The 259,075-nt window shown below is 43.5% G+C and overlaps 9 protein-coding genes across 15 annotated transcripts; 2 read left to right on the plus strand and 7 right to left on the minus strand.

The window, feature by feature from the left end:
* Positions 1-36,008: 36,008 nt before the first annotated feature.
* On the minus strand, positions 36,009-45,721 carry cbln4 (cerebellin 4 precursor). Of its 3 annotated transcripts, none has more exons than XM_049016267.1 (5): positions 45,667-45,721; positions 45,419-45,479; positions 44,594-45,328; positions 40,643-40,759; positions 36,009-39,625 (listed from the first exon to the last, which is right to left on the minus strand). In XM_049016267.1, exons 3-5 carry the CDS (start codon positions 44,879-44,881, stop codon positions 39,428-39,430), a joined length of 603 nt encoding a protein of 200 aa, XP_048872224.1. In that variant the 5' UTR covers positions 44,882-45,328; positions 45,419-45,479; positions 45,667-45,721; the 3' UTR covers positions 36,009-39,427. The 3 variants fall into 3 exon arrangements, with proteins under 3 accessions (XP_048872224.1, XP_048872225.1, XP_048872223.1); XM_049016268.1 differs by lacking the exon at positions 45,667-45,721 and having other exon boundaries at positions 44,594-44,971; positions 45,115-45,328; positions 45,419-45,542; XM_049016266.1 differs by lacking the exon at positions 45,667-45,721 and having other exon boundaries at positions 45,419-45,542.
* A 9,613-nt stretch (positions 45,722-55,334) lies between these two features.
* On the minus strand, positions 55,335-79,930 carry LOC125744435 (formin-F). Its single transcript, XM_049016245.1, has 17 exons — positions 79,483-79,930; positions 78,395-78,487; positions 77,903-77,968; positions 77,167-77,340; positions 76,548-76,699; positions 75,927-76,115; positions 74,593-75,010; positions 74,202-74,364; positions 69,164-69,275; positions 66,998-67,088; positions 66,435-66,521; positions 61,489-61,641; positions 59,210-59,339; positions 59,088-59,120; positions 58,578-58,675; positions 58,266-58,349; positions 55,335-56,549 (listed from the first exon to the last, which is right to left on the minus strand). The coding sequence occupies exons 1-17, from the start codon at positions 79,516-79,518 to the stop codon at positions 56,445-56,447; spliced, it is 2,184 nt and encodes a 727-aa protein (XP_048872202.1). The 5' UTR covers positions 79,519-79,930; the 3' UTR covers positions 55,335-56,444.
* An 8,829-nt stretch (positions 79,931-88,759) lies between these two features.
* On the plus strand, positions 88,760-95,908 carry cd40 (CD40 molecule, TNF receptor superfamily member 5). The gene is made up of 9 exons (XM_049016262.1): positions 88,760-88,919; positions 89,621-89,708; positions 90,088-90,207; positions 90,314-90,460; positions 91,127-91,220; positions 91,915-91,973; positions 93,099-93,188; positions 93,348-93,379; positions 94,422-95,908. The coding sequence occupies exons 1-9, from the start codon at positions 88,884-88,886 to the stop codon at positions 94,581-94,583; spliced, it is 828 nt and encodes a 275-aa protein (XP_048872219.1). The 5' UTR covers positions 88,760-88,883; the 3' UTR covers positions 94,584-95,908.
* Positions 95,909-98,152: 2,244 nt separating this feature from the next.
* Positions 98,153-99,670, minus strand: irx7 (iroquois homeobox 7). Its single transcript, XM_049016260.1, has 2 exons — positions 99,439-99,670; positions 98,153-99,175 (listed from the first exon to the last, which is right to left on the minus strand). Exons 1-2 carry the CDS (start codon positions 99,631-99,633, stop codon positions 98,396-98,398), a joined length of 975 nt encoding a protein of 324 aa, XP_048872217.1. The 5' UTR covers positions 99,634-99,670; the 3' UTR covers positions 98,153-98,395.
* An 8,199-nt stretch (positions 99,671-107,869) lies between these two features.
* Positions 107,870-127,751, minus strand: LOC125744890 (ankyrin repeat domain-containing protein SOWAHB). Its single transcript, XM_049017175.1, has 13 exons — positions 127,280-127,751; positions 123,675-123,736; positions 122,931-123,209; positions 121,744-121,866; positions 117,933-117,995; positions 117,494-117,595; positions 116,684-116,695; positions 114,608-114,610; positions 112,420-112,506; positions 111,840-111,956; positions 111,195-111,267; positions 110,445-110,534; positions 107,870-109,029 (listed from the first exon to the last, which is right to left on the minus strand). Exons 1-13 carry the CDS (start codon positions 127,401-127,403, stop codon positions 108,860-108,862), a joined length of 1,305 nt encoding a protein of 434 aa, XP_048873132.1. The 5' UTR covers positions 127,404-127,751; the 3' UTR covers positions 107,870-108,859.
* A 13,347-nt stretch (positions 127,752-141,098) lies between these two features.
* On the minus strand, positions 141,099-192,620 carry plekhg5b (pleckstrin homology domain containing, family G (with RhoGef domain) member 5b). Its single transcript, XM_049016230.1, is given in 21 exon segments — positions 141,099-142,032; positions 142,337-142,485; positions 142,664-142,779; positions 143,133-143,262; positions 143,620-143,739; positions 143,830-143,967; positions 144,435-144,584; positions 144,998-145,108; positions 145,882-146,082; positions 146,677-146,772; positions 147,393-147,563; positions 148,229-148,312; positions 148,314-148,415; positions 158,004-158,170; positions 158,819-158,955; positions 159,124-159,293; positions 159,563-159,614; positions 159,766-159,866; positions 160,428-160,569; positions 176,640-176,716; positions 192,495-192,620. Coding segments are annotated over 19 exon segments (3,186 nt in total). The 5' UTR covers positions 160,485-160,569; positions 176,640-176,716; positions 192,495-192,620.
* A 9,459-nt stretch (positions 192,621-202,079) lies between these two features.
* Positions 202,080-211,415, minus strand: nol9 (nucleolar protein 9). 2 transcript variants are annotated; one of them, XM_049016247.1, is made up of 13 exons: positions 210,932-211,415; positions 209,405-209,966; positions 208,333-208,552; positions 207,868-207,998; positions 207,619-207,760; positions 206,912-207,008; positions 206,715-206,812; positions 206,272-206,433; positions 205,938-206,190; positions 205,323-205,437; positions 204,669-204,843; positions 204,029-204,162; positions 202,080-203,493 (listed from the first exon to the last, which is right to left on the minus strand). In XM_049016247.1, the coding sequence occupies exons 2-13, from the start codon at positions 209,927-209,929 to the stop codon at positions 203,368-203,370; spliced, it is 2,178 nt and encodes a 725-aa protein (XP_048872204.1). In that variant the 5' UTR covers positions 209,930-209,966; positions 210,932-211,415; the 3' UTR covers positions 202,080-203,367. The 2 variants fall into 2 exon arrangements, with proteins under 2 accessions (XP_048872204.1, XP_048872203.1); XM_049016246.1 differs by having other exon boundaries at positions 209,405-209,970; positions 210,932-211,413.
* Positions 211,416-211,689: 274 nt separating this feature from the next.
* zbtb48 (zinc finger and BTB domain containing 48) lies at positions 211,690-218,523 on the plus strand. 2 transcript variants are annotated; one of them, XM_049016248.1, is made up of 11 exons: positions 211,690-211,923; positions 212,497-213,227; positions 213,605-213,876; positions 214,349-214,460; positions 214,888-214,980; positions 215,136-215,222; positions 215,648-215,802; positions 215,920-216,056; positions 217,212-217,376; positions 217,832-217,920; positions 218,025-218,523. In XM_049016248.1, the coding sequence occupies exons 2-11, from the start codon at positions 212,511-212,513 to the stop codon at positions 218,367-218,369; spliced, it is 2,172 nt and encodes a 723-aa protein (XP_048872205.1). In that variant the 5' UTR covers positions 211,690-211,923; positions 212,497-212,510; the 3' UTR covers positions 218,370-218,523. The 2 variants fall into 2 exon arrangements, with proteins under 2 accessions (XP_048872205.1, XP_048872206.1); XM_049016249.1 differs by having other exon boundaries at positions 214,349-214,457.
* A 33-nt stretch (positions 218,524-218,556) lies between these two features.
* Positions 218,557-230,235, minus strand: klhl21 (kelch-like family member 21). Of its 3 annotated transcripts, XM_049016250.1 has the most exons (6): positions 230,049-230,235; positions 229,414-229,485; positions 223,130-224,194; positions 220,538-220,943; positions 220,339-220,411; positions 218,557-220,224 (listed from the first exon to the last, which is right to left on the minus strand). In XM_049016250.1, exons 2-6 carry the CDS (start codon positions 229,424-229,426, stop codon positions 219,907-219,909), a joined length of 1,875 nt encoding a protein of 624 aa, XP_048872207.1. In that variant the 5' UTR covers positions 229,427-229,485; positions 230,049-230,235; the 3' UTR covers positions 218,557-219,906. The 3 variants fall into 3 exon arrangements, with proteins under 3 accessions (XP_048872207.1, XP_048872209.1, XP_048872208.1); XM_049016252.1 differs by lacking the exon at positions 229,414-229,485; XM_049016251.1 differs by lacking the exons at positions 229,414-229,485; positions 230,049-230,235 and adding an exon at positions 224,534-227,100.
* Between the last annotated feature and the right edge of the window lie 28,840 nt (positions 230,236-259,075).

Consider the following 259,075-nt stretch of genomic DNA (forward strand, 5'->3'; position numbering starts at 1 on the left):
ATGAGACCAATTAAAGATATAATACCTAATAAAATAATAATAAAACAATACCCAAACACCTTAACAACTTAAACACCTGAAGGTCTTGATTTATATGCAGGCATCTTCCAACTGGACACCCAGATCATTAATGCCTGGAGTGTATCCCTGGCAGAATAGGAAACTCGGCAGCTGGAGCACACTGGATAGGATGCCAGTCGCACATAGAGCCAACGTACAGGGGAGTCAGGGGCACCTGTTAGCCCAACTGCATGGATTTGGACTAGAAGCAGAAACAGAGAGAGCCTGTAAACTCCACAAGCTCAGAACAGAGGCTCCATATAAACCCAGCAGCCCTGGGGGTGGGAGGCAATAGTGAAACCATACTTATTTTATATATGATTGAGCTTAAATTCTTTAAATATCAAAGACTGTTTGGCGTTTGTAAATGCTATGGTATAATACGAAAGCTATTATACAATTCAATGTGATCGTTTTATTACTGACCTTCTGGAAAAGAAATTACTTGATTGACGATTTAATCACGGGTTATAAATCACTGATAACAGTGAGGAGACATACAAGCAGAAATCTCACTCTTTAGTACAATATTGTGCCAACTGAGGCCGGAGTAATATCTAAATAATTTTGCAGTCTTACAGTTAGATTTGATTTTAAGTGAATGTAAATATCTTGTAGGGTTTCAAATGTGAAACTAAATGTATCTGAGCCAATCCAAAACCTAGAGAAATTATTATGAACTTTATTTATACCATTTACATTAAAAAAAATTGCGTAAATCTAATCTGGTTTTGGAAAAAAAAAATTAAGGAAAAAGTGGTATTAGACATGACATTTTTACATTATGGGGGTGATGTGTCTGACACAATCCACAAACTATAGAAGCCACATGCTTGCATGGTTAATTTTCATATTAAATGAATTGTAATTAAGAAAAAACACCCATAACAATGAAATGAGGCATATTGACATAAGTGAACATTTTGAAAACATTTCTGTTCTTGTGCTCACAACTTTATTTGTCCGAAGTAAGGTTGACCTTTGCATGGAATTGTCCGACTTGTCTAACAGCATAAGGATCTGCACCACTGCCTCAGTAACCAAACCGCTCTGCACTGGCTGGCTACTGTTTAAATACCATTTCTTAAAAACACAGCATCAACAAAAACACGGTTTGTTACTTAAATTTAATCGAATAACAAAGGATTGTTTCACTATCTACGTTTGGTATTCATTCTAAATCGGTTCAGTACAAGGCAATAAGAAAACCGAAATACAGAATAAGTTAAACAGACTTTGATTTTTTTTTTATTATTTTGATATTTATATATGTTTCCCCTTTACATTTTCTATAAACAACTTGCTTAGGAAAAAAATACAAATGATTGAATTTGCGGGCGGCATAGTGGTGCAGTGGTTAGCACTGTTGCCTCACACCTCTGGGACCCGGGTTCGAGTCTCCGCCTGGGTCACATGTGTGTGGAGTTTGCATGTTCTTCCCATGTCGTCGTGGGGTTTCCTCCCGGTACTCCGGCTTCCCCCCACAGTCCAAAAACATGCTGAGGCTATTTGGAGACGCTATATTGCCCGTAGGTGTGTATGTGTGAGTGACTGGTGTGTGAGTGTGCCCTGCGATGGGCTGGCCCCCCATCCTGGGTTGTTCCCTGCCTCATGCCCATTGCTTCCGGGATAGGCTCCAGACCCCCCGCGACCCAGTAGGATAAGTGGTTTGGAAAATGGATGGATGGACTGATAGATGATTGAATTTGTTAGTGTACTTGAAATTATGTTTCATTTGTATAAGGACACTGGAATGCGTCTTTTCACAAGTCCCATCTTTCTTCAGAGAGCCATTGGAGGTTAAGACTGATGCAGGGGCCCCTCTGTCAGGGGCCCAGTGAGAGGGTCCATGTGACATCTCCGGGATTTAAATCAGCAACCTTATGATAATCCACACAGTTCTAACCAGCTGAGAACACTTGGAACATTTTTTTTTTATTGACAGATTAAATGTCATGTTCTGGGGTTTTGTGAGCCCTTGGTATTCACTCCATGAAGTAAATATATACTTCATAACTAGTGGTGCCATATAAAATTTGCCATAAGGTCAAAAGAAGCATTATTCCTATAACAATGCCTTGTTATGACTTACTTGTAAAAATGAGACATTGGTTTTATGGGGGGGGCACGGTGGCCTCATTCCTCCACATCTGGGGGTTTGAATCTCGCCTCTACACAGTGTGTGGAATTTGCATGTTGTCCCTGTTTCTTGCAGATTTCATCCACCAGTTCAATAACATACATCTCCAAATTAGCCATAGCATATGCAGGCATAGTATTATACACGAGGAAAAACTCCAAGCTGAAGCAGGAAGAAGTATTAGAGCAGAATGAGACGTCCAGGCAAACAGGGTGGTGTTCGGCTTAATAACTTGTTCAACCCCTGCTCAGAAAGTTTCTAGTTCAAGTCCCGGAGTGATTTCACTGTTGGGCGCCTAAGTAACTTCCGGAAACCCCACTAGCTCTGAGGACTGTCTAGCCTTGCTTTCTCAATTATACATTGCATTGGATAAAGGTGTTTGCTAAATAAAGTGTTATAGATGCTTTTAAACAATCACAACCCACTGAGAAAATGACCAGATGCTATCGCATACACTCCAAAGATGACAACAGCAGTAATTTAGGCTGTCACTTTGAGGTAGCATGCGAAAAAAACATTTTGAAGCATTTATCAAACAGATAAGTAAAAATAAAAACGAAATACATACCGTTAAGACGCTCATTACTGTAGTGTAGTGCTTTGTTGAAAAGCAACTTATAAGCCATGAGTGAACATTCAATGAACAGAGTAACACTAAGCAGAGAAAATCCCAAATGCTTCTGTCGTTGTCAGCTAACAGTATTATGTCTCTGAATTTCTAATCAATTTTGTCGCATTTGCTACTTTTTTGCGATGCGCACAAAGGTCAACACTATCAGAGTAATCGGCAGCTACTCACTTCAGAAAAAGAGGCAGTTTGTTTAGAGTTCACAGGGTGCTCTTCTGCTCTCCCTCGCTTTGCTCTTGATTACTATGAAGTCATTTTTATTCCTGCAACAGCTGTTGCCCATATCGTTCACCTGTCTGCAGTTCACATTTCTGCTGATATTGATAACGAGGATTAAGTTTGTTGTAAATGGGTGATTAATGAGCCTCCAGGTACCGACGTTAAACATAATCAATCAAATTAGAAATATCTGCTGTTGGAATTCTGCACATTATGCCCAGTTTTAACTGGAGTAAAGGATTAAAATGTACGGGATTTCCCACCTGACACTCCATGGAGGATAATTATTTCATATGGCCAGCTTTATTGGAAGTTAAATTACACAGATGATAATTTGAATTATTTATGCAATACTTCAAGTTGTTTTGTAATGCATAATAAGATTCATTTCACACTTCATCCTAAATACAACATTTTCTTGTACCTCACAAAATGTACAACTAAACAAAAAGCTACTTCTGTTGGGGATGAGTTTTTGGCAGGTTATTTCTCTTAATCAAATGTCGTACCTCGCAAAACTTAAAACTGCTACTTGCTGCAAACTGCACATATAATTTTGGTTCATCCAAGTCGTTCGTCTCTATATCTGCTTTTCACAGTATATTTATTACTCAAGCTGTAAGAACCCAAATAAGGATTTAAAGAAAAATGGCATGCGACACCACTGGATATCGTTATGGACCGAACATCATTATCGACCGGATATCGTTATCCACCGGATATCGTTATCTTCATTATCTACCCAAAAACAAACTCATTAACATTCTCCTCACAGAGGCCTAGAACTGGATCTCTTACAATTCTGGATTTCTGTTGCAGAGGTTCTGCTAAAATGTTCAAGCAGAACTCTAGAACTCTTTTTGGTTCCTCTCCGTTGTCTTCTGGTATTCTTCTTCTCCATTCTCCATGTTTTGTGCATCATTTTTGATGTAGTAAAGTATTGCCACACACTCTTTTCAAGTGCCTGGGCTGACTGTTGTGAAACACAGTATATTTTTTGTATCAAAAATAAGAACAAATGATTGTATGGTGGATGGACAGATGTATGTAAGGTTTGATGGATGAATGTATGGCTGGATGAAATCACCACTTGGTGGAATGGAAATTCCAGTAGGGTTCTGAGCTGTGTTCCTAATTGTGGTTCATGCGATGATTAAAGCCAGGTAGTTTGTGTGTGTGTGTGTGTGTGTGTGTGTGTGCGTGTGTGTGTGTGTGAGTGTGTGTGTGTATATCTCTATATTATATATATTGTGGCGCCGGCTGGGATATTATATCCTAGCCTACCTCACCAGTTGTGTATACAGCCCCTTGTTAGTTGCGATATGTATTTGATATTGTGCAATACATGTTCTCCCACTAATTGCATTTGCCTTTACCTGTGTTGTATGTGTAATCCTGATGTGCTCTGGTGTTGTGTAATGGTATAGTGTGTAACCTACCCATGTTTGCTTGGCATGTTTGTCAGAGTGTTGTTGTTGCGTGTGTTTGGTCCCTTTAAGAACCACAGTAAATAGTAACTTTGTGTAAAATTGTCTTTGCCACTGCAGATTAGATAGATAGATAGATAGATAGATAGATAGATAGATAGATAGATAGATAGATAGATAGATAGATAGATAGATAGATAGATAGATAGATAGATAGATAGATATTTTTATTACATATAAGCAATATAGAATAAAATGGTATACCGTGTTTTAGAGCACTTATAGAGATACAATCCTGTACAGGAAATGCAGGCACCATCTTCTCCAGAAAGCAAGAAAACAGGTGAACAGAGAGCCAAGCTGGAACAAGCTGGAGTCACAGTCTACTAGCACTAAGGACAAATATTGCATGTAACAATGTGTTCACAACAGACTACAAAAAATAAAAAGTCAGTCAGGACCAACCCACCGTCTCTCCCCGATGACCTGAATGCAGTGTCTTTGATCTTGGAAACAAAGACCCTCTCATGCAAGCTTCCGCACCTTCTGACAAACATAGATCATGGAATCCAGAGGGAGGGGGGGGGGCAAACGTGGAGTGTCATTAAAGATGAAGTGGGAATCATGAAGAAAATACCTCCAAATAATTTAATGAAAGCCGATAAAACTATATTCATGAAAGCATGAATTATATCCGCATTTTTTTACAGCATCTTGTTCAGATGCCATGCTGACAGTACCAGCTTCGACGTCTCCAAGGAAGATGTAAGAAGAACTTTTCGCTCACAGAGTTTAATGCTCACAAGGCAGCTGGTCCTGACAGGATTTTAGCCTGCGCCGACCACCAGATCGCTATGGACGTTTTCAATCTTCCGCAGAGGGGACTGACCAGTTCAACAAACACTGCAATCATTTCAAGGCCAGTGAAAAACAAAGCGGACAATCTAAATGACTGTTGCCCCTGTGGCACTCACCCCCATTACCATGAAGTGCTTTGAAACACCAGCAACAGAACACAGAAAAAGCAATGTACCAAGCTTCTGCTTGCAGGCTATAGTTCAGCATTTAGCAGTGCGATTCCCTTAAGGCTCATAACCAAGCTAGCAGTGTGATGAGCTCCTTGCTGCATTACCTGCTCACGCTGGACTGATTGCCTAGATATGGTTCCTATTCCCTCATCAATTTGGTGATGATAGTACCATCATGACCAGGACCACTGCAAGGATCTTAAGACATCCAGGGCTTTAGTCCAAAGACCTAATTTGTCCGAAGGCTCTCAAACTGAGAGTGTGGTTATTAAAATTCCTCAGCCAATAAAATCATTCGGAGCTCATTTGGAATCTTTTGGATGTTTGGACACGTCTGCTGTTGATGATGAGGTTAGCCTTTTGGCAGAGCAGTGTTAGGGCAACTGCCTTCACCTTAACGTCAACAGGACCGAGAAGCTGGCCGTCGATTCAGGAAGCAGGAGGCAAACCATTCTCCCATTTTTACTGGAAGGAAAACTGCAGAGATAGTCAACAACTTAAAGCTCCTGGGAGTCACAGACCATCACAGACAACCTCACAGGGATGCAACAAACGTCAGCATCAATCAGGAAGGTACACAAAGTCTTTACATCCTTAGACACCCCTGGAAGTTCAACAGCAAGCCTCACCAACCTCTACAGATGCATGAAGGAATCCATCCTCGCCGAATGCATTTCGTTGTGGCATGGAAACTGCTTAGCTGGGAAACTGCAGAGCTCAGCAGAGTTTAATGAAAATTGCTCCAGCCGTCACTGAGAACCAGCTTCCTTCACTTCCTCTTTACCACACTCTGCCTTAGGAAAGACAGGTAACATTGTCAAGAACTCCAGTCACCTTGCACGGCCACTTTTCTCCCTCCTCCCTGCTGAGAGATGGCACAAAAACATCAGATCACAAGGTTCAGAGACAGTGTCAACTGACAAGATATGACTCCTCAACAGCAGCTAATACTTAGAAATAACACATTAAACTGCTGGCCAATGATATCTGACCTTTGTCATCACATCTCTCGTTTGCCAATGTGTTTGTGATGATTTACTTTATGTTAACTGCTGCAAATTATATATTGTGTTACTTATACTTTTCCTTTTGTCGTCATTTTTTGATGCTGCTATATATTGTCGTTCCTTGTTAATGACACTCTTCAGAACTAGTTTTGTAAAGTATTCAAGAGTCAAAGTTTAAATTTGTCTTTCCATTTCTCTCAGCATCCCATCAAATTGCAACAACCTCAACCATCAATGGGTAAGACAGAGCCCATCTCCTGACTAAGTAAAGATAATTAAACTAAGTATGGATAAATGTGTTCAGACTAGATAGATAGATAGATAGATAGATAGATAGATAGATAGATAGATAGATAGATAGATAGATAGATAGATATGCATGTGATGTACTGTACTGTATATAGACATATAGCCACACTACCGTTTTCTAGCTTCTGAAATACAGCTGAAAAAATATATCCAGGAACCTATATAGGTGTAGATGTATGTAAAAATGACCTCGAGGAGCAGCTCGACCTGTGAAATACAAAGTTAATGAAAGAGTGAAGTTCAAAAGCTCCCATGTCACGAAACATCACAGCACAAAAGCAACGGCAATCGGAAACTAATGCCGTAGTCAGACGAAGGCCGAAGGCAGATGAATCCACGGTCAGAAGTTATAAAAAGGTGACCAGAGAGCAGAGGGAACTCCAGATAAAAGATGCAGACGTGGCTTTTCAGCTTTTGATGGAAAGAGGCGAGGCAGCGGCCCATTCACTGGATGGCGAGGAACGTGTCGGTGCAGGATGTGTGTGCAGAAGTGTGAGAGTGGCGTGGAGGAGAGAGGATAACCTGTTTCAAAAAGATGAGATACAGTTTTTGTGAAGAACTTGGTTCTTGTGGACAGCTAGCAGACCCACAGAACGCGGAGGTGGGAGGGTGGATTTTATTACCTTTCTCGAAATGAGACGGGCAGGCAACCCGAGTCACATTCAAAATGACCACTTCGCTCGCTCACTAACACACACGCGATGCCAACCCACGAGAGCTGGCACGTCGCTTTGGGCTATGTTTGAAACTTGCTTTATTATTTAGTATTAAAATATTTATTTAGCAATGGAAAAATGTTATAACTTATTACATGAATTAACTTAGCAGACACTTTTTTTTCCAAAACAATGTAAAATTGAACTGGGGGGGGGGGGGGGGGGGGGGGGTGATCAGTTAGCCCCCAGAGAATTTGGGGGTTAAGAGCCTTGCTTGAGCGCCCAATGGTGAAATCAGTCTCTTGATCCTGGGATTTGAATCGACAACATTCCGATCACATAACCTGCTGAGCCACGCACTGCCCTTCTTACTGGTATCCTCTTTTATTACACCCTATCCTCATGTAGCGACCACGTTCTATTACCACGACCAGGTCAATAAAGAAGATGCTCACTAAGTGAAAATCTTGGTAGTTAGATAGACCTAAGCGTGAAAGTGACTGTTTCGCACTAGGAAGATCACTGGCTGCTTTCGTCTCATTCAGATAAATTTAATGTACAGTTATGCCAGCGTACCTCTCACACTGGCATGCATTGTTGTCAGGCATACAGAATTTGGTCAAAAATTATTATCTTTAATTACCGCTGTATTTCCGAATGTTCCTTAAACAAGGCAGTCACTAAACAAAGAGAGACTGTAATTATTTTACATTTTACTAATTAACCTCAGTGTATCCGTCCCTCAGGAGAGGACATACCCGGCAAGAAAGATTTTTAATAAATTTTTCACCATGTTAAATAAAAATTTCTAATTGTGGTCGTAACTGTTTACCTCAGCAGTAAATATCTCGCGGAAGGTGAAATCAAGTAATCGAGTTTCTTCTGTGGAGCAGTACGAGAAACATCCTCGCCGGTCTCTTGCAAGATAAGCTTTAAAAAAATCACGCAGCATCTGATGATACATGGGGTGTATTTGTCATCTGCGCCATCTGGACTACCTGAAGGTGTCCTGTAATTGGACGAACTGGTGATGTTGCTTACTCAGTTTAGAACAAAACTCTAAGCCGCTGGAACAAAGCCATAAAAGTCTGTATTAAACCAAGCATACAGAATAACAGATCAGGTGACATTAACGCAGACGGTGATTGTTTCTATACACTTCTTTTCACACTTCCTTTCTTGAACGGAAGTTAATTCATAATAAAATCTTAAAATAGACTGGGAATATAAAGCATAATAGTTATCACAGCGATATAATGCTATATACTTTAAATATATAAGAATGAATACTCTTCAATAGTGAGTTAGTGCAAATCTCTATCACAATATTACAATCACTAATAATTTATACTACCTTTATTCTACTTTAGGTGATGGAACTAAAATGACAGCTGTTGCCAAGCAACTAAACCAGGAACTGAAAAGGAATTCATTGCGTTCTTTCCTGTAACAAAGATTTTTTTTTTTCATTCTGGGCACAGCTTTATAACAAGTACTAGAAAATAGGCGGTATAATCGTTTTCATAGTAGCAAAATTAGTGACGGCAAACTTACAAGCCGTTCAGGCCTAGGTAGACCAAGCAGAGGACTTTCATCACAGTGAGAGTTCAGTGAATTCATGTATATTGATATTACAGGGATTTTTTGCATGTATTTATTGTATGTATTACTGAATTTGTCAGACTGAAATATTTTTGCACCTTAGGTAGAACGGTGTTTAGTTCTTTTTTCATTGCCTTTCTTGTGAACTAATGAAACAAATCAGATATCAGCAGAAATACTCTAACTGAAGTGTAAATGGTGCAAATATGGTACATTTAAAAAGAGGGTAAAAATATGTACAATTTACATTGAATATCTAATGCTGTGAAATATAAATATAAATATAAAGTTAGTGATTAGTAAAAGGATGTGTGTAGGAATGAAAGGGTAAAAATATTACATATTAAATATTAAACAAAAAATATGAAATATTACATAAACATAAAGAGGAGCTGGAAGGCAGGACTGTGTAGTTTGAGGGTAAATGGTTGAACTTGACAAAGTAACACACAGATTGTTAGAGTAACAGTCTGATGCTAGTTAGCGTAACAGTCTGATGCTAGTAATGTAGGGAAGTTCTCATCTGAGTAAATAAAGATGCTACCGTTGCATAGTAAGACACTTGGTTTCTCTGTATGCAGATTCTCATAAGAGTTCATAACATTCTTCCTTTCTGCAATGTATAACTTTATGCTGATAGACCACAAGGCCTTTTCATGTTAATCAAATGTACACAGTTGCTGTTAAAGGAATAGCATTCATCCACTGGGACCAAAAGTATGTTTGCCCTGAAAGCAACAAGATAGGATTTCTTGGCACACACACACACACACACATATATATATATATATATATGTGTGTGTGTGTGTGTGTGTGTGTGTGTGGGTGTGTGTGTGTGTGTTTGTGTGTATATAATTCTCTAGAGACAGATGCAGGGGGAATGAAAAACTAGAAATATATTGCTCTGTTCTTTGGTGTACTGACCTTTTAGAAATGCTTCTTAGAAGCACATTATCATGAATGCTAGGCTAACCTGGTCTTAGCACACTTTCAGCAAATATTACACAGCAATTTCTCTATTTTTAACGAGCCGTGCATACACTTAACGACCATAGTTCTAGTCGTCTGCAATCTCCGTTAAATTCAAGGGATTTCACTGAGAATGAGTTGAGAATTTTCTAAGTAACAGAAGTATGTAGCATCAGATTTTATTAAATCAAAATATTCCTGACTGCATGTTCTACAACAAAGATCTAAAATGCTTAAATGTACAATCCATGACATCAGTCATCCGCACTATTCATGGTGTAACTTTACCTGTCAAATGTCAACATTTTGGTTAAAGTATAACAACAATTAACTTTATTATGGTCAGAAACTGGTGTATCTATACATCATTTAACCAATTATTCTGATAAGGTATTGGGCAGGGGTGGGGGGGGGGGGGGGTTGAAGTCTACTCTATAGGGCTCAAAGCTGGGATACAACCTGGACAGAACCCCCAACCCTGCTGGTGCAAAACACAGTGCATCCCACCCAGCCACCCCCGTTACTCCTTTGGCAGGCATAATCACACAGAAGTGTATATCAGTAAGACCAACAACGGCCATCATTGTAGCAGATAGCAGTAATGGGATGCTTGTAAACACATTAAAGGTTCTACATCAAAGAAAGCCCTCCACCCCTCCTAAACAATAAATGTGTTTTCAGGCTCTTGCTTTTTGGTCTTTGTTGTAATTACTGCAATCAACCAGTAACGCTCAGAAACTCAACGGTGTGCCATGTGCCGAGTGCTCCGGCAGTCTACTTGACAACGTCTGGACTAATCATGTCAGCGCCTTCCCACTGAGAGGCATCTTACAAAAAGCAATTTCAGCACTTATCTCAGTTATAGAAGTGCTAAGTGTGCTTTCCGTATTTAAGCTGTTAATATTGTGGTTTGTTAAAGGCCTTTTGGACTATCCCTCAGTGCACAGTAATTTGCTTTAAGAGTACTTCCAAGTAACTCTGAGAAACGCCTGAATTTCAGCACCCTTTTTTAGTGTTACGTGAGCTAGTATGGAGAAAAGAGACTAAGGGTTGTACTTCAAGGTCACTCGCAACACTTTTAAAACTGAAAATTATAGTAATTCGTTCACTGATGCATTCGCTTCGGCTTTACTTGAATTGAGCCAAATGCAAAAAAAAACAGAAGAGACATTTTCTGAGAATTCTGTTGAGGTTCAGAACATTTGGAGTCACCAGCAGCAGTACAGAGAATGACAGATTTAAATTGCTCTCTATGTTTCTGTTACACCCAAGATTCACATAGGATCATAGTTTTAAGAAGCTAAACACACTGAGTGACATAAGACAAATAAAACTATGTGCAGAGGGTGTTAGCGCTGAGTAGCATTGGGAAAATTAGGGTGAATCACCCCATAGAAAGGCAGAGAAAAGCTAAAACAACCTTCCGCGTGGCTGTGGTCGAAATGTGAAATTTCCAGAAAACGTTGCTCACTTTTCCGGTGTGTGGTGCGCGCTCAATTCCCTATGGATATAAACTAAATTGCAGATGAACAAAATTAACAATATTGTAGTGCCGACGATATGGCTCTGCGTAGCGGAGCCCAGTAAGAGTGCTGAGCATGCTGGGAATGTTGTAAATGGCCCCTGTGTGTGTTATTGTAAATGCTTGTGTTGTATTTCCTGTTGTCATGTGTGTCTTTGCTGTGTTAAATGTGAACCCTGTCTGATCCTTGCATGTCTTTAGCCATTGTATATATTACCGACCATCTGTGCCTTATTTTCTGGCATCCAACCTCCTTCCTTTTCCACATTACCTGTGATTCGGTGATTGTTTAATGCCTTTGTTATTAATGCCTTAGTTGCCTTAGTCGTTTTTAGGGGCATTCTTTTCCCATTCAAGTGAGCCTTCTCCACTTTTGCCGCTGCCAAGGTGCCACAGCTTCTTGGATATTATGCTGGTGTCAGAAGTGGAATGTCCGAAATGGCCACACTAGCCGCATTGGAGAGGGTTTTGATCAGCCTCCCTTCGGTATTCCGGTCTGGCAGACCTGCAGGCAACTATGAATCGGCGGCATGGGCGAAGCACCAAGGATGGCTCGGTACGAGAAGCTCGCCTGCTGGTGCTGGAGGAAGAAAAGGCACGGAGCATGCTGCTGCCTTGAGGTCTGCATGAGAGCCGTGAGCAGGGGATGTTGGAGTGAGGGAGGAGCCACTCCGGCTTTCCAGAAAGCACCAGACCCATGCAGCACAGTCTGAAGCCAGCCTGCCGGACCCCCATTCGCCATGAAGCTGCTCCTGCCTTCCTTCCAGCTGCCCATCCAAGACGGCCTTCAGTCACCAGGGAAGGCAGGAGCTCCTAGAGGTTCTGCCTGTTCATTGGCTAGTGAAGACTGTCTGAAGCAGAGTGCCTATAGGCTGGGTAGGAATATTCAAACCACTGGCTTCTCCATTGTCACAGACGTAAAGGGATGAACAGCCTTTTTAACACTGTCAGCTCGGAAGCCATGAGGAGTCATGCCGCGCACTGAAGGCTAAGCTGGCTCAGGAGTGGTGAGAGCTCAAAGAGCAGCGGTGGCAGGGCCAGCAGGACCGGGAGCAGCTGCACGAAGAACTGGCCAGCTGCAAGTACGACCGCCAGAAGCCGCAGCCCGAGGCAGCAGGACGTGGTATTACTCAGCCGCGAGGGGGTGCTGCTTGGCTGCTAAAAGGCATAATCTGGAGGCCCAGCTGGCCCAGGAGTGCAGTGAGCTGGCAGGGCATAGGCAGCAGGATGAGTGGGACCAGCAGCCTGGAGAAGCTCTGGGAGCAGCTATGCGAGGTCTCCGGAGCTGCGGTTCAGCAGAGGAACAGCCTGGTGGTCAGCGTCAGGTCTCCACCAAGTTGGCTCTCCAATGGATTTGACTCTTCCAGGGATGTGGCTCCTGAGGGCTACCCCAACCCCTTCATGATGCATGCAGCCTTCCTGTGGGCAGCTGCAGCAGGGCTACTCCTGCAGAGAGGTGTCTGGCTTTGGTCGATGGAGAGCCAATCCCGCCACCAGGCCCCAAATTTTTCCCTACAAGTTGGAGAACCTCTTGCAGGGTCAGACATCATATCCAGGGGGCAGTAGAAATATGCCACTGTTGGGCCCTTGAGCACAGTCCCTAATCTCCATGTATTCCAGGGTTACTCTTACCTGTACATGGAGAACAAAAGGAATACAGAAAAAAGACAATTTCTCCATGAGGTTGAATAAAGCATCACTATTGTATATTTATTTACCAAGATTCCATAATTTATATTCACATTCCATAATAGTCCACATTACAAAATGTTTTGAAGGATAGATTATCTCGGCTGGCAGGCATTATCTGGGTAATTGTTTAATTTATCAATCACCATTAGCAGTAATTAGCTATGCACAACACAGAACGTATTCTATTACTCAAGTGAGATTAGCCACCTTGTCATTAACCACCAAATCTCTGTAGTGTTCAGTAATGGTAATTATAATTTTATCGCAGTATTCGCTGACTAATAAAGTGAATCTGAGGATTATAATTCCAGAACATAGTAATTTTATCGAAATTACAAATGATATTACAAAGGGCTGCTCAATGCTGACAGCGATAGAATGATAAAATCACACGCACTCCAATACAATAACTGAACAAGCGGCATGCCCAGATAAACATGCCAAGATGACTTTTCAAGCAATAACAGCTCGTGTATCTATTCAGTAACACACATTCCATAAATGCATTGTGCGTCTCCTCAAGTTTAGAGTCAATATCTGGGTCCAGAAGGTTGCTGGTTCCGTGGCCAATAGAGTAATTTTGTCACCACTGGTGCCTTGAATAAGGGTCTTAACCCCAGATAAATGGCTGAACTTGTGTTATCGCCTGTATATAAATATTTGTGTCTCGTAAGAGAGCAAGCTGGGATATGTGAAGGCTGAAAAAGACAGCGTACTCGCTAACTGCAAAGTGGCATTCTGCATGAATTTTTAAAAAGAAATTTAAACCACTCAGCTGATGCCTCATAGCAATTATATTTTTGTCTTGAATGTTGTTCCTGCAGCTAAAATAACCGGTGATGCATTTTTGCTCCACACGACCGCCACAAGCCAAACAGCAGTAAATAACCAGGTAACACTAAATCAACACCAAATCCGGCAAAAAGCTTTAACGGCAAATCTGTCTTACGCCCCAGTCTTTTCTTCCCGATTTCCCACCTTTGACACTGCATCCATGTTCTTATTCTCAGCATCATGATAAACATTATTCCGCAGCTACACTTTTGCTTCTTCCAATATTCCTTCGCAAATAACTTGCACGCCTCCTGCTTCAACTTAAAAAAAATAAAATCTCTTTTAGTTTATAACGATGCCTATTCCAAAGGTGTCTTACCTCACTGTGCTGGCAGAAGGAAAATAAACAGCAATGCAAGCTAATAATACATCTAAAAATAATTATTAAGCGGAAAGAGTTTCAGAATAATTGCCTTTCACAGTTCCGTCATCAGAACAGCAATTTCAAGCAGTTTGCAGACTTGAATGAACCCACTGTTTCAATACATATTCCAAACGGTGCAGTAGGTGATATGATTTTGTACTTCGACAGGCCACATTAATGTCCAGTAATATTGCAGCTTCAATATCCTGTAATTTCACAATCCTAAGCTGGTACTTAGGCACCATAATGATTTCATAACATCATTTTAGGCGGCACTTGCTTTTTTGCATGTTAAACAAGCAGAGTTCTCCTGTTTCATTCTTACTATATCACTACTTTTCCTACACTGCTTTCCTACTGCTCATGTCTTCAAATGAGTCTGTGGCTCATTAATTCAGCAGCCAGTGAAGAACACACAAGTCAGATGGATCCTACTACGCACCCAGCCAAGAACACTTGTATGAAGTTTAATGCATTCAAGTGCAGCAGCTCCGTTCATGCCAGGAAACTATATAGTCACTTGACATGACCTTGTATATAATTAGCATAGTCATAATGCTTAATTACACCTGTCAGGGACATTTAAAAACATATACATCATCAAACTATATTAACGAAAGAGCCTGACCATGAAGACATCATATGCGTGAAATAAAATTACATTCGATTTTATTTCAGTCATGCAAAAAAAAAAAAACTACAATATTAACACTGTTTAAAGCAAATTATAAACTGTTTTCCTTAAACAGTTATTGGAATTTTTGTTTCTCATATATTCTTTATGGCAGGATTTTATTTTTCCTGCTGTTAATGCTTTGTAAGCTTTGCAATTACACAGACCATTGGAATTTGGGGTACGTTACATATGTATTTACATAGATATGTAGATACATTATTGGTGGAGGATTGTAATAGTAAGTTGCTCTCAGTCTCTTGGCGTAAACAATGGCTGCAGAATCTGCTGAGGAAGGAGACTACAAAGGAAGGGAACTTCCTGAAGAAAATGTGTGATTGCTGCGCGCACAAAAGCTCAAAAGTATTCAGCCAATTTTTATATATTTAGCCATCCTTCATCCCTTCTTTTTAATCCCTCTATTTTTGATTTTTTTATCCGGAAGGATTTGAGAGAAAGAGGGATAGAAAAGAGGCCTGTGGGTGCAATATCAGGCACACATCTCCTTAATGTGTGGCCCATTTAAGAGGTGGAACACAGTTTCTAGGTGAAAAACTGGAGGAGGAGATAGCTGCCAAAGTTTTGGGAAGAAGAAAAGAAGTCAAAGAATAATAATAAAAATGTGAGAGAGCACAGTGATTGCTGTGCAGGCACACAGCCATCACAATTATGATGAGAATTCCTGTACAGTAGCGTAAAATTGTTGAGCAAATGTAAAATTCTGTGATCAGAATTTCTTTTACGGATAGTTAGTTCGTAGATAGTACCGTGATAGTTAGTGGGTTTCCCAGATACCCATCCAAAAAATGCTATTTTGTTTGATCCTGTCATCTTTTTTATATTGTATAGTATAATTAAACTCCATCACCCTCATTAAAGCACATTGCATTCGAATGACCTGCTACTACAAAACCTACTGTGTTGAAAAGGCTTGACCAAAGGCACTAAGGGACTCTTCTCCACTGCAGAGCATAAGTTATAGAATGACCCATCCATTTCCTTCTTCTTACACAAGACTGATGACTCACAAATGCTTTTTCAGAATAGTTCCTGGGTCACACTTATAAGGGCTGTATACTTTTGTATAAGGTGCTTTTTACATGCTAGCTAAATACGTGAACGATATTTTCTTTACCAGCATTAACGTTTGCAAATGTTAGTACATACATTAGATAAGAATGTAATTCATGGCTATGGTGGGTGCCTGGAAGAGAAAGAATTGAAGATGAACATGTTTGCATGTTTTGCTAAGAATTGCTTCCTTTAATTTTGATTTGATGGAGGTGAACAGCAGCTACAAGCAGAGCTCTCTGTATACTCACAAAGATAGACCGGGCTATTGATATTCAAACACCTATTGTGAAAAATGTACTATGCAGTTTGGAAGCTTGTCATCCATAGAGACGCCAACAATAGAAAATGATTGTACACCATGAGGTGTAAATGGTTACACATCAAATGTATCAATGTTGCATCAACTCTCAGCTAATTGAATGAGTACACAAAGAACCAAAGAAAATCAGTGGTACATGATCCAACCATCCATTTTCCAACCATTTATCCTGAACTTAGGTGAGGTAGGGCCTGGAGCCTAATTTAGGCAGCGGAATTCTGAGGTATATCTTGGATAGGATGCCTACAACATTATTGGGCAGGCGCTTAGGAATAGGTGCTCAAAGGGGTAAGACCTTTGGGTGATATGGGTGAACATCCACAGATTGAAGACATGGTGAAGGAATGACTAGCCCAGTGCCGAGAGGGCTACTTTCCGTGCACCATCAAGTTTGGAAAGAAGCATTGCATGAGGCGATATGAGTGTTTATAGCAATGATGTTCCCACCTTGTGTTTTTCGCTAATGCAACATACTCACGAATCACAGATTGAGGCGTATACAGTGGTGTAGCTATAGGAACACTGGCCCCAAATGAAAGCTGATCGGCCGCCGAGAGTCTCCCATCACTGGTCAATCACCAATTCAAAACATATCAATAACATCAACCCTTTATTTGTCATTTGCACAAGTAGAGGTAGTTCGGAATTCTTCTCTTTGCCTACCACATATTGCACCCCCTAGCTTGGGGGTCAAAGCACAGGGTCAGTCATCATGTTGCACTCCAGCAGTTGGGGTTTAAGGGTCTTGCTCAAGGGCCCACATATATGCGACTATTCTGCCAAGCCTGGGGGTGGAACCAGCAGTCCTCTAACCCCAGACACAGAGACCTGGGCTATTGAGCCACTCACCAAACCTTAATAGTCTTTGGCGCTCCTGAATCCCGGAGAAAAGGTTGCGCCCCCCCGAACCCAAATTATAGCCCCTCTTACGCCCCCTCAGACTTAAAAGCCCTTAAAAGAAATTCTGATCACAGATATTTTTCATTTGCTCAACACTGGAGTCTTGCAGCGTCCTTCTGGCATTTACTACCTGAATCCATTCCTCAGCAGATTCTGGAGCCGTCGTTGCCCAAGAAGATTGAGAACCACTTACAATTAAAATTGTCCACCTTCTCGGCATTCAGGCTGCCGCCTCCTGAATGCGCATTGTGCACATAGCAGGTTCTTCTGTTATTTCTTATTTTATTCTTCCAATTCACCACAAGTGCATTTAAACATCATAATACTTAGCACTTACCTCAAGAGCATTTTCAGTGACATATTTCATAACTTCAGTCTTGACTAAAGGAGAAATACTTAATGGGCTGTGGACTTATAGGTTGTACTTGAAGTTACCGAATCAGTAGACAGAATTTTCTGTGTCCATTGTTCCTTTAAATTCTTCTTGTTCTTATTGGATGAAATCATATCATTCTGCATAGAATTATGGGTGTTGCACCAGACCTGCTAAGTAGTTTGTGTCCACCAATGAAGAGCCCTGTAATAAAGAGTTACTGCTGGAAACACATGATAACATTTAGCAGATTCACATTACATTGTCTTTCATTGGTAGAAGCTACTTGGCATAACATTAGTAGTATATAAGACACTTAGCCAGCTATAAATATAGTACGAACCACTTTTTTTTCATAATCCCGCTATTAACCATACCCGACTGTGGAAAAAATGTTTCAGCAGGTGGTTATACCTTAACTATTATACCTTAAACCTTAAAAACCTGAAAAACTAATTTTAAATTAAAGCAAATTTAGTACATTTCCAAGGCTGCTGGATCCAAAGGGATTAGACCTAGCATGAAATGTTTACTAGACGAAAGCCCTGCATTAAATTACTGGGACTGAATGCTGTTAACTTACAGCTCCTGTTCGTAATGTCTACTTCACCCACAATACCCACAATAGGTAGGGTAGTGAGCAATGAAGTGTACTTGAGAACTGATTGATAGGAAACATGTTCAAGGGACAGGTTAGGTTTTTATGCTGTAGTGAAACCAGCTGGCAGTCCCACTTCCCAGACTGCTGCATGTCTAGCAGGTATTTCTGCATAGATTTCAGACCATCGTGTGCAATGTCAGCTATTGAAGACTGAGAAATTCAGTCTGCAGAAACCTTCAAGATTCAAGAGGTTTATTCAGCACATACACAGTTGTACACATGCAACATGCAGTGAAATGTAACACTGGTCACTCCGAGCAGCTGTGCATGATAAGAGAATAATAAAATACAGAAAAATAATAATATAAAATAAAAAATATATCGGTGGTGCAGTGGTTAGCACTGTTGCCTCACCCCTCTGGTACCCAGGTTCGAGTGGGTTACATGTGTGTGGAGTTTGCATGTTCTCCCCATGTCGTCGTGGGGTTTCCTCCGGTTACTCCGGTTTCCCCCACAGTCCAAAAACATGCTGAGGCTAATTGGACTTGCTAAATTGCCTGTAGGTGTGCTTGTGTGAGTGACTGGTGTGTGAGTGTGCCCTGCGATGGGCTGGCCCCCCATCCTGGGTTGTTCCCTGCCGCGTGCCCATTGCTTCCGGGATAGGCTCCGGACCCCCCTCAACCCAGTAGGATAAGCGGTTTGGAAAATGGATGAATGGATGGAAAAATATATAGGATGTTCAGCTGTACATAATCTATACATACATGATCGCTAAAAGTGATTGTGCTGTGCAATGTAAGTGCAATGTGCAAGAGACCTGAGGTATGTACCAACAATCTGGACAGTATGAAAGCAGTACTCATAGGGTTATGGGCACTCGTACACAGTGGGCACAGAGTCACGTCAGTGATAGAGTTCGGTGGAAGACCTAGGGGCACTGAGACTTGTCCTGGTTATGATCTGGGGAACAAAGCTCCTCCTTGACCTTTCAGTTCTGGTCATAAGGCTGCAGAAGCGTTTGCCTGAGTTCAGCAGGCAGAAGAGAGAGTTATTGGGGTGGGAGGGATCCTTGAAGATGTTTGTTGCTCTGGTCCTGCAGCGGCTGTTGTAAATGTCTTGTAGGGAGGACAAGGCAGATCTGGTGCAGCACTCAGCTGCTCTAACCGCCCTCTGCAGGGCTTTCCGCTCCAGGACAGAGCAGTTCCCGAACCACAATGTGATGCTCATGGTCAATATGCTCTCTACAGCAGCTGAGTAGAAGGCCTTTAGGTCAGCAGGAGAGACCTTAAACCTCTTCAGCTGCCTCAGATGGCAGTGCCACTGCCTCACCACTGTATGGACCAGGCTGGATCTGCTCTACATCGCAGGAACTGACTTGTTCGGTTCCTAGCAGGAAAAGTCTGATTCAAATTCTCCATATTCTGCACCTCCATAATATCCATCCACTCCAATTCTAGCCCTGCTGATTCATTCATATCATAAAGTAAAAGACTCGGGGACCAGTGGTCATATTTCACCTGGTCTATTGAAGCTCCTTCGTAACTTGACTGCCAGATTACCACACACACTCTCCAGCTAATACACAGTGCTGAGATGTGTGTTACTTGGAGCTGGAATGCATGGGTAGACAACCACTTTATCCACAAGATCTCTTAAATCCTAAACACGTTCAAGTTTGCTATGATCCTCTACATCAGGGTGCCCGACAAGTCCAGGTCTGAAAGGTTGAAAATTAAATTCTCATCCTTGGCCCCTGTGTGGGGGCAGAACTTTCCCCCAGGATTCAGGAGCGCCAAATTCCTTTCGCTATTCATGAAGGAGCTCAGAACTTATTTCTGTAGAGACACTTCAACCCTGAACTCCTGGCTGCATTTTAATTTCAAGATGGTGCTCCTTTTAACCAATCTTGACTGTACAAAAATGTGTGACTTTCATCTTTTTGATAGCACACTGTGTTTTATTCTCTATGATTATTTTAGTTTTTTTTCCATTTCAGCTCTGAATTTCACAATGTAAGTAGCAATGCTGCACTGGACTAGCCACACCTTCCAATTACTGTTTACTTAGTGTTGATCTCTGCCACAATATACAGTACCAGTCAGAAGTGTGGACACGCCAAGCCACCTACAAAGAAGAGTGATAGAGAGTCACACCACATGACCTGGCCTTCTGATCTAAAAACAGCAGAAAAGGTTTGACCAGAGTGAAGGGAAAAGCAGCCAATGAGTGCTCAGTGTATGTGGGACCTCCTTTAGGACAGCTGGAAAAGTATCCCAGCAGGCCACATCATGGACCTGGCATAGAGGAGACAGTAGGGTCAGGCAGTCGCAGGAGAAATTGTGACTAAGATCCTTGCTCAAGGGCCAAATGAGGGGTCACTCTGCTGACCCTGGGATTTGAATCAGCAGCTTTGTGAGTCTCATCCCACAGACCCCCCCAAAAAAATTAAGGTGTTTTTTTTATACTTATTTGGTCAGTGCATAATGCCATATGTCATTTTATAGTTTTGATGCCTTTATTCTAAAATCTAGAGAAGAGGTACAAATAAACCTTTTCTATGGGTTGGTCTCCAAACATTTCAGTGGTACTCTATCTATGTCTTGGTGGCTTAGCAGTGCCTCACACCTCCAGGTTGGAAGTTTAACTCTCACCTCTGCCCTGGGTGTGTGTCTGCATGCTCTGCCAGTGTAGTACAGGTTTTCTGCAGGTACTCCTGATTCCTCCTGCAGTTGGGGTGACCACTCATCCGGATGTCATCCTGACAGTTCGGTTTTCCAGCCCTCTGTCCAGAATGCTGTTGGGTATCCTCATTTTAGCCCCCACATCCTCCTTTCTCATTCCCCCCCCCCCCCCCCCCCCCCCACCTGCTGCCCCGTTAACAACTAGTGCCGCTCTCGCCAACCCTCAAGCATACAAAAAACATGAAAATCCTGCACACATATACTACACAAGCCGAGAACCGCCATCCTTGCAATAATTTTTTCATACGGTAGTCTTGCGATAACAAGACAATCGTCTCGATCGATACACTGTTCTCGGCTTTCGTAGTATGGACCTCCTTTTAAAGTTATGCCAGTGGTCACCCAACCCACAGTCCAAACATGCAGCTGGATTAAGTGACACCTGGCCTGTGTCCTCAGCCTCGTGCCCTTATGCAGCCTGAGATGGATAGATGGTTATGTATATGCAAGCAATCAATACCATTCTATATATAAATTATTGTACCATTCTATATATACATTAAATTATATGATTCTTCTATGAAATACAAATTAGCAGGAATAAAAATGCTACAGCATAAACCCAGTGTTGTATTTTATCTAAACAGCTAGAGAAAATATTAGAGTGAATTATGGTACACTGTGCAGAATTCCCCTTGAGAGAAAATGGGGATCAAGGCTGCATCAGTAATAAAACCATAATGGATTTTCTGCATAGTTTTCTGGTACCTAAAAAGAGAATACTGAAAAGGATGCTAATTATGCTAATTGCGCCAACTTTTCTAACGGGCACCCACACAAGCAATCTTAGACGCATGATGTCACAGTGAGTTCACTGTGAGCTGGGCTTAAATTTCCTAATGAACGAGACATCTTAACACGTACAAGCAGGCATGCATTCCATTCGCCCGTTTACCTGACAGGTATTGTGGGTAAGGCGTGCACAATGTTTAAGCGTATGGGATGTGCTGGTACTATTCTGTAGTTAGTATTTCAAGGCTAGGTCAGTAAACACGTCAATGTTTCTTGACAGTACGGCAGAAAGTAATTCTAGGCCGTTCTCTGTATGTGTTGTTTTCAAAATCAATATTATGACATTGGCACCAATAAAATTACTCTGTCATCGGGATGTGAACCACCTCTGCTCAGCATCTGTCCTACTGCATGAGGAAGGTGTGCAGGATCTTCACTGTGCCAAAAGCGAGCTAAAGGATCACCAGAAAGCACACGGGGATACAACGGGCAAACAAAAAGAGCAAAGTAAGGAGCGAAAAATTGACACCGTCTTCCAAGTACTTTTGTCTGGAAATGCAGTCGTTTAGAAGCAGTACATTACTGTTTTTCCAAAGCCTGTGTTTCTGAAGTCTTATCCATTTCCAGGGATGTACATAGGGGTGGGGCCACTGGGCCACTGGGCACAGCTGAAATCTGATTGGCCCGTGGAATGCCCCTCCCCTGCACTCACCAATTCAAAGCATATCATTGGCTGATGATAAGGTTGACTCCTCTGTATTAATTAGGGACCCTCTTTTACTCCCCCATGTAAAAAAAAAAATAAAAATCTTAGAATCACCCCTGGTTTCCATTAGATAGCTTGGAAACTCACAGTTTGTAGTTATTAGACTTAGCAGGTCCCAAGGCTGGAGGCAGCAGAGGAAGTGCAGTTAGTGTGGAGATGGCAGTTAGTAGAGGGTTGCGGGTGGGGGGCATGGAAAATCTAGGGGTGCGGGTGATATAGCCAACATAAGGCATGCTGGGATTTGTGCAGAGGTGAGATGAGATGGAGGAGAGAGGCCGAGACGACACAAGCAGAGACCCTGCATTTCTCACAGAGAAGCAGATAATTGGCTGATAATTTAACCCAGGACATCATAAGAGCAGAGTGCTTTTTTCAACCATCCGGCAATCCCTGAGGTATAGAAAAGGATAAATTGATTGTCTGATTTTCTTTCTAAATTATGCGTAATAAGATGCATATCAGCATAGTATTCACATTACTCTTAATGTAAAATACATTTCTTTAAGTTTCAGGACAGCGGTTCTAAGAGCGATGGTCCACTTAACGTTTTGTTTTACCAGAGAAGAGACAAAAGAGTAATACACTGGTATTTATCAATATATCCCCTTTAATCGAATGAATTTGCATCTTCTTGTAACTTTTCTGGGCTGTTTCCATTTTCCTTATCTTCCATGAAAAACTTCTATCCAGCTGATTTAAACGTCCATCCTGCAGGAGACGAACGCTCATTAAGACCCACCACTGAGCAACATCGATATTTTACTGATATTTCTTTAAAAGGGGAACTTGACTTAAAATAAGGCTACAAATTACCATCCAACAGAAAATGTGCCAGGAATTCTTTCGAAATAAGTGGAATTTTGCATAATGCTTTGCATCACTCAGAAATGCCAAACCATCATTAGCCTACAAAGATTAGACCACATGCAAGGAACACACAAACACATCTGCTGAACGCAGCGAGGATCATTAGACTCTGCTGAACAAGGCGTTACGTCAGGGAACTCGTTTAGGTTAAATCAAAGATTGCAGATGATTTTTGGAGGACTGATCGCCAACAGAGTCATTTCCATCCAAACTCCAAGACGAAGCTCACATACTGCTCGCCCAAGGCCCAGCTGACAGATGCCTAGGACGCTTCCTGTGCTCGTCTCTTTGGCCAAACTGAGACAAATTGCTTCTTGGCACAACATCTCGCATTTCATTTTTAAGTGGAGCAGGTGTTTACAGACCTGAAGATCCAGACCTCATTTCTTATCTGCAGGGAAGAAAAGCTTGTGTAAGCTAAGCATTTCAAATTTAGATTAATGAATACAAGGTAAAAAAAAATATGCCAGCATTATTTCATAAAAATTATAGTTTTTTTCTGTCATTATTTTTTTTTTTTTATAGATTTTGAGCCGGATATTGTTGCTTAGGAAATGGAGTTTTCCTTTGCTCAAAGTTCAGGCAAACCGGTGACGTTAAAGTCGGAGAACGATTGTGCGTATGGCGCCTCATCTAGAAATTACTCTGCATTGCGATTCATGCTACTTAACATACCCACAACCTCAATTAAAAAAGTTAAACTGAGAAACTGTTGTTGAAAATAGATTAAATACATGCCATGATGTGAATGGTAAATTATGCCTGTAGATTAAACAATCTTCACTATCAAAAAATTACAAAAATATATTACGAATCTTTATTTTCAGTTTTAAGTGAAAAGTAAAGCCATAACACATTTCTTAATTATTTAATATTCAAATGAATAATATGAAATATAATGTGTTCTAACCAAGTTTAATGAGGAGGACTTAGTACTGCTATGTTTTCTTTAGTTAAAGTGTTTGTGTCACTCACAATATGTGTCAATCATTCTAAGCACAAATTCGTTATTATTATTATATTTATTATTATATTATTGTTGTAGTTATTATTATTATTATTATTATTATATGGCGAAGCCCATTTCCCCATCTACTGCGGAGATGGAAAGGAGGTCAGCTCCAGAAAGAGGGAGGAAAGAGGGGATCAGGTAGGGTTAGAGGAGGCACACAGAAATAACTGCACGAGCCTCCACACACCTGGACGAGTCAGATTATTCAGATCAGTTCATTTCTATTTAGCACCTTTCACAACAACTCTGTTCCCATACAATAATGGCAACCATTATTACATTATTTTTACAGAAGTCAAGCGACATCGTCTGGGTTCTCTTGTTTGACTTCTCCAGTGCATCGTCATCCATCCAGCCTTCCCCCTGAAGGAGAAGCTCTAGGTAATGCAGTATGAGGACACCACAGTTCCCTGGATCACAGATTACCTCATCATCCAGCCACCTTCAATTCGATTCGATCATCAGGGGAATATAAAGGGGCCAGGCCACAGGGACACTGGCTACAAATGTAAGTTGATTGGCTCCCAGAATACTCCATCTCCTGTCAATCTCCAATTCAAAGCATATCATTGGCTAATGATAAGGTTGGCCATTCTGTATGTAGTATGGCCCCTCTCATGCCACACGCCTTAAAAAAAAAAATCCTCGATTCACCACTGCAAGTCAGTACATGCATAAGTACTTACGCTTCACCATAGACTGGATACGACTCTGACTCACACAATCTTCTCTGATTATGGGATGTATCAGTGAAGGAAGAGGAGGGGAGAACAGAAGCACAGAGGGAGGCAGCGCATCCTGCTTAGAGGTTTGAGAAAAACCACCTGCAGCTCAATGTCAGAAAGATTTTAGGCATAGCAGGGTGTCGCTGTCACTGTTCAAGGAGAGAGTGTCGAGAGGGCGCAGTTCCATTAGTGCCTTGGCATTTAAATCGATGACAGGCTGGACTGGCATGACAACACCGAGGAAGTCTAAAAAGGACAGCGCAGACTGTTTTTCTTGAGGACACTGAAGACTTTCAGTGCATGCAGCAAACAGCAATCCATGTTTTACTAGTCCGTTGAAGCCAATGTCATGTTCTTAGCTGCTGGGGGGGAGGGTAACATCAAGGAGACTGAACATTCTGGATTCCTAGCAAGCTGTGAAGGAGAGAAGAACGTCCAAACTGTACTCTTACCTACAAACTGTAAGCCTGCCTTGACGATTTTCTTTTTTTTTTTTTGAGAAAGTCAGGTCTGGGAGGCCCAGGAGCAACTGGGGGTTAGGGTTACATCACTACGCTGACCCTGCAGTTTGAAGAAGGGACCATCCAATCAAATTCCTAACCTGAGCCACACCCCTCTACGCCTCATCACTGTGAAATTCCATCAGTTCACACTTTATTTCTATTGTTTGGGCAACAAAAAATTGCATCATCAAATAATGTGTAATATCCTCCAAGTCATAAACCATAGACACTTGGACGAAGACCTGCATCCAAAAATCTTATTTGGTCAAGTGAAGCAGGGACCTCAAAGCTGGGAGAATTAGCTAATTTCCGAAATCTAACTACACATTTTCAAAGCAAGCTTCTGTTTTTTTTTACCAACCCCTGACTTGAATCCTGATCGCATCCGGGATGAAATCTGATGAAATCTGGCCTGCCGATCGATCCTCTCAGATACCCCCCCCCCCACCCAAGCTGACAAGTTATACCGGTCCGTGAAATTCTTGCACATCATATGTCAGTCAGCTATCATGAAAAGGCTGCCCCCCCCACCAGACTGTCAAGTCAGATTTGTCAGAAAGACTCACTTTTTGCATAGAACGGAACACAAAAAAAGGTTTAAATAGTATATTATAAATGTCAATTATAAACCGTGTATTTACGAACGAGACTGTAGCCAGATACCAGAGCAGAAAACTTTTCAAGTTCTTCTGCAGTAAAAACCAACTTATCTATTAAGATTATTAAGGGGAGGGGGGTGAGATTGCCAAGTGGATGAAGTGGTAGATTGCTAATCCACTGCACTCCGCACAAGTTTATGTTTTCGAATGTTAATTCATTTTGAATGTGACCTTTCATACATAAATAAACTGCAATCAAGTGTTGTCAACCTGACTTCATAGTTTGTCCAACCAACTTTAGTCCTGAAGGTCCTACAGTTATACCACTTTATAGTCCATCATCACGCATTCCCGGAAGTCTAAGTCTAACCCTAACCCTAAATCTAACCCTAATCCTAACCCGAACCCTAACCGATGCCTCAGCACAGTAGTGTCACCTAAAAGTACTTTGCTGACCCCCCATTCAGAGAAACCCCACCCCTCACATCCACTCCACTCTGCCCCCTTCCAGCTAGATGTACAGCACGATAACCAGGTCACTTGCATTAGCTGTGAAGGCAGACTCGAACTGGGCCGCAAAATCCAGGCACAATTTGCGAGATAACAGGCCAGTTAGAGATATATACGCTACCAATTACACGGGAGGCCTGAAGAATGTATCTTTAATGTAGCATAACACGCAGGCTCACCGCACATAATTCCCAAGCCTCGGATATTAAATAGCTTCAACCAGCCCCCGTGACATGCACCTCTCGCACCCCCCGATATGACATACCAACTGACAGAGATCGAAATTACTCTAGGGCAATCCCCTAACAAATCATGAGGGGACCCCCCCCCCCTCAAATCCTCCTTATCTCAAGCTAGGCAAAATGTGCAAAACAGCGTCTTCTTACAGCTGGACACAAGAATACATTTCATGAAAAAAAACTGAAGAAATAATTGGGGACACTTTTGCCAGGAGTATTTCCAACTGTCTCTCCAGAAAATAATAATCCATAAATCCATAAATTCTTTGTATCTGTGTATGTTCATTATATTTTAATTCACTTAACTCACAACAGTTGCTCGTTCTGCATCCTTAACAGTTTAATGTCCTATAATATGACAGTCTGTTAATGAGCATATTAAGTCACTTCCACTTTAAGCCTCTTTAAATACGGTACGATAAAAGATTAACACCAGAGCCACTGGAATACAAACGGTAGTCTGGAAACTATATGACGTAAATCACCTGGACTCTAACGTTAACAGCTGTTAAAAATCTGTAAAATATCAGACAGGAATGTTTTATAGTAAATAGGGAACTGCACTACATACAGAATAGTTTCTGGTGATACTATAATACTGTATAATTGTCTTATCCGCCTATTTTTCTGTAAGAATCATGGACCATGGAAACCAAATTTCCGAATAAACCACATTTTAGTAAAGTTTGCCTTTGTTTGCCATTCGTTAAATAAACCCGAAAAAGTAAAGACAATTTACTATAAATATGCCGATAGTAAGTGTTCCTTAGCTATATAAATTCCATTATTGCAAGAAAAATGCAGACGCCATTAGCTGAATGACGTAGCAGCTCGCTGGAGACGTTTCATTTGCCAAAAGGACACACGAAGTTGGCTTTAAACCTTTGACTTGAGGTTGTGTTAAATCACATTTTAAATTATCTGAAACTGCATTTGGCATAAAAACCCAGGCTTGTAGTAGATGCAAAAGCAGTCGGCACATCGCTGAAAACTCCAGTTATTAAAATTTAATAATAACAAAAACGGAACGCGGAGAATGGTCTTTATTTTAAGTGTCCCGAATCATTTTTATAATGTGAAAAGAGAGGGAGGAACGTACATAGCGATACACATGGAAAACAAAGGCGAGCAGCCGAATGAGCCGATGAGACGATGAGCCGAAGCTGGAAATGAGGGACATTTTATACATATGAATGTTTAGATAAACAATGCTCTGCACTAACTTGCTATGCTTCTTACTGTTTTTAAGCTCAGAGATCTCAAAGCCTTGACAAAATATGAAAAATAAAACCAAATCTCTCAGCATCAATTCACTCTATCAATCACCTCTTATCCAAACCCACTTAATAAACTAACTGGCAAAAAGGTGAACAATGATGTCACATGACGCATATGCTCAGTTGGGTAATTAATGGGCTCTCCACACATCCTATTTTAAAATGTACACAAGGAGTCCGCTCAAAATGCCACCTAGAATGATGCTAAGAAATTAACCTACGTTCCTTCAGGAGAAAGAGCAGACAACAGATAATTATAGTATTTTGCATTCTCAGTGCAATAGTTTACAGAATATTTCACAACTCTTAAATTCTATTTAGCCTCTTAACAATTATTTATATTAATAGCTGCACAGTTTTAACTAAAACATCTCTGGGGTCTTGAAAACACTGACTGAGATGCTTTTATCCAGATAAATTGCCACATTATCCATTTACACAGCAGGGTATTTTTTTACTGGAGTAATTCAGTTTAAGTACATTGGTCAAGGGTACTACAACATACTGTCATACTGGGATTAAGATGGGGAAGTATGTTTTTGCCTTGTCTGACTAATCTCAGAGTCAGTGTCCTGGATGGGCATGTCTTCAGCCTGTGAAGTGCCATGGGAGGGTATTGTTAAAGACGTACCTGTGTAAATTCCAGGTGACATGGTGGCCCTATTACAGGCAGATCAGCAATGGGTGAAATTAGAGCTCACTGAGGTGGAGAATCCCACAGTCACTCAGGCACGTTATCGCTTTACCTCGTTTCTCTTATTAATGCTGTGGCTCCGAGTGGCAGGTAGCTCACATCTTGCCGCTTTCGGTACAGCCAGGCCGCTATTGAAAACCAGTGGCTCCTCTTTCTCTAATTAGAGCCCTTCTCTGTCCAATGTCTGAATTGCCAAAAAAAAATCATATTAGAATAGGTCTTATATTATCTGTACAAGACAGATATCCGTCGCACCCTGTCCAGACCGTGTCAGCGCCAGGGGGGGTGGAGTGGGATGCCCCCCCCCCCCGTGCAAACCTTATACCGCCACCACGGGTGAAAATTTTGGGGCCAGCCATCAAACTTGATCTGGTAGCGAAACTGTGTCCAGGTTAAATGCCCTGAACCCCCTCGAGCCTGTATTTCATGGAAGATTACAAAATATATACAAAATATGTGGCACCTTCTTTTGTCAAAGCAGTGCTTTGGGTACTTGGGGCACTTAAGCACAAAACAAACAACTTTTGAATTTCAGACAAATTTCCCTGTTTCCTAAGAAGTATTAAATTCCTGGAAAGGCAGTGATTCACATGGAATTTTCATGCTGCTGCTGTGGGGAGCTGGTAGCGGTTGGATCCGAGGCGATCCCCGTACGTGTTACCTTCCTTCTTTATGTCTTTGTTTGCTCTGTGTGGGCATCGTTACTCAGTTTATGGATTACATAGTCCCACGGGAGGCAATCAAAATCTGCACAAATACTGGCCAGGCCCCGCCCCCCTTCCCGGGCATAACGATGAAAACTGAGTCACAGTCTCATGTACTCAAATGAAAGGCGGGAAAACACTGCATAACCCCAGACAGCTGAAAGGCTGGGCTTCTACGCCGTCTTGAGATTAAAGATACAGCAGTCGTGGGTATTTAAGGCGAAAAAAGGATTCCTGAATCGCTGCTCTTTCATCAAATGAGCAGTGAGTCACATGCAAATGATTCAGTGTCCAACGTGAAACAGGAAAGTCCTGTTTCAGCCTTAAATCCTGGTCTCTCTCACCTCCCAGTTCGCTCACAAATTTGCAGAACGGACAGTTTTAACCGCCGATACATGTGCATGCAACCGCACACTAATGAATGACCAAGAAGCTTTCAAATAAAGGGAGACTGAAGTCCCAATACACTGATTAGTATCACAGCTTCCCCATAAAACTTTGTCTATAAGATCTGCACCAAAACATTTCTTACCTTAATTCATTTTCATGCTGCTCATCTCAAAGCAGAATATTTTCTAAGTGAACTGCGAATATTCTCAGTACAACCCCGGTTCCAAAAAGTTGGGATGTTGTGAGAAATGCGAATAAAACCGAATGCAATGATTGGCAAATCACATAAACCCATAATTAATTGAAAATAGAACAAGAAAGGTTATTGTTTTATGGCAAATATATGCTGAGCGTGAATTTGATATTATCAACAATAATGTATTTTATATGTAATTTATATGTATTTATATGTTATTATGTAATTTATGGATGAAATTACAAAATCCGTTGTAATATTACATCTATGGAACATTATTTTTAAAGTATTGCACTATTTGTCTTTCACAGAGTGGTGATCCTCTCCCCATCTTCACCGCAAAGAGACTCCGCCTCTCTGGGAGGCTCTTTTTATACCCAATCATCCTACTGACCTGCTGCCAATTAAGCTAATTAGTTGTGCGATATTGAACCAGGTGTTTTCTTGTACCATTACACAGTATTTTCAGTCTTTTCTTATCCCTGTCCCAACTTTTTTGAAACATGTTGTTGGCATCAAATTCAATAAAACAATTACATTTCTCATTTTCAACATTTGATATGTGTTCTATTCTCAATTAAATATGGGTTTATATGATTTTGCAAATCATTGCATTCCGTTTTATTCGCATTTTACACAACATCCCAACTATTTTGGAAATGGGATTGTATTTATTATAAATTATCAAAACTGCCTCATTAATATTGTGCAATGAATGAAGACCATAGACGAAACCATCACATTTATCAGTTACTGCCCTTAAAAAATCCTTAAGCCTGAATGTGAAATATTTCTCTGGATAAATCACATACTATACAAGTCAGTATATCCCAGGCATTTTCTGCCCTACAGCAAAAACAGCTACATACATGTTTATGTTTTCTTTAATATTAATATTATGCAATGATCTTCTCAAGAAAACATGATCTAAAATCACAACTCAACAATTCAGGTTTACAAAACATAAAACAGATATATAGAAACATACTTATATTGTTTTCATTATTTAGATAATGTCTAAATAGTGGCACATTCTGAAATGTATCATTTTCCATCCATCCATCCATCCATCCATCCATCCATCTTCGGTACACACTTGTCCTATGCAGGGTCTCAGGGGTCTGGAGCCTATCCCGGAAGATACGGGCACAAGGCTGGGAATAATGGTGGCTGGGGCGCCAACCAATCCCAGTATTACATAATAATTATTAAAAATGCATGATGTCATTTACCTCAAAATTAAAAAAAAGAAAGAAAGAAATTCCTCCATGGCCAAGGGCAGCCTTCTGCAAATAATATCCTACACTGAGAGGAGCAGCTAGATGTGTGATGTAACACTTTATACAAAGTGCATTGTCATGCAGAAACAGTTCATACTATTTTGAACTAAATCAGAATCAAAGCAGGAACAAAACATTTTGCAAACACTGGAACTTGTTCCTTACAGCGAAGATGAGTCGACTCTTCATATCTGCTCCAATTTGACACAGTGTTGTACCGAATGTCTGAATTCAAATAAAAGTCTTTAAAAAAAAATCAAGCTTGTCGCCAGGCTCACCTGAGGTTCTGACTTGGAAAAAAAATTGCTTTGATCCCTTCTTTGAGCCAGTACTAAGCTAATGCATGAAATAGTTTTATTTTCTCTGAAGAAGAAGAACATGGATCTAAAATGATTTAAACTCTGACAGCTATGCAGCCTGAATGGGAGGGAAGGTACCTTCCAGAATTGCAGTAATAAGGATTTCTCTCCAGTTCCATATGCCCGGTGCGTAGAAGGGCAGTGGATCAACGCTGCATTCAGGGTGCCCAAGCTATTCATGCTGATGATGGAAGCCGCATTTACAGGCAGAGTGACCATACAGAACTCACAGTACTGGTGTAAGGTCATTTTCATGTGCACAAAATACTATTATATGGTTTTAATTAATCAGAACCTCCATGACTTTAATGCATAAATTTTGCACTGCCTTGTATCTATGTAGAACATTTCCAGGCATTTTTGTATCTTCTATTGCAAGATTTCTGTCTTTTCCCTCTCCAGTTACCAGCACGCTTCCTTCTCACACACCAATGCCTTTTAAGTACAGCTGTGTAGTATTTCTCCATTACAATTGCTCAGTGTGATTTCAGTGCTTAACTACTATAATCAGGATTGTATTATTCAGAAGTTTCATTGCATATCAGTGGCAGTTATTCAGTGTCTTGTTTATTCCTATTTAACTGGTGATATGGGTGCATGTATATTTAACAAAGCATTGCAAACAATAGCAAAAGACTTTCCTGGACTTCACCTAAAAGGCAACGTCTCCAACTCTCAAGTGAGCTCCTACTTGTACTATATTCCCCCACATATTAATCGTAATAGTCCTTTGTAATGCTACATGTGTTTTTTTTGAAGAACCCAACATAAATATTCATGGTCAAGCCATGCTAATAGGGCATTAGTATTCCAGCTTTTGCAAAGAACACATGTAATTATCTCGGTTACACAGTCCTAATGAAGCTAATAGTCTTGTTTCAGAATGTGCCCTTCTTACACCTCTTTCCAGTGCAATGTAGGTGAGCTGTCAATGACCTCATTATGAAGAATCATTAGTATTCTATTTTCCATCAGTGACCAGCAATTTAAACTGTGCTCCAGTTTGGCCATGATTTCTTTGGTGCCGCCCCAAACACTTTGGCCTGACTTGGCGCCCTTATGTTATTTCTAAGTGAAACCTACTGTCCACATGCCGCGGATTTTGGAGCCCAATGCACTTCTAAGTTTGAGCACGCCTGCACCTGCATAATGAATTTAGCTGTTAAAAATTAGTTTGACTGTGTACAGTAGGCTAAATGAATTTGATTATTTTAAATTAGTTTTTAGATTGATTTGTAATAAGTGTGGACAAAAACGGAATAGCACTAAAATTAAAAACATATATATTTATGGCCCTGTGCGACATGCAGGGGTGGAGTTGTGGGGGAAAGGGGGGGGGGGGGAGAGGGGGCTGGATAGGTCAATTTCACGCCCAAAAAAATGTAACATAATTGGATTAGTCTGGGTTGGGGGCCCAAAATGATATTCTTTCATGGACCCAAAATCTCTAACATTGCCCCTGGTCACATGGCTATGTGTAATTATTCTAATTAATAAAATCACTGTAGTTGCACCCCCCCCCCCCCGCCCCCCCATGGTCACTTATAATAAAATAGTCCCATTGTATCATTTAATGTGCAGCTTTGCATCTCTGCAGGAACAAGTACTCGCTTCACTGTGTCCTGGAGAACAGCGAAGGTTTTAAAGAGCTTGACTGTTAAACTCAGGCCCTGCACACCTGAAGCCAGCGAGCTTTGGACTTGTAGATGTCACCCAAAGAAACGCAGCTGAAAGGTATGTTTGACGTTTGAGGCCTGTAGACTCCAGCCTCCAGACTTTCTGGTGCACGATCCTCTACGCCGTTCGCGTTTCACGTTTTCCAGCTTTGGCTCACCCATCTGTGCTAATGCACTTCAACTTAAAAAGAGGCTATTTTCTATGCTGCTCTAATTAACAATGAGCAAGTTTATTCAGTTGATGTTCACACCTACTGGCACTGAAAATTAACCATGCCTTTGAAATCCAAAATAAAAGAATACGAAAACAAAGGAAAATCAGTCACACAGCTTTAATCCATAAGTGATTTGCTTACAAGAGGCATTTATCCCTGTTAAAGATAACAGCAGTTTAATATTTTGAAAACACCTTCTGGTGTCCCTGGGCATAATGGTTCATACTCGCTCATATCTGATGCTGTAGCCTCCCGGTATGAATTTCACAGTTTACATACCTCATTCCTGCCGGCTTTGAGTCAAAGCCAGACACTTCCCTTTCAAAATTTAACAGCTGTAATAAATACATATATATATTATTATTATATATATTATATATATAATAAACTAATAAACTGTCACTTAAAAGTGTAACATCCTGTATGCATTCTGTTTTATATGAATTGCAACTGTGGACACTGCAGGTTCCTTGTTTATTGCAGTGTGTGTCTTTCACGTGAAAATTATTCACAGCTGTAATTTCACAGGGAAAAACAAGCACTAGCCAGGAAAAAGCACGGCTTTAACGAAATAGATGAATAAACGATGGAAGTAAGACACGGCCATTGTTACAGGTCCAATCTGCCTTTAAAATGTCAGATTATTACGATATTGGTGAACGATAGACCCCATTTAAAATGAGTAGTTTTGAATATGACATGAAACAAACTTTTTTTGGCCTCTGATTTTGCTTAGTCATTAACAGCATTCAGCAAGTGGAACCCAGCACTGGTCCTTAAAGTATGCAATCATTACGGCAGGAAATTACATTTACCTCAGCACAGAAGACTAAGTAAACATCAAGTTGCCTAGTGAGGTGCAGAGACCTGCAGGTGTAAGAAAGTCAATTTAAAGTAGTGTTTGATTCACATTTAAAATATCGCATGTGGCAACCCACCGTTCAAAGAATATTTCTAATTCACAATGTAAAGGAAAACAGCCCGGGAAGGAACTTATCTGCTTATCAAACCCTGGTGGGTTGTTTACATACAGTTTTTTTTGCTGCAATCTTCATCATAAATTACTTAATTAGTTCATTTGCTCATGTATGAATTTCCCACTAAATTCGTATGCCAAATGCAGCAAAATAGTTACACCCTTAAAAGGTAATCCAGGGGGAAACAAACAAATAAAAAATTTCAACTTTTACAGTTTTTCTCGACTGCTTTGGTATATTTCTGAAATGGCAATTAACATTTGCATTTCCAAGCTGTGAAGTCGGTTGTGCCGAGCAGACCATAATTTCTCTTTGTTTCACACAAATCGCAAATGTTTCAGGTCATGTAGGCAACAATTATCCTTATTTGGCCTAATTATCAGTTGCTTAAGTTTTGCCGGTCCAAGCGTTCACTAGTTTCCCAGTGAAGTAATTTTACACTGATAACGATATAGGTACATGTTCATTGTGTAGGCCAACACATGCAAAACAGAAAACTTTCTGAATGATTCAGTTGGCTGCGATATAGCTGTGTTATGTAGTGCTGTGTGACTTTTTTGTTTGCTAATGTACTGTGTTGTTAGACCGTTTCAATAAAGATATAAAGAAGTTACAAGTGCACGCGAGTGCTTTTTATTGCCATTGAAGTCTGCATACTGTAATTTAGAAACATGTAATGTTGAAACCGGTGTCTTTGACATGAATAGCAATCAGTTTGCTGAAGAAAAATTATTAGTGTCAGTGAGAAAGTGGGGAATGACTGTCACTCGGAATTTTGGGGCTCAGGAGCACTTACAGTGACATTTTGACAATATATTTAAGAATTTTGGCACTCATGGTTGAAATGGTAATGAAGGTGATATTCATTTTACAGCCATGGACTAATTCATTGATAGAATCATTTGCTTTTGAGAAATGTTAATTGCTTTCAGTGAATTTGCAGCTTAATCATACTGTTGTGCTTTATGCATATTGAGAAATGCTCTTATAGTTGTGAGAATGTTAAGTATGGTTCATGAAATATGTAAAAGCAATTGAGAAAAACTGTAATCAAGCTTGTCAGTGAAGCTGTAAAGTTGGACAAGATCCATGAAATCAACTCCTTGGACCGTTCTACAAAAAAAGTGCAACTGTAAATAAAATGCCATGAAACTTTAAATATGTCTTTATTTCCATCATATATTTAAATAGAATTAAAAGGGAAAATATGTCGTACAGTCAAATAGTTTCTTTTTCATTTACAGCCCTAATAAAAAAATGTCAGCATTCAGGACCATTTTAATTTCTTGGGATTTACTTTTACTATATGGCAGCAAACAGACTCCACCATAATGGCACCATCTGGTGTCAGCGATGGATGGGATCCAGCCGGATCAATAACAAACATCTAAGTTACTATATCTACATCATTGTGCTCAAGACTTAGTTTCAGGTTTTATTTCTTCAGATGCTTAATGCCTTGCATCTTTATTGAATATACAGTGAGATCTCTCATCATACAGTTGGACATGAAAGCCACTTTCACTTATCTAATGATCACACTGTTCACTGGATGAGTTGCACTGTACGTGAAGATACAACTACAGGAAACGTGACTGCAAAACCGAAATAAGATGAAATGACCAATGAAGGTAAATTTTGTCATCCTTTCAGTGGGTGATTTTCTGAGCAGCAAAGGATAATGTGGGACCAAAACAAAACCATTTCTTAATTACTTAAAAGTTTTTAATTATACTCCACTCAGACTGTTGGGCTTATGCTAAATTTAAAACTGAAGGTATACCTTTCGTCTTGATTAAAAAATATTTCAAGAAGCTTCACTAACTCAATTCATGTAACTGAGTAAGTTTTGAGACTCCAAAACCATGGAGAAAAGTCACAAATATTCTGGGAGATGAAGAACCTTTCCCTCAGTATTATAGTGTGAAATAAGTGAGCAAAGCTTTCACCAACAGATGTCTACAGACTATGGCCAAAATGAGGGATTACATATTGTTTTAAAGAATCATTATTCACGTTTTGTGTGCAGTTCATTGACAGACATTTGACCGATTTATTAAATGACACAAGCATTTGACATATGATTAAAAAGGGACAAGAAATTAAAATTACAAGCCACAGGAGACTGGCACCACAACACGTGGTTAAAAAAACCATATTCTTGGTATCATACCATGTGTAAAACTTGTGACCTGACATCACTTGCTGTGAAGACACCCGCTCTCGTCAAGAAATATGAGAAATAGTGATTTTTAACAGCTGTAGAAATGCAAAGTGTAATCTCTCAGGTACCCCATTACCGACATTCCCTCAATTATCAGTTAAAGGGTCTTAAATATTCATTTGCCTATTACATTAAAATAGAACTGATATCTTTTATAATTGTGCCTGTATTCCAATCTCATGTCAACATCCATCCATTTCCCAAACCGCTTATCCTACTGGGTCGCAGGGGGGTCCGGAGCCTATCCCGGAAGCAATGGGCATGAGGCAGGGAACAACCCAGGATGGGGGGGGCCAGCCCATCACAGGGCACACTCACACACCATTCACTCACACATGCACACCTACGGGCAATTTAGCAAGTCCAATTAGCCTCAGCATGTTTTTGGACTGTGGGGGGGAAACCAGAGTACCCGGAGGAAACCAAGTACATGGGGAGAACATGCAAACTCCACATACATGTGACCCAGGCGGAGACTCGAACCCAGGTCCCAGAGGTGTGAGGCAACAGTGCTAACCACTGCACCACCATGCCGCCCCTCCTCATGTCAACAATGCTTAGCCATTCTAATATGCAGATTATTAATAATTCAAAATAATCTTCCACTTATCCAGTCATATTATCCAGTGAGGATATCACTGCATGACACCTGCTGTGTGACACTTTTGATCTGGACAACTTGCCGCACAGTAGGGCAACTTACACGCAATTGAATAAAGTGTTCGAGCCACTGAGAGATTTGTTCCTTTGTGCGCCACACTGAAATCTGAATGGGAGGCTTTTAAGGGCTTTCAGAAACAAATAAAACGCTCATAATTTACTTTCACTATTTCGCTTTTCATCCATGAAGGCAGTACTTGCCAGCAGAGACACACAAAAAAAAACAATTTAAAACAGATGTAGGGATCAACAAATGCACTAGAGCTGGCACTGAGATTAAAAAAACGCAAGCAGGAGATGTATAGTGCACCCAATTCCCCCAGCAATTATGTCAATGCTTGCCAGGGTCGTTTTTCAAAACAAAGAAGTACATACAATGATACACCTCCAAGACATTTTTTTTTAAAGAGCAAACACCCAGTGGATCGCGCGAACGAGTAGGCTTTTCAAATACCAAATGTCATCTGGATTCATTCCTTCGCGTCGACATGTTTAATCTATATAAAAATCTAAAATCCAACAATAAAAGCAATGCCCCAAGACCAATGATAATTATATTCAAGCACTCAAGAACGTGATTGTTGCAATCCAGCAATTATCATGGACAAATCTGCTGTTTAAATGACTCCACAGATTATTCGCTTGCCAGTGAAGGCTACTGCATTCATTCCTGCATGCACACACACTCATACACACACACACGCACACACATACACACACAGATGAGGCAAGGAAATTAAGGAATGGATTCAAAGCATGTTTAAAGCTAGAGGGCACTCATGAGAATTGAAAGCAAACGTTCAATAAAATCAGCCTATTATGATAAAACTCAGATATGCATACTTAAAATACAAAACACACACACACACCCGTATTTGGGAGTTTATGTAATAATAAGCATTCTTGCATTCCATCACACATTAAACAATACATCTACATTGGCATCTACGAATGGGTAAAACAGGGCAGAGATCAGAGGGAAAACTACACCGACAGACATTACTGAGGCAGTCCTTGAATTTTAATTCACATTTCATCAAGGACACCTCCAATTCCATGGACTCACGTATTCCATCTCCCAGCCCTGCGATTCTTTTCAGTCAGCCTCTGCCCTGTAAGTCTCGCCCACCATGTATGCGTGTGACGGAATGCCATCGTTTCACAATGACAGTTCCCGCACAATGGCACACTCAAAATAAATAGCACATAAAGATGGAGAGAACGACGGATAATGAATCTCGGAACAGTTTACCATGATGTGCCACACATACCAATTAAGTAAATGCACATAGGCGCAAAAAAAAAATAATTGTAATGACAAAAATAAAAACTTTAGCAGATTGGGTATGATGGACACATTGCAGGAGAACATCTTTCTTCTCTACATTGAGTAACAAGTTAGGGAAGATAATACTGTCCTTTCAGGCTTCGGGATGTTTTCACGTACATTTTGCAAACCATGTCTTTCCGCATTCTGCATATCTGAAGTGACTGCAAGCTTGGAAAAATAAACACTGAAACCATCCATTTGGACGACTCCGGCTGAAGCGGTAATGAATTTCGGTTATGAGACGACGCCAACATAACTGTTGTTGAGTCAGTTTTGTTTCTGAGTGGCTCCCCCGTTTAGCTCACACTCGTTATGGATTTTATTTATTCATATGTATTTATTGTTTTCCTTTTCTTACAGAGGGAATACCAGGAATCCGGAGAAGGTGGAATATTGCCAGCCACCCACCAGGTTCCCTTTCTCGAGCTTTAGATACACCTTGTCCTCTTTATCCAGGTACAGAAGGACGCCATTGGTGGCAGCTTCACGCGTCACGTCTTTATCGCCCGCAAAGGCAGAGATGACCGGCTTCCCGTTCAGCATGAGGTTCACCTGGAAAATGGAGACAAGCCGATGAACAAGGGTTAAAATGGAGTAGGAGGGACCGGAGCCAACTGCTGAAGCAAAACTGCTATCTGTTTACTCATTAATTGGTGTATTTTAAGTGTGACATGTTTCGTAAGTGCAAGAATTGTTGCTAGAAAGCCTTAAGCTAGCAAACATGGAGTGTCATGCAGCTGAGTTTAGTTAATGAGGTGTAATAAAAGTCTATCAACAACTAACCCCATTCAACTGTGGGCCAGGTCCCCCTAATCACATGGGTAAGAAGTAATAACTACATAGTTTCCTAAAAAGGCTTCATACAATAATGACTGAAGTGAATTGTGGTAAATATATCCTCGGTTTTTCTGTCACATGTGTGTGGAGTTTGCATGTTCTCCCCATGTCGTCGTGGGGTTTCCTCCAGGTACTCCGGTTTCCCCCCACAGTCCAAAAACATGCCGAGGCTAAGTGGAGTTGCTGAATTGCCCGTAGGTGTGCATGTGTGAGTGAATGGTGTGAGAGTGTGTCCTGCGATGGGCTGGCCCCCCATCCTGGGTCGTTCCCTGCCTCATGCCCATTGCTTCCGGGATGGGCTCCAGACCCCCCGCGACCCAGTAGGATAAGCGGTTTGGAAAATGGATGAATGGATGGATGTTTAACTCGACTCTATAATGAATTAATCTAGTATTACTTCACTAATATGGTATTATCTGTAGTTATAAATACTTACAGTGAGAACACTGCAATGTGACATTGCTTTGATTGTACCAGCTCAAATATCAAATACATACCAACTTAAATACACAAAATGAAACGTTTGTATAATTTTGATGTGTAATACACATTTCGTTAGATATCTTGGCAAATATTTTACAATTACTTTCCTGACAATGCAAAATGATACTTTTTCATTTGATTGAACAAAAAACTCTTATCTGCCATACATATTGTTAAAGTACCAACTATATTTTAAAGCTCTGACTATCTGACTGCTGTATTTGTGTTCTGGATGCCCCAACAACATACCTGTATGGTCTGACTCTGATACACTTTGATGACATGAAAGTTAAAACTGTAGATCCCTTTGCGGGGTGACAAGAACACTGAATCCAAGGTGAAATAGTTGCCAATGTTGACAAGAACCTGAAAGCAGAACATTTGACAGGTTAAAAAACGGCAGATCAGAGTCAACCGACCAGAGAACGCAAGTCAGGGCAAATTCTTCAGACCAAGACTTAACATATCCTGTACTTTAAACAGGAGTATGATTTGGAATCAAGGAATCAGCTATGGCTAAAATGGAACCGTCTGCGAGGAACTGGAATCACTCCAATCTGAATCTGATTACGAAGCCCTGAAGCTCCGTGATGAGTTATACTTTCAGAAAGTATTCATCCCATAATGAACGCCAAGACGGCTCGCGTTGCCACTTCCCTAGCCTGACGTCAGTGGCTCTTTAGCTGCAAATGATCTGATGTGTGATGAAGACAATTAACAGACTAGCTGTTCTCCATCATTTCACCTTTTTGTGAAGAACATCTTGATGTCTAATGTACTGAGTATGTCAGACTAAATTAAATACAGAGCGATAACATTTTTTTAGACTCTCTAGGGTTCTGAAATTAACAATAACGTTCCTGTGACACTTTACATTATTGTTTATCTTTCATCTATGGCGCAACTCTATTTAGTATAATTAATTTCCCCAAAAAGATTCATCAAAACAATCTCTCAGGTGTTAAGCTTTTAATTATACGCAACCTAAGATTACCCTGAGACACCTCTTTAAGAGGAGCCTACAATGGAGCCATATGTAGCCCAAACTCAAAGAGGACTTGAGTTAATCCTACAACATTCCTGTAAACTATGATTCTTGCTATAAAGGAAGATTCACTTGGAACATTTTCACTTCCTGTTTTACACAGTTTGTATTATGTCCAAGATCCGCACACCATTGCACATTGAATAACAGCAGGAATGCAAAGCTAACTAGCTTTGTTTGCTTTGTAATAAAGAAGTGAACTGCTATGTAAGAAGCAGCATACTGTAAGTGATCCAAGGGGAGCGCAGAGCAATGCAATATGTTACTGCGATTTCCTGGCTCACACCTCCGTCTGATCCATAACCAGTCTTGTACTTCTTTGACCTGATTACTTAAGGCCTTCTAGTCGGTAAGTAGAAATCATGGTTTCCTTTCAGACCCCAAGAGAAAGAATCAAATGGTGAAGATTCTTTAAAGAAAAGATCATTTTAGCGTTTTATAGAATTTATTTTTTGTCTATACTGCTAGCTTTTTTCGGCAAATATATTTTTTCCCCAAGTGTATTTTTTGAGATGATCAAAATAAAATAACCAATTAATGATTTTGTAGGGCTCTACTAATCTAGAGTTCTTTCCATTAAGCACAGGACATAAGGCCCCTAAACCCACATCATTTGCATGCTACATTACAGGAAATTATTGCATTATTCTAAAAATATGTATCATTTAGCACCGGTTTTCCTCAGTATAATGATTATTAAGACTCAATATTATTTTTCTGTCATGACTGATATGTAGGATTAAAATAAAGCAGAGACAAAACCAAGATTTAACTTATTTAAATTAAGTGCTTTGTTTAAGTTTTATAACCTTCATTCATCAGTGGCAGTTCCTTTTTATTCCTGAACTATGTGTGAACCCCCACGGGGCAGCAAGAAAACAATGAGGATTGTGATAGATTCCCACCTTTGTTGTAATCAAATCACAGTCAAAAACAAAACGTGCATTTTTATTCAGGGAAAATGTAACCCTTTCAGAACCATAACACACCAACTTCGCAAAGCCATGCAGGCAAATATCACAGCGATTTTAAAGATCTATACTGTTGTTTTGTTAAGAAAGGAATAAGTTCATTGACAGTTCAGCAGTGAATAATCCAACATTCTTCGGTTAACAAATTCAAAACATACCGAGTGAAAATATGGCACCTAACAACATACTGAACTGAAATTCATGTGATTAGTAATTACTAAGAGGCATTAACCTTTTCAGCATTAGGTGGATAAAACGGTATAAATCAACACAGTTATGATCTTTTATAGAGCAACAAAATCATGCCAACTCCTACAAATACACATTTTCTGGAAGGTATCATTTTAAAAGCCAGTTTTATCTCTGTATTTCTGTAATACTGAAACAGTGATTTAATGTAGAGCAGTTTAAGTGCATTTACTCATTATGACATTTTAATATAAGAAGTATATTCAAAACCTTAAAACATATCCATATTAAATAATATTAGGAAAATCACTATGAACCCACCAGATTGTGGATGATGCACTGTGTTGATTTATATGTCTTGGGATGTTAGCGGTGCTGCTGTTAATTAATTAATTAATTAACATACAGTTGCAAAATGAAATATGGATATTATTATCATCCCAAGCTATTTTTTTCAAATGTTTTTTCGTCTTAACTTTAGATATACTGAATTTTAACCGAATTCTGTGTTTGTAAGTACGGTAAGACTGCACTTTTCCTTAATCTAATTCTAACAAGAGACATTATGGATAAATTGTGTACATATTTTTATGTTAAAAATGCCGGATAAGAGGTGATTCCGGACGGTCCGCTAATGTCGATTGACATTCTGGAAGTAGCAGGGCAAATCCGGGAATTGGGCTAACTTGCATTTTAGCCGATAGGTAACTCATAAATAATTTTACTATTATTTTCTAAACCTTATTGCACATTGTGAAATTGCGTTTTCTCCGCTGGTTAAAAAAAATCTTTCACATGTAACTGGAGAGATGAACCATTTATTTTGTCATTCCTATAAAAGTGAATTTATATCATCCACAAAAATATTACCTGCACTGTTCCCATCTAACCGTGGTTTAAAATTAAATTAAGGATGTTAAGTTGCCCCGTGGCTTTCAGTTCGCGATTACGTGCAGGCGGCCCTTCTGTCCAATAACGCTTATTTCGGTTAGATTCCATTACAGTTTCGCAAAAAGTCCTCTAAATCCATAATTGTGGATGGCAAATGCTGACAGTGAACCATACATAAAATGCAGAAAGCCCCCAGGCTTGGAAAAGCATAATCTATTTCACAAGTTTTCGTTCAAAGTACCAGCTTAATCAAAATATTTTATGTTTATGCGTTTATATACAATGCGTCCGAGTCTTGCATACATATTAAGCAAAATATCGCATTTTCTACGCTTTTCAGGTGTTATTTTCACCCTGTTTAAACGTCACTTTTTATTGCTCTTTTAAATATATCTCTTTATGGACGATCACTATATATGAGATAGTTTGGCGTGGCTGCGAGAGTAGCGCACATAAATAAACCGAAATCTTCAGAAGATCCAGCCAAAGACTTTGCAAGTTTATTCCGATTTATTAGTTTTGGCGCTTTGACTGCATCTGCCTGCATCAATTATGCAAAAGCACACAACACTGATGGATCCTTTTGAGTAAATAATAAATGCACGAGTCAGTTCATTTGTTTGTCTTTTCGCTGCGTTTCCAGACAAATGCTTCCTGGCCGCATTCGCTTACTGTCATGTGCAAGATCACGTTAAAATCACAACCGATCACGGATTTCTCTATAAAGATCTAAGTCGTCCCATTCCACGGATGAATTACATTTTTAATGAATCATTGGTCCTTTATGGTTAGTCTTCTCTTGACTGGGGGCCACACATGAAGCAATATGCTAGTGTTTAAAAGCTGACTGATTTCAATAGGCACCGTTAATATTCTATTAGGTGCGCGGGTTCAATAGTTCGGGTCTTCAAAGCTAAACGTAAAATTCCGTTTCTTCGTGTTTTTCAATCATGCGTCATTATACCAAATGAATGATCAATTTTAGATTAATAACTTTTGCGGGGGTTGTTCGACAGTTCCTAAAATTGTGACAATTATAGTGTGTAGCGTGTTATACTAGATGTTAAAACAGTTTTGCTTTAAGTGGGCCATCTTTAACCTTACCTGGTCGAAGTAAATAATTCTTGTTTTATTGCTCATTTCCGACGGTTCGTGATTGTTGCTCCTGACCGCGGAGAAAGCCACCTTGGAGTTGGCTGCGCGCACCGAAATCCCGAGCGGAGAGGACGAGCCCTTGGAGTCCATAGCCGGATTAGAGTCACACACCACCAGGCATTTACCCTCCAGGACAATGGGCTCCGTATCATTCTGAGCCCCGGCGAGCTTCACGAGGGTGTCGAGCGCCATCAGAAGTATAAAACACGTGAATATGGTTTTCTTGAGAACCATCATTGCGGAGTTTTGTAAAAACGATTCCCTCTGTACCAAGTTCCAAGTCTTTTTCACCGGTTCCCCCTTTTCCAAGCTTCTGGTGCGCTTCTCCTATAGGATTCACCAGTACATGAGTGACGGTAGAAATATGCGGTCTAGTCTCGACATCTAAAATCTTATATGTTAATTATTGATGAAAGAGCACGAGAGGTGACAGAAAACATCCGATAATGCCATTTTCGTTAATTTCCTACCAGTTTTTCCAAGCTCGGCAGATTTATTCAGCCTGCGTCAGTCGCGCTGTTATCTGAACGCAATTAGATAGGAAGTGGAGGAAAGGGTTACACCACCAAGCAGGTCTGAAGCTCCACGCTTTTCTAGTCCGGCTCACTGCAGCTTGGGCTTGTATAGGCGCTGCTCCTTCAGTACGATCGGAAACTAATCCGTGTCCCACAACTGTCTCGTCAACTGCAATAAAGGGAAAAAATCTGAATGCATAAAAATGAAATTTAAAAAATCAGTATTTAAGATCCTGTAGTCGAATTTGAGGATGCATACGCAAGTTGAAGATAAGTGACACGCAGCACCAGTCCTAATCCAGCGTCTGTAGCCGGGGGATCTGGCGTCGTAAAAGAGCAAATAAACCAATGGGGTAACAGTGAGTTAGTTTTATAAGCGTGGAACTATCGGAAGAGTTGACGCTGCAGATTCATATAAATCGGGCTAATGCATCAAATTATGCACAATTATGTCACCGAAGTTCAAAACACACCGAGTTAGTTAATATAGTTGGCGGGTGTTACCACCTGCGTGGAAGTTACAGCTCTCCCATTCAGGTTAGAAATATGAATTGGATTCTCCCCCGTTTTTAGGACTTTTCACAGTTCATTGTGATAGAAAATTGACCCAAAACACATCACTCAGCAATGCCAAAGAGGTAAAATAACGCAGCAAGCCAGCGTTATTCGGCTGCCAAGCAGAATGTGAATACGCTATTGGGCTCGGAACTTATTTATATAATTACTGAATGCGTCTTTAGAATGACAAAAGACTGCAAAGTTACGAGGCCATACATTGTGGAGGTGATCATTTTAAATGGATCATTCATTATCTTAATGTATCTTATACCTTAATGGTTTAATGACCAAGATCGGCCAGAAAGCTATATGAAAGACATTAAGAAAATTAAAATTGAAGTACGTTAATAATTTTCTTCATATGGGTCTGCTTGAGGGAACAGACAACAGGCTGCCGCTTTAGTTCCAGAACCTACCATTAGTGCCCGACTGTCATCTCCACAAACATATCATTCCTCCTCATGCTACTCAAGTCAATGGTGATGCTCCACTTGGGTGATGCTTCTGAAGCATTTGACCAATTTTTGATTAATCTATCCATCCATACACATATTTTCCAGTCTCATATCCAGTACAGGGTCACGGGGGGGCAGGGCTTATCTGAGACATCAGTAGGGTGCAAGGCAGGGTTGCAGCCTGAATGGGATGGTGATTGTGGAGAACACACAGACACATAATATCACCATCTGCAATTTATAAACACCAGTTATCTTCATTTTGTGCCTTTGGATCGCAGGAGGAAACCAGAGTACATGGGGATGGATAATCCATGAAGGGGAAGACCAACCCAGCGGGCATGTGGGCACTGTGGTACCCACTGAGCCACCCTGTTAAGACATTAACTCAGTCTAGGTTCTAGACCATTTCAACTTGGGAGGGGCAGGCTGGGGCCAGTTGTTCTGTTAGGGGGGTCAGATGCATTTGACCTTAATGTCCTCCAAGTGTTTCATGCACTAGATTACCAGTATTAAGGAGCAAATGACAGTTTTAAATACCAATAAGATACTTACGCAATGCTTTGCAGTCACATTTTACAGCTTTTACAAATATGTAACTCCCTCTGATATCTCCTTCATACCGTCTTGCTTCCATGAGAGTGATTATTTTTTCTGCCACACTTCGCTTTTCTCCGGCTGAAGGGACTCGACCACCCGCCGCACCCACGTTAAAAGACGGTCAAGAAAATGTGCTTACGTTTGTTTCGCCTGCTCCCAGCGCACAAAATGTAAGCCCACATAGATAAATGTAAATAATAATAGTAGTAATAATAGTAATATGTTTATTTTAGACTCAAGTAGTATACGTATTTGGGGGGGGGGGGGGGGGGGGCATGCATGTTATGGGGGCCACAATCCGTGTGTATGTCTGACGCCCATGCGTTCTGTTATCTCATCCATTTGGTTATAACCTCAGTTAGCAATACTGCAAGTCTGCTGGTGATATTAGACAGGATCAATTGTTTTGTATAACTGAATTGAGTATTATTAGAATACATTATGTATTGTGAAAAATGAGTATAATCAACCACCGATTTTCTAACTGCTTATGGTCAAGGTTACAGTGCATGCCTGGAGTATAGGAGGCCAATAATGACATGACAGCTATAATAGATTATATAGATTATATGTAGAACATGTTTATAAAATGGAAATCGAGGTATTACAGTACATATTATAAATGATATCAGAGAGATGCATGTTTTGCAATGCAAGTACTTGCATATGATGGTTATTGTATATAGACGATTATATTAAGAAACTAAAGCGCATTATGGATTATGGGCAGGAGAGAGACATTGAGTGCGTAAGCGTGACGTCTGCATGATCTGTTAAATAAAGCCACAGACGTTCACCCTGTGTCCCTTTGTCACCGCTGACAGTGCGGAGGACGGCCTCCATCCGGCCTCTGCTATGCCACTGCTTCTCAGAAGAGGTCACGTCCTGACACTGTGCTGGGCTCTTTGGGTACCCGATAATTTAAATTAAAGGATGGCAGATGCGTGGTTATGCAGGCAATGAGAAAAAGGACTTTCCATTTCTCTTGCTTCACCATTAATTCAATGACTCCCCAATTAAATTTTAATCGAGTTTAAGGAGAAAAATGTTTAGACCCCTCAAACCTTTCCTGTACGTGAAAAACTCCATTCACATCCCTGAATCAGTCTTGAATCAGCATCTCTGTCCCATTCGATCTCCACCTCTATTTCCCGGCATTATGATATCCCAGTGGGATACCAACAGCCTGAGGTGTGATTCCCTTCAACAGACTCCAGTCCAAACCATATACAAGCTGTTTGCACAAGTTATCGCGCACTGCAGCAATGAGAATCTCTGTCTGCAAAAGCTGCTGTAACAGAAATAAATGTCATAACGGCATCGCACAACGCTCAATGCTATGAAAACAAAATGTCACCCAGTACATAAAACAGTCACTAACAGACATGCTATGTTAAATATGTTTTGCTTGCGAGTTATATGACTGCTCAGAGAACGACGTGTCCTTCCCGACAATGCCCTGAGGTAAATCTGGGCCAAAAAGTCTATTCCTGGGTGAGGACAAGGCTAGAGGAGTATCCCTCCACACAATGATTCAACTTTCCATGACCTATATGCTATTCTGTTCATCATCCAAGAGGCCAGATCTAACCTGACCACTTGAAGATTATTCATTGCCAGAGAGGTCTCACCTGGAAATCACCTAGTGATTTACAGGCTGCTTTAAACGCAAATGCAAATACAGTCGGCCCTCGTTTATCGCGGTTAATCAGTTCCAGACTCTACCGCGATACGTGAAGTTACGCAAAGTAGTATTCTTTATTTATAAATTTAATGGAATATTTTCGTAGTTAGAGCATCGAAAACCCGTTGACGACCTTCTAAATATATTTTTAACATTATTAGAGCCCTCTAGGCACGAAACAAGACCCTTTAGTCACCATTACCGTTATGATTGCTGGACACGGAAGCAGGAACGGGGAGACGAGGAATCAGGATCGAAGGGTTTATTTGGAATCACTCCAAATGCCGGACACAGGACCATGTAACATCAAAACGTCTTTGACAGACCTGGGGTTACAGACACTGACGTAGACTTAAATATACTGGATGAATCAAACTGACAGAAAACAGCTGGTCACAATCGGGGTTGCACATGTGGTTAATAAGGGGGCGTGGTTAATAAGGGGGCGTCGCTCACAAGAGGATCCTACAGGCAGGTCATGACAACTGCACTCCTATTACCCAATATATTAGACAAAATAAGACATATTAGACGTTACAAATATCATATTATTATTAATGTGCATTTAATTACGAAGAGGGGTGGCATGGTGGTGCAGTGGTTAGCACTGTTGCCTCACACCTCTGAGACCCAGGTTCAAGTCTCCGCCTGGGTCACATGTGTGTGGAGTTTGCATGTTCTCCCCATGTCGTCGTGGGGTTTCCTCTGGGTACGCCGGTTTCCCCCCACAGTCCAAAAACATGCTGAGGCTAATTGGACTTGCTAAATTGCCCATAGGAGTGCATGTGTGAGTGTGCCCTGCGATGGGCTGGCCCCCCATCCTGGGTTGTTCCCTGCCTCGTGCCCATTGCTTCCGGGATGGGCTCCGGACCCCCCGCAAGCCAGTAGGATGAGCGGTTTGGAAAATGGATGGATGGATAATTACGACGTGCAAAGATGCTTCCAATGCATAGCAATGTATAATTTTCACTGTCTCAATCAACTTTTTAATGAATATATAATAAACCGCGATACAGTGAAGTTGCAAAAGTCGAAGCGCGAAGTGGCGAGGGATGACTGTATACTGATTTTAGATGAATTAAAATTATTTCTCAGAGAAAGTTAGGGTGTTTCTCAAAATGCATATTGACTGTACTTGTGTTCTCATGTACCCGTTTTGTCACTCTGTTCATGGGAGTTTCACTTACACAAAACTGTTCTGAAGGCAGGATGAAAAATGATTGTTCAGAGAGATAACCAATCTTATCCTGGTCGGATGTCAGACCAACCAATCAGATGTCTTGATCCCGCCTCCTCTAGTTACTTGGACCTGCCTCCTCTGTAATATAATTGGGTATCTCTCTGAACCAATCATTTTTTGTTCTGCCCTGATCCAAATATCTGACATACATCGATTGCATCCTCGCCAAATGAGACCAATCCCACCATTGGACCCCAAGTTTGTTTTTGGGAGGCAAGTAGGTAAGACTGGTCATGCCAAGAACACAAGAACGATCTTTGCATTCTTGGTATTGAGAAACACCATTAATCTTTGTTCTTCTTAATTTTATGAGTAAATACACCAATTTCATTTTTTTTAAAACTGTTGCGCATCAATAATATATTACAGCGGAGAAATGAAACTCCAACCATATTCCAGCCAAAGATCATGAATATTACCAACTCACATTCTGTCCTCTTCAGTTCTGATTTGTATTTTTAACGGAGCCTGAAGGGATCAGGTTAAGGACCCAATAAGTATATCACTGAGTAGCACTGTGCAATTTTTTCTCGATTACAAGACTAAGTACTAGCATTGATTCGGGAACAGTAGTTACACAAAAATATTGCAATTTAGTTGACAAGGATCTCTATTGGATAATAACTTGTTACCTGGTGACACTAAAGCCCTTGTCCTTGGAAGAATTTGATGGGTCATCATGGAGGTGAGCATCATTACGAAAATGATGGATCGAGGGGACGTTTACAGGAAGTATTTTGAACCTGGAACCCGCTGACTGCCTCTCAAACTAGCTAATTTTCAGCTGATGCTGAAACTGGAAATTAATCTAAAAGGTGATGGTAGGAATTAGTCACGATCACAAAGAAGTATTCGCTGTGACAGATGCCCGACAGGTAGCGAGTGAGCCTGCGCTCATGAAGCCGTGGGAGGCAGTAACCGCCCGGTGAGAGCATTTAATCTCAGAGCAGTGCAACGAGGACAGCAGAGACTTACAGGAAGCCTCGGCTGGCATCCACATCTAAACATCACTAGCTGGTAGGCAGAGGAACCGATCCTTTCTGCAGTTCTTGGTCCTCTGCAGACATGACAGGGAAAGTGGTCAATCGTAAACCATTGAAAAATAGAACACGTCTTCAGTTTTGTTATGGAAAGCATAGAAAATGCATCTAGAAATGACCCTGTCCTCCAACAAAATATGGCCCAGACGCATTGTACTTTCATTCGAGGTTACAGCTTGTTTTGTCTGTGGCTCACTGTGCTTGCAGATTAATTTTGTTAATAATAGGTTGTGCATTTAGTCGCTTAGATGACACTTTTGTTCAAAGACGTCCTTCTATAAAGCTGGATATTTTACTTAAATACCATGGTCAAAGGGACTATAGCAGAACTCTTTCCAAGACTTGAACCGGCAGCATTCAGCGTACAGATTCTTGACCTTAAATATTCTATTTTTTCACCCAATTAAAACTAGAGTAGCTACCATGAATAAAACCTCTCGGAAATTCATTAAGGGCTAGGGCAGTGGGAGATGGGAAGTGTGCCCCTGGTGGAAACAGTGGCATATGCTGCTCAAAATTGCTGATAGTACATTTGCACCATATGGACAAACATTACAAATCCCTTATTACCTCACTTATACCCTGTTTCTAGGTAAGAGATCTTTCTTTAAAGTGGAACCTGCCGGCTCTTTGATGAGTTCATCGGTGGTTCCTCATGTTTGCTGTATTTCAGCTCCACTCCTTTTTCAAAATAATGAGCATCCCCATGACGATTCTTCTGACAGCACCCAGGTCTGCAAAATCCCAAAATTCCCAGTCAATACTTTCTCTGCATTTCCTTTCTTTTTTTTTAACAGGAAAACTGAGGATTACCGACTGTGGAAAGAACAAGAAGACCCTGTTTTTAAACATGGAGATGTAGATTTAACAGGCTTAACACTTGGACAGCAGATAACTTTTCTGAGATTTGACAGGTGTTGATACTGACATCTGACAAACAGGAACTTGCGGGTGGAACATAAGAATTCTGCAGTTTTTTTATGTCCCGTACAAATCAAAGCCCAAATAGGGCATGACAACACAGGCGGGTAATGTCACCCTTATCTAAAAAGACTCTCATTTCATGTGGTTTCTAGATAATTGCCTATTGATTACATATATTTGACACTATATACATAGAATATGTGTGTGTTTGTGTATTGTAGGTGAAATTCCCATCCATCCATCCATCCATCCATCCATCCATCCCAGTGTTATGATAGTTTTGATTGTGTTTATTTAATTTCTCCCTGCCACCCTGAATACAGGAACAGCAGGTATAGAAATTGAATGGATGGAGATTTTAATCTTATGCTGTTTTCAATTTTCTTTTTAAATCCAGTTTAATTTTAATTGGTTTTCAGTTTGGGTTTTTGTTAGTTTTCTTTTTCATAACAAGTCATTATTTGGCCCTTGTCACAGTCACTCAGATCTATATCTGTCGCAATTACCTCTACATTCAACATGTCGGATAAAAGTAGCCAAAAAAAAAAAAAACTTACAGTAGGTCCTTAATAAAGATACTTCCCATTGTGATATTAAAGTCTGCAGGCTGTAGTAAACACAACTTTATTAGACAGCATGAGTTAGACGGATGAAACAGCCTCTCTGAGAACCACACTCTCCCAGTAACACACCTCAGATACAAGGGAACAGGTGAGAACAGGCATGGGCCCAATGAAAGGGGGTCTGTACTTCAGCACTCCACAGGGGGGCTTGCTTTCCCTTTTAATTCTGCAACCGTCAAAGAGGATGGCTGGCTTGTTCTCAGACATTGCGGACTGATTAAAACAAATGCTGCCGAAATGGTCCTACACAGACGTGGCTTGGGAGCAGGTTTTGGTAAACGAGACGACTCGTGGCCTGAAATCTCTAACAGCTTGGTCAACATTTGTGACTCATGTTGTCATGCATCCATCATAAACTAGCTGCTTTCTTAACAATAAAAACAAACGTCCTGGTAGAAACAGTGCATTTTTAAACAGTGCAAATTTTATATATTGTTTATATGAACCAGTGGTTTCAAATATTTGGTTTGCACTTCACATTATCGGCACCTTCATAATGCCTTTATAATACATTCACAGAACATTCATAAGCAGCATGTATACCTTGTATACCTTGACATCCTAACATGCCTTAGAAAATTTTATATACATTAAAACAAACATTATCCAATTATGATTATAATGTTTCTTTTTAGTCATATAATGCTAGTTATTAATGTATATTACGCTATTAAGGTTTGTTAGGATGTTAAGGCATACTTACATGCTGCTTATGAATGTTCTATGAATGCATTATAAAGGCATTATGAAGGTGCGACGAATGAAAAATGTAACCAAACCTTTCATCCCAGATAGCAAGCACCAAATTAAGTGACCACTCTGACCTGAAGAATCATGTATTTCCGATTCTGTGCACAACCAGGACGTCCTCATCGCTACAAAAATCATTTCACATGCCACCGTTAAGAGCTTCCGTACTGGACAATGGACCACATGCCAGATTTTCTGATCTGGACTGACTTAACAGTAAGGTGCAAAAAAATAAACAGCTACATGCTCCAGGCAATGAACCCCAGCCTTTTAAGGAAAGAACACCGAAAAAATGTGAGCCAGTTTGTTCAGATAACAATCATCACAATTTAATTACGATTTGTTTCATACCGTACATGGCATAATAATATAAATACATGTACCTAATAATCTACAGAGCTAATGCTAAATAGCCTGGGAAATGCTTGATTAAAAAATAATTTTAAACTGGTTACACAGACTCATTTTAATTCTGCACCACAGATTATTTTTTATAAGTAGAAAGATTTAATCAAAACTGTGTCTTGTTTGTGAAAATGTATAAGCAGGTCTCAGTGTAAAGGAAAAAAAAAATCTAAGCATGTTTTCTGGGATCATTATGCCACCCCTTCAAACTAAAGCAAGGTTTTTTTCCCAGACCTTTAATTAAAATGTCAGACACAGAGGGGCTCTCTCTTCAATCTCACAAAATCAATCAATCTCAAACTCTGAGACTCTTTTCAAGCAGTGCGTTGAGTACTTATTATATTCCAAAAGCTGTTTTGGGGGTGGGGATGGTGTGGGTTTATAGATGGAAAACTACAATGAATGTTTTTTGTTTATACTGAATTAGAACGGTTCTCGGTAGACTTAGGCCAAAGTTCTTGAGAACCTATTGGTAGCTTGAGACTCATGTTAATGTACTGTGGAACATGGCCTTCACTGAAGCTAGACTAGATTTCTTTGTCATATTCTCAGTGACTATCTTCAGCTGACCCACATACCTAGGGGTCTTGACCTGTCTAGAAGGTGTCCAGAAACTGTTTCCAGCAGTAAGACTTACCATGAAACACTAGGTATGTTGCTTTGTCTTCAGGCCTATTAATTTCCAAGTGAGTAAATCCTGGCCTCCTATGTATGGGCCTCTCGTGCGTCACCCCCGGCTGCGGGGTGAGAGTCTGACGTTAAATCAATTTTTGTTACATCCATTTAGTCTAAGGGAAAAATGTCACAGTGCACTGCAAAAAGCCAATTGAAATGTGTCACGAGGCATGTCCCGATATCTACAGTTTTCATCTGCTACTTGAGTCTCCCTGGTTGGTGTTTACATCGGCTTTGCTAAGGGGCAGAAAGCGGTACTATTTCAAAGCCACTGAGGCTCCCACAGCACCAGAAACCCACTGGCGAACTTCACTGGCCAATTTAACTTCGTTTCCAAATGGCGGATGTATAATTCTACATCGAGTCTACGCAGATACGCAAAACCTGCACCATGGCCTCTGCAAGTGGCCTATTTATACCAGTGCGTGGTCTACGTCACCGCGATGTGTTGTTGGTGTATAATATCAGGCTATTGCGTAGCGTATGCCGTAGGCTACACAGCTATGCCTTGGTTACACCGTAATGACAGTGTAGATCCTACACTAGTGGTGTGGAACCTGATCCATGGAAGGCCCATGATTCAGGTTCCCCTTCCCAGCTCAGCATATAAACCAGCCTTTATGGGGCTGACTGACTGACTGACTAACTGACTCTGCCAGCAACTTCAGTATTATGGCTTTCACTCCGCTTCTGCTACAAATTATTTTATTGCAGCAATTATCTGAATCATAAGTGATGTCCCTTGCCGTTTAGGTGTAAACCAGGTGGTAATTATCCCGAAAACTGCGTTTCCTGAGCACTGTAGCTGTCGAAAGTCAGAGTAGGAAAGCTGCTACAATATTCGAGAAGGTGAAAGGGCACCTCTTACCCTGCCAGATTTCCCGGGAAGTCTGCTGGGAGTTGGAATGACAGACTATCAACGGGACACCAGGGAAGGCGTAATATGGAGGCAAAGCCTCGTCAGTCACAGAAGACCAAGGAGCACCACAGACACAGATCATCTGGGGCCGAAATCCTTGCCAAGCAAGTGACTTTAGTTTAGTGTTAAAAACTACATTGACACATACTGTAAAAACATTTAACTAAAGACAGCATAGCTCCGCAAAATCCAGCTCATTAAGCTGTTTGTCATAAGAATAAACCATTGTTTATATTAAAATCAATCTTTTGAAAACTATTGGAAATTAAGAAGGCGAGTAGCTTATTCATAATAGACAATGCTTAGTATGATAAATATTTAATTAACTTTTAATAACTACTTCTCAGTTAAATTTTTTTAATTAAGGTTGTGGAAATGTTATGAGACAGCAAGTGCAACGCAGAGCAGTTTCTAGTCCTTTACACAGACATGCAAATATTCATAAAACTCTGCATTACCAAGTTGCATTCTCATATGTACATAGCATGAGCATATCTACCGAAAAAATTTTTGTTAGGATTGTGTTATAATCGAATAAACATGAAGAAAAAAAAAAAATCTAAAATTTTGTAACATTAAATAAAATAAAAATTCAAAAGTATTAAAATGAAAAGAATTTTTCATCTCAAATGACGTGTCAGTCTGTCGTTCACAATTTATGTAAAACACATAAAAATATATAGTTTAGTGCATACAAATACAGCTCTGGAAAAAACTCCGCAGCAAATTCCCGGGTGTGCATCTGTGAATAATATATATTTATATATATATACACACACACACACACACATATATTTTGCAAACTGCAGCCTAGCTCTTCTCTGCTTCATATTGACTAAGGGCTCCTTCCTTGCTTTGTGGATCTACAGTCTGACTTCTAGAAGCCTGATATGAACTGTCCTAGCAGTGCACTTCACGCCTTCGCTTAATGGTTCCCATTCCATTTAAAGGTCACATGATGTCATCCTCCGATTCATGAGAAACTGTCGGATAAGTTAACGGTCGTCTCTGGCATTACAAAGTTGCTTCTGAACTCTACCAAGTTGGTGTTTTGTCACTGCTAGTGTCTGCTACTTCACATTTGCAAACTTTGAGCCTGGAAGCAGCCCGTCTCGCAGTGTAGTCTTCTGCCAGCAGGACCAGGATTAAATCAGCATTTAAAAATACAGATTTTTAAAAAATACAGAGTAGTTTCTTATTTTTTTTCTGTATGTTCCACATTGTGTTTAGCAGTAGCTTATTTTGCCAAACTCCCATTGCTGCAGATTACAAATTCACAAATTAATATTTCCTTTGAGAGCCACACTGCGGCTCCCTTTCTGAACATTCACCCTCTTTGTACTTTCAGTTTCGGTTCATCTTGCCAGTGCTGGTTCCCAGTACTGCACGTGAAGCCGGATGCGACAACAGTGTCACTGCACGGCCTCCGTGTAAATCTTCCGGAACTCTGCGATGAAGGAGCCCACCCAGCGGAAAAGTTCCTGGGAATCCTGCTCCAGCGGCTCCCCGAACTTCACCTGGGACGAGGGAGAAGCGGCTTAGCGTAACGCTGGGGAGGTGAGGAGATCACACCGTCTTTAACGCCTGCTGTGGCATGGAGCACTCGGCGCGCGGTTTGCCGCAAGCCTCCCCTGTAATATGGCTATTTATTTCAGCAAAGTCCAGCATCACATGGGATCCCGGCGCCTAATCAGAGAGGAAAATGCGATCTGTTAATGTCTAATGGCAATACTTGGTTTAAGATTCCTTTTTAATTAATAATAACATTAAAAGAACGCTTCACTCACACAAGTAAGGACTTTTGGAAAGTCATTAAAAGTTGGGGGGGGGGGGGGGGGGGGTACTTGCACTCTTTGTCTCCACCAAGGGGAGTGACGCGTCCCGGTTTAAAGTGCTGATCCGAGTTCAACCGAGCCGGGAAGAATCCGCAGTGCAGTGGGAGAGACGCGACAGAGGGCGACCTCGTGGAAACCCCCCCCCCCCCCCCCCCCCGCCCCCTGCTGCATCCTACCTTGCCGATGCCAACGTATCGATTCCATGGGGACGAAAGGGACATCCGTCGGCCACCCTGAAAGCGGCTCTTTTGGGGGTGGGGGGGGGGGGTACAGGAATCGCGAGGGATGTGTCAGCAGCCACACTGTGTTTTGCCTGGACAGTAGTGGTACACGAGAAGCCAGCGGGGGGCAGCTTTAAGTGAGGGGCAGGGGTGTTGCCAGGATGGGCATTTGGGTATGTTCACAGGGCACCAATGCTCAAATTTTCTTAGCGGTTTGGGGACCCCCTGGTGAGTGATCTGTTGGGTTGGCCGACAATCTGTGCAGGTGGCACGGGGGCCCGTTAGAATAAACTCCCCACTGGATTGAGGTGCATCCACGCTCCCTGTCAGGTCCAGCCGCTCGCCCATGCCACGCCCGCACAGACATTCCTTGGGATGATTGACTGCTCTCACCAAAATCGGGACATCTAGGAAATGCAGGTGTCCTATGGGGAAAGTGACCTTTGCTCCCCGAAACACTAAAGCTATAACGCACAACGCATGCGACACACGCAATAAGCCCCTGCCGACCCAGATGGTAAAACGTGAATAAATCACATTCCCAACATGTAGGGATGGGGGTTTTTTTAGCGAGCAGTGGGTGGGCAGTTTTGAAGGAGTCTGACGCATCCTTTTCTGTCGCTACGCCCGCCGACAATGCCACCTTCCAGCTATTTCAAAAATGACGAAAAACATACATCTCACAAGGATCGACCGTCCCATACTTGATAAATTCCATCGTAAGTGCAATCCATCAAAGCAATTAGTATTTTTCTGCTCAGCAAGTTTGCTCCTGCACGCGCACTTACCTTGATATCCCACCACCATTCCGACTTACTAACTCCGATACGACGGAGCCGCCAGACGGTCCCTCTGAGGACGACGCCCAACAGCTGCATCCTTCCCCGTGACATTAACGGCGGCGCCGTGCAGGTGGCACGTTTTCCAATAACGGAAAAGACGGAGAGGGTCTGCTTCCATTTTGGCCCCGAACAGAAAGCAGGCCCCGTGGGATCAGAAAAGCAGAAGCCCTCGAGTGTATATCAGCCTGTAATACATGTTCTCCTGCTCCATTTTCACCAGATTAAACTATGAAATAACAGGATAGAGCAGGGCCAAGCATTAAGGCCTGGAAACTATCTACCTTTGCCTGCCAGGTGGTACGACACAGATGCTGAGATGATAAGTCGGGAATTACCAATATATCAGCGTAGAGTTTCTTCATCTCTTCACACTTCTTCGTCATCTGAGAGAGGTCAGAACTGATCCTTTCGATCGCCGTCTAGAGAGCAAGGCACAAGGGATTATTGGCTGGCTCAGTCATTCATTACTGCCCTGGAGTATATAACTGTAGGGCCATTTCGGAGGTAAATGGTGCTCTTGTTTACCATTACGCAACACACAGTGGTCCTATAGATGGATATTTGTTATTTTAGTTATATAAATAACATGCAATGGTCCGTTCCTTAATCCTTAAATCAAGAAAAATGCAAAGCAGTAACAGATTTACCTTCAGATCTTTCATGAACTTTTGATGTTGAGTTCCCTGGTTTTTTCGCTTGTACGTTTTTTTGTATTGAATGACCTTCTGCAGCTCATTCTTCAGAACTAGAAGGTGAGAATCACTGGCACCATCAATCTTCTCTGGCTATTGAAGCAAATCTCCTCCTTAAATCTTTTTTTTTCCCTTTCATGGCTTTATCCACCCAAAAGAGGAGCATTAGTGCATGTGTCAACTGTCTTTAGGAATAAATCCAGTCATCTGTGTACATAACTGGATCTAAAATTACCATTTTCACAGAATTTAATATAAGACAAAAAAAAAAACCTGAACTCAGTCACTTTAAGTCACAGCCTCATCTTACAGTCAAGATTCATCATTTATCGCGTTACCAGAATATACTGCCAACCTTTTAAAGGGTACATATGTGTCTTTAAATGTACATTAATGTTGCATGTCCCAGAGAACTAATTATATAAAACTCATGTATTGAATGTCCTGTAATAATAATAGACTTACCATCAACCTCTGCAGTAAGTCCTTTAATTGATGCTGTGGAAGACCACAAAAAGTTCATTCCCAAGGGGGTCACAAGAGAATGGCAGCAACTTTCAGTTTTGATCAAATTTTGATTAGCTTACCCCCTGGAACAGTTTCAAATTCCGCCAGCTCCTGGAAAAACACTGCCACCTGGGGACCGTGTAACCTGATCTGCTCTACGAGGGCATGCATCAAGGTGAACTTCCTGTCTTTCCCACGGAGTTGCGAGAGCTGCAGAAGAAACACACCGGGCTTGAGTGTGATCCTGACCCCCACAGCTCAGAGCAGAGCCATACGACCCCAAGCACGAGCAGCCATCGGCGGACAGTGCCTTTGGACAGCCACCGACGGCCCACCGGCAGAGAATCGAAGGGCCAGATCCTGTTTTGCGACAGGAGAGACTCCTGTGTAACCGAAGAATGTGGAAGACGGCCATTGATAAATCTTCAATGACTTTGACATCACAACTTACCATAATGACCTTTTGTTAGTTTTAAAAGGAATTACATGTCTTTCTGTCCCGATCGTTTATTTCACATTTAGCAGATCCTACCTTGACTGTTTTGGTTAAAGGAAGTACAAGAAAACAATCCTGTCTATGATAAATATTGATTTATAGCATCAAATTTCAGCATCTTTGCAGAGAGTAAAATAAAAGATAATGCAATTCACTCTTACAGACTATGTCTGCAGCTTTTCAGTACAATGATAATATGAAAAAAAGAACTAATAAACTGAATGCAACACCAACGTTCAGGAAACCTATCAAGTTTTTTTCTGAGTACCATTTTTCAGTTTAGATGATAAAAAATGCAAATGCAGATAAAATACTTTTTTTTATTTATGCAGCAGAAACATTTATACTCAAAGCAAAATTCAGCTCAGAAAGCAGGGTCAGAGTGTCCCTGGAGCAACTGCGATAGGGTCTAAACAGCCAAAATAATCAACCATGGGAATTGAACCAATGACCATCCAAAACACAGGCACAGTCCTAACCCATAGAGCGACACTCCACGCATCAAAAGGTAGCATACATCTAACTGTAATGGGTTTCGTAAGTTCGCTCATATACTGTATGTGTTCATACTTGGCCACTTTTATACCAATAAAGAAAATATTAGAAAACCTTATTTGTCAATCATGTTACCGTGCTTGAGAGGTGGATAGGTGGTCAGATAGCTCCTGGGTTCAGAACCTGCCTCTGATATGTGTGTGATGGGCCATTAGAGGATAGACAGCCATGGTTCTGGTCCAATTAGTTTTTGCCCAAAGAACCTTCTGTTTACATTGTAAAGGAATTTCGAATGATAAGATCCTCATTTTTTAATCTGAATTATTTAGACAGAAAACCATTCTGATCAAAGGAGGGTTCTGCCTGATCAAGGCACATTTAAGATAATCGGTCTTTTGATGTTTTAGTCTTTTCTTGAAAGGGCTCATGGAGCTGGAGACCTTAATAAAACGTCTAGGTAGTAATAACGATATGGCTACCGTCTATGGAAATCAAGGGCGTACTTGTCGACATTGCTTAATTAAAATGCTGGGAGGGCCCCATCTAATGCGGCAATGGGATTTACTGACTTTTCCGCTTCTCAGCCTCGTGATGTTGATATCTGGGTAGCCTCTGGAGGAAACAGCTAAAACACCTGCACACAGCATGAAATGCAGGCATGGATACAAGCTCATGTCTCCGTCTCTTTGAAATAAACAAATGCAGGCAGGCCAGACAAACCTTTATGCAGATGAGAGATGCCAGACTGGTCTATGTCATAGTCGTTTCACTTCCATAATCTAGCCCAGGGCTGTTCAAATCACAGTCCTCGAGGTCAGAGTACTGCTGATTTCCCAGCCTTCCTTTACCTGTGAGCTGGGTGTGAAGCCTCTGGCCAATCAGAATCAGTAATTATTAAAATAGCTGCCTGGGAGAACTGAAAACAAGGCCTGGATTTGGGATCAAGGTCCAGACTTGAAGAGCCCTGGTCTAGCATTTTGTTCAGTGTTCAAAACACTGTATGTACCCCCACCCCTCAAATAATGTGACAGTTTTTCATCATGAGAATAATTCAAGGCTAAACTCTTACCTACGATTATTTAACACAAGAATACTAAAGTTTCAAAGTGTGTGACTCACATCTACAGTGAGAGATGCATGATGGGAATTTCCTGAGGCTCCGTTCCTGTTCACCTTATAACTTGTCTGTCACATATGCACTTTTTAATTTCCATGAAGTGCCCTGCTAACTGCTGACTGAACAGTCTCCGAGGACTCAAAAGAGGAAAACAGAAAGTCGAGGGAACGAAGCTGCACACACACCGACACACGCTCTGGCCCGTGGCTGTACCCCGTCAATCAGGAGGTGAAGCAGGAGGGGGAGCGTACCTTGGTCAGCGTGGAAAGGCGGAATCCTTTGGCCTTCTCTTTTCCAGCATTCTCGTTAAGGTAATTGCCAATGGCAAGAAGGTACTCCAGAACAGTCACAAATGACCTGCAGTTGTACAGCTGTGAACACATCCTTATCTTCTGGCTGACCAGCTGAAATGCATGGACATGAACATTAGCTCTTCCTGAAGACCCTTGAGTCGAACATTATGAGCCATTCGGAGTACAAAGTCAACCATGGACACTATATCGTAATATATTTTAGTAGGCGAAACCCACACCTCACAAATGATCTGCTATTGTACCCCAGATTTCTATCACCATTGAACATTGTTTTTTTTCCTGAGACTTCCATCCTTGGTTACCATTGGCAGAGAGTCTAAAAACCTTAGGGTTTCTCCAGCAATAACAACAAGGGTTTCCCCAGGTACACACAGCACTGCAGATACAATTAGTTAACTTAGTCTACTCAGACTTCCAGAAAACCTTCAGAACCAATACAATCATTCTTTAAACCAGCATACAACTGGAAAAATATATTTCTTTTATGCAGTACATGCCATGTGTTAATTATACAAATTATATTTAAAGTCACACTTGCTAATTTCAAATGTAGCTCCAGAACACCGTAAAAAACTGCCTCTCGGACATTAGGATAAATTCATGAAAAATATAATAAATTAAGCAATTCCTGAAATGATTATTAATGACCGAAATTAATTTCAGCTAACGTTTACTTAATCATTCAGTGGCAAAGCTATGCAAAATGATAACGCTATTGGCATAAATTGACATGTGTATTTGGTAACAGGTGTAAACAAATTAAAATGTAAACAAGCACACACACGTTGGCGGCTACCCACGCCAGACAGCGTGAGCATGATCCGGGCTTTTACCAAGCAAACGTCGAAACTGCATGAATCAAAAATTAAATAAAACAAGTTAAAACCCCAGCTCATCTTCTGACAGTGATGTATTATGGTCTTTGCCGGGTCTCATTGGGTAGGACAGGAATCCCAAGAGTGCAGGAGAAAGTTTAAGGGCTGTGAGAGGTGTTGTAGGATGTACAGGGGTAGGCAAAGGCTTTGGGCCCAATGAATGGTGTGACAGCACTTGGCATTAATGGTAGGGAGGTGCTGGAGAAGGTGGTGGTCTGTCGATCATTAATTCGTTTCCAATGCAGGACCTCAGAGCCCACTGGAGCTCTGCACATGCCTTTGCGATGCATTGACTCTGTACCTGTTAGCATATTAGGTTCCCAGACACACAATCCAGCCCGGCTCCCCCGGTCTGCGAGGCTGGCGAGATTCGGTAAAGTCAGAAACCTTCCCACCTTCACCCTCATACAAACAAAGCCCACAGATCCATCAAGGATGGTGGCTCACAGATAATCAGCACTGTCACAGACACCTCATCTTAGATTCCTGCCTAGCTTGTCCACCACCATACTTGCTAGACAGTGAGAAAAAAAAAAACCTCTTTAATGTACCCTGGCTCATGACGTCAGGAAGGACCAAGCTTTCAAGCATTAATGGGAAAAGTCCTAAGTGTCCCTCACATACTTGTGGTGAATACCAGACATTATGTTTTAGCTGTCTAACATTATGCTTGAGGATATTTCTCAAGCTCTATAAAATAACAAGAATCTGGGGCACAATTTTTTTTCTTAACGTTCTCTCAATCTGAAAGATTGAGGCATTGAATTAACGGAGGACAATTTACCTGCAACTGCACAACTGAAACTAATCTGTTTAAATTTTGTATAATGAATTTGAGCATCATTTCATCCTCCTCATTTTTAGATACATTTTCTACTTTATATCATTCACACATTGTTTTATTCCATTTTCAAAATGTCCATAATTAGTTTTAAATGTCACAGTGCCGGATAGACAATACAGACAGAGGTCAGTTAGAATCACTGTGGACTAGGTATAAGGGATTTCTGCTGTGCTTGATCAAAATGGTCTGCAATGACTTGTTGCTCTAAAGACTATAATAAACTTCAAATTAAAGTAGACACGAAAAAGAGTGATTTTGCATATATTACTCAGTAACTGTCTGCTATAACAATGAACAACTGAAATAATCCAATTTAAATGAAAAGGAACATACCTGGGCTGGAGATGAAAACCACAAAAAAATAGCATTATGTGAAGGTGTCATACAGAAGACATTCATCATGTTTTATGCGACTAGTTAATAGTCCCTGGGTAATCAAGCACTAAATATCACGCGTGGAGGTACGATTACTTCCGAGATGCTGAATCGATTCACAAAATGGCTCGAGAGAGATGCTGAGCCATTGAACGCATCACACGTAAACCGAAGATAAAGGGCATTGATTAATGAAAGGTTAACACTCCATGTCTGTTGACAGTTTCCAAAAGCTTCATGAGACTCTTTTGTATGTATGTGTGATAAAAAGCTAACCAGCTTCTTCGCCTTTCTTATTTCAACTCATAGTCTTTATTTGCTTCTATTCAATTCATCAGACCTGCCTGGGCTTTGTTTCGTCTCCTGTACGTGCAATTATCATTTCATCCCTGAAGGTTACTATGGGAAACTGGTTGAGGATTTCTCTTCTACCAGAGGTAACCCAATTTCCTGCCAATCAAAATACAGTCCTACATATCTGCAGGTTACGCATCCACGGACTCAACCAACTGCGGATGGAAAATATACGAAAAGAAAAAAAAAAAAAATCCAGAAAGTTACAAAAAGCAAAACTTAAGCTACCACTATGTGGATGATGTGATGTATAGTTATTCTCTGCTGCAGTCTCCTGCCACTTGAGGGAGAATGAATGAATTTATATGTTCTCTATGTATAATAATATTTTCCATATGTACCTGTATTTTAAATATTCTATGTTTTATTGTACTCTTTGTTCTATTCTCAGCTCATTAAAACAAAAGCATGATTTAAAGTATACGGCAGGATGTGCGGTGGTTATATGCAAATACTGTGGACTTGACTGTCGACAGATTTTGGCAACTGCGGTAGGTCCTGAAACCAAAGGCCCCCGGATATTGGGGGCTGATTGTAGATCCTATTGCAGTCAGTAACGTTTAACAGTGAACAGTGAACAGTGCCCCGGCTTGTTTTTCCTGACACTCTGATCACATCTTTTGCACAGATCAGCGCACTTGGACCAGCGAAATCCCCTGTGATTTTGGCCATATGATTACATCAACTGCTTTGTCAAGCTTCTCGTTTTTTCCTGAGGCACACTTGCACACAAATACCCCCCCTCCCTCGGCAGCCTGTCTCATGACTCCCTAGAGAATCTGATGGTTGTTTTTAGGTCCAAAGGCATTAGTGCAAACATACCAAGTGGGTGGATGTGGCTCTGCAGGTGAAGCCACTGTGCCTGTTATTGGCATGGTGGTGGTTCATGCCTCTCGCTCAGGAGAACCGTCACATGACTGTGGTTCATAAACAAGGCCCTTAGCCTCCAGCTCCAGGGGCACTGCATGAGGGCTGACCCTGCATTGTGACCCCCACAACACCAGGGGGCGCTGCATGCGGGCTGACCCTGCATTGTGACCCCCGCAGCACCAGGGGGCGCTGCATGAGGGCTGACCCTGCATTGTGACCCCCACAGCACCAGGGGGCGCTGCATGAGGGCTGACCCTGCATTGCCACCACCGCAGCATCAGGGGGCGCTGCATGAGGGCTGACCCTGCATTGTGACCCCCACAGCACCAGGGGGCGCTGCATGAGGGCTGACCCTGCATTGTGACCCCCACAGCACCAGGGGGCGCTGCATGAGGGCTGACCCTGCATTGTCACCACCGCAGCATCAGGGGGGACTGCATGCTGGCTGACCCTGCACTGTGACCCCCAAACTTCACTCACCCGTATATGAGTCTGTGTTTAGTCATGGAGAGCAAGATGGGGTTGGCAAAATGAGAATTTCCCCCCATGGATGAATGAAGTGTCACTATTCTATTCCATAAGATCCCAGCACATGGTAAGTAGCCCGGACACTAGGGGGCACCCATGAGAAAATCTGCAGTTGGCTACTTTCAGAATGTGTATTATCCACCTGAGAACTGACATTATTATGCATACAGAGATCTGTAACTGTACATGGGTGTGTGAGCATGGATAATAGTAGCTTTGGTTTGGGGGAGGCAGCCATATAATTGTGCGGTCATGGGTACCGGCCTTTGTTATAGCATCCAAAGAGACAAAATAACAATTGGACAGGAAGCTGGTTCCAGCTCACAAACAGCAGAGATGCAGATCTGTAGCCACGTCTGAACCAACCCAAGACATGCTGCTGACACCAACTGCAACTGAAACCTCAAACATGCCCAGGATAGTTCCATATCTCAACATCCCCCAATTATCACAAAAAGTTGCATTTCATGCGACTTTAATGACCCCCAGCATCAAGCAAAATATGTGTTTGCATGACCCTTCCCCTCCAGATGATTTGTTTCCTGATGAGAATCCTTCACTATGCAATATTCTCGTTCCGCATGGCTGAGCAGCTTAGTACCTCAGCTTTCCCGTGGCCTTGGATGCATCATCTCCCTTAGCTAAAATCTACTGACGACATTTCTTTTTGTTTGTCTCAGGGTTTGAGTGTACCAAGCTTGTACAAAAGGCTGAGCAAAATTCAGAAACTTCATGAAGCGCTTATGCATCCTCCCTGCCCAAGGATCACAGAAGGAGCCCAACATCAGCGACGGCGCTGATGTTCACAACCCCGCAGCCACACCTTCTCTATTTCGGGTGCATCTTATCCGATGCCCTACTTTTGCATTTCCCAATTTGGCATGCATCATCCTGCTCTAATGGGGCAATCAGGCCATGTAGGGAATGTGGTGAGAATGCACACATGGGGGTGTGAAGAGATCAGCGGGCGGGAGGAAAGTGTGTGTGTGTGTGTGTGTGTGTGTGAAAGCTCACATTGGCCACCAGGGGGCACTCACCGGCTGCAGGTCCTCCATGCTTACAGGAAGCTCCCGTAGCAGTAGCAGAAGGTCTAGGATACCACTGAGGTATGGAATGTTGCACATCTTGGGTGGAAAGATGGTGGAACTGTTAGTGTGACTGGTGTGACAACGTGGACAAAAAACAGTGGTGTACATTGGACTCTAGCAGGGGACGGGGGACGGGGAGACCCCATGTCATACCACAGCTGCTTATGAGACAACGGCACTGCAAGTGCTACCTGCCGGACTGGGAGCTGGGGGCCATAAATGTGAACCCCACCCTCCCAATTCACGGCAAAAAAAAATTTAAAAATTCACCAGCATCAGCATAAATTTTTACCTGCATAAACTTAGCAGTGATTGTACATCAGAAATAAACAGTGGTCTGAAATTTGTCCCTCCCCTAGGAGTGGGAATTACTGCCATGTAGGAAGGAATAGGGGACTAAACAGCATGGAGGTGTCGTATAATTCCCTGCAAAATCCTGTGCTGTTAAGGAAAGGTTGTGGATTTCCTGCCATGTGAAGCGACCGGCAAATGCCCTGGGAGGCAGGGTTTACCTCCAGCATGTACTGGTCCACCATGTGGAGCTCCGAGGGAGACCCCTTGTAGGACTTAAACATCTCAATGTCATCCGAAGTCGGCACGTACCTGAGAAAAACAAGGCCAAAGAGTAATTACCTCTGAATGGGGTCTAGAAAGCCCAGGGCCATCTCAGCCTTATTGGGACCCCTAAGCAAAATGCAAACATGGGCCCTTTGCTCTAATACACACACACACATACACACGTTTTCACATTCACATCTTTATGAGGAATCTCGATTCTTTTCTATGGTCAAAACCCTAATCCCAACAATGACAACCTTAACCCTAACCCTAACCCCTACCCAGCTCTAACCTCATTCATAAGTAACGAGACAAAATACAAAGTCTTTTGGCATTTTAATTTTATTATTATTTTTTTTGCGATTTTTTTAAAAATGAGTTTCCCCTTGTCAGGACCAAAACAATGCCCCCACAATGTCAAAATAACAGGCTTTAATTATATTGTAGGGACATTTGGTCCCCACAATGTAATAAATATATGCCCCCCCCCCCCCAACACACACACACACACACACAAACCACAGGCTGACCAGATGTGGGGGCCCCCTGGTGGCCACTGGGCCCTAAAGCAGCCACTTAGTTCGCTCATGCCTTGGACTGGCCCCGAAAAGACCTTTAATCAATACAAGCAATGACTCATCACGTCAATCAAAGCAATAGGTCCAAAATTCCCCTGGATCCTTAGACTTAAAGGACTCCTATTACCATTATCATATCACTATCGAGCTCAGCCGTAAAAGCTGACTTCCCTTTTACATCAAACGGAAGGTAATAGATAGACAGAAAAACTGTCAGCATAGCACAAATACCCATGATCAAAAGAGGTATTTCCCTGCTCTGCTCTGGTGAGACCGCTTGATGCCTCAGCTGTAGCTAAACCTACAGAAATACAGCAAAGACTTTGCTTGGAAAAAGACCCATCTAAGCTGCAGATATTATACACGTTACTGGACAGTAAGTACTGTGGATCTAAAGAACAGATCAGGTCCCAAGATTCTCCTGGCACTTATTTAACCGCAATCACTCCAGCAAAAATACCCAGCTGGACGTAGATAGTAAAGACAGTAATTTGCTTTGTTTTCTTAGAAACGGAAAGTAAAATGTGAGAGCTCTGCTCAGAATCAGCCCAGAGTCACCTCTGCCCCGCTCCCGGTAAATCAGAGTGCGCTATGCAGATCCCCAGCGCTTCAGCGGGATTTCTGAGGGTGATTAAAGCTAAATGACTTCTGACGACTCGCTCCGGATCTGTTAAATAGCGGCCGTCAACAGAGCTTGGGTGCTGCCCGTAGCTGCACTCGAGTTCAACTCGCTCTCACAAAATGGACTCAACACGGCGTGTTCAGTCTGGCGCTGCTCCTAGGAGGCGGCGCTGAGTATATCGGGAGCTGGGGGACAGCACAAAGCTGCCAGACATTAATATTAAAGGGGCAGGGACAGGGGCCCTTTCTGTTAGGATTGCTCTGTTAAGGCTCCTCGCAGAACCGCATGGGAATGCCCCTTGGTATTTGACAAACACGTGTAATAAACAGCCCTGCGCACCTTCTCACAGAATGACCCACAGCGTCTCTTCTAATAAATCTGTCTGTCTCCCAGGAGCATGCAAATGGGCGGGGCCTCAGGGGCACTGTCCCTAGCTGAAAGCTGATTGGACACTGGAGTGCCCCATCCCTTGTCACTCACAGATTCAAAGCATATCATTGGCTAATGATAAGGTTGGCCCCACTGTATGAATCATGGCCCCACTTATCTCCTCAAACATTTCATTATAAAATTTTCCCCATAAAGCCTCTCCAATAAAAGGATCAGTCATGAGTTCGTATTATCAGGGCCTAGTTGTTTTTCCCCTCTGATCTTCTGGCCGTATTTGGCCTTTCCGACATGCACTTCCCTTCAGTCTCAGCCGGATTTGCCTCTAATCTCTTCTTGCTGCTGACTACATTGTTTACCATTCGGCCTTTTCCTATTACTATTCTGTTATTGTAGCACATGGGATAGCAGCTATAATCCACCTTTACACGTGATAACAAGGTGCTCACTAGATCACGCCACATGCTTCCACAAGCATGACTACACTGGCATCAGAATCGAACGGCTTCGTCCGGAAGGTTGCGGGGTCCTACCTCCGAAGCGAGGCGATTTGCTCATCGCTGAGACCACCGTCCTCCTCATGAACAATGCACAACTTATCCTTCAGCTCCCCTGGTTTCACTGGGAAGCTCTTGAGGAAAATATCTGGAAGGGGGGAGAAAATACGAAGACAAAATCAACACACTCGCCAGCATGTTTGGGTTAGGAGAGAAAAAAAAAAGAAAAAAAAACAGAGTTCACATCTTTCTAAAAATATATATTAAAAAGATGAGAGTCTGCCTTTTCTTAATTATCTACCTGCCTCTGTGCTGCCCTGGGGCTGTAACTCGGCTAACTGATTCTCAAACACAGACTGATGTAGAATTCAGATTTAATATTTTGCAGCATTACTGAAGGTCAGGGAAACATCTCAGGAAGTAGCAGCCTTGCTTAAGCAAAAATCTCAGAACAAAACTCCAAGGCCAGCGACGGGTACGACACGGTAATGGCTCCATCTTTGTATTTATGCTATGACACGACGCTGTTGGGTCTTACCCAGATCTAGCAAATTGGCAGGACAGTCTTTCGCCTAATCCCTTCAACACAAGAGGCTGACGCCTAGCAGGTCTTGCGGTAAAAAACAAAAAAAAAACACAAATAAATCAGCCACCCATAGGTCAATATGGTCTGCAAAGCCGCGGAGACCAGGCCAAAGAATATATCATGTTATTTAAAATCTTTCCAACGCCATCGCACAAAGTCTACAGGGAACAGGGTCAGGATCTTCTTATCGTTTCCTCTCTGTCCACGTTTTTGCAGTTTTCACATGGGGCCTGATACAATCCCACTATTTTTTTATGGAAAACAGGTAGTACAAGTGCAAGAGATACACCTACATCTGAACCAGATCCAATTAAATGCAAGTACACATTTTAGTCATTTACCCAAAGCAAGTTACTGTAGAGGGGAGGGTGACAATCCACATGCTCCCTGGGATTTGAACCAACAACCTTAGCAGTGTTAGTGCTACACTCTACTTGGGGAGCTACAAGAACCAAGGGAGGCAGCTCTAAACACCACGAACATTCTCCGTGCAATCGAATAGCAGTGCTGAGTCCTTGTTATTTTGTAATATATGGAGCAGATGGCAGGCTAGAACTTCACTAAATACTGAAGTACAGAAAGACTGTAATGCATCTTTTTGCATATCCTCTCTTGGTCTCCTTAGAGACATATGCACATATAGTTGAGAGTGCAAGGTCAGCCATTTTTCTGGCATCCCAGATGCATTTCAGGAGGTTAAGGGCCCTGCTCAAGGACCCAACGGAGATGTGACTATTCTGCCCAGGATGGGATTAGCCAGCAACCTTCCCCTCACTGGCGCAGAGGCCTGACCCACTGAGCCACACACCATCTCCTGGAGTAAAGCAAAGGCTATGCGCAAGCAGAGCCGCATTGCTGCTAACTGGGACTGAGTGTGTCTGTGTGGAGTTTGTATGAGTCATACAGGCTTCCTATGGGGTTCGTCTCACAGTCTAAAGACATGCAGCCATGCTGGCAATGTGTGTGTGTGTGTGTGTGTGTGTGTGTGTGCGTGTGTGCTATAATGGACTGGTATCCCATCCAGAGTGTACTCCTGCCTTGTGCTCTACACTGTTGCCAGCCCCGACCCAGTAAAAAGGATGGATAATACAAATTAAATGTACTTTATCAAAAATACTACATCAAATTTTGTATCAACGTCTGAGGGAAAGTAAATCTGTCGCAGGATATTTAAAGCAATTCAGAAATGCAGCGCTATCGAAAATTGCTCTAACCTATTTACAAAAGCCACAAACACATAAATAATCTGGCCCCCCAGGTTGATGTAGAGCTCTTACTGACACTTGGAAAAAAAAAGGCAATTTGTTTTAATTTTTGAGTTTGTGATTGCACCTTACAGTGGTATTAAGCAGACCTGGAATAGAATCACCCTGGGGTAGATTTCATTACAGTCCACTGAGGAGGGTGGCGGGTAGCCAATTGTATCTTAAAGAAAGCACGGCGAAACACTTTTAGGCAATATCTATATATCTCACGTATGTGTGATTTTAATCAAAACATCTGTTTTTTTTTTTATTATTATTATCAGGCTTCAAGGCTCCCTAATGGGGAAAACCTTGCATCAAAAATTTCTTTAGTCTTCAAACTTTGAGCACATTTAGGAATCTGCAAGAAAAACTGGATCGGGGTTCTTTTGAGCCATAATTGGGCACCCTTGTGTGCAGAAGGAACATTTGGGTACATTAATAGAAGATTTACAACCCAAACTGCAGGTCCCCCACGACTCTAAAAGCACATCAGTGGCACGGAAAGTGTCCCCGTCTCACATATGGCCAGTTCATCCCGCTCCAGTGGGGCTCCGTGTCACACGTCCAGCCAATCAAATCTGTTTTGTAGACCAAGGCTTTGATTTATTTGGTGTGATGCTCTGCAAGTGCTAATTGACCTCTGGGTGGAAGATTAGAGTTAGGAAGGAGGCAGGTCCACTACTGCTACCGGGCACTAAGGAAGGCAGCGGGAACGACCGGACCATCTACCCTGAAAGCAGAAAGCAGCTCACCTAATTGCATCCGCTGACCCCAAGCTTGTATTTTCAGCAGGAGACAAACAACCAAGGAGAAAAACAAACAATCACACCCATGCTTTGCCATTCAAGGCATTCTGGCATGCGGGACCCCCTCCTTCCTGTCAGTGCCATGACGACAAGGACTGGCCCATACTTGGGATCCCAATATGAAATGGCCTCCACTTAGACACATAAATCGGAATGAGAGGAAAAGTTACAGGAGAAAGCAAACACCGTACACCCCACGAATGGCATGAATGATTCCAAATTACAATTTTATACACCATTCTTCATTCTTTGTTCTGAACGTGTTAATTTTGGGGAAGAACGTTAGCATGCTCAGCGAGACAGACACTGAAATGATGCTATTCGGGATAAAGAGGCACGATATGTCCTTATAGTCTGCTGGGTCTCCAACTCTGCAAATATTTCAGTTTATCGCCCTTATCCACCACGCCACACAGCTGTCACATTTGGGGATGCCTGAGGTCAGCCTCTGGCTGTACACAACAGCCCTGGCGGCTTGTTAAATCAGAGCCTTCCCCGACGCTTTGACAACAGGAAATAGCTGAGCATAAGCTCTGCCGCTGCGTCTCTACACGCCGTCCTACGGGGATTCGTTTTCCGTCACTTTCTGACACTTTGCAAGATTTATTCCAGTGGATCCACAGACAAAAAAACCCAAAAACTTTAACTTTTGAATTTGCGCAAGCCAATAGGTGATGTCCCTAATGCATTATTTAGACGTTACAGAAGTTGTGGTAATATGTTTCAAGGGTTATTTAGCGTAGATGTTCCTGGTCATCGTTTCTATTGTACCTTCGGTGTTTCACGCACGGCTGTCACGGCAACAGACTGACTTCACCTCCATACGGCTTAGGTGTGAAAATCATTGTGATATCCTGCCACCTGGTGGTGTAGACAGGATCTACTCACGTTTACAGTCCCCCTTAACAACGCTTCGGTGCAGCACTTCATATTTCTGGGAAGGATTAATGATTTCCGTGCGGGTCATGCCGTATTCCCCAGAATAAATAAGTGACGAGAAATGCAGATTTATGCATATAGTCAATCAAAAAAACTGTACAAAAACCCTTGACTGTCAAGAAGCACAGGATTGCTAATTATTGACTATTGACAGGTGTGCCCAGCTGCATCTCTTTTTTGACCTTTACGAATAGTAAACTGCGGCAAAAAAAATAAAAAAGACTAGCATCGATAAGCCTTCTAATGCAAAGTGCGATTATTCACAGCCCGGAGGCCGCTGCTTATAGCGCACGGTGATTTGATCACTGTTCCATTATCACTTCTATCCGCTATGTGCTTCTACCGACGGCACATCCAGGAAAGATGGAATGAATCCAGGACAACAAAGCCTCCATTGTCAAGGCAACTGTTTATTTATTCTGCTCCCGCGGGCATTTTGCTCTAATTATTCTTGTCATTCACAGTTTTGCCCAAATTGGTTTCCAGCAAAGTCTTTTACTCAGCTATCTAGGGGCTCAGTCGACTTGCCCAGAGGACAGGAAGCTTCTGCAAGGGGGTGTTGCATCCACCCACCCACAGACATCCGATGATTCCCTAGCAGCTATCTGCCAGCTAAGACACCTTCACCAACTTAATCCCTCCCTCTAGGAGGAACAATGCCCGGTCCCACTCAGCTAATGAAACAGCCCCAGCACAGGCCTGGCTGGGGATTTACTAGTCAAGTATCTCTGCATGCCTCCCCCCCCCCCCCCCCCCAACCCCAAACACGTACCGTTTAAAGCACGTCCTGCTGCAGACGGGGACGTGCTTAGCATCAGAATCGGACCAGATCACAGACACAGAGATGGCGTATAAATCATGAGCAGAATGCACTGCTTACGCTAAAGGGTCCTCGATTGTTACCCCACACTCACTGCTAGCTGGTGCTACAGTAGCAAACCTGTTTCATGGTTAAAATATGTCAAAGCGTCATGTTAACCAGTAGTATTTCAGGCAATAACAGCAAAAGTGACATTATTAACCTGAGTTTAAGACATTCAATATGTATATCTGTGTGTGTGTGTGTTTGTGTATGTGTGAATTCGGTTTATATTCCATTGTGGGGGCCAAATGTCCCCCACAATGTAACAATAACCAGCTGTGTGTAATAAATGTAACAAAAACCAGGGGACCTGAAAAATGGACCCTACAAAGATCTGTGACTGCAATCAAAAAACTAAAATTGCATCCCACAAAGTCCCCACAAAGACATAATTGCAAACCTGTGTGTATGTGTACACGTGTGTGTGTGTGTATACACACACACACACACACACACACACACACACACACACACACACACACACACACACACACACACACACACACACACGCATATAGCAAATAGATAGCAAAATCTATGTGCTGACAGAACAGAAAACATAAACATTATATTTTTGGAGGGATATTTGAATAGAGAGCTGAATCTCTGCTGAAGGAGGAGACTGTAAACTCACTGAAGTTGTGGGCTACTTTCTGGTTTAGCATGATCTGCAGATTGCTGTTGGACTCCAGCCCTCCGGCATACACAAAATCCTGGATGCCAAATTGCCCGTAGAGCCGGGATGTGTCAATCTGCACATTTCCCAGGTCGCGGCGAGTCCAAAGGGATTTCCCGAGCTATATGGAACACAAAAAAAGTGTCAACTCGTACAGAGGTCGGTGCCACTGACGGACAACCGATCAGACTATCAGACAGCAAAAACAAAATTCACACACGGAACACGGAAGGTCAAACGAAAGATCAACACGAAAAGGATGGAAGCATTTAAATTAGCATGAACATCTAGAAATCTTTAATACACTAAAATGTTAATATTAAAATTCATAGAAGGGGACATTTATTACTTTATCCTGGTTGATCGGGTCCCAGTGAAAAGCTTTGGTCCTCTTGGATATTGGCTTGGAGCTGGATTTGCTAGGAAGGGGGGGTGGAGCGGGGGCTGTGGGTGGAGGTGGTGGTGGCATGGGGAAAACGGGTACAAGCACTGGGGGCTTTGGGGAAGCACATGGCTTGGGACTCGGCGGCGCCGGTGGCAGAGTCAGCGTGTCCTCGTCGAAGGAGCCCACGCACTCGGCCTCCTCCACCAGAAGGGTGAAGGGTGAAGACATCGCCTCCACGATGGTCTCATAAATGGTCTGATTCTCAGACTGGGAACAGCGTTTCCAGGCCATACACTGCCTAGCGATGTCTTGCACCCACTTGTCTCGTTCGATCATCACAGCATCTGCGCCCTTCATCTCATCCATTACAGGAACCCGGAACCTGTGGATCAGTCCATAACATATGACACATGTTCGCCCCAACCAATGAAGCAGTTCCCTTCATCCCTTTTTAAGAGTTGCACTTTGGACCAGGGTGGATGTTATGGCACTGAACTGAACTGAACTAAACCTTTATTTTACGTTTGCACAGGTACAGAAATATAAGTAAATTGCAACTCTTGGATCGCTCAGTCACGATTTTAAAACAACGAACAAGACTATGATATATAGAAAGTTACATTCAGGTTACATTCAGGTACTAAAAATGTACAGCTAACACTTTACTTAAACCACTCATGTGTAATGCCTTTATAATACATTATAATGCATCATAAACATGGCTATAACTATAAAAAGACAACATGTTATAGCCATGTTTATTATGCTTGATGAATGCTCTAAGAATCTTTCATCTATAATTCACTATAAATACCTTTACAATGCATTGTAATAACTTATACTGATATGTTATGCTACTCATTTAGTCAGGGGGCTGGGTCTGTGATTAGAAGGTTGACATGGTGATTACATCATCGAGTTCCTGAGCAGGGTCCTTGATCTTAATCAGATCCTGCCTTCTCAGTTTTATTTGGCTTTGGATAAAAAAAAAGCCTGCTAAATAAGTAAAATACGAGTGTATGTAAAGTTGACTATTGTGTCTGTTCTTATATGATAATTCTGTGTCCTGAAGTAGTACAATACCAGGTAAGGCCTGTTGAACTTGAACATCCAGTCAGTCAAGTCATGACACAACCCTGATGTTAACTGTGGCCTGGTCTCTATGACCTAACCTGCTATTAAGATCATCATGTTCATTCCTTGTTGCTTGGTAATTTAGACCCAGAATTCCAAAGCATTCTTGATGATTTTCATTTCCGTATGCTAGAATGCACTATTGATGCAGTCGGACTACTCACAGATACTCATTAACCCTTGTGAGAACGGAAAAGGTGTCGCAACTGCGCAGCTTCTCCACTCTGACATTGCCGTCCGAGAAGTGGATGATGATGGGCAGGGGTGGGGAGGTGTAGCCGTCGCTGCTGGTGGCCATTTGCTGTCCCGTGGGCTGCAGGGTCAGCTGAGACTCGTGAAGTTGTGCCGTATACCTGGCAGATAAGAGAGGGCCTGATCTCCCTGATCGAAATGCTCACCGGCACAAAAAAACAAAAGCAGAACCTGCAGGAGGCCTTGCTGATTGATGTAGAACAATTATATGTTAAACCGTGTTCTCATTTCCACTATCCTTCTTCTGCTATTCTGCACCCTTCCTGGCACATCACGTGAGAGACACTACCGCTGTCCTAGAGTTATAAGACCACAGAATCATGTCATATCTGCAGAAACGGAACAAAGATCTGAGCGTTTGATGAAAAGCCCTTGACTCTATGGATCAGTGTGAACCATAATTCTCAGTTCCCTTTAACGTTGTGCAATGATCAAATAATGTATTTATGAACTGACAATGTTATCAGCTACTATTTAAACCAGCCATAAAATGCGGGATTACAGAGGGGGAAGAAAAGTTAATAGGTCCATACTTCACCCATTTGAATGAGGCCAAGCCACCTCTTTGGAGATACAACTGGCCCTGGTGAAGGCTTCTGGGTGGAGAAGGTTTCTCTGGGGTCTGTAGCTGTCCACCAATGTCATTTATGTTCCCTTGTATGATCCTGTTTACTAGCTGCATGATCTGAAACGCAGAATACCAAAAAAAAAATTTCTTGGGCAGACCATGAGGACATCCAAGGTTGGTCTAAAGATCTTACCCGCAAGTCTGCCAGGCTAGAAGGAATCAGAGCACCGCACACTCCGATCTTCAATGATGTAATGCATTGTTTCTCAACCCATTCCTAGGAAATCCCCAGACAGTCCATATTTTACTCCCTCCCAACTCCCAGCACATCTATGCTAGGTATTCAGTGTTCTTGATTGCTAGAAGGGAGCAAAAATGTGGACTGTCTGGGGGTCCGCAAGGACTAGCTTGAGAAACACTGATGTACGATAACATCTTTTGTGTCCCTAAGAACTTTACTATTGAGAGGAAACTAAAGTAATAATTAGCCAAGGGAAGTACACAGACGGGTTGTACTCCAGGCCATTTGTCTGAATGCAATAAATTCAGAGAGAGACGTGGCCATTATGGGGACACAACACTACCTTGTACTTGTCCTCTAGCGAAGTTGCCTCCAGCTCGTATTCGGGTCGGCCACGGAACAAGACAGAGAACTTGGCTCCCGGACCATCATCGCAGCTTTTCACTTCGAAGAATGGTATCTGCCGCTTCACGATGCCTTTCTCAATGCTGCACACCATCTTAGTGTTAAAGTCAATCTAGACGAGACGAAGGCCCAATCAGATTCATAACTAAGACACCCAATTCACAACCATAACTACAACATAGCTTTGCCGATTTGGGATTATATAAATGATCTCGTCCCGTTGCCGCTGTTCACAAAATGCAAACTGAAAAATGAATATGCCTGATTTGCAATCTGTTTCATTTTAATCATCTGATTTTTATATGACAACTAAATTAGGCTCATTACAGGCAAAAACTCCAAAGCATGTGGTTTGTGGCTGGGTGAGAATACTGATACGGGTACTATGCTGTTCTTTTGAGAACGATCCAACATACACGATGTGTAGGGTCTATCTAAACTGTATGTTGTGCTTTCACAAGTCGTCTTTCACAAGAGACTGGGCGATATCTGAATGATTTTGAAAATATAAAACAGACCTTTTAAGATATGGCACTTAATAGGAAATTTAAGCTTCAGATTTGGATTTTATTGTATAACTTGAGTCCCGTGCACTAGAATTAAAGCCTCAGGATCTCGCAAAGTTACGCCTTGTGACTGAATCCACTCCCCCTGCACTTTGGCAAAGTAATTACCTGCAATATGCGTTTCTGCCAGCGATAACGGTTGAACTTGTACACACTGAAGTTCTCCTGTGAACCCTACAAAGACCAGTGAAAAACAATTAGAACACATAGCTCAGAAATTAAAATATATCCCAGGGCGGGGGGGGCCTTATTAATTATTCACCTTTAACAAAAGTAGGGCCTTACTAGCAAGGAGCCAAGAATCCATTTTTTATTATGTATTATTTTCACATCAGCATTTTTCCAGTTATATAATGAATAGCGATTCAAATCTCAAGTAAATTAACGCTCAGTGTTTTTCAGACCTTGACCTAAAAATAGTGTTGCAGACGTAAGGCGCTATGAAACGCAAGAAGGAAATGTTTCCAGTAATACCGGACTGACTTCCTCCTGATCATGTCTACCTCGAATGACCAAATGAATACCTTCTTTAAAAGAAAAGCAATGGAAAACACACATAGCTGCAGAGAGCAGTGCATGTTAGAGATATAAGGGTCTTACCCAAATGTTCTCAGCCTGCTTCAGCGCGTCCTCAATGCTTAACTCGCCGCTCTTCACTTTGTTCATGATCTTGAGCTGCATCTCATTGCTGAGCTAAGAAGCGTCAAGGCAAATGGAGTTAACGAGGAAAAACATTCCTCGAAAAGCACATAAACACGGAAAGCCGTTCGGCGTTTGGGATGCTGAAAAAGGGAATGGCCAATAGACTTTACTCAAGTTCATTCGTGTCATTGGCAGGTATAAACAAATAACGAGGGGAGTCCATCCAGCCATTAGCATAACTGCCTATTCCCCACTGGGGTCGCAGGGACCCGGACCCTATCCCGGTAACAACGGGCACAGGCGGGAACCAACCCTGGGCGAGCGCCAACACACTACAGGGCACACACACTCACACTCACACTACGGGGCCAATTTAGACACGCCAAACGACGGGAGTCTTTTTGGAGAAATAATTATTAAGTTGCCTCTGAGCCATTGCAAAACAAATAACACATCGTTATGTTTCTCTCTGATAAAGCAGACAAGAGGGGGGGGAACCTGAGGAGCCCCCCACTTCCTCAGTTTGACATGTAATAAACAGACACTTTGGTACGATTAATCTCAGTTTCCAAAAATATTTGTTTTATATGTTTGGAATTTTTCGTTAATAACAAATGTGCCCTTGAGAGGTAAAGTGGGCTATCCCACAACAACAAGGTTTTGAGCAAATGAGCTACAGAGTGTGCCTATACCCTACAATTGGTATATATCATAGGTAGCACAGAGGTATGACTTGGATAATAACAACTTATCCAATTGAAAATATTCAACAGAAAGGGGGTAGGGGTCAAAAATGTGGGATAGCCCACTTTACCTCTCAGGGGCACAAATATGCCATGTTCTGTTTTAAGTAACATATTTAGCATGAGTCATATATTAAAACTTTAAAGGAAAAGCACATTTAACCAGTGCAAATAATCACAGCTAATATATATATATATATATATATATATATATATATATATATATATATATATATATGAAAAATATTCGCTTTTTACACTGTTTAATAAAAGTACATTCAGTGATGTGCTTTGATTTCCTACCTGCGGAACTCCGAGAGCCGATTTGCTGTCCATCATTTTGGGGTTTTCATTGATTCAGCCTTCGGCCTGATCTTGTCCACCTTTTAATTCGCAATGCGCTACACACTTGATTTTTTTTTCTCTGGATACGATCCGTTTCCCGCGACGTGCAGTTAGAAGTACAATGAGTCGTTTATTTAACTTGTCTAACTTCCTTCTTCTTGTGAATAGACAGAAGCCAGGATATAGGGAAGACGCTAACATGCAGGCTCATTACAGCGCGGCCAATGTGCCACATTGGATTTTAGTGATTTCTAGGCGTGACACCGTAATAATGAGCTTAAAAGCATTTTCACGTGACGCATATCGCTCAATAACATTAACTTTAAGGTAAAGACATACGTAGAATTTTTTCGTATTTCCTCGACCATATGATGAACTGTATTAGAAAAACTATTAGAATACGCCATTAATGCCGTTGACCGTTTCGGCTTGTTAAATTAATGTATTTATTGTACGCGTTGTTAAAAAAAAATACAAAACATTCAAAGAAATTAAGGAAGATTTTCCTCATGTACTGCTACATTTTCCCCAGTAGAGGGAAATATTTCCCAAAGAACCGTGACAGACACTATGGACGGCCTCTGATGTTCGTAATGCGCGTGCTCTGTGACGGACCGGCCCCTGCCCTGTGTTTCCTGGGATAGACCCTAGCCCCCCCCCCCGCACTCCTGAACCAGATAAGCAGTTTTAAGATGAGCATGCACAATACGAACAAGTTCATATAATTTAAGAAAGGGCGAATTTGAAGCAAATTAAATAGCTTATTGCAAGTAAAGGATCTACTTAACTAAAACAAGAAAAAAACACTCTAATTACAGTCCCTTTGGTACATTTCTCAATTCAGAATTTAAATTCTCAAAACTACTTATCCAGCCTCCACATTACTGAGTCACTTCTGCACATCATATAAGCAATGTCTCCTTCTTTTGGATAAATTGCAAATGCTTTGTCAAAGTCATGTAAATGATTATGTACAATTGTCTGCTGTTTCCTACATTATTAATTGCTTGTCACATGTTGATCAAAATATAATATAGTGGTTCTCTATTGGATAATCTCACTCCATCTAGGCATTACATGCAAAATGGTTAAATCAGTTGCAATCACCCGTCAAGAACATTTTCTGTACATTTCTATTAGGCTTTTTTTGCAAATGTGTCCTGAACTGATGAATTTCTCTTAAGTGAATGTTGACTTTCACCAATGGAGGAGAATGTTTGAAGCATCAGATCAATCGAATGATCAACCAATTCTCTAAAACAGCTCAGAGGTGCATCTCATGAACTTTCAGTTGTCAGGCATATATTGACGGGACAAAACACAGTGTTACGATTTCCGTCAATGGAAAAACGACATTCCTTAACCCGATTGAGGTGGAAGGCTTACAATCGCCAGTCACATACCTAGACGACCCTACTGGCTGCCATGCATGCAGCATGTGAAGACATCGGAGCAGACGCCTGCAGAGGTTGGATCTAACCTTCCAAAAGATTCTTTCTACGCTGCATTGCAAGGGGAGATGTCGATTGTGATGCGAATGAGAATCTGTGGCCTGGCAGACAGGAACATCAGGAACTGTAGGATGTACCGTAATTCCCCTTACAGAGCTGCATTTGCGGTTCTATTTCAGTTTGCATTTCTAATTTTACGTAAATTTTTTCCCTTTGTGCTATGTAGTGCTGTGATGTCTTTTTATTTTGCCGTGACATGGTTTGTCAACAAATTAGAGTGCATACAATAATGTGTAACTTCATACTGTTTAAATTGATATATGTCATGCAGAAAGTCGTCATCAAAACCATGGCCATAGTTTTACATCAGAAAATAAGTTTTATTGACAACATTCTGACTATCATGTTTGTAAATAATGATTCATTCTAATGGCGCTGACATGTTCCTAGACATAACATTTACTTTTGAGAGATGAACTAAGGACTTTGAGAAAGTTACGAAGTTTTGCAGGAAATTCGTTTGTATGACTTGTTCTGAGAAATGCACTTCCTGCTTTGCAAAGGTTAGGGATGATTTCAAAAATGTACCAGAGCAACTGAGAAAGACTGTAAATAGACAGAGTGGACTATCGGGTAGCCATTGAGTCTCGCACCTTCAGGGTTTGTAATTGATTCCCAGCCCGTGACTCATGGAGATTGTATGATTTCTCTGTGTTCATGTTTCTTCCTTCTGAGCAAAGATGTGTGCTTCAGCCATGGGGGGGGGGGGGGGGGCAGCATGTAGCTCAGAGGGCTAAGCCTCTGTGCCTGTCATCAGACGGTTGCTGGTTTAAGTCTGGCCTCGGTACATCTGTAGGTCCTTCAGCAAGGCCTTTAACCCCCAGCTCTGCTGCTGTTGCTCTTCATGGCCAACTTGCTCTCACCTACAGAGAGCAAGTTGGAGGAGGTATAGAGAGAATTTTTCCACAGGGAAAATTGTCCATTTTGTATAATAGTGAGTGCGTGCCCTGCGATGGAGCGGCATTCCAACCAAGACAGGCCACAGAATCGCTGTGGTACTGTGCTGGGTGAACCTTCATGGGTGAGGGATGAGATCTGATATATTTTGACTTTAAAAGAAATGATCTGAAGACTGTTAACTCTTATGTCTCGGGGCCCGGAATTCATCCCTGAATACTGTTCTGTTTATCTTTACATGGGTCACTGACCTTCTGAGGAGCAGTTCCCAAATTCCCAGTGGTGATCCCCACCAGAGCTGGAATGGCTAACCGTCAGGCCAAGTTTTTCCTGGTGGGCCAATGGGGTTATGGACCATTAGTATTTGTTGTGGGGGGTGTCTCTCCCCCCCCCAATCAAATTTTATCTTAAGTATGTATGTGTGATGGACCTGTACATCCAGTCTAGGGGCCTGTACTACAAAGCAGGATTACTGGCTTATCGGGGTAAATTTTCGGATTTGAGGTAGTCTGGGCAAAATGTAAGTGAATGAATATGAAGTCCATTTAAACTGTGGTACCTTAAATCCAACAAGTTACTCCGGTAAGCCAGTAACCCCACTTCGTAGTATCCCCAATCCATCCCCAATGTTTCAGGCATCTCTCTAAAGCAGATGAAGGTAATGTGAAGTACAATAATCTATCACTAACTCATTTACCACTCAAAGAAACACTGTTTTCCAGAAATGTCAAAAGTCCCCATATAAATTTTCCACCAATTAGATGTCGTCAATGTGCAATCCCCAAGTTCATTTGAAATTCCTCTGAGTAGCCCGGTTTCCTCCTACCATCCAAAACCAGACAGTGATATTGTATACTATAGAGTGGTGTTTCGGAACACTGAAAATGATCTCTATACTGTAAATTCCTCAAAATAGCCACAATTTCCTTTAGTAAAAGTTTCAACAACATAAGACAACTGGTCAACAAGATTCTGGAGGATATTATTGCCATTGTCTTCCCAGTGATTCCCCAGAGCTGTAGGATGTTGCTTGACATTGCTTTTTGGTCCAGTTTTTACCATGGAAATTCTGCAGATTTGGGAAACCAGGCAAGTCTGGTGATTCATCACGATTCATCGTGAGTCGTCCTTCACTTTTATTCTTTGCCAGATACTTCATGAATAATTTTAAGTGTATTTAAGCGTTTTAGAACATCATCGTTCTATAGTGATGGAATGACATGCCTTTTAAGAATACTGCGGCTGCTTTGCTGGTCGAGGTTGCTTTGGGCTTGGTAAATCCCAGGTGTTGGCAGCAAAGTTACTCCTGACCATGGCTCTGCCCCTTCAGTGCCTGGCAGTAGGAATCACACATGCAGAACTCATCCTCTCTGTGTCTTACAAACACATGGAGGATGGACCCGAATACATCTGGATGGATGGAGCCTGGTACACACTCTCTCAGCAGTGCACTTCCCACCCGCACTTAATGGTTCCCATTCCTTTTGAAGGTCACTTGATGTCATCGTATGATTCATAAAAAACTGCCAAAGAAGTTAACGGTCGTCCCTGGCATTAGAAAGTCACTTCTGCCCTTTAAATGTGTGGTTTCTGGTTGTTCCCAGTGTCTCCTGCTTCACCTCATTCTTGTCTACTACTCTTAGAAATTTTGAACCTTGAAGCATCCTGATGCTCAGCAGAACCAGAATTAAACTGAGGTTTAAGACTGCAAATTTATTTTAAAATATAGAGTGGTCCCTTAATTTTTTTGCACAATTGCAGTGGCGATGCCACTGGGGGTTCAACAGTTCACTACGTCCGAGCCACACTGGTACTATATGGGATCTCTGTAATATTGCTTGTTGTGTGTGTCCTTAGACTGAGTACCTTGCCTGGAACCTTGTGCTTCCCACTCCAGGTTCACCGCAACCCCGCAATGGACCAGGAGTTCATGATGTTCATACTTTATTCCTCCCCCAACTTACCTAAATAAATGAACTGCTTACGGTCTTTAGAGCTCTTTGTTATATGCAGATGGCTGAGGGAACTTCTTTTGGGGATTTTCTGTTTCACAAGAAACTTGAGAAATGGTTTAGCTTTGCTTTTATCAATCTCCCCTCCCCTCCCCCCCCACCCCACTGCCCCACGGGAGGAAGGAAATACCCTTAATTCTCACCCGAGACTTGCACCAGGTCACACCTGGCTCTGTTATTTTCTCTAGTATTCATTCGTGAATTTGATTCTGTTACCAATGACAAGATCTGACATGTGACCATGACATGTGACCATAACGAGGTGTGATGGGTGCAGTACTCTCACTTCCCTTCTTAAAGTTCAGCCTCAATGCGTCATGGTCTCTCTGAAAGAGACAGCTGTACCGTCAGTCTTTGGTAGCACGGTCTGTCCCATCTTTAGCCAGCACTCTGAAAAATGCACGTACCATAGGCTATTCTAGGGGGGCTCTTCTCTCAGCCTGTGTGCCCCCCCCCCATCGAAAACTTATTTTTTAAAATCTACTTAGTGAATTGTGGCAAATTTTCATACACATTTCATACAAATTATTGTTATGATTATATATTTCGATAACAAAGTCATATGAATGCATTAAAGATACCTTAATAATGCCTTTATAATGCATTCATAGAACATTCATAAGCAGCATGTAGGTATACCTTAACATCTTAACAAACCTTAACCTTTACATTGATAACAAACATTATATGATTATACAACTTATAGTATGTGTTAATATCATGTAATGGTTCTTATTAATGTATATTAAAGGTATGTTAGGGTATTAAGGTATACTTACATGATGCTTATGAATGTTCTGTGAATGCATTATGAAGGTGCACTGAATGTTCTACAAATGCATCATAAAAACATTTCAAAGGGTGAGTTAATGTAAAGCCATCCATCCATTATCTGCTGCTTATTGGGGGTGGGGTCATGCTTCCCCCTTCTGAGGCACCTGACGGTTTGCCAGAATCTCTTCTCTTCCATGAATCTCCACTTCATTGTGGTGGAGGGATTTGTGTGATTCTATGATCTTAGGAGCTATGATGTCAGTGGTAATTACCCTTGATAGGGTGTAGGTAATAGGATGTAGCTGATAGGGTGTAGGTGTTAGGGTGTAGGTGAGCAGCCAGACTAAGTGAAATTCTTAAAAAACCTTCATGATGATGATGAATTATAGAAGGTACCACGTTACCCCACCCGTATTGGGAAGACCGGGGTCTCACCCTGGAGCCGGGCCTGGGGAGGAGGCTCGAAGGGAGTATAACCCAAAGGGTTATAGGTCCACCTTCTTGTGGAGCCACCACCTGCAGAAGGAGCCGTGAGCATCGGGTGGCAGTTACTACTAAATCAATATGTCAAATATATGAGCTTGGAAAATCTGATCTAAAGATGTTTTAATCAATCCTATTCACGTCTTGGGCAGGGAGATGTGTTCAGTTGAGCTGATTATTGGGTGTGTATTCTCTACAGGAGGCAGCACATGAACAAAACAAAGAGAATAATAAATGATGTGATCTAACCCAACAACGGCCTTATCTCTCTGCCGCAGTGACACTGAAGGGCGACGCCAAGAGACTCAGAACCAATTTCTTCCCCAAGGCTCTGCATATGGTAAATGAGGACTCTTAACAGCTAAAATACCATCCACACTTCATACTGTCACTACTCTGTTTCGGGAATTCCTCTTTGCACATCTTTCTTGCTCACACATTAAAATGAACTTATTTAGCATACACTTTTATCTGACATGACATACACATGAAAACAAGGTGAGCCAGAACCCAGTCCGGAGCATGTGGTGATTACGGGCCTTGTCCTAGGGACCAATGGATGAAATCACTTTGCCTACCCTGAGACTTGAACCAATGACCTTTCGACCACATATAGCACCCTAAAGCGCTGATCATTATTAGTGTTTATTTTTTATTGTTTTATTCTTATTTTGGAACTTATATTGTTATTTGTATTTCAGTTCTAATTATATTATTGTTTTGTATTATCTTTCTTCGTATTAAGGTGGAAAAGTCATTTTGTTACATGTACACTGTATGTTTGTGTATGAAAAACACCAAATGTAGACTCTTAAAACAAAATAATAGATAGGTAACACTTTACTTTAGGGGGCACGAGTAACTTAGTAATTCAATTTATACCTTAAGTAAGAGTGTAGTATTTCACTACATTATTTGTGTCCCCTCAAGTAAAATGTTACCAATAAATGTTGAGATGTTTGCAGCATTTATTAATTCTAATTTATGGAGCTTTTTGGACTGAAGGAGAACGTCAACACTTGTTGATCTGGATTAAACGAAGTTTTCAGTTAATTCCATATGGCATATGAACAGCATTCCTTGACGTCATGTGACCATATGATGTCACTCATACTCTCTTGCTCACAGTTCACACTTCATGTTCCTCAGTCCCAAGTGTACAATGATTCTTTTTATAGTTTAAAATGACAGACTTTCAGTAGATAACTAGGCTAATTAATGCACATATATATGTACATGTATCATGCAGTATTATAAAGAGAAAAAGGAATATTGCAAATGAATAATTGAAGTTTTAAAAAATCATGTATCTTTTCCTGTTTGTTTGCTTATTTCTGGAATTGTTCTCTGCCTTTGTATCAGTCTGGCTTTCCCCATTTTCTCCCATGATAATGGAATTTTTGTGTGTGTGTTTCAGTTTGGGAAACGATGCAGAAGCAAGCTTTTTCTTACGGAAATGCTGGTTTTCTGAATATTTACTTCAAGGAGGAAGTGCAACCTTCGTGTTCTTCCTATCTGATACTAAACACGTCAGTCTGTTCACCTTTTGAGTCAGACGTACTCAGTAACTGCATGACAATCACCACACTCACAAATATGTAGATTTATTTATGCTTCGTTGTTCTTTTTTTATATTAAGTACATTTTTGCAGATTTTTTACAAGGACTTCAAGACAATTTAAATATATACTTTTATGAGAATTTTAATAAGGTCTTCCTGTGTGTCCCAAAATGTGTATGTTACCTCGTGGATGTCATAAAGCTACTGGACGGAATCCATAGTTGGGCAGCAAGCCTAATAGCTTATTTTCAAATATGAAATTCTAAAACTGCCCTGAGTTCCGACAATTAAATGCAATTGAGGATGTAGGGGGTTTAAGAAAAATCTGTCTGTAGCGTCTAGGATTGCGAATGGGGATTCAGACATATGAGGAGGGTTATACTAGACAAGGGTGCGTATTTCTATCAGAACCAGAACCTTTATAGATTTATATTATGCCCCCAACCACTACCCCTCCCCAAAAACAACATGGGATGGTGTATGGCTCTGTGGGTTAAGAGTCTGTGCCCATGAAGGTTATCGGTTTGAATCCCATGGCTCGTAAAGTAATTGTGTCCTGGTTAGGCCTTTGAGCAAACCCCATAATTTCAAAACTTACACCAAGACAGCTTAAAAAATGGCTTTGACCTTGAATTTTGCCCTCTTACCTGTACATATTACATTGCATTAATTTAGCCAATGCGTTTATCCCAGGGACGGATTACGGACCGGGCCAGTGGGGGCGCTGCCCAGGGGCCCTTGGGGTGCAGGGGGCCCATGGGGCCCCTAGCCCAAAACAATTTGCAACGCTTATCAACAATGTATTTTCGTTTGTCTATTTTAGAGGGCCTACATTCTTTGATCCTCTGCCTACAAGGGCCCCTGACCCTATAGGGAGGGCTTTTGGCTGGCAAGGGCCCTTGAATTGTGGAGTTTGTGGTGGTGGTGGTGGTGGTGGGGGGGGGGGGGGGCCCTCGCGAACGTTTTGCCCAGGGGCCCACACACCCCATAATCCGTCCCTGGTTTATCCACAGTGATATACAGCTGAGAAAGCATGATCAGCTCTGCCACCCCACAGGATTTCACCCGAAGACCTTCTGATGAAGCGTAGAGCCGCACGTACACCACGCCTAAAACACATTCTGATTTCCAGATGTGACGCATGCAATTCTCACATCATAAGAACCGTGATATTCAGCTGGGTTGAGATTAGGCTTTGGCTAGTTCTGCGAGATTCTACTGGTAGAAAATAAGTTTTTGGCTACAGTTTTTCTGCGTAAAATTTCAGCTCGTTTCTGCTTTATAAAATTGGATACGAGGAACCTAATTCCGACGTTATGTGCTTGTACGATCATAAATCGAGTATCATCCTCATTATTATTCTTAACAGAGGAAAGCCCCCCCCCCCCCCCATCTGATGAGCAAAATAGAAAAATCTGATTTACCTCAGTGTAATTAAAGGGAACTTTGTTGCCTCACAAACAGTATCATTTATAAAATATACATAGTATCTTTTATAGTATAGTATTTCTGTTTCCATTAGGTATACAAGAGTATGGGCGACTTTAATTTGTACCATTGCTGCTGTACCTGAATGAGGCTGACGTGTGGCTGCAAAAAAGGCTGCAGCTGGTTAAATCTTTTATCTTTTATCACATTCTCAATGGTATATAAGGGACAACGACAAGGCACAAGTATAGTGTCTTAGAAATAAATGTAGTTATTTTCAGACCACTCACATATCCTGTCCCCATGAAGGATCTGGGACGTGACAAAAAAAATAAATAATAATAAATAATAAAAAAAAAAATAATAATATATATATATATATATATATATATATATATATATATATATATATAAATACACACACACACACACACACACACACACACACGCAATAGATTAGAATATAGAGAAGGATTTTCCCAGAAAAAGAATCAGAAGAAAACCAACGGGAATTACACGAGCTCCCCGGAGCGGGGATTCCCCCCAGCTAGTGATTTGACTGGTTGTCTCCGCGTCTCGTGATCACACGCAACAGAAGCAGCAGGACGAGGTGAGTCGCGGCATAATTTACTAGTCTAGAGTCTGAGCTGCTTCTTATCTACATTAACCAACGCACGAACGATAAGTGGGAACATGGAGAACGTCATGAAGTATATTTGTCTTTTATTGGTAAGTTTGCGCAAAACGTTTTTATTAACTGCATTCCTGATCGTTCTTACGTCATTATATCAAACTATATAAATAAACATTTATTGCATTGCCTATAATAAACCATGCTAGAATATGTTCATCTAAATTCATTAAAATATCGATCACTGATATATGTCTGTCTGATGCGTTTATTCAAATTGATATACTCATATATCGTATATATATATATAAATGTACGTAGATGAATGTGGAGTTTCACTTTCGGTTTGCCTAGTCTAGTAATTTAAGGAAGTACAGAATATAATGTCATTTATGTGAAACACCTTGTTGGATATTTATTTATTTGTTCATAATTTAATCCTGGAATTGAGTTGATTTACACTTATGCCAGTTTTCCTGCTGTTATAGAATGCATTTCATTTGGGTGTAACGTATCTGCATGACGGAGATTTCGGGGCTTTCCGCAAATCTGGGTGTATTCCTTATTTACAGTTGATTTTGTTCATCTAACTCGGCGATCGGATGCATTACCGTGCAGTGTTGTCTGCAGCAGTCATGTGTCATTTCACCTATGGAGTTTAACACCGATGCGCATGTACATATGCTTTAGACCAGTGGTCGGGAACGCCCAGTGCCAATGAGATAAAGGAAAATGAAAGTGAAAAAAAATATTTACAGAGTATTAAAATGTTTTAATTGTAATTTCATTGTTCATGCAGTGTTTTAGCCCTGTCTTTGCTGAAATTATCTGTGACTATCAAACCCAGTATAAGAAGAATGGCAAATGCTGCAAAATGTGCGAGCCAGGTAATGCTTCAATTATTCTTACTAATGTATGTAAGAGTTTCATATTCGGGTGGGTAGAGCTGAATGATTTAACTGTAATGTGTATTTTTTGGGTGGGGTGAAGGAAGCCAAATTAAACATTGGAGGATCCAGTGTAACAGGAACATTTTAGCATTGCCTCAAGTTAATTCGGAATTAATACATTTGAATGTCCATAGTTTCTAAATGTATGTTTTGTCTGACATAAGTGGAAAGTGTGCAGTGGTGTCTAAATATTGAAGAGCTGCTCCACGTGATTTATTTTGTCAGAACAAAAAGCCAAGAGAGATGTGCTGATGTCGATTGATTTAACAATGCTGTTCAACGGTAATGACCATAACATAAGTTGCCTTTGTTGCAGGGACACGGATGGTACCTAGTGACTGCCTAAACCCAGTCTGTACTCCCTGCGGAAACAACGAGTACATGGACTCTTACAACAATGAAACATCTTGCAACAGACAGCCCTACTGTGACAAAAGTCAGTGTATTCTTATGTTGTGGTACTACTGTAGCCATCTTGTTTTGCTGAGCAGTGGTAGCCAATGCTGATATATCTCCGGTTGCGTTTTGTTTTTCATGTGCAGACCTCAACTTTAACATGTCACAATCGCCAAGCCCAACCAAATACAGGCCCTGCATGTGCAAGACTGGATACCACTGTTCATCGGAGCAATGCTTTTCATGCTTGGAGCACACGACGTGCAAACCTGGAGAGGGAGTAGTCATCCAAGGTAAAGGCCTTGGTGATGTCCACTGGATGCAAATTCAGGGTGAACTCACCCCTAGTGTGATCACTAACTGTGCCTGAGCATGGAACTCAGATGCCGTTTAACAAACATGGCGCCAATGGGATCACTTTGGTCTGTAGCAGAGTTGCGGTGTTTACTGGAGATTTGGGCTGACGAGGGTATCCAGGAACAACTGAGTGCAGCACACGAAAACTCCAACATATTTGGTGAATTACGGGACTATTTTCCGCTCAATTAAATGAAAATCACTGTCTCGCATACTCGATAAATCTATGAGGGCCAGGGGTCATCATGTTCAAAACGACTCCAAAGAAACCCCCAAAATGAGGACATTAATCACGAACCCCCTTGTGCTGCGTACCAGCGCATTTCTTCCTATGCTTCCTTCAAAACAAAAAGTCGCACAATGATGATGAAAGCATGTTCAGGCCCGGAACGTTAAGGCCAATGTGAAATCAGACCAGCAGGGGAGTGGGGATGGGAGACACAAGGCAACCGGGCTTAGTGTGAGTAGACCCAGACATTTGTTTAGCTGAGTGAAGCCCAGAGCAGTCAGCATCACATTTACAGCCTATGAGGGACTGTAAACAATTTCAGCCAATAGGTAGTACTCTCATTGCAGACATTCATGAGTGTTTGTGCCTGCAGGCAGTGCCACAGCTGATGTGGTCTGTGGACTCTGCCAATTGGGAACCTTCTCCAACCAGACATCAGCAGTCGATGTATGCAGACCATGGACAAAGCAAGTATCCCATTAAGCTTGGCTTTCAGTAGCTAAACCAGATGACTGATAATTATAGCATTGTTCTGATCACTTCTATTGGTCAACCTACCTGATTTTTGAAAGTGTAAATACTTTGTCCCCGGCTTAAGAGCACTTGTAAGAAATGACTAGTTAAATGGCGATACCTTAAAATGTCACTTGTAAGTGGGCAAAATATGGCTGGCATCAGCTCAGACTGCCCTCCCCAAATCATAGCTTGTAATCCCATCTAGGATAGCTTTTAAGTAGAATTCTTTCGAACTTTCTGCGACTCGTAGTATCTTTTTGTTGCAAAATTAAGACTCAAGTTGCTCTACTGCTTTTTAACTCTAGATTTGTAGCACTAAAGGTGCAGTGAAAATAAAGTCTCAATGCTGTTTATAACCAGCTCGCTCTGAAGATCTTGAGATCTAGAAACGTTGGCTTCTGCCATATATCCACCCACTTTACTTTCAACTGTATCAGTTCACAATCAACCGCTATACATGACACTCTTTGTCATTTATGGTGATTTATGATTTATAACCATCTAGGATCACCGCTGTCTTCTGTTAATATCTCACTTAAAGTGTTCCTTCTTAGCACGTTGGCTTAGGAATTCTGGAAGAGCATCACCTGACATTTGAGACCGGTTTAATAGATTGAGCGTAATCTTGTTGTTCATGTTTTTCAGTTGTCCACCTGGATTCTATGAAAACGTACCAGGGACCAATATATCAGACAGAGTGTGTGGTGAGTATGTGGATAATATGTCAAAGGGGCGGTTCACCCTAAAAGTGAAAAATACATATTTTACAGGAGCTTTAGTGTTATCTATCCTTCTAGGTTGTTCTGCTGCGAGTTGCCTAGTTTTGGAGATATCGGGTGTGGAAATGTCTTCTCTCAAATGTAATGGGAGTGAATGACATCCTTTCTGTGGTGATTAAAACGTTAGACAAATACATTTGAAAAATTCAACAGCAATGTCCATTAAAATCTGCACGGAAGATATCACCAGCATGCTTGTACTCGTGCTTGTATCTTCTGCGCATGATACGATTGGTGTGTGGAGTTCAGTAGAAGAAAATAGTTCCTACATTTAACTGCTCACTACAAAGTCTGTGGATTATCTTCAGTAACCGGGTCATGATTTCTAGTAAGAGACATTGCTGTTGGACTTTTTAAATGTATTCTGGCACTAATCACCACAGAAAGGATGCCATTCACTCCCAATTATATTCGAAAGAAGCCCGACATTTCTACGGCTCCGAAACAAGGCAACTCCCAGCACAACAACCGAGATGGATAGATAACACTAACTCTCCTGTATAACATATGTTTTTCAGTTTTAGGGTGACCCACCTCTTTAATCTAAATACAAATGACCAGTATTTATATATTACCAGCTGTTCATTAACATTGCTATTCACTGGAAGGGAAGATTGTTTTTAGACAGTTATACTTCTTTCCATCAACACTTACGTCTTTTATACCGATGAGCGCAGTCAAGCTCACTGGTCGCTGTTTAGCATTGTGCTAACGAATCTCAGTTCCTTTTTCTGAGTATTTAGTTTATCAGTTGGAAATTCATGCATTGCAACATCAATCTCGCTTTCAAAAAGCAAGGACTGGAAGCAAAAATAACATTTTACAACTTGTGTTTAAATGAGACATTGAAGGGGGCTTGTATATTATAATTTATGTTGTGTTATAATGGTTTTAATAAATAGCTGTCAATAAGTCACACTTTCATGCAAGCATAAGAGTGAAACGACCTGCTTCTGACAGTATTCTAAGCTGGGTGAGGTCCACTTGCTGAGGACATGTACACTGGTTTTCCTTTCTTTACTAGTAAACTCTATTCTTTCTGTTTTTCAGAGAATGGAAGAGGGCGATATTTTGCAATCGCTATTGTTGTCATCACCATTATTCTTGCTGCAGTTTGTTTCATTATTTATATATTGAAGGGTAACTACTTTTTCTTTTTCTACATTCTCTTCTTTGTCATGATGAGAAATCTGACACTGGCCTTCTGAGCCATTCCTAGTTCTCATTTTGTTCAAGATAACCATTTAATTTACATAAGCAGTCAGTGATTATACCAATGTTTTCTTTTTTTTGTTGCAGATAAAATAAAGAGACTGCTTTTGTGCAATCAGGTAAGAGTGCATTTTTGTTAAATACTTTTTTATTAGTTCCTTTGGCTTGTATTAGTGATGTAACTCAAATTATTTGATTAAGATTTTGTCAGCCATTGCTTATGTCATAATATTGATGTTCCAATGTAGGTCACACAATTTTTTGTAAAAAAAATTACAATAAATAAAAATCCCAAATGGCAGCACGTCAGCACATTGTCAGTGTGCTGAAGTAATAAAACTGGCAGGCAAAATGAGAGGGTCAGTTTGAAAGTGTATCATTCGATAATGAGAATAGAGAAGGCCCAAGTTATGGAACATTCCAGGTTCCCTTTATGCAGTACTTCCTAATGATAACTTTGTTAAGTTAAATTGAGGAAAACGTCTATGAGCAAAACAAGTATGTTGGAATTAAGGGTAATTTAGAGAACTGTGTAGCTCTGCTGGTCAGGCTCTGTGCCTCTGATTGGAAGATAGTTGGTTCAAATCATATGTGTGGCATGTAAATTTCACCATTGGTAGAGGAGGAAAGTTCAGATTCAGGAAGTACAAATCCAAGATTTTGTTCCAATCAGCCATTCGAGTATAAATCATCAGAATACTGAACTGGCTGGTTGAAACCAAACCTTCATGTGGATTTGTACTTTCTGGACCTGATTTGTACTTTCTGGACCTGATTTGTACTTTCTGGAGCTGAACTTTGGATTTGTGCTTTCTCAATCTAGAACTTTCCACCTCTGACTATTGGGTTCTTGAGCAAGGTCCTAGAGACCAGCTGCCATTTTTTTCTCACTTGTTTGTCACTTTAGAGAAAAAAAGATATTAATAGTAATAATGCCTGTTAGCTTCAGACGCCAGATAGACAGTAACACAGAAGCCAGATCAATAACTGTTACGATTTTAAATACAGCTGCCTAGGATTCCCTGCTGTCGAAAAAAAAGCACTAAGATAAATGCTACCAACCTGCAGTGAATGAAATGTAAGCAAGTTGCTAAAGTAGTCCTGTTTCACTGTAATGCTCGGACGGTGATTCTCACACATTGTCTGCGTTCACCTTTGTAGAAAAAACCTCAACTAGGTAATCTCTTGGACCAAACGGAGCCTAAAATGAAGGCTGAGGAGAACGAATACAACCAAGACCATCTGACAGAAAATAACAACCCGCTGGCCCAAGAGGAAGGCAAGGGGGAGCATTTGCCCATGCTTGATACGAATCTCGTGTGAAGCAGCCTGCTTGCTGCCTGGTGTTTTTCCCGGCACTGCGGAGAAGCGCCTCCCTTTAAATACGATGCGACAAAGACAAAAGACCATGGGCCCTAATTTAATGATCTGAAGCGCACGGCACAAGTTCATTTTGGGGCGTGTCCAACCCACTTTTACTAGTTTAACGGCAGAAAGATAGTCACAGCACCAGGTGCGTGGTCCAAAAGGGATGTTCTTAGTTACGCAATTAGTCACGTTAACATGCTATAAACCAATCTGAGTGTCATTTCGCATGTCCTTTACAAGCCAGCGTGCTCGCACCTTAGGTGGTAGAAGACAATGCTTCTCTTCCATGTAGTGGCAAGTGTAAAAAATGGTTGTATGACTTTCTTTTTATCATGCATCATATTGTGTAATAATAATATTTATCTGATAATATTGTTTATCTGATAATATTTATCAGGGGCGGTTCTAGGGTTAGACCCATTTGGGGGGGGGGGGGGGGGGCAATTTTTAGAACCATGATTCAATTTATTGCCTGATTAATGGAAACTAGGGCGTCTTACCGAATTTGCCTTTATCACATAATCTGATCCCATGTGTTGCTTAGAGCAGCGATTCCCGTTCCGGTCTTGGGGGGCTCCCAAGTCGGTCCATGTCTTTGCTCCCTCCCAGCTCCCAGTAGGGTGTACATAGCAGTACATAGACAAAACTAAAGAGAAACTAAAATACTGTGAACACCTTAAAGTAAAAAGCAGATGATTTTCAGCTCTAACTGATGACCATGTTGTGGGCCGTTTCGTAAAAATGTCACCAAGAAACAGGTTGGTCCAAACTGGCATTAGCATTTCCGTTTCTGATTGAACGCTGTTTTATTCATGTAACTTTAGGTCAGCATAGATACAGCTCGGATGCAGTAGCTACGGCATGCAGCATTGCTTCCTGGCCAGTGCGATTCAGCCCAGCCAGAACAATGGTAGCAATATATTTGCATGCATTTACTGCGATTCCATGTGCCAGTCTTGGTCTTCAAGGAGCATGCGTTTGAAAATGAGTCAATCTATGTAATGCCATGACATGCACTGTCCACATGGGGGTGCTATATTCCACGTCGAAACCTCGCAGCAAAGCATTACCAACAGAGCTTAGGAGATGTAGGGGATGGGTTTCTGTATGTGGACATAGTGATAGTGATTTATGTTAATCATGGTTGGTTTTTAGCTGTTCATTGTATATAGTGCATGTGCATTTGTTAAGTGTTTTTTGTTGATGTTCTTAACATCTCAAAATGTTCAGACTTCTTTGACATAAATATTTAGACCAATAAAAATTTTGGTCTAAAAATACTTCTGTTGCGTAAACTTTGTGTGACTCTAAATTTGTCCTTGTGACAAATGCATTACTGATGTGTGCTGCGTTTCACTTTAATATTAAATACTGTGATAATACCAATAAACTATTGTGTTTATATGTTAGAGAAATGTCTGTCACTCATAAAATGTGCAAAAGCAGGAATAAGCAGAGTCGCACAATAATTATAGGTGTGTGACCTATAGATCTGCAAGGTTGGAATAATCACAATGGATTGGATGCCAATGCCATTAATTATAATGAGGTAGGCATGTCAATGTAAATGCATACATGTAAATGTAGTACATTGTGCATTTAGTGGTGTTCTAATTTGAGTTATTGATATGGCACATATGTACATGGGTGGACATGCATATCACCAAGTACAGGTTTGTGAGCCAGTAGCCCTTACAGACTCCTGGAGATGCCCCCCCCTCCCCCCCTCCCCACCCCCCAAGTAGGCAGGGGAGCCCTGTCCTGTGTTTGCCCAGGGATTACACCTCATTTTGGCCACCTGTAAAAGAGGGGTGAGCTAGGCAGATAATCCACACACATCCCCCCCCCCATGTTTGCAGTAGGCAGGGCGGAGAAGAATAGGCCAGTTTGGCATGCCAAGTTGGGGGGGGGGGGCATTAAGGCCCCTTGCTCGCAGGGGTTTTCTCATTATCCCTGGATTAACAGGGGACTGGACCTTTGAATTTACATGAAAACCTAGGTGATTAGCATGGGGGTCGGCTCTTTCATCTCTCCTGAAACAGCATAGTCTCCCCCGGGCCTAATCCCCTGTTCGGTATGGGCAGAGGGCATAGATGCCCCTAGACTCCGTGGGACCGCATGCCTTATCCCCTTGCTGAAACTGTACACCAGTAGTCTTGACCAGCTGACGTGGCGTCATTCTGTCATGACAAGTGCAGCGGTCTGGCCCTCGATAGAGATAGTTCAGTTTGTGTTGTAGTTTAATGTCGTATGACAAGGCGTGACATAAGTGTGGTTGCGAGGTTAATAGTCGTCGCAAATATGTTGACCGGCAAGGATATATAGGAGTAAACTGGCATGACCAGGTATGTAAAAAATCCTAATTTCTTTAAGGGCACCTGTATTGGAGACTCTCTTTATATCACAATATGCACTACTGTTCCTTCCGCTGTCATCATCGTCATGGTAACAGAACCACACTGCAACACTGATCAGAAGTAAAAACTGATAAGAGATGGTCTCTGCATCACAGTTTTATCTCAACATCACAAGAAAGATTTAACAGGATTAATTACCTCTCACTAACAAAGAACAGTCAGAGCTGTTAAGCTCTGATAGCTTGAGAAGATTTACCAGTTCAATGTCTGATATGCAAATCCTTTAATGGTAGATATTTGCAAGATCTTAAGAAGATAAGAACCTCACTAAATGGATAACAAAGAGAAATTCGACCACTTGGAATTATTTATACGGGTCTCATAACAGAATTCCCTACCCAACAGTCCCTCCAAGAGGAACAAAAAAAAAAAGAAAACAGAAACTCAAGCTACTTATGTTAAATTCTTTTGGATGGAGAATAAAAACAAACGGAGAAAAGAAGTGACACAGATTAAAGGAAGGAGACCGAAAAGCATCAGAGGAAGGTTAATCTTCTCAAAGCAACTTTGAACCTAACCAGCCCTGTATGCTAAAAGGCCAAGAACATTCAAGACAGAAAAAGATACCATTTATATTTGTTACTGAAATATCTATATCCAGCCATACCTTATATCTAGTGTTACTGTCTTAAGTAACGATTTTACGTATAATAATGACTGTTGGCACGAAGTGGGTAAGTCTGGGCATTTCAGTGTTGTTAACCCAAATTTTTGTGGTTATCTGATATTTTCCCCCCGAGTTATAGATTAGGCAACAAGGAGAAGTTCTGAATAATGCTTATGTATTAGCATTATGTATTGTATTTAGGCTATTTCCATTTTCTATAAACCAATTTATCGTAAGAAACCGGATGTTTTTTTAAGCGGTATCCTATAATAGTTGACATTTTACCGTTATACAGCCTTGGGATAGCCATAGAAAAAAGTTTCCACGTAAATTAGTCAATTTTATTGATTTGGGAATTTCTGAATTCAAACCCCAACCTGGAACATCGCGGACTTCTTTCGGTTAGAAATTAGAGAAGTTTTCTCCCGCATTAACAAAAGTAAAACAAGTTTTATATTTTTTTCAGCGATGATTAAAATAACCTCAACATGACAATCTGCATAGAATGAAGAATTTTATTTAAGAAAATATTTCCCCCCCACATGTCAAGCGACACCCGTTTATAATTTACAGCGGTCACTAAAATAGACTATATGTACAAATATTTACACGAACCTGAACGTAGTCGTTCAGAATCTTTGGTTTAAAACCAGACACCGTAAGGGATTCGCCTACGTAAAACCTGACATCGCCAAATCCGCATAATTTAGCACAGGAAACTGCGCGATATCTCCCGTCACACGTCAGCTTCTCAGGTCGTTGCTGCTGTGTTTCAGGAGATGATGCGCAGAGTAACACATGGGGAAATACTGCCCGTTTCTGGAGGCCCACTCCGCCCACCACTTGTCCGAGCTCCGCTGCTGGATCTCGCTGCCGTCACACGACTTTCTCCTAATGTCCGAAGTCGCCGTTTCGGCAAGAGACCAGATTTTAGCTTTATGGATGTCACCGCTTTCTTTACATTCCAACTTTGAAGTTTCACAGTCCTTATCTTCTATCGTCTCAGGAACCTCTTTGCCTCCCTCCTCAATTTTCGGTATAAAAATCCCATCCATCGATCTGGACGCCACATCGGATCCCGTCCCTCCAACCTCGCCCTTTTCATCTATGGTCTGCGGGTCAATTTCATCCTCACCATCCGAGATCTGCTCCTTAGGCAGGGAACCTTCTCCTTCGCTCTCCTCTCCTTCCTCTTCTTCATCGGACTTTCCTTTGGACGCCCAGCTGACCCTGTTCTCTTTCTTCAGGCGTCTTCTGGCGTTGGCGAACCAGGTGGACACCTGAGTCAGGCTCATTTTTGTCACGATTGCAAGCATGATCTTCTCGCCCTTGGTAGGATATGGGTTCTTCAGGTGCTCATTCAGCCAGGCTTTCAGCGCACTGGTGCTCTCACGGGTCGCCACCTTGCCCACCCTACTGGGATCCTCAGCAGCCACCGGGCGGTATGGAGAGTAGAAGGAGCCGCTTCGGCCGAGCAGAGCTTGATGATACGAAGAGGCAGCTTTGACGTCATAAGAATTGTTCTGCAAAACAAATCATGCAATTTCATTGACAGTCGAAGTACATCTTGAAAGGAAATAGCATCTCTGATTGAAAGTTAGCATTCCATGCATATATAACCCTCAGAAACATTAAAATACAGGCTATTTGTAAATTGTTATTATGTCGTAATAAAAATAAGGAGTCGGCATAATCGCGTTTTTTAGTGGATCGCTCTCCATGTCCGGTTCATTTTAAGCGTAAAGATGGTGATAGATACATTTATGGAAACAAGCTGCAAACTTACCAGGTGTCCTATATGTCTGGAATGAGGGAAGGGGATGAAATTGTAGCCCTGCAGTCCCGGGTAGGTCAATGGGACCCCAGCTACAGGCGGCTGTACCCCCGGTGGGCATCCTAAGACTGATATCTGATATCCAGGAGGCAGGCTTACGTTTCTCCCTTGGAAGAAATCTCCAAATCCAGTTTGCGACGCAGGCATCTTCTTCTTTTAGCTTTCACAGCTCTAACAACACAAACGCTGTTTCTAGCTGCTCATATACTCTGCAGGAGATGTGGGCGGTGCTGCGGCCGTGATTGACAGTCATATTCAAAGGCGTCGCCATCTCTCCTCCAAAATCCCTTCAAAGGCGAGCTCCACTCTTCCTTTTGACGGTTTCTTAAAAGCTCTACATACATGGTAATCATCTCAGACCTATATGTATTATAATGAAACTGATTACAAGTTTCATTAAAAATATATTTTTCCCTGAAAGAAATAGGCTTTTTGTTTGCCACTTTTTAAATTGTGAAACCAAAATAAAAACCATAATATTTTTTATTTAAATTAGTAAACATTATTAGTAAACAAAATTAGAGGTGAATTAGTTTTGCTTCATAATGTTTGTTAGCTTCGTTACGTGGCGCTTAAGTTGCACTTAAGTCAGAGCAAAGTCATTTTATTAAATGTTTGAATTACTCTTGAAACTACTATGAAGGAAATTGGTGTTATAATTTGTCGGGTTCTAACATTCTATAAGAAATATTCTGAATGTATCAATCCCTCGAAATCTTTATCACACATTACATGTGAAGTTTTGCTTTTATAAAAACAAAAGATTAAAGTGTTAAAAGATCAAAATGCAGTTAACAACAGAGATGAGTGGTAATCAGAATTAGATTAACACACCAAAAAAGTCACTGCTAAAAGTCAATTGAATTAACTATATATACAATTATTTCAGCACGTTACAAAGGCTAGTCTACTATAATTCAGTAATCTTTGGATCCTTAGGTTACAGGTTTATTTTATGCATTAGAACAAGGTTAATATCTGATTTAAAAAAATATAAAAACTCCGACACCGAGTCTACGGTATTCCCTAAGCAACAGCTAAAATATTTTATACCACTTTATACTAATTTTTATTTTGCGAAAGAGAGAAAATTTATTCTTTTATTGTTTATTTGATATGTGTAATAATATAAGAAATTGTTAAACTGTTTTATTTAATGAAAACAAATGTCAGATGTTGTATACTTTTAATCGCAGGACAACGTTACAATTGCTCTAATTAAAGACGTTTAAGAGAAACAGGTGTTGACTAATGTATATGATAATTACAAGATAACTGATGCTAATGACGGGGAGGTGGCGAATTGTTAAAGACAGCAAAATAAGATTAGTTTTTCTTCTATACATACGAATGCCTTTTTCCACCCCCTCGAAAATGACAATTATTCTGAGTGAATAATGGAGTTTTTTCAACGATTTAACATGTGTCGGGATTCCTAGAGAAAATTGCAGCTTTTGCCGTTTTAAACTACATTAAAACTCGACAAAGAAATGGCCCCGAATTTGTTGTTTCACCGAGCATTTGAATAAGATTAAATAGTCTGACTGTCGTCATACATATTTGTAGCGGAAACGTACTATTGTCTTGGTTAAGCACTTTATTAAGGATGTGTAAATTTAAATTAAAAATTATAAGGACTTTTTGCGGGGATGTTATAGATGTGGATATACGGAAGACGGAGTTGTGGGACTTTAAGCCAAGATTTTTTTTTTTTTTTTTTTTTACAACTGATTTAAGGCTGGAGTTTAGTAAAAGTCAGTATTTCAACAACTTGAGGTGATTGTCTTAGATGTATTTTCTGTCCTCGGTGGCATTTTAATCTTTAAAAATCGAATTAGGATTGCGTATAGAAACAGTGCTGGGGACGATTGAGTCTAAGCACAATGCGAGTTAGGTTTCACGTTTTATCTAGGCTGCATTTTAGTTCACCCAATGCTGTCGTGCAAATACGAACTCTGTGAGAAATAAATTATATTAGCAAGGGAGTGTGACCGCCTGTGTTGAAACCATGTAGACCCCCACGTAAGAGCCCCGGAGAGGAATGGATTATCTTTAATTAGCAAAATACGTCTTAACACGAACTTTGCTCAGCATAAATATTTGTGCGAAATGAAAGTGTAGATCAGGGGTCACCAACCTTTTTCAAACTGTGAGCTACTTCACGGGTACTGAGCCATACGAAGGGCTGCTAGTTTGAAACGCTCTCCCAAACTTATCTAAACCACGTATAATAAACATGTTTTAAATACTTTTTTAATGTTGTCATTTCAAATCTAAATAAATGAAAATGTGATTAAAGAAGAATAGCAAGAGGATAAAATAAAATTTTAGACGCTGCTCACTGGTGAGTTATTTTTAGAACGGGTCCGCGGGTGACTCACATGGTGCTTGGGGGCATCCTGGTGCCCGCGGGCACCATGTTGGTGACCCTTGGTGTAGAATCTACGTCAAAATCCCAAATACTCCTCCGCTAGCTGGATTTGGTCACATCGGCTAAATAGATTAAGTTTGGTTTCTTTAACGTTCATTTTATATTCACAACGATATTTTTTGGTTAGGAAGTGGTTATAGCTGCTATATTAGAAGTTCAAGACTTTTCGGTTTCATTCCACATTAACCATAATTAAACATAATCAAATTCATTAGAAGAAGCCACTGAGTAACTGGACATCTCAGATTAAGTTAGTGCATACCTTAAAGTTAAATAATTAACACTGTTTTGCTTCAGAACTTCGAAACTGACGTTTGACCTGTTAATTAGCACTAAATATCTGAAATGGGAGCAGTAGTTTGCAAACGCAGGGTTAAAATAACATCGAGCGAGCTCCCAATCAAAACTCCAGCGCATTGCTATAGTCGCTGTTGTGGACTGTGGAAAGAGCGCATATGTGCGTATATGTGAATAATAGGTAAATATCACAGCACATGGTCTGCGTGTGACAAGGTTGGCGGGGGTGTGGAATCCCCAGATCTAAAGCAAATTTGTTCAGGCTGCACAAAAGAGTGACCCTGAAGCTCAGGGTGGAGGTATTACTCTGATTGTATGTTTTGGGAGGCAAACAGCCCAAGGCTACCCCTATTGTCCAGAGAAGCAAACCAACTTTCTTTCTTGCTCTACAATGCAGGTGGTGGCTACATTCTGACAAGCTGAGCTGGTACGGTTTACTCTTCAGATTCACATCCTTCATTATACAGAAAAAAAAAATCTTCCAAGCCATACAGAGAACACAGGGTGTGATGTGACGTCTCCCAGAATCATCTTCCACATCCAGGCAGGCAATACCCTTCATTCTTACACAATCATAATTGAATAATGGATGCTCAAAGATCAAAGACATATTACAGATGCAATCAATCAATCAAATAGCCATTCATTTGTTATTTATACTGGTATCTGTTTACATCTGCATACTGTCTACAACGGTTTAAATCTATGCTAGGCCACTTTAAGCAAGGACAGCATTTCTATTCACTGATTTCCGGGTTTTATGTAACGTGCCTGTTCCTTTTTTGTCTAATGCACAGTCTGTTATGTTAGGTAGGTAGGTAGTAGCCTTCCCTGTATCCCCCATCCCATTAAATTATTGATATCCGTAAGTACAGCTTCATTTGTACAAAGCTGCCTTTAGCACTGACATGGTTATCCCGTCGTGAACGTTTCAGCACGGTTTCCCGAGGATCGCAATTTTCGTCTCACTGTGTACTGTGCGCACGGCTGGGATGACAATAACGCTTGAATTGACTTCTGAGATTCCGTATTAGTTTCTTTACCCAGACTCTATTCCTCATTCACGTGATTTTTTTTTCAATACTCTGCTACGATAAATGAGTTTGGCGACGCTGTAATACCTAATACTTTCTTGCACGGCGTCTTTGAAGGAGCTGGTGGAGATGAGAGCAGAGAGCCTGCTGCCCATTTAATGACAATAATGACAATTGCCTGAGGGGGGACATCACTTACCGGCTATCACCTGCAATCGCACTGACAAAAGGCTCAAGTACTATACGGTGTTCATTTGTATAGCAATCCCCCATTGCCTCATTGTTTTGCTTTGGCATAGGTGTGAAAAGGTTATCAGAGAAAAATGTTATCTTTTTTTGTTAGTTTTTACTCTAAATGGGTAAAGTATTAGGAAATACATAATCAGGCCAGGAACAGCATTTGCATTTTAATTAGTTTCTGAAAAAACGTGGCATAAAACTCCAATCATTGCCATAAAAGGGATATCAAATATGATAAAAAATAAGGGTTTCACTCTGTCTGGACACTTATATGCTTGAATGAAAATATTTTGCCTTCTCTCTGAGTAATGAGGGTACTGGATATTTCACTGAGCTGGGAAAAACCTATAAGCTTCCAGGCCTAGATCCCTCAGCCTTTAGGGGAACCCATTTCCATCTGGATCATCAAAACCAAATGTGGAGAGTGGAGATAAGCTATGGGGTCAGAACTGGATGTCATGGAATTAGTGTGGGGTTAAAACCAATAACACCCTTAAAGACATTACCAAACCACCAGAGGGCTCAAAACCGAGAAGCGGATGTAAAGGTGATGGCACCACATCTGGTACCTGTGATGCTGACAGAAATAAAATGAAGAACATTACGTCCCTTAGAGTACTTAGATAAAAAAGTAGGCAATAGGCCTGTCAATCAATATTTGGTTCTAAAACCAAAAAAAAGACAGTTGCCTCTTTACCTAATGGGATTTATCAGTGGTACAAACACAAGTAAAATCATGTCAATAAGAGGTGTGCTATCAGGGATTCCCATCTTCTCCTTGCCTGGGCTCACCCCCCCCCCATTCTTGTCACTGCCGTTATCAGATCCACTCCATCACTGGCAGAGGAGCGACACTGAAGTCGCTTGCAAATTTGAGCATGTCTTTGTTAATGGCCCCATGATGGCCCGGCCTCCTATCCCTCCTGGGTCCGTCCTGATTGACGACCCACTGCCGAGTGAGTGACAGGCTGCGTTCATTAGGCTGTGACGGACAGTGTGACAGCTGGGGCGGCTGCAGGATCCACGGCCCACCCGGGGCAGGCGGCGCTTGGGGAGCGGGGGGAGGTGGCCATTGGCAGGGGGTACCATTCTGGGTACCTCGTTAGCCCTGACCGATTCGACATGGTGGGGGAGGGACGGGTGGTATGGTGTGGTCAATGTGTACGTACTAATGGGGAAAGCAGAACTCCCAGCTGGCCACCCCCAAACCATATCCCACCCCCTGCCTGATTGCTCTACTCCAGCTTTGTAAACTACACAGCCTGCTCAGGAAGGGTGCCTGCACACATCCAAGCAGGACAGTGCCGTCTCCTTAGCCCAATCTTCAGACTCCTTCTGTGCATTGCTGGGTGTTTGTGGCAATATGACGGTCTCTTTCAACATCATTGAATTCAAGATCTCAAGATCCCTCCATATAGGATTACATGTGCACAAACATTTACCATGCGCCACATGGCTACCATGAAATGTGGTTTCTCCAAGGCCAGTGTGCAACTTCTGATGAGATAAAGAAAATGGATAATACCTTCACTGAATTTATAAAACCAAACATCAAGAGAACCAGTCACGTCTCTGTTAAACACTACCTACACTCAGCATCCATTTTATTATGAGCCCCCAGGTAGGACCAGGGAGGACCCCCCTTTGTCTCCAGAGCCACTTCAAGGGTTGACGAGCAGTGTGCTCAGAGGTGCCTTTCTGCCCACCACTGAGCTGTTATTTTTGTACCTGTCCCCTTCCTGTTAGCTCTAACGAACCTGGCCTCTCCTCTGACCTCTCTCATTAACAAGGTGTTTTCGGCAACAAAACTGCCACTGGATGGTTTTTATTGCACCGTTCTCTGTGAACTCTGGGCACTGTAGTCCGTGGAAATCCCAGGAGGCCGGCTTTTTCCGATACGCTGGAACCAGCACATCTGGCACAACAGTCGTACCACATTTCAAGTCACTTAGATCACACATCTTAACCTTCCTACTGCTCAGTTGCGCAGTAACTGAACCTCTTGACCCTGCCTGCATGTTGTATGTATTCAGGTGCTATGTAGACGAGCAGGTGTACCCAATAAACGTGACCACCGAACCACAGCAATAAAAACTTCCATCTGCTTATCAAATAACAATGAAAATGGCAATGAACCCAACCAAACAATTTCTATAGCTGATGACCAGACCTGCAAAACCTGTTTATATTTTGGGATGTCTTGCTTGCAGGGCCTGCTTCAGTTTCACCACAGCATTCCAATGTGATTGAAGACTTGCCCATTCTCTTGGCCTTATTTCTCTGCTCTTGCTGATGTTCTCGTGGGTTTGTTTCAGCAGTACTATGGAAGACGGTCTTCAGATAACTAGAGATACACAGCAATGTTTTTTTGAGAACACTGGATTCCTCCATGGTAAGCTCCGTGAACACCACTGTTGTGCTTTTCTTGGTAGATTCATGAACTGATATGCTGTCAAGTACAAGAGTTGCTTGCAGATCTGTTCATAAACTATGTGCCCGACTTTCGTAACTATTTCCAGTATTATAAGCTTCAACAATTCCGATCAGCCCATATTGCACATGAGAATATTTTTTTGGAAACAGCAGATAACCAACATTTTATACGGGTATGTAGGACAAATCGACACCTTATTTGACTATAACACCTGACTCCAATTACCCTCTTTTCAAGAGGTCATTATCCAAGGGGTTCACATATTTTTCCCATCAAATGATTGTTTAAACCATCTGTTCAATAAGAAATATGTAAAGTATCTTGTTTTTAACTTGTCAAGTGATGTTCTTATGATTCAGACAAAGATCAAATTATTGGATCCATTCATGAAGAAATATGGATCATTTCAAAGGAATCACAGACTGTTTCGTACAACTGTATGCAAAGAAGTTGAGCAAGAAGACAATGAGGCATTCAAGGAAATTTACATTCAACGATTTTATGAGGCTATTGCTTGTTTTGTTAGCATGGCCTGGCAGCGAATAACTAATGTACTTGTAAGGTATCTGTGACGTGACATCTACATTTCAAGCCATTTGTAAAACAATGGCTACAAGGAAGCCAGAGGCATTTGGTGCTGTGTCTCTGCACAATACCAAACAAGGCTGGTGGGAGGCTCTGCTTTCATGGAAATGAGCAGCCAAACCAACAATGTAGGTCCTAATCTCTTCAGAGAGAAGAATCAGTCACACAGCAGTTTGTGCTTCTCAATGCTTTTCATTATAACCAGCTTCCCCATTGAACCCCACCAACGTCTCCGCCCCCCCAACACCCGCCTAATGTGTTGCCACAGGCTCCCCCCATAGTGGGACCAGATAGAAGGGGAGCCAGTACAACAGAAGGGTAGAAGTAAGTAGGGCAGGGGGGGCTAGGCCTCAAAGCACTGGATTAGAGTTAATGTGCCTCCCTAGGTTTATAATCTCTTCAGAGGGAGCTTTGTTTGAGAGCTTGAGGGCGGTAAAATAAGTATCTATTACAGCCACTCCCCTCTTATCCCTTCCAGTCTCCCTTGAAATAAAGCACAAAACACTTGCCGCTGCTTCCCCCCTTCTTCTGATATCTAAAACTGAAAACAAGTGATGCCCCTTTGCAGATAATCTGGAATTAGGGCCTAAAACCATATGGACGGTCAGCGGCTTCCATATTTGCTCCTTCTGTATCCCTCAAAGTGAAACAGTCTGTGTGGATCAAAGGCAGTTTGAAAAGAAATGAGATTATTGCTGCGAAAAGAAGTAGACTTGCCCCCCCCTTGCTCATTTTTTGGTGTGTGTTGGGTGGGTGCGGGGGGGGGGGAGGTATTTAAAACCAGGCAATCTGATAAAGTCTAATCTTGTTAGATCACCCTTGGGCGTAAAAAAGTCCAATTTCATTAATTAAAAGTCCCCACAACTCAGCCCTGGAGCAGCTTCCAGAGCTGGGGGAGATGTATCCAGGCTCGTCCTTCTGCAGTGTTTATCTTCTCCCAGCACATTAATATGCCCGAAATGTCTTTTGTGAGCAAAGACTAACAGCTGCTTGCACAAACAGCATTTATCTGCCTTAATCATGCACCTCATCCCACCATATTACTGATACTTTTGGGAAAGACAACTTTTAGAAGTTAAGTCTTTTTTTTGTCAGTCACCAGACTGATTTAGTACATTACTGAACTGGACATGGACAAAATATAAAATATTCTTCAAAAAATCCATGAAGGTCCAAGCATGCTTTTTTTCTGAAAGCAGTTCATTAAAAAAAATCAAGCTAAATCAGAGGCAAATTTAGATGAGACACAAAAACAACTCCTCGAAAAAAATAAAACATTATGTTTGTCTTGTCTGAAATGTAAAATGTTACCATGGATCAAAAGTGAGTGCAGAAACAAATATATGGCAGAAACAAAACTACTTAAAGTTTAAGAAGATATTTTTAAACCAATAAACCATACAACAGACATTCAACGATGTAACACGTTACATAAAACCAGACATGCTAACAAAGAAAACTGCAGCAGAGACATAGGTATAGCCTTCGGATGAACATTTAGCCTTCTTCGGCACACAAAAAGTTTGCTCCTGTAATACAACAGTGTGAGCCACATAAGTACATCACATACTGCAGACAGGCAGGTTATTCGCTTTTGATATATAACAAAAAAGAGGAAACAAAATCATTCAAAAAGCCAATTTACACAAACCATAGCCAAATTTTAAAAGAATACTCATCAAACTCAAATTTTTCACAGATTCAATTTCTGTGAATAACTCACTCTTTCCAAAAAACAGACGGAAAATGCAAACACACTGACGCTAAGAGGATCCTGAGGACTGATTTCATACCTAGACGAAAAGCACAGAAGTGGCGAAGCCGTAGCTAGCGAGCTGCACCTGACACAGACTAGGTAAAGCCATTTCAAAGTTTTCATAGCAGCAAGAAGTTTGGTACCGGCTACGCTTGAGCACGGAAGAAACACATGCGGAAGGCAGAACACAAGAGGCTGCAAAATGCTCAGACATCTTCCCATTAAGAAAAAACTTTAACAGCTAATGCATCTCCCAGCTTATCTAAATTAATTTAAAGATTAATAAAAACTGAATCAAACACCTGCTACAAACAACTGAAACAATTGTCAGCATTTTCACAGATTTACTTATTAATGCGCATACCTACTGTGAATTTTTGCATGAAATTCATGCATTCATTTATAGAATTCATATACTGCATTTGTAATTACAAAAGTGTTTAGTGTATTAAGGAATCATTAAATACTGTTGAAGGCCATGCTGCTAGGAAACAGGCACCGCAGCTCCCCAGCCTCAGCCTACAAAGGGCCAAATTCATGTGATTCCCTTCCCTGCGTGTCCATACTCTCTTTCATGAGTAATTCAATCCCGGGCCCTAGCGGGAGAACTTCCTTGGCCGAAATGGCGGTAGCACTAGCTGATGGGGGGATGACCTCTCCTCGATCACCGTGGGGAGGTCCTCCGCTGAACCCCACTTCTTCTTGTTGTGGAAGAGCGTCACTAGGCGCCGAGTCTTACGTTCTCCCGACGGGGCCAACTGGAGCTCTGGGGAAGGCAGACACCAGCATCAGCAAACCTTCCATGGTGCAACAACAGAAGACCAAAACAGACCACATGACTGGGATTTACATCTGTTCGGAAGATGGCTAAAAGAGATGCCCATCACATACAGAACACAAGTAAGGCAAAACTTTCACCACAATATAGTGAGGTGAAAATTCTACTAAGTGTTGCTGTTATGAACCAATTTGTTTACAGTATAAAAAGGAAAAACAAAAAAACAGCATTTCTAAATCATAGTCCAAAGAGGTGAATTTCAACTGTTCTTTAAAAGGTACTTAGATGTTGGTTAGCCTGAGCTAATGAAATGCATGCCAAATACACATACAAGTTTTTGATTTTCACTACCCCAGAGGTAAAAATTACCCTAACGGGTAAATCTTAATTTAAAAGCAGTTACCCACATGCTGTGAAAGGGCTGAGCTATTGATGCCTGAAACTCAATTTGCTTATAAATATTTTAAGTACAAAAAATTATTCAATTTTGTGCGTCATTCTGAAACTTAATGGGCCTAGAATGACAGATCTTAAATGTACGTTCATAGGGCATTTTGTTTTATCAAATGTGTTTAGAGGAAATGACCCATTATTCTGAAAAAAAAAGTTTATCATGCATTTATTGCCACAAACATTCAGGAAAAGAATGTAATTGTTTACAGCATATACTCCAGGAGAGACCTTCCTTTGATTGAACTGCTTGAATAAAATGATCAACTTGTATTAATGAATAAAGGAGTAAAATTCAAGATTCAATACAGCAATACACAAGGATTAATGCAAAACAAGGCACATTTGGCTTAAATGTTTGTACCTGAAAACATTATTTTCACGTTTACAAGTAAAAAACATTCATTAGTACCTCATTACAACTCATTACAACTTTCTTCCAGCAATGATTAAACATTTTGCCTACATGAGACCTGAGCCACTGCTTTTAATTCAAAAACTGACCATTGCTAAATCCAAAAGCCAGCCATTAATTTGAAAACGTCGTTTGTGTTACGTTTAAATTGTGTTCTATATCTGGAATTTTCGTTAGCGTTAGTTAAAATAGTGCATTGATTTACTTCTGTGATTTGCTGTACTGCCACTACGTGTGCAAAATTATCCAGTGATTCAAGAATTCAACAGTCAGTACATGCACAGATAAGTCGAGCTAAGGTTGTAGCTCAACTACGCCATTTAATCAGACTACTGTCCTTGTCCCAGGGTACAAGCATGGGAGGGGAATCGATTTACTGACCAAAGTATATCCGACTCCGCTACAATAGGTGGTGATATGGCTCCTTTTAGCTTGATAGTATTGTTAGCGCCGTGGTATAAGTGCATGTTAGTTAATAACCAAGACCCTACTGCAATGCATATATAAACGCAAGACAGCAAAGACTGAGAAAACTAACCGGGCTCGTTGTCGTCTTCTCTTGGCTCCCTTGGGTTAAGGTAGTGATAAGCAAGGCGTCCACTGTAGTCCCGCAGATTCTCCTTTGCACCTGTAAAGCACAAAGGATGATGGTCCAACAACACCCTGTTCATCATGCCTCACCTGACCTGCTCTTCATTATCTGCACGTCCCTGTTACATGAGCTTATTGCAGTGTTTCTCAACCCAGTCCTTGCAGACCCTCAGCCAGTCCACATTTTTTTTCTCCCTCCCAGCTCTCGGCCAATCAAGGACACAGAATACTTGCTATAGGCGTGTGGGAAGCTGGAGTAAAAATGTGGACTGTCTGGAGGTCCCTGAGGACCGGGTCGAGAAACACTTATTGGGCAGCTGAGCAGAGATGAGCTCTGAGAGGCTGTCGTAACATTTATTTTGCCTGTGCGTTGTGTCTGTGTGTGCTTAGGTATGGCTATATTTGTGGGGATTCAAAATTTTATGTAATTAACGATCACTAACCTAAAACCAACAAAACTCCAAAAAGACAGATAACAAAGGGAAAGTTTCGACACCGTCTTACAGTCTACAAATAACTTCATCATCATTCAGCTTTTGCTATTTTGCGAATAAGTGGCTTTCATTTTCCTCAAGGATATTTACAAAGAGGAATTCAAAATAAATTTGTAGTCATATTTCAAATTATTTAAAATATATGACTGTGAAAATCTGCAAGCAGCTCAGCCCAACCCATGCCTCCCGGTGTTGGCCATTACCGTAGCTCGTGACGAGTAGGTCCATGATGTGATGATGACCGTGTAAGGCAGCTATGTGCAGGGGGGTGTAGCCCTGTAATATCGATGGAAACAAAACATGCTTTCACTATACTCGCAAGACAACGGCTAAATCAACATCACACAACATGGGACCTAATGGTAACAAACAACATTCAGATAATCAAGAATAATAGCCACCTATAAACGTAATTCACACACTTCCGTAAGGATGCCGAGAGAGCAGTTGTCAAAAGCAGTGCAGCCTGTAGATCACTTGCACTCAACTGGCGGGTCACAACGCAAACATGGGTCGTGGGGACCTTTTTCATTGGGTCACATTGTGTGTGATTAAAAGAAAAATATTTTTAAACATTTTTCCTAATGTGTAACTTTTATTTTTTAACAGCACGTGGAGGCATTATGCTACTGTTATTGCACTATTTTTTGGGAAACAAATTTGGTTCAAAATCATAAGAAATTGGATCGTGAGGTCCTGAGGCTGAAGCAGTTGAGAGCCACTGGTCTAGACATCTGTTATTGTATTACAGCGGTCAGATGCAGAAGGGAGACATAGAGACTCCACAGTGTTTGACACCGTGGAATACAGCCCCTGAGGCAGAGGCATGCAAGGCCTTGTGTACTCACACCCTGGTAGACCCCAAAGAGCCCATCAGAACGGCAGCAGAAGAAAAAGTACGAGCGGGAGAGTGGAAGACAGACAAAATGAATAAGGTTACAAAAATAAGAAAAATTGATTGGTATTTTTTAAAGAAATTGATTTAAAGCATGACAGAGAAATTGTGCTTTTTATGAATATTGTTACAGGGAAGCAGTTAGCATATTCACACATTGTTTATGTTGCCAGTGCCTTTGTTTAGAGCAATATCCTACAGTTGTGCATCTTCTGTAAGTTATTACAGGGCTGCTATTAAGCAATTGCCTCCACTATTCATGTAAAATGCAAAGATCGCCTTTGTGCACGGTACACAGCGATATCGAGGGTACTCACATGCTATGGAATCCAAAGATCAATCAGAGCGAGGAGAAAAAAAGCAAATTTGAATTAGTTGACTTTTGAATGTTATCTGAACATCTGGTTATCTACAACTCAGCACTGAAGAGATTTGCTGGCTCAGATCTCAATCAAAAAAAAAAAAAAAAAAAAAAAAACACATACATCTGACTGGATGACTGGACTGAGTGGCCCACCCACATGGATACTCACAGCCTTGGTGTTGACATCGGCCCCGGAATTGGCCATCATGGCCGCCATCTCCTTGATTCCGTGCTTAGCTGCCCAGTGCAGTGCAGTCTGTGGATGATGGGGAAAATAGAAAAGATTCAGCAACTGGGCTACACACACACACACACACACACCTGGCCCACACAATGGCTCTGAAGCAAAAGAGCCCTGAAAGACCATCATAAGCAGGAATCTGCGTTGCTCTTCGCACACATGAAGAGATCATGACTTCAGGGGCTCCTGATTTAGCCCCCACTCCCCACCATGCCCCTGCAGCAGAGCACCCTGACAAAACTGGCCAGCTGTACAGAGGTGGGAGGGCTACGGGGGAACGGGGACGGAGGGGGGACGGTTTCCTGCCATTTAATGGCGAGCTAATTACAAAACAACAAACCAGTGTGCCCACACTGGGAAGGGGCGGTGGGGGGGGGGGCTGTCAGCAGGAGGAAGATTGATGATGTTGGTGTGACCTGTAGATGAGAGACCCACCCATCCAGGCATCGCCTGCTGTCAGGGCCTGTCAGACGGCCCCGGGCCTCCGCAGGGCCCTGTCTACCTCACACGCAGGCTACCATGCGCACACACGCCACAAGCGCATTTGCAGAGTTACAAATTCATATGGCTATTCACTGTACTTATCAGAGGCGGACATTTCAGGTCCAGAAAGTAAAAATCCAAACCAGGATTTTCCTTCAACCAGCCAGTTGAGTATAAAGAGTCACAGTGACAGAGTAGTCAACTGGTTGGTTGAAACTAAATCTTGCCTGGTACTTATATGTTCTAATTTGCACACTATTCAATATTACAATTCTGTATATTCAGATTTTTGTGTACTTTGTGTTTTTCATTTGTACTACTTTATCACTGCTGTTGTGAACACGCATCTGCACTGTCGAGTGATGTGGCAAACAAAGTGATTTGATTTGAGATGATAAAACAGACAATTGGTTAAAAACAGTCAGATATACCTGCAAGCAACAGGCTGATGCTAGACTGTAATAAACATCTTATGGCTTCTGTGGGTAATTATCAACCTACATGCTTTACTTTGCATCATATGAACCATATGATTTAACCAAGAAAAGGCATTCATATGCTGCAATTTATTCCAATGCATGTTTTTTTTTCATTTATTGAACTGATTTCGGTATAAGACCGAAAGCATGGCTCTTTGGAATGGAAGGGGACACACTTCTGAAATGGCCCACAATTTGAAACTGTGAAACTAGTCATTTACTGTTGCATGGGAGTTTGATGCCAATAGCTTCAGTGTGACTTTGCTGATTCTCATTTCCAGGCGTCTTGCAGGGATCTTAGGGTATAGTTGTTAAAACATCTGAGCAAACAAATCACTCTGATTATTCTGGGCTTCAGCCCTGAATGCCCCAGTCTAGTGACATTTCAGATCATTACCGTCGAGCAAATGCTACAATGATCACTCTCTGTACAGCCGTCAGCCATGTGGAAAAAAAATGCAAATGCAAGACTAAAACTCAAAGATGATGCATGGCGCAGTGGGTTAAGGAGCTATGGCTGTCATGGGAAGGTAGTTGGTGTGAATCCCAGAGTCTGCCGAGTGATTTCACCATTGGGCCCAGAAGCAACGCCCTTAATCCCCCAATTATTCCAGGGATGGTCTAGTCCTGATTTCTTAAAAATTGTATGTCATTCTGGATAAAATGACCAGCTAAAAAAATAAGATGCACTGATATTCCCTGGATTGTTGTAGCTGATTTTGTAGGGACACGCATGGGATATTTGGGAAGCGCGGGGAGAGCTTTTCTTTGGGAAATGCGGCAGTCGGTAACGGATGTGCGTCTGGCCGCGGCGTTTACCCGCTTTTTGTGCGAGCCGTCGCCGACTGACGAATGGCCCAGCGGAGCCACGCGACTGGCGGGCCGGCGGGCTGCCCCGGAGGACAGGGGATGACGGACGAGTGCGAACAGGAAGAGCCATCTCCTCTCCTCACGCCCCTGTCTGTGCCCAGCGGGACGAGCCGTCCCAATCCCAGCCCGCTTTATCCATCACAGGGAGACAGCTCTTTGTCAGGAGTTAAAAGATGGGGAAGCGCGGGTGAGCTGCCCCCGACAAGGGCGCCAATTCGACAGTGTCACCAGACTTTCGAGTTAGAGGAGACAGAGGAACAGAACGACGGTGAAATAATACTCACGAACTATATGCAGGATCCAGTAGAGAAAGGCACCCCCAGGACAGAGAGAGAACAGAAAAAACAAAAACAAAGGAATAACGTGATAAATCAGAAATGTCACTTGCCTTTGGCTTTTCACGACTATCTTAAGGCAACTTGAGCAACTAGTTATATGTCTAAGATAGGGCTACCATAATACGTGATAAATAATATGCGATCAAGCGATCAATTGATTATTGTTTCCACTGATATTAAATATTAAGGTCTGTCAGTGGTGCCCCTTAAGGCAGAAGCAAGGTTATTTTAGTTACTCAGACAAGTTCATCTGTTATTTTTATAATGCTATGTATCAACACTCCAGTGATGAGTAAGAAGGAAATGCTCTTTTGGAGAAAAAGGAATACAGGAGGCTGGTGCAGGCATCGGCCGCGCCCAGTGGCCAGGAGATCCGGGACTGTGGTCCGGCCCGCAACTTGAAAAGAGCGTCTGGCTCCCAGGGACCCGGGCGTGGGTGGGGGTATGGATTCGTTACAACAAAAGGGCCCTATTGACCCCTCGTTGACTGGGAGTTTGCCACACAAAGGGCCTTGGAGAACGTGCCTTGGCAGGGATCGGCGGTGCCAGGGGGGCCCATGGCGAGGATTGGTGTGCATGACTACACCACAGAGGGCACATCAAAGAGCTGGGGGGCAGGGTGCGTGCGGGGGGGGGGGGTAAGTTGGCTTAGCACCTTCCCGGGGACACGGTAGACATTGTTCTTCAATTAATCCGGCCTCCTCCATTACTTTCAGATTATCTTTAAGTGGCTGAAGTCTTTGAGGCACCTTAAGAGTCCTGTTTTAATCCCCCCCGCACATCAATGGCGACCATGTATCTTGTCCGGGTGGAGGTGGTGGGGGGCTTAGGTGGTCAAAGAAGGTGGTCCGGGACGAGACGGTGGGAGAAACTCCGATACAGTGAGAAACCACAAACAGAACCAAAATCTCTTAAGAGCACACAAGACAAATCAGAGGGTTGTGCTCCATGTAAGTGCAAAGGAGACAAGCCCTTTGACATCTGAGCTTTTGAAATGGATCTCACGCCCCCTTCAGGAAAAGGGAAAAAAAACTCATGGCGTTTCGTTTAGAGGGGAAAACAATATAGAAGTCGTTTAATCTTGTCCTTTCAAGATGTAAAGAGTCAATCTGAAGTTATCTGGTTTCACTATGTGGTTCTCCAATGCCTGGAAACCTTTCACAGGCCCGTGTTCGTCTACTGACATCCAGAGGAGAAGCTAAGAATTCTGGGGCCCCTGACAAAGTGTCACCACGGGCCCCTATTACGCTATATGATTTTAGAATTTATGTACTCAAGGGCCCCTGTAAAGTGCTGGGCCCCCTGACAAAGTGTCACCATGGGTCCCTATTGCACAATATGATTTTATAATTTATGTACTCAAGGGCCCCTCTAAAGTGCTGGGGCCCCTGAATCTGTGGCCATGCTGAAATCCCACAATGCCAGTTTACTCCCAGTCAAGTTAATCAGCAATGAACGGTTCGATGAAAGAGTCACACACGTTACATTGCATCAGGCGTTCTCATCTGCTGTCTCAACAAGAACAATCTTCATTCCTATGGCTTCAAACATTCCTGTACTGCCTGCTTACACAAGGGGTACTGCAGGCCTCTCGTATCACACATGTTTACACTCCCAGTGTTGCCTGTCGGTAATTATTCAGTGAAAATCTTTGTTGTTAAAAATAATAAAATTCACAGTTCTGCCACTGAACCCCAACAGTTGGTAAAATGGACCTTGAAATGAGCAATTCCTGGCATGTTTGAGAGAATAAAGAACGTTGCTCACCCCCTTGAAAGGACAGCAATGGCATCCGGCAGGAACAACACAGAACACAGGACAAAAAAAAAGTCACACATTAGCCCACTGAGAATGTTCCGCTAACGTAATTAAAGCATAAAACATATCATGCACACAAAGCAGGACGTGCAAATTCTGACTCAAACTGGCTCACACTGTCCAACACACATAGCAGGCTATGCAGACACCTTGCTACCATGAACTTAATCAGTTATTGGGTGAGTAAATGGAAATTCTACTTACTGATGTGAAATCCTAGTTTACAATGAAAAGAAAAAGAAAAGACAAATGGTTAATGATAACTGAAAACATGACAATGAAATATACGAAACATGCATTCTAACTTCTGACCACTACACTAGCAAAAATATTTGATTTGCACACACTTTCTAGTGGAAAACTAGCAAGTATCTGATTGCATCTGTAGCATAATAAAAGCTATAGTTATCGGTATCACCCCCAAACTACTCACTGCTATAACACAATATCCTGTCAATGCGAGACAGAATGTGTTATAACTGGGTCTCACTACACAGTGTCCTTCACCAGAGGAAAAAAAATATTCTCTCTCCCACTCGTCCTACAGGAAAACTGTGTCCACCTCTTAGAATTGCAGGAGTTCTGTTTTAGACATTACAAACCGAGGTGGAACCTAAAACCTTATCAGAAGTGACACGAGACTTAGGAGCATGCTGAATGTGTACAGAAACTAGCATATGCCCATGTTAAATAAGGTCTGTTACATTCTATTGTTTTATTTATATTATGTTAGGTAGAAAATATAAGTGGTAAGACCACTTTTATCTGTTTCCCCTCTTACATTACATAACGTTTTGCACATTGCGAATTATTCCATAGCTCTGTCTTTAGCACTGTAATGTCCATCCTGTCATGAATGCTACACTGTGGATTCAGCAGGATCATTATTTCATTTCACTGTGTATGATACATGGCTGGGATGACAATAAAGCTTTGCTAGACTTGAGCTGATTCTCAGGAGGGGGTATTGTGGCCCTCAGTGAGGTCAGAACCGAAAAGGCGTCAAAGGCGAACCTTCTTAGAGGCCAGCGTAGGGTCCTGCAGCAGGAGCTCGGTGAGGTGTGTGAGCTGCCCGCAGGCCGCAGAGTACATCCACTCCTTCTCCAGGGGGTCCAGCTGTGGGGGCGACATGCTTTCAGCTAAACAGGACCCCAACGCACACATACACACACTTCATCTACATGTTAAATTCCACAAAAACAAATATTACGCTTCATTTAAAATACAGAATCCACAAGGAACTTATGACAACGCGGATACACAACACGCCACCCAGAAACCACAAACACACACACACACACTAAAGAGATGAATAAAAATTGCCTAAGTCAAACATCTGGCCTCACTCTCCAATGCTAAAAAAGCACAAGTCCATGCATATGAGAACCAGCAAGGACACACACACACACACACACACACACACAGCCCTGCAGCTCCCTCAGACGGCACTTACAGCCACCGCAGCTGATCCCACGCTGCCCGTGCCCTCCTCGTCCTGCTCCAGGTCTGACTCCGACTGCAACATAACAACAGAGCGCAGGGTTGCGTCCTCTGTCAAAACGCAGCTCTGTACGGAAACAGCACGCTCATTTGTGCCGAGTCACTGGCTGAAGCCTGACTCCGCTGCAGCAGGACTATTTGTTCCCACAAACATGCTGATGACATCATTTCTTTGTCTGGCAAGCCCTCAGATCTTCGGCGAATCACAGGCATTATAAGGAGTTTCATACAAAAGTTCCAAGACGTTCTACTTGCTAAGCATTGGCACTGAATTTAGGCTCATCATCAAGAGTGGTCCTCAAATGTGGCATGTACCTACTGGGAATATAGGTAACGATACAGAGGCACAAAAAGAGTTTCAACATACTGTAATTAAGGACATTAAACTAATTAAACTGGCAAGTCAGCAAACTTATAATTTTGTCACATACCCACATACCTTTAAGCTTTAATCCTTGTTTTGACCATAGTTGCATGATTTATTTTGGTTGTAATTAATGTCTCCATAAAAAACAAATCTCTGACCGGGGTGTGTTGTTAATAGACTCTGTATTGGCGCTCCCAAACCTATGCTGGTCCATGTTGTGATATTTCAGCTTTAAGATGGGCAAATGTGTTTCACTTTGAGTACATTATTTAAGAAATCACACGAGATATTCAACATTTTACTATAAAACAGGCTTTGTGTTAATGATTTGACCCAACTGTAGGCTAATGTAAGTGTTATAAGCATGTTTTTAAGGCAAGGCTATGTTTGTTAGGTTAGGTGTGCTGTATTAAAACGCATTTTTGCTTTACGATAGGTTTATAGGAACATAACCACATTGTAACCTGGGAAGAGGCTGTATTTTAGCTGCAGATGTTTGGTGTTGTATCCCAGTAAGAATCCCCTATGCCATGATGACAGACTCACTATGCTTCAAAATCGGGATATTTTGATGATCAGTTTTAAAGGTTTTGGCAAGCAAGAGGAGCCTGTTTGCTATGGATAAGGTCCCTCTGATCCAAGCTTGCATCTGTCTACAAAAGCTGGGGACTGAAGCAACCCAAGCAATGAGAGAAGGGATAATTGGTGGCCAGCACTACTGGAACCTGGCCACCTTTAAAAAGTCCATCACGTTTTTTTCTGAAGCCGCTATGTTTTACATGAGCTCAGCACAATTTAGAAAAACGGCCGCAATGTCTGAGCATGCATCAAAGTGTCATTTAAACTGATTAATGTCCAGGGCAAGCAGAGCGTTCTTTTTAAAACACTTGATTGCTAATTGTTCTCAGATCACGGTGCCCATTGCGGGGACACCATAAGCAAACAGAGAAGGTCTTTAATGTCACTGAAATATGCTGCTTTTTTATATGGAAAGTAAAGGTATATTTGTACTGCTAATTCCACCCAGACACACAATCTTTTTCTTCAAGGGATGGAGGGGAAGAAAGAGCTAAAGAAATACCACATGTGAGGAAAGAGAAAGAGACCCCACTGCTGGCCAGGGAGCTGAAAATGTTGTTTCTACACCAAAGACAACAGTGACGGGAAAAAAAAGACCCAGGCTAGTTTTAAACTAGACTCTTTCATACTCTGGTGTAATGTGTAACAGAGCCTCGTGACAGATTATTTTCACCCAATTGAACACAATATGTGAACATGCTAGTTTTTGAGCGGAGGGCCTATCAAATCGCTGACAATTAGGGATAAATTTCATGGATGGGGGTCCCAATGTAGGAGATATCTGCATCAATACTCTTTGTACCCCATCTGAAATCAAAAAGCATGAACTTCATACCTAACTCCTCAGGATAAAAACAGATTCTATCAGTAGTGATTAGAATTTCACTGCCGGAGGAGCAGTGAGCACTCAGGCAATGACTGTCTGATGACCATTTCCAATAATAAAGCTTCATTTGGAATTTGTACACATACATCATAATTCTTTCGTTTTCACATATCACATCATGCTTTCCTTTAAGACACACACATATACGGGTGAGAATGAAACTTCCTGTGAGAATCCAGGGTGAGCCATTTATTTGCCACCCCTGAAGCATTTTTTAGGGGTTAGGGGCCTCACTCAGGGGCCCAATGAAGATGTGACTATTCTGCCGAGCATGGAAGCTTCCAGGCACAGGTACAGAGTCCTAACCCACTGAGCCACACACCAACCCCGAGGTAAAGACACCTATATAAGGGTCAACACAATTCCCAACACTTAGGAGAGCTGGGCAGCAGGACACTGTGGCAGACTGAGTGTCGATAGTAACCCCATTAGTAAACCCATTAAATCTCTTTATCATACATCTGTGGGCATTTTAAACTTTAAACTGCAGCTAACTTCCAAGTATTACATAAATATTAAATAAAGAGCAAACACAGAAGAAGCCGCATTAATCTACAAGAGGGCACGATAATTTAGTAATGGTTGTAATCTTCTTAGCACTAAGCCTAAACAGCAACACTGGTCGTGTTCTGTACGAGGGATGCAGTATATTCCAGTTATCAGGTGCCGGAGGAAACATTTATTTGTTTTATTTCTAAGAACTGATTCATCTGCCATATTTTTTTAAGCACAAAAGGCAGACCTAAGTCTTCTAAAGACTCTAATGAACAAACAACATGCAGGATACGAGATTACACTGCAAAGGACAATTTCAGCTGAACTGGCAACTCGAATATCATATGCAGTGCTGTGCTGTGCAAAGGCAGTCAAAAGAAATGTTTCAAGTTATTTATCTGGGCGGTATGCATATACTTGCTCAGAACAAGATCGAAATGCAACATTAGAACATATGCAAATTAAGAGTAATGCGATACAATCTAAGGAGAACTTCTTCAGTTCTCCAAAAAGTTACTGATATCTAGCTGGATGGCTAAAGGAACACCACTTTGGTTCCCAAATCTCTCCTCAGGGGCACTTCAGCTATTCCATGTATTTCTAATATTTCATCATAAGCTCACTTTATAAATTAATTAATTTAAAAGTTAATGAGGCATTGATTAGGCAAAAATAATTTACTAATGGTCAATTAAAATATATATATAGGTGTATTGGACTGCGATGGGCTGGCCCCCCATCCTGGGTTGTTCCCTGCCTCGTGCCCATTGCTTCCGGGATAGGCTCCGGACCCCCGTGACCCAGTAGGATAAGCGGTTTGGAAAATGGATGGATGGATGGATGGATGGATGTATTGGACGGTGGCTGCAAACCCTGGGGTGACTTTAGGAGATGTTTTGAAACAGCTAAGCTGACACACTTTGACAGATATAACATCATATTTTTATATCAACATGACGACATTATAGTTTTATATCAACATGACGATCATTTAAATATCATTTTCTTTGACTGCCTAAGACTTTTGCACAGTACAGTACATTCATCAAAACATCTTTTTCAGGACAAGCAAATTATAAAATTTTTATTTTGCTCTAATCACAAGGTATTTAATTTCTCCTGTATTTCCATAATGAAGTATCAAGTTTGCCACAGCAGGGAGAAACACAAACAACGTTACCATGTTCCTCTCTAACATTCATTTCTTCTGCCATCTAGTGGAAGCTTGGAGTAATACGATGAGAGGATGCCAAGTTGTATTTTGAGATATTGGTGTTTGGAAGAAAACATTGAGTTATTAGAAGGCAAATCTCACAAACACGAGAACAGCAATAAGCAAAAGCCCAAGACAACAAAATGTTATGTGTTCTGAGCTAAACGTTGGACTACTGGCCCATTTCCAGGGCCTAACAGAAGGGTCTAGCAAATGCCTCCTACCTTTGACCCGCATTCTCTATTAAGCTCGTCCTCCCTGTGAACCAGAGTGCGGGAATCTTCTGCTTGTGGGGACAGGGATTGACTAGGTCCAGGTAGGGAGGGAGTCTCCTCTATGTGCTGCTCCTGGAAGGGGCAGAGATGTTTGGTAAGAGTGTAATGGCTTATACCCCACCCGTCCCCCACAGACCAACCTCCCCCATAAACACTCCGCACTTGTGAAGTGGCCAGCTTAAAAATAGATCTGCGAACTGCTGTCAGCTGCATCTCAGTCGTGTCTAAACTGAAACTGGCACTCGGCGTACAGACATGGCTGGAACCAACAATTTCTGTGAATTAACAGAAAATTCCCAGCCAATTTACACCATCTTCAATTTACAGCATCTTCAAGCTTCAACAAACCATCTGTCCAAAATAGCTGCACAGCAAAGCTCTGCCCCTTTAATAAGAACTCACAGGTGTCATTAGAAATAATTGGGTTTAGTCATTTATTCCTTCCTCAAAGTTGACAAATGAGTCATCTTATTTAACTCTGGAAGCATTATTGTCACACTCTTCTAAGCCACGGGTTTGATTCACTGACCACTGTTGAATGGAGCCGGGCTGAGAAATTCTGATGTTTCCTGTGGCTGAATGCCACCTGAGGTCATCCCTGCAAACTACGCAGAGTAAACAACGTTCATGCAATCAAATGTGGAGTCTAAAACACGGGATGGGAAGTCAGTCTGTTGCAGGGCACACTCATATTCACACATTAAAGCCAATTCACTCATTCACTGTCTTTGGACTGAGGGCAGTAATGAAGTACCCGAAGGAAACCTGCACAAAACGAGTAGGATAGTATCAGTTGGGGTGGTGGATTGTTCTCTATGTTAGGTCTCTGTCTGTGATCATTATGTGGCTGGTTCAAATCCCCTGTTAACCCTGCTTTCTCAACTATACGTCACTTAGTCAGAATAGTGATTCTTTATTCATCCTTGTGGGAAAATTGTCTTTTCCACTGTCCCACCTTGCTCTCCATGAAACCAACAGAAACATGGAAAGCAAGCTTTGGGTCCCAGTGCAGGGTGAATCAGCATCCCTGGATAAATTGTGGGTTTCGGGCCTTGTTCAAGGGCCCAAATGCAGCATCATTCTCCAACCCCCACGATTCAAACTCGCTAACATCCGTTTCAGGAAACTTCCCTCACCTCATCTACAGGTTGCGAATCTGGTGCTTCCGTGATGGTGATGGTCGGGCCTGCACACCAGGATTCACCACAGGGGCTCACTATTCCAGCACCCTTCACTGCTGCCATACCAGGAACTCCCAAGTTCTGCCCATGGACGTTTGCCCCAGATGCCTCATCCCCTCCTGGGCTGGATGGCCTGCCTGGGCTACCCCTTAGCCCCTGCCCACTGGATGTCCACTCTGCTTCCTGCTCCATCATTTGCTTGTATTTCTTCTTCAGGACCAGGATCTTTTCACCCTGAAGGTCGACATGCCTTAACAATTAGTGGCTAAATGCTAAATTAATGTTAGTAAACATCTCATGAGCAGTAGCAAATTTTGGTCCATGTTGGAAGATAATGTACAAGGGAGTTGTGGCTCTGAGTCTTGGGATCAGTGCCAGAAATCAGAAGATTGAATGTCACCTGTGATCCTACTCTGTTGGGCCTTTGAGCAAGGCCCTTAACCTGCAAGTGCTTCATCCTCGGTACGATGTTAATCTACATTCAGCCCTGCAAGCAGGTCCTCCAACTTACAAGAAAAAAATTGGGGTTGGTGGTAGGATTGGCACTCCAGCCACCAGAAACTCTGTTCCATTTGGACTAATGTGGCGCTGAAGTATCGCACGGCTGCACTCAGGTTCTCCTCCCTGAGGTGGTCTGTTGTGCGGTGGGTGCAGCAACATGTTGTAATGCCCCCTTGCGGAGATCCATAATTTACTTACAGATTCTGACTTCACGACTGCAATCTTGTCAATAACAGTCTTGAATTCTTCTCTGTATTTAGCTGGGGATAGAGAAAACGCAATTGGTGAACGAATGCATTTTCTTTTAAAAAAAGGACTGTCATTCAAAGTATTTTGGAACAAGGTCACAGCCATGTTAAGACATCTTCCGTATCAGGCAGAGCTGTGGCTGGTTTTCAGATGACTATCGAGATCTACATTTAGATCGGTAGCGATTGAGGTGACTCTGGATAGCGTAGGACTGTTTAAGGGCGTACTCACACTAGGCAGTCCATACTGTGCCCAAGCACGTTTGACCCCCCAAAGTCCACTTCATTTGACTAGTGTGATCACTCTGTACGGTGCCTGGGCCCGCTTGAAGAGTGGGGCCAGAGAACGGATCAGTTGGTATCAGGCACAATACACATCTAGTGTGATGGCTAACCGTGCCCGGGCACACAGACATGATGTCGATGATGCAACTGGCACATGCATGTGCACATACACACTATAAATGAACTGGACCCGGAAGGAACAGATCGGGTAGCGACAAACATTATGGCAAAGGGATCGCTTTGGTCTATGGCACAGGTGCAGTGTTTGCTGGACATTTGGGTTGATCAGAGTATCTAGGAACAACTGGATGCAACACACAAAAGCCCTGAGATATTTGCTAAAATACGGGACTATCTTCTTATATGTGCAGCACAATTACATGAAAGGTGTTGTGTTGCATAATATATGAGGGCCATGCATCATTACACCTAAAACAACTCCAAATAAGCTACAAAATAAGGAATTAATCATGAACTCCATTGTGTTGTGCGATAGCAATATCCTTTGTATGTTGTTTTCGATACAAAAAGTTGCACATTGGTGATGAAAGCGTGCTCAGGCCCATAACATTAAGTGCAACGTGGGCGCAGACCAGTGGGGGAAGGAGAGCAATCAGGCCTAGTGTGAGTACACCCTAAAACAGCAGCAATCGTACCATTTTAGGTGGCGATGCACTATTTCAGACAGCAGCTGAGGGTCTAAAATGAACAGGCTGTAGGTCGATAATACTAATCAGGTGTTGTTGTTTCAAACTGGAAGCTCTGTGTAGTTTCTCTCTGGCAGCATGTAGCAACGTCTGTGTATTTCAGAAATGAGAGAGTCTAGAATCAATTGACATCATTTCAACAAACATTTTACTGAGTGCATGAGAAATTCCATAGTCCTTTTGCCTTACACAAGAGGCACAAATTTTTGCACAAATCGTGAAGAATTGTGGATGGTTACTTCACCTCCACATGCACTAGGATCAGTTCAAAGATGACAAGTAGTTCCCTTAACAAGCTCACCACATTCACGCAATCATTCATGTACTCGCAAACGCACACACACACACACACACACACACACAGGACAGGGAGGAATCCAGGAAGCAGAGACAGGAAGTGGACCAACAATAACACTTATCTTCAGTGGCATGCTATCCCTCTACATCCGGGACAATTTTCCTCTACTGATGAGGTTGACTTTAAACACAAAACTAGGAGCTCTGACATATTATTGCTCTACACCTCCTACTTTTCCTGCACACCTTAGTTAGACACTAAAATATTAAACCACCAAATTTAATCAATACTTAATATTTTCACAGCTCATTTCTTCATCCAGACGTACGGATATCTATAGTCACTTCAACAGTCCACTTGCAGGGAATTGCTGTTTGCCTTCTAAACTGTACACATGTGTCAGATAAAGGAAGGCATATATATTCAACACAGGAGGGTTTACTGAAAAATACAAACAGGAAATTCAAAGAATGCAGCCACTTAGGGGTCCAAAGTGAGAATTCCTGTCTTTTAAGTCCTTTTCTCAATGCAATACCAACTAAAGTAAGACAGAGTTCAACAAGACTTGAGTGTTTCAGCTGTGCTCCATAAGCCCCCAGCTTTCAGGGAGAAGGACTCCCTTGAATGGTTCCTTTTAGGCATGATATTGTGTGAGTCTGATGGTATCGTGTCATACAGTGGAAAAGTGGTGTACAGAAGAATACCGTCAATGGTGCTATTTTTAACATTGTGTTATAACCACATATTATCCTTCAAAAATAGCAAATATTTTTAAATCTAAATAAGTCAGAGTACATGTTCAATCACTTCAATCCAGTGGGGCATAGGCATCATTCTGAATTGAAGTTATTGCATCTAAATGAAGCTGTTGTGAGGAGTTATCTAAGGTATCTGTATCTAGCTGGTTTTTGGGTTTGGATGCAACCCTGTGAAATCAGTTAGCACTAATTTAACTAGGCAGGCATTGTTACTGTTGTTAAGTTTACAATCAGTGCTCCAATGTTGATTCCTGATTGCAGTTAGAAGGCAAATAGGTTAAATCCTGCTTAGATTTGAGCTTCTTTGTTCTTTGGCATGACTGGCGGGGGAAAATGACACCAGGATAGATGGCCATTTATTAACCCCTGGCTGCATAGGTGTGAACAAAATGTGTTGCTGATCTCAATACACAAAGCTACATGCAGCAGCCCAGACGACAATTAAACAACAGAGCTGTTAGGAGTTCAAAGCATAAAATGTTGTCCTGCTTAAATGGCCATTGGGAATAATGACTTAATCAATATCAAACAGCACATTTTCAAGGCAGACTTCAACTTCTGAACCTCTCATGAGGTACAAGAATCAATTATCCTCCGCAATCACTTTACCGACAGTCTTTCAATATTGAAAATCTGACCAAAAATCGTTGGTCAACGTTGACAATTTAACACTGACCATAATTCAAGGCATTTAACTATAATTCTACGTTGAAACAATAACATGGTGGGTCAGGCCTTTCAGCAGCTATATGCAGAACATGTAAACTTTTTAATCTTGTCTGGAGCTCTAAAGTCTATTGCCAAGTGTAAATACATTTGGAATCACCTTATAACTTCTTAACGATGGCTATAGAATATGATAATATGATAAGATGACAAAACGCACGATGTATGAGCTAAACAGACAGAAAGAGGGAGAAACGCTGATCTAGGTTTAGAAAATTTGTTGCAGTCTTCACGTAATTAAACAAACTATTGCTCAAGGGTCCCCTCTATGGATGTGTTGAGAGCAGACACGAAGGTTAACAAGTTTAAAATGCGCTCAGATGCTTTGTTGACATTCATTATTCTAAAAGATCAAGTAATTGGGAAATATGAATGAGTCAACGTTACAAGGACGCTGTTATCAGACTGGCCGTTTGGCTGGTGCCTAAACAGCAGACTGCAGTGACCAGCTATCGTGCCTGGTACACGCTGGCTTATACGGCTCCCAGCAACGTCAGGAAGCAAACTACCAGCGAATACCAGTATAATTTTAGCCGTTAAAAAGGCTCTAAATATGAAACAGATGCGGGGCCGCCCTGTGAAAAGCGAGGCACGAGAAAAGCACAGAAAACAAAGATATGAAGCAGCTATAACGAACACCTCACAACGAACATGAACCTGCATTATAAAACATAAAAGTTAAGAATAAGCACGATACTTAGAGATGTAAAATTCACCCACGGCACCGCGATAGCCCAGAAAAGGCGGCGCGGCTTATAGTGTCGCTTTAACGGTTACTCACCACGAATGTCCTTGTCCTTGTGGTTAATAAACTCTTTGTATCTTTTAAGCAAATCTGAATTCTTAACTTTCCCCCCTGCCGAGAAAATAAAGTCCAGTAAGGACTCCTCAGTGACACCTTCCATTGTTGAGTGACGAGTCCGCGCCGCTCAGTTAAGCGTTATTTCTTTTTCCCCCTTATGATATGAACAAACGTCAACTTTTTTTTAACTTTTACTTTTCTCTGACTAATTAAGAAAAAGTTCACCGATACACATCCAGCTTCTCCCCACCCAGACACACGAAGCGCGCCTCCCCCCGTTTAACCCCTGCGTGACGACAGTGGGCTGTATCCACGCGCTGCTATTGTCTATATCGCAATATTAAGAAACCCAGACTTTTAGGAAAATGTTGCACCAATTTTAAGAATAGATACGCTGCATACGCTGTTAAAAATAAGGCACTGGCCTTACACGGATGTTTTCCATTTTCATCCATCCATTTCCTAATTTGGATCGCAATGTATTTTAGGTTATAGGCTACTACACTAACATGTATTTATTAGTTGGTAGTAATACCGTGGTTATTGGTTTCGTTTAACATTGAACAACAGAGCCTACATTCACACACGAGTACAAAAAAGAAACTCTTTTCCCCACCAGATACTATAAATAAATACTCTTTCTTAGAGCGCTTATGTAAATTTTAAAAGAAATATATACGTTTTGTCTGATTATGCTAATTTGCTTAAACACTAAGAAGAACAAATGGCTGTGCCCGTTAATGTAAATATTCGCGTACTGTAGCTACATGAATTTGCTTATCTAATAGTAAATGTGACACAGAGCCAACTGCACCCCCCCCCCCTGTTTTTACACTGCACCTAAGAGGGACTCCATTCTGACTGCGAAAGTTTGCAGTCTGTTTGAGCATGTAGATAGTGTCTTCGCGGTTTTAAGGAATATACCAAAAAAAACGCTAGAGCTTGGTTTCAGCATTTATTCCTAATAGATGAGTTTGGGAGGCAGAGAAAGAGACAAGATAGCAAGTAAATAATGTGATCCTCGGCAGAACACGGACCAGAGGGGTTGCTGCTTTACCCCATTTAGATACCGCTTCAGCGGCTTAGATAGGCTTCTAGTTCCGCAGCTATCTCTGAGCAATATGTCAAGAGCAATATTAAACCCAAAGATTTTTACAAAAGAATTTTTTTTTTTACTTAATATTAGAGATTGATTAGGCTATACAGTCTACTATTACTCAGTTTAATATGAGCATTTACTGGAATGGAATCTGATAAGGTTACAAAACTGACCAAGTAATTAGAAAAACTAATTGAAATTATAAACCAGAGCATTGTCTGATATTAACTGGCAGGTGAGGCTTCTCATTAGTGAGTTTCATTCATCCATCCATCTTCAAACTGTTTATGCTGTTCAGGGTCACGGGGTCAGTCTCATTCAGCTTGTTTTCTGTTTGATAAATATATTACATTACATTATTCTAATAAGTACTAAAGGTGAGGAAGACAAAGCCATCTTTTACAATATGGTATTGACAATCCCTCTCAACTTCACATAATGAGACGTCTGCACTTACTTAAGATTTTGATGAAAATACTGGAGATGGTAACACCAGATCTACTTTGATATTGGATGGAAGTGGAATAGTCACTGGATGATATTAACGTCCACAGGGCAGCAGATACTACCTTAACTCACCATCTACTGCTGTTCAGGCTGCAGCTGAGCCAACAACGGGGACATCCAGAAGAGCACATGACACTGTGGATTTCCTGAATGACGAGACGTCTGTCAAAGTTTTGCCACGCCTCCCCGGCAGGTTCCATCTTTTACAGTATTTATGGGAGGGTGTCAATCGTGACATCTGTAGACAGCTGGAATTAGTAAAAGAAAATTGAAGCAGCACATGGGGGGAGGATCTGTGGGGTGAAGACCCAACATCAGGTGTAAAAAATTACAGGGAAAAGAAGGAGGAACATTAAAGTGCTTAAAAACGATGTCTGACCACACGCAAAAGCTCAGCAAAATGCAGCAAACGATGGAGAGCAGCATCTGGTTAAAAAAGAGGTATATTATGCAATCATGACGAGGTCAGGACTCTGACAGTGTGAACAAACAATCCACCGGGTATCTTATTAACTGAAACTGACCCCTAGAACAATTACAATAGAGTTTGTATAAAAAATAAAAAATTGGCGTGTCACGTATCTTAGGTGTGCCTCGGGCACTGAAAAAGTAGTCTGGTACATGCAAATACGTCTATTATTATGCTGTACAGACTGTTTGGGGGGGGGGGGGGGGGGGTAAGGCCTGTAAAACTGGTTTCTTAACTGTGGAGTCTCAGGATTAATGTTTCTGCTTGTGCCGGGAAAGGTCTTCAACAAAGACCAGAGGTTGAAGAAGGCAGCAGATGAGGAAGAAGAACATCTTCTTTAACACTGGAGACGTTCAGTGAAGCGCCGCATGCATTTTCAGTGTAATAAGATACACAAATAAGAGTGAAGTGTAGCAGCGCAATCATATGATTGGAATTAGCAGCAGTAAACATGTGACAGTACATGATTTAAAAAAAAAGCAAGTTAGCAGCAATGTAAACATATCAGGCTTAGGCTTAGACTGGCAAGTCATGTACAGATCCAGTTCAAACTTTTCCTGTCACAAAACATATCGAATTGGACCTTTGGCAACATTGTGGACTATGATAAAACTGTTAAGATTCTGTTGGGGAATCTGTGACTGCTCCTTAGACATTATAGAAATTCAAAGAGGGTTGTCTGGATAATGTGCAGAAGCTATAGTGCTTACAAGCTGACAGGTTTAACTTAGCACACCAAGCATCCAATATCACTGAGGATAACCTTTATGTGGGTTAAGATGCTGTTCCCATGATGAGAAGGTAGCCAGTTGAAATCCTGTTGCTGGTGGAGTGATGTCACCATTGGGGCCTTGAGTAAGGCCTTTACCCCCAATTACCCCAGGGACTGTCTGACACTACTATCTTACTTGTATGTCAGTTTTTGACCATAGCTCCTGCTAAATAAATAAATATATGTGTCAAGAGCTCATGCACATAAAAACAAACAAAACAAAAAAAATCGCATAGAAAAGATAACGCTTAACAACCTAGACCAGGCAGGACAACCTACACCAGGGAGGTGATCTAGTTGTCTTTTCACACAATCAGTGTACAGATGCATAAAAGAACAGTAAGGCTGGAATGTGGCTTTGAAAACAAGAAAACAAAGATTGTAGCACTCAATACAACAGGCTCAGATATGGCGGCAGTATGTGGGTCGATGGATAAGGGACTCGGTCCGTGATCAGAATTGTACGTCACTTTGGATAATGGTGTCTGTTAAATAAATAAAATGTGAGACATCAGGACGGTGAAATACATAAACAGTTTTGCACAGATTAGGACATAAAGAGAAGGATTCAAAAAACATTCATTTTCCACTTTTTAATAATGTCAGGGTACCAACAATGATCCGGGCCTAAAAGTATATGCAGATCTTTCATAATATTTACTTTCTTTTTCTCTTGGTAGCCCAAACTGAAAGTGCCTTAACCAGTAAATACCCTTCATGGAACAAATCTCCTAAAAAACTAAATAAATTTACTATCAGTGGATGTCTATGAGTCTGGCTAACATGATACTGAGTCTCAGGCACATGGGTTTGAGTCTCATGTTGAGTAATGCAGATATTTCACCATGAAAACCCTGAGCAAGGATGTAATCTGGTGTCTCGCCTTTCCAGAATTCTGTAACATCAAGTAATGAACATGTCAACAGCCTATTCCTTTCCAGTTTTGTCAATGCACCGCTTGTCAAAAAACAGGAAATATTATCTCTAATATTATCAATTAAAAAGCATTTCTTTTTTCTTTTGTTGACAACAAAAAGTGAAATATGTCTGATCTTCTCTCGCCTAAATATATATATATCACATTTAAATTTTAGACATATTTCTATTGGCCGTAAATACAAGAAACTTACAGTATTTATCATTGGCCATCAGACAAGCTAATGCTCAGAGTTTACACTTAAAAGAAAAAGATGCGTACTGTACACTGGTGGTTTCCCATTCAGTTCATTTACTACATCATAAATGAGAAGTCATACTCCAATGACCACAAGAAGGAAGGATCTCCCTTATGGTGACATAAGGTGCAGTGCAGAGGGTGGGGGATGCAAATTTTTCAAAGACCAGTCACTAACGTTCTGAAAAGATTACAGCCATGGCACTTAATATACAACAGAATACACAAAACCAACAACGAAGATGGCTGCCCAAGGAAGCTCCAAACGTGGAATCCACAAGGGAAAAGGATGTTAGCAAAATAGAAAATCCCTGCAACAATAACCAAGATAAACAGGAGATCGGTGGCGAAAATGCATTTGTTATTGTATGTAGAAAACTTACAAAACAATAGATAGCGAAGTCAATGGAATCTTTATAACTTGCTATTGTCAATAAGACACTAGGTAATAAGACATTCCATTGTAATGAATGGGAGACTGAGACTACAGCCATTTCAGCCTCGGGCTTAAATTTGTTATAAAGTCCGCATTATCTTCATTAATATTAATTAGGTGTTTTCCAAGCATGGACAATTCTCATACTTACGTTCCACTAAAGAAAGAAATGATATCCCCTGCAAGAACTGAGGCACACCATCAACAAGGAAGCCTACAAACAGTTTTCTTCATTTTCGGTTTGAAGAGAACTAACCTTACGCGGACACATAAGTTGTGCAAAAGTGAAATATATATATAGTATCAGTATTCATGTACACAGTATGTCAGTTTAATTGCTTGCATATTAAATGCATTCAATTTAATCATTTCTCTCTGCGGTTAAAGGTTTCTAAATCAAACATCTGTTTGGCTATGCAAGTGATTTCATTTTCATACGGTTTTAAAACTCTAAGGGTTCAATATTGAAATTACAATAATCTTCTTAGGCATTCTCAGAATTGTAGTGTTTAGTATTAATTTACGACTTTAGTTTTGATTTTGCAGATTGCTGATATAGATTTGGACTCCAGCTGACATGTGGGTTACTATTATGTTAAATCCATCAATAAATATAATATATTAAAGATATTCACATATAATATGCAAAAATAATATACTACGGCTATAATTGCCTCTGACACTCAGGGCACCTTATTTATCCAATCAGTCAAGCACCTTTTCTATCTTTTATCTATTTATTCAACTTTATAGCATTCCTGAATGCATTTTTCTATATGCCATAGACTTGTTGGAAGTTGTTTTTAAACCTTGACCAAGGAGACCATGCAAGAATTCCAGTGTACCTGTACTTATTTGTTATTTGCACAGGTACAGAAAGTTTCAATTCCATGTCAAATTCATTTTAAATATGAATGAGTCAGCATTCTGCTAAGGACTGTGCATGTGACATCCTTACCTGAAACAGCCATGCCACCGTCACTGCAAAATAAAGTAGCCCTTGGTACATTCTCCTTATGATGATGTCACTTTAACTTTGATAGTGTCTTCATTGCTACTCTTTACCTGAATCATCTCTGTTAATGTAACTGCTTAACTGCACAAAAGCATAAGTCACTTCCTCACTGAGTGCCCAAGACCTGTTGGAACGGTTATGAACTATGCTGACTTCAGTTACCCGACATTATTTCTCAGTTGGCCTGACAACAGCAGAACGAGTGAGTTGGGTTTCGGTAACCTCTACAGTCTTTGCTAAAGACAGACCTGAGGCAAATCTCTAACAAATCGAGCCAAACAGTTAATATTTTAAATACCCTAAAGCTAAATGCACCAAACACAAAGAACCTTTAGAAACATTTACTTTCTGCTATAAAAATTAAACACACAGGATTTGAAGGATATAGTTTAACCTTAATTTCTTCAAAAAATGCTCATAGCCCATTTCTAGAGTATATAAAACCCAGTCTTCATAAATGTATGCGTCACCAAAGAGATTCCGGTCCAAAGAATGCTTAAACCTCAGAGTCTTGTTTAGTTCACTTCAGAAGGCAAAGCTGAGTTCCCACCTTCCACTGTGAATAGAGACAGTAGGTCGGGTCTTTTAGACCCCCAGGGATCTAACTAAGCCAGATGTTTCCTTAGCCACAGTTCTGTCAACAAGAGCAGCTGTTTGCTCTGCTTGGCAGTGAGGAACAATGACAGGGGGCAGCTGTCTGTATTGTGATCCATCCCATATGGCCCCGGCCTGTACCAGGGCCTTTACACAGCAAACCGCTTGTAAACACACTTCAGTTCTTTGTACTTTTTTTTTTTTACACATCCCACACCCAATCACCAAGCTCTTAAAAGGGGCGATGCTGATTAAGGGGCCAATGTGTCGAGCATAGACACAGGCTTTCCCCATTCTGCCGACAGTGGACTGAGGGGCTTTAGCCTGGGATGGACGGCACTGTCTCCCCGATTTTAATCCCGTTGTACAAAAGAGCAGGGATTCCCCACAGCTTAATAAATGAAAGTGCTCTTATAATCAGGATATTCAGAAATGCCCTTGGTGCTAAGCTGACATTGTTTACAGGATGTGTTCAGACATCTGTCACTGAGAGACAGGTTAAAACCCCGCTCCACTGGAATTCACTGGAGTGCGGGCAACCAGGGGGACGAGGGTGGGGGGGGCTAATGGCATTGGTCTGACACCAGCAGGTCATGAATCACTTCCCAGTAATCGCGTGTCACCATTGCTAACAGCAGTGCGTGATGTTATGGAAAAGAAGCAAAAACTTCTTTTTGAAAGAAATACAGACATGTGAGTATCTGAAGAGAATTGCTGTGACCTCTCTCCTAGATTTTACTTTTTGAATTAACTTTAAATTAATATTTTCATACAACTGAGTCCCTGTAGTAACTAGGACTAAGGGCCTTGCTCAAGGAGCCAATGGTGACATCAGTCTGCTGGCTGGGGATTTGAACCAACAACTCTCCGATCACAAGCACCATGTTCATACTCACTCAGTCACACACCACCCACCACTGGCTTAAAAAGTCCTACTGGGGCTGCTTCCATGCTGAATGGTTTCCAGTTCATACTTCTCCAAAAGTGCAAATTCACAAACAAAGCATGGAGTCACCGATCTGTCATACAGAACTGCAGTTTAAACAGGAAATTGCTGCCGTGAAGCACCACAGCCCGAGGCTGGCTTACGGCAGAGTGGAAACTCTGAAAAGGCATAGAGACGTAGCGGACGTGTGGCTCATCCATCAATGTGATGACGGCACGTAGCAAAATGCATTCTGGATTCGGCCTAATAAACCAGTCGAGCACATTATCCCCCGAGAAGCTAATAGAGTCAGGTTTGTAATTACTTGACGTTTTAAATTTAAAAGCTGCACTTCCATAATTAAAGTCCCAAATAGCTGCGCTTAAGCAAAATAAAATAGTTTTCAATGTTGGATTACAACTGTAATTCCCAGTGGGCCAGATGCGAGGGGTGGGGGTTTGGTCTGCCAGGTTGTAGTCAGATTAACGACAAAAATCCCAAAGTGCTGTGCTGCCCTTCGGTGCAGATTAGGGGCTGGTGTGGAGTCAACATGCTGTAATCCCCCGATTAGCTGACATAATCACCTGTAAATACACCTTCCGCATTCTGCAGTGTACAGGAGGGGGGGAGGGGATCTTATGGCACAGTGCCTCCTTCTGGCTCGTCCCAAGAGCTGATGACCTAAACCCAGGACGGAAAGTAAAAGAATAAAGATGTGAGATGACATGGTACCTTGGGGGACAGTTAAAGCAGGGAAATCATCGGCATTACAGTTAGAGGAAATGATTCAGTGAGTGTGACGACAGCAGAGGCTCAGTTGCTGCGTCTGGAGTCCAGCTTACAGCAACTTACAGAAGGACAGCAGTGACTGCAGACAAAGCAGAGTCACATTTTCAGACCTTCAGTCTTTTACATTTATTTTTTTTTTAGCAGATACTTTGGTCGTAAGTAATGTATAAGCGAGGATTATACTTGCACAAACTACTTCTGTTGGATGATATACTGTCCCAGAAATAATTGCGATAAATTATATTGTCATTTTAACATTGTTTTATGCCTGTGGTTTAATAATAATATAATAGCATAATTATACAAGTACAGCCTTTCAAAAGAGCAATGAACTTAACTTCTTAAGAATATGTGTTTGCATCAGTGTTATTATAGTTTTGGTTTTTTTGTAATTGCCTTTTTCATTATTTTTATTTTCATTTGAAATCTAGTTTTGTTTTACGTGCGGTTTCTTTAGTTTTTATTTATAAGATGTAAAACTATTTAGTTGTTTATTTTACTTTTTTTTTAAGGTTTTAGTAATTTTATGTCTAGGGATAGACCGAAGCAGGTAGGACTTTGCTGACTACTAGGGGTGTGGCGATAAATGCAATACAGCAATACCGCGATACTGACTAGCCAAGCCCGGGGTACTTTCCCTTCAGTGTGTGTGAACTGAATGTTAACCAAGATCATAATGACTTCCATACCACACGTCATAAAGGTGACTTTTAAGAGCGGCATTGTTCTACAGCGCCACCCCAGGCCTGACGTGAAAATACACAGTTGCCTGGTGCATCGCCGTTATGTATGGACTGAAAAAATAGAGGACTTACATTTTAGCACAATCCACACAAGTCCATCTTGCAATTTTTTTATGAGAAACTTAAACTTAAGCCATTTTTTTGGCTGAAGAGGCCTGAAATGATGATCAGAGTCTCCTCCTGTGGAGAGTAGCACAAACACGAGTAGACATCAAACCAAGGACTCTCTGGCTGAACATCACACTTAGCTAGAAGAATATTCCAGAACCTTGAAAAAAAGGTATGTTGTAATGAAAGCTGTGACTTTTATCCTGGCCCATCTTCTGCTGTACTTTGGGTGCCGCGTAAGACTGGCAGACTAGCAAAGCTGAAACGTGTTTTCAGCTAAATATATATACTGTCATAACTTATGTCATGATTTACATAATGATATAAAAGGTTTAGCTGAAAGAAGCTAAAAGAAGGTATTTTTGTGAAGGGGAGGAGCGAGTCCTCTACACAGAAAGCAGCCAGTCGGGTAGCAACCATCGAGGGGGGCAAACTCATGTGAAAATGACCTCATTTACCTCATCTGACCTTCTTCCACTGCATCACTTACGTGCATAAATAGTTTGAAAACAAGTGGACACTGACATTAATTCGGCGATGTACTTAACAGTGACTCCCAAATAAGAAATCCAGTCTTAAAATAGTCAGATTTCACGATTAAATGTGCAACTACAATTAGCACACCTCATTTATTGTACCAACTAACAAAAAGGAGCTAGATTCCATAGAAAATCTTACTGGTCACAATTTGACTACAATGGCTCCCTCTAGTGGCAGTAACCAATAGTAGCAGAAATGGCGGCTATAGCGAGCTCTGTATATTCAATCAGTAAGGGGCTATTATCAGGGACGGATTATGGGTTGTGTGGGCCCCTGGGCAAAACGTTCGCGAGGGCCCCTCCCCCCCTCCTCCTCCACCACCACCACAACCACCACAATTCAAGGGCCCTTGGCAGCCAAACGCCCTCCCTATAGGGTCAGGGGCCCTTGTAGGCAGAGGATCAAAGAATGTAGGCCCTCTAAAATAGACAAACGAAAATACATTGTTGATAAGCGTTGCAAATTGTTTTGGGCTAGGGGCCCCATGGGCCCCCTGCACCCCAAGGGCCCCTGAGCAGCGGCCCCGCTGGCCCGGTCCGTAATCCGTCCCTGGCTATTATTGTAGCAAATTATTTGTAAATGGGGGCGGCATGGTGGTGCAGTGGTTAGCCTCACACCTTTGGGACCCAGGTTCGAGTCTCCACCTGGGTCACATGTGTGTGGAGTTTGCATGTTCTCCCCATGTCGTTGTTGGGTTTCCTCCGGGTACTCCAGTTTCCACCCACAGTTCAAAAAACATGTTGAGGCTAAGTGGAGTTGCTAAATTGCCCGTAGGTGTGCATGTGTGAGTGAATGGTGTGTGAGTGTGCCCTGCGATGGGCTGGCCCCCCATCCTGGGTTGTTCCCTGCCTCGAGCCCATTGCTTCCGGGATAGGCACCGGACCCCCCGCGACCCAGTAGGGTAAGCGCTTTGGAAAATGGATGGATGGATTATTTGTAAATGTGTGTGGAGAGTTGCGTAATCAGATTTGTAAATGCATGAAAGAAATATGTTTTATATTTGTAAATCTGAGATTTGCGAATGTACACAGGACTCTGTAAATGTACATTCATAATCCATCGCAAATGCATAGACAAATCTAGAAATGCATATATAGGTATTAATGAATAAAGTCGTCCAAGTATTTGCTCCAAGTGCTGTAAATAGTCAAACCATCAGTCACAACTCAGGCGGACCTGACAATTGGCTGTCTTTTAACACGTGATTTTTTTCCCTACATTTCTGTCCTGAGAGATCTGCAAATGCGTGTGGAGATTTCACGATTATATGTGCAACTGCAATTAGTAGCATACCTCATTTGTTGTACCAACTAAAAAAGGAGCCAGGATGCACAGAAAAAATTACTGGTCACATTTTGACTAGAATGGCCCCCTCTAGTGGCAGTATCTAGTAGTAACAAATGGCAGCTATAACAATGTCGGTTTATTCAATCGGTTAAGTATTTTAGCGTAGGACCTGCTTCTACTACACAAAAAGAGCAGAAAGGAAACAGTATCAGTTTTCAGAGCTGACGCTTCTGAACTTTTAATTATCCAGTTAGAACTTCATAGCCAATTTCAGTCTTTTACACCAAAAAATAAATTTAGAGCTATTTAGGCATTTAATTCCAATGACACATAAAAAACTCGTACAATTGCGTTGTTTCTCACAATTAAAGCATTTCAATGGAATGCACTAAAAATCTGCCTTAGTGTCATGACACGTGCCATTAGCCCACAGTGCAAGAAAGGTGCGTTTTTACGGGAAGTTAATGTGTTTGTGCTCTAGGAAGCCCCCTCGTTTACTGTACAGTACATTATAAATTATTACGACATACCTTTTTTTTTAAGTTATGACCGTTATAAGTCAAAACATGTTAACATGTTGTTAATTTGGTTTCTACGCAGATTCAGGACTCAACACATGAGATTAAGAATTACATTACGACTCAATTACAAAACTTTTACAAAAAGGAAAAAAACGAAACAAAAGGGAAATCCAATAATAAATCAAACGTATTTTTATATGTATATAAAAGAAAGAAAGCTTAAATAAATATGACACAAACACAAAAAAAAACAACAAATATGAAGACAAAAAGAAAATTAACTTCGGGCAACATTACAGGGGATTGGGTCAGGGGTTCTTTCAGTACTATTAGCAAAGTGAATTTTCAACTTGAATGTATCAGTCTCGCGTAAAGGCTGAACGCCTCCAATGAAATATATTAAACCGAATGTAAATCAGACCACATGTTCCGCTCTAAGCCCAGCCCTAATCTAGCTCTCAGGCAGATGCTTCAGGAAACCCTGTATTCACCTGTTGTCTTTCATGGCTTACGATGACAATAAAGCAGGCGTCAAACTTTCTGGGAGCAAAGGGGAGCCATGCACAGTAATACTGTCATCAGCACAGCAGACCTGGAAGACACTGGTAAGAGCCCCATATGTAGCCTATGGGACCAGAGCATAGGTGGCACTAAGAGCCCTTATTGAGTAGTAGTGTTGTGTCAGGGCAGCGCCACACACGTTTTTATACATGAAGATAAAAGCTATATTCTGCTATACCCTGTTTGGCCACTGGGTGGCAGGATGTTAAACTGACATCCGGACAGACCGTCAATCTTTCGATCAGCAGTCCTTACATCTGCCATCTATACTCACATGGTGGAGTTTGGGAAGCAAAGGGATCACGTGCTAAACATAACGGACACTTTGATTCATTATTCAAAATTAGTGTTAGATTCATATAAATTTAACCTCTAATTGACTCATCAGTGCTTCTTTTTAATGTCTGACTGGGTCTCTGTTTATAAACACTTGTTTCTCCTGATGTAGTTACTGCCACTGATATATTATTCCTGAATGTGCATTTTTAATCTGTACATCTTTGGGCATGTTAGCATACTCAACGAATTGAAGGTCTATGAAATTTCGTCTATGAAACATCTCCCTTTCATAGAGGCACACAACCAGCTATACACATCAGTTCAGCAGATAAATCACTCATATTCCCCTTTTCTTTTGAGAAGAGCCAAGTATTTTTTTTTTCGTCACGACAAAAATTTTTTCCGAACAAGCACTGAGAGATCAGAGTTGCCGCAGGACTGCGGTATCGCGCTCGTTCACGAGTTTCGATTCCTTGCGTCCTTTTCGGAGTCTGCGGCATCAGGGTCCGCACGTGCTCAGTCTGTTCCTCCCGAGATATCCATGATGCCTCTCAGGTCAGAGGTCAACAGCACGGCGCTCATGATCAGCCTCCCATTTCTAATTCCAACACGTTTATGTTCCAGGCTGCTTGAAGACCTGGAGCAACTTCTCTTCTACAAATTTAAACCTACTAAGTGCAAAACATTACTGTACTCCCTTTCCTTGCAAACTACAAAGACGTATTTGAGAAAACACAGCGGATACCACTGCTGCTGCCACAACCGCGATGCTGTACTCAGAAACAGTCCAGATACGGTGGTCTCTCAGTCTTAGGTACGGGAGGATGCAGCACAAGATCTAACTGAAGGAAGCATTGACGTTGCGGGGGACTTGATCCCACTGAACAGTGAGCCCCAGTAGTGCAGATCCACGTCCGGAGCAGCAGTTAGCTGGGAATGCTACACTTCCCTAAAAAAGATCAGAATGGGGATGTTAAAACTTGCACTAATTTGCTTACTTAGGAACATTTTTTTCTGAAGCAGAGGAACAATATGCAACAGGTTGAGACACAGGTACGTTACTTAAGGACATGGATCAGGATAAAACAAGGGACAGAGAGACAGACATGAGGCAAGCGAATCAAAGGAATGTCTGGACATATATCAACTAGCAATGTATTAACAGTAATGTGTGAATATCATTACAGCTACTTGGAAAACAGAAATACTTTGGAAACTATGTTGCAAAGGACATAGACGGGATCATGTTGTGAAATGAGATATCGTTTGAAGCACCGCTTCAAAAGCGCAGTGTGTCATCGTTACTCTAAGCCTTTTGTGTTGGAGGAACCGTCATCGCGGTTCTCAGAAAGGGTGGAGACCAGGGCAATATGCCGCTAGGCCACAGACCAGCGTCAAGACAATGACCTGGCGTGTCACGCGTCAGCTTTCCACACCCTTTCCAGGACAAAAGTCTAAATAAAAGTGCCCTGCATTAATGGGGCACAAGGGGTAGTGCAACAGCCAGTTAGCTAACGGTACTGCTTGACATGTGACAGTCATGTGACCACAGACTCTCTAATGCCCCAGGACTGAGTTTGATAGTGCTTCAGAAAATGGATACAACTGAGGAAAGCAATGTAATGTAAAGCAATGTAATGTAAAGCAATGTAATGTAAATTTTATTTCTAAAGCATACTTGAACTGAAGTTTTCAAAGTGCTGTACAAAATTAGCACAAACAAGACAACCCCGTAAATAATCACAATACAATACAACCAACAAGGACTAAAATAATAATATAACCATCAACAGTTAGAAGTAAAAGACAACCTACAAAAATAGGGTTTTTAATCGAGATTTAAAAATATAGACTGAAGGGGAGAACCTAATTTCCAAAAGAAGTTCCAGAGATTAAAGCAGCAATAGGTGTGCTGGGAAAAAGGAGGCGCAGCAACAGAAGGGAAACAGCAGGGGGCGCTGTGGCGAAGAGGGGCAGACTTACGATGCCGAGAGAGTGGAGTTGAGCATGACGGTGGTGCGTATGCGGTAGAGATGGGCCAGAGTCAGCTTCTTGTGCTGCTGCGTCGGCGATCTCCTGGCCACCCCAGGCTCCTCAGACCCGGCCGACTCCCCCAGGGAGAAGGAGGCCGTTATCTTGCCGTCCGACCCAGTCAGGGCACCCTGAACCTGCTGAGAGTCCGCGCACTCCGAATTGTCTGTTAATGCGCCCGAGCTGTCGCATCTCGCGGACAGGTCGTCAGCGGAGTCTGCGTGCTTAGCCTGGAACGGGAAGTCCTGCTTGTTGAGCTGCGACAAGCTTCTGCTGTGGATGAGGCCGGCCCTCCTGTTGGCGAGCCGCGTCCTCATCACGTTGCTGGCGTTGCAGCGTGCCTCGACGCCTCCCTGCACCCGCTGCAGCAGATTGTCCTCGGAGTGGCACTTGATGGCGAGGTTCTGTAGGCAGCGCTGGTGGTGCTGCACTGGTGCGCAGCGCCGCAGCTTGATGGAGTTGGTGACAGAGAGCTGGGAACCCGTGCGGGTGGGATCCTCCTCGTCTGGCCCCTCCACCTGCTCCTCGCCCTCCTCCTCCTCCGCCTCACCCTCCATGTCCTCCTCCTCCTCTTCCGCATCTTCCTCTCCCTGGCCAGGCTTCTCCCTCAGGGACAGCTGACGGAACAGGGACTCGGGCGAGAGCGTGCCATAGGCGCTGTCTAAAGACATGGAGCGATCCGCTGCCCCTGGCACGTCCAGGCTGTCAGTCTGCAGTCCATCGCGGTGGGACTCTACGGTCATCGATCCGGAGCTGCATACGTCAACCCCGACGAGGGAGGCCTCGTCTGCGGAGCTGTTCGGGATCGCTTCCTGCGATGATGAGTCGCCACCGTCTTCCATGACCGCCACGGACAGGGTCTCGGTGGAGCCGTCTGATTGGCTGCAGGGATGAGGGTACAGACGTCACCAAATAGCATGTGAGAGGTGCTACAGTACAAGAGCCTTCCGTGCTCTCCAACTGCACACCTTATCCATCACTGTGCTTTCTTATCCTCAGACTTGCATTTTATTTAAATATCAGATTGAAACGTGAGGCTGGTCCCGCCTACTTGCCTTCACCTACTGCTGTATGCTGTGCATCTGATAAATAACTTTTTAGTGTTTGATTGATACACTGATTGATTTATTGACTGACTATCTGCAGTCCCTCTACTGGCAGTGATTCTGGGCTCAGGCATCATTACCTTTCAGCCTGATGGTCTTTGTGCCGCAGGGAGGGGGAGCTGGCTGTGGAGTTACTGCTCTCTTCCTCCACCTCCTCCTCCTCCGCTGCTCCGCCGACTTGCCTCTGTTTCCGCCGGAGCTCCTCGGAGTGAAGCTTTTGGAGCTGCTTCTGTCACATGGAAATGACAGTCAGACGCCGCCGGGCAAGAGGGCAGGACAATGAATGTGTCACGGCGACGTGGAAAAGCACACGCCCAGGCTGGTGAAGGAAGGTCTCTGCTACCCTAACGCGTCACGAAAAGGGTGCCGGGGGTCGGGGGCTGACATGTAAGAGAGAACCGACATACCCGGACGTTACAGATGGCGTCCGTCCAGCTCCGCCCCTGGGTGGTGCTGTTGGCCTGGAAGGAGTAGGCAGCCACCGCGTTACCAAACTCGTTGAGGTAGATGACGAGGAAGGAGCCTGGGGAGGGAACAGTCAGCGACATGTCAGGCCCCCCCCGTCATCAAATGAGACCTTGGCATACATTACTCAGCCATTTTTATTTTAATGTGCTAAGGGTCACACTTCTGGATCCTTCTACTGTCCTTAAAATAAAATATTCATGTATATCTTTGCTAAGCTTCTCTTAACTGTATTCATGGCTGTTCGCTGAAAACATTTAACTGAAAATAGGTCAAAAGTTGAAACCGAGGCAGGCAGATCAGCAGACCGCAGGACTTAATTATGTCCTTATGCTTTTCTGTGAGCTTATTTTACTAGCTGTGGTTGAATTGGGGAGGCATGAGGGGGGGGGGGGGGGGACGCGCACTCACCAGTGTCCTTCAGCTCTTTACACACCACGTTGTGGATGAACAGGGGCTGGCGGATGACTTTAACCTTCTCACGCTTTACTGGCTTGGTGATCAGCAGCATGTCGGTGAACAGGAAGCAGTGAACATCCATCTGTGTGCGGGGGGGGGCACAGCAGTTAGGATCCCGTGGCTTGTTACCCTGAAGCTCACTTAACATGGAACGGCCTAATCTCAGCCTTCCGCTAGACTTGTGCGATTAATCGCGTGAACACAGCTTTTATGATTTCGTGTGTCTACTAGCCTCCGTCCCACAGGTCGCCGGAGGGCAGGAGCCTCGTCTCTGAGACCCCACCACCCCCTGCCCCCCCAGATGTTTCAAAAATCAGAATCAATACCGTACCTATTCATTAGCATAGCATGCAGTTTGAGTATCTCCTAAATAAGGAGTTAATTTAATATTTAGTGTTGTGACGGCTTGTGGCCAGCAGGGGGCGATCAGCCTCCTCACCCTGCTGTCCTTCCCCTCCTTCATGCGCAGCGGTCCCTCCATGTGCAGCTGCCTCGTCTCCCCTGGCGGTGTCCCCTTCATGGGGGCCATCAGGTCGAAGCAGTTGTACTCTCGCAGGATCTGTCGGGAGAGAGATTGAGCTTCGCGTCCATGGAAACACAGCCTGCATCACGTCACGTTCATGATCTCAGCACTGTTGTTTCCCCATACCTTCTCAACCTCCTCGCCCCCCCCATCCACGGCCTCATAGGACTCGATGCGGCCCGAGATGGAGGCCAGTTTTTTATGCTCCTGCCACTGCTGCATCTGAGTATCCACGCTGATGATAAAGGCCTCGACCGAGGCCACCTGTAGGGGGCGCCATCCTCAGTTAAATACAGGGTAAGCATACACACATACCAGGAACGATTCAAAAATGTTTATACAATGAGGCCAAGCGTCTCATCAGCCAATGACATTTTGTATTGGTGAGTGACAGGAAAGGAGGCACTCCGGGAGCCAATCAGCTTTCAGCTGGGCATGTAAACACCTCTGACCCACACACACACAGAAAGCATGGGCTACTTGTCCCATATACATTCTAGAATTTTTCCCATAAAATCTTCCAGCTATTATTCTTTATCGCTATCATACCATTATCAGAAAAAGTCAAGAGAGTGCAACACAATAAAGGCAATAAATGTAAATGCAACCAAATGCTGCAGCGGAGCAAGAATACAGAGTCTCTGGAACAGTTATGTTCCTCATGTGCTATCTGCCCACTTTAAAGGACGAGCCCCCCCCCCCCCCCCCCCCGGCAGCCTCCCCCGGCTCACCATGCTGCTGAGGGCCTCACGGCCGGCCGGATCGTCGGTCTTCTTCAGCACGCTCTTCAGCAGCAGGGGGTACTTGGTCAGCCTCTGGTGAGGCTTCACCACCATGTCAGTCAGCTTCAGTCGGTTACACTGCTTGTGCGTCTCAGCCCACTGTGATGGGAAGGGGACTGGGGGGTCAATATCTGGACAGAAGACACCATAACCCCACCCCCCCCACAAACCGCCAGAAGCATGAACCACTGCAAGGTCCTGATAGGACTAAATTTCCCCGGGTTATGTAGTGTGCCTGTTCATCATTTGCTAATATGGAATGTTCGTTATTTGTTATTTTATATTGAAAATACAGGTAGCAATATTTCCTCTGCCACTGCTTCCCTTAAACTGTAGATAATTGTATATGAATGTTCATTTCCATCGTGTAAATTGTCTTTAGTACTCCAACGTCAATCCCGTCACGAATGCTGTGGGTACGAGAGTATCGTCATTCCCTCCCGCCGCGTACCGTACATGGCTTTGCCAGGACCCAAGGGCGCTGTACTGAGCAGGCGGGCTGGAGGACTCACCATCACGTACATCCTGAAGGGCGCGTTGTCCCTCAGCAGGCTCTTCACGTACTCCATGCAAGCCTCCTCCTCCATGCAGTACTGGATGTAGGGCTTGAATCGGACGTCGATCTGCACATGTGAAACCGGGCACAAGCGAGTCAGCGAGTCACTGAGGAGATTCATCTCAAACCTAGCTGTGTTAGTCCAAACCCTATAATTAACTACATACGGTAACTGTACATCGAGCCGAGGAACCAGTGAAGACATCCAATGTTTCTGTGAGTGTCACAAAGCAGCGTGCGTGTTCGTTATAACGAATCATCGTATTTAACCGGAATTCTCAATATAACAGGATTTGCAGCAGTCTGTTTGTAAGTACGAGATGTCCATAAGTCGGATGTTCTTAAACCTGGGGGCTGCCTACACACATTATTTGGTGGCTCGCATTTCCAAGGTCGGGGGCTCAAACGCCACCCCCAGCTTTGTGCAGTACTGCTTGTGTCATTCCTGTTGATTGCAATTTAACAGGAATTAATGTGAGCTGGCATTTTCAAATTGGCCATAGTGTGCTATTTTGTGCTTGTGTCGCGAATTAGAATTGATTTTTTAAATTTATTTAGCAGAGACATTTCTGGGATTTGAACTGGTAACCATCTGATCATAGGCATAGAGTCCTAACCACAGACCCACCCCATCCAGGGGGTACTCTAGGCTACCTGGGATATGGTACAGGCTCCTGGAGAACTCATACTAGATAGGCAGTTGGAAGATGCATGTAAATATATTATGCTACAAAACATGTCCTAAGCGATGGTTGGCACGCACGCAAAGTCCTACTGATTAGAGGGGCGCTGTGTTTGTGGGATGCGAGGGTTAGGGTGTGGGCGCTGGGAGCTGCTTACAGTGCGGAATCCCTCCTCCAGGTGTACGGGGTCCAGCAGTGCACGGGCCTGACGCGCCTTTTCCACGGCGGGCAACATGACCTCGGCCCACAGTGCCGTGTGCAGCCGTATGATGTCCTGGATGTTGCTGAAGAGGCGCATGGGATCCACCTCCAGGAGGAATTTGTTCTCCTGAAGGTTCAGCAGGCAGCAATAGAAAAGCTGCATGGGGGAGACGGGAATTAAGAGAGCTGGAGAAGAAGCCAGGAACATCAGCAGGTGTTTCCATAACAGGAGAAAAAATGTCTTTGTAACTAGGGACCGACAGGTAAGTGCTTTGAATGACCCAAAATGCTTCAGATTCAACAAATTTCTCAGGCAAGAAATTTAAATACATTAAAATAAGTATTTAAAAAAGGATTTTTCTTATTTTTTTTTTTAAAAGGATTTTTCTTATTTTGCCAACCAATGGCTTGTGGTTTGTTTAGAAACTCCGCTAAAATTATCCACTGAAATGTAATGATTCGCCAAAATCACTCATTTTTCTCAGAGAAGCTTACAAAACAAAAAACGACTCATTAAACTAGGTAGCAAAATAAACTTAGAAACAAAAGATTTCCAGGAGATTTGTAGTGAAATCCCACGGTGGAAATCCACTGTTGGAATGAAAGTGAGGTCTCCACTCATCAGGAACCTCAACAGCCGTCTCTCCGAAACCATTAAAGATAATGACCTTATTTGGTATTAAAACCTAAGTGAAGTCTCCCCTTCTGAGGGTAAATGCACACGCTGTAAGGCCGAGCTGTAGATACTCACATCGGTGATGACCCTCAGCTTCTTGATGTAGGTGGCCTCTGTCTGCAGAAGCTCCCAGATCGCCTCCTGCTGGTGGAACTGCCGCCTGCTCAGCGACTGCGGAAGATGAGACGACGTTCGGGATGTGAGACAGACACGTGCGCGGAACATTACACGCACACACCTGCGCCACCCTTAGCGTCTTTTTGCAGCTGCAATTTTGTTTGGTTCAGCGTGGCATATATATAAAAAAAAAAAGTTATAGGGATCAGGGGGCAACTCACTGGACTGTTTTTGGCTCTATAAAGGAGAGGAAAGTGACTCGTAAAAAGTACGACGACAATGCTGAGCTCCGCCCGCTGCCATTACAACAGATACGCCACCTTCAATAGAGGCACCGACTGATTGGGCGAGAAGGCATTAGGCAGGACGCTCACGATTTTACTCAAGACCACATGAACCCAGGCGAATGCTGTAAACATGCTGAAGCATTTGTGGTCTTGGGGTGGGGGGGGGAGTTGTGGTTGGACCATTTGGACTGCCAGCCTTTATTACAGGCCAAGTGCTGCTCATACTTGTGGCTGCTGGAATATAAAGGTTGGGGGGGGGGGATAGAACGCTGATGAGATTCCTGGGAGTTGGGTTGGGAATGATGTGTTCAGGCCTGTGCGTGCATCATGGTTCTGTGTGTAGGTGTGTCGGCGGGGGGGGGGGGGGGGTTGGGGGTGTCTCCATACCTCAGGCTTATCCAGCAGCTGCTGCCAGCTGTCCTCCAAGGAGAGGTTGGTCTCCCCTTCCTCTTCCCAAGAGTCCCGGTGAAAGATGAGCTGGGGGGGCACCTTGGGCAGGCCAAGCAGTGTGTAGGAGTGCAGCTTGTTCTGTAGCTGCTGCTCCACTCGGTCCACCTCCTGATTGGGGGGGGGGGATGTCATGAGCTGTAGCTCTGAATAACCCCATAAGCCCAGACAAACCCCGATATTTGTCCAGTTCAGGTGTTTTTACAACCACTCTCTCTGTTTGACAATTCCATACATAACACCGGTCCAAGTCCAGGCCTGCATTTCCTGAAATGATTCCCCAAAGAATTCAACATGATGAACTTCAGACAGACGAGGTCTCTGGGCTAAGCAGCTGATGTCTTAAGATCCCAGTCAAGCCCCAAGGGCTAAAAACGGCCCCACAGTGAGCTCTGAATTCCGGACAAACGCTTCCAGTCACTGACTTTCTCTTCTGTTTTTCTCTCTCAGATGTAAACTGAGCAGGATTTACATTTGACCTAAAAATCCCTTTATACGTTGGTATGTTCTTATGGGTCTGAAACACTTCCAAAAACCAAAAAAAAAAGCACGTAACGCAGTGTCTTTGGGAGAAATGATTGACTACCAGACCGGAACCCAGTTCACTAAATGTAATCCCCAGTGCTAAAACGAAAAGCATTCAGCTACTAATGAACTTGAAGGAAATGACCTCAAAGCAGGAAGCGGGCCAGCTATGACCCCCCTGAACCCTGAGAGTAACTGCATATCAGCTGAGGTCCTCATGATAGGACATTAAACAAACAGACTTTGCTCACCTTGCCAGTTGTATTCGTGCCTTGGTTGGAGCCGAAGAAGACACTGATTCGGCTGGTCGTCCGAATCTTTCGGTTTTCCTGGGAGGGGGGTACCAACAATGGGCAGCTGGGGCCCGGCATCTGAGTACGGGATGCTGTCAACGCCCAGGAAGATTGGCAAGTTTTTCGTGCGCCGAGCTGCTTGACCCTGAAGTGGCAGAGGGAAGGGAGGTAGGGGTTAAAAGGTTTAACATGACATCAACGAGAACAGGACTGGTCGCAATCAGATGGGCCTGTCAGTAGGGGGAGAACACAGGGGGAAGGAAGAGAGCATTCTGGAGCAGATGAAAATGACATCAATAGGACAAAAGGAGCTAGAGGCGGCTCCCCCTGAGCGGTTGTCCTGACCTTGAGAGATGGCAGGACAGATAAAAAGGAAATGGAGTCCATTTCTTAAAGTGACGGAACATTTACTTCTCGAGTAAACAGGAGCAGAGACGGAAAACGCAGATGTGATCCTTAAGCGAGATGCTATATCAGTAACACAGGTGGAGGATATGATACAGGGAAGGGGAAAAAACGACAGGAGTTCCAGAATGAAAAAAGAATGCAGAATGAGTTGGGGGGGGGGGGGGGGGGGGGGTGGCGACAGCTCCCAAGTGAAGAATGACTTCATTAGGAAGACTAACAAGGAAAAGGAATGTAAGGGGAGACACAGAGATGAGACATTCATTACATCATCCATTTCGCCATCTCACCAGTACAAACCAACACTCTCCCATTGTCCTATGTACATTGTTCCTCCATTACAAACTGTTACGGAAACACAAACTTCTCCCAATGCTAATAAACCACAATCTTCTGATCTAAAAACAATGGTTTAGGTATCAATTTCAGATTCATTTGTTCTCAGAAATATCTGGACACCGGCAGCCGCCTGAATAACGAAACAGGAGTATTGCGATTAAGGTAGGAGTTCTGTTTGTCTTCCATATCTGGGTCACAGAGTGAAAATCACTATGAATTGATTTTTTTATTTATTTAGCAGAGACATTTTCACTATGGAAAAGTCTACAGTCAGGGACTCAATCTACTCTAGATTTCCCAAAACAACACTGGGGGGGGGGGGGGATTTCCAGACAGCATTGTTCAATGTGTTGTGGGACAGCACAGAGGCCGAAGGGGAACCGAACGCACTGCTAATGCTCAGTGGGATCTATGCTCTCGACTCACTCTGCACTCCGGGGCCGCGGAGCGGTTTTGTGGAAGAAACACAATGAAGTCAAGGGGGCAACACATTCATTAGCTGTCCTACTTCTCATAACCTACAACCCTGTTGATTTTTATAAAATCTAATAAATGGTCAATTGATAAGTATGACTGAGGCACAATTACGCTACGACAAAATCAAGCTCCAAAAAACAGACGAAAAAGACAAATCTCTCGCACTTTCTAGGACTCCACCACCCAATCTGACTCGAAGAGCGAAAAGCTTATTGTGTGTTTACGAGACAAGCGTCCTTATAAAAGTTTGCAGCTTTTATTTTTCCAGTCTCCTGGCTAAGCTGGCCCACCCCCTTCTGTAAGTGCACAGACTAACCAATTCCGTCTCAGGAATCCTGGACTGTGAGATAAGCTTGCAGGTGTCCGTTTGGGGACGGGAAGGACTCTGGGAGCCTGAGCTGTTGACAATGGGCAATTTCCTGCAGCTTTACTCATAATGTGCTGCCCGAGTCCTGATTAGCTTGTAGGGAATACCGGCTCATTGGACACCGAATTAAGCAGACGTTATCCGGAGAGCATGTACTAACCAGTGCGCTATGGAAACTCACCGGTGAAAAAGCACAGTAACCAGCAGAACCAGCGAAAGCAGAGCATTCATGAAATAGCATTTTCATGCTAAAGCTGCTATCCTATAGTCCATCGTGGCTTTATGAGTATTGATTAGCAAATTTCATAAAATAATATGAGAGGGGGAAACAAGTCCGCTGTACTCACCATGGAAGCCAAAGGCATGCCGAACGCCGCAAAGACCATCGTAATTCTCCAGCTCGGCTTACGGTGGACCCAGTTGGTGCAGAATGGGACCAACTCACAAACACAGACGCAAACTCAATCTCTCACGAACCCAAGCTTGAGCAGAACGAATATCCCAATAAATAGGATGGAAGTAGTGCCGGACTGCTCTCAACCAATGAGGTGCAAGAAATCTTGGTCCAAAGAACCACATCCAGGGGCCTGGTAAGCACGTCTTTAACTCCTTTCTGTCGCCCTGGTACGCGTGCATCAATTACCCCGTACGGCGAGATGTCCAACTGAGCCTTGCATGCCCGCATTGCCGAGAGGGACTGTCCTGGTGTCATAGCAACAGGCAGATCCTGCCCATTGTGACAGCAGGAAAGAGGAGGCGGGGCTGAGGGCATACCATCCGCAAACAGGAGGCGGGGCTGAGGGCATACCATCCGCAAACAGGAGGCGGGGCCAGACGAACAGCGCAGTCAGGAGACATCCTGGTGCTACACAAGCCAAATGTTTGCTTGACGTGAAGCCCTTGGTCCCTCCCTGATGGTCTGTTTCCTTGACCTGACATCACCCTCCCCTTTCCTTTGATTTAAAATGAGCCTCATTTCCCTATGAAGCCGTTGGACTTTCCCCATATTTTCCACTGAGCTGGTTACCCCCCTCCCCCCCATGTATTAATATGGAAGTGATACCAAAAGAGACAAACACTAAACAAGTTTGTCGCTCGCACCCACGCATGCGCGCACACACACACACACACACACACCTTTGCCCATGAAACAGCAACAGACCAAACATCAGGCAACAGATCAGACAGATCAGCACCTCTGGCACCGTGCGCCTGTCTTGATCTCGCCGTTTACCTTTTCCAGTTAATGACATTTCACTACTGTGATGAAGATTCAGGGCATCCCAAAGTTCCCCAAGTTGGCTGGCGCTGGCTGTACAAAGTCAGGAAGGGACTGGACCAGCCAGACTTCCTCCTGGAGCTAATCTCCCGCAGCCGGCACTGATGGACGGGGTCCAAAAGCCACCGTCACTAAAGCCGTTTTATGGTCCAATAACAGGAAGGGTCAAACATGTCAGGTAGTCTGAAAGTTCCTCATTGCCAATTCACACATAAAAAGGAAAAAAAGAAAAAATTAAAACTCACTAATTCCTGAAACACTGCAGTCTGCATTATAACTTCTGCCCTGGGTGTAAATAATAACTTTAAATATGGCATCTAAGCAAAACTGAACCCTGTAGCTCCTACAATTTCTGCTATCAGTACTGGCTACATGTAGACTACAGCACAAATGCATCCTGTCGGGGTCCAACACCAGGGTTTCTTTTATATGCCGTTAAACTAAACGTGACCTGAACTCCATTGTGCATCACACTTTATAAAACGCTGTAGGCTTCTGTCTTTGTAGCTTGAATTATTTCATCGCCAAGGCAATTACAGAAGAGCAGCCCAGCGGGGTCACATTGGGTTATTTAGGAATTAAGACGCCCAGTTAATCCACCATTTAGATAAATGGTGGGAAAAAGGTATTGTGATAAACTCAGACTCTCTCAATCCCAACACAAATCACACACACGTCGGAGTCGCGGAACACCTGAAAGGACCAGCAAGCTTCATGAATCCCACTGGTAAACAAGGCTGCTGGACAATTAAAATCAGCGGAACAAATCGGTCAAGGGAGCAACTGTGCTGACGTCCACATTAGCCGCTGAAGTATAGGCGGAGGAACAAAGGGGTATTCAAAACAGTGGAGATCGGCGCGCTCGATAAATCAGCGACGGGACAATGGCAGCTGGGAGGCACTTTACGCGCCTGATCGAGATTATACTCCGCGGCATCAGAAAAACATCACGGCAAGTTCCTACACACGCATGCTCAGAATAAACTTTCCGTTTCGCGCAGGCTGGCCTTATCGCTCCGCTTTCACTCACCGCAGCATGCATTATCTCCGGTGGAACTTGGAAACGCTCGCAAAAAGGGAAACTGGGTCACACATCCAACTCAACATTCAAGTGGCATTAAGGGGTCTCCTTTAGCGATGAAAGGGGCAAAAATTCTGCCCTCCACACATTCGGATCATGCTGCGAAAAGGCAGCTCGGCACCTCTGATATTAAAAAAAAGGAGACTTACAAGACAGATTAAAATTCATTTGAAACGTAAAAGAATAAAGCCAAAGGCCTGGGGAAAAAAGAAAATCTGGAAATACAGAAGCTGCTGGACCACAGTGGGACATTCTCCACTATTTGAGAATCTGCGTCCTGCATTCAGAAGCAAAGCCCTCCCTCTGCAAAGCAGCCCCTGCCCAATGGCCATCCTCAGGGCCCCCCTTACCTGGTACTGTGTGGGGACAGGGGCCTTCTGGAGGTTTCCCTCAAGATCCAGGTTATTGTCAGCAGAAAAATGCAGGACATCCCAGCTGTGCCAGGATGACAGGTGGCCGAAACGCACCATGTTCCACCACGACCCTACCTCTACAGCCGTGCAAAGACTCACCCCAAGATCTGGAAACACAGCAGTTTCCCTGTGGGGGAGGGGGGTGGGGGCAGTCTCAACTGGGCAAATATATCAGCCGACTTGAGATGTGGGGACAATCAACCGGGTAGTAGGTGTGTAAGTAGATGTTCTTTGGCCTGTCTGTGGAAGTCTGCCCACGCCCACCAATGGGGGGAGGGGGGCAACAATCTCCGCCCCCAACCACAACTCAGAGCACCATCTGTTGTCCTTTCACCAATGTGTACCAAAGGCTGCTTCCTATATAATTATGTTGCTTACCTAGAATGAGAGTAGGATCTACCACTCGACTTAAGAACATCTGACAGTATGGCATCAAGAGACGGCATATGAATGCTAAAGAATACGCAACACACTCAATTACACCCACCCAGCCACCCACATGATTTAACATATGAACATAGGTGGTCTTATACAGACCCTGAGAGAATCATCTGGAATCTTTAGTTCTTATTAAGAAATTAAATCAGAAAACAGGAACCAGGTGCTACCTGAAAATAAAACCTGCTGCATGTGAAAGATTTGTCAGCTGAACCAAGATCCAAGCGTTCTATCACATTATTGGATATTATTAACAATCAGGGACAGCAAAGAATTTGCGCAGAACTTTGTAGTTGAATTCTTGGATTTCTCTTGAAAGTTGGGCCTGCTGTGTTTCTATAGACTATAATGCCCTGTAAGATAGCATTGCTGGATACACAAAGGTATTTCAAAACTGCCACCTCTCACATTCACTGGGAACAGAAATGTGACATTTCTCAGGTAACCACCAATGAGAATTTGCAATAAATACTAGCCAGCATGTGACTAGTATCGGAAGGAACAAAGTCCCTCAAAATGATGAAAAGCAGTCCTGTCAAAGAGACCCGTCCTCACCATTGTACCGTCTAGCATCAATAAGTATTGTTGATTGGGTTCCATTGTGTGCCCTTTAGGTGTCGACAGCCAGAAACTAATTAGGGACTAACTGTGTCAGGCTAATTAACTTACAGGCATCTCAGCCTGTCAATAAGACCCATTGTCTGGGACACTTGGGGACAGTTCACAGTGAGTGAGCTGATCTTTGTCCAGATAAGAGAAGATTAATGTCATCTGTTTGTGTATCTCCCCCGAACGTCGGGCCTGATTGGGACTCGTCATTTTGCAACAAAGGACCAGACCAGGGGAACATAGGAGCTCCCTATCTCCCTATCAAGCTCACCCTATGATTCCGACCCTGTGCCTTAAGAACATGGGGCATGACAGAATGTTGGCTTTCCGCATCCACTCATGAGTACTGCTTCCGAATATGACACCGAAATAATCCCAAGATGACAATTTCAATAAATGTGCTCCAGCAAAGCCTGGCGATAAGGACATCAGCAGGTAGCACGGCGGTTAAGAACGGACACCGCCCTCTATAGGAGGGGAGGCCTCACAGGCGTAATACAGGCTGAATCAGACAAGGCTTTTCGGCCCCCAGGGTGTTTGCTCACTCTGTTTTGATCCACCTGATTTATATTCCCTGATTGGCCGATGGTGCTCTTTATGTAAGCCATGGACTGTTCACGTACATGAGGTCGGGAAACGGCGTGATTAGCTTCCTGGGAAACATCATAAATGTGCTGGGATTGTCACACCAGTTGTTCAACTTCATGACACAAGATACTGGTTAGAACAGGATTATAAGCAGCAGCATGGCAGGAAAGCCTTGATATCCAGGCATGATCTATCGCAATGAACAGGGCAAAGTACCGCAGGGCTGAACAGAGCCCTTTTTATCGCTGAAGATAACACAGACATCACTTAAGGCAAAAAGCGAAACCTGCCTTGTCTTGCACAAGGAGGCCAGTAATATGTGAAAATAAACTATTCATGAGAGCCTGTCCGTAAAATTCAGACACTCCCAACTAATCCATTTGATGATCAAATGAAAATTAAAGGTAGAGGGGAACTTAACCTAAAATCACGCAGCTGTTTAAACAAATAGCCATGTTCGTTACTCGTGTCAGTTTATCAAATTAAATCCTTAACTATGAGACTTATGGCACATGCATGCTACTGAAATCCTGCTACAAAGCTCAGGTACATCATGCAGATGTAACGGAAAGCAGCGGCTTTTCACCGCAGATACGGATATCGACACCCACATAATTGAGGCCCTATCTTCCGGCATGCTCCACACATTCTCGTACCTTTGTCTGGGCCCTAGGAGGCCCCCCTATACTGCTGGGGCTGTCAGGTGGTAAGATCAGGTCCGTGGACTCGAAGCACCTCACTCGGGCTGCCACCAGCCCTCGACCTGCGGCGGTGGCCAGCTGGGGCTGCTGCAGGTCTGTCAGGCTGCTGTAGTGGGTCAGGATCCCGGCTTGGTAGGAGGGCAGCACGGACGGGCTGCTGGAGACCTCCCACGTCCTATGGCGGAAGTTGAGCATTTTGCGTAGCGCCCCAGTGCCCCAGGCATGTGGCTGGACTTCACAGGGCTGAGCCAGGAATGTTCCGCAGGCGCTTACAGGAGGAAGGATTTGTGGATTTTTACGGGTAGGAAATGTAGTCCAGTCCTTCGTACATGAAGTCTTTCCAGGGATCTGGCATGCGACCAGGCCAATCTGGATCAGAGCTCTCAGAGGAGGTCCAGTCACATCAGTGATCTGGGGGTCTGGCTCTTTTGGATTGCTTGGGTGGGGGGGGGGGGGAGTGTGTTAAACCTACAGTGACCCAGTTCTGCTGATCTGTAGCTGGGTTTCAAACATACATCGCACAAGACACAAAAACACTTTTTTTTTTTTTTTTTTTTTTGAAAGGGGTGGGTTTCTCAAAATAAATAAATCCCCCCCCTCCCAGAGGCTTCCTCAGGCGTTCCTGGAAGGTGAAAGGGTTTCCCTTGCTGACACACGTGGCAGTAAACCAGGCAGCAATCTTCCAAAGTCAGGCTCCTGCCTCTTCCCGACTTATTTTCTGTATTTAAAATTCAACCCACTTTTGGTTTCGATATGAAGACGACTTGCGACATTCGAATAACGGTAACATCCCGATGACATATGGGGAAACAGCCCCCAAGGCCGACCCGTCACACAGTAGAATTAGAGAACCAGTTTCCGCACAGTGATGACACGCGATTGTCCTACTTCCCTGTTTCTGATGCCAACCCTCCCTTACCACCTGGTGACCTCGTCTCCGGTGGCACCCAGAGCAGCCATCACAAAGACCTGTCCAAGTGGACGTCAGAAAGTCGTCCCTGGTCCGTCGGCGCTGTGCCGAGCTGCCGGCTCCCGTTTCCCAGTCTCCAACTTTCGTCGGTGCGCCGCGATCGCATGGATCTATAGACCTTTGCTCGCCTTGCCCGTTCCTCCTCTCGAGCCCGCCGGGAGCAAAGAGCAGTGACGGTGGACCTCCTCCTGCACCTCCACCCCCCCCACCCCATAACTTTCGCTTTCCCTGCTGTGCACCTGCCACCTTCCCCCCCCCCCCCTTTATCTCTGCCGGCTTCCTTTAATCAGCTGCCGCCACGTATAAAGCGCTCTGTGGGCACAGTACCGGCACACTGCTTCCCCAGCCTAGAAGGCTATTTACCCCTTTAGTCCCTGCCCCCCCCCCCAACTTAAGCTTTGCAGCCCCCGCTGCCAGGGCCAGTTCCTCCAGCTGCCAAAAACCATAAAAACAATATTTTTCCTCCCTCCTAGCTCCTAACCAATCAAGAACACCAAATATTTATTACAGGTGTTCTGATTGGCTGGGTGTTGGGAGGGAGCAAAAATATGGACTGTCTGGGGGTCCCCGAGAACTGGACTAGGAAACACTGCCCTACTACACTGAATCTTAAAATTCGTATGTTTGAAAAGTCACCTTTCACTCCTCAAAACGTACCTCAGATAGCCCTGATTAACTGCTCTAGGTATGCAGTGCGAGGGCAGGGAATAACAAATGCCCGGGACAACCCCCAGGAAATATTTTCTGGAAGTGCTGTTAAAAATATGAAGGAGTAAAAAAAAAAAAAAAAAAAAAACAGGTAACTGTGCACACAAACCACTGGCTACCGAAAGCAGCAGCCCAGGACTTTGACCCCGGCACAGAGCAGGTTGCTGACCCAACATCAGCGAGCACGCCTGCCCAATCCGCGCCAGAAACTGCACCGAAACGAAAATCTGTGAAAAAGGGAGGACTGCCAGAAAAGCACTGTAACAACAGCTGCTACAGGTTTTGCAGTGGATTTCTGACGTGACAAATCGAGAGGGAACCCACACAAAAACACAAAGAACAGCATACGCCATCCGACACCTGCCTGCCAATCTGCAGCAATAAAGGCTTAAGTGTTTTTTTTCTTTTAATTGTGTCTAGTCAATGAGTCACTGAATCCAGCTCCTGGGAACTCTGACTTACAGGATTAATGACTGAGTAACACTCCAGCTTAATCTGGAAGTAATAAATTTACTCCAGAGATGCTTTTGCCTGCCTGTACCCTCACGGCCTGCGCTACAGTTACCTGCTATACGACCCGCATAGACCACTAAGAGACCTTCCTGCTCGGACAGGTAGAGTCACATGGTGCCTAGATAGCTGCTTATGACCTGACCCTCTGCGGGTTCTGACTTAAATGGGCAGGCTGGTCCACTGTCTGTCTGTGGCCTGCTGCAATGTGCTAATGCAAGTGGCTTTTGTAATCTTGTCTGCAATCCTGCGTCTGTGTACGTCTGTGTCTGTAAGTTTGTCTCATTGTGTATGTCTGTCTGTTTGTCTGTAAGCCTGTCTATGATTGTGTCTGTCTGAAAGCCTGACTCTTTCATTATCTGTTTACCAGTCTTACCAGTCTCAGTGTTTGCTTGCCTGCCTGCCTGCCTGCCTAAGAAGGCATTCTCCAGTACAACTGTGGACTGACCTACCTGGCAAGCACCATGTAGCGCAAGTACAAAAAAAAACAGTAAATTTTAATATTTCATACTGAACATCTCTTTCAGCATGTTGGCCTCTGCTTGTTGACACCTCTTAAGACAGAATGGTTATACGCAGGAAACACGACTGAACCCAAATGACCATGCGGTATGCGGACGGCCAGCCATTTCAATCGCGGAGCTGCCCTCTGCTGGTTAGAATTGGCTCTGCAGACGGATCCGCATTGACGAGAGGACGAGGCACAGCTTATTTTGTGTGGAGCATTTTCAGAGTTTTCGAGCACGCAGTAGGGCAGCAGAGGGACAAAACAAGGGTACAGAAAATGACAGGAGTAAGAGGAGAAGAGAAAGGGAAGAGTGAAGGAATAAATAATGGCTGATACTGACCAGCAGGTCGGCGGCCTCGTGGCGTCCCAGAGAGCCGTGCTCCACCCTCTCGCTGCCGGGGGTGAGGATGTAGGGGCTCTGCGAAGATGACGGCTTCATAATGGGCAGGCTGAGGGAACGCAGGTTCTTCACCCCCTGTTCCACCTTCAGCTCCTCGCCTGGCCGCGCTGAGGGAGGGGGGTCAATGGGCATGGGGACGGTCAGGAATAAAGCATCCATCTTGGGGAGACGGGTGTTATTTTCCCCAGAAATGGGCATCGGACCCCAGAACAAGCTGAAGGACGTTTGTGGGAACGCAGGCTGCTGTCACGCACATTTGCAATGACTCCTGTGAACGGCGTGATTCAGCGGGAGATCATTTACATATATATTCAGTGCACGGCCCCGATGTTACATGGAAGGATGCATTCCCCTCATGCTTCTGAATCACTGGCCTGGGGTGTAATGTACCAGAATATCATGTTACGCCACCCTCTCCCCCCCCCCCATATCAGCTTCTTAAATCACACTTTCTGGGCACAGCTGTGCTTGTGTGCTGGTAACTGGTAACAGCTCTGAAGGGGGGAGGGTCTCTGATTTAATGTTTTAGCGAGATGCTTCATCACCCCCCCTCATTGCAAAATAAAGCTTAAGATTGGATGAAAAGGTACAGAAAGCCAAGGAATAGGGGTGAAGGAACCAAAGGGGACATGTACCCCCCAATATTTAATTTGGCTTCATTACCCCCCGCCTATTTAAAAAATAGACCATTACATTTAATTAAAGTTCAGTTCTCCCCCCACCCACAACCGGCAAGAAACTCTTGAAGTCCTTACCTTTCACCTTTAGGTACTGTCCTCCTAATCGGTACGCCTCAAAGTTGAGCGAGAGGGGGGTGTTGGACTGGTCCACGAACAGGTCCACGCGGGACAGCTCGATCCCCTTCCGCTCGAAAACAGGTCCCAGCACCTCCCTACCAAGCAAGGTAGCGTTCCGTTAACTGAAAGCTGCCGCTCCACACCATCCTGCGCCGCTTTTGTGATCTGGATCAAACCGGTTCCCTAAGCTCAAGGTGCCGAATTGCGCTACGGACGAAGATAGCGCCCGTGGACTCCATCGCATCTCTACGGAAGCGACTCACTGCAGGGTCTTTTTCTTCATGGCCGGGACAACCTCAGGGTCAATGTCCACGTTGAGATCAAATTTCAGGCTGAAGCACTCTTTTTTGGGGGTCCTGGGCGAAGGGGGAGGTAAGAGACCCAGAGGAGAGTTAACAGCCGACCCACTGAGACATTCGAGGTTTGTTTCCGCCTGAGGAACACGGACGACATCCCATAATGTAACTGAAGACTCCATTCGGGAGGAAAAGGAGCCAAACATATTAACACTTAAATAAATACCACCCAAAAAGGTGTGACAGTGAATCAGGGATATGAGAACAACAGTGGCCTTCAAAAGGTCTCTTCTGGACTGACTTTTACTTGCAAAAACCAAACTGACCATAAGTCTACCTGATATAGCAGAAGACCCAAATGAACAAACACATAGAGCTCCCCCTACAGGCAGAATGTGGCACTCACATCTGTGAGGTATCTCCGGGGCTTGTTCTTCTTCCCACCCACTTTCCGGTCCCTGATAATGAGAGGTCACACTAAGGTCAGTGAGAGCATCACATGTTCACAAACATGAGTTTTTAAAGGTTTATAGAAACAGAAAGCCCCCAGCACTCCCTAGCAGGCCAGGGTGGGAGGTTGGGGTATGGTGAAGATGGAGATGGACCCACCCACTGTCACTTCCTCCATCCTCCTCGTCTTCCAGGTTGAAGGGCGGCCCGGTGCGTGGGGGGACAGGAGCGAGTGGACACGTTCCGGGCCAGGATGGAGCCTAAGGGGGTCGAGGAGGAACCACTCAGTACTGCACGCCATATACCCAACACCCAGTCCCAGGCTGAAGGTCTCAGAAGGTACGAGAGATGCAGGACACATCCGGATAAATCAGAACTGTCATTACGGGAGCAGAGAATGTGGAAGATTAGTGCACCTACTGGATAAAACCATGTAAAGATTAATATATTTAATGGGTACAAACCGTTGGAAGATTAAGGTTCATCAAAATAAAATGGACACTGATTCGTTGATCCGTTTCTAACGCCGAATGTCACGCAGAGTGGTGACATTTTTTTTTTTAACATACAACATAACAGTTTTGGCTTTCAGTTTGACTCCTAAACTGAAAGGAACCGATTCTTACCCATTATTCAATAGTACAAGGAAAAAAATATATATATTTCCCAGAATGCCTTATGCATAATTTTAGACTCGTTGATTTATCTGATGCGTTTATCCAAAGCGACTTAGGAGGGTTATGATTTGCTTGACTTCCCTGGCATGATCCCACCCCCCTGACTGCCGAGATCGCCTGTAGCCGGGGGGGGGGGGCGCGTACCGTGTGGCTGCAGGTCGAAGCGAGGGTGCCGCTCGAAGTGCAGGTTGTCCATATCATCCAGGTGGCAGCGAGTGTCACATGACTCGCAGAGGCTCAGCGGACTCTTGTTGTTCAGGTCCTGGCAATCTGGATGGTGGCACACCTGCAAGGCCGGGGGACACGTCAGTGATGGGGGTTACCTGGGGGATCCCAGCTCCACCTCGTCCCACCCACCAGTGAGCGGCCAATAGCTTCTTCCTGGGGGGTGACAAGGACATGTCCCCTCTTGTCCCCCCTGGTTGCGAGGGGTTGGGGTTTAAGTGAGGTGCAGACGGCAGAAGGGTGGGGGATTAGAGGCCCCGCCCTGCTCCCTTCCTGGGGAGGGGAGACAGCCTGTCTACCCCGAACAGCAGAAGTTCCCCGACTCACAGCCGACTTTAAAGCAGCCACGACCTCCATCAGCCGCAGGCCAAGGCCCCTTCCTAATCAGGAAGTGGGGATGTATGGAGACAGACAATAGCAGGTCCCATTAATGTACTTCCCGTCATTGTCCCGCTGTACTTTTTGGCTACAAAGAAGGGCATGGTTGGAGGAGGGGGGTGTCTGGCCTTTCGTAAATACGCGCAGAGACAGACAGACTCACACAGTTTACACATATTCCTATCACTGTGTGGACTCCCCAACTAAGATAACCCTAATGTAACGTATACCTGGACCACGCACACACATATACACACATATCCACAAAACAAACCTTCAATCACAGGCTGTCCTAATGGCTGCTCCACGGGTTTCACAAAGTCCAAAATAAATCCTCACACACCGAGGCTCTGCAACCCACAGTTTTTCCTACAACCATTAAGCTTGTTTCAAAGCCAGAGGACACCCAACAGCCAAAACTGACCCACCTCTGGTCCTATCTGGATACAGCCAGGAGGATCCATGAAGATACAGCATGAAGGCTTGCCGGCGATGAAAGCTCATCAAGATCTACTACAGTAGAAGCTCTCGCCCCTCGACTTGGGGACACTGACAATTTAATTCACGAATACATCGTGTCTAGCCGGGTTAAGCACCGAATTTGTGAGGCAGGCTTGAGAGATCATGGGGACGGGGGGGGGGCACAGGGGGGGCTGATGGATCGGCCGGGGAAAAGGAGACAGAGGAGAGAGGACGCCTTTGAAAAGCTGAAAAGCCCCCTAATCTTGCCCTTACATAAATCGCTCTGCTCTGTCAAACCCAACTAACAGGGCTGTGGAGATTAAAGCCTCACAGCAAAGCAAGGTATCAGCCCCTCTCTCCACACTGTCACCCCCCACCCCCCCCCAAAATAAAAAAAAACCCGCCAACCTCCATAGGTTACAGAAAACACTTCACTAAACCTCGATTTTGAACCTTGTTTTGTACCAGACTGAAGATGCCCCCACCACTCGGGTCTTTCGGGTTCCCGAAAAGAGGTTTTAAAAACTTCAGACAAAGAAAAATATGCAAAGAAATTTTTATTTTCATTTGCTGAGATGCATTCAATTTATCCCTGAAGTCCAACCTCCCCATGGGTGAAAAAAAAAAAGATTCCGTACGGAAACGTAAATCAGCGACTGCTTGGATTCCCAGGGAAGAGCACAAAGGCAGATTAAGGCTATTTCCAAATGTCTTATCAGATTGCAGTCTGACTCGACGTCCTCCTCACCCCGCCTGCAAAAGAGGGAAAAAAAAAAAAAACGACGATAATCATCCCTGATTAGACGAAGACCTGATGGTAATGAAACATGAAGCAGTGCCTCGGCCGCGTTTGGGGGGGGGGGGGGGGGGGGGGGGGGGTGAGGTAAAACGAAAGATGAGTTGCCTTGTTTAGACAACAGTTCGGGAAGGTGAGGTGTCTCGGCATTCCGTGAGGCGCTCCGTGGCATTTGGGAATCTCTCTCCTGGACCCCTGGCCAGGCAACGACGCTCCGAGGTGTGCAGCGGTTTCTAGGAGGACTGGGGAGGCAGCTGGATTTAATCACTCCCATGATTAGAAAGACTTTTAAAATACTCCAGCTTTACCATCTATGGGTATTTCCTCAGTGACAACTTCCCTCTCCGGTTTTTATCTATTTTTTTTTTTACCTCCTTTATGAAGAATTCTCCATATTAACCTGATGGCCATAGTAGGGTAGGAGACTGTGTGTGATCAGTAGGTTGCTAGTTCAAATCTCAGGATCAGCAGAGTGATGTCACCATCAGGCCCTTGGGCAAGGAGCTTAACCTTCAAGGGACTGAGTGACCCCGTTTTCTTTGAACGAAAGCGTCTGCTAAGTAAAGCATACTTATTTTCATTCAGAGTGACTTACAGAGGAGAGGGTCACATGTGTGCTCACATGTGTGAACCCAAGACCTTGGCCTTGTTAGCAGAATGCTGTACTAAAGGAGTTCTCATTCAATAAAATAGGAGTGAAGTTTCTATAACAGCACAGCCCACATGGAGGCTATCGAAGGTGGTGTCAATGGGGGCCCCCTGTAGCATGATGTTACCCATGACCTCATGCTCTGTTACTCCATTTCCTTATATGTACACCTTGTGCTGGAAAACTGCAAAACATCTTGGCACTAGAGATGGATGCTTTGATGGGCCGATGACGGGGGGGGGGCTCTGCCAGGTGTTTGGATGTGCAGGAGCAGGGATGGGGGCCAGGTCAGGGTTTGCCGGGGCCCGGCAAAAGCACTTGTCCAGGGTAAAGGAATTCCGGGTAAAAGGGGGAGGGGGGGGGGGGGGGGATAGAGGACCAAGACCACAGTGTAGTCTGGTAACCCTGCACGACCCCCCCTTTCGGCTGGCAGCTGCCAATCATTACTCGTTCCGATAGCGTCATGCTACCTAGCTCCGACCAATGAGAAGACAGCACAGGGCCACAGTTGGCAAGAAAAAGAGCAGAGTTAAGAATAGGGCTCCCTCACCCCCTCCCCCCCCCCCACCCCTCACACAGGCGGGAGGGACACAGAGCCGGCGAGGCGGTAAACGGTTCTCCTCGACCTGGCCGGCTTCCTCCTACCCCTGGTCTGTACAGTGTGTGCTGCCAAAGCACAGCACACCGTTATATAAGCGCTGCATGCCGCTTCGGCCTCAGACTGTCCACTGCATCGCTTTGTGTTACTGCGGCTGTCGGTACGGGTTTCCCATTGGGCACGCAAATATACTCTGGGGTACTGTCGATTTCACTCAACGTCACACTCATCCTGGGCCGCAGCAAGAGCGATGCTCCCCCGATTGGTTGAATTTTGCTACACATCCTGGCGTCCAACAGGCCGACCTCCAGCACTCAGTCAATGTAAGAGATAAAGTATGGGACAAAAGAGGGGGCAAAAATTCATTCAGAGGAGCCAATCTTATCATTAGCCAATGATATGTTTTGAATGTTGGCTTGTGGAACGAATCATCTGAATTTCCACTATTTCTAATGAGAAAATTCGCTTTGACATACGAGGGCTTTGGATTATGAGCACGTTTCCGGAACGAATTATGCTCACAATCCGAGGTTTTACTGTACAAATTTTTTATCATACTGCCCAGCAGGGTGTCATGAACATGAATTTTCAGCCATGTGGTCTTTCAGACGGTCTATTGTAGACCAACTGGAGAGACTTGAAGCCTAGACCTTCAGATTAAAAAGCCCTTGTGGTGTGTAGTTCAGTAGGTTAGGATATTATGCCTCTGATCAGAAGGTCATCAGCTCAGATCCTGCGGCCAGCAGAGTGATGTGACCATTGGGCCCCTGAGCAAAGCTCTCAACCCCCAACTGCTCCAGGTCCTGCCAGACCGGCTTTCCTAAAAATACATGTAGCCTTGGACAAAAAAAAGTCTGACTAATAAATTAAATGTGAAATTCCTTCTCACCCGAAATGCAATTCACCCCAATCCACACCCGAGAAGCCCTCTGGATATACCCCCACATACAAACAAGGAGCAAGACAGCAATGGCTTCAGCAGAACACATTCGTGGAATTTAACATCCTCTCAGAAAAACAGATCATATAGACCATTATACGTGGGCGCGTTATTCAAGGTAAACGTACGTAGGAGATGGGCCTTGAGGCCTGAGCAAATGGTGAAACAGGACAGGCTCACAGGCGACCTATGAATTATAAAACCGGGAGAAATTAGGCAGTAGTGTGACTAATAAAGCGTGTGATTAAGAAAGGCACTGTATGATTCATATGCTACCTGTGTATATCAAAATCCCTGCGTGCTCAACCTTAATAATTTCTATTTAGACTCCAGTCTTACAAACACAGAACCGTCAATCAGGTTACACTTCCTGTACTAGCCTTGTAGGGCTTTCTCCACACTGCCTTCCGGTCGCCCCTATCTCCACTCTAAACCTCACGCCTTGAAGGCAGCACATTCATCTGGTTCATACCGGCGCCGCCAACGCATTCTCAGAGGGCTCCTGGAAAGAAGCGGGTCCTTAGCAGCTTGAGGAATGAACCAACTGAAGGGGGGGCGACGCCGTTTCTATGACAACTGCAGCCGTCCGTCATTCAGGCAAAGGATCCAGTGTCCCGCTTGGCAGGTTATGCTCCTGACAGACCGGATCCAAAGAACTTGCGGTTCTGATGGTCGTCACTGGTGCTTCTGATCCACGTTCTCACACGTGTGGTGAGCCCCCATCACGCCACACAATGGACAAAGGAGACCACGGCAGGGCCAGCCAAAACCCCTTTATGGGCCACAAGTAAAATGCGATTAACCTAGTTGTCATTTGTCATCTTTCCCCACATTCTGACAGGCCCCCTGGTGGCCACTGGGCCCCAAGCAAGCTCTCAGTTTGCTTATGCTTTGGGTGGCCCTGCACTACTCGCTGTCTTTGAAAAGGACGGCAAGATAGAAAAAGAGAGGGAAGGAGGGAACCCGCAGCAAGACGACGTTCATGAAAAACACCGCGGGGCTTTGCATCATCCATGGACTGTCTGCCGTCAGACACAGTAAATCAGCAGCGGAAGCTCATGGGAACCAGTATGAGAAGCTGATGAACCACTACTGTCAGACAGAGTTTGGTGGGAAGAGCCACAGAGGAAGTTAACTGCTGAATTTCCATCCTTGCACAATACTCCAAAGCACTGCTCATGGTCACTACTGCGAGAGGCGCCGAATTTCTTCGTAAAAATATACACCTTGTAAAAATCACTGTAGGCGTTAAGGTGTGCAAAACAGTCTTGTAATCACAGACATGCAACTAATTCATCAATCCATGACAATGCTAAGCATCAAAGTCATCTAATGTTTTGCTTTTCCATTAAAAACGTAGATAATAATAAACGGAACCACTGATGTCTATAAACAAAAACTTACTCACACACGTGAGTGCGGATAGTGCGGAGCTTAATGGCCAAGCCGACCGCGTGTTTAAGAAAAAAAATTTGAGGGATGATGTCATGATCCAGACAAAAAGAAATGCTGGTTTTCAGTCCAATTAAATCCAAGAAAACCCATTAGAGTGCGTTGGGCTGGACCATCTTAACAGAGCCGACGGGTGGGCTGCTGGACTCGTCCAAGCTCAAGGAGCAGTTGGTTTGCCGTGGCATTTGCGATGTCGGTTAATCGCACGTTGGCTGTGAACAATCAGTTGGGAAAACTTATGCCGGATGCATAAGTCAAAAATATATATATAATAATAATAACGATTGATACTTTTATTGATCCCCGTGGGGAAATTGTCTTTCACGCCTCCCTCAACATGCTCTTTGTAGAGTAAGCTGTCTACAATGGGCAGCCGCCTGTTGGGGCGCCCGGAGAGCTGGGGTTAAGGGCCTTGCTCAAGGACCCGCAGACGTGCTGAGGCTGAGTTTGAACCGGTGACCAGCCTCATTTACGTTAGCTGTCCCCGAGACTGTTGAATCGCGCGTTTCTCGTAATAACTTTCGGTGCCGTTAATTTTGCATTTGTAGTAAGGGGCCTAAGTATTATTTGCAAATTTTCACAATCGCCGGGATCTTCCGCCCCTAATCCTCACAAACGTGAAGGGGTGCCTGTACTCTATATAAATTAATTTGAGAAGGTGCCTACGCCCAAGGCTGTGTGCGACCTGCCTCCAGGGATTGAGAAACAAGCACTTTTGTTAGGTAATGTTTTAAAAAAAAAAATAAATAAATAAAAAATAAAAAAAGCATGCGAGCGCACACACACACACTCATACACACTCATACACACTCATACACATTCCCCAAAGGCAAAACCAACTTGCTGCATTTCGTGTCAAACAGGCTGTGATGCGTAATGAACCTAAACACTGGGATTTCCCCGATTGCGTGCATCTTCCGGTAAGGACAAGGCCAGAGCTGTAGGACATCCAGATGATTGGGAAATACTACGGGATGCAGGCGGCAGGCAAGAGCAAATGCGGCACCGGATTCGCCGAATCACGGGAGACGGAGGCACGGCGGGATGGAGACGGTGCCCAAATGAGCAACTGGTCACTGCCCACCGCAAACAGCAATAATGGGGAGCTTAAAGAGGGGCTGGAAATGAAACACTCAGGGCCCGGCTCACAGGAGGTGAAAAACCATGAGAGAAAATGTGCTTCCTTTTGCTGAGGTGGTGTTTCAACTTGTCAACCGCATGCTTTACCAGACTCAACGCTTGCACGTGTAGGCACACGCAGAGACACACACGCAGAGAAAAAACACCAAGCCTCCTTCCTTATAACACAACCCACGTCTCCGAATAATACAGACATCGTAACCAGACATCGCGTCAACCCCTCATAGCACAAGCCAGACTTCGGGTTCGGATTCCGAGAGAAGGGTGTAAACCGGTCGTATCATGCGTCTTGAACCCGTCTATCGGACAGTTTAAGAAGTTTATGCCGCTCCACACAGCCTTGCTGTCTTGACGGTTAGTCAGGGCTGACAAGGAGACAAAGTTCAGCTAAGGAGTCATCAGTCCTTCAGCGGACCTACAGCGTCGATGCAGATAACACAGACCTCCCTTCATGCATCGTTAGAACCCCGCAAGAATTATTAAGGGAACGTTTGGAAATCCTACGGAGTTACAGTAGGATGGAATTAAATTCCCCCCCCCCCCCCCCATTTACCTCATCATTCTGGTTTCTGATCTCCCCACGACGATGTGGAAGCGCGCCTTAGCGGTACAGCTGTAACCCCTGGGCTTTTCATAAGAAGCAGATGTGAAATATGCAGAAGGTGAGAGTTCAGCGGGGGGGGGGGTGGGGGTTAGAGAAAAGCCCCATGGGATCGACTGTGATTTCGACTTCTCTCTCACCTGGGGGTAGAAGGTTCTGGACAGGAGCTAAGCCACGATGACCATAAGCGGAAAATCACAATCTCGCCCAATGCCGCGCCACCTCCCCCCCGAACAACACCCCCTCTTCCCTGCCAGTGCTTCGACTCTCCCAGCCGGGAACAGACACCAAACTGAGAAATAGCTGCTCTTCTCGCCCCCCCATCGAGTCCACACTCCTGCCCCCATGGTGACCACGCCGCCCGAACACGCCCCCTACTGCCCTCTGGTTTGACTCACCTGCAGATGCCTGGCCAGTTGGCAGCGTTGGCTCCGCTATGGGGACAAACGGCCTTTGGGAGGGAGCAGACGCGCGTATCCTGGGCCGGGAGAGGAGCTGGCAGGTCCAGGCGAGTTAATTTCCCTTTGGCGATGTGCACGAGGTAGAGGGAGAGGCTGAGCGAGACAGCCGTGAAGACTGGAGAGAGGCTCGGTGAGCCAGCAACTGTTAACCATAATAAAACCCTCCCCCTCGGATCACATACCCCCACCCAGTGAACCGCCTCCTTCCCTCTCTCTCCCAGCACACTCCCAGACGCTGACTGGCTGCTTCGTTCCCTGCCTCACTGGCTGTGTGAAGCGAAATCAGTGTCACAGCTGTGGTGTCCCTGCTGTTTCCATTCAGAATTTCAATTTCACTCAGTAGAGCAGGACACTTTCTTTCTAAGGGTCCAGGATTCAAGTCCTTGTTCGGCTGCTCTACAGCAGGCCACAAGATTGAAAATTCCTCTCTATGTTGTGCTCATTTTGGGGTGGTGCACAGGCCACCTGGGTTAGGGATCTAGACCCTTAACCGTGGCCATGGTCGTGGGTTCAATGGCTGGCAAAGTCGTCACATTGCCGTTGGGTCCTTCAGCGAGGTCCTTAACCCCAGATACTCCAGGCACAGTAGCAGACCCAGTGTTCTGATTTTCACTTGTACATCATTGCTATGATGCATCTGTGCCTCGTGGAGAGCCAGATGGGTTGAGTGTGTGAAAATTTAACCCACCACAGACTAATGCGTGCGTCAGACCCCGTGGCATGATTTTGATACATCAGGACTGGGCAGCATGCGGCGTCTGAGAATACTGTGGGACAATGTTTGTCAACCCAGTCCCTCATAGACAGTCCTACTATCAGCCAATCAAGAACACCTAAAGGTGTGCTGGGAACAGAAAGGGAGCAAAAATGTGGACTGCTGGGGGTCCAAGAACTCAGCTGAGAAATACTGCTGCAGGATATCCTCTGCTTCCATATCCTCCCTTCTACTTATAGTAAATCACTGTATATGACATTCTTCACACATTTTACGTGTCAGTATCACTAACGTTAAGACCAATACGCCTCTGAATGACCACAACGTTGCAGTTGTGGACAAAACTGGACAAAAACAGCACAACACTGGTATGCAAGTATGCATTCACTGTATAAAGCGAAATTTCTGCAAATGTGCACTTATTTTAGGTGAATTTGCACCATGACGACAAGAAATTTCCGTGCATTTTAACATTTATATGGCTAAAGCACACTTAGTATGTGGTATAAAGGATAAAATGCATGGCAACTTCTTGACATAAAAGCATAAATGCACATAAGAGTACACATTCGAGCTGCTAAAATACTAATTTGCCCCACGAATCACTTTATACTGCTAATATGTACTTGCATACCAGTTATGTGAATTTCTGGTGATGCTTCCATGTTACACCATTACTGGAAATGACAACACCAAGGAGCAAAAACGTAAGCAGTGCGACTCTCCCACCGTATAAGAAGGAAAAGGGACCCTCTGACCTGCTACGACAACCAGCCATTGTTCAGCACAGCTACACAAACAGAAATCAGCACTGTCCCTCAGTGGGCCCTCATACCTGCGAGGCACATGCCCAGACATCATAAATAAGCGCCTACTCAGCGCAAGGAGACTGACTGAAGGTGGTCTGTTCTGGTCACAGAAGAAAGAGGCTCAACGGCACAACATTCTGTGTAGCTGAGCCATACCAATTTAAACAACAAGCGGCTATATAGATAAACACAGCCACACAAATGAAAAATGGCTGATATATGGCTGATATATACATATATATATATATGTGTATATCCAGGACCCCCTCATGAACACCAACATCCCTTATGTAAAATGGCAGCGTATTTGTATGTAATGTACGCACTTCCTTCCATATACTTAGACTGATCTCTAAATTACTTATAATACCTAATATAATGTAAATATATATAATATATATAATATAATGTACATAGTTGTTACACTGTATTATTTAGGGGATAATGACAGACACAGTTCAAACAGAAATTATAATCTTAGAGAAATGTAAAATATCTCTCTCTCTCTCTCTCTCTCTCTCTCTCTCTCTCTCTCTCTCCTCATGGAAGTGCCTGACGTGCAGCAAAGTCAGATTTTGCTTTTCGGAACTTTCTGGAAAATGTTTCTTGCCCAATATTGTCCACCTGTGGTCGATGTGGCAACTGCAGACCCGGAGAGCCGACCGTCAACATGAATATGAAAGACGCTTAAAATGTTGAAAATAAGGCAACATGCTGCGATATGAAGGCAAGGCGGACTTTGATACAAATCAAAAACACAGTGTGTGTTGCTTTGCCAGAGTTTATCCCACTTCAAACACACTAGGAGTGGGGTGGGATCGTACCCCTTTGTCGTCTAAAAGTAAGCTCAGATGAGCTCCAAATAAGTCCTACACAATTAGGATAGCCAAGCTGGGGGCTTCCACATGCTGGAGGCAGCTTCTTCAAAGCCCTACTCGTGAGTCCGTAGAATAACTGGGAGCGCACCCAACAGCACATGCCCGAGCTGACCGACTCAATTACCCCCGCTTATATTTAAAACGAAGAGTATCGCAAAACAATTACCCAGCTGGGCAGCTTTCTGACAATGCACTGCCCCTGGGTCAGGCTTCTGGGAATCAGGCCCCGCCCCCATCCTTGCACCGCCTCCGGTCAACCCTGCACGACCTCAAAATTAACCCCTCGCTTGAGCAGAGCCGACATAAAAACACACAGAGGATGGACAGGAGGGGAGACAGTTCGCACTCCAAAAATGGGGCGGGGAGGATTTCCTTGAGGAATCCGAGACTTTGAAGTTCATGACCAGAGTGTTTACCAACTTCAGGCTACATGCGGCTGCTAGCCTCCTTCCAATCTGGCCTGACTACAGAGATTCATCCGGCTGCACATTTTAGTTCCTTTATTTTCTTACCCGGGTTAAGCGAATGCCGCTTTAAAGACTATTGAGCCCTTACTAGCTTCTCAGAGTCACTGCAGCTGCTGGGAAGCATCACATCTACGCCATCTGTCCTGCCCCCTCACCCGCCGCTACGCAAGCAGCACTTGCACGCAGTAAATTGCTGAACATGTAAGGAATGAGCCTCGTGGCGCCGTCTCGAACGCAGGTGGACGTGGAGCGTGGACTTCTGAGAAATACGGCTGTAAACACCCACCCGGGGGTCATCCACTCCACACCCTACCCGCAGAGCGCTTCCATCAGCACCAAACGAGGTTCGAGTTGTGACCCTTCGAGAGGTCAGCCATCAAAACAAAATCAAAACATCATCAAAACAAAAACGAACAACCCAATACGCTACAAGATTTCTCTCTTTTTATGAAGTAGAAGGGGAAGGTGAACTTCAATGTCAGCGATAACTGGACAGTGGATCATTTCCGACAATCGGGGGCAGTATGTGAGCCAGTGGGTTAGGACTCTGTGCCCATAATTAGAAAATCGGCGGGTCAAATCCCATCCCATGGTTGGCAGACGGACTTCACCATTGGGCCACAGAACAAGGTCCTAAAGCCATCTGCTACAGGGACTCCCTAACCCTGCTTCCACAAGTGTATCGTAGAGATGTACGGCTATCGGTTTGGGCCGATACAGCAACTATTGGCCCTCAGCCGAAAAATGAGCCGACATTTACCGTCAATAATTCCCGTTAAAATACCGACCCATATTACATTGCACACCCACGTACTAAACACAAAAATGTTGGCTGCGTGGAGCCACTTTAATGCTCGCGAAAATATCGCTCTGCTAAAATTTCACGAGGAGGATCTACTAATAAGCATTTTAACACAACTAATTTGATCGCTAAATTTAAGGCGAGATGGTGAAGAGTATGAAGAGTATGAAGAGTTTACGAAAAACAAATCCGTTCTATTAAAGAAGGTTGTAGTACTGCTGAATAGCGTAAAACATTATGGAGATTAACAGCTCTATTCTGTTGTAAAGATTATAAATATACAAGATGAATACAGTTATAAAATATAGTGCTTGCTGTGTGCCAGTCAGTGTTTTCTTACCAAAAAATAAATACTTTTTGGAAAGTGATTTATTTTTAAATTTGGGTGGAGTGTCCCTTTAAACTTTAAGCCGAACCTCCCAAATAATTGGTATCAGTTTCCAAAATAAAATCGGCTGTCTGTATTGGCCAGAAGTTTCCTTAACGGTGCATTGCTAGTATATTGCTTTGGAAAGAAGAGACTGTTAAATAAATAAAAGTAAAACAATTTTCTCCGGGAATTATTATAATGAAAATTCAAGGTAAGATGCTATAGTGTGTCATTTTTCTTCAAAATAATGGAAAAGATATATTTCTGTATACATTATCAATGCTATTACATTTTTTTGCCATGCCAAAGCTTTTAGTAAGATGTAAAGCGTTGCATGTTCACCACAACCCATGACAGAATCCCTTTCCAGTTCCACGATTAGCATATAATTGCAGCACATTTTTGGTGTTGGATTACTGGATTTCCTTCTAAATTATGCAACCATCTCGCAAACACCGATCAGGCAATCAGCCACTGCACGTGCCGCCTATCACAGCAGTATGACTCAGCAGTCACCTTCATCACTAACTAAATGACTCTGTTTACCAGCTGAACTAGGGTTTGGAAGGAAGCAGCAGCAACACTTGGGCAAAATTTTGTTTTCCTAGAAAGCAAAACAGCACCTAGAGACAGCATCCGGATACCGGGCATCGTCGATCCTTCCAACAGAGACAGGCCAAATATAACCAACGATCAGTGATTTAACAGAATCACTAAACTGTTAAGCGTGCCCTCCCCCCCAATTCCAACACCAGTGCCCACCCACCCCCCCAATGACCAGGCACCCCCACTGTGAGCATTGTGGAACATGCAGTAACCTCGAGTTCCGCTCTCGCTGGGCACGAGGTCACATGGGTTCCCGGAAAAAGTCACATTGTAGAGATTCTTGTTTTTTTTCCAGAAAAGCAGTCTTTACCAAAGGAGGAAGGGTGTAGTGAATTTTCTAGAAGTGTTACTCATAGAAAACCGGTGGTTTCGCGTGCCCCCCGCGCCCCCCTCCACCCTGTGTCTGATGTGGAGTTACGCCATCCTGCTGGGACTTGTACACAGACGCTGCCTCACTACCCGACACAGACCATGTACGTCATCAGTGGCCACTGCCATGCCCATATTCATCCCCCCTCCCCCTAAAAAAATCCCAACACGTGCCCAGATCCTCACTCTCCTCCCCCCACACCATTACACTACCTCCACAGAAATCAGTGGCCAGGACAGAGGCCTGCCTTGCAGGCAAAACGGCAAATTAGAGGATTTTTAGTTTAATGGTGACAACCATCACCTCCGGTCTCCTGCACCATCACATGCACAATTAGTGCCTCACTGCTGTAACTCCAGCTTCTTGACCACCAAGCAGGAACGAACTCCGTTCAAAGGTGCAGAGTGGATGAGCTGTTCATTTTATGTATGATTTTACGTAAAAAAATGGAGAACAGCTTGCGACCAGAAAAAAAAAAACAGGCCTCAAATAAATATCAGTCCTTGTTATTTAAACCTTTCTTGGATCTGTAGTGACAATCAGGAGCTTGCAGGTCGGCCACTTGTGCCAGAATTTTAAAAAGCTCTGAATTAAAACTATTCATTTTCCATTGAGAAGCGACTAGCTTATTTTCCTAATTTCCCGACACGTACCAGAAGCCAAAACAATCCCCCAGCTAAACTAAGCCACCACAGCCCAAGTCAGCAGTGGAAACTCTGGAGGGAAAAACTCGATTCTTATGCAACCACAGTCTTCCACTCAGAAACCGTCATTATGGCCAGATTATTTTAGTTAAGGTGAAATGTTCGAGTGCAAGATCCCTCTTGCAGCTACGCTCATCTCGGTAGCAGGCTTGGGCGGTAGCTAATGTTCGTTCTGCCTCACCTTCCAGATTACGGTATACGGCAAGTTTTCAAAAGCTATTCCGGTATTTTAAAATGATGAAATTGATTTGCCCAGCATGTTTCCCAACGATAAATATCCCTCAATGGCAACACCTGCCCGTTCGGCAAATTTTAATCGCCACGATTTCAGATCTGATCTATGCCCAAAACACCATTTTTGCCTTAACACCCGCAAGCTGAGCAGAGAGCGATTCTTCTGCATGGGATTCGCCCCCCATCACACCAGGGCTACAGGAGCCTAGGGGCACACAGAAGCACAGATCCCGTGTGGTCGGTGCTCCAGGATATCATACAAAAAAATTAATTAAAAAAGTGCATGCAGGTTCACACATTTTCACAAGCAGCCGGAACCATCCTTATTAGCAGATAAAGAACTCCGAAAAATTTCAAATTTCAAAAATTAAATTAATCAAATTTAAGTAGAAGGAAAAAGGACCGATGGCAAGGACGATCGTCACAAGGAAATACGAGCCCAAGGGCTGAGGGCAGAGGTGAGCAGAAGACGAAGGGCACTCTGATGTGGGGGGGCACAAATAAATAAAAAAAAAAGGCCTTTAAAGGCAACCCCCCCCCCACCTCAGCGTCAAAGATTTCAGCTTGTCTCACATCAACAGAATCAGCGTAGCGCTGGAATATAATGTCGTCAGGGAAACATTTAGTGTACGATACAAACACTTAGACCGACAGGAGGTTTAACACTCATTAAGTCACCAAAAAAGAGAGAGAAGGAGCTAAAAAAAATTAAATAAATAATAATAATAATAATAATAAACAGAAACCAGCCCCTCAGGTGAATGAATCAACAGAAACTCTCCCAGTCTCTTCCTCCCAGTGCCCTGAGCTGGTCCCACTCAGCTGTTTGTATCAGGAGGAGCATGCGTTGCCATGGAGATCCACACCCAAAGGCGGCACCCAGTCCCGTCCCGATGAAAGCAGAAAGCTCGGCAAAAGCGCACTGCCAGCGAGCTCAGACTGGTCCCAAAGGCACAACCCCCCCCCCCCCCCCCCCCCCGTCTTTTCTTTCATATATATCTTCCTCGCGCTAGTGTGGCAAAGACCTCCTGTCCACATCACACCCAGCATAACGTGACGAGCAGCGTCGTTTGTGGAACCGGCAAAACTACCGAGGGCTTGTCAGAGGCCATCCGGCAACGTTGGATGACGGCTGTCGGCATCACAGGGTGAGTCGTCGGACACACAACGCGATAATACGTGGTGATTCACCAAGACGGCGAACACATGCTCTGTTTTCACAATGGGAGGGAGACGGCTTCAGGCCTCGGCCTACTGCGTTTCTGACTCCCTCTGCTGGCAGCTACATGTACATGCACCCCGCCTCAAACAGTCTCCTTAAAGGACAGAACACAGAGTCATACAAAGCAGTCCTAAGAACCTCACTACCTACACATTTTTCTCCGCTTACAGAAAAGCGCTGCTTTGAGAATACAAAATCATCTCCAGACACTAAACCACAAGCTGGTGTGACCCCGAAAGAGGCCGAGAGGACTGGCACCCGGTCAGTAAACAGCTGGTGTTGCGCGAGTTGAGGACGAGGGCCTCGCTGGGTTTGACAGGGACCTCGGAATGGGGCCGGAGGGGGCAAATGGCAACACAGCCATTAAACAGAACAGTCCCCCCCCCCAGATACACACAACCAAACACAGCCAAACCAGCTCAGACTGTTGTTTTGGGCTAGGCGTCCCTTCACTGCCTCACTGTCACAGCCTTGAAGGGAACCTGCTTCTCCAAGCGCATGACCCTCGGCGGGACGTGGGCAGTGTCAGCGTCAGCTTTTGGGGGGGGGGGGGGGCCTTAGATCAGAGAAACAGGAAGTGCAGGACTGCAGGACCCCCCCACTCCCCCTTTCCTTCACAAACACCCCACACAGCGCTCTCTGCCTGTTCCTCTCAATGTTGAAATAAACAGTGAGATACACTCAGGGGCACCTCCACTGTTTATTTTAGGTGGGGGAGAGACAGACTAGAATAGCTAGAGCCAGGCCATGTTCACAGACTCAAATTTTGCTCTCCGTGGGGGGGGCACTGTGGCTTTCCAAAAGCAGCTTGCACCAGAGGGGGGGCTCAGTCTCCCTCGGCTTTTCCTTGCAGATGGATTCAGAGGTGCCGTTAGCTTCCTGGCCGGGGGGGGGGAGCGGGGGGGGGGCGTGCCGTGTGGAATGCATCGGCGCCGCAAAAGGCCCATCTGCCCGCTTTACGGTCAGCGGTTACTTTATTTAATTTTTTTTGGAAATCCAGCACTTCCAGCCTCTCCCCGAAAACACCACCAGTTGGCCGAGTGACTGGACGGTGACTAATGGGGGGGCGGGAGACTAAAACACAGGGATGCGCCGGGTGCATTATTCCAGCCCCCGTCTGCAATCCCTCTGTTCCCCGTCTCACCCCTTCCTTCGGCCCCCATAGCTCTGAAAGCAAGGAAGGGAACACTTAAGCTTAAAGTGGACTGGGGGAGCACCAATAAAACCCCAGACGCTGGGAGCCACAGACAAGGGCGGCCCGCCGACAGACTCCCAGTCCTATCTGGCTGGTCCCCCTTCAGAGAAACTCACCACCGGCCATAAAGCAATAACTCTCAGACTCCCAGTCGCCATGGCAACCTTCAACGGCCACAGAAGACGTCCCAGACACATGGGCACAAGCTCGCGGCCCCATAGCGGCTGCGATGGTGACCTTTTTGGCCCCAAGACGTGGCGTCTTCTCAAATCAGGTCCTTACCTTGGCAGCCCTCCGCCGGTCGGGGCAGTCGGGATGCTGGCAGACCACACACTTGTCTTCCTGGGTGGGTTTTTCATCTGAAACAGAGGGAGGGAGAGTCAGACACCCCAAGCCTTCGCTGCTTCGCCGTCCCTATCGGACACCACAGCGCGCCGGTAGCGGCACGCTCCGACGGCGAGGTGAGGCATCAGGAAAGCCGCAGCTGTACCTCATACGCTCCGGAGTAGCAAACCCCACAGCACAGCCAGAGCAGCTTCAGGGGGCCAAACACTTAACAGGGGCCCTTGAAAACATAAAATTATGAATTTCATTGGGCGGGGGGGGCGGGGCAAGATGACATTTTGTCAGGCGGCCCAGAAATTCCCGCTACGCAGCTGGCAGGATGGTCACATTTCAGATGTCTAGCCTTTATTTTATTAAGGGGGAAAAAACACCAAAGAGGAAAGAAAAACACAATATGAACAGGATCACGGAAATCTTTTAAATATATATATATATAAAAACAAAAAAAAAAACTGGAAACATTACTCATGAGAACTGGTGGTTCTGCCCCAGACATGCCAGAATATCAAATAAGTTTGTCTCAAAAGCTTCTACAGCCCTGATCTGATTGTCATTTTATACATATACGTATAAATAAATGTGTGTGTGTGTGTGTGTGTGTATGTGTGTGTACACACACACACACACACACACACACACACACACACACACACACACACACACACACACACACACACTGCTGGGACAAGACAAAATCCGCATGGCAGACAAGCGAAACGAAACTGAAACCAAAAACCACAGAATGACTAAGAAACGAACCGGGGTGCGAGACAGTTTAAAAGCTGAGGAGACTGGAAAGTTAAGGTGGGGGGAAGAGGGGCCCCGAAAAGGTCAGGAGTGGAGGCCGGAAGGGTCAAAAAGTACAAAAGCATGCAGAGGGCAAAAGGCACAAAGAAAGAAAAAAAAAAAAAAAAAACACAAACAGCCAAGGGCAGAAAAGAACAGGAAAGAGTGAATATTATTGTCCATTATCTTTAAAAGAGGGACATGTTATTCAGAATTAAGGAGATTTAAACCTGGAAATGTATAAAGCATTTCAAATGCTTAAAATAAGTAACTCAGTGACAACTGTCAGTTTCCCTAAAGCCTAGTAAGACACACCAGCATGCAGGACATCTGATGTCACGTCCATAATGCTGATAAATTAATATAGCGACCAATAATCAACCGAGGATGTTGAGAAGATGCATGAATATGTAGATGTGCAATACGAGACTAAATGTCACATCCATAATGCTGCAGGCGCCTGACATAAAACATAAAGCCATATTAACCACCACTCCAGCAACCCCGCCGACACGACCGGTAGCACCAGCGTACCGTATCGGGGGCAGAGCTGCTGTCGGCACTTAGCGTTCGTTCAGGACGACCGGATGAGCTGGACAAAAAGGCTCAGGCGGCCGAGGGGAGTTTCATTAGCCTGCTGATGGGGAAAGCAGCAGCCGGGCGAGATCGGGTGGCCTGGCCGCCATCGCGTACGTTTCCAGACATTACGGGGCTCTTGGACGACAGGGATTTTCCAGAAAGTCCCAGAGAGGTTTCTGGGAGATCCAGCCCTCCTTTGTTTCCTTCCCGTTCCTTTTGGGGGGGGGGGGGGGCATTTTTAATTCACATAAGGCAGGCTCTGCAAGATGAATGAGCAGCTTATACTGTTAACAGGAGAAAGTCCTTGCTTCCTGTCCTTTTGCATGACCTGCTGAATTTAATCACCACATGGCAGCTATAGAGAGGGAGAAAGAAGCCAGCCGTAGGTTTGCTGCGGCCAATAAGATCCGTGAAGCTTCAAAACAGCAGACAGTCACACACCCTTTCCACCCAGGGCAACCCCTGACCTGCCCAAGAAGGTACGCCGCGTGTCATGGGGTGGGGGCTGGGCCTGGGCCAAAGACATCTGCTGCTGGCGAGTCATAATTGCAGGGCTCCGCCCACGCTACCCTGAGCGGCGGCCACACCCAGCCCCACTTGTGGGCTACCCCCGTCATGCACCCCCCTCCACTGAAAACAGACTGAGAGACTCTCGATCTTCATGCTGTAGTATGGAGGGATAGGAGTTCCGGCAAAGACACTGCCCTTTGCAGGCAGTCAGAGACCTCATCCGCTCCGCAGAACGCTAATGACAGACCCATGGGCGTCCACAAGCAGCCCGAACGCGTGTTTTATAGTATGATAATGAATATTCAAATGTATCAATTGCATTTCAGTCATTTTGTATATTTGTAGAATGCGACGTGATACCATTTGAAGGCTAACCCACTAACCCAAGTAAAAATCATGCTGTGCATAAATTTTCAACTGCACATTCAACTGCATTAAATTTTATTTTATTCATATATACATACATACACACACACACACACACACACACACACACACACACACACACACACACACACACACACACACTTCACATTTATCAGCAAGAAACTGAACTCATTTTATCTGCATCCTGAGAATTAACTTACAATATTAGGACTTTATCTATAAACGAAACTGCAGCACTACTTCCAAACACACTGCTCCAGGCTCACTGTCACTTGACACTGGATAAGCGTCATGGGAGACGGATGATTAAAACATGCAAATCACAAGTTTAGACTTTATCAGGACGCCTTAAAGATCACACTTGGTGCTGAAAGGCCGCTTTGTGCCAAGATGCCCTTGAATTACCTTTGAATCCGTCTGGGTGAAAACAGAGGAAGGAGTTAACAGCCAGTGAGCTAATTCGCAGTGTTCCTGCGCGCGTGTTGTGATGCGAGCAGTAATGACACAGTCGCAGTATGTTGGGTGAGCCCTACAGCCTGACTCAGCATTCTGTGTAACACCCCCTCCGCCCCCCCCAAATCAAACACACACTAAACATGGGCAGGAATTCCTGAACTCAGCACTGCTGATTGAGCCACACACACCCAAAAAAACAAAAACCAGCAGCACAGAACCCAGTTCCCAGGTTCATGTACCAGCCAGAACGGCATGCTGGGGACACAGCTAGTGGTGGTGGGGGGGGGGGGGGGGGCGGGGGATCGTGGAAGATATTCGGGAACCTCTTTACAGCCGAAACACTGCTACGCAACTCCTGCTCGACCTCATACGGAGAATCCAATGCTTCGCATCCGGATCTTCACATCAAATATTTCCACATCACAGGGGCCAGTGTCGTGGGCGGGGCCAAATGAGGTTGAGACGCCTGGTAGTTTTGGGCAGCAGAGCTTCACCACAAACGCCAACCGTGACCCCCGTCACTCCATCGTCTGCCTATCAAGGGCGAAATACCCTGCAGTATGGAGTAGGATGACTATCGCTCTGTGTTTAATACCACATACTACCTACAACAGTGGGCCATGTGGCTTTGGCGAGGGGGGTACTCAGGCACCTGCAGCAGTGTTCTAGGGGATCCGAACCACCTGTCCTGGCTGTATTGTGAGCAGCAATCTTGTGACAAAAGCGGCAGGAAGGGTAAGACCGCACCGCAAATTTATTTATGCCGTCGAAGCCTTCTGAACATGCAGGCAGGAAACTAAAACAAAGAGAGACGGAGGGTGACCTTTCTCAGCAGCCCCCGCCACAGACTGAGCTGGCAGCCACGTCGAGCAGAGCTCTAAACGCTACCAAACCAGACTGGCGAGCTGTCATACGCTCGGTGACAGTATAAACAACGTCTCCCCCTCTGGTATTGTCCGTATTTTCACAGCACTCAAAACCCCATCTGTGGTTTTCCTCAAGACTCTAAGACCAACAAGGAGCGGCAGCCTGCAGGTTGTCTTGTCAGGAAAGTGGAACACACACACACACACACACAGACACAAACACAAACACACACACCCAAAGCTGACGCTTTCAAACACCTCAACAGGGAATACATTCCCCATTAATGCTTCAACTTGCAAACATAAGCAGCATATGGAAAACTAGGAACCCAGGGCAGAAGGTAAAGACTCCATACCAGCCGAGCATAAATGTCCAGCTCAAAACAGCCACACGCAGGCACTGTGCATCAACTGATAGGCCTTCGAAGGACAACCTCCGCAGACAAGGCAGAACATCCTGCACTCCCAATCCCTGGGCGGATGCTTGTTAAACTACAGCTCTCAAAACAAAAGGATTAAAAATTATTAAAAATGAACAAATTATATATATACACGCACACTAGGCGGACAAAACAATGAAAACACCGAGGCAAGTGTTCGCACCACAGTGTTCTCCGGCTAATGTTCCTTCACTGCTGATCCCTCACCATGTAACAGCTGGTAATAGACAGGGTAGGCTGAAGGCCGCCTTTGTCTTGCTCCAAACGGAAACCCGTCTGGATATGACAAAAAAAAAAAAAAAAAGGCGAATAATGACTCAGATCTTAACCTTGTTTCCTTTGTTCAGAAGCTCGAGATTTGCGCTCCCTGCACTGAACTATGCGTCCTTGCACATCAGCCTTGGATATGCGCAATTTACACATGGCAACCCTGCCCCGAATACCGATGTTTTCTTTGACACTAGGACACAGAGGTGCTGGTTCAGTCCTGCGGTAATTTTCCAGCCCGTGATTTTGTGGTATTTTGGCCGCTATTTTGTTAAACTTACGTCGATCCCCACTGAACTTCAACTTGCAAGCACTGCTCCATTTCGACAGTATAATGCCCGTGTGACTCAACGTTTGAGGCTCTTCCCCTTGATAGATAAAATGATTTTGTAGTTTCTGTGACTGATGCATGGAGCGACTATTTGACATCTGATAACTCGCATATCAAAAGTTTTGATTGTTAAACACATATTGCTAATTGACTTTAAAACTAATGAATTGTCTAACCCTAAATTAGTAATGGCGATTTAGTTCATTCAAAGTCCTTTGACATGTGTGTTTCCATTGGTTGATCAATATCCTGCCCTATACGTATACTTTAGTAGCAGAAGACATTACAGATCACTGCATTCCTCCTCATGCCATGGAATCAGGATCAGGGTCCATGACAATACCTTGGCAGACAAGAAAAAGATCAAGCCACGAGATGAGCACCGATTGGATTAAACGCATTCCAGTTCACAGACACCAAGTATTATCGGTTTTCCTTCCATAACGGTACACGACTCGGAGCACGTGCCTCCGAGGGGGTGCGAGGATTTTAATTCCTTTCAGCTACGCATTCCATCGAGGGACGAACCTTCGTCGTTCACAGGCGCTAGTGTCGGCTTGAACCGAATCCTGTCACTTGCCGCTACAAGCCATTCAATGTCGACATGCCTTTCGCCAAGGTGAGCCATTACTTGTGAAATTGTGGTTTGGGTTTTTCCGCAAGAAGGTAGCTAGGAGGTGGGAGGGAAGTCATCGGTCGCGGTCACAACGGTTCACAAGCCATGTCTACCTTCGTGCAAGTCAACGCAAGGCAAGTTCTTGAAGTTGTTGCTCATAGTTCTAGGATGCTCTTTAAGATGGGAGCTTTCAAACTCCAAATGTCCACCAGGGTTTCTGAAGACCCACGAGGAGATCATGGGCAGTGTTATCTACAGCAGTGGTCCACCGAACCTTCCATGAATGCTGCAGAAACCCGTTTGTTTCTGTCAAGACTGACAGCTGCCGAGTCAAGCTGCCGCGCTAATAAGCAAACAGCGCTTTCAGGACATGGTGCCTCCTCAACAGTGACAATGGCCGATCAATTAAGACAAATTTCGAGTAGCTCCACAGCCCCCATCCCATACCCAAAATCATCCCCTGCAGCGCACACCCCCACATTATCTTTTTCCACTTCACAGCAAAACAGTTCTATCAGAGACACAAGTTCATGCAACTCAGGCCTGATTCACATTCACTAACCCGGCAGGTAGCAAACTGGTTAACCTTCCTTTGAACGGAGGTAGTGTCATTTTTAATTGAACAGACTTTGCAAAACAAACAAACTTAATTCTTATAAGAGCCTTAGACATACAAAGGATTCATGACTACTTGCACAAAAATCTATGCAAAGTATCAAATACCACAAGCAGGAAAAAATAGCCCCCAATCTGCTACAATAACTCTAAACCTCACAAGTCCCATCTCATATTTCTGTTTAATGAACAAAATACATCATTTCCTTTTCGCCAAACTGTGTCATGATTTCACTTTTGTAAAAGTATTTTTAAAAGTCTTGAATTAGCCTTGCCTATGCTAATTTTAATTAGAATACATTTAAGGCATGAGGAAATTAGGTACTAATAATATTAAAATAACATTGAGTGAGCAAATAATCATAGAATTTTCATTTTTGCAAGAAGGTCTTGGGTGGTACTATAATACATCAAGAACTATATTATTTGCTCTTTGTATACCATCAGAAGAGATGCCAAATTTTAAAGTGTTAAAGGCCTGGAAGTATGGCTGAAAGATCACACGATCCAGCCCGAGGAAACACCCGGCTGTTGTACCCTTGAGCAAACTGCTAAACCCGAACTTCAAGTACCCAGCCTAGTTTTAAAACCGAGTTATCAGAGCCGTTCTGTTAAGTCTGCTGTAAACAGCGCCATGAAAAGTCACACCTCTCCCCACCCTGAGACCTTACCGGACAGGTCCTGGACGGCATCCAGGGGAGAGGCCCAGGAGTATCTCTCAGCGCCCAGTGCCGACAAAGGTGGCAGGGTTTCCAGCTCATAGGCTCCTCGCTTTTTCCAGTAGAGGAACATCCTGCCGTTGCTTCTGAGGCACTTCTCCCTCTGTCACTTCACAAACCCTCACTTTCTGCAGCCTCAGGACTTACATGCGCCTCCACCTCGGACCAAAATGCAACATCCTCTGACCAACTCATTGTACATCCACTTGTCAACCGACAAACAAACCTGGACCACCTTACTGAAATTGCACTACAAATTCAGCTTGACGAGTCCTATTGCAAACTCAAAAGCTTTGCTCATGAAAATCTTCATCTCAGACTCTGGCTTTTCGTTCATTTCACCTTCAGTTCCCTTCGGCATTTTCTTGACTGATTGCTTATGCTTATCCCTCCAGATGTCTACAACTTTGGTGTCAAAACATAGAAAGCGGTTGAACGAGTAAACACCGCAAAGCCTTCGACTAGATTTTACCCAAGACTCCACTTGTACCAGCTCCCAACCAGCAACCAGCTTCTCTTAAAGTCTAACAACCCCTGGGTTACCATCTTCTGCATCCTGCCCTCCTTGGAGAGAGGGGAAGTGCCTCACCCACACCAGCACAGTACCTATATGGATCCAAGATTTACAGCTAGCCCATTAGACCACCAATGAAGACACATAAAGTTTAGGAAGTTCATCTGTGTGGTATAAGCAGCTCAGTGTCATAGCTCATGTGAAATCTCTGGGCAGAAGGTGCTGGACTTTTTTCTTCTTTTTTTTTTTTTTTGGGGGGGGGGGGGTGGGGTGTTGCTCGACCCACGCCATCAGACAAGCGATGCATTCATGGGGAGGAGAAATGCATGCTGGGAAGGCTGGCTTCGGCCAATGGCTTCAGAACAGGGTGATACAAAGCTGGCTTTTTAACCACCACCTACAGTGGAAGCAAAATTTCTATAAGTTTTGCAAAAATTGTAGCAGCCTGGCATTTTTCTGCATGAATTACTGCCTCTTCCTTCACACACGGGGAAGAATTTACTCCTCTCTATGGATGCACTGTCTGGTGACCATCACTGGGCGCTGTTGTTATACCGATGGGGTGACTGTACACGTACAGCAGGGATGCACAATGGGCATGGATTTCTCTAGCAGAGGGAACGGCTGTTTCGGCTGGGGCTACGGCTGCAGGTGGGGGTGTTGGGGGTGGCCCAGGAACAAGTAATCATTTCCACTTCCCTTGTAAAAACAGAGAAGGGGTTAAAATCACAGAAGAGAGGGCGGGAGACATAACCCAGTGGCCAGCTGGCATGCAACGTTGTCAGAACGTCGCCGAAACGTTGCCCCGACGTTTGCCACGGAGCAGGAACTTTCATGGAACGGTTCGCAGGGAGAGCTGAGCTCGAACTGGAGAGGGGGGCGGAGTGGCGAAGTCGCAGAGCAGCCCAGATGTCTAATTTTGGGAGACCAAATTAGAGGGTAGTATGGGAGTCGCTTTGCCGTCCAGAGTGAGGGTTTTGTAGACATGTGGGAATGATCTGAAACACATCTGAGCGTAGGGCTTCCTTTTAATGACGAGTCTGCTGATACAGCCTGAGAATTCAACTTACAGTTCGGGGGGTGGGAGACTTCAGAAGACCGGTCCGCAGTGAAATGGAGACAGGCAGCAAACAGGGGAGTTCCACCAACTCCCCAATCAATACAGCCGTCTGTCTACAACTGCCCCGATGTCCGACCCGGGTAAAGATTCTGTAGTTGCATGTGTGAGCGTGTGTGTGTGTGTGCGTGCGTGTATCTGAGTGAGTGTGTGTGTTCCATTTGTGCCATCTTGCCCCCTTTGTTCCCATTCTCTGCCAGCCACCCCCTTGAGCTATGAAAAACAGCAACCAAATGCATCGACATCCATCCTGTCATCTGAAGAGCAGACTCAAAACCCAGGGAATGCGAGATGGGAAAGACACGCATGTACACATGTGCTGCCACAATCTTATATATATGTATGTATAGACAAAACTGACGGCACAGATTGCTGTTAACACTTCATCCATCTGGTCTGACGGCCGGCCAACCCTCCCACTGCCACAGGATACAACATTTGTTTGGGTTTTCCTTATTTCTGCAACATATGGCCTTTTGAAGGGACTTAAACCCGCAAACAGAGTCGGCTCACAGCTGAGAAAGACATTTCGCATACGGGGGCTTGAAGCTGGCCCTCAGGATTCGGGACAAATAAGTTTAGGACGAAACCTGCGACAGGCATTTCGTTTTCAGGCCCGGCTCGAATTACACGGTAACGCCAAGCACCTGGTACAACTTACGGTTACAGTACAAGCTGCAGAAACGGTGTAGACAGACAAGGAGTATCGGAGCTCGCAAAACATCCAAGGCCTCTGGGGAAATTACCATGAGGAGCAAAACTAAATTTAAAAAAATAATAATTCTGTGACCAACACGCCACGCATTTTAGCATCGGGGCGCGTGACCAAGCTTAAAGGTTTTCTACCGCAGTGGCACCGATACAGAAACTATCACCCAGCTAAACTTCTTTCAGATAAACCTCACGGTTCTGGATCCTTGGGACCATAAAAGTTAATTTAAAGCAGGAAAGGGGGCCCTGCGGGAGGGGCAATAATAAAGATACAGGAACAGTTTGTGCGGAGAAATTAACGTCTCGCTATAGAGGAGATCTCTGAGCAGACTTGGGCACGTGCGCCAAGCCTGCAGGCCACTCTCGAACAAACAGGGCCTCTCCCTGCCTTTGTAAAGGGACACATTGGCGAGCATGTGCCACACTCTCTGCTGGCATGGGCACTGGACACGATGTTGGCTTGGCACCGACGAGCCTCCCGGAGGGCTATCACCACAGGCCACGCGCCAACGCACTTTGCCACATGCCCGGCAGTCCCACTCAGACACCCCGGGGCCAAAAAGTCACCGTTTTACAAAACTGAGCCCAAGAAGTCTATTTCTGCCCAATGCCGAGTGAGGGGAAGGTGTTTATAAAGACCCATTGCTATGCATAGCCAGTATTCCAGGTTTCTTTATGTTAGAAAAAAAAAAACAAACTGTTGCTTGGTTAAAACACCAGGAAATCAGTTGCCCACGTCATGCCCATCCTCAAACCCAGCAATTATCTTCGAATAATGGCCACTCTGCATTGTAGTAGGGGAACCCCAGACTCCTGCTCAACTTCTAGCCAATCAAGAACACTGAATATCTGCCACAGGTATGTTGGTAATCAGGGAGGGAGCAAAAATCTGGACTGCATGGGGGTCCCCGAGAACTGGGTCGAGAAAAACAGTCTTAAAACATCCGAGCTAATTTTTCCTTTCCTTTTTTTGCGAGGTGCATCAAGGCACCTGTGTGGCTAGGAGTCAATAAAGAAGGAGGCGCCAAACGGCAGCGAGCTGAAAAGGGTCTGCAGGGAGAGACGTGGGTGCTCCTAGACGTGTACTTAAGAGGCCCGTCTCCCAGGCCGAAAATTAAGCAGGCTCGGCGCACGGGCCGATTTAGGGAATCCGTTAATTGAAACCCTGCAGCCGAAATTGCATGGTGCGGCGATTTCCGTGGCCAGCAACAGCTCTCCCCCTCAATACCGTGCAGCAGATTCATGCTCTCGTCTTCTGAGGACACTGTAATTGTCGTGGAGTGGGACAGAAAGAGCGTAAACAGCGATTTTTTTTTTTGGGGGGGGGGGTTAGGCAATGTTCAGGGCTAAATGAAAAAGATGGAAGCGATCAAGTTTGGAATGACGGACTTTTTAATTATACACCCCGCACGCTCTGTTACTGAAAATCGCAGGGTCAGACCGGAGAAGCCAGCACCCTCTGCATATGAGCCAGGGACTGACTGGCGAGGTCCCGGAAGCCCGCGGGTCAGGCCTGAGCACGGGAATCGGGTCCGGCGCTCACCGCATCTCACGCTCCACGTCAACCGGCCACTGAACAGAGAAGCAGCGCCACACACAGCGCCACCCACAGACAAACGAAACATACTGCAGCTCAGAGGAAGAGCTTCAAGGAATGAGAGCACCTCTCTGACACTCCCTGGAAGCAGGTGTTCTCTGTCAGGAAGGGTCCTGAACAGCAGCTCTCAACTAGATTAGTCCCAGCACCCGCATTTTCCCTTGGTTATTAAGTCACGACTCAAATTAAAAAATTTAATTCTGTAAATTACATTTACTGTAGTACTAGAATGCAGTAGGTGTAACAGAGCAGTAGAACGATGCCTTCAGGAAAAGTCCAAAATTAGGGGAAAGAGAGAACAAAATCCAAAATAATTAAAGTATCAATAAATTGGTCCCATCACTGAATTTTGGTCGCAATTTACGAGTGCTCTAAGAAGCAAAAAAAGTCATGACACCCCTTCATTTTAAACTCCTGTTAAAAGGAAAAATGGGATTAACTAAAAAATGAATAAATAAATAAGTGCGACGCACCGTCCTGTGAGCTTTTTATAAGAGGATGCCAAAAACCCTACGTAGAAAATGAACGTGGACGTGCCTGCATGGAGTGCGAGTGCGCAGACGAGGAGGTGCCTGCGCAGACGTGGAGGTGCCTGCGCAGACGTGGAGGTGCCTGCGCAGACGTGTCTGCGTGCGTGAGAAATAAGGGAAGAAGGGGGAGGGAAACCAGAAGAACAACCTTCAGCTGTTTGAATCTGTATCCCAGACAATGACTTCATCTCTGGACATAAAACAGCTGGACATCATCAGTTCTTTTTCCGCACAGCAGAGGTTAGACATGGCACGCTGTTTAATAAAAGGAAAAGTTTAATAAGACTGTGCCAAGGACAGAGCTGTTAGACATACAAGTTACTTTATGAGTTGTAAGAATCTTTGATGGCTTATGAATATTTCATTTAACACCTGTCACTCATTTTTCCTGTTTCTCAGTTTATGAAAGTCCTAGTTAAGATTTTAGCAACAATGCTTAGTTACAACATTTCTAATAACGTGAACCTTTCCGTTTCCCCCACAGGTGCAGAGGAACTGGCTCGAGCTAAAAGAAAGAAAGAAAGAAAAAAAAAAAAAAAAAAAAACACACACGCACACACACACACGCACACGTTTGTATTTATATCTATGTGGAGATCATCCATTTCTAAGGGCGAAACCCTAATCCCAACAATGATGACCTTAACCCCTACCCAGGGGTAACCTTAACCACAAGTAACCAGGCAAATTTTTTGTTTTTTGACTGCAGTCACACATTTTTTATAAAACTGAGCATTCCCTTGGGGGGACCGGAAAAAAAAGTCAAAATAATAGGTTATCAAAATAGTAAGTTATTACCACATTATAGGGACCAAACATCCGCACAATGTGACACATAAAAGTCCCCCCACCCCACCCCACACGCAAAATGAGAGTCATGCTGGGTTTCAGTAAATCACCATTTTAGTAAACCCTGAGCCTTGGGACTTCTCACAAGGCACAGCTGCCCTGACTCGGAGCCCCGCCCACTGTGACTGGACACCAAAGCAGGCCCACTCACATGGTCCAGCATCCGAGGGTCCGATTGCACGCATACAGGTGAAAGGTTGCCCCGGGAGCAACCAGACCCCCGTGGCCCCAGCACCTTTCACAGTCACTCGGTTGTCCCCCGACTTTGCAGCGCCGGCACTAAAAGTGGAAGATTAACGTCTCTGGGGGTCCTTGGTTGACATAGCTAGGATGCCCCCCAATACTGCATCATCAAAAATCAACTACTCAATGCACAGGGTCAGAGTGGCAAGACCTATCGATTGAGGGGAGGGGTGCTGGTGGGCATCACTGTTACACAGTTTCAGGTGGGGTCCGTTCAGACCCCTTATTTCACCAGGGCCTGAGGTAATAGCCTAGGCTAACCGGTGCATAAATCCACCCTGGGCCGTTAAACACGGACCTGGAGGGCTGTGGAAACACAAGAACCTCACGGCGCGTGACAGTTTTCCCAGGCACTCGGCTAAATTTGGGCTGCCGTATCTGTGCCATCCTGCCGCAAGGTTGGCGCCGCGGTAGGAACGCCGGAAATTTGCGGAATGATAATTGATCTTTAAAGCTTTGGGTCTAAGACCTCAGGTCTGAAGCGGCCCTCGAGAAAGGCCAGACAAACTCGCACATTCCAGGAGAACCACCAGCCCCGGTAGTTCTGTACGATTTCATAGCTGGCAGCGGGATATCAATACCATCTCATCCTCAGGAGTCCGCAACAGGAGGGAAATCAAAAAGCACACGAAACACTCACACAAAAGGAAAACTTGCTCAACAGAGAAAAAGCAAGACTGCAGACGCAGGGCGGGGGAACCGGAGATCAATATTTCACTCGAACAGCCCTCCAATAAAACACCCAATATAAAAGTTTTAAAAAAACAAATCAAAAGTAGCGTTTGAAATTAGCTCCAGTTCCAAAGAGAAAGTGACGTCAGGAACAAACAGCCAACAGCCAAACGCACCAAAACACCTCCATCGGGCCGCACCACCACCAGGGCCATTGCTGAAAGATCGATCGATGGGAAGATGGGGGGCAGGAGGAATATATGTGGATCATTGGCAAAATAGCCCCTGGGAGGAACGCTGAAACCAGAGGGGAATGCCAGCACCCCACAGACAGGCCGACATCTGGCCCCAGATTAAACCAGTCTGCTTCTGGGAGACTTAAGGGCCCCATGACCCAGGATGGGGAAGGCAGGCAGGCAGGCATGCTGGCCCAGATTAGTGGATCGCAAACGCAGTGCACGCCAGTTTGACGCCCCGATATCAACCAATCAGATGGCTTCTGCTTCGCCCCCTCCACCTGATCCTGCACCATGCTCCTAGGTCCTAGGTGCTGCGAGAGCTGTTTTAGGGTGGCTTCAGTCCTCCCATAATGCTCTTTTCCTCCCCCCCCCAACAAATATATCCTAATTAGTTTAAATGGTGTTCTTATTCCAGCAGACCCCCCAGTAAAGGCTGACCCCACCTTTACATAAATATCTAGGCACACTCCTGGTTACTATTCATTTACAAATGTCAGACAAGTATAACCTAATACAATGCTTTGTGTCACAAAAGTCTTCAGTTTTTAATTGTAGGAAGACACCCAGACATTCGTTAAAGCTTTATTTTAGCCAGATATGACCCCCCCCCCCCCCTTCCAACCCCCCGCCCTTAACCCTGATCAAGCACAGAATGACCAATCTTAGCGCTGCCTGGCATGCAGCCGTGAATCTCTACCCCGCTTCTGCTCTGGGCTGTGTGGATATGGGCAGCAGGCCGGGTCCCAGACGTTTGAGCAGAACCCCAACTGACCATCAATCGACGTGGCTCACGGCAATGAGAACCACATTCCTCCATTTTAGAGGCTGCCGCTTAGTTGAAAACAACCCGGAGCTAATTTGGGTATTTCGCATAAGCGCTGGCCAGCTAGCAGGAGGCCCAGAAACTGCTCCGATGCCTGGCTAGAACTCTCCCTGCCTGCTTCACACGCTGCAGGTAATGTCGTTCTGGTCGGACCAAACCTTTAGTGCCAAGTCCCACGCCCTCTGTTTCCTGGGTGAACCGCATAACCGGGACAGCCTAGCGGCTGCACAGGGCAAGCCGTCGAAACCGGCCAACCGGCTGTGCGGCGGCAGCCGGGAGCAAAACAAGTCGTGGGCGCTGGCCGTCTGGAAGGTGCAAGGGGGTGGGGGTGGGGCAGGGCCGGCTCTCTCTCTCTGAGGACGCACCAGCGAGCGGCTGGCACACACAGCACTGCAGAGTCACTGGCTCTCTGTCAAGTGCATGGTACGTTCCAGCTGGCAAGGAGCGGAACACTGAGGTACAGAATAGAGCATATGCTATAGGAACCGCAAGATAGCGGCCAGACAGTTATGTGCCTTTCGGATTGGTATAATATACCCTCACAGGTCACAGCAAAACAATTCCCCAAATACCCATCGTTATTCCACTGACAGACCCTTAATTCTAATTCCAATTGAGACTTTTTGGCCACTGCCAGTTATCTTGAGTTTAACGAATACAGGACAGGGTTACTCCTTTATTAATTGCCAAAAATTCACCCCCTTGTGTGGGGGTTAAACTTGTATACCTCGAGCCCACGCTCCCACCTTGGGACAATGAAATTTCTCTTTTCTGCTATAGGCATCTTAGCAATTGATTTTAATGGACCCTGAATCCAGATCTTTTAATCAGACACATAATGAACTCCCACCCGAAGCTAAAAGTATGCCCCTCAAACCCTTCATCAGTTCAGTGATCTCACGTTTTAAACTGAACTTTAACAGACTGCATGGATGGATAGATGGATGGATAGATAGACAGATAGGAAAGCTTTTCCACCTCATCTAACTGCCTTATTTAAAACTCATTTTAAGCATGTTACTTGATCAACAGTGCGACCTCTCAAGGTAATTTTACATATGTGCAATCTACTCAAAGACCAGAATCATGTGAGACAATCCTGCTTCTTTAAAAGTCAATAGCAGATATCTCTGGAGCATATACTTCACAGTATCACCAACGGCACCCAAACGTTACTACTTTCTTGGGTATAGTGTATTTCATCATTACAAAAGGACGAGTGTCTATCGAGCCCCTTGGCGATTTAATATCGCACGAAACTCATAACACCAGGCTGGATGGTTTTTGTACCAATTACTTTACCATCTCCTATGTGCTACTCATTGTGTGTCCTGACCATGAAATATGCAGACGATCCCAAAAAAAAAAAAAAAAAATCAGTCGACCACAACTGATATAACATACCCTGTTTAGCTTGCTGAAATTTTGAACGCGATCGAATTAATGTTGCAGTCAGACCCATTAGGATCGACGATGTTATATTCAGAGCATTAACTACGCTTTTAGAATCCGTAAAATCTAACTTTCTTGCAACTCGGTAGGGCTAAATATTAACATTCGAGTATTTTTTTAAATAAAGTGTTGTGTAAAATGCAAGACAGATTAAAAATTCGTCTTCTGCGTTTTATTTGTATAATCCATTCTCAAACTTTGGAAAACTGATGGTACACTGCTAGTTACTTCTGTATGCAGTAAATGGGAACCAGGCTAATTACCTATTAATCGGGGATCTGAACGCTTTACCACCTTGACTGGTCGAGACAGATCCCTGCGCTAAGTGTCCAACTGGAAACTGATTTAAATCTGCCATCCGTCGCACACAACCCCCAAACCTCAGACACGTTATTATGGAAAGAACCCATTCATCCACTCATCAAAAGAATGAACTATCTGATTATGAATCATTAATATAGTTTACATTTTACCTGTCAGTCCGTCCTTTGCACGTCAAAAATTCAACGCATAGGTATTAATTTTGTTTGTTTCGCTCTATGTATACAGTTTTCAGAAAATGAGCAGGTTCTCCATACCAGAGACATGATATTTAGATTTTCAAAACACATTGTCTGCACTTACTGAGCCGTAACCGGAGAAGCCAGCCTCGAGGCGGTGACCGATGCAAAACGGAGTTCATTGTCCACTTCGGTACCATCTATGTGCATCTGGATCTCGGGTCCTTCTCGTCGCTCCGAGCCCCGAACACGCCGGCCGGCCGGGACAGTACCATCGGGGTCAGATCGCCTCTTTGACACGCTCCTCTCCGCTTTGTCTCTCCCAGCCACCGGCTGCAGTTCAAACGATCCCTCCTATAACCCCCTTCAACGTGCGCTTCAAATTCTCGATTTATTTCATTCTATGTAACCAGCCACACAGTTTGTTACTTTTTATGCATGATTGAAGTCAGATTGCTGCAATGTTTCTGCCTCAATCCTTCTTTTGTAATTGCCTTTTAAATCGCGTTACCTGCACCGGATCCCGGAGAAACTTCCCTCAAGTTGCTGACTCCTCGTCGTTTTTTCAGAAGCCCTTTTTTAACCCCCTAACTGAAAATTGCCCGCCACTAAATTTACTTCACAAACTCGCATCCGTCCTTCCCCACGTCTAAAAGAGAACAGAGCAATTTAAAACGTATCCTCGCTTACATCCGCTCTCTTCACGGCTCCGGCTCAGTTTACAAGGCAAATCACTGGAAGGTAAATGCCGGGGTTTGGATTTGGAGGCGAAAAAGCGGACGCGGGGGCTGTCTCCGGGGCTGTAATAACCTGTTGAAGCATGAAAAAGGCGCAGCAATGCACGTCGGACGCTCGGGTTCCCGTAAATGTTCATTTCACCGGAGCGGCTCCCTATTTCCTTATCATTTGCCCGAAGCAACTGTAATAAAACTCAATTTATCCCCCCGCTTTTCCCTGTCCCAGCCTTCCCTACGCAAGCCCTCGTTTCCGCTGCGGGCTGAACGGAAAATCATCCGCGCCACAGACTAGTCACCCCCCTCCATCCATACGCTCGTTCTTTTCGTCCATCAGTAGCATTTTCCATTCATTTGGTCAGCTTTTCATGAGGTTTTTCTTTCTTTCTTTTTTACTCCTCCTTTGGACACGGTATGTTCCCACACTCACAGCTAGGAGTGCCATGGAGCAAACTTCAACGCAGGTTTCCTTACTAACCTTAGTACTGCCTGCTTTCCAAAATAGTTGGGACGCTGTGCAAAACGTAAATATAAACAGACTGCTATAATGTACAAAACATAAAAAAAAAAATATTTCATTGAAAATGAACCAAAGACAACCTATCAAATTTTGAGAGCATTTTATTGTGTTATGACAAATAATTGCTCATTTGAATTTAACGCCAGCAACACATTTAGAAAAAGTTGGAACATGGGCAGGAAAAGACTGGAAAAGCTGTGTGACGCTAAATCAAAACACATCTCACAACTAATTAGGTTAATTGGCAGCAGGTCAGTAAGATGATTGGGTATAAAAAGAGCCTCCCAGAGAGGCAGAGTCTCTGTACATTGATAATGGGGGGGTCACCACTCTGTGAAAGACTGCATGGGCAAACAGTGCATAAGAATAATGTTTGATGTGATATTGAAACAAATTTGAGAACTGGTGCATAATAGTCCATGGTGCATAATAGTCCATGGTGTATGATAGTCTATGGTGTATGATAGTCTATGGTGTATGATAGTCTATGGTGCATGATAGTCTATGGTGTATGATAGTCCATGGTGTATGATAGTCTATGGTGTATGATATCGTTAAATATCGTGTATAATGTCGTTAAACGATTCAGAGAATCCAGAAACATTTCTGTACACAAGGGCCAAGGCTGAAAACCAACATTGGATAGCCATGATTTTTGGGTCCTCAGGCGGCACTGCATTAAAAACAGACACGATTATACAGTGAAAATCACTGCATGAGCTCAGGAACACTTCCAAAAACCAGTGTCTGGGAACACAGTTTCGTCACTGCATCCACAAGTGCAGAAATGCCGCCGACTTCTCTGGGCCTGAGGCTAAATGGAAAACTGTCCTGTGGATTGACGAATCAAAATTTCAGATTCTTCCTGGAAATCAAGGACGCCGTATCCTATGGGATAAAGAAGAGAGGGACCGTCCATTTTGTTATCAGTAGAGAGTTCAAACGTCTGCATCTGTAATGGTATGGGGGTGCATTAGCCTGGGTAGCTATCTGGGAAGGCACCATTAATGTTGAACAGTATATACAGATTTTAGAGCAACACAGGCTGTCAGCCGCAAAGAGCCTTTTTCAAAGAAGACCTTGTATATAATGCTTAACCGCATTCTGCGTGTATTACAGCAGCATGGCTCCGTACAGAAGAGTCCAGGTGCTAGACGGGCTGTCTGCAGTCCAGACCTGTCACCCACTGAAAACCTCTGGCGTATCATGAAACGAAAAATATGACAAAGGAGACCTCAAGCTCTTCAGCAGTTGAAATCCTATATCAGGCAAGAATGGGACAACATTTCACTTCCAAAACTCCAGCAACTGGATTCCTCAGTTCCCAAACATTCACAGTGTTGTTAAAAGAAGAGGTGATGCAAGACGGCGGTGAATGTGTCCCTGTTCCGACGTTTTTGAAATGTGTTGCTGACACCAAATTCTAATTTAGCATGTATGTGATAAAAACAATAAAATCTCTCAGATTCAACATTTGGTATGTAGTCTGTGTTTTATTTTCAGTTAAATACGGGTTTGTATGATTTGTTCATCCCTGCAGTCTGTTTTTATTTACATTTTACACAGTGCACCAACTTTTTTGGAAGCAGGCTTTGTGTTTCATATACTTTGCAGATTAAACATGGCTTTTGAAACATTTATAAACTTCTTGGTTTTGATCAGAAGGCAGCGCAAGACAGAAGAATATTTAGATGCTTCTAGTTCCGTCGAATCACCTTTAATGATATTGAAAGTCTTTCTGTTAAAAAAAAATGCTGCTGATGAGCATGAGATGCAGTAGTGTGATCTCAGGAATACTTATGTACTTAAAATACAGGGTGCAAACAGCAATGAACACAATCACCACAAGCTTCTGTACTGGGATGAGGATAAATTACTCCTTGTTATCATAACCGTACTGAAGATACCTTGGGCTGGAGCATAAGTGATGTATGGGGGGGAGGGGGGGTGGGATCAATACCAGGGACTCATAATCCCTACAAATCTCGACATGTGCACCTGCTTAAACACGTGGATTTCCGGTTTGAAGTTTGATTGCCGTAGGGAGCTGATGTCATGCACAGACAGGCCTGCGCCTAGCTGCCTCACTCTCTATGTGCTTCCAATTAGGCTGGAGGAGCAGGTTTCCTGCCTGCAGGCCACATGTGACACCAGGATGCACTTCACGTTGCCCTAGAAACAGCTATGGTCCCACAAGACTATCATGGAGTCCTGACTAAGGTTCCTACTATTACAATAGCTTGATTTCAAAGAGGAGGGGCGTGGTTTAACAATGTTACACACGCACAGGGGAGCGGGGGGGGAGCAGAAGAGGGTGAGCTTCAGAGGTCAAATCACTTCAGGTTCGTTTTAATCAAAATGGTCAAATTGTTTGAGAATGACCCATGGTGTACTGATATAATAAGCCAAGAAAACTAAGTACCGTGTAGCATTAAACAAGCATTGCGGTTGTCCGGATGCTTAGTCATCCAGACTTGCTAGCAAACTCATATTTCAACCTCACGACCAAGACGCGTCAGAAGCATTTGGGTTACGTGGCACAGAATACTTGAAAAGCAAACTTCCAAAATGCATTCAGCCCAGATGTACATCAAATGAAGAACTTTTGTTTTATTTCCAAACTCAAAAGTCCAAGGAAACTGTACTTACAAACTTATCCCGTTCGTGTATCCTGTGGATTAAGTGACTTTTAGAAATTAGCTCCTCAATTGTCAACAACCGTCAACAAGGAAGTCACCTCCAGATCCATGTAGATGTATACAGGAAGTATTAGGAGAAACAGCTAGAGAAAGCAAGGCCTGGACTAGTGACAAAGATCTATGGTATCGTCTCAGGCCCACTGCTATCCTAATCTCCTTTTTCTGAAAGAATCCTGTTGCATAAACATGTACAATCCAAGGAAATGAGTGTACGCTTGATAAAAGCAAACGCAGGTAAACCAATGACCTTTTTATCAACAGATTCTGCATCTGAAGCACAGTGTCTCCTTTTATCTTCCAGACGTCGTAGGGGAAGCCTTTTAATTTCTGCCAAGTACCAGGACCACCATGTGTCGAGCATTACTTGACCACCGACCCCCCTCTCTCTTCACCAGCACCGTTCTGACTTCAAATACTCCAATCTCTGCCGCCTGTGACGGACAGCCAAGACAGAGGTGGGATGCCATTCCGTGTTTATTAACTGGTTACCTCTGTTTGCTGTCCACAGCCTAGTCCGTGCTGCCTGTTTCCTTTTTGCTCAACATTTGAAATGCTGATCAAAGGCAGATTTGTGCTGTTACCTTCAACTGGGATTCAAGCTGAAGGTATGGAGTAGAATGGGAAATGTGTCTTGAATTAACGTGAATCCTTACCCGCAAACAGTGAGTAATTACTCGGCAAATGTCTACGCCGTCCAAGTGCTCAATTAGTCCTTGAAATGAATTCTGGCTTCTTTAAAGACATGTACTTAAGTTGGCTCCATGACAGCCATATGCTTGTGATGTATTATTGTCCTCAGTTGCGCTGGATAAAAATGCCTTCTAAATACGTACATGTAAACGTAAATGTTATTAAATGTTGAGAGGCAGTAATGTGGTCTCATATCTTCAGAGTTGTGGGATCCATTTCAGTCTTAGCTCTGGAGTTCCTCGTGCGGTGTTTACATGAGCTCAGTTCTGTGTATGCCCTGTGATGGACTGGCATCTCCTGCAGACTATTCTGTACTTCTAGAGGTACGTTTAAAGCTCACCACTGGGAAAATGTAATGGGAAATGAAGAGATGAACAGATAGATAAATTGCAACTGATTAATGGAATTTCACACATTTGTAGCAGCATATTTACATACTTGAAGAATGTTAAAACATCTGCATATAGTTCTCTCAAGAAAGTGTATTTTCTATGACCTGCCTGGTTTTAAAGCACCAGTGAAGAGCAGTGCTGTAGATCTTTCTACATTTGAGTATTAAGTTGCCTTTTAAAAATTCCTGAATGCAAACGGGCCAGCAGTTTTACTGATGGATGGTGGCTTGTACAAGATCTTGATCTGGGAAGAGGATCTCAAAAGGCCTTTTGGCAGGATCATACGATCACTCTCTTCCAGAATGACTAGTACTTCGGTCCAAGGCTGAGCGATCACAATGTTACCGACGCGGCCTTCCCAGCGGATGCAACTATCCCTAGGCGGATCTTTGGAAAACAAGAAATGAACTATGTCCTTAGAGTCTGTGTATCTCCTGCATTCTTTTACTCTCCTCAGGTTTGCCCTGGTTCCTCAAGTCATTTTCATTTATACTGTGTGAGCCAAACGGTCATAAGGTTTAGTCTACATTTCTGGGTGATTTCATCAAGGGAGTGAAATGTGTTTATCCTTGTATTTTTTCCCCCTATTTGGCCTGTCGCAATGAGACCTCCAGCAGCAAGGTTTTCTCATGCAAGTCCTGCCACTCAGGAAAAACAATAGCACGGAAGGGTCCCAAACAATGACGGCACCCCCTGGAGTCTGGGGTTTGTTCGCACGCCCCTGTCATGGTGGGGGAAGCGGCGGACACGTTAACAGACTGAGATCAGTAACGGGAGATTTATTTCAATGGCCTCTTAGCCAATGTGACAATCCTGAGTGCTGTACAAAACAACAGGCCAACTCAGGGAGACAAGCGGTAGGATGAGCAAGAGCAAATCAAGACGTCGTCAAGAATGCATAGACGGCAGCATTTATTCAGCTCCCACCGCCTTCAACTAAAAATGGTTTATTACCATGACCTGAGAAAGAAACTATGCCCCGTCTTTCGGCGCAATATGGTCCAGGTGTGTATGGAATAACTGCAAACGTCTCACAAATGTGTCTTGGTAAATTTTTCAAAATGGCACATCAGATTGCTGGAGTAGTGGAGCACTGTTTGCTACCAATATATTATTTCATTTTAGGTAGTAATGCCTCTACCTCTCTTTGTTTTCCATCCTCCAATGTGCAGCTTGTGGACAGGCTAGAAGATGCTTGTGTTTGTCTTCCATCCATCCATCCATCCATCCATCCATCTTTTGTAATGGCTTGTCCTATTCAGGGTCACGGGGAGTCAGGAGCCCATCCCTGAGGCTACAGGTACAAGGCAGGGAACAGCCCCGGATGTGGCGCCAACCCAACGCAGGGCACACTCACACAGCATTCACTCACGCAAGCAGTTGTGTTTGTCTTTGGGAGTTTTAATTTTTAACTCTGCAGTTTAAAACTGAATCTGAGAAGTTCTTATTCTTTATTTTCGTCATAGGTTTTGTAATTATATCCTCAAATATAATACACACAAACTTTTTAACATGATTCTGCCAAACAAAGGACTTGAACCCGTGATTTTCCAGTTTTAGGCACAGCATTCTAACCCACTGAGCCACATGCCACCCTAATTTTTCAAAGTATTTAAATGTCAGGAAGCGCTGCTTCATGACAACCCGCAGTATTATTGTGGTTGAAAAATCAAACAAGAGCAAAATTTTCCCTCCATTTTTCGGAGGCGGTCCCAACATGCTGTGAGCGACACTTAGCACGGCCCTGTGACTTTTGGTACACCACCTAGGAAGCTGGATCACGTCCTGGACACAACAGCAGATGGCTCAAATGATGCAACAGTGCAAAAAAATCAACTGGTGGCAAACGTGTTCTGCAGTAGATAAGCTCATTTTTGAAGACAACATGATGTTTATGAAGATTTTTATCGATAACTCCCTGTTATCCATCGGTAATCCAAAGGAGCATTTTCACGTTGACTGTTCTTCATCCCTTGGAGACGACCACCACAAACAAAAAGAATCCAGGCTCAGCCCCAGTTAAACTGGGGGTGCCGGCCATTCTCCAGAAGCTCTCCCATTCCCAAATGGACATGTCAAGATTAGCAGCCAATCAGGACAAAGGCTCACATTGCAGTGAAGGGAGCAGATGGGCATCCACAGCCCTCCTCCTATGCACGTAAGGCTCATCTCCAGCCGGCATGCGATAACTCCAGATCGCTCTTTCATGGCTGGGTTATTGTTCATTAATCTAAGCTTTACACCATTTGGAAGTTGTGACATGCTGATTATGGCTGCCAGGGTTGTCATTCAGAGGAATGACAACCCTGGCAACTCGACTCCTCCTAGGTCACACGTATGGCTCAGAGGTATTGTAGCAATATATCCATGACAGTTATTGATTCCTCAAAACCGATGTGATATAATTCAGCCATAACTGACATATAGAATGTACATTTACAGGGGATGGCTAACATAATAGAAATACCCAACAATATGTTAAATTCAAGGACCACTCCTTGCCTTCAGACCAGCTCCAGACCTTTTTAGAATGCTCAGATACATGTCCTGAACCGTGTATACTGAGATACTGGAGGTGGAAATCGACTTTTTATTCTGCAATTCAGAACTTTCCATAAAAGTACAATAATGTTTAAATTTGGTGACTGGAGACACTATGGTGAGTGTTTGACTTATTTATTGTTGCTCATGAAACCACTCATGCATTTGTTAAGGACTTTGTAGCCATCTTGGAATTTGGGAACATCATAGAGGGAACAGTGTTTGCACCAAGGGCAGCTGTCAAACCCAATGTCTCTTGCAAGATGGCTGACTCATCAGCCCATTTTCTTCTCATTGCACCAAGTTTTGTGTCCTGGGGGCACCAGCCTTGGATACAAGCCGTTTCTACTCAACAGTCCAGCCATAAATTCCAGTATTTCATTGAGACTGGGTCACAGAGGTGCTGATTCAGTTCTATGGTTGTTTCTGAAGCTGTATTTTTTTGTTTGGTGTTTAAGAACTAGTACTTATTCCTTCTAGTGTGACTTGCAACCGCTGTTTACTAATTTTGCTGTTATGCATTTTAAGAGTGATTTTGCAATTCTGGTGATTGATGCACCTGTAATTTGGGCACGGACTGTTTATCCTCTTTGAAACTCTTTGTTCGTTGCCTCACGTTGCTTTTAAAGCTCACATATCAAAGTGGATTGTCAGGCCTCTTTATAGTGGACACATCTGCTAATTGGCATTCAGATCAACATGAGTCACCTTTGTAGTTGCGTCCACATGTGATTCAGTAACTTCAAAGTCCTTTTTTCGTGTGATGTTTCCATTATTTTGTTTATCCCGTTTTTATATGACTACTTGCGTCTCCGAAACAAGTTTACACTGCCACCTACTGGCAGAAACATGTTGCTACATAGTGTCAGCCTCCAAGCATACAGATACTGAGATGTGAACACTGATAGTGACTCACTGTTACCTCCCACATGTGGGTTTGGAGGTTAGAATCTCATCTCTTCTCCCCTCTGTCCTGCAAGTTACCTCTAGGTACACCAGATTCCTCCCATAGGAAGCTGGCAAACTAACAGATATCTTTACATTGTTCAGCGTACAACTGAGTATGCGTGTACATGTCCACATTTTTGCTCCCTCCCCGGTCCCAGCATACCTGTACTAGGCATCTGGAGTTCTGGTTTGGTTCAGGTGTGCTGGGAGGGGGGAGGAATAAAATGCACTGCAGAGTCCCCAAGACTGGGTTGAGAAACATTGGCTGGCCCCATGCTACATGGAATTGACTGCAGACTGCCCATGATCCTGACCAGGACAAGATTATGTAAACGAATGCATGACACAGTAACGGAAATGAGCCTCAGTAACAATCTTCATGGATTATCAAATCAGATCAGTCATCATCCATTGTCCCAATGTGCTTCAAGGGCTCCCTGATTGTTCCATGTACTGAGAACAACCAATTACAGTTTAGCCTTCATCACCATAGTCGGCCCTCAGCTGGTCACCAAGCTCAAGGGCCTAGAACTGAACACCTCCTTCTGTGTCTGGTTTCTGAACTTCCTGACTGGTTGACCATAGATGGTGAGGCTCAATAGAAAGAGGGTATTGAACAAGCTTAGTGCCACAGGCTGCGCTGACTCAGATAAGGCTGTGGTCTGCGCCCTTTGCTTTACTTCCTGTACACACATTGACTGCACAGTCACACAGCACAGTGGTAGGAGGTCTGACGCGGAGGAGACAGCATACCTGGGCAAAATATAGGAGCCGTCTCTGTGCCAGGTTACCAACTTGGACCTGAAAATTTATAAGACCAAAGAGATGATCATGAAGCAGCAGAGGAAATAATCATCTGGTGGAGAGGGTCAGCAGCTACAGGTATCTCAGCCCTGACAGGGTCAACCCACATGTCCATCCTGGTGCAGGAAATAGGCAGCAACTGTCACCTGAGGAAATTGAGAAACTCCTCTATGCTGCAAAAAAGAAAAATCTTGCATCTTATTCCTCCATATAATGAACACCCACCTAACTGAACAAGAAAAAAGCTTTATTATACCAAGAACTCTCCCCCTTTCCTGTCATACATGTATATAAAAAGAGACCAAAAAAAAAAAAGTTTACACGAAAGTCCAGGCAGCCATAGTCTGGAGTCGTCCAGGTTGTGTAACAAAGTCCCCCTCCAGTGTCAAGAGCCATTCAAAAACAAAATTAAGCAACGGGAAAAACAAGTCTTCAGGAAGTGCGATTACCACGAACTACCAAGCACTGGTGGTTAACCCATTCCCTGTGGGTTATTTTACTGTGCTCAAGTGGGTTAAGCCAGTTAGCGGGTGACAGGGAACCATCCAGGCACACTTTTGAGAGTTTGTACGGCTCTGCCTGTTTTCATAACGATCCGAACCACAAAACGAAGGCGATTTCTATAGTGCAGGCTGGCAAGATGGGCTAACAGTTGCCTGTGGTGCAGCTCCTCCCTGCTAGGCCATCGAATGTCTGAGCGTGCTTCACAACAAAATTGGGGAACTAAGGCTTTCACAGCCGCCTCTGAGGCGGTCGTCCTGCGCAACGCTCACCGCAACAGCAGTGGAGGAATCTCAACCGGAGCACTCAGCTGAAATGGGAAGGAAAACAAGCACGCACGGTGACTTTGCACGGTGACCGGTGTCCTCGGGTGATGCGGGTCATGAAGGTGATTGTTCTTTTTCCCCCCCCAAGTCAAATCTAAGGGTAGACCATCAATTTGTATATCTGACAGGGCTTTAGAAAGTGAGCACTGGTGACATGATGAATGTGATAACGTTCACTCCACCCACACAGACGCTCACGTCAGAGGATCATTACTGATAGTCTGGCAAGATGAGCAACAAAGATGTAAATTCAGGGGCTGACATCGACAACCATCCTGAGCCAAAGTGGGGGAGGAGAAGTGACATCTCACCCACTGTCTACTCAGGCTTCCACTGCATTTGCATTATGTAGGGTGTGTTGAATTTCGTTTCCAAACAACAGGTCAGAATCCAACTCTACCAGGACACTAAACAATAGTGCCATTTATGTGAAGCCATGAAAAGTGAAATCAGCTCCCACCAGAAGGTCACGTGAGCCTGTCAGCGAGTAGATCCAGAAAGGGGGCCACTACCCCCAAGTTCTTCCTCTTCATGACCAATGACTTGAAATTTCAGATCACTGTACGTGTGGATGTATCAATTTCATGACTGTTCTCAAAAGTCAGTCTCAAAAACAGACGTTCTGGCATTTTGGCTCCTCTTCCCTCCCTGGACCAGCCCCCACCACTTTTCACTGCCTTGCCCCTCCGGGTCAGTGAGCACCCCCTCCCATGTGCTCCCGTCTTAAAAGCCCCTTGAAGACCTTCATCTTGCCCGCGCCGCTGAGCTCGAAGCTGTAGTCCGTAGTGATGTAGGGCTTCTCCCCCTGGACTCCAGGCTGAAACGGAGACGGACGAACATCGGCACACATACACACGTCGGAACCGAGACTAGAGGTGTGCATGCAGCCAGAGAGCAACATGTGGCAATTCTGATGGTGACGACGTTGGCACATGCAGAGACAGGTTCAGTCACTCATAAGCAAGTCATAAAACTGACTCAGATACAGCTAGAAGAGACAGCCCTGCCTGAGGGCAGCAAGAAATAATCCCACATACCAAACCACACAACCAATTACTCACGCACATAAAGACTGTCATTAATGGAGACGAAAGCCCACCACTCTCATGGTCAGTGCCAAGCACAGACAGTAGAGCAAGACCCCCTGTCTCCTCACATTAAGACTGGTGGAGTTTAAACTTTCCAAACAGACGACAAGACTCAGTACACCAGTGTTCCGAATCTACGGCCTGTGAATCGCTGCAGTTCCGCCACTAGATGTCTCTCCTCTCATTTGTACAAAAGTCCTGCAGAAGCCATAGGACACTTCGATGCAGCGTGCTGGGAAGCACCTTTATGGAGCAGATCCTCACCTGCACCCTCAGAAGGGTATGCGGCAGCATAATCCCCCCCAGCAGGAGACAGTTCACCTGCCGCAGGATAGAGGGCGCCACCGGGCTCACCAGGAAGTACAGTCCGCGGGCCATGTCCACCCCACGCAGGACACCTGGGTGAGCAAGCAAGAGATTGGTTCACCTCCCTTGGACGGCCAATGAACTAAACTCAGACCTGAAGAAAGTCTGCAGTTGTAAGGCACTGAACTGCTTGGGTTTTGGAACGTGGAGCAAGCCATAAATTCTGAATTAAACCCACTTAAAAACAACTTTGTAAAACGATATAGCAACAAACTTTTTTTTTTACTACGTGCAAATAACAATGCAACAGTACAAAGGCAAAACACAGTAACTACGCCAAAACTGAAACTGAGAAAAGGGCTTTGAAGGTTTTTAAATGTCCACCCATATGTGTAGTATGGAGGTAAATGGCATATTCAGACTCGAGCGAAGCTGAACAAAGATATTTTGGCATGAGATGAGAGAGGCTAACAGACCCAAAATTTCTAATAACTAAATTCTTATTTAAAAAAAAAAAATGGTGTTTTGCCAGAATACATTTAAATGCAGACTTCACATGGTCACTCACAAAGGGCGTGTGTTTGGGGGGGGTACATACCAAAGCCAATACACTTGCAGATGGGGGTCTGAGAGAGCAGCACAGGCCCCCCCGCGCCTCCCACCTTCTCCTCCAGGCAGCAGAGACCCACCAGGCTGCCATTAGCAGCATACAGCACGTGGGCGGGGGCCACCTCACAGTGAGTCACTCGCATCGCCACGGCTGACATGGATACCTGAAAGGGAGGGACAATGGGGGAGGTGTGACGCGGGGACCGGGGGCGCCTCAGCGTTCAGGAGCCAGACCAGCGAACGTCAGGCCGTGATGGTGGCAAGTTTGCAAAACGCAGGACGGCAGGGGGAGGGAATATTAATGACCCCCCCCCACTCTACTCATTGGCCAGAGGTGGATAGTTCAGGTCCAGAAAGTAAAAATCCAAACCAGGATTTTGTTCCAACCTACCACTTGGAGTCTCCGTCTTTGACTTTTTATACTCAACTGGCTGGTTGTAACAGAATCTTGGTCTGGATTTTTACTTTCTGGACCTGCACTACCCACCTCTGTCATTGGCCAATCAGGTAGCATTTCCATTATGACTATCAATGAACCTTCCCGTGCCACCCTACTCACCAGCCAGTCAGGTAGCACTTCCTGTATAAATATTACTAATCCTTTCCTTGGCGTCCTATGTTTTGGAAACGGAAGCCCTCTCACCTGGTAAGGAGTGAAGCAGTGTAGGGGTCGGATGGGCCCTGGGTCCGGCGACTGCAGCTGACTGAAGTAGGCGAGCAGGGCCAGGTCACGGACGATATTGCTACGGTGGTACATCCTGAAATAGAATGCATCATTCTGAAAGGGGGAGGGGGGTATGGAGGGATGCGCATGGGACGATCTCAGAGTTGGCCCTGACTCAGACCATGAAAGTATAAATCCTGCTCATTACTGCAGGGTTCTGGTTCTGCGTTGCACAAAACATAGGCAGACGAGCTCATTAATTCAGTCAGACGATTTTAATCACTACCTAGCGAACTTGTTAGCTGCAAGAAAGCATTTCATTCGCTCAATTAGCTTTTAATCCAACTTGACTACGCTAGTGAAGCGTTTCTGGCATTATGCTTTAAAAATGACTACATGAATGTGCGTATAAACAATCAAAGAATGCTACAAATATCATGCACTGCACGACGAAATAAGTAACTGGAATAATGTTCAGCAACTGGAAGCGTTTCCACAATTTTTGCCAGTAGTGTATTTCTTGTTCAGATATTCAGAGAACGGCACAGACGATGTGAATCGGATCCAGAGCAGCAGGGATTTTCAAATCCTTACATGTTGCTTGTGGTGCCTGCACCCTCAAATTCTGATTGGACATCGAGAAGCACGTGTCCCTCCGGGGCTTCCTGCTCCCCTGACTGGTGCCCAAGGGCAGGCTGAGCTGGAGGGCGAGTCTGCCAGCCGTGGGCAGACTGGAGGAAGGCAGGAGTGAGGGAGGGGCACTGGGTGGTAAATCCATAGCTGAGCTGCACCACATGAGTGACGCTGAACAGACGAATCAGATCCACCAACACCTGGAAGCCGAAACCTGCAGGGAGAAAGCAGAGACGCTGAGGTCCTTCTGACTCTCTGCCAACTAGCATAACAAAGCAGCAGCGGGTTGGCTGACCTTTGACCCATCCCATGGTGTTGATGATTATAGGTGTCTCTTGGCTGTACAGACGCCACAGGAACTTGAGTGAGTCAAGGTAGCGGTCCAGGTCCCTCTCGCATGAACTCTCCCCGAAATACACCATGTGTTGTGGCATACGCTGGTGAGTAAAAGGGGCTCCTGCCGTCCAGGTAGCAGAGCAGACGAGCAGGATAACCATTAGACATGAGGAGAACCAAGAGTGAAATGCATCACCTACACAACAATGTTCAAATAAAATAACCTCAACTTCTGCAAAGGATTGTGGGTACAAATATTGTGGGTTGATAACCAGCGGTGATGTGTTACACAGTCCAATTTTTACGTGGTCAACAGCCAAGAAGATGTGACAAACTGTCACTGAGCCTAATTAAAACAAGATTCCCCACCATAGGAACAAAGTCCTGGGGGAGGGTACTTACCAAGCAGCGGCTCAGTGACTGTAGACAAAGACAGGCAACCAGGGGGCGTGAATTCTGTCTGACCCAGGTCACATTCCAGGTAGTCCACACTGGCCGTGCTGAGGGTGGCACAGGGATATGCGGTAAGGAGGAGGTTCAATGGTGCATCAGCATTGCATCAGCGCTCTGAGCTTATGGACTGGAAAAAGTCCGCTTACTGGTTGAGCAGCGTGTTGATGAGGTGGCGGTTGAAGGTGGATTTTCCCGTGTTCTTAGCCCCACAAACCAGAATGACAGGACAGCCATCAGGTTCCTCTGTTGGGGAGAGAAGCACACTGAAGATCATCACTCTTTATTCTTCACCAAATATTCAAGCATAGCATTTAGCATACATAGGAATTACTACTACATTTGATTTATTTATTTAAAATTTTAAGTTGATATATTTTTCTTCCATAAGTGAGATCAAAAGGAAAATGAAAAACTTGCTTATCTAACATGCCAAGAATGAAACTTGTGTTTTTGAGAGATAAAATACAAAAAAACAATTCAAATGTGTCAAATTGATGGAAAAATAGACAAGGAATACAGCGTTTGTGGATAAACAGCCCAGTGACATATTCAAACAAAGAATTTTTACTTATTTTACTTGCGCAGAATGACATTTATCACCTGATAAAAACACTAATAGATGCACAGCGCACAGGGTTAGGAGATAAAATGCAAATATGAAAGCATGAGCCCTACAATGTCACACCCTTTGGTGTCTTGCAAGATCATTCATCTGTGCAGATCAAAGAATAAGCACAGATTGGGGGGGTATATGACGTGTACAGCATATCCACTTAACATTTCATGTAAGCTTGGAGGATTTAGTCTCATGGTCAACGTAAGCATTCAATGGTCCTTGTAGGTCCCAGCCTACCTGCACAGGCATTGACCAGAGTCTTCATGGCATTCCTGTAGCTCGGTGATGTCATCAGGCCGTGCCCACTGCCTCGCAGTGGGATCAAACCAACAGCAGAGAGAGGACAGTCCAAAATGGAGCACTGTTCCCCAATCTCCTTCTGCCAAGCGATCGCAGAATATTAGCACGTCTACGGCAACATCAGTGTACACATCACAATAACAATAACATAGGGAAGTGAAAAGCAGAATGTGGAGCCCCACTCACCGAACTGAGCCCGAACAGGTCGCGGTGCTCCGGTAAACTGGCAAGAAATCGGGTCAGGGGGGTATCCAGGGGCTCGAGCAGGACCACGCAGGACTCAGAATCCACCTGGCTCTGCAGCCTCTTACGTGATTCTATTTGAAAACGAAGCGGAACAATCCACTTCATAGTTGCAGGACGCACACACATCCCACAATGCATCTGTAATACTATAGGACAGCACACTAGCTATGGGCAGTAAATGATATGGGGGGCATCCAAAATAACGTACTTAAACAGTTCATACTGAATTTTGTCAGAAGCCAACTGCTCAACCTTCAATACAATATTTAATTATTACATTGTGGACACAGAAATGATCTCTATTCAGATTATTGTGAACTCCGCCCCCCTTAAGTTCTATGTGCATTGCCTATTCTCATTAAATTAATTCATAACGGAGGATTTTACATAACAGCCAGCCCTTACCTGATGGCAGGTACTTGCGGATGATGCCTTTAGCCTCCAATCTGCGCTCTTTCTTGGTTTTGGAGGCGGTGGAGTTTCCAACGGCAGTGATGGTAAGAGGGCAATTTGTGGGTGGAGAGAAAACAGGGTATGGCTGCTGACCCTCTTCGATGGTGAAACCCAGGACCTCCACCCTCCCGTACAGGCACGTCAATAGGCTCCTCCCTCGGAACGTCAAGCTCTGGTCAGGAGAGAAGGTTTGCGATTCATCAGGCGAGACTCAAAGCTCGATTTTTCCACTGCTGCCCTACAGCAGGGCTATTTAAATCATGGTCCACGAGGTCTGAGCACTGCTGCTTCCAGCCTTCCTGCACCTGTGAGCCGGGTGTGAAGTCTCTGTAGCCAATCAGAATCAGTAATTATTAAACTAAGTACCTGAGACGACTGAAAACAAGGCCTGGGTTTGAAATCAGGGACCGGACTTGAAGGGGCCAGATGGACAGGATCATTATACAATGAGTTCTATAAGAACTAGCTTGTCTTAACAGAAGCATGTGAGACACTCTGCTAGTAGGTACCAGCAGGTAAGCAATGTCCTGGAGGAATGTGCTGTAACTTCACATTCAACTTATTTCTCTGTCCAAAAATGTCACTTTCAAAATTATTTTTTTACAGAAGGATTTTTTTTCCCCTCTTTTCACCAAACTATGCCTTGTCATTTAAAAAATGCACTTAAATTATCTATTAAAAATCATATAATTTTACTTATAATCTTATAATTATACTGTTCGACAAAACACATCGGTCAAATTCACCCACAATTATCTCATAAATGCCGACATAAAAAACCCAATAAAGTGGTACCAAAATAAAGGCTTTCCAGAAGATCCGCAGCAAAACTCCAGAATGGAATTGAAAGTAGGACATTACCTCGACAGCCAGATCTCAAAAACCATTAAAGATAATGACTTGTCTTTAGAAATTTTTGTCTTTTTCTGTTATCAAAATAAAATATCTTGACCTGGGCCAATTTTCAGTTTTTAACCTGCCAGGACCTACTGCTAGAAGGACGGGGTGTAAGCAGCTTAAGTACCTGTCCTTGGTGCAGGACCAGGACGGCCCGACTGCAGCCCGGGTCCAGCTCAGCATGTAACTGGACAGCGTCCTGCTCCGGGCCGTCAGGCTGAGCAGCCGGTGGGCTCCTGCTGCTGGCAGATCCATCTGCGCCATTCTGCAGTAACGACTGAGCGAGGGAGCGCCAATCCTCCTCGTCCTCCAAGTACTCATCCATCTGGGACTCAGCCTCCACGCTCCCATTGGTGTGGCAGAGAGAGGTGACTCCACTCCTAGGCTTCTCATTGGTCTCTGGGGGAGACCCATGCCTGTGGGCGGAGTTGACCGGCTTGACGCTGTTTTTCAGTCTCTTAAGGATAGTATGGCCCTTGGCAGCCAGCTGATGGTACTTTTGAGCCAGAGTAGTATCTGGGCTGACGCTCTGGGGGTGCGTGCACTCCAACGTGGCACGGTGGTTGGACAGATGCTTCTTCTTCTTCTTGGCCCTCCGCGCCTCGCCTGAATGCCTCCTCCGGACCTTCATGCTGCTGTTCGGCACTTTCATGTCTTGTCTGCTGCTGTCCAAGGAACAAGCTGAAATTCTAACTAAAAACAAGGCAAGTAGTAAAGGAGCCATGTCACTCACACAATCCCCCTAGTCTTTTTTGCAAAGCACCCTACAGCCATATAATAAAGTAAATTTAATTTTTGAGGGTCTCGTGCCGACAATCAATGTCACTACCCTGCTTGTGTATGGCACCTGACCAAATTACCCTCTGACCCCATATTTCAGGATTCATGAAGCGGTCATAATAAGTACCTATTTCCTGAGCACAGTCTTTGGGACTTTGTTGCATTAACCAAAGGAAGGAAGGAAAATCTTATCTACATCACCTTTATACTATTTATAACCATATACGGAAATAAATAAATGGATACGGACGGAAAACTGAGCGATCGTTTGTGTTGGTTGCAATGATTTATATGGACAAGCTTGTAGCATGGTTTTGATGCATTAATCAAAGTGTATAATTTGACTGACAGGTGTTACTGCTACGCATAGACAAATACACCATCCGAACAGGATGGGATAAAAGAATACGGTAAAGGACAGGAAAATAATCTTGTGAATATTGTAACACTTAAAATGAAGGACTGTGAGCATAAATCCAGATTATCCGCTGAAGCCAAAAATCATACCCATGACGCGTACGACCCTCGTAAAAACATGGCGATCCAAGGATAATGAGCACACAACGTATGTGTTAATTTTCCAATGTGACATGCCGGGACGTCTCTAAATACAAGCTTTTTACATTAACTTCAACATCATTAAGGAAACTGTGAAAAACAATATTATTTGTAATACTTCATCAGCGGCTGGCACCAACCAAATTTAAAGGCCAATGCACAAATTAGAACAGAAAAGTAGGGCTGCTGCAAGTAAATTCTTTAGGATGCACCAACTTTTAATACCTCTCTCGATTGCTAGCTTGCATGCTATTGTAATTTATTGAGCCTTAGGTTGCCCCATTAATAGTTGCATTATTAATCATAAACATCTTACCTCCTTAATCGATACAACGGAAACCTCTCGTAGCCAGCATTTATGGATTCTCTTGTATCAGTGTGCCGTCTGTAAGGATAGGGTAACTTGTAAAGCAGTTAAAGGAGCAAACGCGGTGTCGCCTAGGTCCATGTGTAACACAGGCGCCGCCGCCGCGATAAACGCCTCGTTTGGCCAACCAGCACTGTCATTCAGCCCTGCGACCTGTATATTTACACACAAAATGCACTTCCCCGACGTTCGCCTGCGACAGTATCACAAATACATAACCGCCTTGGAAATTAACTGCCGATTTAAACACTAGACCGAACCCCGTTTAAAATACAATTCGGAACAACGTCGTTCCTAAGCGTCGCTCGCGAGAAAAAAATGATGGACAGTAAATAACCTCCCCGAAGTTTTTGTTTCCTTGCGATTATCTGCATGAGCACCCCTAGTGGATGGCAGCGGTATCTACAACACACTCGGCAATCAGGATGTTAAATAGGCAAAAGAAACGTTTTACATTTATTTACCATACACTTTCAAAGGAAACGACGTACAACTGAGATAAAAGGAGCAGTTAAGGATCTTGCTCAAGAGCAAATTTGGACACACAACAGCCCTTGCAATCTTTCCACATTGGATACATACGTGGAAAATACTTTTTGTTTTTTTTTTGGTTTTTAGCGTGTGCAAAATATGAAAGCTGCTCTGAGATAATCTTATATTAGTGCTAATATGTTGTATTGAATTTGTAATTAAGTGCTTAATGCTCGACAGAATATCAGCAATGAATTCCACACTGTCCGACATCTTTTTATCAGCCAGCTCCAGCACTTCAATTTACCGTCAGCTGACGTCATATCCGGTCTCCGCTCCAATATGGCTTCCTTTATAGCTGAAAAAAATAATTCATGATATCTAGAGAAGAATTAAATGTATTATGTTTTACAAAGCCTGTCAGTTAACAAACTAAAAAAACGATTCCTATTTATACCGGCCAAAATAAGGTAAGTGTATATATCAGTTGTTGTTTCATCCCCTGAAATGAAGGCTAAGGGAGCGTCTTTAAAAACATACATCTCGTTGCAAACGTCGAGGGAGGGATAGCCACAAGTACCCAGCTAGTTATATTTTATTTTAGAGGAACAATTCACGTGATTTATTTTCCATCTGCAACATTACAATTCTGTCCTCCCTCACGCATACATCACAAATCCAACCGTGCATACCCGTAACAGATGCGGATGTTAACATTTTTTTTTAATAAATATAAGTTCTGAGCCAACGATAGCGTGTGCTGTCTTGGTGTTCTGTCACTTATTGCACGAACCCTGTTTGACAGAGCGGTTACATTACCCGTAGAACTACTTTGGTGTCGAACACCTGTTTAAAACTGCAATTATCCTCGAAAATAACTGGTCATAATAAGCGATCGCAATGACGCGGCTTGCTATTAATAAAATGAAAATATTTTCTGTTGTGGGGTAAGCTGTGCTGAATTGTTTTAATTATAACGAGCGTCTACTCTGGTGTGATAACTAACGGTGGTGTAGATTACTTTCCCGTCTGCCCTCTTGCAGTTCTCAAGGGCCAGATGGCTCCTCTGGAGAACACCCATGCGGAGCGTTTGCTGTTCTCCCTCAACCAGCAGAGGGCGCTGGGCAGGTTCTGCGACGCTATTCTCAACACCGGCAGTGGCAAGTGCTACACGGTGCATCGCAACGTTTTGGCTTGTTTTAGTGAGATCTTCCAGAACGCCTGCCCAACCTCCACGTCACACATGGAGTACTGTCTGCCGGACGACTGCTCCTCAGAGGGCCTGGAGCTGCTCCTGGATTTTGTATACACGGGAAAGCTCGAACTGGACTCTGCTAACCTTGAAAAAGTTCAACGTGCCGCGATGGGCCTGTCTATACAGGATGCCTTGAGGATATGTCAGGAGTTTGCCAGTAACATGACATGCCCGAAAGGACCCCAAGATCCGAAACACGGGAAGGGTGGTGGTGATGAGGAACACTCCCATGGGGCTTCTCCCCAGAACACCTCCAAGCCTGACGTCCCCATTAAGGGGAACCCAAGGCTCCGGCTAAAATCCAAATCTAGGCCAAAAGTGTGCAACTCTGTGCCCAGGCAACTGACTGTCACAACCACAACACGCTCCGGTCGCAGGGTCAAGGGCCCCATTCGCTTACTCCGGGAAAGTCCCACCCCCCCAGATACCCGAATGAGGGAGCCGATGTCTGTGGAGAGGGGGCCGGGTGGTGCTGAAGGAAGTGGCCAGAACTTTGAACAGGCTGTGAATGAATCCGAAGTAACTAAATGCATATATTTGTAGATAAAGCCAAAGCACTCTTTTACCTTTATTAGTCCTGTATGTTAAGAGATTAAGCAGTTAAGGCATCATTTTTTTCGTGTATTAAAATATGTCGGCATTCCCTTCGAACTATAAATCGGGAGCCAGTGAAACTTTCTCTTTTGTTTGCATTTATCTATTTGGCAGATGCTTTTGTTTCATCGTGACGAGTGAGGAAGATAATATGCAGGGCGGACAGAGACACTCGGGCCCTCAAACCCCAATTGCTGCAGGGACTGTCCGACCCTCATTTCTCAGATTTACGTCGCTTTGGATAAAAGCATCTGCCAAATAGATGCCTGACATTTGCTTGCCGGTTTTCCTGCCATTGCCAGGTGTATCAGAAGGAGCAGCTATCCAACGACATTGAGGATGAAGACTGTGGCGAGGTCGACGGGCAGCACGAGGACACTGATGACGAGTACATGCCCCACTCGTTGGCCGGCATCGGCCCGGCCCCCCAGCAGGTGAAGCGCAGGCGCCGGAGAAAGGCCATAAGCAAGGAGAATGGCGAGCAGGCTGGGGGGGACCCCAAGCGGGGTTCTGTTCAGTGTCCCACTTGCCAAAAAACCTTCTTTAGCAAGTACTACCTCAAAGTGCACAACCGGTGAGCATCTATGCCGATGTGGTTCCTTGTTGCAGTGTAAAGCTCTTGTGTTAATGCATGAGGTCTTATGTACGGCGTTCAGAAACCAACAAACAGAAGGCAAAAGGTAGTGTAAATATATTTATTTCATAAAGGAATAAAGCTTAGAGGTTTTCGGTTCAGTGTTTAAATATGATTAGGTGATAGTGGTGTTTGAATTGAGTCAGAGATGTTGTAGGGGTTTCCTTGGTGGGAACCTGGGGTGGGGAGCATTGAATCCTGTACAATGATCATTTTATGGGACCCCACTCCACCCCAGGTGAATATTTTCCTATTGAGGTTCCCCAGATTATCATCAATTTGAACACAGCTGTCATACAACTGCCTGTTAATGCAAAAGCAAAATGATAAGATGAGAATGTAGGGAATGAGCAGCTCACCCAGGTGGTCCCTGCGTTACACCTGACTGTTCTCCACCCTCCATGTCACTCAGACGCCATACCGGGGAGAAGCCCTTTGAGTGCTCCAAGTGTGGGAAGTGTTACTACCGGAAGGAGAATCTGCTGGAGCACGAGGCCCGGAACTGCCTGAGACGGACGGAGGTGGTGAGCTCGTGCTCACTTCTGGAGGGGATGCTGCTGCCGCGCTCTGGGTTTAAATAACAGTTTAGTGAACGGGCGAGATAATGCAGAATCAGAGGCATGAGAGGCGGAGACAGATGCATGTCACAAGGCTCCCCAAGTTTGTGATTCCTAAATTTCCAGATTCGTAGCTGGTTTTCTTGCCGATTGTCAGGAGCAATTCTAGGATAATTTTTAGGGTGGGGGGCATTAAAGGCGCCATAATTCATACGGAGGACTCAACCTTATCATTAACCAATGATATGCTTTGAACTGGTGAGTGACAGGGGAGGTTGGAACTCTGGGAGCCAATCAGCTTTCAGCTGGGACTAGTGCCCCTGTGACCACACCCCTGTATACACCCCTGCTGATTGTTTTTTTTTTTTTGTTACATCATCTTTGATGATGTCAGGTGTTCTCATGCTCCATGTGCCCCATGACCTTCCAACGCCGCCTGGAGTTACGCCTTCACACAGTCACCCACACGGGAGAGATGCCCAACAAGGTGAGCTCCTCTTGTGGATACCTCCACCCATATTTCCATGTGTCAACTGGCAGCTGTCTAGCTTGAGGTTCTGTCCCTAGAGAAATGTTGCGAACCATTTATTATTTGGCTACAGAATATAACCAATGACGCTTGTGTGTCCATTCCTTTGTCAGTGCTCATCATGCCCAGAGCAGTTTATGCAGAAGAAAGACCTGAAGATCCACCTGATCAAAGTCCACGGGGCCCCCAAACCCCATGCAGTAAGCAGTGATATCTGCAGTTTTCATTGTAATGTTTGTTTAATAGAGTTTGTGTAATTCCTTGCTATGTGACCCTATACAATTATAATAGTTTAAATTCACTTTTATATAGAGTTATATTATATTATATAGTTGCCCACTGTTGTTGCTCTATTCGGACTCATATCCACTCTGCACAGTCTTCCTTCTGCCATGTTGCTGAGTATTCGAGTAGGAAAATCTGATGTTTTTTAGTAATCGAGTAACCATGACAGTTCATGTACTGTATACTGCATGCATATTATATATTATTTGTCCTCAATATCCTTTCATTTGCGATTTTATTGTTATTGTTAATGTCTGTAGGGAGGTACATATGCAAGTATTTCAATGTACTTGTACTTTTACAAATGACGGTAATTCTTTTGAATGGTTGCATCCCACAGTGCTCCCTGTGCCCCAAGTGCTTTTTGTCGCGCACGGAGCTGCGCCTGCATGAGGCCTCCAAGCATCGGGGCGAGAAGCTGTTCGTGTGCGAGGAGTGTGGCCACCGGGCTTCCAGCCGCAATGGTCTGCAGATGCATATAAAGGCCATCCACAGGTAGGTCAGGGCAGAGGGGATCTGCTGAGGTGCTCCTGTAGCCCATAGTGTTCCTGGGAGCAGAGATGCGGCTTAGGGAAGAGATATGGGGCCACAACGCATTCTGTCACCCTGCAGGAACGAGCGGCCATTCGTGTGCGAGTTCTGCAACCACGCATTCACCCAGAAGGCCAACCTAAACATGCATCTGCGGACGCACACTGGGGAGAAGCCCTTCCAGTGCCACCTCTGCGGGAAGACATTCCGTACACAGGGTGACTACATCTCCTGCATCTCACTCTCTTGCCCAGAGTCAACTGTCTGGACTAGAGCTATGACTGTCGACTGCGGTCACGTGTCACTTAACAACAGGGATACATTCTGAAAAATGCATTGTTAAGCGATTTCATCACTGTGCAAAAGCAATAGAAGGTACTTATAAAACCTAGATTGTATAACCTACTACACACGAAGGCTATAGTTATAAAGTATTTTTTAAAGTAAAAAGTACACTCTAAAATAATGAGTAAATGCATAAACCAAGTATAATTTATCAAGTATTATGTGCTGTACGTAATTGTATGTGCTATACTTGTATACAATTGGCAGAGTATTAGGTTTGTTTACGCCAGCATTACCACAAACACTTGAGTAAAGTGTTGCTCTCAAATTTTACAACAGTTACAATGTGACTAGGTGATAGAAATTTTTCAGCTTCATTATAATTTTATGGATGGGACTATCGATGTATATGCGATCCGTCATTGACCAAAATGTTGTTACGTGTAGCATGACTATCTTCCTATTCAAATTTTTGGCTTTTTTTTTTTCCTCTCTCTCCCTCTCGAATATTTGGTTTTTGCGCATCATTGCTGCCAGTCTTTTGAAAGCGCTCCAATACTTTGAAGGTTTTTGGGGGCTCTTGAGCAGTAATGGGAGAAACCCGCCATCTTTTCTGTTTACTTGTGTGATATGTGTGTGTTATTTGACAGAATTGTACTGGCACCACATCTTGGTTAGAATATGAACTGCACATGAATATTGGTTATTTGGGGTTAGTATTTCAAATGTAGATCTTACTTCTAGCAAATATCATCACACTGACATGGGCTTACTGTCTCACAGTCGTGAACTGTGACTTTAAAAAAAACAAACAAGCAAACAAAAACAAATATTTATCATCAGTGTCTAGTTTGCCTAGAATGTTTTCTCAGGGGGTGGAGGACAAGTCCTAAGGTGAACCGTGTGCCGAATGTAAATGAACCTGCAGTGTTCCCTGTTTAAACAGACACCTGTGTGGGACAGGGTACTTTACTCCCCTGTTTCTGCACACGGTTTTAAACAAGGTTTGCTGCCCTCCTGCATGGTTAGATTTATCTTGTGTGTGTGTGTGTGTGTGTGTGTGTGTGTGTGTGACCTTCCTCCTGCAGCCAGCCTGGACAAGCACCACCGCACCCACACAGGCGAGCGGCCCTTCCACTGCGAGTTCTGTGAGCAGCGCTTCACGGAGAAGGGCCCGCTGCTCCGTCACGTAGCGAGCAAGCACCAGGAGGGCAGGCCGCACTACTGTCACATCTGCACCAAGACCTTCAAGGGTGAGCAGGCCGCCACTCCGCTTAGGAGCATCTCCAGTCACCCTGCCGGTTCCCTTTTGGGCAGCTGGGTGTGTGTTTCACCACAGTGAACTCCTAATATTTATGCTTATTAGAACTTGGATATTTAATATTTATGCTTATTACCAAATTTGGAAATCTTGGATATTCTGCTAAGTGATGTTTTATCTAATTTCTTTTTGGTGGTCTTAATTCAGCATCGTTTTACTCGGAATGAATTAAATGGTAGGATCGCAATTGTTTTTTTTTTTTTTAGGATGGATGCATTTATAATATCAAAAGCTGTTTATAGTGACTAATCCAGATGCACTCAAGCCTACATTTTTATTTTATTCATTCATTTACATGACTTGAGGGGTAACAATTTATGTACTCAAGGGCTGATGGTGACCTGGATGAATCCAGATCTAACTTATTGCCTTTGCATCTTCCCTAAGCCATTGAGCAGCTACGGGTCCATGTGCGACGCCACAAAGGCATGCGGAAGTTTGAGTGCACGGAGTGCGGCTACAAGTTCACCAGACAGGTATGAAAGCTTGTTAGGGTGCCACCTAGTGGACACGCAGCAGCAAAGGGTCTCTTAGGAAGCCCTGCTTTACACACAGCTGCCTCCTCCTCTTATCCATATAGGCTCACCTGCGACGGCACTCGCAGATCCACAACCGCGTGGAGAACTACAACCCGCGGCAGAGGCGACTGCGCAACGTGGTGGTGGACGAGGAGAAGGCGACCGTGGCCTCGCCACCGCCCGACGGGGACAGCCAGCCGACGGACGACGTCATCAGCGTCATGATCCAGCCCGATACCATCGTGGTGGAGGAGGTGGTGGCCAGCCAGGGAACGGGGCCCATGGAGGAAGGGGAGGCTTTCAATGTGGCCGATGTCATGGACCAGGCACTGCTAGCGGGCGGAACCTACCCCATCCATCATCCTGTGGTGGAGCTACCTGACGATGGGACTGGAGATAAGAACTGAGGACAGACCATCTGCTGGTGTCACTGGGGCGGTACATGGGGCAGAACTTTGCAAAAAAGGGAAAAAAGTTGTTTTAAGTAATTGGTTGCCATGTTTGGTCCTTTTATACATAATATTGGCAGTGGTGATAATAAAAGGACAGTGTGCAGTGTGAGTATGTCTATCAGAGCACAGAATACATCAGGAGGTCGGTGATTTGACAGTGCCTAACAGGAGGCCTGCCTGGATCTTTATTGAGTGACACTATTGTAAACACATTTACTTTTACACCCAAAACACAGCTGATTAACAAGGCAGCCAAAAAAACCCTAAAGCAAGAAAAAAAACCACACAAAATGCAGCTCAACTGCTCTTGTAAACTGTACAATGCACTAGTTTCGCTGCATGACACACAACGGTACAGGAAAAAAATGAGTGAGCGAAATCGTTACTTCCAGTTATGTAAACGGTGACACCTACTGCTTCTTACTCGGAAGAATAGCAGCTCTACTGATACGTGAGAATGAGAAGAGGCACAAACGCAGCATCGAATTTTCCATCATCTTTACGCACCCCCTGAAACAATGCTACACTGATAAATAGTCATAAATAACTATAATTTACTATAAAAATAACAAGCCATCCACGTCCATCAGAAATACTTCAGGAGGCCACAACGGGAGCTGCATGCAGGCCAAACTCCGGCCGTAGCCATGCCAAGCCTGGGAGATTTGCATCAGGTTTTAAAATGGGGCTGGAATACCAGGAGTGGGGGAGGAATCGCTTGTGCGTCGCAAGTCCCAGGCAGTGCCTTGGTTGGGGTGGGGACACAATCTCAGCCTTGCATGTAATCGCTCCAGCACTGCCCCCTCTGGCATGTGATTCCTGTCGAAGATTGTTGACAAACAGCGGAAGCCTTCAGGCTGCATGCCTCGTGACTGGATCCCAACAGCCCCGACCGTATAAGGTTCCTCTGAAATGATACCCCTCTGGACAGGCCTCAGGGCACCTCCGCAAAGTTCGGTACAGCGATTTCCCTCAGTCTGGAAGCATTAATCACTTTAGGAATGTGTAGGTTTAAGTGAGCTATTCGAAAATACACAACATGGCTATAAAAATAACTACTAAAAAAGTAGTTCAAACCTCAAAAAGGTTAGCTGTACTAAAACTATTTTAATTACCTTTTATAAGGAATCTTCTCCCTGATTTAAGCTAATGCTAAGCACATGCACAGCCAAATCCATGGTCGATTGTACGAATGCAAACATTTTTTTTTCCTTCATTACAGCTTCTCATTCTGTTTTGTTTTTTTTTTTTTGGTTGCCAACTGCTGATATCTGAATTGAGGGCTCCTCGCTGCAAATTTCACAGAAACAAGGGTAATTTAGCCAAGACACAGAAGCAGACACTGAACGTCAGCCATTTGCAGGTCCAGGTGGTGTCCAGTTTCGTCGGATAGACCATAAAGTGCAGAACACGCCATCTAACGTCATCACAGTAAACAAAACTGATGGGGATAGCGATGGGTGGAAGATAAGTGCCACAGGGCAGCCCACACTCAGTGGGCTGGATCGACGTTTCGGTTGTGTTCGTGGTGGTCATGCAGGTCCACGTGGCGGTGGTGCCGTTGGATATGGATGGCGTTCTCTGGAGCGTCTATGGGCTCGAAGGCGCTGGGGACCAGCGGCATGAACTGGCGGAAGATGCTGACGCTGCCGTGCCAAAAGGTGGGCTGGGGGAGGCGCCCCACGTGGGACCAGGAGCGCGTGGCTGGGTCGTAGGCCTCCACCACGTCTGACAGCTCGAAGGTATTATCGTACCCACCAGAGACAAAGAGACGGCCGCCCAGTGCTGCGACGCTGCCTCCTACATGGACCTTTCAGGAGCAAGGAAGGGCACCATGAATGAGAAACACACTTTGACATTAAGGTTTCTGACATTCTGAAGTTCAAAGGCATGCATGTTAACATGCTGACAGAGCTGTATTTACCTGCGTCATTGGGCTAACCTTGTCCCACTCATTCTTCAATGGGTTGTAGACATCCACCTCAGCAGAGTCATCCCTGGATCACAGAAGCAAAAAAAAATAAGAGTTCCTGCATATCATGCTTGTATCTGATCGCTCTTAGTCTCAGTACTCTCACATAAAATGCAGTCTTCACTGTGGACACTAAAAAAACTATCCTTACCTGATGAAGTAGATGAGGCCACTGAGGGTGACCGTCTTGGGAGCGAAGGACCATGGTGGCAGTTGGCCGCAGTTCACCAGGGCCCATCGGTTGGCATCGGGGTCAAAGCTCTGGATGGCCATGGTGTCCTCTTCGGCCAGGGAGCCAATGGCGTACAGGCGCCCCCTGCAGGCGGTGGTGGAGCAGTTGACCATAGCATGCAGCATCGGCGGCAGAGGCTCCCAGCAGTCCAGCGAGTGGTCGTAGCGCTCCGTGCTGTCTGATGCCACCACGTACAGCTGGCCGCTGAGCACGCACGAGCTGTGGTACTCCCGTGCTTTCAGCATGGGCGACACCTCTGTCCACTCATTCACGCTGGAGTTGTAGCGCCACACGCAGTCATAGAGCCGAGAGCCATCGGAGCCCCCTACCAGGTGGAGGAAACCAGCATAAGTGGGTGAGACATCAAGCACACAGCCTGGTCTAATGGTCAAGACGTTCAGACCTTACTACTTTTCATATGCAGATCACAAAGCAGCATATTTTCACTAATACTTTATTTCAATGAAAAATTCCAGAAGGGATTCGGGATACTATTATATACAAAAAATGTAATGTAAATGAAAATACCTAGTTAGCTTAAACTAATCTAGTTGGCCAAGTAGAAACGTCTGATGACAACACTCTAGTAATCTGATTTTTTTTTTCTTCATAGCTAACTTTTAATCAAATATTCAAAGTTAGTGAAATAGAGTAAGAAATTACTTTTCCTGTGAATACAATATTTAAAAGCAGTTTATACTCTGAACTGCACAAGCAATCGTTTCACGTACCATTGGTTAATGTACGTCACACTTTCCAAACATGCATGTATTGTACATGTATGGAGAATGGGATCAAGAAATGCAAAAAGATGATCAGAAAACCAATGGTAAATTGTTTGCATTCAAATTAACTAACCTGAAATGTGTGAAAATTACTCCATCACATAGTGAATATTGTTTCAGTTATAAACAATATTAATTTCCCTTCCAAAGCTCAGAATTTTCCATATGAATTGAGGATTATTCAAGAACCAGTCATCAAGAACTACTTGTCAAAAGGGCATGGAGTGAGTGGGACAGAGGGGGGAGCAGTCCATTGCAGGATGCACACACATACACACTATGGTCAATTTAGACCCCAATTCACCTAACTTACATAGAGCTAGTCTTATGGACTGCAGAAAGTAACCAAATATACTTAACAAATATGCAATCCATACACACGTTGGACGACCAGGATTCAAACCCCCCAACTGTGCATAAACAGTTCTAAAAGCAGTATCTAGTGTGCCTTTGATTTTCCAAGAACACATCCACCGTTTTTAAAGACAGACAAAAACAATGCCTTAAAAAAGGTTCCTGTACACCATGTTGGCATGTACCGTTACAAAAAAAGCCCTTTCCCAGGCATAAGCTCTGTTAGAACCTGTGGCCCTGGCCAGTGGGGCACTTGAGCAATGGGCTGTTCCCTGTGCAGCACAGCAACCAGGACATGTCTGGATTCAGTCCACCACAGAACAGGTGTTATTTTTATGTTCTATGGGTGTTGGTCATGTTATCCACACCCTGCAAAGCCTCACTGGGGATGGAGTGGCAGCTTTTCCTTTTGTAACAGGACCAGATCCATCCACCCTGTCCTTAGTGCCCCCTCTGTGACAAAATAACTCTGTCCTGAATTTCGAGCAGAGGTCACAGTAGGAAACGCCAGCTAAGGAAGGTAATTCACACTTACAATACGCTGGTGGTTGATACCAAAACATTCAAAGCATTTTACATTTTACTTACTTGGCAGACGCTTGTATCCAAAGCGACATACATTTTTGAGAAATACGGGGTCAGATAGCCCTCAGTTCCTCCAGAGACTAAGCGCCTTGCTCAAGGGCCCAACAGTTACATCACGCTACCCACCATGGGATTCAAAACAATGACAGTCCGATCACAGGCACAGCATCCAAACCCACTGAGCCACACATCGCCCCCACTTTTCTTCACACACGTACACGCTATGTTTGTGAATGTGACAAACGTTAAATATCTTTGGGCAACCCCTAAAGCAGCCCACAGCCCAAGCTACGACTTCTCTGCACATGAGCGGTGGTACACCCTAAGACAGAGCTGCCCCCTAAACAAGGGCCACATGAGAAGGCAGCGGCACTCCGATGACAGCAAGACTATAGCAGTGTTGGCAGGACGCCGTGTCCCACAGATTCTCTTCCCCCCGCCTTGTGCTAAGCTTATTTATACCCATTCACCGCCCAGCCATTCGTAACACGTGGGCCTGGAGAGGCTCAAGGCTTTTGGATTTGGAAAACAACAAGATCTCAACCCAATGCCGCTCAACCCCCACCTGCCTCCCCCCAAGCAACATTTGACATTTAAGCTCCATTGCTCAACCGCTGGTGTTCAAGCCCAGAGAGATCCTTAAAGACACAGGCATCGAACAAACAATGATTCTGCAGGATGGCCACAATACATTGTTAATGATCTTTTATTGTGTTTTAGGTTCCTTGAGCCATTCAATTATGAGGATAAGTGTGGTGCAAAGCTGTCACCTTCCCTGTTCACCTACCTGTGACGTACATGTCGTTTCCGAGAGCAGCGATACTGTATCCGCCCCCAAGATGATCTGGGAACTCGGCCAAGTAGCGCCACTGGCCCGTCTGGGGGTTGTAGCAGTCCACCGTGACCAGCTCGTCGCAGTCCTGGTCGCAGCCCCCGACCACCACCAGGATCTCCGCCAGGCCGGTGGAGGGCCGCGGCCGCATCCGGTGGCACGGCTGGTCGTGCCGGTCGTACTCACTGGACTGGAGGGCACGGGCCTCGCTGACAAGCCGCAGGCACTGGGGCGAGAGGTAAACCAATGGGTCGCTCTCAACATGGGCCAGGAGGAAGAAGCGCCGCACAAAGGGCAGCCGGACCTGCTGTAGGAGCTCAGGCCAGTAATGGAGGCGCCTCTGAAGGTCGGCCTTGACCCAGCGCACGGCCAGCTGGTAGACTGTCTCCTCCTTGTCTACGCACAGCCCGTCATCTGAGACGAACTCCAACAGCCGCTTCCAGGGCAGCTTCTCAAAGTCCTTACCCTTCGCCAGCTCTACGATATTCCTCAGCACAAAGCGACGGGCACTCGCTGCCAGGTCCCGGCATGCGTAGGCCTCCGCAAAGTCCTGGATCTCCAGGCAGTTGGAGACATCCAGGCGCTGCTCCAGGAAGGCGCAACAGGCTTCCTTGACGGAGGGGAACTGGAAGAGGTCGGCAGCTTTGAGGAGCAAGTCCACGTTGTCCTGTGTGACCGTCACGCTGCCCGTGTAGCAGAAGTCCACCAGTAGGCCCAGGAGCTCGCCGGACACCTCATGGAGAACCACGCGATCCATGGCGCTCTCGCGCAGCGTGCCTGCAAACATGGCACGGAAGTAGGTGCTGGCTGCTGCCAGAACCGTACGGTGGCAGGGGAACTCGCGGCCCTCGGCGCACAGGGTAACATCAAAGAACTTGCGCTCGGCACGCAGCTCATGGATGCCCCGCAGCAGGTTGAAGGCGTGCGAGGTGTCGAAGAAGGGCAGCGTGGATGGCTGCGTCTGAACGGAGGGCTTCTCCATCTCGGTGACACTTGCAGGGCTCACGAGATGATGACCATCTGGGGGCAGAGGTCAGGGATCAACATACAGTACACGACAGAAATACATGACAGAATTACAGAGACTTTATGTAAATCAGCACCAAAACAGTATTTTTTTTCATACTGATCTTTCAAGGAACATCCAATTACACTTCATCCATTACTTCATTACCACAAAGTGCTTAAATGTAATCGCTAAAAAGTCACCATGGAACATCAAAGAGACAAGATGTGTACCACGAGAATAGGCATGATTCTTGACATCTCAGAAGAAAATTATGATTATCAGATTCCTGCAGTAAGTTTCCAGTGAATGAAAAACAAGTTCCTTTTTAAATCAAGGCCAGACGATATTACCTGTATAACCTTTTGTGAGATAAAGACAGACAAAAACCAGCACTGAGAAGACCGTATGTTCTGGAAGTTGCAAGGCAATGGTCGGTGGTGAATATGAGCAGTTGTGTTTAAGAAAGGGAGCCTGCCTGTGCTCAGCTCTATAAATACTCTGGAAGTGTCCATTTGCGGGGGGGGGGGATGGGGGAATCTACACCTCATGCCCTCCTGACTCACACAGCACAGATTTCATCGACTTGCCCACCCCCATCCTCATGAATCAGCCCCTAAAGAACATGAGCTGAGATCCAACCGCCTTCACAATATTTCCCTGAGTGGCAGGCCCCTGATATACATTTACACCAGAGACGCATACCAGATTCAATGGTTCTTTCAAATTAAATTTGTCAACAACAGTGTTCTGGTAGTCTATAAAATGGTAATCCCTTCCCAATAACCATTGATACCATTACTTAAAGGAGCACAGACAGTAACATGTTATAAGTTAAAATTTCACATCATTTCGTCATTAAGTCTCCCACCAACGCCAGTATCTGACTTTTCCCCTAACAACAACCAACTCTTCATGCACTTTTTTTCATCACCTTAACAAAACCTTGAATCAGGAGGGTGGGGCCAAGAAGAGCAAGCACCGATGTGTGTGCAGAGGGCCCCAAGTGGCATAGTTGTTACGGCACATAAGGGCTGCCCCTGTTTGATGAGATATCGTTAGCATGGCCAGGTTAGGCGTGTGACCTCCCAGCATTCACCGGTAGCTAAACACTGCAGTGACTAATACTTCAAAGCATATTGCCGACACCTGTCTTGACTGAAATCCTGCAGCAGGACCGCACTGACAATTAGCACGGTCTTCACTAGAACCAAATATGCTAAGACTGCAGTCCTTAAATAAAAACAGAGCTTTCCTGCATGGGGGGGGCATGGAAGGTTACTCAATTTGCTGCCAAGTTCATGTAGTCCACTAAATAATTTCTCCCCTAACTGAAGAACTACACAAACACATTTAAGAACTAGTGTTTCACCATCTATAATCTTGCTAGTTCCAAGGGATACTATTTCATTTACTTCAGAATATAAGATACTTGTTAATCTTGTCTGTGGGTTACCTTTTTTGGACACATCAATCTAGAACCCTCAAATCATCTCAGACTTGACTATGTACATCAACCTGGTCCCATTCACACCTGTAAACTCCACTATTTGTGAAACCCAGCTAGAGGAACAGCAGCTCATATCACAGGCCTTCGGCAGCTAGAATTCAGCAGACCAAACCCACATTCCACACCAAGCCGCAAAGATAGAGCTGTTTCAGGACTCCCGAAGAGGACTGTCAAGGATCTCTGCCAAGAAAACCATCTCATAAAAGGCAATTTTAAAGGAGAAAAACCTTTTAGGGCTTTTAGAGGTTATATTACGTCACAGAGTAAATGAATAATGACGTCTCTGTGCTTATATTGGACTGTAACGATACATTGCCCTAAGCCTGTCAACCCACAGGTGGCAAGGAAGGCGTCAGACTCTGCTTCCAAGCCAAGACTGTTCCTGAAAGAGAAAGCTCAGTAAGCTCTCATTATCATAAAAGCTAATGATAGCCTGGGGCGGGGCCAGTTTTAAGCTGCATATTATCTGCCCTACCGAGAACAAGCATTCACATAAATCTGATCCTTGTGCTAATGGTTGCTCATATTTAGACTAAAATAATTCCCAGTTTATCCTGATATGTTCAGGCAGTAGAGCTTTGCAAATGAGAAAACCCGCTGGTTAAGGATGCATGGCTAATAGTTGAAAGATACCCCAGACAGACAATCCTGCTGTACCTAGGAGAGGGGACCTAAGCCGCCGTTCAGTCTATGGACATCCGGCTGTATGGCAAAGTGCAGAGTTAATCTAATCTGCACATGCTTCTGTTAAGAAACCAAAACAGCATAACATTTCTTATTTTACAATCTGAAGTTCACAAAGTTTGAGGAGGTTTGAGGTCTTTATATACACATTGCTTCAAATACTCTGAAAAACATTCCTGCTGTCAATGAGCCTTAAGGACATTGATGAGTTCCTATGGCTCTTTGATGTGCCAACATCTCATCCAAGCGATCTTCTTACAGGCCAGGCCATATCCTTCATACTATAAGTCCACAATTTCTCATTCATGGGATTGAAACCAAACCACTTTAAAGCTGCCTCCCCATATCTTGTTTAAATACTGCTTTTTCCCACAAGCAAGAACAATAAAGTCTACCACAGACTATAATGACAGTAGTTTCACTATTAGATTCCATAGTGCTGACTGTAATAGTGCTGAACAAAATCAACAAACTAGAATTTAAAAAGAAATGCAAGAGCCATTAGAAAATGTGGAAACCCAACTTTAAAAACACATAGAATGACAAATAAATCATTCTCTGTAGCTCATCCACACTAAACAACCACAGCCTTCGCATTTAAAATACCAGACATGTTTACCGACCCAATCCAAGAATAGATGGTTGAAACTGATAGCCCCAGCAAAGGGATAGAGAAGGGGGTCTCTATGTGGAGACTGGATGACCAGCATAGGAGATACACTGTCACACCACACCCCTCCCTCTTGTGAACCAACCCCCCCCCCATCAGGAATGAATGTCTCCTACTCACACTGCTTGACATTGCCCCACTTGGTGAACCAATGTGCTATAGATAGGAAAGCCTTATTCATCAGCCTGCTGGGAGTCACCTCTGTGACACACAAGTTGGGGGTCAAGGTATGTGTTTCTGCGTGGTGGGTGGGGGTGGAGGAATCAGTTTAGATCACAGCACCCAAAGCAAAACATGACTCATTTTACGGTTTTACACAGTTCAAGTGGGAAGTTACACACCAATGATTCCATCACCGTCTGTAAGCAGGAGATACACAGAAATAGATGTACTCTGTGCAGGGATCCCAGGGATACAGGGATTTCAGCACCGTGGTAAATGATTCTAAGCCACTTTCCTCTATCTCACATGGGGTTGTTTCATGGCACTGACAGACCCAAATCTCAAGGGGCAAGCATGAAATTGTGGCATAAATACAGAAAGGCCAGAGAATAACATGAATGCACTGAAAAGAGAAGACGGCACTCTACTGCACAGGCCTGCAGGGTGTGATCAAAATAAAACCGCAGTTCAAAAAAATAAATAAAAATAAAAAAAAAAACTGCAAAAGAAGCAAGCATGAGAAGGGTTGACAAAATCTCTCAGCTGTTACATTCCTCTCATTCACTCAGTCCCCGTGTTTCCATGAAATTACTGTACCATATTGCCACTTTCCATGATTTCACTGAGAGATGATTAAGAAATGAAAAAAGGTTAAGTCACAGTAAAAAAAAAAAAAAAAAACAATGGCCGTTTCAGAAGCAAACACTTCAGGGCCACAGTACCAGAACATAACATGAAATAATTATTCTGGCAGGAAAGCATGAAAAACTCCATTATCGTTAATATAGTAGAGGCTAGATCAAACCGAAAATCAGCTACGCAATACACACTAAGGCAAGATATGTGCCACAGCATCAGGCAAATTAGCCTAAATCATAAACGGGGTAGATTTTTGTAGAAAATTTACTCATTTGGCTATGAAATGCAGTTTCTGGAAAAAAGGTGCGAGTAAAAATTACAAGGGACGAGAATTAAATCAAGTTCAACCTAAAATGTGTATATCTGGAAAACAAGCTTACATAACCACAGTGAATCTAAATCAGACCATTAACTCACCATTTACAATACATCAAAACAACTCTGTACACACACACACACACACAAACCTGGATCTCATGCACCATACATTAAGCTCAATTTCACTTCTGCCCAGGTTAATCACAATCAATTTGAACCTAATGAAAACACAGCAACAGAATTGATGATCTTACAGAACCACCACCTATGTTATGGGGACCAAGTAATTAAGAGAAATTAATGGCACCCTGTGAAAACCAGCTGCTAGGGAAGATAGAAATCCGAGTGCAGAATTCCTGGGGAGCCTGAAATTCAATGTATTAGGAAGGCAACATTCCGCTGTTTCCAGAAGCCACTCATCTCTGTGTTCAAGTATAACGGCCATTCTTTAACTCCACTTATGGAGAAACAAAGTCTACAGCTGCCACCAAGCTCTTCACTCACCAAGCAGCTTGAATGAAGTTACCCTATTACACAGGCAGAGCGTGTGAGAATTCTCATGCACACACACACATTCTGAAAGCAGCCTGGGATACAAATTCTGATGCCTCTGCCACTGGCAGAGAAATTCAGTCACAGTTTTTATAATTATTTGACTGTTATATTTTGTACACTTTGCAGAACAACATAATGGCACAGCACAATCTGTGAGATAGACAGTAACAAAGCTAACATTTGTTAGCTGATCAAGCTAACAATATAATTAATCAACAGTGCCTAATTATGGATAGTCTTACAGAACTCATTTGACTCAGTCTATGCAGATACTGGAGTACACAGACAGTAAATTTCTAATACAGCCATTATGAACTTAAAACAGCATTACCCACATCACAAGCACAAAATGAGGATTAATACTTTGATACACATCTACACTTATTTTACATACATTTAACCAAAGAGAATATTTTAAAATGCAATTTAAACTTTACTGTATTTATACTACAGTCATGCACATTAACGACCATTTCTATGGTATAAAGAATTAAACAATTTCCTTTGGGTTAATAATAGCTTCCAGATTTTGATATAACAGCAATTCTGTTAGAATATACCGCTCACCTGACTGCTGACCGAAACCCAACATCTAAGGTGGAGAACCATGTTTCTTGGATCATTTATCGTTAAAATTAACTGACCATTGATAGAACATAAGAGTTAGATACCCACACTGTGTGTCGTTTACTTACAATTAGGATTCATGCAAGGCAGAAACCCATTCCAAGCTTGGGGTCTTCTTGGAAACTCCCCTGGGCGAATTTCTGGTTTATTAAGAAGAATTATTAATAGCTGTAGTGAATAAGTATGAGTTCAGTGCTGCAGGCAGTCTCCATCTGTAAATGTAAGTTACCGTGCTAAATGAATGCTCGCATAATTACTGTGCCGTATCACCGCTGGTTAGACTTGCATGGGAACATTTCTTTAAAAATGAAAGAACATAGTATCCTTTGTCCAGTAGTAAAAAATTCAGCTCGATCGATTTTTTTATGTTACTGGGCAATTTAATTAGGCCTCGAAATATTTTGACAACCCCCGCCCCCCATCCAGTTAACGCACGGCTCCGGACTGGATGACAAATATTGTAAACCCTGTCAAACGCAGTTCCCTTCCCTCTTCTTAAACAAAACCGGCAGAAACAAACGTGATACAGGTTAAACATTTCAGGTCGCGGAAGGAGAAAAAACAAACTTGAAACGCGCTTATAGAACCCAGAATAGGAGTAGACATCGTGTCCATGTCGGACAAGCAGGCTGCTCCACACACAATAACAGTGTCTCTGAGGTAAAAGCAGAGAACCAGAGAGCGGAGTGTCTTTCTCACTTACCCAAATTAAAGTGCCGTTTACCGCTTACTGGTCCACCGCCATGGCATTCTGCGTTTGTATTCGGGCTCCTCTCATATAGGAATAAAGTTTACCGCGGAGCTACGGTCTAACCTTCCTACTTCTCTTCGAGCCGCGAAGGCTTGTCTGAGGCCGGACTTGCGCCCCCCTCCCCGGCGGCGGCGCCGCTCACCATTGGGCGGCACGGCGGCCGCTGCGTGCGCGCTCCCATACGCGCGGGGTGGCGGAGGCTCGGTCTCGTGGCGGGGAAGCGGTCGGCGGTCCTTCACCATCCGGTGTCCGATCGCTGTTTGCTGAGAAACGTAAAAGCCGAGGGGTGATCGCTAGAATGTTTCTTTTTATTTTTTAAAGAAATGTAATGTTTCTCGATTAAAATAAAACATATAAATAGTAGACAATTCTGTTCAAGTTAACCGATCCTTATGTCGCAGTATAAGTTTTTGTTTCTTGGGTTTGCGTATTACAGTGAAAGTCTTCATTTACTTGTTTATTTTTATTACACATTGAAAACAATCCTCTTCTCTGCACCGCCATTAAAACATCCGAGTGTGTTTGTATCGTGTCGCCCCCTGGTGTTGTTGCAAATAAGTATATTAAATGTAAAATTGAACTTTTGCTCAATTTTTGGTAAACGTGCTTGAACCACATCTTTGGTATTGTTAAAATAAATTGGTTTCACTTTTCTGAACTTGCTATATATGTAACTTTATGTATCAGTGTATCAAGTTTGGAGTTACATTATATTATATTTGCATGAATTTTTGCAAGTGGGCATTCGTTGATCAAGCCCCGCATAAGGTAGGCTACTGCTTCAAAGATATTGGTCTTGAGATTATCATCTTTAATTTCCATGAAAGCTATAAATCATCTTGCGATCTTTCATCTTTGGACATTCATCTGCAGTATCTTCTAGCAAAACACAGACCTACCACGAACATAGTTCGCTTGTGTCGGTACAGCTGCAGTCCTACAAACGTAAAATGGAAATGACAAGGCGCTGGTCCGTGAATAAGTTTCACGCTATTTAATAAAACTACTAAGCGTGAAGTTCCCCGCAGGCACAGTCTGTTTCCCCATGAGTTCGGGATGTAACAAAACTCGTCTACATCTTAACATGACACAAAGAGATCAGACTAATATCATGCAGATGCTTTTTCTCTTTACGTTCAGCATCGTTCGTTATACACATTAAATGTCTATAACGCTGTGGATGTAATTGGTAATGATAAGGCTTTGCTGTCTTGTTGTGGATCAATCAACACAAATTCATTTAATAAGTCCCTAGGAAAATGTTATCATTTTCAATCACAAATTAAAGAGAACTTCAAGGTTTCATTTTTTTAAGCCCCTTTAATATCTTAAACCTTTTGTCTACAGTATGATATCACTCATTTTTGTATATGTGCCTAGTGTACCAATCAGAAAGTACTAATAACAAAAATAAAAATCGAATAAATTTTGAAGAAAGCAAAGAGACAGGCAATTCTAGGTGCTTGCTTCTTTCATATGATATGGCAAAATTTTCCGAACTGTAAGAAACTGTAATGAATCCTGGGGGGGAAAGTATTTATTGTTTAAATCTGAGGCTCAGAAATCGTGTCAAGTGCATCCAGAACCTCCACGCAGGAAACCAGGGCGAAGTACTGTACTTCAGTTCCCATTATGTTCTCCTTGGACTGGTCTTTTTTTCCAGAAAAACTGTTAATTATCAGCTGCGTGGCATTGTAATTGTGTCTTTGCTGTGAGGTAAAAATGAACTCTTTTAATATATGTAAATTCCATATCAGTCATCATTACTAATTAATTGTTGAAACAAGTTTTTAAAACGTCACTACTTAATGAAGTGCAGTGCTCATTTGGTATACAGTTCATAAGTTTAGCATAAATTAGCATAAATGAATTTCTGTTGGCCACAGTCTAATGTATTTCTTGTAGAAGAGCTGTGTGTATGTTTTTTGTATTTAGTCATAACTAAACTTAAGACAATTTGCATGTGTAAATCAAAACTGGTACTGTATAGTGTGTCCTTTGGATCAGGAGAATTGAACCGCCCATAAACTGCCTGGAAGTGTCTTACCCCCGGAGGAAATGGGCCAGTCGTCTCTTCAGTCGAGGCTGCAGACTTCTTCACCCTCCTGGAAGCACGTCTGGCCCTGCTCTAGAGCTACTCCTCGGAAGCACTCTGTGTAGCCCAACAGGCTGGTGAAAGGTTAGCGGTCTTCACTTCTGCAGTGCCGCCATAGCTCATCTCCACCTCTCCAGCACCTCCACCGCCCATCTCCACCTCTGTGGTACCACCGGATTCCGTCTCCACCTCTGAAGCACCTCCAGAGCCCATCTCCACCTCTGTGGTGCCACCAGAACCCGTCTCCGCCTCTGATGCACCTCCACAGCCCATCTCCACCTCTGCAGCACCTCCACAGCCCATCTCCACCTCTGCAGTGCCACCAGAACCCGTCTCCGCCTCTGATGCACCTCCACAGCCCTTCTCTGCTTCTATAGCACCTCCGGAGCCCATCTCCACCTCAGCGGTGCCACCGGATCCCATCTCTGTGTGTCATGGTCAGCCCTGACCTGGATTCCCTAGTGACCGGACCGGGCCCTGGATCCTCCACTGCCTGACTGAGACTGGTCCTGTTGGGAGCCCCCTTGTCTCGCCAGGATGCTCCTCACCTGTAGTTTCACCGAAGTGCTCTTTTCTTCACCTGTTACTGTTTCCTCAGCATCATCCTCACCAGGGTGCTTCTCTCCTGCAGTCCCACCTGCAGTCCCACTGGGCACCTTCTGTTGTCTCGCCAGTTGTCTAGTCCGCCTCTCCTCCTCCTGCCTCATTGTCGCCTCCCGGGGGCCCCGGCTGCACCTAGCTCACCTAAGAGCCCATTGGTGTTCCTCGCACCTAAAGGACTTAGAGCTCCTGCCTCGTCTCCTGCCATCCCATCCCTTCCTCATCTCCTGCTCTAGACTCGGCGGCGCCCTCCTAGCCTGCTCCAGCTTTGTTGGCACTTTCTGCTCAAGCAACAAGGTAGGTGCCTCCCTTTTCGGGCCTACAAGAGGTTACCAGGTCCCAACATCCTGGCCTCTTTGTCTGTGCTGGCTCCCAAATCCCCGGTCCCTACCTGGCCAGTTCCCAACTCCCCGGTTGCTACCAGGCTAGTTTGGAAGGACTTGGGGTATATCCTTGTGCTAGTCTTCCCAGATCTCCACCTGACCCTAGGCCTCTCCACCTGTTGTTGTCTGTTCTCCCATTTGGATCCCTCACTGTCCTGTTCTGTTTTTCCCATTACTGTTTGTGTTCTGCTTAATAAAGCCCCTCTCTGTTTACCTTACGGCAGTCCTTGAGTCTTTCCTTTTTGTGTCATGACAACTGAAGGTCAACTTTTGCACATCCTGCATATTAAGTAGAAAGTTTGACTAATTCAAGCCACCAGGAAACACATGACTCTGCTGTCATTCCTCAGCTATATAATGTATATAATGAGATCATGGCCACCTTTACACAAGCTCATATTCTGGAATGTCACTTGTAAAAACCCAAATCTCATGGGTGTTCAAGAAGAAAACATTATGCCACTGTTAGTAAGGTGGACTCAAAGATGACACTGTTCACAGGTCTAAATAAATGCTCACCTGTGGCTTATTTGTAATACTAGACAGACATGGGTTTTGAGCTTTTCCTGAACTTTCTCAGCGAATCACTCGAGACTTGTGTGCATTTTGATTGGTGGTCAAAATCCCAGCCCAACTAATTAATAGCAAATTCAACCTCATTACTTCTCCTCCTTCTCCACCTTCTCCTCAGGCTCCCAGAATGCAAATATTTGTTTTGCTCTAGATTCCACCATGGTGTAATTATGTAATCCCCTCAGTGAAATATTTTATTATAGAAATATTGCATTACATTATAGATGCCATTCGGCCTGTCAGAATTTCCATAATTCTCCTCTCTGTAAAATTCCTTAATTTAAAATATTAATGTTGCCGTATTTGAAGGTGTCTGTCAGTTACAGATAATGTCCTCATTCCCATGTGTTATTTGAATGCTGCTGTTCTCTCCTCCACAAGATGATTTTATTTTTCTTTCAACTCATAAATTGTTAAATTTGCAGGTGATTATGTGCCAGCCTTCACTGGCCTTTACGCGATATCCCCCTCGAGCCCACAGGCAGGTGCTGAGAAGTCGGATTGCCTAAATTCTAATGCCGCTGACTCAAAACCTATGACACTCTGTGCCTTTAAGTAATGCAATTATATGGATGTGTTCACCAAAAACTCTGGGGACTCTGAATGTGTCAAACATCATGTGTCTAGGAAAGGAGCAATTTTCAGTGCACCTAGGAGTCTGGCCCCAGAACTCCAATTTTGCATTATCATTTGTGTGTGACTTTGAGTGTGTATGTGTGTGTGTGTGTGTGTGTGTGTGTATATATATATATGCACTTTGTTTCTATGAGAATGTTTGAATGAATAATCTAATGTATTGTTTGTGGCTGATTAGTAAGATAGACTAATACATTTCAGAGTACAGCGAGAGAATATAACTATGAAATAATTATTTTAGGTATTACAGAAAATTTTCGGTTGAGACTTTCATTGTGGTCCTTTTATTATGGTCTATCTCATACTGATCCAAGTTTAAGGTTTTCTGGAAGGTGACAGAAATCCCTAAGAAAAACACATTTGCTGGATTACCAAGCTAAAACATAATTCTGAAATTTTCTGCTGAATCAGTTGCCATTTTAAATGTCAAATCATCATTTATTGCTGTTGCATCTTAGTTATATGATGTATAAAATATGCAACACTGCAAAGAATTCATACTTCATATGTAAAATTTTACCTTTTGCCAAATCTATTTTTCTGTCCTGTTCAACATTGTTTCAACATTGATAAGTAATGTAAACACGAATGCAGTTTTTCTCTGCTTCATTTGTAAGATATAGTATTATATATACAAAATGCAGAAAAATTACGTCACAATTTATTGGTGATAACATAACATTTTCAATAATCCAATAATATTCCATAATGCCAGATTATTAATAATATTTTTTAAAAGACGTGGTATTTCCATTTCAGACCTCTAGGTGGCATCTTCCGCTGTACTTAGACCATCGCTTCTTTTTAGTTGCCTATTTCACTGTCTGCAGCATTATGGAAATGCACCTTCTATGCTCACCAAGACACTATTAAATGAGGTCTCGCAGAACACAGATAAGGTCAACTGACGAGAAATAGATACATTTAAATAATAAGGCGTTTAATAAGGATGTGTTACAGACTCAATGCCGGGTATAAATATACTCCGGAGTAGTGTCACTCTCATTCTTCGTCCTCCTTCGAGTGTTAAGAATAAAGCATACAGATATCCACTGATGCGACTATGATAATCAGCTTATCCCTATAATTACCGAGCCCCACACGGGCACGATTGCGCAACACAGTGAAAACGTTACGGTGGATGGCATTTACCGTTTATCCAGTGCTACGTAATGACGAGGTTCTAATATAATCATAGACTGGAACAGAACGTGTCCACAAATGAAATGTGCTCGAATGAAAAATAACATCTCACAGCAGAAGATTTGATAAATAATATAAATGATGACCTGCCAGTGTCATTGTTTTTTTGAGGGAGAAGCACAACTAAAATTCATCAGTATCTTGCTTGCAACAAAGCTGGGTCGCGCAGCACCGAGAAGAGACCAAAGGTACTTGCAGAATGTATACCTGCTTGATCACTGTTCTAAACGGTCACTCAACATAAAGTGATAAATACTAGGGATCTATAATCCCTTTCTGGGAGATCTTCATATGGCGCTTGATGTTTGTCCGATAGGAACTCATCCGAAATCCCATCTCATACACTCGGTCTCATTGTCAGTGAATAGGACCTAGCAAAAAATGATGGTTTTGTAACTATGTGAATCATGTTAAGGTAATTTATGTGCGTGATTCAGATAAATATAACCTGTCAGTCGACACCAAAGCAAGATTTTTATTTCCAAAATCACATATTAATCTAAATAAATTGTTGATCAATAAAATGCACCATCCAAAATGGCACTTTTATTGCCTTTGGGCTAAATGGAGACGTCTCAGAAACACACCTGCATCACAGAAGTTTTACCATTTGTTTTTATAATTGTGATTAATGACAAAGCTCTGCCAGTAATTTGAATTAGCCGACTTTCTGCTGAGTGTAAACCTATAGGAATTCAGCCCAGTCAGTGTAAATTATTGATATTACGGTTAAAGTGGAGTGTGGGTCGGAATATCAATAAACACCTATACTACACTCGAGTGAGACAGGATAAGAGACTGAATCCCAGTACGAAGGCTATGGAAAATCAATTCATCACCGCGTGCGCTTACCGTGAGTCGGGAATAAATTAAAATACCGCTTCTGGGCCTCTCCCAGGAAATGGTCATTGTGTTTGCAGGGAGATGGGATCGAGGAATTCGCAGTTCGCGCTTGTATGCGCAGCTGCCGCGGTTCGAGAAACGGCCGTGCGGCGCACATTCTCAGGCGAAGGTGAATTCATTTCAGAAAATGTTTCTTTAATAAAACAGCAAATCCACAATGCATGCTGTGTCCTGGAGCTAAGAGCAAAGCCTAGCTGAGGCTCTGCCAATATATAATGGATACAATTATACGGGATATATTTGTCTAGAAAACTTGGCTAATCCCACAAATTTGCAAAAAAAAGAAGCGTAAAAATAAAAAGAGAAAGAAGAAGGGAGAACATTAAAGGGGGAAGGTGGGGTTTTGATTGCTCTCTGCCTCATTCCCCCAGTGTGCTTACCAAGCTTAATAGCAAGAGATTAAAATGTTTCTGCTGCAAGCCAGTATCTCTCGGAGGGACAGCTAGGATCTTGATGGGATGCTCAAGGACAGTAATATCGATGCCGATTCAGGTCGGACGATTTATAGGAGACTGTCTTGCTGGCTTTGACATGAATCTAGAAATTATCTAACCGTTACGTTAGTCATTATGCGGAATTAAGCCACTTGTTTAAGACAAGATGAATCATGTTTGTAAACATTTGAAGGAAGAAATAGGACTTTACGTTAGGTTGTGTGATGGCTGAGTTCAGTTGCGTGAGGGATCCTGCAGGAGCGCGCATTGCAGGGGGTGTCGCCTGGTCCCGAAATTCGCCTCATTTCCTTGTTTTGGCAGGGTGAGCTAGTGGGACGGATGAGGGGGAGCAGGGCCAGCTGTCGCCTGCCCCAGGACGGGTATCCATCACCATCGGGGCCTCCTCCACAAACATCCGCGCCATGTGACGCCACGGCCGGGGAACCAGGTTCTCACTCGTGATATAGACGCGAAGATCACCAGCGTCTGCTAATAAGTGCACAGATAGCATCCTGTTGTTCGTTCAACAGCGAATTATAGATAAATGCGTTGAATTATGGTCAGTGTTAAATGATCAGCGTTGAAACTGAATTGATTTTTGGTCAGATTATCAATATTGAAAAATTGATAGTGGCAAAACCTTGATTCAATGTTGATATAAAGTGAAAGATCGAAGATGTTTCAACCTTTTTGTCTGATACGGAAATACGGAATCAGTGTCATTTCAACATATGTCTGCTATCTGGGTGGAGTCTTCGTCTTGAGAGTATTAAATTCCACTTTATTTCTGGGTATTGCTAATATTCCGTCGGCATCAAATGATTCGCTCATCTGTTGCTACTTTACCGATAAACATTCATGATTTTATACCCAACTACTGAAAAATACCAAGTATGAATTGGCTCCATAAGACATTAATTGAGAATACTTTTTATTTATTTTCTCCCGATTTGTTATACAGATACACTGTTAAAAACTGGCTGTATTGTTTTTTTGCAATCTTGATTTACACTTCTATGCGTTGCTTTTTATTGTTTATTGCCATTCCGATTATTACCATTATTTCAGTTATCGCGTGACGCCGAGAAAAGAACGAAAAAGCATAGGGTTGGTGGAAGATGTTATTAGAAATTACATTGTGATTTAAAACTTTTTCACATGCAATGTAACCATAAAAATTGTATTTTTGAACGCGAAACAAAAGAAGCTGGGCACACGAAACATTGTTTATTTTCTGACTAGTGGCAGATATGAATTTTTCCAATTCCACTTTGAATGCAGCTCGCCGTCATCTTGTTTTTAATGAAGAAAATGTGTTCTTCCTGAAGAAAAACAAATTATGTATTCAAAATATGCCAGCCGGAATGTCTATCAAATGTTCAAAAAAGAAAAATAATGAATATCCTTAGGTACACTGTAGCACCATGAAAAATCATCCCAATCTCATTCATTTTGTGAAGAAGGGGATGTATATTTTTGGCACTTAGACTTGAGTGGCATGATGACTCATACCTCCAAGGTTGGAGGTTCAAGTTCCTCCCCCATACTATGTGGGTGGAGTTGAGCTGTTTTCCCCAAGTTGCACACTTATCATACTGAAGGACAAACAAAAATACATTTAGGGTAATTAGTGTCCCTAAACTGCTCACAGTGTGTGTGTGCCCTTGACTGCTGCCCAAGATAGGCTCCAGGTCCACCTGTATAGTGCAAAAGTGGTTGGACGTAGGATGAGTGAATGATTAGATGAATGGATGGATGGACATTTTAAGTGCTTAGACTAAATATTTGCATAGTTTACCTTGAGGGGACACTATTTGTCATTTATCATTCCTTATTTTTTATTTTAAAGATCCAGAAATCAATTTCTTGTAGAAGCATTACTGGCAAAAATGCAGCCTGATGTTTTTTGAGTAAGTTTCATCACTGCTGGCCAGCTTGGTGCCACGTCAAATAGATAGTTATCCTTAAACAATGTTAATGTAGGTGTGCCCTTCTGCTCTGAATCACTGGCTTGGCTCTGTTTATTATATTGGCGTATTCTGTCATTGCATGACCCAGACAGGGCCTAATTAAACTAGTCAATCCAAACCGAGGAGTGCAAAGATTTATTTTTTTATAAACAAGAATGATGTACTTCTTCTGACAGCTGCTAAACAGCAGACTGATAATTGTGATTTTTTGCAAAAAACATTTTGAGTGCATAGCAGCTAATGATAGCATCTACCAAAGCTCAGCACAGGTACCTCATTAGGCAGACAGCCAGACCTCTATGGCCTTGTGTAATCTAAAGTGATTATTCTGCTCTTTTCCAAGGATTATAAGATTTGCCTTCAGTTTTATTACACGCTTTGTTTGACGTGACGCGCAGGTAGACAGGTGTGAGGCTGGGGGTGGGGCTGTGAGACCTGTCTCCACATTGGACCTCAACCAAACCTCTGTGTCTCTTACACAGAACTGATGACTGTGAGAGATCAGATTACATTCCCTGTCACTTATTATAGTTTGCTTTAGGCTTTAGTTAACCCATGGTAGGGAAATTACCTTTTTCTAGAAACAGGAACTATACAATACTGAAGGCAGTCTTGTTAATAGTGCTATACAGAATAGTAATAGAACAACAATATATAAATGGGGAATATATGTGAATGTTGAACTCTGTAGATCGATCCGTCTTTCAACTTTGTTTCCATAATAGGGTCTCGGGGAATTTTGTGCATTACTGTCCTGTAATGTTGCAACTCTTCACTCACTCACTCACTCACTCACTCACTCACTCACTCACTCACTCACTCACTCACTCACTCACTCACTCACTCACTCACTCACTCACTCACTCACTCACTCACTCATTCATTCATTCATTCAAACCTTTATGTCCAGATACAAGACATTACATAGAATAAAATGTATAAATACATACAGAAAATGTATAAATCACATAGAAAGTCACAATAAAAATAAGAATTCATATGTTTCCATATGTGTTTACTTGACAAGTTTGTCAGAAGTGATTTATGGGTTATGGATTATTAATGTACAGTGAATCCAGTAGTATCAATGTGACGATAAGACTAATGGCAGCCTAACCCAGACTACAAGGCATTGTGGACTTAATAATTCACCCTTTTTTACATCCTTATACACATAGGATCTCAATCTCCTGTGGCAATAAGTGAAGTTTCTATTCTTCCCTAAGCATTTGAGGAAAACTCCGTAATTATTTGTGTGTTTGCCATGTTACGGTTATTTATGTCCAGACAGCTAGAAGCCAATAGTACAGCAGTAATTAATGGACTTTGGAGATCCAAGTGCAGAGTGATGCGATGTTTAATCGGGTGGCTTAAATCGTAGTTGGTAACAAGCAGAGTCAAAACCAAGGAAACAGTGGGGCAACCACAGCCAAGGGGGAAATCCAGATAGACAAATGCAGGTACAGGAAGTGGGTCGTTAATGAAGAGGCACAATCAGCTAGTCCATCACAAAGGCACAAAGGCAAGAATCGGCAATCCAGGTAGTCAAAAGCACGGGTCATACTCAGAGATGATAAAGAAACTGCTCAGTACCGTACAGGGACTTAATATTTTGCAATGAGGCGGGGAAGTACTGGACTTCAATCAAGTGACTAATTACAGGAAACGCCCGGCAGCTGTTCAGTATTCTGGTGATGACCATCGTTGAAGGTGTGGCAGTTCAGGGGAAGGTTGCTGTGTTCAGGGCTGATCGGATGTGAACGTGAAAACAGCTGTAGATTATCCTGTAGGAAGGTAGTGGAATAGGGTGGCGAATGATCAGGCGGAGAGTGAGATGGCAGATGCTAGGGTGGCAGCTGAACACAGCCTGCTGGAAAGTTCTGTTGGCCATTGAAGCTACCAGCAGCCTCTGTTTACTTTTTCTTCCCCTTTGGTCCACCCAGTTCCACCTGCAGTGGAGCACAGTCCTGCAGGCAGGTAAGGCAGCTGAAGACGGCACAAACATAAATCCCTTGTCACAGTTCAGCAAACGTTTACGGACATTGCCGATATCCGACATCCGTTAAGTTGTGAACGGGATCACCGTCTGCAAGGTGTGACCTGTGCTAACCAAACAGCATGACATCACTTCTGCACGCTGTGCATCAGGACAGCGGCACCTGTAGGTAAACGCTGTAGACGGGTTTGGAGTGAACCTCCTTCAGGAAGGGCCAATATGTGCTTTCCCTGGTAAACGGGAGTTTGACTGCTTGTCATTAGCGGTTGCTATTTTGCACAGGGAGAAAATAAAGAGTGAGGTAAAACAAACCTTTTACAGGGGAAATTCTCTGAGCCCCTAGTATTTAATTATAATGTGTTAGCATTACTTACTCTTGTGTGACTTTTTCCCACCTTTTGAAATATACTCTCAGTAGTGTTATACTGAATAAGTCCCTGACAGGTGCCATGGCAGGTAATGGAGTACCCAGAGGTATCTGTTCATTTTAATGGACAGCTGTGTACTCAGAACCTCAGGAGATATGAAGCACTGTGCTGTTTAATTCAATGGCAGAGAGAAAGAAGAGCATTAAGAGAACTAAATGGATCTAGTGAGGCAGTAGTGGAAAAGGTATCTTTGATGTGGTTTAGCTTCAGGCACGATAGGAGATGCTGGGCCTAGTTAAACAGCCATCGCAGGGCCGTCGATAAGGAAGTCTGATCACGTTCCCTCCAGCCTGGTCTTGCGGTGTGAGAGTAAACCAGCAAAATCCCCCAATCGGGAAGAAAATCGAGTCTTAAGCTGTTGCTATGGCCGTAATCTATTGCTTACTTTGCTTTCTTCTGATTAATCTCCTCAACTGTGGGAATGTTTCCCAAGATCTAAAGGATGACCGGAAAGGACACATGATATATATCAGAAAGTCCAGTTTCAAGAGGTCGATGCAGATTTCCCTGCAAAATTTATCTTTGTTTCGCAAAGCTTGTCATCTATTTAGGAACAAGGGGAATAGAAATTCTGTTTCGAGATCTCTCCTCCCAGTTGATACATTTTTTTAGTGAAGTGAACTTATGTTGTTTGGCCGTGATTTAAAATATGTCTGAATATGATCATTTCAAACAGGGAAGATGATCTAAATGTCGTTGAAGAAACATCCAAACCAAGAACTCATGAAAATTCATCTTTCCATTCGAAAATTCTTACGGTCTTGGTCCTTTACATTGAACTGCATGTCATTATTTTTCAGTTCCATTTTTCATGTGCTGTCTGTTGTTATGCGTTGGGAATTCAAAGCATCTATTAACATCTCCCCCAACCCCCCAGAACTGCCGTGCCGAATCCTCAGCAGGCATCCGCACATGCCTTTATGGCACCACCAAACTTCATCATCCTGTCAGTACGCGTCCATAAAAACATGACATTTTGTCACCAACAGCCATTCCCATTGAGAACCAGATGACAGCGACGAGGACAGCAGAAGGCTGCAGAGCAGAAGCCCCGGCTTTGATTCTTGCGATCGATAAACCGGTTAGCAAAACGTCCCGCCTCTATGCGGTACTACAGACCGACAAAAGGCAAAAGGAAAAGAAAACAGTTCCTGCAAAGGTCAGGCTAACGGAGGAGGAGCGTAATCTGTGATGAGACTGATTTAACAAATGGGGTTGGGGAATCCACAGCGTCAGAACAGCTTGGACCTGACCTGGTGCAGTGAGGCATGAGCGTAGCCACATGGGAGGGGGCTCATGACTCACCTGGTACAAGGTGTCGTGCCAAGAAGGCACCGTGGTGTACGACACCGAAACCCAGCATTTACGGGGAAAAAAAACCTTTCTGCACTCCGCGCCTGACCCAGTTAAGCAGCTCAGTGCCTGGGGACAGGAGGGCACAGCGGTCAGTACCAACCGAAATGTTCACATATGGTGCAATACGGTGGGTGAAGACATACTTCATGTCTACTAACTGTTGCTCTGCCGTGAGGAACCATGCGATGCAAATAACAATTATGCTGCATGTAGCAGAACAGGCATTCGATTTGCAAATGAAAATCCACACACATTTTTTATGAGAGATAGAGACCATGGGAACTAAGTAAGCGAACAGCACGTTCTAAACATCAGTTTATAATTGAACTACAGGTACAGCTATTTATAAGTGGAACGTACATTGCATATTTATATAGAATGAAATCAGACCAGAAAGATGACATTCTGTCTGTGTTGTTTTGGAAAGTGTGTTCAGTGAATAGGATATTCGCCATCAGTTGGGTGGCATCATGGCAAAGTTTGTGCCACTTTAATATTGCATAAATTCCCTCAAACTGGTCCTCGTCACTGATGACAATCACTACAAAAGCCTCTTAGATAATCCTCAACATCTCCATAAACCACTTCCACAGCCCAATCTCTTATTTTCTGTGTGCATTTCTCATATACACATAATAAGTGTCCCCATCTGTTATTTCTGGTTCATTGAAAAATACTCAAGCTGTCATTTAATGTGCCAATACACCACGGAACCCAGCCCGCAACCTGCCCCACGCTGTCGTGCAAACATCTCTCTTCAGCTCCTTCCCACACTATAAATGATCTTCCTCCAAGAGCCAGATCAAGGTGCTTCTTCATGGTTTTTTTTTTGTGGAATACTGAAGCCTGGCTCGTGTTCCAAACTGTTCCCCCTCAGTAGTAGAATGAGTTAAACAGCACTGTCAGAATGTCTGAGTCACTCACCGCCTGCCAGTTTTCTGAAGAATCAGCTTTTTAATCTGTGATTCCGTTAATCTAACCGCTACACGTTCGCATGTAGCCTTCATGACTGGCCATCATTTAAACACAATAGCACGGCTCTCATATTTATCCTAAGCCCTGTTACATTTCTTTAAACAGAGTGAATTATAAGAGCTTTCCTATAGCCTGTGATTTTGACTGGTGTCATTTTTAATAATTGCGTTTAGTTCCTCACACTGCACTCTCGCACTTCTGCCTTCTGGCAGTGTTTTATAAGGGTGGTAAAATGAGGCTTGCTAAGTGATCGAACCATGGTAACAATATGAATATGTTCTTGGTGTTCAGCAACAGACCAGCTCCCCGCATGGTTCTCGGAAGTGACGCAGCCGAGGCTGTGCCAAAGCGCTCGTTTTGATCCCATCTGCTGATACTACCACAGCATCAGACGCTAGGAGACTTATGGATGCTTATGTAACTCGTGCCCCCACCTATTTAAAAACAGTTTGGCAGCTTCTCTCTTTAGGTGATATTTCGCCTGCTGTTGCATGTAGCGGAGTGAATCGGGAGAGAGGGGGGCCAGATCCGGTACCATAACAATTGCGCATTAACAAGGACAGAGATCGATCGTTAAGAATAAGAATTCAGAGACTCAGCTTATGTGGGGTCTTGCATGGCTGCAATTACTTTTGTGCGCTTGCATGAGATACAAGCATATGACTGCCTTCAGCAAATCCAGAATCAATTTCAGCCTCACTACTATAACTCAATAAAAATATGCCTCTGAATTTATTGAAGCATCAGCAATACATATTTATGTTTTTTTTCTCCCTTTCATAAAACAGACAGAAAAGCTGGGAAAAATACTCTTGGTGCTGTCCAAGTTAGATTTGTTTGAATTGCTTAACTGCCTTTCAAGCGACTTCATCATAGAGACACCGTCCCTTTAAGGCACCATTACCAGCTTGTTGCACATATAGAGTTAAAGTTTTTCTTTTTAGAGATAATTGTCTTCTTCTTTCATAAACGTAATAATGTTCATGCTTTTTATTTTACAGTGTAAGTGTATGGGGGCGTATGCTCTGCATCCAAAACAGCTTAAAATGTTCAGTTATAGTTTTTGTCCTTTTTTACTGTCAGCTATAAATAGCTTTGAATTAAATGTCTACCGTGCCATTTTACACAAACACCAAGTGATATGAATGAAGCAAAATCCTTGGGAAAGGATGAATTTAGCAGAAAAGAATGTCTGGTTGTGTGGAAAGTCAGGCTTAGTTAAGTAGTTATGCTACACTACAGATATAGTCAAATCCCCAGACTGAGAAGAATTTTCAGAGGATTGAGCTGCTTGGCATAATTGCGTAAGGTGTTTAGTTCAGAACAGGGACGGATTATGGGATGTGTGGGCCCCTGGGCAAAACATTCGCGAGGGCCCCCCACCACCAGCACCACCACTACAACCACCACAATTCAAGGGCCCTTGGCAGCCAAACGCCCTCCCTATAGGGTCAGGGGCCCTTGTAGGCAGAGGATCAAAAAATGTAGGCCCTCTAAAATAGACAAACGAAAATACATTGTTGATAAGCGTTGCAAATTGTTTTGGGCTAGGGGCCCCACGGGCCCCCTGCACCCCAAGGGCCCCTGGGCAGTGGCCCCGCTGGCCCGGTCCGTAATCCGTCCCTGGTTCAGAAACTCACTACGGTATACTTATATGCACTTACTGCACTATGATATATTTCTGCTATATGCTCAGAGTCTCCACTACGGTATATTTGTGCTATATACTCTTACTTCCCCTATGGTATATTTGTGCTATATGCTCTGAGTCTCCACTACGGTATATTTGTGCTATATGCTCTTACTCCACTGTAATATATTTGCATTATATGCCCTTACCCCATTGCAGTATATTTGTTCAATATGATCTCACTCCACACTGCTTCAGCTGATCCGCCTCTAGTATTCAAGATTGTTTATGGTCATGTCACCATATATGGATACATGTGCAGAACATCCCTGTAGCAGGCCCCACATGGCTACAGGGAAAAGTAATTTCTCTGGGACCACTGTGCAATTTGTGATGAGGTAACAACAAGTGACAAAAATAAGACACTAAAAAAAGCAGTCCTTCTACATTCACAACTGCAACAATCAGTCATATTTCCAACATACAAACAATTCCATATTTAAAATAGATAAACAATATATATATATATATATATATATATATATATATATATATATATATATATATATATATATATATATATGCATGTGATCAGAATGTGCAAATATCTTACGGCTATAAAAATGTTTTTGGAAAGTACTTGTTAATTTTAGGATTTATATGTACTGTGTAAATATAATTTTAGAGTTTATTCACACTTGTACTGTGGCTTGCACATACAAAATCCATCCATCCATCCAGTAAAGGTTTGAGGGTGGGGACTAGACCCTAGCCCAGACAGCACAGAGCACAAAGCAGACATTCTGGATGAAACGACAGAGATATAAAATCGTTTTCTGAAACTCAAAATGATTAAACTGAGGATGATTATTTGGCAAGATAATTGATATAGCAAGATATACTGGAATATATATATATTGAATCACATATTATGACTTTATGCTAACAGAAAGGCTAGAAGATGTATGCAAGTTGTACTTACTACACTTACTAAAACTACAAATGCTGTATTTATGAAACACAGTAACAAGAAGTCTGTTCCCATGCTATTAATCAAAGATGATTAATATAGCTGGAAATTAATGGCACATTTAATTATAAACAAAAATGTAAGCCAAATGAATAGCTCTAAATCATAGTAAATGGAAAATTATTTGAATTAATCGTTTATGTACTAGACAATCTGCTAACTTTTTTCCTCATACCCTGCTTATAAGTAATAAAAACCATGAATATTAAATATTTTGATATTTATTTGTGCTTGTTATAGGTAATTAAGCACCAAACAGGTCCACGTTTAATTAGATCTTTTGAAATATGTATTTATTTATAATACATGTGCATGTCAGAGCTGCCATGTCAGGATAACAACCTTTGAGATATTATTTATTCCTGTGGGACACTGTTATGGTAATATGCTAGATTAATGTAGTAGATAAAATAGTCTAGGAGTCATAAAAGGTCAGAAACATTTTTTGTGTTATTTAAAAAGCAACAGAGGGAAATAAAAACAAAGTGTTTTTTTTTTTTACTTATTTGACATCTGTTTGATTCAGGGTGTCTTCAGCTACTGGTGGGGGTGGATTCACACAGGACCAGCACCTGAACTTCCCCATGCCTCCTGTCCTGCTGACTAACCCACTGCACATCTGTAGCTCACCCACAGTCTGGCACCAATGAACACACCTTCTAATTGCAGTGCTGTCTACTACTGTTCCTTGTTACCTTTGCCCAAATGGCTGAAGCAAGCTTTCAAGCCCTTATTAAAGATATGAATAAACTACTTTTTAAGTCCATAGCTCAGCTATTACACACTTCTGTGAAACATGGCCCAAGTTTTTAATCTTGTTTAAAAACTATATATATATATATTTACATACACACACACACACAATTGCAGGTGACTTCATCATATACACTGTCTAAGGGGATTCTAGGGACACTGGGGGACCTGGCAAAGAAACCTCAAAATGCCAAAATACCAGTACGGTGAAATGTATGACATTTATAATATCATCAAAGATAATTTAATAAATACTTTTATTTTCATCTTTGTGGAAAGCAGAATAGCACGTCAGTAAGTGAAGTAAAATGTATTTGTCGGGCATTTCTCACAGATACAAGTCACAACGTGCTGTACAGAAACATGGAGCAATAAAAGTAACAAACCAAGCGCGATACGAAAAGACATGAGTAATAGAAACACTCGAAAAATGTATTAGAGAACAAAGTCCAAGCGGCATTAACCCTAAGCTCTATTCAAAGGCCTTCTTAAACAAGAAAGTCTTAAGATGTATTTTAACTGACTCAGCAGAGCGCAAAGCTAGTGGAAGAGCATTCCAGAATAGGCAAGTAAAGCAGACTTGTCGTTGCAATGGAGAATTTAATCGGCCGCCTTCGGGGGCCCCCTCACTGTCGGGGGCCCCAGGCCATTACCTGCCCTGCCGGTCCTGTTGCTGAGCCTCTGCATACTGTGACAATGTAGGAAGTAGACTGCTGGGATTTTAGTCAATAATCTATTTTTACCAGGATTCTGTGACTATAGTCCAGACAGGCAAAGTACAGGAACATACAGAACAATGACAGTTTCTTCCTGTAAACTGCGGGTTTTTCTCCATAGAGCGTCTGACTTGTGAGATTAGAAAACTGAAAAGTTTATAAGTCAGTTACTGCAAAGAACACCATGAAATGGGAGCCTGTTCTTTCCTTAAGAGACCCAGATCGGAACACGGCTGTTAACTTATTGTAATTTATCTTTATTTTTATTTTTTCTTTACTTCATAATATGCACCACATTTCTGGCAGGCTGGGTAGAATCTGAACCACAAAACAAACAATAAGGTTTGGTTCTTAGGATAAACATGCAAGGAGGAACTTATTAGAAAAGCAAAGAAATTTAAGTGCAATTGTCAATCACGAGGTATCTAATCATGCATCTGATTCCTGACGTCTTACTCCTGGCCGTATCCTGTCACCTTACCAGCAGGATCCATTCATTCATGGGCTAACAGACTCGGCACGATGGTGCTGGGGGAAATTGAGAGCATAATGATTGGTGGCTGTTTTATTTCAGTATGAAAATCCCAGAGGTCAAAACTCAAAGGAATTCGGAATTGGAACTTTCAGTTCTTTCGACACATTCTATTCCCTCTAAGCATTTGGAATCTATATTCCCTTTGATACATTTCTTTGATGAACAACCCAATTTTTGTCCCAAGTAAACTCCTTTCTAGTGTGCCTCAGCATGGACTCTGGAACTGTACATGGCGAGAGTAAGATAAATTATAATAAATGAATTGCTGGGACACTGTGTCACGCTCGTCCGGGAAGCGGGCGAGTGCGCTGGCAGGCGAGCGAGCAGGTAACAGGCGAGCAGGCAAAAGAAGGGTAAACGGGGATTTATTGGACGGACTGGACACAGGAAACATCGCTCGTAGACGTACACTAGGTAACATCAATGACCGACAAGGGTAACAGGCAAGACCAGGACTTAAAACAGGACAAGACTAATCAAAGTAATCAGACACAGGTGGCAACGATCGGAAAGGAACACGTGGGTAGTCAGGGGGCATGGCACACTTGAGGAGCGGACGGGCCGGGCATCGCACACTGATGTGAATAAAAAAAAAATTTCCCCCTTAATAATTTATGTGAAATGGTCTGTAAATCATCTCCAATAATGACAAAGCATATTCTTATAGGCAAGTCTTAATGTATAATAGAATGCATCTATCATAATGAATTAGATCATATATTAGGGTTACTTTCTGTAATATGACTATTTGCTTAATATTGCTAGAGTCATGAATTGCACTAATGGATTATAGTGGCAAAATTATGATGGCCTTGATGGAACCAGTAGCCGCGGTGAGTAGTACATCGAAGATTCTAACATCCAAGGTTGATGTAAGAAAATGATCAGTCAAATGAGTGTTTTCAAACATACTGTGAGGACACTCAGAGGCATTGGTGGGAATCCATGCATCATTATGCATCACTTGAATAAATAGTTCACTGCAGAGGACCATCAGCACCTAAAGCCAGCCAACGCATGCACCTTAATCCACAGGGGACCGGGTTACCAGAGTGAAAATCCGTGCATGATGCTGAGAGAAGGACAAGGCAGACTGACAGGAATACAAATGCGAATCTGCAGGAATAAATATTCAATGCTATACAACGGCTAAGGGCATGTAGACTAATGAAGGACAAAGGATTTTCATATTTTTGTTGTTGATAATTGTACAATTATGGGTAGAGTTTGGTAATTCAGGTCCAGAGAGTAAAAGTCCAGACTGGGATTTTATCTGAACCAACCATTTTAATACTCTGTGACCATGACTCTTTATGCGCAACTGGTTGGTTGAAACAAAATCCTGGTCTGGACTTTTACTCTCTGGACCTAAATGACTCGACTCTGGTTATAGACATGCTGATTGAGCATGCTATGTGTGTGCATTGGCATGCTCCGGCCTGTAAGATGGCAATTTTACATTGTGTACCTATGATGTGTGCCCTGTAACTGGCTGGCATTCCCTCTAGGGTGTTCCCCTGCCATGAGCTTCTGGGAATAGCCTCCAAGCTCATCAAGTCCCTGCACTGGATAAGCATTTGGAAGACTGAAAACTACATTAAGGTCAAGCACAAGAAATCACCATTGTCATATTATGACATTGTTACTATGTAATTTGAGACATGGCTTGAGTGATATACCATTCATCCATCTATTAAATCCACCTGTCCAATGCATGGTAATATTTTAACGTCAAAATAGGAATCGTATTTTTCACATTAATATTGGGCAATAATTAAATATTTCACTAAAATTCTATAGGGATTGCTGTTATAGCCAATAGCATATAAGCATTATAACAAATTCTCACGTTATACCTTGTTCAGTTGCGTAATCTTAATTATATAAAAGGAACAGAGTTTTATCAAGATTAGTAACTCTACCTCCATTTGAGGGATTGAACTAAATTATCATAAAAAAATATTACAGATATGAAGTTTCCAGATGAATAACTTGTGCAACCAATTATTAGAAAAGAATCCAGCCAATGACCCATTTCCCAAAACTGATTATTTAGAATATAGTCACAGTGAAAATGCATTTATATGTTTTTTAATATTAATATTTAATACGCAGATCTGTTCCAAGTGTTCAAGTTTCAGGTCTCATGTCACACCCTCTTTGTCTATCTTCCTGGCTCCTTCTTGGCCTTGGTATCCCTGTGGAACGTCACTGTTCCTTACTTATTTTATATTTTTTACTGTGATTTTTATGTCTTATTGCTTTCACTATTTTTATTATGGCCGAGTTGGCCACCTTGCATTTCACTGCAGGTTGTACTGTAGTTGGACTGCATCCCTTGCATGTGATAAGTCAATCCTTTGAATCCTTTATAGTGATCAGGAAGATGTTTACAGCAAAGTGAGGGATAGTATAAAGTGTGAAAAGTGGCATGTTAGCTATGAGCAGCTCCCGTTTAGCATACGGACAGCCTGTGAGAAGGCAGCAGTAGAGCTGCCCAGAGAAAAGGCTGCTGCTGGTGTGGATTGAATCCTTAATAACCTTCTTAGCTTTGTCCCTACATCCCCTTTTGTAGGTCACCTGCAGGTTACGGAGAACACGCCACATTATTTTTACTGTAATCCGTCCACCTGCATCACTAACGAAAATGAAAAATCATAATGAGGCATAAATTGTCAAATACATTTGAGTAGAATCACTACTAAACTTCAATAAGAAAGTTTTTCTGTCTCTATCTAATCAGTGGTATTTTCTCGAATATCTAATATCATATTAAATACTTTTGCTGTTTATTTGATTGATGGCTAGTTTCAGTTTCAGCTGTTTCAATAGGGTGACTGTTGTTCTAAGGGGGTCGACCAGGGGCTCCCTGTGCTCATATAAGGGGATGGAACACTGTACCTCACCCCTTATAATGGTACTTAATCCACATTAATTAAAACCCAGCTGTATGAAAGGGTAAAAATTCATTAGCAAGTTGTGCGATAAAGCAATGGAAATGGCTGCAAAGCGTAGCATTCATTATTCCATCATCGAACAGTGGGTCAGTGTAGGCCTACCTCAGACCCAGTGACTGCCATAAGGCAGTGAGAAAACGCTTCAGAACCACCCCTAACCCCCCCCCCCCCACCCCCCCCCCGCAAGAAAGATGAAAGACCCCCCCTTTAAAAATGTGGATTTAGGTCCAGCACTGAGCAGGATGGGAAATCTGTACCCCATGTGGACGGCGTTAAAAGACAGGAGTGCATCAAGATGTAAATCCATGCAGATAGAATTTACCGGTTCACCACGCAGAAACTCGATAAAATTAATGCGAAACCGGAACGAGGACCACCGAACTAAGCCAATTCTCCCACAACTGCATCGACTGATTATATTTTACCAGCTTTGTAAATAATAAAAGCTATATGGATTAAGTAAGCATACTATTTGTATAGTAACGCAGATCCAGCTTCTCAGTCACGCCGCTTTAATGCATCCGTTTTGTGATTTGAAACTGAAACTAAAATAGCCCGCGGAATGAATCTGTTGGCTTCCAAGCAGAAATCTTTTGGAGTGACGTGCAGCTGAGGCTGTCCTTTCCATTAATAAAGGATAACTGACTGTGATAAAGCTGCGAGTCACAGTGTACTGGAGGCAGCCCAGCGAGGAGGGAAAATGCAGAGAAAGGAAGGCGTCCTTTCCTTTGTCACTAATGAGCCGACCTTTAGAGGAAATCGTAACATCTGAAAACAGATGCTCCCCGTGGCCTGATGAAGACTATATACTTACTAATCCAGATACTGCTTTCATCCCAGGCTTGTATACCTTCACGCTTGTGATCCACTATACTTTGCAGTCTCTCACTTACTTGCCTTCCCGCTTTGCAGAAACACCATTCAGCCTCAAAGATGCTTGAAAGCAGCTCAGGCCGATTTACTTTCCTCTCTCAACTGGAGTTGAAATCCCACTGAAACCCGGGGCTGTTTGCATATTTTAGGGAGGCCAAATGCCCATGGGAAGCTTCTGGTTCTCCAGGTCCATTTTTGATGTGGCTGCAGGGCGGGCTACACTTTTTTTTTCCTGCCGTCTACGTGAGCATATTGTAAAGTACTTTGGGTAGACTGCGTCGGAATGGGATGTACTTGGTCAGGAAGTAGTCGCACGTTTTCTTTGCGGCACAACTAGAAGCATCTTGATTGTAGTTTGACATAATGCCGCCGACACTGGGGAGACCTGGAGTGGGGGGGGGGGGGGGGGAGGGGGCAGATCTGAATCTCAGCACAGACTTCAGTATCCTCATTGTGGCCTCACATGCTTGCTGTCAGTCTGAGCTTCATAACTGCGTATAAAAAGTGTGCATTTTTAAGAATGCTGACTCTCACACGCAATAAAGCCAGGCCGTGGTTAAGTACATGACCCGTTACCTACCGTGACATGCCTGTTATTCAGATGCATTGTTTTGCTTAACGATTATTGGATTTATGAGGAATCTGGCTACTGTTTCTCCTCAGCATACCAAACCTTTTCCCCAACCAGGACAGAGATGTACAGCTCGGTCATAAACAATGTTTTACCAGGCAATCCTACAGACGAGATTGATCAGATGACATTCGGCGTCACTTTCAAATGTCAGATGTTGTAATTATAGATCTGCCATTGTTAGTGGTAACCTTTTTAATTTTTTATTTCATTATCTTCCCAGATTATTAATGTTGATGATTCCACATGAGGCAGAGCCAGAAAATATGGCCTACAACCCAATAATGTACAATTATGAGTCTTTTATAAATTAAACTAAAATTAGTGGTTATTAAAACTGTCCAAACGAGAACACTGTAGAAGCACTCAAACCCTGATCAAACAGAGAAGCACATTCAGCAATAGACTCACACGGCTGCATTGTTCACATAAGGGCTACCTGAGGTCATTTCTCCCAGCCGCCATCAGATTCTAATAAGTATCTCTCCTAACCTACTACTCAGTCACCCGCCCTCTAAATTGTTATTGTATTTAAATTTTATTTATTTATAATTTTAACATTTTGGAATTTAGAAATTTTTAAATTACAATTTTTACATTTCCTTTGTTTGCATGCCACGCATCACACTTCAGTATTGTATTGTATTTTCTGTAAAGTATTGTGTCTTTTCCATTGTATATGTTCAGTTTGAAGTTGAACTTTTGTGTACAATGTTGTAGCTTTTTTGGAATTTCCTTCGGGATCAATAAAGTGCTATAAAAATGCAACAACCTTTTGAAATTTACTTCCATTGATCTTGCTGACAATTATTTTGTACTACATCATCTGTTTAGTACAAGCCTATCCAGGCAGCAAAGGGTACAGGATGCTAGTCCATCACTGTATGTAAACTATAAGCGATTCAGGGGAAAACCACACAACGCAGGGGAGGACATTCATCCTGCGCAAACAGGTGGCATGAGCTCTAGTGCTGCCACATTGAATTTACTTCCACGGAGTATATATTTATGTACATCTCAATAACATCAACAATATAAGCAATAATATTTGATTAAATGCTGGCACTTAGCACTTAATAATAATACCTCCATTTCTATTACCATCGTGCAATTAAGTAATGCAGTTACTTATTACTGAAACCCACTACAGCAGATGAACTTAAAAGAACGGCGATAAATCTTATTCCTGCCCATAAAACTTTCCCATTTCAGGAGATGCATCTCTCACATATCACTTCTATGACCTTGAAGCACCAAAGTGACCTGTAATGTATGTACTTTTGATTAAGATTTCAGTTGATAGATACCTTAAGAAATGGCTGTCTAATGACCCGACTTACTTTGCAGTGGCGGATTCTCATTAATGTCCCCCTTGCCAGGGTTCCAAGGTGTTCACAGCAACCTTAGACAAGCTTTTATTCAAACATCGGTAATTGCAGTGTAACTTTTTCCAGCAGCTTAATTCAGAAGGCTGGTCAGACGGAAGGTAGCTGTTCAAATTTGCCTTATATAACCAGTTCAGCTGTGTTCCTCACTCTGGGGACTAGTGGGATGAATCAGACTCCTTTCAGCAAACATTTCAGTCATGTTGTTCACCATGATTTAAGAAAATTGCAAACTGACAGTCATTCCAGCCCATTCAAGTGCCAAAAAGTAGTAAATAATGGTTAATCCTCTATAACAGATCAAGACAGAAACCAGCCTGTGGGCCATATGAAATTTTATGTTCAACTCCTATGAATATTTGCACACCAAATTGCTACTTTCATACCTGCAGGCGAAAACAAGCCTCTGCAAAATAAAACCAAGTCTTCTGTTGCGGCTTGGACATGAAAATATGCATTAAAAATGGCTCCTGTTGTACGTGAAGCTTTGATTTGGCCCTCCACAGAAAAATAATTGGCCAGGCCTGCTCTACAAGATTCTTCAAATACACTGGAAGACCCCAGACATATAGAAGGTTTAATTTAGGGCGTATGTGGTTAGCATCTTTGATTTAGCAATATACATGTCTGGTAATATTTATACTCCTTTTGTTTGTTTTTATGACTAGGAGGCTCCATTTTGGTGAATAACGCAAATTAGAAGCAGACACTCGTGGTTTGAAGAAAGCCAGCTTTCAAGGACACAATGGTTGATTACCATTGCTTTGAGTGAATAGCTCAAACAACGCAAATCAAATTTAACACCTGTAGCTGCAGCCCTATCCCTCAGGGACATGCATCATTAAAAAAATCGACAGGGAAGTGATTTTGCATGCAAACCCCTGCTTTACTACCTGTGACCTCCTCAACTGAGGTTAAAAAAATATGCAAATGCATGACAAGATTGGGCTAAATATAGCATTTTGCTATTTGGTATGGTAATAAAGCACAATTATGGTAAAAAAAAATAAATAAAAAAATCTAGAATACTGTGTAAAACAGAATGACAACAGATTCCGGTCTTCTGTTTGCTTTCCTGTCCATTTTGGCGATGAAACGAGTAGCTGACAGCACGTTTCATGGTGATTTTATTGACCTGGTGATTCTTGTTTGTCTTTATGTTAATAAAAAAAAGTAATGATATGTGACAGGATGAGGGACGGATCTGAGGCAGAGGGGAGCCTCAGGGACAAGACGCTATATTAATGAAGAACAAAAGTTAGATGGACAGACAGACAGAAAGAAAGAAAGAAATCTGTTTGGCACTGTCTCCAAAAATAAAAAAGAATATTATAAGAGAACGTGAGGAAGTGCTGTAAACGGTTCAGTCGACAGCCCAGCTCACAGTTCCAGGTCCAGCACCTTCTCCTTCTTACCATAGCTACACAACAATGGCCCTCCTTACATATCCCATCTTCTCTCTTTTGAGACACATGTACACACTTTATAGTGTAGCTTGGGGTCTGAGCGTGGGGTCCGACCATTTGTCTGACACCGCTGGAGCTTTTCGGGGGAATTAAGGGCCGATCTCAGGCACAGAGGCCAGACCCTCCAAGCCCCACGCTGGCCCATTTCCTCATTCCTCACTTCTGAGTCTCAGCCAATCGCCTGAAAGGGGCTACAGCTGGGCGGCTTGATTGCTCAGCAGCCGTGGGCCATTGTGGCGACCGTGTGTCACTGCCCAACCCCGCTGTCTCATGGCAGAGCACTGACATCACCCAGACCATGTTGTTACAGGCAAGTTAACAGATAATTACAGAAAAGTGGGTTATCAGTATTGAGCATGTAGCTGAAACTGAGTAAATTGTTGCCCAGTTAACAAAGGAAATATACTTTGTGATTAGCAATATACATACATTATACATACATTAGCAGTGTATGCCTGATGTTCTTTCTGATTGTATTGATTATAAATGAATAACGGTAGCTTAATGTTATTAACGATATAGCTGACTTTATTAACACACTCACATGCAGAAATAACAATCGGCTAGTTGTTCTGAATCAAGCCTGTTTTTTTCCTTTGTATTATTTCAGTCTATGTTCTGATTATTAATATAAAATTGTATAATAGATTGTATCGTCTTCTGAAAAGTGATAAGTGTAGTTAAGAGTATTTTCATCCAGAGCAAAGCAGTTCAAGCTTTATTTTTAAGTTTAACCACAGTGGTGTTGACTATCTTGGGAGCAACATTATAGATTAGGTGACAGAGCAATGGGCTGTTTGAGTTTGGCGTGTGAGTGTGTCTCTGATGGAGCGGCATGTCGTCCGGAGTGTTTACTGCCTGGGTTACGTGGGATTGGCTGCCTAGATCATGGGGAATATGTTGAATGTTCACTAATATTGCTTGATACTGAACCTGCCTGAAGAACCTCTGAGAAGCCATGTCAGTTATACCCAATTGTAAACTGAAAGCCAGCAGGAAGTGAACTTATGGGAAATGACATGGGTCACTGACTCCCAGGAGAGGAACAAAACAAGGACAAACTAAACAGTTTCTGATTCATCAAAGGAAAAGACAGGGATTTCAGTTATTCTGCATATTATCATTCTCATACAGTTCCAGTCTGACCACCTGCTACAACTTACTGCACTCAACAAATTGTGATGGGTATGTGCTGTACTGAACCCATGCCTGCTATGGGGCTCTGTGCTAAAACAATGGGATGTTTCTAGAACTGCTAAGCCATTCCAGCAGATTACTTCATTAATGATTTAGGGAATTGAACCAATCAAAGCGATTCACTGTGGCAGGCATGAGCGGTGCATCGCTCTGGCAAATGCCCATCAGGATTTGAAAATCCTTCACTGGAAATGAAATTGACTTCGAGACTAGAAACACCAAAACAAAGTGCATGAGAGAGTAACCAGAGAGTGTGTCAAGAACGCTTTCAGAAGCACGCCACTAGAAGTAAGCTAACTGGAATGTGTAATATGCCATCTTGTGTATAGCGGACAAGACAAACTTTCTTTTCCCCCTGAGATTAATAATGGCTCCATATTGTTGATAAAGACTCTCCTGTAAGACCCCTGACTTCCAACCCCAAACTCCCATTCTAACCTATGGCCATCTGTGTTGGTCCACTTTCCTTATGGGCTTTAGCTTCAGCTTGGTGACAATGGTGAAGTGTGAACCCAGAGGAGGCCAAGTGCTCCGATGAATCATAAAGGAATCAGCCTGGGGTGTAAGAGACAGTCCAGGCCGTTTTTCCTCAGATAAAACTATAGGACCTGAGATGGCAAATGGATACCTGTAGTATGGTTTCAGATGTTATCCTGGCATCTAACCCACCACTCTCATGACATAGTGGAGAGACCAGGCAGGGAAAGTTGTGTGTCTGGGGGAATATAATAATTATTTTTTTTTGTTTTGAATGTTTTTGTTCCCTAATGGAAGTTACATTAGCTAGGATTAATAAGATCTTCAGCAAACAACATTACCCTTTCGCAGAGGAACATGCAATTTGACCGTTTATGAGCAAATTGTCTTAGTATATGGAAGGGCTGGGTGGAAACAGGAGGGGAACACGACATCATTTTCTCCCAGTAAAATATACTTGGTAAAGGTACAAGTAATAGATGCAAGGGCACATAGAAGAAAGACCTTTAATGGGATCACGCATCACATACATTAACCAGAAAGGAAAGACTATGAAAGGAGACAGGGAGGAGAGTTTAGCAAAGGTCAAAATTAATGAGAATTTGTACTCAACTAATGACTGCTGCAGAATAAAGATTTGGTTTAGATAAAGGATTTTCTAAAGGTCTCATGGCAAGACGCCATTAGAAATGTAAAAAAATCCAATATGGGCATATTTCAAGGGAAACCATGTAACAATCATGCACGCGAGAACGTTACTCTATAGAAAGCTTTCCAAGTAATGTATCATAAGAATACCGTTTGTCTTCTGTCTCCTAATGACCGTTCCAGCTACCTCCACTTTTATCACATTAGCCTGTTGCCATGTCATACTCGGTAACTGTTGCCAGAGGCTACAGAAATGTAACTAATGATCTGCTTCAGTCCACTTGCAACATCTGTGTACCTTTATGGTTTGGGAGATGGGGTATTCGTTGGCAGCAGAGTAAACATTATGTAAGTACATTCAGAGTTTATCAGCAGCGGCAGATGAAGTGATAAAACTGCTGTTCAAAATGGCCCCTGTAATTGATATTGTCATCAGTATTCTGTGTCCTGTATCCTCTTGACCTGGGAGTTGAGGTTTCTCTCGGTGAGAAAGAAGCTTGAACTAAAAATGAGAGAACGAGGATTCAGTAGTTATTCGGATACTCTGCGAAGCACTTGGAAAGCCTACAGAAATACAAGTGCTATGCAACTTGCCAGATGCAGTAGTGGATTCTCAAATGGTTACTAAACCGACAGACATTTCCAGGTGGTTTACTTGTAGCGGGTTTATTTGATTTAAAGAGTGACTTCCGTTATCACACTGGCAGATTTCTGGAAGGAAAAGGCTTTGGCTAAGTTGCTGTATACATGTTTTGAGGTCCATCACGTCACAGAAATGCTGATTAGCAAAGTCAAGGTCGACTTTATTGTCATTGGCCGCACGCATAACAAAATGTGGTAGCGGGATCTTTTTGCACAAGAATCACATTTAGTAATCCTGTTAAACAAGACAATACAGTAGAATAAATTACACAGAATTAAAAAATGCAAGTAAGCACAAGACACTTTCCTCCCCCATCCTCATACTGTAATCATCTTATTTTGGCTTCCATTAGGTAGGAAGGAGTGTGAATTATCTTAAGATGGCGTGTTTGTTTTTTGTATTTCCTGGACATACGTATCAGGCAATGAATTAAAATAATTATGTTGATTTTGTTGACACCTCAGTCTCATTAATAGTTACCCATGG

Source organism: Brienomyrus brachyistius, chromosome 6 (assembly GCF_023856365.1).
Source record: "Brienomyrus brachyistius isolate T26 chromosome 6, BBRACH_0.4, whole genome shotgun sequence".
Taxonomy (NCBI): Eukaryota; Metazoa; Chordata; class Actinopteri; order Osteoglossiformes; family Mormyridae; genus Brienomyrus; species Brienomyrus brachyistius.

Coding starts and splice junctions, on each gene's coding strand:
- cbln4 (XM_049016267.1), bottom strand. CDS start 44,881: ATGATGGTTCTCAAGAAAACCATATTCACGTGTTTTATACTTCTGATG. Junction 40,760..44,593: donor GAATTATTTACTTCGACCAG/GTAAGGTTAAAG, acceptor TTCTGCTTTCAG/GTTCTTGTCAACATTGGCAA. Junction 39,626..40,642: donor ATCAGAGTCAGACCATACAG/GTATGTTGTTGG, acceptor TCCATTTTCCAG/GTGAACCTCATGCTGAACGG.
- klhl21 (XM_049016250.1), bottom strand. Junction 220,944..223,129: donor AAACGACATGTACGTCACAG/GTAGGTGAACAG, acceptor TCCACCTGGTAG/GGGGCTCCGATGGCTCTCGG. Junction 220,412..220,537: donor GGCCTCATCTACTTCATCAG/GTAAGGATAGTT, acceptor TCTGTGATCCAG/GGATGACTCTGCTGAGGTGG.
- LOC125744890 (XM_049017175.1), bottom strand. CDS start 127,403: ATGGAAGGTGTCACTGAGGAGTCCTTACTGGACTTTATTTTCTCGGCA. Junction 117,596..117,932: donor TGGGATCAGCTGCGGTGGCT/GTAAGTGCCGTC, acceptor TCGCCCCCACAG/CTGGACCCCCTGGAGAAGGA. Junction 109,030..110,444: donor AGAAGACGACAACGAGCCCG/GTTAGTTTTCTC, acceptor TGCCTTCCCCAG/AGCTCCAGTTGGCCCCGTCG.
- irx7 (XM_049016260.1), bottom strand. CDS start 99,633: ATGCCTGCGTCGCAAACTGGATTTGGAGATTTCTTCCAAGGGAGAAAC. Junction 99,176..99,438: donor CCAGACATATAGGACACCTG/GTAAGTTTGCAG, acceptor TTTGTTTTGCAG/AACAATTCTTATGACGTCAA.
- LOC125744435 (XM_049016245.1), bottom strand. CDS start 79,518: ATGATGGACAGCAAATCGGCTCTCGGAGTTCCGCAG. Junction 69,276..74,201: donor GAAAGTAGCCCACAACTTCA/GTGAGTTTACAG, acceptor CCCCCCTTCCAG/ATATTTTCCTCAAGAGCTTC. Junction 67,089..69,163: donor CAAATCGCCTCGCTTCGGAG/GTAGGACCCCGC, acceptor TGTTTTTCTCAG/GTACGTGCCGACTTCGGATG.
- zbtb48 (XM_049016248.1), top strand. CDS start 212,511: ATGGCTCCTCTGGAGAACACCCATGCGGAGCGTTTGCTGTTCTCCCTC. Junction 214,461..214,887: donor GCCTGAGACGGACGGAGGTG/GTGAGCTCGTGC, acceptor TGATGATGTCAG/GTGTTCTCATGCTCCATGTG. Junction 217,921..218,024: donor GCTACAAGTTCACCAGACAG/GTATGAAAGCTT, acceptor TTATCCATATAG/GCTCACCTGCGACGGCACTC.
- cd40 (XM_049016262.1), top strand. CDS start 88,884: ATGGAGAACGTCATGAAGTATATTTGTCTTTTATTG. Junction 88,920..89,620: donor AGTATATTTGTCTTTTATTG/GTAAGTTTGCGC, acceptor TTGTTCATGCAG/TGTTTTAGCCCTGTCTTTGC. Junction 91,221..91,914: donor GTATGCAGACCATGGACAAA/GCAAGTATCCCA, acceptor CATGTTTTTCAG/TTGTCCACCTGGATTCTATG.
- nol9 (XM_049016247.1), bottom strand. CDS start 209,929: ATGAAAGTGCCGAACAGCAGCATGAAGGTCCGGAGGAGGCATTCAGGC. Junction 206,191..206,271: donor CACCATGGGATGGGTCAAAG/GTCAGCCAACCC, acceptor TTCTCCCTGCAG/GTTTCGGCTTCCAGGTGTTG. Junction 204,844..205,322: donor ACTGCTTCACTCCTTACCAG/GTGAGAGGGCTT, acceptor CCTCCCTTTCAG/GTATCCATGTCAGCCGTGGC.